Source organism: Pristis pectinata, chromosome 8 (assembly GCF_009764475.1).
Source record: "Pristis pectinata isolate sPriPec2 chromosome 8, sPriPec2.1.pri, whole genome shotgun sequence".
NCBI lineage: Eukaryota > Metazoa > Chordata > Chondrichthyes > Rhinopristiformes > Pristidae > Pristis > Pristis pectinata.
Genome location: NC_067412.1, coordinates 78113040 through 78401397, shown reverse-complemented (window position 1 = coordinate 78401397; position 288358 = coordinate 78113040). Strand labels below are relative to the sequence as shown.

The 288358-nt window shown below is 40.8% G+C and overlaps 3 protein-coding genes across 3 annotated transcripts; 1 reads left to right on the top strand and 2 right to left on the bottom strand.

Annotated features, from left to right (window-relative positions):
• Positions 1–119058: 119058 nt before the first annotated feature.
• zc4h2 (zinc finger, C4H2 domain containing) lies at positions 119059–141170 on the bottom strand. Its single transcript, XM_052021122.1, has 5 exons — positions 140863–141170; positions 131865–132036; positions 130937–131109; positions 126699–126861; positions 119059–120713 (listed from the first exon to the last, which is right to left on the bottom strand). Exons 1-5 carry the CDS (start codon positions 140913–140915, stop codon positions 120600–120602), a joined length of 675 nt encoding a protein of 224 aa, XP_051877082.1. The 5' UTR covers positions 140916–141170; the 3' UTR covers positions 119059–120599.
• A 13148-nt stretch (positions 141171–154318) lies between these two features.
• On the top strand, positions 154319–215938 carry zc3h12b (zinc finger CCCH-type containing 12B). Its single transcript, XM_052021110.1, has 6 exons — positions 154319–154691; positions 202528–203312; positions 206120–206259; positions 207694–207928; positions 208433–208539; positions 209509–215938. Exons 1-6 carry the CDS (start codon positions 154521–154523, stop codon positions 210933–210935), a joined length of 2865 nt encoding a protein of 954 aa, XP_051877070.1. The 5' UTR covers positions 154319–154520; the 3' UTR covers positions 210936–215938.
• Positions 215939–222001: 6063 nt separating this feature from the next.
• las1l (LAS1 like ribosome biogenesis factor) lies at positions 222002–265246 on the bottom strand. The gene is made up of 13 exons (XM_052021115.1): positions 265025–265246; positions 262572–262697; positions 261415–261484; positions 258325–258406; positions 257203–257352; positions 255120–255166; positions 243659–243768; positions 234534–234619; positions 233616–233828; positions 230420–230567; positions 228427–228764; positions 227055–227205; positions 222002–222535 (listed from the first exon to the last, which is right to left on the bottom strand). The coding sequence occupies exons 1-13, from the start codon at positions 265183–265185 to the stop codon at positions 222445–222447; spliced, it is 1773 nt and encodes a 590-aa protein (XP_051877075.1). The 5' UTR covers positions 265186–265246; the 3' UTR covers positions 222002–222444.
• Positions 265247–288358: the final 23112 nt, after the last annotated feature.

Below are 288358 nucleotides of genomic sequence, written 5' to 3'. Positions count from 1 at the left end.
GACAGATAGAGAGACTCAATGGATGGACAAGGACAGGACAGATATAATACAATATGGAAAAAAAGAGAGGTCAAAAAACATAGAAGCAAAGTTTTTTTTAAATGGTAAGAAACTCAAAAATGTTGATGAACAGAGGAAGTTGGGTGTCCTTGTTCACAAATCACTAAAAGTTAACTTGCAAGTAGAGTAAGCAATGAGGAGGCAAGAAGTATGTTGAACCATGGAAACAAATTCGCAGAAATTTAAAGCATCAGAGATGGGCCCTTTCAGCCCATCTTGTCCATACTGTGATGCCTATCTACGCCAATCTCATTTGCCCACATCAGCCCCATCTCTCTCTACTCCTTTCCAATCCAAGTACTGTCCAAATGCCTTTTAAGGGTTGAAATTGTATCTGCCTCCACCACCTTCTCTGGCAGCTCATCCCAGATATTCACCACCCTCTGTGTGATAAACCTACCCTTCAGATTTCCTTTAAGTTCCTCCCACTTCACCTTAAACCTGTGCCCTCTAGTTCTAAGCTCTCCTGCCCTGGGAAAAATATTCTAACTCTAAACCCCATTTATGCTCCTCATTTTTTTAAAAAAATAAACCTTTATTGGGTAACCCCTCAGACTCCTACATTCCAGAGAGAATAAACCCAGCCTATCCAATCTCTCCTTATATCTACAGCCCTCCATTCCAGACAATGTTCCTGGTGAATCTCTTCTGCACTCTCTATTGCTACCATATCCTTTCTGTTGAGTGCCAAGCAGACTGTACACAGTGCTCTAATGCAGTCTAACCAATGTTTTGTACAACTGCAACATGACCTTATTACAAGACAATCTGAGTAAAAGAATAAAAACATCCTACTGAAATAATATGGAAACTCTGGTGAAACCACACCTGGAATATTTTATACAGATCTGGACTCCTTAACTAAGAAATGATATACTTGGGATAGAAGGGTGTAATAAAAGTACACCGTGAGATGGAGAGAGTTGTCCTATGAGGAAGTAAGCACTTTGGGCATATACTTGGTTGAGTTTAGAAGAATGAGAAGTAATTTCATCAAAATATTCAAAACATTTATAGGATTTGACAAGATGCAGGGATAATGTTTCCTCTGAATGGGGTGTTTAGATCAGGGCTTGGCCATTCAGGGCTGAAATGAAAAGAAATGTCTTCAGCCAGAAGGTCAGGAATCTTTGGAATTCTCTACCCTAGAGGGCTGTGGAGGCTCAGTAACTGACTATATTCAAGCTAAAAATTGATAGACTTTTAGATTTTAGGATAATCAAGGAATATGGGGTTTGTTCAGGAAAGCTGTGCTGAGATAAAAGATCCATGATGATCTTACCAAATGGCAGATCAAGTGTGAGAGGCCAAATGTCCTACTGCTGCTGCTTCTACTTATTTTCTTATAGATGATTACTACCCAACAAACACACTCACTGTGCTAGGTACTAACTCCAGAGTGGAGATTTTTTTTCATCTGATCCCCATTGACTTCACTTATACCAGGTCTCTGTCATGCCACCAATACTTTAAAGAGCAGAGATATGCATCTCATCTCTACAGAGTTCAGCTAAATTGTCCATGTGTTGGTTAATGCTCCTATGCTGTTTGGAGCTGGTAGTCCTGATGTAATCCAAGGTGAACATCAGTGAGTGGGTTACTGTGAAATATGCATCAGTTGATAACACTTCCATCATTGTTGATGATTGGGATGTGGTTGATAGGGCTGTAATTGACCTATTTAGGTTTTTTTCCAGCTTTTCATCATGGCTCCTTCTGGAAAACAGGTCTTCAGCACAACATGTGGCCAGGGTTCATGATTTTCATTGTTTTCAGTTGTTTCTTTGATATCATGACCACCCAAGTCAATTTGCTCCTCACTGCATTCTGTGATTGTAGAAACGTTAGGAAGAGGTCCACTTGGCACGTTGCTGAAGATGGTTGAAAGTAAAGTGGATCTCTTGAAACTGATAATGATAATATTGTAAATGAACATAAATGGCAAATTGATGAATAGTCTTTACATCAATACTTACAGTAAAGGAAAAGGATAGCACACCAGACAAAAGTAAGTTACTAAATCAAGAATGGGGACTCACCAGAATTAACATATGCAAAATAAAGGGTAATAAAGAAAGTGACAATGTTACCAATCCCAAGGATATGAAGTTTCCTATTCCTGGGTAAGGAAGTATTTGAGGACATGACAGGTTCCTTAACAATAATCATTCAATGTTCTCTCAGTTTGGCAACGATTGTTTTGGATAGAACCATAGAAAACAGGCCATTTGGCCCTTCTAGTCTATGCCAAAACATTATTCTGCTAGTCCCATTTACCTGCCCCCAGACCATACCCCTCCAGACCTCTCTCATCCATGTATCTATCCAATTTACTCTTAAAAGTTAAGAGCGAGCCCGCATTTACCACATCAGATGGCAGCCCATTCCACACTCCCATCACTCTGAGTGAAGTTCCCTCTAATGTTCCCCCTAAACCTTTCCCCTTTCACCCTAAAGCCATGTCCTCTCGTACTTATCTCTCCTAATCTAGGCGGAAAGAGCCTACTTGCATTAACTCTGTCTATGCCCCTCATTTTGTAAACCTCTATCATATCTCCCTTCATTCTTCTCCACTCCAAGGAATAAAGTCCTAACATACTCAATCTTTCCCTGTAACTCAACTCCTGAAGACCCGGCAACATTCTTGTAAATCTCTTCTGCACTCTTTCAATCTTACTGACATCCTTCCTGTAGTTCAGCAACCAGAACTGCACACAATATTCTAAATTTGGTCTCACCAATGACTTTATACAACCTCACCAAAACATTCCAACTCCTATACTCAATACTTTGATTTATAAATGCCAGGATGCCAAAAGCCTTCTTTACAACCCTGTCTACCTGTGACTCTACTTTCAGGGAATTATGTATCTGAACTCCCAGATCCCTTTGTTCCTCCACACTCCTCAGTGCCCTACCATTTACTGTGTATGTCCTCCCTTGATTTGTCCTTCCAAAATGCAACACCTCACATTTGTCTGCATTAAATTCCATCTGCCATTTTCTGGACCATTTTTCCATTTGGTCCAGATCCCTCTGCAAGCTTTGAAAGCCTTCCTCGCTGTCCACTACACATCCAATCTTAGTGTCATCTGCAAATTTACTAATCTAATTTACCACATTATCTTCTAGATCATTGATATATACAACAAACAACAATGGCCCCAACACAGATCCCTGAGGCACACCACTGGTCACAGGCCTCCAATCTGAGAAACAACCATCCACAACCACTGTCTTCTCCCACTCAGCCAATTTTGAATCCAGTTTACAACCTTTCTATGGATACCCACTGACTGAACCTTCTGAACTAATCTCCCATGTGGGATCATCAATCCATTATTTAAGAAAGGTGAAAAGAGAAACCAGGGAATTATAGGCCAATTAATCCACCAAATGTTGTTGGAAATTCCTCAATATTATAATAATGGACTGTATGAAGGAGTATCTTGGATATTTTTGGTTTATTAGAACCAGCATGGATTTGCAAATATGTCTGATGAATGTAATTGAATGTTTGGAAGCAGTAACTAAAGGACATAGGGAATCTTCAATGGATGTACTTTATAAAGACTTCCAGAAGGCATTTAAAAAAGTCCCCAGTAAAACATGGATAGTGAAACTTTTAAGCTCATGTTTAGATAAGTAGATGGACAGCAGAAAGAAGTGAGTTAGGATCATAGATAACAGTCAAAGTTGTGGGATATGACTAGTGGTGTCCCATGGGGATCTGTTTTGGATCTGCAACAACTCACCATATTTATAGATGACAGATGATGAGCTAGAAAGTCACACAAATAATTTTGCCGATGATGCAAACATAAGTGGCATTGTAAGCTGTGTAGATGGATGCACTACATTAGAAAGAGATAGTAATACATTAAACAAATTAATAAAACTGTGGTAAATTAATTTTAATGTAGCCAAATATGAGGTCATTCATTTAAGATAGAGCAGTGACCTTTAAATAGTGAAAAGTGAGAAGCACTGCAGGATGATGGTCAGGAACAGAAAATAACTAAGAAAACAGATGAAATATTGGCCTTAGAGGACAAGCATGCAAGGAAGTGGAAGTCTATGCCATAGCTATACAAAGTCCTGGCCAGAATTTCACCATTAGTCTTTTCTTTGGATCAAGTTGTTGTAATGTAGCTAGGAAAATTAGATGTAATTTAGCTTGCCAGCAATCTACAATGGCAATTCTGCTGGTTGCAATATAAAAAAACCTTGGTGCATATTAGTTCTGGTAATGTTTGAAATAAATAACATTCTAGTAATATGTCTGGACATCAAAATGATTTCCAGCTGCATTTTCCTGGCCTTGTCCATTGCAGTATGAATTAAGAATGCATTAAAAAGAAAATTGATATAAACAATATAGGCAGAATGTTTTGTTGAAACCAGATTTTCTAAATCACCAGAGTGCACCCTTAATTTGAACAGATGACTTTGATGTTTTTCCAGTCTGTTTTCAAAGCAAAACTGATTTGAATGATAGTGGGTGGATTGGACACAGACTTTTAATCTCTTGAATTGGGCACAAATCCAATTTAAACTGATGGGATAAAAGTCTCTGTAGTCTGTTGGTTGAGAGGGCCCATGTAAAATCATGTTGGAAAGTTTGTCCAGACCCTAATGGCAAAGTGAATTGTCATCACAAATGGGCAATATTAATTCATAGGGACACAGGATGTCTGGCACTGGAAAAAGAAATGCCACTTCTGTGTGTGGCATGAGAGGGGCTGAAAGACATTGTTGGGATGCAGAAAATGAAGAAATCTTCTGTATATAGACTGAAAACTAGAAATCTGCAATCACATTTGGGATATTTGGAAGTAATCTCTTTCCAAGTTCCAATTTATCAATATTTTCCATTTATATTTTAGAATATTAATATTTCTATTTTTTAATTTATATCTGTTTTACAGTTGTTTAATGTAGACATAAGCAAATCTTTCCTCCAAATACAAAAACAGGAAGTGCAAGAAAAGGGAGATGCAAGAAATTCTGCAAATGCTGGAATCTGGACCAATACACGAGAAATGCTGGAGGAACTCAGCAGGTCAGGCAGCATCTATGGAGGGAAATAAACAGTCACCGTTTCAGGCCGAGACCCTCCATCAGGACTGGAAAGGAAGAGGGCAGAAACCAGAATAGAAGGTAGGGGCAGGGGAAGCTTCACACGTGGACAAGTGAGAGGCGAGTCCAGGTGAGAGGCGAGTCCAGGTGAGAGCAGGAAGGTAGATTAGTGAAGGAGGGGAAGATGTAATAAGCTGAGAGGCGATAGGTAGAAGAGGCAAAGGGCTGAAGGAGGAGGAATCCAGTTGGAGAGGGCAGTGGACCATGGAATAAAGGATGGAGGAGGGGAGGAGAGGAGATGGGCAGATCAAAGCATGGGAATGGAGCCACAGGAATAAGGGAAGACAAATGCAGGAAAAGCTTAGGCAGGATCTGTGGAAAAAGAAACAATGTTTCAGGTTTACAATGCTTCATCAGAACTGGGAAAGAAAGATGCAAGTTTTCAGTAGGAGTGAAGTTGGGAAAGGGATATGTAGAAAAAAGGGAAGGTACTATGGTCATGAGAGTCTATACCATCTTTTTCTTTTCCACTCTAGCCACTATTTTTGGTTTTTGTTCCACATCTGCAGGTTTGTTTATTCTCTTCCCTCAGAACTTTAAGCACATAGTGTCATAGAATCATAAAGTACTACAGCACAAAAATAGATCCTTTAGCCTACTTCATCCATGCTGACCAAGGTGCTTACCTGAGCTAGTCACATTTGCCTGCATTTGGCCCATTTCCCTCTAGACCTTTCCTATCCATGAACCTATCTAAATGCCTTTTAAACATTGCAGTTGTACCCTCTTCTACCACTTCCTCTGGCAGCTCATTCTGTATACTCACCTCTGTGTGAAATACTTGCCCCTCATGTCCCCTTTAAATCTTTCCCCCCCACCTTAAAACTCTACATATTTGGAAGAAAACCATAAACCGTGGAACACATTTCAAAAGTTTGACTTGTGTATCTCAGCATTTTCTGTTTTATACAATTTATTTGAGATGTATTTATTCCTAGGTGGGGGTGGAAGTGGTGGAATGTTGCCAGCCAGGATTTAGTGCCTATTTTTAATGGCCTCCTGAACTTATCGGGACATTTCAGGGGTCCACTGAGAGTCACTGCAATGCCAATTGTAAATGTAGAATTATGTACAGATCTGAGTTGGGAAGGCAGACTCCTATTCCTGAAGGACACTGGTGAGCCAGATGGGCTTTAATGATAAAGGTATTTACAAGGTCACTCTTATTAATTCCAGCTTTTTATTCCAGATCAATTTAATTGAATTTAACTTTCCCAGATGTTATGATGGCATTCAAACTCAAGTCTCTAGATAAATGTCAAGCCTCAGGATACTGGTCCACTAACATAACCACCATGCAATCATTCTCCTATGTATGTATATGTGTATGATTAAAATACATTTAAGATAGATTTTTCAAATCAGTGAAATTAAAGCACTTTACCCTCTATTTTTTGTGTTTGATTCCTCACATTGATCTTGATGTTTGGAGGGAGGGCTTTGTAGCTTCTAGGGGTACAGGATCTCTTCTCCTCCTCTCCAATATCACAGGTTCTAGCCACAAAGTACTCTCCAGTTAAGAGGTGCAGGCTGCCTTTAATTAGTGCTAGCTCTAATAAGTGGTGTTATCCACTCTTGAAAAAAATGGGTTCCATGATAATTCATTAAGGCAATGAACAGTGCTGTTAATGTTAGCAGGCTACTGGAATCATAAGCAGTAAGCACAAATAGTGTGCAGTAACATGGTGCAGGTTCACCACACATCACGATTCCACTTCACATTCCCCAGCATTATCCAATTTCGCCACATACAAATTTCTAGGTTTCACTACATATCACCACTGCATAATTTCCTGGTTGAAACTGAATAATTAAACTTACTGGTAATATAAAATAAACATTTTCAAGATGGTCTTTTCAGAGTAAAGGGGTTAATTCAAAATGGTTGTTCTGAAGGCTGCACAGCAGATCAAAGGAGGAAAATCAATGACAAAGAATCAGCACTATAGAGAAAGTAACTTCCAAAGAATTAGGAAAGGGTGTAAATACAGACAATAATGGCTTTAGGGGATTGCAACCATCTCCGAATTAATTGAACAGAAGATAAAGAAAAGGGAACACAGCCCTGCAGTGTGTACAGACCATTCCTTTCTGATCCAGTGTGTACTGTATAAAGCCCTACAAGAGGATTTGCCACTGGATCTCAGTAAATGGGAATGAATCAGTAGATAAGGGAAAGAAAAATCGACAGAACTGTCCAAGTATTAGTGACAGCAATCCAATCAACTTGAAGATAATAGTTGTAAACAGCACAAAATGAAGAAAACCAAGTTACAGATTGGAAAAAGATGATTTTGTAAGTGGAATCTGGTAAATAAATTAGCAAAGTGATGCAGAACAGCAATGGGAAACATTTAAAGAATGTCCTAGAGAAAAAAAGCAAGAAAAAATTAAACAGTTGTAAGATATGTTGTCAAATAAATACATAGTGGAAAAATGAGGATGAGATAAGAGATTTCTTTATTAGTCACATGTACTTTGAAACACAGTGAAATGCACCTTTGCGTAGTGTTCCGGGGGTAGTCCGCAAGTGTCGCTATGCTTCCAGCACCCACATAGCATACCCACAACTCCCTAACCCGCATGTCTTTGGAATGTGGGAGGAAACCAGAGTACTCGGAGGAAACCCACGCAGACACATGGGGAGAACGTATAAACTCCTTAGACAGCAGCAGGAATTGAACCTGGGTCGCTGGCGCTGTAATAGCATGACAAGGTAGTATAAAAGGAGACTGGATAAGAATTAAAAAACAAATAGGAAGACAAATAAACTACAAGTCTCTGTGCTTGTTCTTTTTCCAGTGAGCAGGACCCTTAAAGAGGCACACTTGCATATTTTTAGTAATAATTGGCTAATTAGCTAATCAATAGCAGCCAATAAGATGAAGCTAGGGTTAAGCAGAGTGGCCGTTTTGAAGTGGTTCAGTGTTGGTGGGGGACCAAAGCTTTGGCGAGAAGAGGCTGAGTAAGTGACCTAGATGAAGTGAGTGTGAGCAGCTCTTAAAATAAAGGTTTCAGTAAGACACAGGTAAGAACAGGTAATGTCTTCATTTTGTTGTCTGTAAATCCTTAGTCCTTGATTCAGTGTGGGCAGGATAGCAGTTAGGGCAGCGGAATGCTCCTCCTGTAAGATGTGGGATGTCAGGGACCCTCACAGTCTCCCCGATGACTACATCTGCGGGAAGTGCACCCAGCTGAAGCTCTTGACTGGCCAAGTCAAGAAAGTGGAGCTGGAGTTGGACATACTTAGGGCCATCTGGGAAGCTGAAAACCTCAGATTGTAGCGGTTGCTACTGCGAACTAAAACAAGACGCTAATCGAAGGATTGCCAAACAAGAACTGGTTTATTTTCCCCACCTTCTGTGGGCCCTTTAAGGGAGAGTGTTCCCGCCCAATGCAACCAGCAATGACGTATATGCTACGTCATCAAGTCTTTCCCATGCGCGGGTTCTCCCCATCGCTCAGGGAAGATGAAGGCCCGCCATCTTGGGCCTCGCTGCTCCGACACCGTGTGACCCGACTGCTGAGCCAGTTCGCTTGCCCAGACGGTGAGTCGCTACACAACCCCCCCAGAACCGGCGATACAGTCCCCAAGGTCTGCGGGCTGTGCCAGCCACTGCTTGGGGGGGGGGGGGGGGGGTCGAACTGCGTCGTGGCGTTGAACCCTCAACCGGTTGTTGCAGATCTAAATGGGCCGGTTTGAGGCGGTCCGTCGTGAAAACCTGTTCCCTGCCCCCAACGTCCAAAATAAAGGTGGATCCATTATTCCTGATGACTCGGAACGGTCCCTCATATGGTCGTTGCAACAGTGCCCGAGGTGTGCCCCGCGAATGAAAACAAACTTACAGTCTCGTAGTTCTTTGGGCTGACAGGATGGGGCTTGACTGTGCTGCGAGGTGGGGATCGGGGCCAAGTTGCTGAGCTTCTCGTGCAGTCTTTGTAGGACTGCTGGAGGTTGTTCCCCTTGGTCTTGAAGGGCAGGTATGAAATCCCCTGGGACAATTAGGGGCACCCCGTACACAAGCTCAGCTGACAAAGTGCGGAGGTCTTCTTTGGGGGCAGTGCATATGCCAAGCAGGACCCAAGGCAGTTCGTCAACCCAGTTAGGACCCTTCAGGCAGGCCATCAAGGCTGATTTCAGATGGCAGTGAAAACGCTCCACTAACCCATTTGATTGAGGGTGGTAGGCCATGGTGGTGTGCAGCTGTGTCCCCAGCATGTTCCCTAATGCAGACCAGAGGCTGGAGGTAAATTGTGCCTGTTTGAAGTGATGCAAGCTGGAACACCAAAATGTGAGATCCAAGTTGTGAACAGCACCCGAGCACAGGAATCAGTTTTGATGTCAGATAGAGGGGTTGCCTCTGGCCACCTCATGAACTGGTCCACGATGGTAAGGAGGTACCGAGCCCCTTTTGAAACCGGCAGAGGGCCTACGAGGTCGACGTGGATGTGGTCGAACCTTCTACGGGTAGGCTCGAATTGCTGTGGCGGAACCTTGGTGTGTTGTTGGATTTTCGATGTCTGGCGGTGCTGACAATTCCTGGCCCACTCTGACCTGTTTGTGCAGGCCATGCCAGATGAACTTGCTGGCGACCAGCCGGATAGTGGATCTGATGGATGGGTGCGCCAACCCATGTATCGAATCGAAAACGCGTTTCCGCCAGGCTGCAGGAACTATAGGGTGGGGTTGACCTGCTGCGATGTCACAAAGGAGGGTCTGCTGACCAGGACCAACCAAGAAATCTTGGAGCTGCAGGCCCAAGATTGCGGTTTTGTAGCTGGGCAGTTCATCATCGGCTTGCTGTGCAGCAGCCAGGGCCTTGTAGTCGATACCCAGGGACAAGCTGTGGATGGTTGGTCTGGAAAGTGTGTCAGCAACGACATTGTCCTTCCTGGAGACATGTTGGACATCAGTTATGAATTTGGAAATATAGGACAAATGTCTCTGCTGACCAGGGATCAGAGGCTTTGGAGAAGGTGAAGGACAAGGGCTTATGGTCAGTGAAGGTGGTGAAAGGCCTGCCTTCCAAAAAGTACCAGAAATGCTGGACTGCCAGGTACAGTGCTAGAAGTTCCCGATCAAAAGTGCTGTATTTCAGTTCGGGTGGTCTAAGGTACCTGCTGAAAAATGCTAAGTTGCCAACTGCCTTCGATTAGTTATTCCAGTACCCCACCAACCACGGTGTTGGATGCATCCACCGTGAGGGCGGTTGGGATGTCTGTCCTAGGGTGTATAACCATTGTTGTGTTTGCTAGGGCATCCTTGGCCTTAAAGGCAGCCACAGCCTTGTCGTTCCAGGCGACGTCCTTGCCCTTACCAGCCATCAGCGCGAACAAAGGGTGCAGGATACAGGCTGCTGCAGGGATGAACTGATGGTAAAAATTGACCATCCCCAGGAATTCCTGTAGGCCTTTGACTGTGCTGGGGTGGGCAAAATGGCAGTTAGCATCCACCTTGGCAGATAGGGGTGTTGATCCATCGCTGGTGATTCTGTGGCCGAGGAAATCAATAGAGTCAAGCCCAAATTGGCACTTGGCTGGGTTGATTGAGAGGCCAAAATCACAGAGATGGGAATACAGCTGGCAGAGGTGGGAATGGTGTTCTTGGCTGTCACGGCTGGCGATTAGTATGTCATCTAAGTAAATGAACACGAAGTCCAGGTCTCAGCCTACCGCGTCCATCAGCCGCTGGAAGGTCTGCGCAGCGTTAAGGCCGAATGGCATTCGAAGGAATTCGAAAAGGCCAAATGGGGTGATAATTGCAGTTTTGGGGATGTCATCCAGATGGACTGGGATTTGGTGGTATCCCCGAACAAGGTCCACCTTGGAAAAGATGCGGGCCCCATGTAGGTTCGCCGCGAAGTCCTGGATGTGAGGGATGGGGTAGCGATCCAGGGTGGTGGCGTCATTCAGCCTGCAGTAGTCGCCGCAGGGCCTCCACCCACTGGTGGCTTTGGGGACCACGTGCAGGGGGGAGGCCCAGGGGCTGTCTGACCTGCGAACAATCCCCAGCTCCTCCATGCAACGGAACTTTTCCTTTGCCAGGCGGAGCTTGTCTGGAGGTAGTCATCGAGCTCGGGCATGAAGTGGTGGCCCTGTGGTGATGTGGTATTGGACCCTGTGTTTGGGCATAGAAGTCAAACTGAGGTGCCAAAACTGATGGGAATTCAGCTAGGAGCTTGGTGAACTCATTGCTGGACAGGAAAATGGAGTCCAAGCGTGGGGCTGGTAGGCTGGTTTCTCCCAGGGGGTAGGTCTGGAAGGTTCTGGAGTAGACTAGCCGTTTCCCTCGCAGGTCGACTAACAGGTTGTGGGCCCCAAAGGAAATCGGCTCCTAGGAGTGGTCGGGCAATGGTGGCAAGGGTGAAGGTCCAGGTGAAACGGCTGCTGTCGAGTTGTAACTGAAGTGTACAGGTACCAAAAGTCCATATCATTGTGCTGTTTGCGGCATTGAGTACCAGACCTTGTTGCCTGTTACAAGTGTCACGGCTGGTCGGGGGCAAAATACTGACCTTCACTCCAGTATAGACAAGGAAATTCCACCCGGACTGCTTGTCCTGAATGAATAAGAGGCTTTGTTGGTGGCCAGCCACCGTAGCTGTTAGCAGTGGCTGGTGCTGGCATTTCCCTGACTTGCAGGGTGGGCAGCATCAAAGGGCCTCTGCACCCCACCTCTGATGGTAGAAACAGTTGGTTGGTAGTGTCATCTGTGTTTCTGGGGTGTGGTTGCCTGGTTGCTGGGACTGGTTCAGGCAGGCATTGGGCTTGCGGCCTGGTGATTTGGCCAACAGACGAACCACGCTTGCGTTTGACCTTCCACAGGACATCTGCCCGGGCAGCCACCTCATTAGGGTTGTTGAAATCAGTGTCGGCCAACAGCAGGTGAATGTCATTGGGTAGTTGTTTGAGGAAGGCCTGTTCGAACATTAGGCAGGGCTTGTGCCCCTTGGCCAATGCCAGCATCTCATTCATTAGTGAGAATGGGGATCTGTCCCCCAGGCCATTCAGATGAAGCAGGCAGGTGGCGCGCTCACGCCAGGAGAGGCCGAAGGCCTGAATCAGGTGGTCTTTGAAAGCCGGGTACTCCGGAGGGGACTGGATGAAATCACTGACCTGGGCAGTTGTCTCCTGGTCCAGAGAGCTGACCACATGGTAGTACTTTGTGGAGTCAGAGGTGATCCACCGAAGGTGGAATTGCACTTTGGCCTGGTGAAACCAGATGCTGGGACGAAGTGTCCAAAGGGTGGGCAGCTTGAGTGCCACTGTGTTGGATGCTGCGTTGCCGTCCATTGTGCAGGTCCAAAATCCATTTGGACCATCAGGGTCACCAATGTAGCAGTTGCTACCGTGAACTAAAACAAGACACTAGTCCAAGGATTGCCAAACAAGAACTGGTTTATTTTCTCACCTTCTGCAGGCCCTTTAAGGGAGTGTTCCTGCCCAGTGCAACCGGCAATGACATATGCTATGTCATCAAGTCTTTCCCGCACGTGGGTTGTCCCCATCGCTTGGGGAAGATGAAGGCCCACCGCCATCTTGGGCCTTGCCGCTCTGACGCCATGACCTGACTGCCAAGCTGGTTCGCTCACCTGGATGGTGAGTCACTACAAGATTAGACTTTCACCGAGGTAGTCACACCCAAGCTACAAGCTTTAGATAGATGGGTGACCACCAGGAGGGGAGTAAGCAGTCAGTGCTGGGTTCCCCTGTGGCCATAACCCTCAGTACCAAGTATACCCCTTTGGATATATTGCTTTTGGGGGTGGGGGGGAAAACGATGACCTATCAGGACACAGAGGCAGCCAGGTCAGTGGCACTGTGGCTGGCTCTGTGGCTCAGCAGGGAAGGGTAAAGTCAGGCAGAGCAAGAGTGATAGGAGACTCAATAGTTAGGGGGACAGGCAGGAGATGGTGGCTGAGAAAGACGCCAGGATGGTGTGTTGCCTTCCAGGTGCTAGGGTTGAGGATCTCAGAGCAGATGCAGTATATTCAAGGGGAAGGGTGAGCAGCCAGAGGTCATGGTACATGTTAGACCAATGACAGAGTATGTAGAAAGGGGAAAGTGGTCCTGCGCAGTGAGTAGAGAGAGTTAGGAAAGAGGCTGAAGAGCAGGACCAAGGTAGTAATCTCTGGATTACTCCTGGTGCCATGTGCTACTCAGGGCAGGATGATAGAACAGATGACTAAGTGGCTGAGGTACTGGTGCAGGGGACAGGGTTTCAGGTTCTTGGATCATTAGAACCTCTTCGGGGGCAGGGGTGACTTGTATAAGGAGGAGAGGGAACCAATAGCCTGGCTGGGAGTTTTGCTAGTACTACTCAGGAGGGTTTAAAACTAGTTTGGCAGGGGGATGGGAACCAGATCAGGTCAGAAAGTGGAGGGATTAAGAGGAAGGTAGATATCAGGGACAGTAAAAACAGGCAGGAGCAAAGTAATAGGCACGATGGGATGGATGGTTTGAAGTTTGCGTATTTGAATACTAGGATTTTTATGGGTAAGGGTCATTAGAGCATGGACCAGTACATGGAACTATGTTGTTGTGGCCATAGACAGTTGAGAGGGACAGGAATGGGTGCTTATTGTTCCAGGGCTTTGTTTTAGAAAGGATGGGGGGGGGGGGGGGAAGAGAGAGAAAGAAGAATTGCACTACTAATCAGGGGCAATATCATAACTACACTCAGAAGGGACATAATGGAGGGCTCATCCACTGAATTTATATAGGTAGAACTCAAAAAAGATGCAATCACTCTGATGGGATTATACTACAGACCCTCTGATAGCCACTGGGACAGAGGAACAGATATGCAGGCAGATTAGGGAAAGGTAAAACTAATAGGGTTATTGTTGTGGGAGACTTCAACTTCCCTAATATAAACTGGGACCTCCTTAGTGTAAGGGGTTTAGACAGGGCAGAATTTGTTAGGTGCATCCAGGACTGTTTCTTAAATCAATATATTGATAGTCCAACAAGAGGAGGGGGCTGTACTGGACATGGTGTTGGGTAATGAGCCTGGACAGGTAACTGACCTTTCAGTGGGAGAACACTTAGGGAACAGTGACAAGTTTTTAAGATAGCTATTGATAAGGATAAGTATGGACCTTGTAGAAGAGTATTAAATTGGAGCAGGGTGAATTATGGGAGTATTAGGCAGGAACTAGGGAGAATTAATTGGGAACAGCTGTTTTTGGGCATGTGCACATCTGACATGTGGACAGTGTTTAAAGGCCAACTGTACAGGACAGGTATGTTCCAGTAAGAAGGACAAGGATGGCAAGGTAAGAGAACCTTTGATGTCAAGAGGTGGTGAATTTAGTCCAAGAGGAAAAATATATAAATCTTAGGAAGCTAGGATCAAACAGCATTTGAGGATTATAAAGCCAGAAAGGAACTCAAAGGGAATTAGGAAAGCCAGGAGGGGCCATGAAAAGTCATTGTCAAGTAGGATTAAAGAATCCCAAGGCATTCTACACATACATCAAGAGGATAATGAGGGAGAGGGTAAGACCACTCAAGGATAAAGGAGGGAATATGTGCTTGGAAGCAGAGGATGTGGGTGAGGTCCTTAATGAGTACTTTGCTTCAGTACTTAGCAAGAAGGATGTGGAGGATAGGGAGATCAGTGTGGAGCATGCTAATACAAAAAGGTGATATACATGCACCCATCTACATCAATGGTGCTGAGGTCGAGAGGGTTGAGTGCTTCAAGTTCCTGGGAGTGATCACCAGCAGCCTGTCCTGGTCAAATCACAGATGCCATGGCCAAGAAAGCTCACCAGCACCTCTACTTCCTCAGGAGGCTAAAGAAATTTGGATTGTCCCCTTTGACTCTCACCAACTTTTACCAATGCACCATAGAAAGCATCCTATCTGGATGTATCACAGCTTGGTACAGCAACTGCTCTGCCCAGGACCACAAACTGCAGAGTTGTGGACACAGCCCAGTGCATCAGACACCAGCCTCCCCTCCTTGGACTGTCTTTACCTCTTGCTGTCTTGGCATAGCAGCCAGCATAATCAAAGACCCACCCCCAATCTGGTCATTCTCTCCTCTTCCATCAGGTAGAAGATAAGGAGCTTGAGGGGATGTACCACCAGACTTAAGGACTGCTTCTACCCCACTGTGATAAGACTATTGAACGGTTCCCTTATACAATGAGATGGACTCTGACCTCAATCTACCTTGTGACCTTGCACCTTATTGCACTGCACTCTCTGTAGCTGTGACACTTTGTTATTATTTTTACCTTATTGTATTAACTCAATGTAACTGCACTGTAATGAATTGACCTGTATGATCAATATGCAAGACAAGCTTTTCACTGTACCTGTCCAATGACAATAATAAACCAATATCAATTTTGATAAAGGAGGAGGTAGTGTTGGGTCTCTTAAAGAGCATTAAGGTGGATAAGTCCCTGGGGCCTGATGGGGATATACCCCATGTTATTGAAAGAGGCAAGAGAGGAGATGACTAGGGCCTTGACCAATATCTTCATGTCCTCTCTAGCCATAAGAGAGGTCCCAGAGGACTGGCAAGTAGCTAATGTTCATTATTCAAGAAGGGAAGGAGGGATAATCCTGGTAACTATAGACCAGCGAGTCTTATGTCAGTAGTAGGGAAGTTACTGGAGGATCCTTGGGGATAAGATTTGAGCATTTGGAAAACCATAGCCTAATTAGGGACAGTCAGCATGGCTTTGTGCAGGGCAAGTCATTCCTTACTAACTTGGTTGAGTTTTTTGATGAGGTGACAAGGGCAATTGATAAAGGTAGAGCTGTGGATGTTGTCTACATGGATTTTGGCAAGTCTTTTGACAAGGTCCCTTGAGAGGCTCATCCAGAGGATTAAGATGCATGGGATTCATGCTGAATTAGTTGTTTGGACTCAGAACTGGCCTGCCCGTAGAAGACAGGGTAGTGGTTGAGGGGACTTATTCCAGCTGGAGGTCTGTGACTAGTGCTGTTCTTCAGGGATCTGTACTGGGACCTCTGCTGTTGTGATGTATATGAATGATCTGGATGAAAATGTACATGGGTGGGTTTGTAAGTTTGCAGATGATATGAAGATTGGTGTTGTGGATAGCATAGAAGACTGGCAAAGGATACAGTGGGATATAGATCACTTGCAGATATGGGTAGAGAAATGGCAGATGGAGTTCAAACCAGCCAAATGTGAAGTGTTGTACCTTGGGAGATTGAATGTAGAGAGACAGTACACTTAATGGCAGGACCCTTAAGTGTTGACGAGCAGAGGGGTCTTAGGGTTCAAGTTCATAACTCCCTGAAAGTGGCTGCATAGGTTGATAGGGTGGTAAAGGCAGCATATGGCATGCTTGCCTTTTAGTTGAGGCATTGAGTTCAAGAGTCAGGAAGTTACACTGTAGATTTAAACACTAGTTAGGCCACATCTGGAGTATTGCATTCTGTTCTGGTTGCCCCATTAGAAGGATAGAGGCTTTGGAGAAGGTGCAGAAGAGGTTTACCAAGATGCTGCCTGGATTAGAGGGCATGTGCTACAAGAATAGGTTGGACAAACCTGGGTTGTCCTCTGGACTGGCAGAGCTGAAGGGAGATCTGATAGAGGTTTAAAAGATCGAGAGGCATAGATAGAATAGACAGCCAGTATCTCTCCCCCCCCCCCCCAGAGTTGAAATGTCTAATACCGGAGAGCATGCATTTAAGGTGATAGGGGGTTAAGTTCAAAGGAGATGTGTGGGGCAGGTTTTTTTTAAATAAAAAGAGTGGCAGGTGCCTGGAATGCATCACTGTCTTGGTGGTGAAGGCAGCATCTTGGTGAAGGAGGCAAATACAATAGGGGCATTCAAGCATCTCTTAGATAGGCACATGAATGTGAGGGAAATGGTAGGATATGGACATTGTGTAGGTAGAAGGGATTAGTTTGGTTGGGCATTTTATTACTAATGTAATCGGTTCAGCACAACATTGTGGGCTGAAGGGCCTGTTCCTGTGCTGTACTGTTCTATGTTCTACAAGGGAAATCATGAAGAAACAAAACCAGAGTATAATATGATGTGAAAAGAAATTTGGGATGGGAATGGGCCATTAGGGGATGGATGTGAAAAATCACTGATTACAAAAGCAAGATGGCAGATACACAAAATAATTACTTTGCTTTAGTATTTACCAAACAGTGAGATCATGTGGATATGATATCAAAAGTTGAGAGAAGGCATAATTTAACAACATTTAATAAAGAGTATAGATAGTGAAGCTAAACAAATTCAGAGGTTAAAAAAACTGGTCCATTCAGATATTGGTACAGTTTGAAAGAATCTGGGGAAGAAATAACACTATTTAATAATTCATTAGAAAATGTGTCATGCCAGAGGTCTGGCAGATAGCTAAAATAACCTGAGAGATAGACCATCCATGGAACTATAGAATAGCTAGTTTAACATCAGCAGTTGAAAAGAAAAATAGAATCCATAGTTAAGGATAAAATAGGAAAACATCTTGAAACCAAAATTATTATGAATTTTCACCATTAATTTTAAAAGGGGAAAGCCTTGCTTGACCAATCTCCTTGAATTTTTTTTGAAGAGGTAACAGAATAGACAAATGCAGCACAATGGAAGTAATTTATCCAGATGTCAAAAAGGCCTTCAAGAGCCACATTTTATATTAAGGAATAAGTTCATGTGGAGTCATGGATAAGTGGCAGAATGGGTAACTAATTGGCTTCAAGGCATATATCAGGGCAGTGCATGTATAGGGTAGCAGGTGGTGTGATGTCCCACAAGGAATAGTTATGGGAGCATTGTTTTCACTGCTGATGATGATAGACTTTGGAACCAAAAATATAATTTCTAAATTTGCAGATGACACCAAGTGGGAAGGAGGTAGTCAATATTGAAGGAGACAACAACAAATTGCAAGATATCAAAGTAGCAGAGCCAGCACATAGTTGGAAAATGGATTTCAACACATTACATTATGGTAAGAAAGACATGAAGATTTCTTGGAAAATACAAAGGAGAAGGGAATGAAGAGTCCTGAAAATGGGATAAAGGAACAGGGATCTCAGAAAAACAAATACCAGAAGCATAAGTTGTTGCCATTTAATAAGTCCAAACAAACCAAGCACTAGACTGTTCCTGGGGAAAAGAATTGAAAAGTAGAGAACTGATTCTGTACCTGTATCAACCTTAGTTTGACTGCACTTGGAGTGTTTTGTATAATTTAGAGATTATGGAAAAGGCAAAAAAATCCAAGAATGATCAGAAGTGCAAGGTCATACCTGTCAGGAAAAGAAGCTGAAGCTCTTTTCTCTTGAAATATCACAGGTTGCAGATTAGTGTAATAGTGGTCTTTTAAAATTACATGGGAGTTGATAAGAGATGTCACAACAAGAGTATTTCCATTTGTAAAAAAAGAAACAGGCCACCTCTTTTAGTCAAGTATCAAGAAATCATACAAGGATTCAGGGAGCATTATGAGTGAATAACTCACTGAGAGGGAATGGTAATTTTGAATGCATTTAGGGTGAGCTTGGTAAACAAAAGTGAATGGAGAGTCCTGCTGAAAGAGTTAAAGTAAGGCAGAAAGATTCAGGTAGCACATGAAAACTGACTATATTCCATGTAATTCTGTATATTTTTTAACATACAATTAAAATTTGAAGGTGCACATCATAGATGCATCATCTGCAATGGACAATGGTAAATAATTGCCTGGCATAGTTAGAAATTCAGTAGTCTATAAAATTTGACATGGTACTACAATAATAGTCTATTTTTTATTTTTTCCTCTATGGTTATCATGTAAATCTGTTCCCTAGATTGCAGTATCAAGCAAAACAATTCTGTATTGTTGGCAACTATTCCCATTAAACACTCCAGTGTTGTTTTAGAACACAAATCCATTGCCTCCAAGGTAACACATTTGTTGGATGGTAGCACATCTTGACAGACTTCACTAAAGGTCGAGTCTCTTGCCATATAATATATCCAGTTCTTAGTGATAGTGCTGCACTTTGACAGCACATGTAACAGATAACTAGTATATTAAGCTCAATTAAAAATGCTTTGAATTGATTTAAACAATTTCTGTTTTCCAGATAGTACTGTCTACCAGCTGGAAGCAGTCATCATTAAGCTGACCTACTATTTTGTTCTAGTTATTCCAATAGAAAGTTGATTAAAATTAAGTTTGGCAAAATTAAATAAATTTTACTTCAATAATATTAACTTTTGCTCACATGCTTTTATTATTCTTCCTTCTTTGCTGATGACTTTTTTTGTTGCTTTAGTGCAATAGAGTGCTGCGTTGTTACCATACTTGTGTCCTTCCTACAGGTCTGATGCTATTCAAGGAAGATTGCTTCTTCCTAGCTAATCACAGCTGAAAACAAGTGATGATAGCAGAAACTGGGGTAAAATTGAAGAGTGGGCAGTGGGATCTTCTCCTGCCATGCCCCCCAAATCACTGGCAGCAAAAGTATTGGGCACTCACTATTATACAGTTTTGCAACCTAGGTTTCCAAATAACCTCCACCTCACCCATGCTTATTCTTGCAACACTCTTGTAGTCCCTATAGTAGTATTGGGATGTTATTGTTGCAGGGAAAGGGCTTCAGATCAACCTCCTAACTTTCAGTTGACATTACTGAGAAGGACATCTACCACTACCTTATCGTGTGAGATCTTGCTGTACAAAAATATTTAATTGATAAAAGCATAATGGAACTCTATCATGAAGAGTATTATATAAATACAACTCTTCCTTAAGGCCATTTAATATAGTGATTGATTCTACTTTAGGTCATTTCTCAAAGTAAATTTGCTTCTGTTATGAAAGAATTATGCTGTGAGTGAAGCATTGTTACTTTCAGATCTTCAGCATTAACCAACCAAGGTGATGAAGTAGAAAGCAAACTGGTTTTTCTTGTAACTTTGGGGATAAACTAAGCAGTGTCATAAACCAGGAGCTCCACACAACGCAACATTTTGCCCCAAGGGTCCCTGCAAACTGGTCTGGTGAGCTTCTTCAGGTAATTGCTTCAATTCAGAGAGCTGTTGCTCATATGGTCCTGTACTTAAAACCAGAACATTAAAGCTGTAGTCATTCTTACTAGCCAATGCTAAATACATTACACTGCTCTCCCCTTTAAAAAGAAAGGATGTTATTTCCATATAGTTTCTCACCCAAGCTTAGAGAAAAAACAAATAGAACACTTACGTAAAACAGGGATAAGAACAGAATCTATGCTTGTGTTTTCTTTCTTTTGAAGCTTTAACAAACTATAAAATTTCATAAAGTCAAGTTACTCTTCAGTGAAATAAGACTTTAGTCATGCAAGAGGTTTGAGGAAAATAAATGGCTGCTTCACCACACTTAAACTCATGAAGCATTCACACCAAGTCAGTTCAGAACAAAATAACTTGTTTTCAATGGTTAACAAAACACTATCATACACACTACAAAGAGACTTAAACTAAGGCTTTCACAAAAAGGGATGATGGAAGTCATTGATCACATGCACACATACTTTCAAACATCCCCATATCAACCAAAACTAGCAGCTTCTCAGCTTTCTCACTTTTCTAAATCTGATGTATGACAGAACTCAGATAACACAACTTGTTTGCCCTGCAGTCTCTGGCAATGTGATCCATTTGCTACAATGTAAACATGTTCATCCTTTATTTCAGACCTTTGCTTTCACTTATTTGTTGGATATGTTTAGATTGCTCCATTATGGGGTTTATTTCCTGATAATCAAAATTATACATGCCATTGATGTGTTTACCCTGCCTCTCCAGACAGAGCATAGCCAACTTCCTCAGGCACTTGCTCTTCTGTCACACCTGGTTCACACAGATCAAATCCTGTGATGGCTGTGTTAATAATAGACTGTGGAAGCAAAAAGGGCTCTTAATCATTGACAGAGGTTGTTTCCAGTCAATTGATCGCAGTCTAACCCTGCACCTATTTTTCATTGTAAATAATCTATTAGTGAATGTTTGTGTTCTTTATTCCCCTGCACACAGTCTATACTATTACATTAAACCAATCACTTCTCCTGCATCTATGAGTTTGTCTAACATATTATATCACAGGTTACCTCAGGCCATGTACATCTAGTGTCTTGGGGTAAACAGCTAGCACTTCCTCACCTAAACTAAAAGGTGGAAACTTTCTCACACATCAAAACCCTATATGGCAGCAATAGTTTCCAAGGGCAAAAGGTGTTCTTCCACAGCCTTCCTCATTTCTGCTTTCCCAGATCACTGGTTATATCCCTTGATTGTAAGGGATTGAGATCTTCATCACATGTTGACACTATTGGTTCTCCCCTATTGACAAGTGTTGTTTTTAACCAAACACATTCATGGTTTTTTCCCCCTCACATAACTAAACAATTTGCAACAGCATCTCTCCCTAAGCTTTGGCCATACACAATAGTCAGTCTTCAAATCATTTCTGTTTGCAGTTTGACCACAGCCTGTGGCATAAATTTTATTTAAAGTACAATTTTATTACCCTCACTTAACTCAGTGATCGTTAAAACACTGTTCTATGCTTGTTCTTTTAGAATGTTTCCTTGTTGTCTCAATACCTGTGGACTTCTGTTGGTTGTTTCTGGCTGTGCTGTCTGCCTTTGCAGACCATCAGGTATGTACCCTGACTTGTTACAGTGAAAACATGGAGCTGTTGTGGATGGATGGAATTGAGCTCAATAGGTTTTCCCACCTTTCACCCTCATGCTTTTGAAGCTTTCCCACTAAGACCCTCCCTTGCCATCACAAACAGATGTCTCACATTTGCCAATGGTATTTCCTTGGCTATAGAAATCTTGTGTTAACAAGTGCATTAATGAGCTCAGCTTGAATGTGTTCATCTGTAACCCCACAGACAAGATTCTCTCTTAATACACAGTCTAAAAAATGCCAAACTTGCACTGCAGGAATAAATTCTTTTGTTTGACGATATAATTGCTAATCACTTCAAGCTTTTAACTGCAAGTGACAAAAGTAGCTTTCAAAAATTTCTGAAGGTGTTAGATTAAAGTAGTCCTGCAATATTTCAACAAGTTCATTGAATGAAACAAGAATTGTCCTCTGAAATGCTAATAACATAATGTGTGCGTAGGTATCTGATCACATTTCCACTATTAGGATAGCTTTATTTGTAAATTGCCATATTCTGTTCACTGTCATCTTTCCTCTGATTTTATTAAAACATCTCAATTAAGTGCACTGTATAGTAAATGGTTCCTGCATTTTATTACAACTATCTAATTGTCCAATGTATCCAGCCTGAGTCCAGTCTGCCATTTTTCCTGGGCTCTGCTTGTGGTTGCGATTTCATCAATTGCTTGAATCAAATTTCACCTTTTGAACATGGCACACTTTTGTACTGCTTCTTTGTCACCTTCTGATATTCATCCTCATTGCCATTCTGGGTTCTTTATGTAACTGGTGGATGACAAACTCAAATAGGAGCATAAACAGCATAACTGTTTATCCCAGGATCCTCCCCAAACCATTTGAGCAGGCTCGTCTAGATAATACTGCAACACAGGGAGCAATTGATCTCCTGCCTCTGTACTTCGAGATAGCTGTCTTAAAACCATGGCTACCCTTTAACAGCTGATACTAAATACATCATATTTCTCCTATCTGTTGGTTTTTGGAGGAAAATATGTACTAAGTAGCTCCTTTCACATCCTTTCAAAACAACTCACAACCAGGTCAGTACCTTTGAAGTGTAGTAACATCTGGAGTTTGGGAAGCACACAGCCAATGTGTTTGCAGCAGGTTGCCACATTGGGAAAATGAAGTTAAGTAAGGGACAAATACTGTCCAGGAAGCCCAGATAAACGCCTGCTTTTCATCAAATTAGCCCCAAGGGATCTTTTACACCCACCTGACAGAGCAGAAGAGGCCTCAATTAAGCATCTCACCTGAAGAACAGCACCTTGAGCAGTGCAGAACTTCCTCTCCACTGCACTTAAACTTAAGTTTCTGAACTCAAGCCTCTAGAGTAGCACTGAAGTCAGACCCTTCTGACTCAGTAGTGAGGCAGCCATTAACTGAGCCAAAGCTGATATTATACAGAGGAACCTAATTCTACATTTTGAATCAAATAATTATCTATTAATCCCAGTGTAAGAATGGTATGTCCACATTCACTTCTTATCACTGTCAAACTGGGTCTCACAGCTACATGTCATACTTGGAGTCAAACAGACAGGGTCACATTTGAGGATTCAAGGAATGATGTTTGGGACAATTATGGAGTATGTAGTTGATTCCTGGTGGCCCCATTCTCCAAACAATGGAACTGCAGGCTTTGTTCCCCCCAAGGTTCTGTGTTCACATCTCTCTGGGTGACCCTTGGCATCAGCAGAGATAGGAGTGAAAGGTAATGAAACTGTCTGTGATGCCATCTCCCTTCATGCACATGTGGTGGGATGGTTAAAGTGTAGTTCCCTATCTGTTGCATTGCAGGTTGCAGATTTAAGGCAACATCAGCAGAGACAGCAACACAGCATGAAGGCTCCTCACCCCATTCCCTTTAACCTTCTGGCACCATTACATAATCCCAAATGGTAAATCCAGCAGAGCAATTGCAGTTTCTTCATGTACCTGGCTGACAGCAAAGCTCATTTTGACCTTTAACTGAGCTAACAATGACTGCTGTACCAATTACATCTTGCAGCATTTGAAGAACCCACATGTACATGCTTTTCCCCCCCCACAATTAAAGTTCCTGCCTTCATAAAATAGCATATGCTTTGACTTACCATGAACAGCATCTCAGGGGATTCATTTGTGATAGCTTGCATATTATGTCAGCACTACAATGTTGCACATGAGGAAAGCACTTCAGACATTACCCACTCTACTGCAAACTTCCACAGCACACACCAGAACACATACAGCTACTAAATTCACTGCCCGACAATGAATGTGTTTTAAGTTAAGGCCGTACTAATAGTAGTGAAGTACAGCAGAAGTCCTTGTTCCAGTGCCACAGTTGAAATGGAGAACAAAATGGCTGCTGCAAACTCTTCCATGAGTTCCTACCGTTTCCAAGATCTACCACTACCTCCAAGGCAAGCCAAGCAACTTTAGTCAATGAAGAAGTGCAATGAATATCTTCCAGGACTCACCTTCGTTTCTACTTGCACGTACCTAGTAGAGAATGAGTGATCAGTGACCATCTTTGGGACTGGGGGTTGTGAGCAGGGGAAAAGAAATCACAGCTGAGGCAGCAGAGCCACTAAATTTTCACTGCCTAAATTTTAGAGTTATAATCAGAATTATACAACATGGACACAGTCCATTCCACACAACCCATCCATGCTGACCAAGGTGCCTTCCTGAGCAAGTGCTATTTGCCTGCATATGGCACTTCCTCCTCTTTAATCACTATATGTTCCATGACAGTATTGCCTGGTTCCCTTCCTTCCATATCCACTATGCCAGTTTCCTGAGTAAATACCAATAAAAACTGTAAGATCTCCCCATCTCCTGAGGCTCCACACAGACAACCACTCCAATCTTCTAGGGGAAGAATTTTGTCCCTTATATCCTTTTACTCTTCATATACTTGTAGAAACCCTTCAGGTTTACCTTCACATTATCTGCCAAAGCAACCTCATGTCTTTTTTGCCTTCCTGATTTTCTGTGTTTTCTTACTTTTTCTATACTCTTCAAGTACCTTATTTGTTCCTAGTTGCCTATACCTACTATACACCTCTTTCTTAACCAGATCACCAATATCCCTTGAAAACCAAGGTTCCCTATGCTTGTTAACTTTGCCTTTAATCCTGGCAGGAACATGCAAACTCTGCACTCTCAAAATTTCATCTTTGAAGGCCTTTCTCTTACTGAACACATCCTTGCCAGAAAACAACTTATCCCAATCCACTCTTCCTAGATCCTTTCTCATTTCCACAAAATTGACCTTTCTCCAATTTTGAACCTCAACCCGAGGACCAGACCTGTCCTTATCCATAATTAACTTGAAACTAATGACAGTATGGTCACTGGATCCAAAATGCTCACCTACACATACTTCTGTCACCTGACTTGTCTGGTTCCCTAATAGGAGATCACATATCGCATTCTCTCTCATTGGTACCTCTATTGATTTAGAAAACTTTCCTGAACACATTTGACAAATTCCAAGCCATCTAGCCCTTTCAGTATGGAAGTCCCAGCCAATATGTGGAAAGTTAAAATCCCCTACTATTACAACTGTTTCTTACATCAGTCTGCTTTCTCACTACAGATTTGTTCCTCCAATTCTGACTATTGGGCAGTCTATAATACAATCCTATTAGTGTGGCCACAATTTTCCTATTCCTCAGCTCCACCCATATGGAGTCAGTAGACAAACCCTCCAAGCTGTCCTAACTACACACAGCTGTGATATTTTCCCAGACTAGTAATGGCACTCCTCCCCATCACATCTGAAACAACAGAACCCCAGAACATTAAGCTGCCAGTACTGCCCTTCCTGCATCTAAGTCTCACTAATAGCAATAATGAGATAATCCCACATGCCAATCCACACCCTAAACTCATCTGCTTTACCTACAATACTTCCTGCGTTGAAATAGATGCACCTGAGAACATTTCTATCACATACAAACCTTTGATTTCGGTTGATACCTGCAGTCCTCAACTTTTTTTTCATCCTCCACATCACTATCTGCACTAACAGTCTGGTTCCCCTCCCCTGTAAATCTAGTTTAAACCATTCACCCCCCCCCCCCCCCCAGAGCAGGACTAGCAAACCGACCTACAAGAATGTTAGTCCCCCTCCAGTTCAGATTCAAACCATCCCATCAGAACAGGTCTAGCCCAATTGTCTAGAAACATGAAGCCCTCCCTCCTGCACCAATTCCTTAGCCATATATTTAGCTGTATGATCCTCCTATTTCTAGCCTCACTAGCTCATTGCACAGGTAGCAATCCTGAGATTGCAACCTTGGAGGTCCTGTCCTTCAACTTTGCACCTAATTCTCAAAACACTTTGCAGGACCTCCTCCTCTTTCCTATCCAAATCATTGGTCCCTACATGGACCACAACATCTGGCTGCTCACACTCCCTCTTGAGAACATCTAGAACTCAATCCAAGATATCACAGACCCTGGCACCAGGGAGGCAATAGACCATCCAGGATTCTCAATCTCTCCCACAGAACCTCCTATCTGTCCCCCTAACTATCAAATCCCCTACCACTACTGCCCTCTTTCCTTTCTGAGCCAAAGGTCCCATCTCAGTGGGAGAGACACAACCACTGTGACTTGTCCCTGGTAGGTCATCCCCACCAGCAGTAGCCAAAACAGTATACTTATTGTTGATGGGCATGGCCATAGGGGTGCTCTGCTCTCAGTCTATACCCCTTCCCTGACAGTCACCCAGCTACCTACCTCCTGACTTTTAGGGGTGAGCATATCCCAGAAACTCCAGTCTATTTCTGCCTCAAAAATGATCCAGAGTTCATCCAGCTCCAGTTCCCTAACTCAGTTTGTCAGGAGCTGTAGCTGAATGCACCTTTTACAGGTGTAGTCATCAGGGACGTGTGTTATCCCTGACATCCCACATACTGCATGCAGAGCACACAACTGCCCTAGCTGCTGCCATCACTACCTACTCCTAAATTAATTAAATTATAGGAACTTACCAGCCTTACCTCTCTGGGAGCCAGCTCTTCCTCAGCCTCTACTCATCAAAGCTTCCACTCTTACCCAGGGCCACTCCTCTTCAGTTACTCCTCCTTATATTTGTCACTGCCAATTACCTCAAGTACACACTCCCTCTAATCAAGCACTCAACCCTCTGTTTAACCCTTCAGTTGCCCTCCACTTGTTAAGCTTTTTAAATACACTCACCGTACCTGAAAGGGACTTTCTGCTCCAACGGCTGCCAGGCTCCTTCTGTAAAAGAAAAGCCCACGAAACACACAAGCTTTTTAAATACACTCACCGTACCTGATAGGGACTTTCTGCTCCAATGGCTCCCAGGCTCCTTCTGTAAAAGAAATCTCTGCTACTCTTCTTAAATGAAGGCACAATATTAGCTATCCTCCAGTCTTCTGGTTCCTCACATGTGCAAACAAAAACACAAGAATCTCTGTCAAGGTCCCAGCAGTCCCTTCCTTTGCTTCCCAGAACATCCAAGGATACATCTGGTTAGGGCCCAGGGATTAAACCACCTTTATGTATTTCAGGACCTCCAACACCTCCTTCTTTGTAATGTCGATGTGTTCCAGAATATCATTGTTCCCTCCCCTGAACTCACTGGCTTCCATGTTCTTTACCACACTAAATATAGACAAGAAATTTGCTTAGGACCTTGCCCATTTCCTGTAATTCCATACATAGCTCTCCACTTTGATCCTCAAGGGGATCTATTCTCTCCCTAGCTACCCATTTACTCTTAATATACTTATAGACTTTTTCAGGATTCTTCTTTATCTTGTCTACAAAGGATATCTTAAGGACCCTTGGTACCCTCCTATTTTCCTTCTTAACTGTACTCCTACATTGCAACCATTTCTTCTCTTACCTGACCAACCCCTTAACATCCCTCATCAAATAAGGTTCTCTAATCTTGCCAGCCTTACCCTCACTCAAACAGAGCATGCTGGCCCTGAATTCTTCCTATATCACTTTTGAAATCTTCCTACTTGCCAGACATCCCTTAACATGCAAACAGCCTCTCCCAATCAAGTTTTGCAAGTTTTCTGCCAACTTTGAGCCACATATCATAAATAAGCCAAAATATCCGCAATTAATCAGCTATGGATCTTCCAGTGAATTCTCGGATCCAGATGATGGATCAAATTAATGGACTAACTACTTTTTTAATATAATACAGAATACAAAATGTGCTTTGCATTCAAGTAATGATGCAACCCCTACATTGTCACTGAATTAATTGGAATCATGGGTGATGCAATTGTTTTACTTAATGCTTGCAGTCTGTCACATTGCTGATACATTTTCTGTCAAAGACTATCAGAAAGCTGCAATTATGTTTTTGAAGCATGAATGATTCAGCTACCACAAGAGATCTTAAATTACTATTATATACTACAATACATAATTACTCCTGACAAGGAAATATTGCAATTTCGAATGACTTCCCTATTTAACTAGCCGTACAACTGTCTGCTCAAGACTGTATTAATGTCAGTCCAACTAGTTATCTATAAACGAAACATTTATTAGCAGAGAAACAATAAATACAATATCTCCATTTTAACTGTGACACTCCAATTGCCAGTGTATCAAAATTAAATCCCCACTTACAAAGGTCATCTTGGACTGGAGTGTAAATAATGTCCTCCATTAACTCGTGGCAAGCAGTTTGAAGGGGAGGCACGATCACAACAGTGAATAGTTTTAATTAGAGTGGTGAATGAGTGGGGAAGAGAGGAAGGGAGGCAGGAAAAAATAAACATCAAAAAATATTTGGGAAACTGCAGACTGTTTCCTCACATAGCCAGTCTGTACTTTGCACCGAGTATTTTGTGGAATTTTGTTTTAATCTATTTTTGCAGACAATTCTTCAGCAAATGAAAACCAACATAATGAAATGTATTTTTCCATTCTTAAAATGCATTGCTTTTTCTGTAGGTCATGATTGAATGGAGTGATGTGATGGAATGATTGCATGATATGATGGAATGGAATTCTTTTGGTACTTTTTAGCAAAGCTTCAGTCAGCAAGTCAAATAAACCCAGACATTCGGAGCTGGCCAATGAGCACTCAGTTGCTGTTGTGTTGTTGCCAGTGCTTTGAAACCCAGCCGCCAATGTGTCAATCAAATGCATTCCCATGGTTCAAGAACTGACATGCATGGAACAGTTTCCAATAGAATCTGGCCATTGAAGTACATGCATGAGCCAGTGAGAAATTCTTAATTTTTCCTTCCTGAAAATTTTCTCTGTGGTTATAAGCTTCAGGAAGTTAAATTAGTCAGTCATCAGTGATAGAGGCTGTTCTTGGAACATTTTATTCTATCATTACAAAGTAGAAGGCTGGTCATAAGACTATCATCAGGGTTACTCAGAGCCCCAGATTTATGGACATTGGAAGTCAACGAGGAACATTGGAATACCCAATATCTGGAAGTGCCAAAATCAAGATGAGGATTTTAGCAATTGTTAGGCTGGGAAGGGGTAGAGGACAATGGTTTTGTAAGGCAAGATGATTAAGGACAGAGTTGAGATACAGATGAACCGTGATAAAGTTGAGGGTTAAATGGACCTGAGCTCCTGTTCCTGGCACACAGAGGTGGAAATGGGAGATCTTTACTGTGAAATGGCTGAAACTTGGTTTCAGGTTGTTTGGCTTGAGACAACAGTGACAAAAGAAGAATGGAATTTGTAATAAGTTTTCAAAGCTTATGCCAGGAGCCAAAAACAATTGAAGTTTGTCCGAGATTGAATGCACATCAAGCAGCCCTGTCTCATCAGTAGAGTGGCTTGATTCAGAAAGATTCCAAATCCACAATAGAGAACCATGCAGTTTATCTGTCATTGTGGCAGTTCATTCATTGGCAGGCATGCCTCTTATGTGACATGTGTCAATAAATCAAAACAATGCAATTGGATCACAGATGATAATCTTGATGCTGTAGTAAATCTGGCAACAGCAAAAGTAAACCCTGCTGTTCCCAAAATGGTCTCACAGACCATGTACAATACAACATATTATTCTGAATAAAATATCTACTGGTAAGATTTTCATGGCGGGAGAGTGAGGGAGGGCATGGGGAGCAGGTTGGTGGTACAAAGGTGAGGTGGGGGAAGAAGGTGCAGGGAGGTACACCGAGGGCCGGAGGAGGATAAGCGAAGGGTAACCCTGCGAAGAGGACGCCAAGCATTAGGAAGAGAGAGAGAGGAAGAGGTTGTAAGTTGGAGGGAGGTCGGGAGGGGCAAGGGTACACTGAAGCAGAGAAACTTCAAAGCCAGTTAAGATAAAAAGTGAAAGGAGTCAGGGGTGAAGCTAAGAAAAGGCAGTGACAAGGCCATCTGTGCTTGTGGGGTGCCTACACCTGTATTCACCTATGTGTGAGTATTGACACCCATGCAGCAGAGCCTGGTCTCCAGTTGCCTTGGACATTCTTGCCACTGAATCAAGACTTCACTCTGTCAGGTTTAAATAGTAACCTATGTTCTTAGACTGCCCAGGTTGAAATAAATTACACACAGGCAACTTCCACTCCTCAGTGTGGAGTTTGGGACTTGGATCATCAGCACCAACAGTGACAGACCTAAATGCCGCTTCAATATCATAGCTCAGGAACACAGATACCCTGACATTGTCATTGTTACGCTGAGTGAAACATCAACCTGCTCCAAGATGATGATAACAGCAGAAATGCTGCTGTAAGAAAATCAATATTGAAGACGTTAAGGACCCCTCAAAACTGGCTTTTTTTATACAGTGTCTCACAGGTGAGCTGGTGACCTTTAACCCCATTGGAAGCAAAATCTCCATAATGTCTGGATTGCCCTGAAGTTCACCATAATTAACACCTGTGAAGGGATGTTTAACTTTTCTATCAGAAAGCTCAAGGAATTTCTTGGTGAGAAGGGCTGGGAGGGTCAGGAGCTAATTAAGCACAACTGCAAGGCATTCCTGGATTGGAATTTCCCTCACACTTCAAGGGTATAGAAACAGCCCTAGAACAGCCTTGGTCTCCTATGCAGACCACTAACTGATTGCCTTGAGTTCAAAGACATTTTTCTGAAGAAACTTTTCTAGCAAGAGATAGGTGATGCAGCACGGTCCAACCGAATGGAACATTCTGCAGTAATGAGATCAGGCCCCTCCGTTGCAACACTGGGGACAGGCATAACCTCCACTTGTTTTTTTACATGTATATTCACTAAAGGGATGTGGGCTTCACAGGCTGAACCAGCATTTAATTGCCCATCCCTAGTTGCCCTTGAGAAAATGGTTTCTTGAACTGCTGTAGTCCTTGAGGTTAGGGTATACCCACCATGCTGTTAGGGAGAGCGTTCCAGGATTTTGGCCTAGCAATGGTGAAGGAATGGTGATATATTTCCAAGTCAGGATTGTGTGTGGCTCGGAGGGCAACTTCTAGATGATGGTGTTCCCATGCTTTTGCTGCCCTTGTCCTTCTAGTTGGTAGAGGTTATGGGTTTGGAAGTTGCTGTTTAAGATATCTTGGTGAGTTGCTGCAGTGCATCCTGTAGATGGTACAAATTGCTCCCACCATGTGTCGGTGGTGGAGTGAGCGAATGGTTGTGGATGGGGTGCCTATCAATTGGGCTGCTATGTGTGTTGTTGAAGCTGCACTCATCCCGGAAAGTGGAGGGTATTCCATCACACTCCTGATGAGCCTTGTAGTGACGTTGTTCTTTGTGTATACAAAGGTGACCATCAGGATAAGAGCTATGTTTCCCACCTTTTTCTAGAGATCTGTATATAATGTCCCCATAGACATGATCCAATTTGGTTCTCCAGCTTAGCTGACTGCCGGGGCCACACCTGTGCCACATACAGCAATACCAAGAACACCTTTTACATGATGACATGGTTCTTTCCCATGATCAAGAGGAATGTTGCTTCCACATTCCCAACACTTTGTCTATCCACTCAAGCCAATTCTTGGTGCATGTAATTGAACCCAATGGTGAAGGGAACAAAGGATCAGTGAACCATTTGCCAAAGAACATGACCTCACTTTTGCTGTGACTGACTCTAACCCCTGAGGCCAATTCAAACTAGTGGCAGATGCTGATTAATGTATGGACTGACCATGAGCGTAGGCAGAAGATGGTGACATAATCTGTGCAAAGGGAGGCTTTGACTTGAGGGCCCCTGCTGTCTGGGATCTTCACCACTCTTTTGCCCATGTCCTTCCTGATGGATTCAGAAACATGCTGAATATAATGTACAAACAAGGCAGAGGAGAGAGGGCAGCTTACTTGCCTCCAGATTTGATCGGGAAGCTTTCAGTTTCCCATTCGTTGATTTGAACTGCACTGCTGCGTAAAGCAGTTGTATCCGATTATGAATTCCTTCCTCAAAGCCTGTTTTACAGAGCATATTCATCATGTATATGTGCAATATTCAGTCAAAGGCCTTCTGATCCAAGCTGGCAGGGCCAGTGTCCAACTTCTGTCCCACACATAGGTGAGCATATCCCTGTGTAATGCAAAACAGTCAAGTATTCAGAGCACCACTGATCTCAACTTGCATAAATTCTTTTGCAGCTGATGAGAAGAAAGGGAAGGCTTCAATCAATATTTCAAAAGCTAAATTTTAAAAGATATACTGTTCCAATCTGGTTGGTTGTATAGGTCTTTATCTTTCTGAATACACAATGTTCAAACACAATGGCAGATAACAATAAAAGAGTTATGTTACTTTCTTTAAAGGGTGTGGCAGCAGCTGTGAATCTTTAGCAAGTTCATGAACTATTCTTAGTTCATGAACTATCCTTAGTCTTCACAATTATACTTTTATGTCAGGCCTAATTACTTATCACAGCAATTCTGTTGCTATGGCTATTTAAAAAATGCTATTTTCAGGAGCTGTCTCTTGCATATATAGTCAAATGGGATGCTCAGCAGTGTACACCACATGGGCCATTGCAATTCTATCACTAATGAACCGTGATTAGTTTAATGTCCAAATCTTAGGTATGCACTGTAATCTGACAAGTGAATTCTCTTCTGACAGCCTTCAGTAAAAAATAAACCCTTCACACTGACAGACATTAGTATTACATGGTTTACAGGAACTACTCTGCTGCATTTAGGAAAACAATTCCTTTAAAGTGGTAAATCAATTGTCCTTCAGATTTGATACTGTTTAATAAATAGCGACTGAAAATGTGCAAATGAAAAAATTTGAAACAGAAATCAAATCATGGATTTTTTGCACCATATGTGAAATAACGATATGTTTTACGACTTCAAATATACTCTTCCTCTGCATCATGAGTATGATGTTTGAAAAAGAAGCATTTAGAAGTTTTTCATGTAGATAACCAAGATGTGCTTAATCAGGTTAGTAGGAACAATTGATCTCAGTCTAGATTGCAGTAAGACCTGCAAGTACTTTGGGCTAGGAAGATTCAGACAAGACCCTCTTTGAATGAAATGATAACCAAGGTTCTGCCTGCCATTTCTAGTGAACATAAATGATCCTGCAGCAGAACTGGAAGAAGACCAAAAGAATTCTACTTGGCATCCTGGTCAAAATTTACCACTCAAACAATATGAAGCAATGCCATTTCCCCAGTTAGCCCCAGAAGTTTTGGAATTCATGCATTTGCCTGTGTAAATGCCCTTTTTGTCATCTTTGCCAGCACTGGCTCACAATTCCACATGTTTCTTGAATATGGAATTATAGAGATCATGGCTAGTTACTCCTGAGTTCCTTGCTCATGAGTCATGAATGGACACTCTGGTAAGGGACCAGTTCAGCAGGAATCAATGCCTCAATGTCTAAAGCAGATAGATGGGAACTTTGGTTGAAAGAGACTATCTGCCCAATGCAACAGATGTGCTGAAGGACGTCTTTAATGCTTTATTTTTCTTAATTTGATAAATACAAAATTGAAATAAATCAGAACAAAACAATGTCCCCAGAGGTCAATTCTCCCCACAGTCCCAATCACAAGGTAAGCCGACAGGAACATTTGCAGAGTAAGGTGTTTTAACATTCCAGAACTGTGACTGAGTGCAGTCATGTGCTTCTCGCAGCTTTAGCTTCACTACTAATTTAGGAGAAAACAGCACAAGTAGGTCACTTTCCCAAACTGGAGCAAGAATAAAACTGCTGAGTATAAAAGTAACCTTCATATGCGTGCACCAGCATACAACTGCTCAATTAAACTCAGAGATATTAATGGTTATGCATAACAATTCTTGTGCCTGAGGTTGGATATTCCGCCTGGTACCTTCCAATTCAAATAGGGCTGCAGATAATGCTGTGGGTACATCTGATCATGAATGTCGAATACACTAATGTCAATGGCACCCTCACAACTTTATTGATGCACTCCATTCAAACTCTCCACCATCCTGAAGTCACTATTGACCAGAAGCTTAACTGAAGCAACTACATAAATATCATTTCTACAAGAGAAGATCAGAGGTTTAGTACACTATATTGAATGACTCTTCAAAGCTTTTCCACCATCTACAAAGCACTAGTCACAGGCATTATTGAATAAATTCCATTCACTGGGATGAGTGCTACTCCAGCAACACTCCAGAAGCTTAATACCATCCAGAATGTTGAAATCTGCTTGCATGCCTCTCCATTTATCAACCTAAATATTTGGTCTTCCACCACAGACGTACCTAATTGTATGTTCAATAAAATGTTCTGAAGCAACTTACAAAGGTCACTTTGATGGAATGTGCCAAATGTAAAACCTCTACTGTCTATAAGGATATTGCGACAACTTTATCACCACTGGGCCAAAATCCTGAAATAACTTCCATGGAAGTACCTTTACCACAAGGCCTAGAGCAGTTCAAGAAGTAAGCTCACCATCATGTTTTTCATAGGAATGGACGCTTAATGCAGATCTTCCTCATGATACTCACCTTACAGGGGAGAATTAAAAATTGCAGGTAGAGGAATTTGATACTAGTGTTTCTATAATAACACTTCCCATTGTAAATTGAAAGCTCTTTTTTCTTATAAGATGCTGAAGTGTATTATTGCAGAATTACCATTGTTACTGTCATTAATCTTTATATACTCTAAAAAGTCCATAAGAACTTCATATCCAATGCAGATAATACTTCATAAAATCATAAGAAACAGCCCAAGGAAGTGTTTATATGAAAAGTAATGAGCAACTAATTGCTAATTAGTAACAGCCAATAAACCTTGTAATTATTGATCGCATTTTTCAGAAGAAATATTTGCAATTGTAGAGTACATTATTATATGCAGAATCTGGTTTTATTAAAGACTGTCAAGTGTACTTGCTGTGACACCTGTAACACAAGCTTATATGGTAGATAATAGATAAACAACAAAATTCCATACACAGTAATGAGGTGAACCCATTTACCTCTTTCTATTTGTTTTTGTTTAGTGAGGAATAGTGATCAAAATGCAGGGAAATTCTTCTTTTCATAAAATGCCATAAAATTCTCATTGTTCGCTAGAACTATTGAATCTGTTTAAACACTAAAAGCAAAATGCTGCAGATGTTAGAAATCTGAAATGAAAATTAAAGCAATGCTGGAAATTCTCAATTGGCAGCAACAGGCAGCATCTGTGGAGAGAGAAATACAGTTAACCTTTCCATTCAATGGCTTTTCATCAGAACAGATCAGATCACGGGCTAGAAATTCATTTAAGCAACTTCACAAAATTAAATACTGCTGCGCACTGAAAATTGGGTTAAACTGGAGTAGAGCAATTTTGTACTTTTTCTGGGTGCCTTAGCACTTGTCAGGAAATTCATCTCCTTGCTCAGTGGGATTTCCATTCTCCAAAGCATTTTTTTTTGGTGTAAAACTCCCCCATGAGTAGTGCAACATACAAAATTTACCTACTGTGAGATTTTTTACTTCACTAATTTGAAAAACAACTGTTTTAACTCATTCTTAGAACAACAAGCTTTTACTTACCTTATTCTCCTGAAACTATACGAATTAGATGGCCTACACCCAAATTCTTCAACCTCAATAAGATCTGTGACCTAGTATGATATCAAGTGTAACATCTCATGTGTGCCCATGGAGATCTGGACTCCAGTCTCTCTCAGCTTCCTAGCCTCAGGGTCAATTCAGGCTGCTGTCGTTAATCACTACTAATTCACAGTTTTATCCTTACTGCTACTTTTGTGAGCTCAGCCAAACTCCAAACACGCTCTTTTTGGAACAAGTGAGGCTAGACCAGGCACTTACCTTCATTGAGGGTTTCAGAAAGCACAGGCAATCATAGCCTGGATTCACGTCTTTACAGAAACCTCCTTGGTAACCTGTCAGACTGGATATTATTAGTCTTGAAGGGTTTCTATGGCCTCTGTGCACAAAGCACAAGCCTCCTGCAGACACTGTTTTTAGTTAGCCTGTGCAGATTCCCCTGATTCCCTGAAAGCACTCTTTCCATCAATTCAACATCCATTCATTATTTTTTTTTAAATAGTAGCATATCCCTTTAATAGCTGGTGCAAAAACATCACATAGTAACAACTGCAGGAACTTGCAAAACTTCAATATGGAACATGGTACTGAAACCAACAATGTAAGTTTTAACATATTGTTATGCAGAAAAACCCAACCACATCATTCTGTGAACCTCACAAATGACATTATTGCTCTCTATGCAACTTTCACTATCATTGTGACTGCAATGTTTTAATGCCAAAAAATAGCATAGAATGATTTGTAGGCCTTAAATTTCTAATTAGCAACTGACCTGAAGGATGTCATTTTCAAAGCACCATTTCCTCAGTGGTGCACTAGTATATTACAGAAAACTTAAATCCCAATTAAATGGGATGAAATTCATCAGCACCTAAGGTGAAGAGTGCTATTGAACCAAGGTGGGACATTGAAGCCTCAACTTGTTTCATTCTGGTGCTCATTAAACAAATATCCAAAAAACCCATCGATCGATCTCAAGAAATGAATGGCTGGTTGACCCTAGCTGACATTAAGACATTACAATTGTATGTAAGACTGTAATTCCTCACAAAGTTGAAGAGTCTTCTGGCACTCAGAGGAGAATCTTAATCAAAATTTGTACAGGAAATTTACAGGCTTGGAGTGCAATTTTAGTTTTTATATGAAGACATAAGAACATAAGAAATAGGAGCAGGAGTAGGCCATCTGGCCTGTCAAGCCTGCCCCACCATTCAATAAGATCATGACTGATCTGGTCGTGGACTCAGATCCACCTACTTGCCTTTTCCTCATAACCTGTAATTCCCCTACTATGCAAAAATATATCTAACTGTGTCTTATTTATATTCAATGAGGTAGCCTCAACTGCTTCCCTGAGCAGAGAATTCCACAGATTCACCACTCTCTGAAAAAAGCAGTTTCTCCTCATCTCCACCCTATATCTATTCCCCCGAACCTTGAGGCTATATCCCCTGGTTCTAGTCTCACCTAGCAATGGAAATAACCTTCCTGCATCTATCTTATATATCCCTTTCATAATTTTACATGTGTCTATAAGGTACCCTCTCATTCTTCTGAATTCCATCGAGTATAGTCCCAGGCGACTCAATCTCTCCTCATAGACCAACCCCCTCATCTCTGGAATCAACCAGGTGAACCTCCTCTGTACTGCCTCCAAAGCCAGTGTATCTTTCCTCAAGTAAGGAGACCAGAACTGCACGCAGTCCTCCAGGTGCGGCCTCACCAGTACCCTGAACAGTTGCAGCATAACCTCCCTGCTCTTAAATTCAATCCCTGTAGCAATGAAGGCCAGCTTTCCATTTGCTTTCTTGATAACCTGTTGCACCTGCAAACCAACCTTTTGCGACTCATGCACAAGCACTCCCAAGTCCCTCTGCACAACAGCATGCTGCAATCTTTCACCATTCAAATAATAATCTGATCTTCTATTTTTCCTTCCAAAGTGGATGACCTCTCATTTATCAACATTGTACTCCATCTGCCAGACCCTTGCCCACTCACTTACCCTACCTATATCTCTCTGCAGACTCTCCACTAAATTTGCTTTTCCACTCAATTTAGTGTCAACAGCAAACTTAGATAGGCTACACTTGGTACTCTCTTCCAAATCGTTAGTGTATATCGTGAACAGTTGTGGTCCCAGCACCAACCCCTGCAGCACCCCGCTCACCACTGATTGCCAACTAGAGAAACACCAATTTATCTCAGCTCTCTGCCTTCTATTGGTTAACCAATCTTCTATCCATGCTAATACATTACCCCCAACTTACGGATATCTTTTATGCGGCACCTTATCGAATACCTTCTGGAAATCCAAGCATACAACATCCACCTGTTCCCCTCTATCCACTGCGTTCATTATATCCTCAAAGAACTCCAGGAAGTTTGTCAAACAGGACCTGCCCTTACTGAATCCATGCTGTGTCTGCCTGATGGCACCACTTCTATCTAGATGTCTCGCTTTTTCTTCCTTAATGATAGCTTCATTTTCCCAACTGCAGACGTTAAGCTTACTGGCCTATAGTTATCTGCCTTTTGCCTACATCCTTTTTTAAACAGTGGCGTGACATTTGCTGTCTTCCAATCTACAGGGACCTGCCCAGGGTCCAGAGAATTTTGGTAAATTATCACAAACTCCTCTACTATAACTTTCACTATTCCTTTCAGTACCCTGGGATGCATCCCATAAGGACCAGGGAACTTGTCTACCTTTGGGCCCACTAGTTTGTTCATCTCTACCTCTTTAGCGACAACAATTGTATCGAGGTCCTCACCTGCCATTGCATCCATAACATCTCTCTTTGGCATGTTTGACGTGTCCTCCACCCATATCCCACCCAATGTTACTCTCAAAAGTCATAAGCCATTTGCACCTAGTGAATTAGGTTAAAGTGACCCCCCTCACAGTCCAGAGCAAAACACGTGAATGAAGGTTCCAGGTGACTGCGGAGACATACCCTGGAATGAATTGATGCCATTCTAAAGTGAAAAGGGTGAAGATATGGTGGGGGGGGGGGGGGGGGGGGCGGGGGGGGGGGGGTGGAGGGGGGAAGCATGTGTTATAATTTTCCAGGCAGTTTCGTACGTTCTTCAAGTTCCCTGATATCACTAGTTAGTGTTTTAAATTGTATATAGCTAACAGGTTATGACACAGTAGACATAAATTAATCATAAAAACACTGAAAGTATCAGGAGAACGTCATCTGCCCCCATCTGTCCATTTTTAAGGCTTTTATCTCAATGAAGCTGAAAGAAATATTAATATTATATTAATAAAGTACCTCAGATGTCAGGTTCACATTTATTATCAATACTTTGCATAATCTAAAAATAAGCTCTTTAATAGCTTTTTAAATGCAGATTTTTTAAAAAATCACTCCACTTGCCCATACTTACCTAATCTCCTATTTTCTTCATCTGTTATTTTCAACTTGTTAAATTTATTTTCATATATAAGAAAATTGTTCAACATTACTTCGGTTTGCTTCTTGTTTTAACTTCATTGTGTGGCTTTGCACCATCTGTTCTGGCACTATCATATCTTTTTTTCCACAACATGGCCAAGACCTTATTATGAAACTAGAATATGCATCAACCAGCTATCAAAATGCAAACTACATTTAATTGTATTGTCAATATCTGAATTAAAAGAATAAAAAAATGCTAGAAATACACAGCAGGGCAGGTGGCAACTGTGGGCAGAGAAAGATTGATGTTTTCGCTTGCAGAGAGGTTGGAGAGAACAATAAGAATGGTTGTGATAAGATGGAGTCAAGAGAGACCGCAAGGCACAAGTAGTGGTGGTGTCAGCTGAGAGAGGGAGGGGATGGTGAAGGTCTGTTAATGACAAATGATCTACCTGGAGAAGATATAAGTAAAGTCAAAGTCAAACTTGAGTTTATTGTCATATTCACAAGTACTTGAAGACACAGGTGCAATGAAAAACTTACTTGCACCAGCATCACAGGCACATAGCATCATATAAGCAGCATTCACAAGAAAAACATGAATTAAACATAAATTATACACAATTTTTACAAGAGAAAAACACAATTAGAACAAAAAAACAAAGTCCATTTTAGTGCAAAGTGATCAGAGTGGCCATAGTAGAAAAAGAAGAATTAAAAAAATAGGAGGAGTTGTTGTTGGGGGAGGGGGAGGCTAGGAAAAAGGGAAAAACAATGGGAAACCTCCAAGATAAACTCTGGAAAAATAAAAGACTGCAGATGCTGGAAATCTGAAATAAAGACTGAGGAAAATACTTAACGGGTCAGTAGCATCTGTGGAGACACACAAAATTAGCATTTCAGGTTGATGACCTTTCAAAATTGGCCAGTTCTGATACAAATTGAAAAGGCTGGCAATCTGAAATTGTGCAACATGCCAAGTCAGAAGATATGACACTGTTCACTAAGCTTACTTTGGGCTTCGTTGGAAGAGTGTGAGGCCAAAGACAGAACAGAGTGGGATGGAGAATTTAATGCTCCATTGCATTCCCTCTAACCTCTCTGCCTTTGGCCTCTCTCCTCCAGTCCTATCTACCACTGACCTACTTCTTTTTTTCTTGAAGCAGCTTCATGTTCCTGGGTGTCAACATCTCAGAGAATCTATTTTGGGCCCAATACATTGATGCAATCATGAAGAAGGCATGCCAGTTGTTCTACTTTGTTAGGAGTTTGAAGAGATTTGGTATGTCACTGAAGACTCTTACAAATTTCTATAGATGCACGGTGGAGAGCATTCTGACTGGTTGTATCACCTCCTGGTATGGAGGCTCCAATGCACAGGATCGCAAGAGGCTGCTGAGGGTTGTAGACTCAGCCAGCTCCATCACGGGCAGAACCCTCCCCACCATCGAGGACATCTTCAAGAGGCGGTGCCTCAAGAAGGCGGCATCCATCACTACGGACCCTCAACGTCTGGGACGTGTCCTCTCCTCATTACTACCAGTGGGGAGGAGGTATAGGAGCTTGAAGACCCACACTCAATAATCCAGAAACAGCTTCTTCCCCTCCACCATCTGATTGCTGACTGATCTATGAACACTATCTCGTTATTCCTTTTTTGCACTATTTATTTATTTTTGTAATTTACGGTAATTTTCTATCTTGGCACTGTACTGCTGCCATAAAACAACAAATTTCACGTCATATAAGTCAGTGATAAAAAATCTGATTCTGATTCTACCCCTGTTTATTATTGCTTTTTTGTGTTGCTGTTCACTCAGACACTTAAGAGCTTCCAGCAAACCTTTCACTGAATGCAGTCAACTCTCAATTAACACCAATGGCTGATACAACATATATCAAAAGTCATATCACATGGTAATCATAGCTTCTGTACTTACAGTAGATATATACTACAATGGTTATTTGAGAATGATGAATAAGGAAAGACTCAGTTTCTGCTATGTTGAATCCCATTATGTTATGGTCACACAATTGTTTAGGAATTTTTAAAAAATGATAAAGACAACAAGGAATGGTACAGTAATAAATCTCAAAATATTCAGTAGGAGAGGAAAGAAAAATATGAAAAGAAATAAACAAACATCTGAAAATTAAGAAAAAAGAATAGACAATTCTTACCAATACCAATCCACTGAAATAGTTGTAATCAATAAATTAATTGAAACATTAAAATAAATCTGCTTTCCTGACACTTATCTTTTAATCACTTTATACATTTTAAAGCCTTTGCAAACTACCAATGAAGGTCAAAATGGAGTTATAGAGCACAAGATTAGTCAGGTCTCTTCAATTCTATATTCACTCTCTAATCTTCATAAGTCAGATTTCCTGGATGCCTGTGAGAAATTTTAGACATTCCTAGTGGTTTACCAGGTACCTTTATTTCTCAAGAGAAAAATCACTGTTTTGTTACCATAACAACAGAATGAAAGGTTTGGATTTCTCCTCGTTTATCCGCAGAGGTTATCTAAGAGCAAAAGTGTTTATTTGACAAAACTGAAATGAGTTCAATCCAATTATCTCCTTCTTGCTTCCGATAGAAATCTATCTAGTGTCAGAATGGACGGATATGTCATTCTTTGCTTCTCCCCCTGTGACAACCCTATTCCACACCACTAGGTAATTGAATGATGGATAAAATGATAGAATGGTAGGCCAGAGAAAGAAGGCATTTGGCGTATCTTTCCTACGTCAATTCTTTGATAAAACTTTCCAATTAGTCCTTTCCAGGCAGGGAATTTGGGATTTAAACAACATACCATATAAAATTTATTTTTCTCTTGTTACATTCGGTTCTTTTGCAGCTGCAGTAAATCTGGGTTTTCTTATGCCATTGGAAATGGTTGCACCTCTTTTCCTCAGTCAAAAAAGGTCCATTATAAGCACATCTGTGAAATCTCCCTTCAGTTTTCTCTGTTTTAAGGAGATTAACCCTAGTTTCTCTAGTTTTCCCACATAACCAAAGTCCTGCCTGCTTGGCATCATTCTATACTCTCTCCAAAATCTTGACTCTTTTATAAAATGTGGGTCCAATACTCCAGATGGGGCCTTATCATTGAACAATGTCACGGATCTCTTCATCTCCTTCTTCTTCGGCAGTCCCTTGGTATCAAGAATGGCTTGTTTCTACTTCAGTTCCTTGGATTCTGAGGTAATCAATGAGGCCAATGAGGGACCATGGATTGATAGATAGGAGGTTCATGGTAAGGCAAATGGGTAGTGTGGAGAGGGTTGTGCTCCTTCCACTGCTAGTGCTAGGTTTCTATGACCTCCCAGCACATTGACCCAAGGTGTTCTTTAAAAGCAAATGCTCCATGAAGACAAATTTCTGTGGGCAGCCAGATTTGAGGAGGATGTTTCACAGTACTTCCTAGTTGGTGGAGTCAAAGGTATTGGTGAGGTTAAAAACTAGTTGAGGCTGCTCCCTGCATTTCCCTTGGAGTTGCTATGTGATGAAGACCATTTCTACTATGTCCCTAAATGGATTGAATTCACTCTGTGATTCTGGCAGCAGGTATTCGGCTACAACAGGGAGGCTGTTGAGAAGGGCTCTGATAATATTCTTTACTGACACAGGCAGCAAACAGACTCTGCATTACCACAATTTTATATGTTTCATTTCTTGAATATAGTCACAAAAATGGCACCTCTAAGGTCCCCTGGCATATTTTCCTCATCTCATGGATACCACCTGTTCCTGAGGCTTTGTTGCTTTTTGCTTGGCATATGACTTTTTCAACTCCTGGGCAATGAAGGGAGATTCACAAAGCTGAGGAGATCTTCAAGATGTTCCTTCGAGTGTGGGATAACTACCTTTCTGTCAATGATAGGTTCTTCTCTGCTATTTCACAAGTGCTAATTATGGTGGATTGCAGGGAAATCTAGATGCAATGGACACTCTGTGGCTCCTGTTGGTTGGGACTGCTTTCTATGAAGAGCTACATTTCCAAGGTGCTTGAAAGCTTCAATGATAATTCTCTCATAGAAATGTTTATGTTGTCACTATTTGTTTTGTGACCTGGTTGATGAAGATAACAGAGTGTATTAGGCATTGATTATTTCATCAGTACCTGTGATGGCCTGGATAAGGTGGACAGCCTTGTGATTTCTCACTTGTTCGATGATTTAATCTAATGGGTGACAGTGCCTGGATCTACCACTCAAAGGGTATCATGCTGTGAATCTGGACACATTTTAGACATGAACTTGTTCCATTCACACCTTGCTCCAATTCCCTTACCCTCTGTGGTGATCAGATGGGAAAGGCTGGTCTCCAACTTGGGCTGTCAACATATCTTATCTTAATACTGCAGAAAGCATGTATGTATGTACAAAATACCCCTTATCAAGTTTTGGGAAGATGTACTTGCCGCCCGCTGAGCAAAGCAGGAACAGTCTGGTGACCTCAGAGCAGGTATAGCACCTGGGCAATTGACTTTTTACCTACCTTCTTTCTGCCAGCTGTGCCTCATTGTCATCAGTAAGATAGTACTGGCACAGAATGGCTACTTTGTTTACCTCTGTAACAAAGTCACAAAAGTACTTTGGAAAACACATAAAATGGAGAGCTCAATATAAAAGCAAGCATTTCTTTTCAAATTCTTCATGCTTAGTTATGCTGTTAATCTAAAATATTCCTTCTTCTATTTCCTTTTGTTTTAATTCCACCAGTCTCAAGTTTAGAACGGCACTCACAAAGTGAGCCTTTATTTTCCCTTCTGAGTTGTCATGACAAGCTGGTGGCGTATCTTCTACTTGAATTACAAGTGGTTGATACAAATGAATGGCTTGCCAGGGCACTTCAGGACACAGTTAAGAGGCAACCACATAAGTGTGTGACTCAGCACACAAAGGCAAGGTGAGTAAAGATGACATGTTTCCTTCACGAAGAGATTAATGATTTATTTGGATGTTTTCTACACCCCAAGTGCTTTTGCTGCTTACTTCTTTATTTTTAAAACTGAGCTAAATTGCCATGGAAGGACAGGAGCTCCAAGCAGTGGCTGATATCTAGGCTGTTGGTTGTTGGTTCACCACACCACCATACCTGAAGCTTAAAGACTTGAATACTCAAATTAACCTGTCATTTGGGTCCCCTGAGCACTATGAGTGCTTGTCAAGATTCTCTGGTTGCCTTCCCAAGCTTTTTTTAACATCAAATAGATACTCAAGTTCCCTACATCTGCTTTTGTTTTATAGAGCTGTTACATAACAAACTATATCTTTTACATATATTTATTTAGCATCTTCTGCATAGGGAAATGTCAGAGTGGGCCCTGAACTAAATAAGGATATGTGCAGTCATTACTATATTGCACTTTTAATGCTATGAACAAAGGACATCAGGGAGTGTAATCAATCTGAAAGGAAAAGAAGTGGGTGATGCCTTTATTTTCCATACCAAAGTGCATCACTTCACATTTATCTATGTTAAAATTAATTTGGCCTCTAACTGCCCACTCTGAATTTTTTCTAATTAGTTTTTGCATTAGTTTCCTCCCAGTTTGCTATCAGCTGAAAAATGTAATATTATAGCATAATGCCCAAAGCAGTAAAGTAAATTTTGAAAGCAAAGATCCCACCATATCCTTGAGGAACACAGGATCCTACCTTCCAAGCATCTACATTATAATCCTTCTCTCCTTTTTGACCATTTCCTTCAGCCATTTGTTTCCTGACATGATCTGCCTTTGTAATGGGCTTACCTTCAGAAAATCCAAGTTTATGAAATAAACTCAGAAAATGTTGGAAAACTCAACAGGTCAAGCAGCATCTGTGGAAAAATAGCCAGTCAACATTTTGGGTCTGTGACCCTTCGTCTGAACTGGGAAAGAGGGAGCTACAAGTTATTTTTTAGTAGGAGAGAAAGTGGGGGAGGATGTGTAGAACAATGAAAACGTCTGTGATAGGTGAGTCAAAATGGTTTAATGGTGGCATTCACAGCACAGCTACTTGGTCTCTGTAATGTGTTGTTAATGGTAAGTTTGTGGGACCTACTCAGCAGGCCAAACTAATATAAATAGGAATGAGAAAAACTGACCTAATATGATATAAAAACAAAAAATAGAAAAAGCTGGAAGATCTCCACTGCTTTAACCTTGTTCATCCCATCAGTTACCTCTACAAATAATTCATAATTCATTCATTGTACCTGAGCACAACTTCACCTTTTGTAATCAACCCTTTTAATTACTTTTGACTGTATATTTCTCTTTCATCCTATTTGGTATAGATTCAAGCATCTTTACTGTCTTAGACATTAAACTGACTGGTCCATAGCTCCCCGGTCAAGTTTTATTTCTATTTGTCATTTGTTGGAAGAGCACTAGCTGTCTGCCAATCCTCCAGGACTACTTCTGTGAAGTTTTGGACTACATTTAGACTGGTCTCCAAAAGTATGTAAGGGTGTATATTATCTGCATCTGAATTATGTTCCCCTTTTAGTTATGCTGTTTTTGAGACTTATTTTCTCCATTTCTACCCTAACAATATACATATTGCTTTTATGCTCATTTTGTACTACTTATTTAATTATCTTCTTTAAATAAAAACTAAGACAAGGCAGATGTTAAATATGGCTGTGATTTCTCTATCATTATCTGTTTGTATTGCTTAACCTTCAGTGGGCCAATCCCTATTTTAATTGTCATGTTATTTATACATTCACAGAATGCTTCATTTATCTTTTCATATTCCTTTACTTGATTATGTAATTTCTTTTTGTCTTTGAAATATGCTTTTTCATATTCCAAGTTTCCTGTTGATGGCTTCTCTTTTGGCATTTAGATATTTACTATGTCCTTCCCTATAGATTCATTCTTTCCTTCAGTTCTTTGTTCATCCAGGTTCCAATAATTAAATGACTTGTTTTTGCCATTTAGTCAAATACACTTCTCTTGAAATCTATTGATTAACTTTTCAAAACTTTTCCCTTTTTTTCTTTTTATTTGTTTCTCAAGATTTTTTCCCAGGTTATTTTCATGCTCATTTTCTTATAATTTGCCCTTTTCCAATCCATTGCTCAGACTTTTTCAAACTTTTGTCCCTCTCAGTCCTAACTTTATTAGTTGAAGATAAGGACTTCAGCTTGATGGAATTACTGCCCTGTCCACAACCTGTCACTTTTATGTTAAATACAATATTGTCAGAATACTTAAAGCAGAGGAGAAGAGGTATGTGTTTGATGGTGGCAGCATGTCAAAGGTGCTGGAGCTGGAAGGGGACGATCCATTGAAAGTGTAACCTAGCAGAATGAAAGCTGAAGATAAGGGCAAACCTATTGTGCTTCTGGGAGGGAGACCACAAGGAAAGAGTGGAATTGTCTGAGAATATAAATCTACCAAGAAGACACTTGTGTGTTTTCTTCTGGACAAATCATGAAACAAAATAAATCCAAACATTTTAATACATTCCATCTGCCCACCACCAATCAGCAGAAAATAATTCAACTTTGTGCATTCTCTTTGTGACTGTCTTCTGTGTGCCTTGGTCTGTCCCACCTGTGGCTGCAGCCAGGCTGGTCGAGGTGCTCCACTGACTTCCACAAGACAGGTCTTCAGATGGCCCAGCTGTGTTCTGGAGGACAGATCATTGAAGTGTTGTGACACCCTCAAAGTCCTTAGCAACAAGGGATGGAGGATTACAAGGCAGAAGTCAGAGCTTCCAGTAAGCATTCATACATTGGCTGCCTTGTGCCTACAATGGATCTATGACAGTGTTCAGATGCTGCACCAAGACTGGACGTTTCATGTGAACTGGCCACTCCTTCCATGCTGGAAGGTCTACACAAACATATATTTGCAAAGTTGGAGTTTGAGACTGCCCCCCCACCCCACCCAGATGTCTAGTTCAGGCTTTCAGCAGGCTGGACATTGCCCCAAGCATCTCCATCATCAAACTTTGCCTAAAGGCTGCCTGGTCATAGACCTCAGTAAGTCCTCCAAAGCAGAATTGTTATGCAGCCTTGCCCTCTGGGGCGTCCATCCACCCTTCCCTGGTGATTCCCCATTTGTGTCTCTCTCCTCCAAACCTCTCATTGTTTGAGAAGGCCCAGGATCTGAGCTGGTGGCTACATGTCACCTAACCATAGTGGTTTCATTGCCAAAGCTTGGCCAACTGATACACCTTGTCTGTCGCAAATGAGAAAGATAGATTGTGTAGACATGGTTATTAGAAAGGACAGGTAAGAGGAATGTGACTGAACCATCTGAATATTATAAGGCAGAAGAGATTTTGGGATGAGAGGGTGGGAAGCTAATAAGAAGGAATATTATTTATTAGCATTATGAACTAAATAATCTTTGATCCATAGGGCTTCCTTATGAACTGCTATTGGAGCCTTTCATTATGAGAAACCTTCCCCAGCTTGAGGAAGGGATAAATTTAAATAATTATGTTGTAATGTTGAATAATTATGTGTAAAGTTCACAGTCTATTTCAGGTATTTATTAAAGTAGTGTTAAGTGAATAAATATAGTAAGCATGTAGTCAAAATCATGTAGGCAACAAGGAGAACCTTGGTTAACCATTATGCTCAAGCAGAAACTGGCAAATAATGAAATAGAGAAGAAGTAATGTTTGGTAAAATGGAAAGAAAGTGAAAAATATGGAGGGTTGAGATCAGAGAAGCCATTAGTGGATCTCTGCAGCAGTTTCAGGATGGAATTGTTGAGGAAACATCTTGGAAAGAGTTGGTCCATCAGACCACAGGAGCTAGCACTGACTAGATAGCAATTCTGACTGACTTCTACCTGATAGGCTGCTTTTTGCTGCCTTCTCTGATCCTGACCACACTTCTGATGTCATTAAATGTCTTACAGCAGGTCCTTAGGGCATCACACTGACTACCTCCCCCCCAGCAGGTGCACCATTTCTGTCTTTGGCCTTCAGGGCCCCTGGATTTTAGAATCTCCCTCAGGATGTTCACCCCTTTCAGCAGAATCTTGAGATCAGTGTCCTTAAAGCAAAGAGCCCACCCTCATCCCTGTGTTGTTGCGACTGCTGTGAATATTTCCCAAGAAACACAATGACTTCCAGGAGATGTCATCTTCTCGTTAAGAGGTGCAGATGTCAATTAACTTCGGAGTACTTGGGTAGGTGTGCTGGATTCAACATAATCTAATAATTAACCATCACAAACAGCCTTTAAAGCACTTGTCCTTGACTGAAGTGCAGGCACAAATATTATACATTAAATGCAATAGGTGAAACTAGTGTGGGTGACCTGCACAGAGGCATTTTGCCACGTGCTTTTAGAGGTTACTGAATTTGTAGCCCATTGTATTCTAAGCTCACAGAATGACCATAATGTTTTAATATAATCCACACCTACACATTCAGCCAAATTAGTGTTTGTTCAGTCTTGCCAGCCTGTTGCTGATAATATTATGTCAGATGCCATAATATCCATCCATAGCAGATGATTGATTTGATATATACAACTGTATAAATATGTCTACATCAGGGAAGTGCCAGAACTGAGATTTATGATCAAGTATAAAGCAGGGTAGACCCAGAGCCCATGTTATAGAGTGAGGCTGTGTTTATTATTGTGGGTGAGACATTTCAAATTAAATGATTTATTATAAATTAAAATGGGAGAGTGTCACTACAAATGGATGAGATTTAAAAGATTTGGTTATTGCTGTCTCCGGCCGCACGCTGGAGATTCGGTATGTGTGGACTTTATTGGGTGAATGGCATACTGGAACTGATTGGGCAGGATCGACCTCAACCTGGCCTGTGTCTTATGCCTACCCCTATGGTGTCACCTTAGCTCCACTTACCTTTTGTGGATTAAATCAAATTCCAGGTTTGCTGCCACAACACTGAGGCCCTGAATTCCGAGGCCCTATTCTTGGACTGCCCCAAAAACCTCTTGACTGCTCACTGCTGTTAATGGCCACTGAATTGCTTCTGAACATTTCTGATGACCAGAGACATATAAAAGCAGTTTAAAAGAATTAAAATAATTTAAAGAAAATTATTCAAAAATTAAAGATATTATATTTGCTTAAACATATTTAACTGATATAAATTAATCAAAACAATAAGTAAAATAATCTACTTACCTGCATGGACCTGTTGAATCCATATTATTTGGCAAAAAGCTATGGGACTTAAGTCCAGGAGTGGAGCAGGAGACTGGACCTCCAGCAATTTCCTGTTTTCTGCATCACAACGAGCAGACGTGGATCCCAGGAAGGTGCTGACCTGCACAATGCTGTCAGCTGGTAGTACTCCACAGAAGTGCCAGCTGCAGTCCAGTACCATTGGGCCAGTATTTGAACTTGTTTACTGAGGTATTGCATAACTGGGCATGAGGAGGAATCAACACGATAAGCAGAGGAGAGAAAGAGGAGAAACTGGGAAAAAACAATTTTAACTGTACTAGAAGAGGTTAAGGAAGAGGTAGCACAGGTAATATTAGATGTACTGTATATAAAAATTGCAACAAACCATCTACATTTACTGTGATACTATTTTACAATGTAATTTCTTTCACTATCTTAAAACTCAAGGGGCAAATATCAGTCTGGATTAATTCAATTCAATAGGCTCAATTTTATGCATCCTTTCAATGTTATTTTATATGCCTCTTTATGTAAGTTTAATGTTTTCTGCATTATTATATTAACTTCAGTACAAAAATATTTCATTGGTTTTGAATTGATCTGGGCGCTCTTGAGGTTTCAAAAGATGTTATGTAATTGGAAGTTATTCCATTCTTTCTGGGCATTTTTCTTTGGACTAACAAGTGATCTTTGTATTTCATCTTTGTGATCTTATGTATTTTTGAATGATAATTAAAGATTGATATTGATGTTAATTAGCTTTTCCCTGTTGAAACTAACATTTGTTTCCCATTATGATTAGCAAATGTACGGGACATTTAAGACTGCATTTTAGTTAAGATTAAACTGGAACAATTTGGATAGTTTTTACATGCAGGGCATATGCCCTCTGGTGTCCCTCCAGAAAATATGCTCATCTGTGTAATTCCCCAACAGGATGATCCTGCAACCTATTTGTGATCTCCGTTGGTCCAAATCCTGAACAATATCACACAAAAGATGTGGATGAGGAGGGAGGGGAGTGTGGTGGGTGCAGAGAGGAGAGGAGCAGGGCAAAGGGGAAGAGAGGGGTAGCGGGCATGTAGCTTTTTCCATTCTATCCATTCAGAAATTTGTTGTTTGCTTTCAGTAAGTCGAATTTGTCCTTCATTACTTTTTTAGTTTAGTTTCAGTATTTAGTTTCCAGTATTTAGTTTAATGTTACAGATGTATCTATATAGTCACAAAGGAAATTAAGCTGTATTTGCCGCAGGCCATGGGTATTACCGGTGTGAAATTGCAGGCAGCACAAGTCAACAATGGAAATCAGGACAAAAAAAAGTAGAAAGGCTTAACAGCCTAAATTCAGAGTTCCTCAGAGTGCAGCCTGAAATTAGATTGAATAGAGTCAATTCCTAAAGTAGAGTGCCCCTTCCAGGTTTTGAGTCGAGTCTTGGAATGGGAATGACCATGAGTGAACAGGAGACATATGTAATGCTGTCAACATGGAAAGTTGCTCAGAGGCATGTCAACAGTTGGATCTGCAAGAAAGAACAAGGCACAGCAGCAGTCCAACTTCCTGCATTTTATTCAGGCTGTCATTAAAGTTATTTATGTTCCACCAGGAAGTTGCAAGCTCTCTTCATGGCTAAATATAAGAAAATCCAATTGGCTGCTCTGGGATTTCTGTGTTTCCTTCACTCCTTCCTTACTCCAATGATATTTTAAATTTTCCTATTAGTTTACACTCCAGTGTGCTATCTTATTGCAGGATCCACATTTTCTTTTCTTTAAATGGTTTGGGAGAAATTTTGTCTGCATTCCAAACAACCAGTTAGGCATGGATCAGACTCAGAATTAGATTTATTATCACTGACTTATATGACATGAAATTTGTTGTTTTGCAGCAGCAGTACATTGCAAAGACAGGAAATTACTATAAGTTACAAAATAAATAAATAGTGCAAAAAAAAAGGAATAACAAGGTAGTGTTCATGGATTCAGGACAATTCGGAAATCTGATGGCAAAGAAGCTGTTCCTGAATCATTGAGTGTAAATCTTCAGGCTCCCGTACCTCCTCCCTGATAGCAGTAGTGTGAAGAGGGCATGTCGTAGATGATAATGGTCCTTAGTGATGGATGCCGCCTTCTTGAGGCACCACCTCTTGAAGATGACCTTGATGGTGAGGAGGGTTGTGCCTGCGATGGAGCTGGCTGAGTCAACAACCCTCTGCAGCCTCTTGCGATTCGTTGCATTGGTGCCTCCATACCAGGCTTTGATGCAACCAGTCAGAATGCTCTCCACTGAACATCTATAGAAATTTGTAAGAGTTTTTGGTGACATACCAAATCTCCTCAAACTCCTAATGAAGTAGAGCAGCTGGTGTGCCTTCTTCGTGATTGCATCAATGTTGTTGGGCCCAGGGTAGGTCCTCAGAGATGTTGATGCCCAGTAACTTGAAGCTGTTCACTCTTTCCACCAGTGACCCCTCAATGAGGACTGGTGTGTGTTCTCCCGACTTCCCCTTCCTGAAGTCCACAACCTGGTCTTGCTGATGTTGGATGTGAGGTTGTTGTTGCAACACCACTCAACCAGCCGATCTATCTCACTCCTGTACGCCTCCTTTTCACCATCTGAGATTCCATCAATAACAGTGGTGTCATCAGTGAATTTATAGATGGCATTTGAGCTGTGCTTAGCTAGACAGTCATGAGAGTAGAGATAGTAGAGCAGTGGGCTAAGCACGCATCCTTGAGGTGCACCTGTGTGTTGATTGTCAACGAGGAGGAGATGTTATTACTGATCCGCACTGGTTGTTATCTCCCAATAAGGAAATCGAGGATCCAGTTGTAGAGGGAGGTACAGAGGCCCAGGTTTTGAAGCTTGATAATTGTACTGAGGGGATGATGGTGTTGAACACTGAGCTGTAATTGATAAACAGCAGCCTGACATATGCTTTATGGTTGTCTAAGTGCTCCAAAGCAGAGTGGAGAGCCAGTGAGAGCATCTGCTGTAGACCTGTTGTGGCAGTAGGCCTGTTGTGGCGGTAGGCAAATTACAGTGGGTCCAGGTCCTTGCTCAGGCAGGAGTTAATTCTAGCCAGAATCAACCTCCTGAAGCACTTCATCATGGTAGATGTGAGTGCTACTGGGTGATGGTTGTTGAGGCAGCTATTCTAGGATGTTTTTTTAATATTTGCTGAGGTTAGCAATAGCCCCCAATTACAAACTTTTTCAAATGCATCTCTTAGCTCCAGAATGTCCTAAGGGCTGCTGCTAGTCTATAACTGATGTCCACCTCCAGTTACGCTCCCACTTACCACCTGGGACTTACATAAGGGTTGACAAAATGAACAGCCTAACACTAAGATAAGTGAGCTGTCTCAGGAAGTACAACAAGGTCCTACAGTTTGACCAATTTACTGCTATGCAGTTGAAGGCCTAATTTAGAGAGAGAGTAGCAATTTCTGGTTCAGGACCATGCTGTGTGGATGCGCACGGTAGCGTAGCGGTTAGCGTGATGCTATTACAGCACCAGCGATCAGGGTTCGATTCCCGTCGCTGTCTGTAAGGAGTTTGTATGTTCTCCCGTGTCTGCGTGGGTTTCCTCTGGGTGCTCTGGTTTCCTCCCACATTGCAAAGGCGTACGGGTAGGTTAATTTGGGTTTAAAATGGGCGGCGTGGACTCGTTGGGCCAGAAGGGCCTGTTACCACGCTGTAAATAAAATTTTAAAAAAAGTATACTGTGACAAATCACTAACCCAAATGCTCCCCAGCACCCTTGTGTAATTCTTCAAGAAGTTAACTGGGATGTTAAAAACTGCGACTGATGCAACCATGCGCTGCTGCAAGGCTCCGGATCCTCTCTATGTTCCATCCCATGATTAACATCTTAAGGACCCACCAGCCCACATTTCACTGCATGTTTTGCTTCCTATTTATTAGCTTTGTTATGGAAAGTACTTTTGTAATCTACATTAATTAAAGAACTGGCCTATGATTAGTGAATTTGAGCAGAAGTTTATCTTGTTTGGTTTGACTGAAATTAGGCCAAGTCTCAAGGCAGCTGGAAGCCTTCCAGTTTCCAAATGGGCATAAATGCCTGCAGCAAGATTGGCCAATGTATCCATGGTTATTTTGTAAAACAGCTGAATTCCCATCTGCTGCAGGAGGTTTGTTACTTGGCACTGACTATCTCTTGCTCTAATTCTAACATAAATACAGTAGTTCTTCTAATTTTAACGCTCTTCAATCAATGTTTATGGAAGCTTAGTTTTAGCAAACAAAAACACACACACATTTGTTTTTAATTATGTCATATAAGCTAGAACTGACTCTGCATGATGCTGGGTGTGAATACTTAATATGCTTTAACGGCTTTGTCAAACAACAGACTAATTTTACAAATGCATTAACCATTCATATATTGTCTCCATGTAGGCTTGTGTAGATTAGGCTTTTGGCTTGGAAAATTAAATTAGAAGTGCCAAAATACTGCAGATCCAGAAAATCGAAAATAATAGGAAAAGTACTGAAAGAACTCAGCAGGTTAGACAGCATGGGGGGAGAAATTAGCCTTCGGCTAGAAGCACTAAATGAATGCCTGTGTATTGACCACCAATAGTATTCTCCTTCCCAGGTTCATTTCCACTGAAGTCAATGGAAAGAGTATATGGAGGTGAAGCCATCTGGCAGCCAATACTTGCACATGCAATGGTAAATGTCTCTCCTTCTTAGAGTAGTTATATTGAGAAATTTGATTATGTAGTGCCTATTTTTAATGCCCAAGTCATACAAGAATTAATTTAACATTGCGTAGACCATAAATCAGAACTTTAGGATGCAACCCTTGCTACTGCCATTGATCAGAATCAGGATAGCTATCATCCTAATTTGTTGAATCTTTCATCATTTAGCTCTGACTGCATGCTGCTCATGTGCCTTCCAAAGTCCGTAAGTTGTGCTTTAGTCGCATTTAGCTGCTGATATGCTCTTTCAATAGTTGCCTTGCCAGCAGCAACCTATTGCCAAAAGCATTGTTATCGCCATTCAGAATGTGTTGAGGACCTCAGGACATAGACATGCTCATCAGCATGAAGCCAATTTTCATGGAGTCTTCACATCCTGCCCAGCTCTTTCTGATGAAGAATGTATTCATGTTTTCCAATCACTGAGATATGTGAAATGCTGTGGGAAGACTTTGCCCATGTTCTCAAGCCTAGACTGGTTTCTCCGAGGGAGTCAAGGTCATATTGACTACCAATTTATTCAACAGCGGATCTTTTCAAGTAGCCATAGCTGATCTCTGCCATGTCTCCCAACCTGATGCTTACCACAGTGTCACAGATGTCACCTGGGCACTATATTCTCAAAGAAATAATTTCATCTGCTTTGATTTCAATGAGGAGCAGATGGCATATCAAGCACTAGGATTTTCTGGCTTTGCTGCTTCCCAAAGGGCAGGCAGCAATTGACTGCACTCATGTCTCCGTAAAGGCACCCATTAATAATCCTTTTCATCAACAGGAAAGATTTCCACTCTCTTAATATACAGGTAGTTGTGGATCATCGGAAGAATTTCTTCACAGTCTATGCCATATCGCTGGGAAGCACACTTGAGGAGTGCGTCATCTGGGAGACAGCACTATGTGACAATTATAGCAACTAGTACTGCCTAGAGGGGTGGACACTACAGTCTAGGGCTGCCCTGTCCTATCCATCCACAAACATAAACCTAAACATAAACATAAACTGAATGAGTACCAGAATCATTGTGGGAAAAGCCACTGGACTTTTAAAATTGAGATTTAATTGCCTGTATCAGTCCAGTGATGCACTTCACCCCAACAAGGTACAGAGACTTCATTCTGGTGCACTGCTTTCTGCATCAACCAAAGACCCTAAAAGGAAGAAGAGCTGCAAGGGGTTCTGGAACCTTGCAACCATGAGACACATCTTGAACTGCAGCAGGACCAAGGGAGCAGGAAGTAGGAGGCCACTTGGGGTTTGACTGGTGACCAGCAAATTGTCGAAAGCTGCATTCAAATGAATGTGATCCTATTCAAGTCCTGCTTTAGCATATGTTTTGGGGTAGGTTACCCTAACGTCATATCAAACATCTTTTTGGCCATTTTCAGGATATTTTGTGGAGGATCCAAATGGATGTTAGTGTTGACGGTTTAGGTCATTAAAAGAGAGTTAAATTCACTTCCTGGGATTTAATGCCACTGGTCAAATTAAAGTGCATTGCAGATGTAACAGGTTATAGTCAAGAATAGAGGCAGGGAGAGCAGGGGTGAGGTGCAAAAGGCAGGACAAAAGGAAGGTTTGAGGCAGGACTCCTGAAAGGTAGAACACAGTGGCAGTGCAAGGTAAAAGCAACAGTAGTGGTGCAAGTTATAAGTCTACAACAGAAGTGGAACCATTAACAGCACCCACAATGTGGAAAAAATGGAAATGTTACATTATTATAGAAATATTATGATGTACAAAGGGATCTTGGGGTACAAGTTCATAGCTCCCTGAAAGTGGCAATGCAAGTAGATGGAGTGTATGGCATGCTTGCCTTCATCACTGGAGGCATAGAGTATGAATCAGTAAGTCATGTTGCAGTTGTATAAAGCTTTGGTTAGACTACACATGGAGCATTGGATACAGTTCTGGTCACCCCATCACAGGAAGGATGTGGAGGCTCTGGAGAGTGTTCAGAAGAGGTTTACCAGGATACTGCTTGGATTAGAGGGTATTAGCTATAAGGAGAGGTCGGACAAACTTGGATTGTTTTCTTTGGAGATTTAGAAGCTGAGGGGAGACCTGAGAGAAGAAGATTATAAAATTATGAGAGGCATAGACAACAAGCATCTTTTCCCAAGGGTAGAGATGTTAAATATTAGGAGGCATAGCTTTCAGGTGAGAGGGGGAAATTTAAAAAGGAAGTGCAGTGCAAGTTTTCTACACAGAGAGTGGTAGGTGCCTGGAACACGCTGCCAAGGATAATAGTGGAAGCAGATACAATAGTGGTGTTCAAGAGGCATTTAGATAGGCACATGAGTGTGCAGAGAATAGAGGGCAATGGACCACTTGCAGGCAGAAGAGATTAGTTTAATTTAGCATCATGTTTGGCACACTTTGTGGGCTAAGAGCCCTGTTCGTGCGTTATACTGTTCCATATTCTACTAAATAAAACTTATAGGGACCTGATAGTGTAGCCTATAAGACCAGGAGTAATCAGATGAGAGGAAGATACATACAGTATCTGCAAACTTAAGTCCACCTCTCCTTGAAAGATCACAGAGTTTGATTCTGAGGCTGGGGTACATTTTAAGTACTGAAGACAAACAAATATTCTTACAAGTTAATGGTAAGTTATATGTTTACCATGAAAATTGCACAGCAGTGGGTAACCAATTAAAAGCAGTTCAACATCTTTAAAAGTGCATTATTGGCTGAGGAACCTTGTCTTACTGTAGTGCCCTTTGTTTCTCATGTGCCTTAATAATATTTGCAGTTTATTCAAGGTAGTATCTCTATATAGCGAAGAATGTGAAGAATGCTGTGAATGATATGCTGTGAGCATGATTACCAAAGGACTTCTCAATGATCCAGGCACCAGAATCAATGTTTCAAGACTCCAGTCATAGGCTTACTATGAACTCTCATTGTTTGAGGATTTCATCAAAGACATTGAACTGATTTTACATGTGCCCTAATGGCATGAGTAATATTGCTATTTCAGTGCATCACCTGTTTTCCATGCCCAGTTTACTCATGGAAGTCATGGGCCAGTTGATGATGGGATAGTCCTAGACCCCAGTAGCTAGCCCACAAACTATGGTCTGTGTGGAACAGAGGAGGTATTGACGGCTGGTGTATTTAGAAAGGCCTTATGACTGCTGCCAGGAAACTGGACACAGACTTGCATAACACACTGTCTGTAGTCACGAACAAGTTGATCATTGAATGAATGTAAGGCCTGCTTTTGAAAAACAGTGCTAGTTTGTAACAGGGACCATGAAGAATGGGCTAGCACAGCCTAACACTCTGCACCTGCAAGATCCAGCAATTCCTCCGCATCAGCCTCTATGCCAAAGGTTGACTGCTCACAAACAGTGAATCAGTGACCTGCCAGAACTCCATGTGCATACTAAATTGATTTGACTTCCAGAAGCAGTTTAGAAAGAGACAGGCACATAAAATTCATAGTGACCTTCATTCCCACCAACTACAATTAAATCACATGACTACATGACCAGTATTCAAGGGTCAACCACTGCTTTCCCTTTGTGTATCTCAAGCAGTAGGTGGACTCCTGCTGCGCACCAGAAGAAAATTAGCAAGGTGTCGCAGATGATGAGAGAGTGAATGTAAATTTGACTTTATGAAACATAGGTGGGACCAAACTGATAATCTTCTTGACACATCTACTGACTTTTATTTCCACTTATTTCAATTGAGGTAAAATTGGGAGAAGTATAAACCAAGTTGCTGATTTGTTACCACCCACTTAATGTTAGGCGTCATCAAAAGTCACTATTACCAGCGTAGCTGTCCAGGCAGGTTTCTAACAGCAGTTGACAGACTGTTTTGCAAGCAATGATAAAACACATACTTACAACATTTATTGGGAAAATCAGCAACAAAGGGATCAAATGATGCAGAACTGTTTAACAAATGCGCATCACATTATAAATCAAATGGAAAAAATATCTATATTTCCTAGCCCACACTGTTGAGGGTGTTAATGACTCTTTGGCACTTCATTAATGCTTTAAACACTGCATGAGAAGTTTGATGCTCACTCAAGAATACAACTTGTGCCACTCCCGATTGCATTTATTATTTTCAGTTACAGAATTAAATTGCAAATCTTTATAGGCATTAGGTGTCAACTGATTTACAGTTACCTTGTCCCAAACAACTTTGTTGCTTTCTCAGCCTTGGACACAACCACTATCAAATCTGACCTAATATATGGCTAGTTGTAAGGATAGTATTATGTATTCAAAATGTTCATATAAGCCTACACAAAAATATGACTGCTAACTTATGATAGAATTGCCTTGTTATTAAAACCTGAGATTGAAATTGAAGTAGTTAACCGATTTGTAACAGTTGCACGTCATAGTTTCTTTTTATTTTGTTTCCCAATCAATATGAGGTAACAAAGAGATAATCAATTCTTAGTTTTGTTCCTTCGGGCTTAATTCTGGTGCATCAGTAAATCCAGGTAAATGAAACTGTGTTCTTCACTTAAAGTAGCTAATGACAGAAGACCTCTATGATGAAAAACACTATGATGCTGGAGGAACTCAGCAGGCCAGGCAGCATCCATGAAGAAAAGCAGGCAGTCAATGTTTCAGGTCAGGACCCTTCTTCAGGACTGGAGCAGTAAAGTTCTTACCTGTACTATATCAACGCACTTTGAAAAACACTATGATGCTGGAGGAACTCAGCAGGCCAGGCAGCATCCATGGAGAAAAGCAGGCAGTCAATGTTTCAGGTCAGGACCCTTCTTCAGGACTGGAGCAGTAAAGTTCTTACCTGTACTACATCAACGCACTTTGTACTAACTCAATGTAACTGCACTATGTAATGAATTGACCTGTACGATCGGTTTGTAAGACAAGCTTTTCACTGTACCTCGGTACAAGTGACAATAATAAACTAATACCAATACCAATACTAGAGAAACAAAGGACTGAAGATGCTGGAATCTAGATGAATCTAGATCTCTATGAGGTTAAGGAAATATACACAGTATGACAAAATATTTAATAAAGGCAGCATCGTGTCTTTAGACAAAAACTCAAAGTAAAATTAGTAATTGTGATCTTTATGGCATCCCATAACTCTAGTCAGTAGTAGGTCAAAGCAAGGTAATGGCTGATTTTCGTACAGGCTAGGGTTAGAATGTCTTAGGTTTAGTTGTTCATCTGTACTATGCCCAATGATTTTAAGATGAAGCAGTGGATGGAAACAGCAGTTTAATCTCACCCAAGTAGCTAATTACTCGGGCTTAGAATGTGAGCACTAGCTTGCTATTCTATCAAAAACCTATCCCTGTTCTCACTTGATTTCATAGTGAACATTCCTTTTAGCAGGAGGAAATGTATATCAATCAGGAATGGAAATCCTGCCTGAGTTTTCCCTATTCTGGCCCATGAGTAGAGAATGTTATTTAGGTTCTAACTGATTAGTTGCAGTCTTAAACATAAGCAGAAGGAAACCCAGGAAAATTATGCATTTTTAATATAATGTATTTATTTTCAGAATGAAGTGCTAATAGTGATTTGCACACATGGAGATGCAGAATTTTAATTACGTTTTATCCAAAACTGTAATATATTTTGGGCACACTTTGCATTATACTGGAAGCGCTGCTAATCTCTAACCACAATGATGTCTTCAGATCAAGGCTTTGTACTTTATTCTACTCTAACAGGAAGACACATCAATTTGCCTTTGCACATGATGATTTCATTACATTCTGTAAACACATTAATTATTTACATATTATACATAAATACCCTTCACTGCTTTGCCTCTTTGAAAACAGGTTCTTGAACATTCTTCATATGTACACACAGTCATTACAAATTCACTCTATTGACTGGATTCCTTAGTTGATTTAACCTCCTCAATTGTGTGCTTGTTTTTGATATTAGTTCCTTGAACTGAAAAGCTTGCAACCTCTTGCCATTACTCATTGCCATTATGTGATTCATCAACAGTAGTTGACTGTATGTTAACATCAGGAATAGATTCATCATCGCACACCATTTCAGTATCTTCATACTGAGTGTAATAGAGCACAACACCTCATGTGTGTAGATGGTGAGATATTTCTGTCTGTCCTCATCTGGTCTATCTGTGCACGTGACAAATCATTTTTTGGTAAAAACTTAGACCCTGCCAACTCTGCCATGGGATCCTGGGAAAATGACAAACGATATTATTTGTTGTCAACCAATTTAAATTTACCTTGCCCCAAACAACTTTGTTGTTTTATCAGCCTTGGATATAATCACTTTCAGAGCTGCCAAAGCTACTTATTTTCAATTTCTTGAGTTCTTCTTCCACCTAGCTATTTAAGATGTAAGCAATTGCCCTTGTTCTACATAGACTGGGTTAACACTAGATTTAATTCATATAGGTGTCATGCATCCATTGATTCATGTGTAGACATCCTTGAAGTTGTCACTATATTTGGACAACAGATATATTGATATATTCATGTGCACATTGAATATGTCCTTCCAACTAAATTTCAATTTTAAAAGCTAATCCTTCCCCAACAGAGTTAGACATTGACTACAGTCTTGCAATATTATTGGTGAATTGAGACTCTGGCCATTGTAAAATGCCATATCTTCCTCTCCTAGAATTTTATTAACCATCTGTCCTAAATCCTTCAAATCTCCCCTGAATGTCTAAAATTTGATCATATTCCTCACTAAGAATAGGTGAATGAATTGCTTCTCATGAGTATTCCTACCCACAAGGAACAATTTGCAGCTATGTCGATCCATGTTGCTAATGGTTTGCTGTCAATCAGAACTGTGACCTTAATGCCCTGTGATTCACATTACAGTGGCTTGTAGAATAGATGCTATGCAAGGCAAATTCTGTGTCATCTGCATGGACTGTAATATTGTGTAGGTTCCCTCTTCCTGACCTCTGAAGAGAACACCGTTATCTCTGTGTTGCCTTGTATTTCATTTTACAAGCTGCAGCTATGTGTCCTTTCTTCTGAGATGAGAGCAATAGTTAGACTTATTAGGCATGTGTGAAAATGATTGCCTGTGCATGTATAATTGTGACTCACTGTCCCTATTTTTAGACCAAAAGTTTTGGAATTTATTCTTTGAATATAGGCTGCCATAAAAAATCATGGCTGGCAAAAAATCCCTGGCATTCTTGGCTGCCACTTCTATGCTGGTTGCAATTCTAAAAGCCAAGTCAGATACCAAGCTTTTTATGTTCAGCAGCTTAAACTGGATCCTTTTATTTCCCAAACTACACACAAACCTTTCTTTCAATGCACAATCCAAAGACTCTTCAAAGTTGCCATGGCTTGATAGGTCTTTCACAATGGGGATATAGCCACTCAATGTTTCCTCCATTTTCTGATTGCATGTGTTGAATTTATAGCTCTTAGTGATCACAACCAGCTGTGGCTTCAAGCATTCTTCTAGCTTCTGAACTAACTCTGCTGACGAGATACCTTTAGCTTTCCACAGTGCTGCTGTTAGCGAGTGTGTAATGTGACTTAGAGCCAATTTCTGTGAGTAAAATCACTTCCGTTCATTTCCTCAATGCAACATTCAATTCCTGCAATTGGTCAGCACTTCCACCTCAAGAATAATATTAGCCCTGAAAAACATGCAAAGGGTTCACCTGTGCCAGATAATTCTTATTTTAGAATCCAGAGTTGTCTATGAAACCTAAATGTTCTTGAAGCACAATTTTCTTTCTTTTAGCTGCCAACACAGTGTGTGTGCACTTTACACCTTATGTGTTCTACTTTGTTGCAGGCAAACACGACTGATCTTGCTTTAATTTTACTTTACAACTGGAAAGTAGCCAACATAACCAAGGACCCATCCCACCCCAGTCATTCTCTCTTCTCCTCCTTTCTATTGGGCAGAAGATACAAAAGCTTGAAAACATGCACTACCAGGCTTAAGGACAGCTTCTATCTGACTGTTATGACTCCTGAATGGAACTCTTGTACGATAAAGATGAACTGGAGAGAGTGCAGAAAAGATTTACAAGGATGCCAGGATTGTAGGGCATGACTTATTGGGAGAGGTTGGCCACGCTAGGTTTTTTTTTCTTGAAACAGAGGAGAATGAGGGGGCGACCTTATAGAAATGTTTAAAATTATGATAGGCATAGATAAGGTGGATAGTAACAGTCTTTTTTCCAGGGTAGGGGAGTCCAAAACTAGGGGGCATAGATTTAGGGCGAGAGGGGAAAGATTTAAAAGGGACATGAAGGGCAACTTTTTCACACAGAGTGTGGTGAGTGTGTGGAACGAGCTGCCAGAGGAAGTGGTTGAGGCAGGTACAATAGTATCATCTAAGAAGCACTTGGATAGGCATATGGGAGAGCGGGTCTTAGAGGGATATGGGCCCAATGCAGGAAATTGGGACCAGCTAGATGGGCACTGTGGTCAGTATGGACTCGTTGGGCTGAAGGGCCTGTATCCATGCTGTATTGCTCTATGACTCTGTGACTGTTTGATCTCTCAACCTACCTCATCGTCGCCCTTGCATCTTATTTGTCTACTTGCACTGCACTTTCTCTGTACCTGTAACACTACATTCTGCATTTTGTTATTGCTTTTCCCTTTGTCCTACCTCGATAATAATAATAACAAAACAATTACCAGTTTATGAGTGACTGTTCCTAAGTGCAGTTTCCTCTCTCTGAGCTCACGTACCACTGGCTGCACAAGAGCCCATTCTGGAGAGCATTGACAATCAGGGGCATTTTCTGCTGTTCTGATGCTTCTATCTCACAATCACATTGTTTTCCTCAGAGTCCATGACAAGCACGATGAAGGAGCAATTCTTCAGTGGTGCCATACCAATTTTTCTAGCCTACTTTTCCTGTCAATCCTAATCCATGTCAGAATTGAAGACGCATTGCCAATTGTTATGCAGCTTGGGTAAGACCTGGATTCTATTAGGAGTACTGGTAAGCTCTAAGTGCCATGATATCGACAGGAGATGAAGCAAACGTATATACTTTATTCAAGTTATTTGACATATTGGCAAGAGACACCAACATGTAGTTCTTACATCAAGTGTATGCATGATCATTGTGTACATCACACTTACTATGACATGAATCTTTGTGTCAGCAGCAAACTTCTACACATGGCTTATGTTTGTGTATTCTAATAAATAAATGAATATTTGAGGTCCAGCACAGGTCCATGTGGGACACTACTAGTTAAATCTATTATCTTTATTCTTTATCACCCACTGCCCATCCAATCTACTAACGAGGTCAATAATATGCCTTCAGTTCCGTGGGCTTTAAATTTATGTAGGAGTTTGGATAGGTTCCCTTCTTCCCTGCACAAGGTTAATTTGAATTTGATACCTGTAATTAAAATTGCTCTGTTGTCTGAGGAAACAATGTGATCTTTGATAGTGATAGAACTGTGCATTATAATTGTTTCATCTTGCATTTGATTTCCATGAAGATATAATTTTGGAGTCAATCCAGTTTAAAATTGTTTTCTATCCTAATTCAATTTAGCTCTTGCTGAACTTTATGAATATGTGTTTAATAATCACTTATCAACAAAAGGTCCCATTTGCTCAAAGGTGATATTTATTCTCTTTTTTCATTTTGGTTATAATATTTACAAAAACACTTATTTCATCTCTTAATAAAATGTATTTCTTATTACATGGATGTTAATTTTAGGAAGTTTCACAGTCTAAGTAAATGTGTTACTATCTGTGAGTCTGAAGACCAGGAAAATTCTGAGTTAGAGAAGAACTGGGTTATCTCTATACTTTTAGAAGGCAGCATCAAATTCAGCCTAGAACAATGGAATGAAGATTCACACATAGTGAAGTGATCGGACATAAAGTATGTCTCGGCTCTCTCAATTCAGTTTCCAGAGCATGGCAACAACCTCAATGCAGAAAGCTGGTGTGGGTAATGGAACTTAATATGCTAGTTTAGTTGGCAGTTGTCTTATTTGGGGTTGGTGATGGGTTTGAAACAGAATGTTGAAGTACACAATAGCAACTACAAAATTGGAGAATGACATTGGTAAGGAAAATATCAAAACAATACATCAGAAAGCTGATTTTAAGGAGTGAATCGAGGAAAGATGGAACATAAACTGGAAAATCTTGCGCCTAGAATGTCTTGTGCACCATAAAATGTATGCTATGTGGCCTAAGGACTTGAAAGCAACTTAATGGGAGCTGGCCAGTTTCTTAACCAAGAATATCTTAGTTGCAAGTTGGTCCCAGGATGTGGTTTGGGAGTTACAGGGTGAAGGGGTGATGGTGCACAGGATGGCCAGTGGCCATAAACTCAATTGGACCTGTGCTGTTACCAGGGAGGGGATGGGTTTCTGGGAGGAAGACATCAGAGACCATAGTGTGGTGGGATGAGAAAAGACAACTAAGTATGGATTGTGGTGGGTTGGCTGAGAAGGCATTGGAGACCCATACTATGGTGGGTGAGGGGAGAAGATATTGGAAATCTCTGCCATGCATGGTGGGAGGGAGGATGGTGAAGAGGACTTTAAGGTACCTGTTATGTTTGTTCTTCATCAAGAGACAAACTTCGTGTGGGTTTAAAATCTGAACATTTTTATTAACCAACACCAGACAGCCTGCTTTCCCTCTCTTTTTACAGCCACTTCTTGTTCCCCCATGTGACTCCTTGCATTGTCTACAGGGAACTGTAGTTCTTTATTATAACTACATAATAACACAGTACCCTGTTGTGGTGGTGGGGGAAGGTGATTGGAAAGAAGGATCACATCCAGTATGATTGGGGAAAGGGATCATGTTTTAAGGTGAAGCAAGTGACAGGATGGTGGGAAGAGGAAGATCTTCTCTTGACTTTAAAACATAACTGGTTTGGGGCCAGAGCTTTGGGGATCATTGGATCAAGGGATCAGGTATGGGGCTTGTGTTAGGGCATAGGCCTCGAAGGATCTTGGGGTTAGACAATCAGGCCAGGTTCTCATGAGATTTCAGGGTTGGCAGGTCCAATGGTTATGGGAGGATCAGTGCAGTGTAGGCAGTGTCTGAACAATAAGGGAAGTAAGGGATTTGCATGACTACGGTCCCAGTCCAGAAATGCGCTGGGTAAACCAGTTTATCCCAGAACTATGCAGTGAATGTCGATTCCAGGACAACAGGGTCTGAGTTCCTTTGCAATGTTCCACAACAAGCATAGTTTGGGAAGGACATCATCCCATACACCTCTGATATTGAAACTTAGAAGGAGTGATTCATGCTCATATTAATCCAGTTGAATTTCCAGAGGAGCTCAAGATGGCCCAGAAATGGTTGTTGTCACACTTCCCTTTGGAAAACATTGACTTTTATTTGCATAATGCTGAAAGGGACAGTGTCACACAATTGAATTTCTGAGTCTTGCTAACACAAAAATTGAACAGAGAAAAACATTTAAAGATCAGTGGAGACCCTGAGAAATATTTCACATGATAAAGAAAGAACAAATGAGTCAGTAATAGCTCATTATGGGTGAATAAAAAATTAACAGCAAAATTAGACAAGGCATCTAATAAGGACATAGACCACATAGGAGACACAAAATTGTAATACAAACAGGTTAGTGAATCATCAAACAATTAGGAAAACAAATTGTAAGTGAAATTTTCAAAGAAAATTTTAAAAACATTATGGTACTCTGAACTTGCCAATAAAAAAATTAAGAAATTATCAGGGGCACTAAACAATATGAACAATGAACCTACAGGTACTGATAGAAACATGCAGGATTATTAACTGAAAACTTAGATAAAAGAGTCAGAAAATATACAAAGACATTTAAGATAGAAAGGGGGCAGGGGAAGAATTCATAAACCAATCAACCTGAGAGGGGATAAAATCCCACTGACTGATAGATTGTGCACATGCACATATATGTTTTAGGGAAATTGGGGAAGAGGAAAGGAAATAGTACAGATACCTAAAAAATCATTGGAAAATAGAATAGTTCCAGAGTATTGTTGGACAGTTAATGTGATTCCTGCATATAAAAAGGGAGAGAGAGCAAGTCCAGGGACCAGTAGGACAACTAACATGATATTATTGGTGGAAAAGATATTGGACCAGATCTTGTTGACACTGTTTGCATTTCTGAACAGAACCATTGGTGTCTACCCACTTGAACAGCAAGAAGTCTGAGACATCTGTGCACGCACCATAAAAATGTGTAAGTTTAAACCTACTGACAGATTCAGAAGACCAAATCTGTCAGTTTGCTTCAGCACGTCAGGTCCCAGTCTTGCTGAGATTCCCCATCATTCCCACTGGGGAAATCACCTTTCAGCTCTTACACCAGGTTAGACCTGGCACAGGATCTGACACCTGATTGACTTCAAAGTGGACTGTTGGGGTTTGGGGAAGGCAAATGAGAAACTATTTTGCTTTAGTTTAATGTATTTTTTGGTCTTGTGTAGTTTTAGATGTTTTAGATGTTACTTCGATTTTAATCATTTTAATTGTCAAAAACATGTAAAAAAAACTATTTTAAAAAATCATTCAAATGTTTCACAGTCAGCAAATCTGGGGTCAGGGTTTTGCCAGGTGTCAACGTTTCAAAGGTGCTTCACAGTTGGGCTTTCCCACTGCACCACAGAATCTCTGACACTACTAAGACTCCATTGCCGAAGTCCAGGATGTCTTAAGATCATGGTGGATATGGAAAGGACATTTTCTCTTGTGGGAGAATCTCAACTACTGTTTAAAAATAGTGGGGTCCCCACCTGAATGAGGTTTCTTCCCCTCTCAGAAGGTTGTGAGTCTTTCGAGCTTTCCTCCTTAAAGATCAGTGGAAGTAGAATTTCTCAAATTTTTTAAGGCAGAGATAAATAGAATCTTGAGAAATAAGACAATGAATGGTGAGTGAGGGTAGGTGAGAATGCAGAGGTGAGATTGCAATCAGATCAGCAATTATTTTATTGAAAGGCAGAGCAGGCTTGAGGACTGAGTGACCTACCCCTTCTCCTCCACACCTGGACCAAGTATGCATGGGTATGGAAGACAGCGGGTGGCAATTGTGTGTTAGGGAACCAGGCCAGCAAGATCTAACCCAATGAATCTATACTCAAATGTGTAGTCAAGGAACAATAATGCATATAAATTTCTCACAAGGAGGTAGTGCTAAACATGCACACAGTAGCATCTGAATCCAAAATTCACTCCATAGTCCACAATGGAACTAAAAACTTTCAGAGATGGAATACAATACCATGTAGTGGGTAGTGTAACGTTATTACAGCACCAGCGATCCGGGTTCAATTCCCACCGCTGTCTGTAAGGATTTTGTACGTTCTCCTCGTGTCTGCGTGGGTTTCCTCTGGGTGCTCCAGTTTCCTCCCACGTTCCAAAGACGTATAGGTTAGACAGCCAGCACCTCTTTCCCAGGGCACCAATGCTCAATACAAGAGGTCATGGCTTTAAAGTAATGGGTGGGAAGTTCAAGGGAGATATCAGATGGAGGTTTTTTACCCAGAGAGTGGTTGGGGCATGGAATGCGCTTCCTGGGGTGGTGGTGGAGGCAGGTACGTTAGTCAAGTTCAAGAGATTGTTAGATAAGCATATGGAAGAATTTAAAATAGGAGATATGTGGGATGAAGGGGTTAGATAGTCTTAGGCGAGGTTTAAAGGTCGGCGCAACATGGTGGGCCGAAGGGCCTGTATTTTGCTGTACTGTTCTATGGTTCTATGGTTTAGGAGCTGTGGACATTCTATGTTGGCGCTGGAAGAGTGGTGACATTTGCGGGCTGCCCCGAGCACATTCTCAGTAACACAAAAAGACGCGTATTACTGTGTGTTTCAATGTACATGTGATAAATAAAACTCTCCTTCCCATTTATCACCACAAAATAGAACTCATTTTGTAAGCATTTGTAATGTAATAAATGTAATAAATACTCAGCACAAATAAATATAGTAAATGTGATTGCATAGAAATTGGATTGCATGGTTCTTGCTATTTCAGAACTGGGAGATCCAAAGTGATTTCATCTGGAGGGAATCACATTAGCAATTATTTCTAGGTGATATTCAGACCTCCACAGAACTGGACCGAATACTTCTGATGGGACTCATGTCGGTGTAGTGACAACTACACGGTATCAAATACATAAGTATTAACATCATCATCATCAGCTCTGTACCTTTCTTCCTTCCAACTGACTTTCCATGTCAGAAAAAAACATTCTCACATAACATTCATCAAAAACAAGGACTATAACTCTCTGAGATCCCCAATCAGCTCAAATTAAGGGATCTCCATTCAAACAATTGTTCTGACCACTTCGTCAGATGGAGTTACTTTCAGTGATCGAGCAATTTGTAAAATCATTTTCACTCACTCTTTTAGAAGAATAGTGGGAGGAGTCTCAAATAGCTTTGCCATGGAGTACAAAATGAACAGTAGCAAAAATCACCACTCCATTCTATACATTGCCAGGATGACATCAGTGGAAAGGAAAATCAGCCAGGTTGTGTAACAGGCAGCCAGTTTGCTTCTGCCCATTTTGCCTAAGTAGTTGCCCAAAATAAAAAAGGGTTTCATTCATCAAACTTAATGAGCATGAATGTAGAACATTAGAGAGTGACACCATTCTTGTAATTAGACTACCACCTTACACAGACAAATCCAAACAGCCATGGCCAGTATGCAAATTCTTTGGCCCAGATCATGGGATCAGCAACAAAGTGAACACTCGCTTGCTGAAATCAAAGAAAGCTTCCACTAAAGACCCAGTGTCCTCTGCGGCATAGATTTCGCCTATTCCGACATCAATTATTGACAGTGGACAGCTCTAGGGAATCACTAGCACTCAGCAGCAATGATGTCATCAAGCAGACTGACAAGCAATCACACAGGATGCAAACAAAAAGTAAAAAGTGCAATTTTTAACTGGCTTTTTAAATATTTTACTGAGAATGAAACAGAGATCAAGATATACAAATAAGATAAACATTGACATATGGAAACTTATGACAATAATCTAAAACTTAAGTTTGGAATTCTTATCTGAGGAAATGATAATCAACCTCATTCACTGTGATTGTTGAGCCATAGTTATGCCTTAGCACATCCTTGAAAAATCACTTACACTTCAATTAACAAGACCTAACATTTTCATGTGTTAACAGATTATATGGGAGAATGTTGCAACAACACATCCTGTGGAAGAGCAGTGTTTTACTGACAGCAGCTTCTGGATTCTTGTCTTTAACTACACAAGGGAATACTACAGAAGGAGCTATCAGGTTTTAATGGCAAATTCCAGACCTTTACATATATGTCTTCCATAGGACACCGAAAATAGCATTATGCATGCAAAATGAAAATCTTATCTTTCTTGCTTTCAAGATGGGAGATGTACTGGAGTAGAAGTGCGGCACAGTTGTGCAGCTAGTAGAGCAGTTGGCTCACAGTGTCAGAGATCCAGGGTCAATCCTGACCTTGGGTGTTATTTGTATGGAGTTTGCACATTCTCCCTGTGACTGTTTTGTTTTCCTCCACCAAAACATTCCAGTTGCTAGAGTAATTGACCACCGTAAATTGTCCCCAGTGTATAGGTAAGTGGTAGAATCTGGGGGAGTAGATGAGAAATATAACCATAGAACCATACAGCACAGAACAGGCCCTTCGGCCCACCATGTTGTGCCGTCCATCAAACCACCCTCACACTACCTAACCCCTTCCTCCGGCATATCCCCCCATCCCACACTCCTCCATATGCCTATCCAACAAGCTCTTGAACCTGTTCAATGTATCTGCCTCCACCACCACCCCAGGCAGTGCATTCCATGCACCAACCACTCTCTGGGTGAAAAACCTCCCTCTGACATCTCCCCTGAACCTCCCACCCATAACCTTAAAGCCATGACCTCTCGTCTTGAGCATTGGTGCCCTGGGAAGGAGGCGCTGACTGTCTACTCTATCTATTCCTCTCAAAATTTTATATACCTCTATCATGTCTCCTCTCATCCTCCTCCTTTCCAGTGAATAAAGCCCTAGCACCTTAAGCCTCTCCTCATATTCAATACTCTCCAATCCAGGCAGCATCCTGGTAAATCTCCTCTGCACCCTCTCCAACGCCTCCACATCCTTCCTATAATGAGGCGACCAGAACTGAACACAGTACTCTAAGTGTGGCCTAACTAGAGTTTTGTAAAGCTGCATCATAACCTCGCGGCTCTTAAACTCAGTCCTGCGACTTATGAAAGCCAACATCCCATTGGCCTTCTTAACTGCTCTTTCCACCTGTGAGGCAACTTTCAGTGAACTGTGAATATGAACCCCCAGATCCCTCTGCTCCTCCACACTGCCAAGTACCTTGCCGTTTACCCTGTACTCTGCCCTGGAGTTTGTCCTTCCAAAGTGTACCACCTCACACTTCTCCGGATTGAACTCCATCTGCCACTTGTCAGCCCAGCTCTGCATCCTATCAATATCCCTCTGTAAGCTCCGACAGCCCTCCACACTATCCACAACACCGCCTATCTTAGTGTCGTCCGCAAACTTACTAACCCAGCCCTCCACCCCCTCATCTAAGTCATCTATAAATATCACAAAAAGTAGAGGTCCCAGAACCGATCCCTGCGGGACACCACTAGTCACTGCCTTCCAATCCGAGGGCACTCCTTCTACCACAACCCTCTGCTTTCTACATGCAAGCCAATTCCTAATCCACACAGCCAAGCTTCCTTGGATCCCTTGGCCTCTGACCTTCTGAAGAAGCCTACCATGAGGAACCTTATCAAACGCCTTACTAAAATCCGTGTAAACCACATCCACCACACTGCCCTCATCAATCTTCCTGGTCACCTCCTCAAAGAACTCTATAAGGCTTGTGAGGCAAGATCTTCCCTTCACAAAGCCATGCTGGCTGTCCCTAATCAGTCCATGATTCTCAAGGTGTTCATAAATCCTATCCCTTAGAATCCTTTCTAACAGCTTACCCACCACAGACATGAGACTCACCGGTCTATAATTCCCTGGCCTATCCCTATTACCTTTTTTGAACAAGGGGACCACATTCGCAACCCTCCAATCCTCCGGCACCACCCCCGTAGACAACAAGGACTCAAAGATCCTTACCAGCGGTTCAGCAATCTCCTCCCTAGCCTCTTGAAGCAGCCTGGGGAAAATCTGGAGATTTATCTGTCTTAATATTATTTAACAACTTCAACACATCCTCTCTCTTGATATCAACAACCTCGAGAACATTACCCCTACCAGTACTCCCTTCCGCATCATCAAGACCCCTCTCCCTGGTGAATACCGAAGAGAAGTACTCATTCAGAACTTCTCCCACTTCTGCCGCCTCCATGCAAATTCTCCCACCTTTGTCCTTAATCGGACCTACCTTTACCCTAGCCATCCTCCTACCCTTCACGTACTTGAAAAAGGCCTTGGGATTTTCCTTAACCCTACTAGCCAAAGCCTTTTCATGTCCCCTTCTAGCTCTCCTCAGCCCTTTCTTAAGTTCCTTCCTCGCTACCCTATATTCCTCACGGGCCCTGTCTGAACCTTGCTGCTTATACCTCACGTATGCCACCTTCTTCTCCCTAACAAGTCGTTCCACCTCTCTCGTCACCCACGGTTCCTTCACCCTGCCATTCCTTCTCTGCCTCACCGGGACATATTTATCCCTAACATCCTGCATAAGATCCCTGAATATCGACCACATCCCCATGGTACATTTTCCTTCAAAAAGGACATCCCAATTTACACTCCCAAGTTCTCTCCTTATAGCCTCATAGTTCGCCCTTCCCCAATTGAAAATCCTCTTGTCCTCTCTGCACCTGTCCCTGTCCATGACAATTTTAAAGGTTATGGAGCAATGGTCACTGTCCCCCAAATGCTCACCCACCAATAGATCCTTCACCTGTCCCGGTTCATTTCCTAAAACTAGATCTAACATGGCAATCCCTCTAGTCGGCCTGTCAACATACTGCGTCAGGAATCCCTCCTGGACACACTTAACAAATTCTGTCCCATCTAAACCTTTGGCACTAAGCAGGTTCCAGTCTATATTTGGGAAGTTGAAGTCTCCCATTATAATAACCCTGTTATTTCTGCTTCTCTCCAAACACTGCCTGCCAATCTGCTCCTCTATATCTCTACTGCTACCAGGGGGCCTATAGAATACTCCTAGTAGAGTAACTGCTCCTTTCTTGTTCCTTAACTCCACCCATACGGACTCTAGAGATGATCCTTCTACAACATCCATCTTTTCCACAGCCGTAACAGTGTCCCTGACCAGTATCGCCACCCCTCCCCCTCTTCTCCCCCCTTCCCTATCCCTCTTAAAACACCGAAAACCAGGAATATTCAATATCCACTCCTCTCCTGACGTCAGCCACGTCTCAGTAATAGCCACGATATCATAGTCCCCTATACTTACCCAAGCCCTCAGTTCATCCCCCTTATTCCTGACACTTCTTGCATTTAAGTAAACACACTTCAGTCCATCTACCTTACTACTTTTACAGCCTGTATTCTGCTTCTCCTTTCCCAAAGCCTCTCTACCTGTTTGATCTAACTTTTCCCCATTCCCTTCTTCCTCTGACCTACTCCTCCGGTTCCCTTCCCCCTCACAAACTAGTTTAAACCCTCCTGTACCACCCTAGCAAATCTCGCCGCAAGGATATTGGCCCCCTTCTGGTTCGGGTGTAACCCGTCCTCTCTGTACAGGTCCCACCTTCCCGAGAAGAGATCCCAATGATCCAGAAATCTAAAACCCTCCCTCCTGCACCAACTTCTCAGCCACACATTTATCTGCCACCTCCTCCTATTCCTACCTTCACTGTCACGTGGCACTGGCAGCAATCCCGAGATTGCTACCCTTGAGGTCCTGTTCCTCAATTTTCTGCCTAGCTCCCTGAACTCACTCTTCAGGAGAATTAAACAATGGGACTGAAGTAGGATTAGTAGAAATGGATTGTTGATGGTCGACATGGATTCAGTGGGCAGAAGGGGCTGTTTCCATCCGTATCCTTCTATGACTCTATGATGACATGGCAGTATTTAGATTTGCTCTGTGGCTTTATGCCACTCATTTGTCAACTTTATTGCAATTTAAAAAAAGTACACTAACTCTCAGAAGTCACCTTTTTGCATCAATTCAACATATGAGTCTTACATCTTATGTTTATTTGATGTAACTTAGTTGACTTAGTTTGGTGAAACAAATTATTGTCTTATTTGCATTTTAATTCCATCATATTTCTTATCAAGAGTATTCCTGACACTTTGAAAAGGACTTCATGTCGGATGAAATAACATCAATTTTGATATAAATCTCAACGGATTGATGTCACCCATATTAGCATCATTAGTGGGATAATAGCTTCAGCCACTTTAAACATTCTTAATTCATTCCAAGGTCAAGCAGAAAAAGAAGCTTATATTGCAAATTGAACTCACTGATTCTGAATGATTCACTTTGATAAAGAATCTTGTGCAGAGGACCAAGCAGGTAACAATCAACCTGTGATGTTGAGACTCTCAGGTATTGAACCCAAGTTTAGTTATCAATTTTGATTGTCATTTGTAGCTTTTCTTGACTGACTATCAAGTTTACTAGTGTCACTAAGGGTGTCTAAAAAAATTAATTCCTTTCTATAGCAACTTAGGAAAACTTCACAATGAACCAACCGTGAAATAGCAACCATGCTCTGAGAAAACATTCAAATAAAGATTATATTAATGAAGATGGATGATATTTGGGATGGAATTCTATTGGAAATTGCTTTTATTATTTTAAAAGCAGTTAACTAAATAATCTTTTCATTGTCTGCTGGTTTCTTGCCCTCTGGTACTTCATCCATTTGGCCATGGTTCATGTGACTCATCAAACTATGCAAACGCATGTGGCATCATGAATAGCACGAACTCAATTTACTGCAAATTCCCTTCCAACAAGGTAGTAATCAGCTGTAGGATCACTGGCTGACTCCTTAACATATGCTAAGCCCAAATGTAATGCTACTGTCAGATTTTCTGAGTCTTAGATTTTTAGCCACTCAATGAATAGACTTGCTGAACCATCCACACCTCAACAAGGATTTATAATCTATAATTTTTATTAGCATAGAAGTAGTCATCCTGTGTATTCACCTTTGGATGATTTTTTTTGATATGATGTAAATACTAGATGCTGTAAATATTGTAACTTTAGTTGATTACATCCAGTAAATCGACTTGATTAAATGCTTCATTGTAATAATCCCTTTCACTAATTGCACCTCTATTACAAACATATGAGGCATCAAAGGAGAATGAACCTATCCTTACTCAATATACTTGCAAAGCTGGAATTGCTGAATGCCTCAAAGACTCTGATGCCAAATGATGAATGGGGTTATGACGAGAACATGCCTAATGTGTTTATGTAAATGAGACTATTGCTCAAAGTGGAGATGCTCCTCTCAAATGAATAATGGGGTGTCTCATCCATTATACATACTGAGAATCATGGTAGTGACCTCCGTTTCCTGTAATTTAATTGCATCCCTCAGTTTCCTGCAAGCTACAACAGCAACCAGCCAAGGACTGAGCTTCCAAGGGCAGCCAAAGAAAGCATTAGTCTTCACAGTAAAATTCATCTGGAGTGTCCAAAAGCAGCCTTCTGTTGTCCTTTCTCTGTAGGTTAAATTTATTACCTCATGGCATTCACTGAATTGAAGATGAAGGTCATACAACTGCAGCCTTATATGATGCAAAGCATTTGTCATTCTGAAGTAGCCTTTCAAGTGCTAGCCATTTCCTGATTGAATCCTTGCTTGCTGACATGGCCAACAAGCAAAAATTAATCAGAAATTCAGTTTAGGCTTTCTAAGCTGTAAAAAACTAACAGTTTTTTATATTATTTCCTGAATCCCAATAAAATGAATTTAGTCTTGTATGTGTCTTAAAACATTTAAACATCTTGTCATTAAATTGGTAGAATTAATGATTCAAAGCACAAGCTTGCTTTATTTTGCTTTTTATCTTTCTGTTTTTATTTCCTTCATCCTAAAGCAGCTGACTTGAGCTGCATCTAACTCTACAGGGTTAACTGGCCAAAGCAAGAATATTACAGGGATTGGTAGACTACTCACCACCCAAGGGATCATGGCTGATATGCCATATGATTATATAGTGCTTCTCATGCAATAAAAGACAGTGATGACCAATTCCAGGTGATTTCCCGTCATTCTAGAAATTCAGGCAGGTGTTTCCCAGTGTTAGATCTGACAGGATATCCCCATCATACACTCAAATGTTGGCATTTGTTAGGCACTCTCAGGGCAAACACGTTTTCATTGCACAATGTCAAACTGGAGCCCATTTAAGGCAAATCCCGATGCTTACTTTCATTCTCTCGACTGTCTCACCACCAGTCTCACATCCTGACCCATCTATTGGCATGAGACCATTCCCCTATCATGTCCTTGGCCAGAATCCTGGTTTGCCCACGAATCTCCATTGGCTCTGAAGCCCTGACCTCCTAATGAAAAAATGACCTCCACCCTAATAAGGCCCCAAGTAAAAACCATTCCTTCAGATCCTAAACACGTCGGGACTGAATTTACCACCTTCAGGTACTATTCTCCCAGTGGCCTCAGTCAACTAAAACTTGTACCCTTCCAGGCTGCAATCCTCCAAGTTGGTTTCCATACACCAGGCTCTCTCCCACTATGAATCCCAATTTTGGTGCTAAAAACTCACCTAAAACTTGCCAAGTGAGAGACAACGTTGTCCTTCAAAGTAAACTACAATTTTTTTCACCAAGTTTTAATGAGTTCACAACCGAATTGAAACAGTGAGGTAATAGTTTATGTGCAAGGCAACACTGAAATTATTTATGCATTGGGACTTTAAGATGGCAGGCTGAATGTCTGTGATATCGCAACGGTGCTACAAGTTCTGGGTGATATAGTTTCCAGCTGCACTGCAGCATGCAAAGGAAATATATAATATGATTTAACAGCACTACTCAAGGCTGACAGCACCACTCAAGTTTGCAATAACTCACCCATGACCAAAATATTAATTGACACTCCTTGCAAAAAATATATTGGATCTCTATCATGGTGCTCTACAATTCCTAGGCTCCAAGCTGGACCTGACCCTTCCCTTATCCTGCATGGATTCATTCTAGTGGTACTTCAGTCATGTTGCTGAGTTACCAGACTAGTCATTAGATTTCTGGATCATTGATCCGAGAGAGACACAAGATTGAATCCCACCATGGCAGCTGGAATTAAGTAACAGATACCACAAGACTACTGTTGAATAGAAACAGAACAACATAGCTGCCCTGACAGACTATCGTACAAGTATTAGCATGCACGGCTGAGTTCACATATCAAAGGAATATCATAAAACTATATCTGGTTCATTATTGTTCTTCAAAGAGGCATACCTGCCACCCTTTTCCAGTCTGGCCTATTTGTGCCTCCAGACCCACTACTATGGTTGACTCTCAACTGCTTCCTACATTCAGAGTTAATGAGGAATGCACAATAAATGCTGATATGGCCAATGGTGTCCCCATGTTGTAAATGAATAAATAAATACCAGCAGGTTATATTAGATGTGGCCTTTCATTACCTATGCAGGGAGTTTATTTTTAAGCAGCTTTTCTTTGTGTATCTTTTTATGTCTTCATGCTGTGATCTTATTGGATGGGAGAGTCATGTGGACTGCTTGCTTGGTAGCAATGTAATGTTGTCACAAACACTCAGTCTGCCAGCTTAAAGTCTCAATATATATATGTTGTGTCTTAATTGGCAACAAGGATGGTAATTTTTTTTGGAATTGTCGCAAGGCATTGATGTCTAGTTTTGAGGTGACTTCGTAATACTAAAACTGACTTTTGACTGTGTTTTGTCAGGACAAGAATACATAGCACAACATGCCACAGTGACAATGGACAGTAGCCTTGACTTATCTCTGGACAATTGAACTAAGTGTAGCCATGCCACTGTTGAATAGAAACAGAACAACGTAGCTGCCCTGACAGACTATAGTATAAGCATCAGCATGCACAGCCAAGTTCACATATCAAAGGAATATCATAATGGTTGAAGAAGATAATAATGCAAGGCCCAAAAAGACGTGAAAGGTGAACATTAAAAGGCAACACTCTTAAAAGGCAGCAATTTGGCTTAAAACAAATGTAAATCTTGTACATTGTAAGAAGAAAGATGCCCTGTTCAAAGATATTGTACTGAAATTATAAATTACCTTAATCCAAACTCTATAGAAATGCTGAAAACTATGGATTTGAGACAAGGAGGCAAATCAGGGTGAGACGATTATTGAGTATATAGTTTTGTTAAAGAAATTATCCATGCACTTCAATTTTGGTGTCTTTTTAGATTGTGCTTTACAGCATAGGTTAGTGTATGGATTGGTAGATGGATGTATTCACCCACAGCTATTAAACATGCAAAACTTGCAGATAAAATTGCTGTGTCATTGGAAATGGCATTCAAGAAGGCTGAAAAAATGTGTCCACTGCAAGTGACTGGTCTAATTGTAGCTCATAGTAAGAGATATATAGCCAGGTTCAAGGCTATGAAACCAACACTGGAGCGTACAAGTGAGACCATTTGAGTCAGTAACTATTATTGCAATGGCCATCTCTCACCACAGTTTTGTTACTTTAGGACAGTCAAGTGTTTCAATTGCAAAAAGAATGATCATATTTTGAGAGTCTGCAAATTCAAGGGTAGGAAAAGCAAGAAAAACAAGTTCAGTGGCAATTTCATAGTTTCAAAGTTAATTTAGCTATTGAGGAACTGGGATTGTGCACTATCCATGCCACAAGCAGTAATAGCACCAAAACACAGGTATTAATTAATAACTAGTGCAGTGGCATGTGAATTAGTACTGCCATGGACACTTCACTAATGAACCAAGACTCTCAGCTTATCAAGTTAGTGATGGAAAGCACTGTCAAACTGAAAACTCACTCTGGTGAGATATTACAGATGTTATAGCAAATGGATGCACAAAACAAATCAATGGACAGTATGGCTAGCTATCAGGCATAGCAGAAAATGAAAACCAGCCAGCTTTAGAGGGGAAAGGCTATATGATCATACTGTAACCCTGTTGGACAGAAGAGTCAAGTTTTGTTCCTATTTTACAGCAACATAACAGCATTACAGACATTCAGTTTGTCAGCTTAAGATCTTAACAGTTTAAGTGTGTTGCCTAGTAGTTAAATCATTATCTCTTTGGATAAGTATATATGGGCTCTGGTCACATCGCTACAGATAGTTCACTTGATGGGGATCAACAAATTGGGGCTGCTCTTCATTGGCTGTGGCAATGTTAATGGGAATGCCCATGGAATTGAGCAAATATTTCTGCTCTTCCTGTACCCACCAGAAGAAAAATTTACAAAAATTGCTCAAACATTTCTCTCTTTGGTGACTGTGGGGCTGCTAGAAAATTTGAGTGAAACTTGCCCAATGACCATCCTGCTTACCGGGAATTAATTTTGAAAAAGGATATGTGTTAACCGCATAATTTTTTTAAGGATCTATTGTCAGTTCAATGATGCCTAAAAATGGGATTTGCAAATTTACACATTTTGGGAGCAGACCTTACGAGCACAAGATATATAGTCGTTTGGTCCCATTTAATAAGATCATATCTGATCGTTTCCCACAAAGTTACTTCCTGTAATAACCCCAGAATCTTTCAATTCCTTCAATTCCTTTAAACTCAGTCAACATCATAAACATATCAGCAACTGAGCCTCAATCTCTTAGGTAAAAATTCACTACTCTCTAGGTGAAGAAATTTCTTCACATTTCAATCTTGAATTCCACTGTTAAATAGGTATGCTGTGCAGTTATTTTATGGCCAAGAAAGCAATCCGCATTGCAAAACAGCTTCTACTTTGAGACTTTTATGTGCCAATTACTTACTTTTTTAGCTTAAATTTAGTTCTGCAGTCTACTGATACAATTTTATTCTGCACCCAGAATGATATCTTCGAACTGATCTAATCTCTGTCCGCAACCATGCGGAGCCACTAAGTAATCAACATCCTAATGGAGATTTTGCAACATGCTAACAAAGAATCACTCAGGTGAAAAAATTGAATGGCTATAACTTCTAAATGTCTTTCACATAGAGAACAAGGCTTTCAATCTCTCAGGACACTGAATACTCACATAGTTATATTCTGCATGCCTCAGTAGGAATGTTGACTGATTCCCTAACCACCAATCTCATACCCCACCAATTCCCAATTGACCAAGACCCATGTTCCATGAACCCCAATCCCTGCCCCCCACCCCACCCTCATTTGTCCCTGATCTCAACCCCCTAATCACCCTGATGGAGGCCATAATCATTTTTGGACCCATCCATTCCCAACGCCTAATAAGGCTCTCTCCTGCTGATAAATGTGTTTACAGTAGCATTCAATCTTACATCATTCCTTGCAAGAGTTCCATATGTAATAGGTTTGCTCAGCTTCAACTAAAACATAGATCTACAGAACAAAGTTTCACAGTAATTCAACACCTAATGACAAAAAGAACAACAAAAGCTTTAGCATCCCAACATGCTTCACAGGAACATTATTAAACAAAATTTGACATGCTGCCATGTAATGAGATTATATGACAGATGACTAAAATCTTGGTCAAAGAGACAGATTTTAAGAAATGTCTTGCACAGGATAAAAGAGATAGATAGTAGTGATATTTAGGAAAGAAATTCCAGAGTTTAGGGCCTAGTTAGTTAATGGCATGATCACAGATATCTTACACTGTTGCCAGGCTAAAGGAGATTATTAGAGCAGGGAGGGGTAAGGCTATGGATGGATTGGAAATCAATAATGAGAAGTTTAAAATCAAAGATCACTCAACTAGATGCACTATAGTTGAATGGGAACTGGGGTCCTGAAAGAATGGAACACTGGGAGTCAGGACACCAGCCACAGTGTTTAGGATAATCTTAATATACTAGGCATAGAAAAGGGTGCCCATTCAAGAATACTATGGAATTTTCAACCCAGAGGTAATGAGAATTTTGGGATATAGCAGTGATAAGATCTAAGTGGTCTTGACAGGGTGGATGTGGAGAGGATGTTTCCTCTTGCGGGAGAATCTAGAAGGAAGGGCCACTGTTTAAAACTAAGGGTTCACCCATTTGAGACATTTTTAATTGAAAGATATTTTTGCATTCATTGCTGTACGTCAGAGAAACAACTTGATAATTCAGAGATAGCAGCAGAACCTTATCTCTCAGAAAGCTGTGCGTCCTTGGAATTCTATTCCTCAGAGTGATGCAAGCAATCTTGGAATATTTTAAAGGAAGAGATAGATAGATTCTTGAAAAGCAATGGGGTAAAAGGTATCTGAGGGTGGGTGGGAATGTGAAACTGAGACTACAATCAAATCAGCCATGACTTGATTGACTGACAGAGCAGGCCTACTCCCGCTCCTAATTCATATGTTCATTGGTTATGGTAGTGAAATAAGCAGTCTTAGAAATGTCAAATATGTCACCAAATTTCTGAAAGTTCTGGTTCAACCTTAGACAGTTGCCAAGAGAGGGTGGAGTTAATGGTTATGGAACACAATTTGTGATTTATGCACCATTTATGATTGTCTCCATTTATGATTTTAATTGAAGAAATTTCTTCTCATCCATTGCTGGATGTCAGACAAACAATTTGACAACATTTGACAGAGGAGCTGCATGCAGTGATAAGGAGATAGAACTGAATGTCTGAGTGCCTATGTAGAAAGTGCATAGTTTTTGGATGAGGGACAGCATGCAGGGGGGAGGGGGTACAAGTGTGAATGCATGGAGAATATAGGCAATGCTACTGCTCTGGAAAGACATTGACCTCAGCAGGATAGATAAGAATGGAATAAGACATATGCAATTCCATCTAACCAGATGATGATGAGGGGCATTGAAGCAGAAATCTCATTCAAAGAGGCTGCAGAATGGGTGATGATTGAAAATGAAGAATGGCTCGTTCCAGTGGATGGTTTTCTTTTAAAGTCTCACAGAGTCACTTGATTGGGTAGAAGAAGGAGTTTCACTCTGCCTCTGACTCTGATATGTCAATCTTGGAGAACTTGAAATAAAAACAGAAATACTCAACGTGTTGGGCAGCATCTGTGGTGAGAGAAACCAAGTTGATGTTTTAGGTTGATGACCTTTCAGTAAGATTCTGTTAACTCTGTTTCTCTCTTCACAAAAGCTGCCTGATCTGCTGAATAATAATAGCATTCTCAATTTTCACTTCAGATTTTCATCATCTGCTCTGGTATTGAAATAGGATCTTTTCACTTACCCAGTATTAATATCATTCAGTAAATGCATTAAAACATTTTTGCATAATATATAAAAATAACATATGCCAGCATACAAATTAATCTCCCAAATTCATTTTCTCATAAATGGCATAAATGCAGCACTGTGAGACAATAACATTTGATTCTATTCATAAAATGTATCTGATAATTCAAATATGAAATTACAAGGATTTGAATTCTCCATAGACTCCTCTCCTATCATAAAAATGCAATCTATGCAACTTCTAAATTACATTCTTTAAATAAAGTTGCCTGCAGCAGCAGATTGTTGTAGCTCATTATTGCACTAAGACTTGGTAAAACACAGCTAGTTCTCAATTCCAAACTGAACCTAAAAGTGTTGGAAATCATTGATGCTAAACTATTGGAAGTAGCTGAACCATCAGGAAGCTTTTGTGTACTCTTTACGTCCAGCATTCGGTGTTCCTTAATAAGTGGAACACTGGGGGATAAGAAGGTATGACAGGCTATTTTACTGTAGTATTAAGTAACTTGTCTTCTCGTCTTACCAAAATTTTTAATACTTTTGATCAGTTAGGAATATTTAAATGTTATCTATGCCCGACAGACTCCTGAATGTGTGTGCCAAGGGATGAAGATCAATGCCATAAGAAGTCTCACATTCTCAACAGGGCAGATAGAAAACAGATCTCTATTTTTAATTATTGTCCACCTTGAACATTCATTCATATTTTACTACTTTAAAGCAACGCTTTCACTATTAACCTTTCACCATACTTCTTCTATAGTTACCGAGGATTCAACCACAACACTAGCAAAACCCTTTCCTTATAGTGCAATATCCTCCAACATCCCTTTATCAATCTCCTTTGTGGCATTTGCCATATATTCCTTTATTCTTCTCCCCTCACTGTTCTAGCACAAGTAACTGTCATACAGCACAAAGGACAATCTGACAATACCCTCAGTTTCATTTAGAAGGTATATTACCATTTTATAAAGTTCTAAGGATGATACTGAGTACTTCATTTTATCATAATTCTATTTCTTATGTCATTCTGACCTAGCCCTTCTCCTGCATGAAAAACTGAATGTACACAAAACAAAACAAGTATAGGATTTGTTGCTATTTCAATCTCTCTATTAATATTAGTCTTTAACTTTCCTGTAAGGTCACATTGTTGCCAATCCATTTTGATTTACCAGATTTCTGGCAAATAAATCTGTTTTGCACAAAGTCAGTCATGCCTTTACAATCCCTCCAGGAGAAGTATTCATGGATCAGCCCTGCTGAATTAATCCTTTCATGGTCCTGCTTTTGGCTCTGTTCAAGATCAGTTTTGCTTAAAAGTGAGACTTGTTCTTCTTCAACTTAGCACCATGGGAACTTTGAGATTTGGCTGAAAGAGGAGACAGACCCTCAGTTTAACCTTCATTGAAAAGATAACACTTCCAGCACTGAGATACTCCCTCAATGCTGCATCAGGAGATTAGCCAAGACTTGTGTGTTCCAGCATCATAAGTGGCACTTGAACCCACAACCTTTTGACTCAGTGAAAATGGTACCAATTGTACTGCATCTAACACAGAAGATTCAGATAAGCAAAAAAAGTATTAATTACTAAAAGATCCATTAAAAGAAAAAAGGAAGCAGAATATTTAGGTACAGGAAAAGACAATCTGTCTACCAGGCCTAAATCTTTTAGATAAATTGCCCTCACCTACCTATTATCTCATTTTCCAAGACACTACAAAAATGTTTAATTAACTTCTTAAACCTTTTTCTTGCAAGTTAAATTTGTGACAACTGAATTTATCATTCTGTTCACTTCCATAATCACACAAAGGCAATGGGCTAGATCATGTCCCAATCCATTGCTCAAATTTCGCCTGCCTCCCCCCCCATGTTAAAACTGTGGCTAAACTTACCTGATGTGACAACTATATGACTCAATGTGCTGGGGTTCCCGGCATGAGATGGAGTAGGAACTGGCTGTCAACCACCCCTCAAATGATGCAACCTGAGACCCCCAACCCCACTACTGCCTTTGCTTGCTACACCCAAGGCATGTTTCACTGTTCTTAAATATATCTGATACTTACAGTTCAAACATAATAAAAAGAAATAAGAAAAATCGTATGCCGAGGTAAAACTAGTTTAAGTTAATTAAAAATATAAATATAAAATGATATAAAGAAAAATTAAACAAAAATCTTAACCTGAGCTTACCTTTTTGATGATGGGTCTATAGCCTTTAGATCAGGCATAAAGCTAAAAGACCAAATGAAAATGCATCAATTCCCTCAGAGCACAAGCCAGAGCTGCCACTGTAATCAACAGTGAGTCCAGTGCAGAACAGCAGGTCTGGCCCACCATTATCTGACCTCCAGCACATTTCTGACTTCCAAGTTACAGTGCACAGAGGCATAAGTCAAGACACACAGAACATTTGGGGTCTGGAAGGTATCAGTCCTCTGTGGAACCGTCACTTACATCAAAGCTTAATCTGGCCAATAACATCCTTCCAGTTTACAAGCTTTCATTTAAATCATTGTTGGGTGATTTATGCAGGACTATTTCATTCTGTCTATGTACATCAAACAAATTAAAACCATAAGAAGTAAGAGCAGGGGCAGAACAATACAATCTCTTGAGCTGCCTTCACCGTTTAGTATTGTGTTCTGATCCTGGCCTCCAATCCATTTCCCCATTTTTTATGGTCTTCATAAATGTGGATTTCCCTAAAGTCTGAAAATCTATCTCAGCCTTGAAGATGCTTAATAATGTATGGGGTAGATCATTCCATAGATTCATAATTATTTAAAAGAAGTATCTCTCCTTCTCTGAATTGAAAGGACAGTGCCTTACACTGAGACTTTGCTCCCCCTCTCTAGATTTACCCCTCCCCAGATGAAACATCCCTTCACCTTCCACCCTGTCAAATCATCTCAGATCTTATATGTAACCAAAGGATCAGATGATATTTTTCTATAGTCCAGAGGGTTTAGGCCTAATCTACTTATATATATTTATTTATTAGTCACATGTACATCAAAACACACAGTGAAATGTGTCTTTTTGCATTACTGAGAATGCACTGGGGGCAGGCCGCAAGTGTCGCCACTCTTCCGGCGCCAACAGAGCATGCCCACAACTCCTAACCTGTAGTCTTTGGAATGTGGGAGGAAACCGGAGCTCCCAGAGGAAACCCACGCAGACATGGGGAGAATGGACAAACTCCTTACATACAGCAACAGGAATTGATCCCAGGTCGCTGGCATTGTAATAGCATTACACTAACCGCTGCACTACCATGCCACGTTCTTCATTAGATAGCACCTTCACACTTTGAATCACTCTTGTAAACCTCTGCACTGCCTTCCAGGCAAAAATATCCTTCCATAAATAAGGAAGCCAAACGGTACTCCAGGGGCAATCTTATCTAGATCCTCCATAGTCTTGGAAAAGCTTTCCCACTTTTGTAGTCCATCCCACCTGAAATAGAGGCCAACATCCCTCTTGCCTTCCTAATTATTTGTTATGCCAACATGCTAATTTTCTGCATTTTTGTACACAGACATCTACAGCTCTGTGAACACCAGCATTCAAAAAGCTTACACCATTTAAATAATATCCTGTTCGATCCTATCAAAGTGGGTAACCTCATATCTCTCCATATGCCAAAATTTAGCTTACTCTATTAGCTTTCTTACATCCCTTTGCAGACATCCTTGACACAATTTACTTTTTACCTGACTTTGTACTCCATACAATGCATGCTATATCTTCATCTAATCATTAATATTAATAGTAAATAGCTCAGTCTGATCACTTTGTCACCTCACCAAATGCAATTTAACAACCTGAAAATAACAGTTAGCTTCAGTATGTATAAATATATGTATGTATGACATGATATTTTACCCTCAATACCTTGAGTACTTAACCCATACAGTAACCTTCTTTATGGCACTTTATCTAATGCCTTCTGGAATTCCAAATATACTACACCCACAGGCTCCCTGTTGTTTAACCTGCTAAGTAGCATCCTCAAAGAGCTCTAACAAATTTGTCAAAATCTTCTTCCCATTCATAAAACCTCATTGTTTCTACCTAATCAAATGATGATTTTCTTTTACCACTTCCTTAATAATGCATTCAAGCACTTTCTACAATGACATATGTTAAGCTAACAGGACTGTAGTTCCCTATTTTCTCACTTACTGTTTTTTTGAATAGTGATGTTACATTTACAGTTTCCCAATCCATTTGGAGAACTTTGAAGAGCACAACCAAGACATCCATTTCCTTTAGAACTGCAGGGTGCAGGCAATCTGGTCCAGAAGACTTGCCAGAATTTGGTGTCATTAATTTGCCTAATAGTTTTCTTCAGTGATAGTGCCAGCTTTAAGTTCCTCTGTCCCTTTTGCCTCTTGATTTTCTATTATTTTGACATGTTTTTGAGTCCACCACTGTGAAGACAGATGTATAATATATACTGGGTGGAAAATGTTATCGAATGAAAAATTATTTTCAACATCCTATTCTTCACTGATGGCTGATTGCCTAGTACTTTTCTGCCTGCTGCAAGTGTTTCAAGAACAAGCCAAGCAAATACTTAATAAACAATCCAGTATTCAAATCAGGGGATTAATATCAATAAAACATGTAAATAATGAAAATAATTCAGTTATTCAGACCACCCACTGAATATAAAATTCCAGCTTCATCCTTTGTAGGCATTCACCAGGGTTCACAGTGAGCTTTATTATCTTAGAGTCCCACCAGGGTAGCTCTGGCTCCTTTGAAGACCGGGTTTCAGGAGTAGTAAATTCCAAGAAAAAAAGTTAATATACTGAGGTCACAATGAGTGTGATACCCAACTTGATATCCACAAATTCTAGCTAATTTTACTCAACCCAGCAATTTGCTTCCTATATATTGTGGTAAATTTCTCTGCCACCTGTTGCAGAGAGCAACAGGTGCAACGGAACCATGTCTTATTTTGAATTTGCGCTTTCAGGAAAGAAAGCAATGAAACTGAAGATAAAATGCAGGCCAGGTTTGCTATGGATTGAAGTAAATTTAAATTGGTAAATTAGTAAATTATTAAATTGGTTTATTATCATCACCTGTACCGAGGTACAGTGAAAAACTTGTCTTGCATACCGTCCATACAAATAAGTACAATAAATCATAAGGATTCCATTGGAGTGGCTATTGGTCAGAATATAATCTCCCTTTGATCATTGGCTAGATCATTGGGGGTATTTAAAGAACAAGTAAACAAATTTTTGAAAGATCAGGGAATTGAGGGCTATGGAGAAACAGGACAGTAAAGGAAATGAGACCTGGGGCAGATTATTCATGATCATATTGAATGGCAGGGCATGCTTGAGGGGCCAAGTGGCCTACTCCTGTTCCTATTTTCTTATGTTCTTACATGGTCATTTAACTAGGAGCTTAGCGGGCACAAGCAACCAGGGACATATCCCTTAAATAAAAGTTACCACCTTCCGGAGACTAAGTGAGTTTTGTGGCGACAAGAAGTAAATTGAAGGTGTGTCACCAGTATCTCCTGCATGTACTACTGACAAAAGAAAAATTACTCTCCAGGACTTTGCTTCTTACAAAAATGTGAGTTAAACAAAATCTCCGGAATGTGCATCAGCTCACCCTCAATAAAGTAATGCATTGTCTTTCTCCATAGAGTCGTGACTGTAACATTATTTCATTTCTCACTGTAGAGTTCATGTAGGTATATCTTAGTGGCAGTCGGGACATAGGACCATGTCCACTAGAAAATGTATTGGGATTTCCAGAGTTATTTCTTATAGAATGCTTACAACCAACAGAGAGAGAGGCTTTGTATCCGATTACTCTTGGGTCAATTTAGACCAAAGTTGAAAGTTCAGTGTCTAACTACTTAGAGTCATAACGCAATACAGCACAGATACAGACCTTCGGCCCAACGAGTCCATGCCAACCACGGTGCCCCCCCCCCCCCCCCCCAGCTAGTCCCCATTTCCTGCATTTGGCCCATATCCCTCTAAGCCCCACCCCTGCATGTACCTATCCAAGTACTTCTTAAATTATACTAGTGTACCTGCCTCAATCACTTCCTCTGGCAGCTCTTTCCATATATTCACCACCCCCTGCGTGAAAAAGTTGCCCCTTTAAATCTTTCCCCTCTTACCCTAAATCTATGCCCTCCAATTTTAGACTCCCCTACTGGGAAAACAACTGCTGCCACCCACCTTATCTATTGCCCCCATGATTTTATAAACCTCTGTAAGATCACAAGATCACAAGACGAAGGAGCAGAGGTAGGCCATTCGGCCCACCGAGTCTGCTCCATGAGCTAAACTAAAAACTATTCCTATCTAGCCCCAAATTCCGGCCTTATCCCCATATCCCTTCATACCGTGACTAATTAGATACCTATCTATCTCCTCCTTAAACGCCCCCAGTGATTGGGCCTCCACAGCTGTACGTGGCAAAGAATTCCATAATTTCACTACCCTTCATTCTCCTATGTTCCAAGGAATAAACACCTAGCCTGGCAACTTCTCCTTATAACTCATGCCCTCTAGTCCTGGCAACATCCTCATAAATCTTTTCTGTACTCATTCCAATTTAACCATATCTTTCCTATAACAGGGTGACCAAAACTGTACACAGTACTTCAAGTACGGCCTCACCAATGACTTATCCAATTGCAACATGATGTCCCAACTCTGATACGCAGTGCCCTGACTGATGAAGGCCGGCATGCTAAATGCCTTTTTCACCACCCTGCCTCTCTGTGATGCCACTTTCAACAAACTATGCACTTGTACTCCTAGGTCCCTCTGTCTCATTACACTCCCAGTGCCCTATCATTTATAGTATAAGTCCTTTGCTGGTTTGACATTCCAAATGCATCACCTCATACTTATCTGTATTGAAATTCATTTGCCACTCCTGGGCCCACTTCCCTAACTGAGCAAGATCCCCCTGTAATCTACGATAACCTTCTTTGCTATCAACAGCACCTCCTAATTTTGTGACATACTTTTGAAGACTTAAAACCTTGTTTGAATAAGAAAAACCTATGCAAGCAGGTCATAAGTAAATATTAATGCCAAATGTTATTCCTTTTCAGAAATAACAGTCGATTCTGTTAATTTCAGTTGTAAAACAGAAAATCAATCTGATGAGAATGGCTAGCTTCAGTGAGCAACATTTACCTAATCTCACTAAGTATCACCATGTATCCTCCTGCCATCAACTGTCCTTTAAACAGAAAAGAAGATGACAGGTAAAGAGATATATTAGTAAATAAAACAATGCCAGTCCCAGAATTAACAGATACAGAGGCACAAAAAAATCTTCAATAAACTTGTAAACTCAGTTCACCAGTGTACCTGCACCTAAACTGTGGAAGACAATCTCAGTAAGAGCAATCCTAAACCCAAATCCATATGTTTTCCTTTCATCTGACTGGAGATCCAAGCATAAAGTGCCCTTTCTCAGCAGGCATTCTGGAACAGATAATTTAGATTTTGATCCATTTACTTCTTGTTTTGTAGACCTATCCTTTCTTATTTTCCATCTTCCTGGTTTTCAGCACTCAAATTTCTTTAAAGAAATATTCTGGAATATTCTGAAGGGTATTGATTTAAGGTGACAGGTGAAAAATTTAAAAGGAACCTGAGGGGTAGGTTTTTCCACACAGAGGGTTGTGGGTATGTGGAAGGAGCTGCCAGAGGAAGTGGTGGAGGTGGGTATAAATACATTTGGACAGGTACATGGATAGGAAAAGTTCAGAGGTATATGGGCCAAACACAAGCAAATGGAATCAGCTTAGGTAGGCATCTTGGTTGGCATGGACGAGTTGGGTCAATGGGCCTATTTCCGTGCTGTATAAATCTATTAGCAATAGAAATAAACCGTGAACCCAGATGCTTGTGCCGCAATTCCCTGTAGTGATCCCAGCATATCATGTAATGTTTCTAAATGGCACCAGCTATGTTTCGACAAACTAAGTTTACATTAGCGTGCCTACTCAGTTCATTGGAGAAAGTTCATTTAGATAGAATGAGGGAGTTGTCCTTTGAAGAGAGTTTGGGTAGGCTTGATCGACATTCACTGGAGCTTAAAAGAATGAGGAGAATCTCAATGAAACAGATAAGATTCTGAGAGGAACTGATACAGCAGGTGCTGTTCCGTCAAACTGGAGAATCTAGAACCAGGGGAATTAGACTGAGGTAAAGGGAGAACCATTTAAAATTGAGATGAGGAAAGTCGATTTACTCAAATTGTTGTAGATCTTTGGAATTCATACACCAGAGAACAGTGGATGCTGATTAGTTTGGTATGTTCGAGATTCAGATTGATAGGTTATTGGATACTTGATAAATGAGAGAAATGCAGATGTGAGAAAATGAATTTGAGGCACAGGATCAGGTATAATCTTTTTGAATGAAATTTAAAGCTTTTTCCTGCATCCGTTTATATTTTTATATGCCTGCACAGAAAACTTTTACATCAGCTGAACAATGACGATGGAATATTTAGCAGGAATCACATTATACTTCCCTGACTTCTTCTCTCACAGAATGGAGAAGAGGAGGAAAGTTAATATGTATAAATCCAGATTTTAATTTATGTGCATGTTTGTGCTTCATTGTGGTATTCCGTTAGTTATCCTCCTCAATGATGTTAGGAACCACAATATTTAGCCTCCAAAATATCAATGAATACTTTTATTTTATTATGGATGATTGGAGGGACCCTGGACAGCTGAAGTATGGGTGTATCATGCCAGCTTACTATAAATTGTGCCTTTGCTTGCAAATTAATCTGACACATATGGTGCATTTCTTTCAGTGGCTTTCCAGCAGCAGTTCTTGGCAAGATGGCATGCTACATTTCTTTTCATTCATTTTTCGGTATTGCTCACAAAGCCAGCATCTATTGTTTTGGATGATGTACAGCTTCCTGAGAGTTGTTTGAGCTGCACTCATCAGACAAACGGAGAGTATTCCATCACACTCCTGTCTTGTGCTACGCAAATGGTGGAAAGGATTTGGAGGTGAGTAACTCTGCAGCTGGTCCTGTTGAGTTGCTGGTCAATGGTGACTTTCAGATTGTTGATGTTGGGGAACTCAGCAATAGTGATGCTATTGAATGCCAGGTTCGAGTGTTACAGTTATGTTATGTGATATCCCTAGGTTCTGTGAGAACCGTTAACTTCAAAACCTTATTATAGTTATGGTCAAATTTACAATCAAGCTGAAAGTGAGAAAGACTGATCCTGGCAGCAAGGAAACATTTGAACAAAATTGGGATAAAGAGATTTAGTAAAATTAAAATCAATGGAAATTAAGGGGAGATTTTGAGATAGGCCTACAGATAAATTGTGGTGGTTTTCAGAGTCAAATCATTCAGAACCTCTGCTAGAGATCCTGAAGCCAATATCCTAGGCCCAACAATCTACAACTGCTTTATCAATGATGGTCCTTGCATCATAAGATCAGATATGAGAATGTTCATTTACAATTGCAGTGTTTGGATATATTAATTATTCTTCAGGTAGTGAAGAATATCTTGGGATCCATATCCCTGGAGTCACCATCAACTAGAAACTTAAAACAAAACTACAGTTGCAGGATCTAGTTAGAGGCTAGGCATCCTGCATGAGTGATCCATGTACTCCTGTAGTGAGACAGCACATGGCTGTCACATGACAGTAACGACACTGACCCCTGCTGGTCGGAGGACAGCATTGCTCCTCAAATCGGAAGTGATACCACTGTCAATCAAGGTGCAGCTCCACCCAACCCTCAGGTGTGAGAGTACCTTTTGTCTCTGAACTTGCCTGACCATTGGCTGTGGCAGGCACCTTTGTCCCTGACCCCCAAACCATTGGCCCGTTTAAATCACTCAGTGAGGCTCCACCCAGCCTCCTAGCACCATAAAAATGGTTGCAATCCCCTAGCTCTCTCTCTTTGATGACCCCAGGAGTAGTGAGACAACGCTGCAGAGATCACTGGTAAGAGTGCATCACCACGTGGTTTGGAAGCGTTTCACTCAGACTCAGGGAGCACTAAGGGGCAATGCTAGTGTGGGTCAGGCATTGAAGTATTATATCCTGAAATTGTACATTGTTATTGTGTGCTTGTGTGCATCAGTGTGTGTGTGTGTGTGTGTGTGTGTGTGTGTGTGTGTGTGTGTGTGTGTGTGTGTGTGTGTGTGTGTGTGTGAGAGAGTGAGTGTATCTTATTCCAGTTGCGATCTCCCCTCACGTTCGTGGTCTCCTGCGTGTGTGTGAGTGTGTACCTGTTCCCATCCATTCTGTCCCCGCGTTTGCCTTAGTGATTAAACTAGTTTTGATATCCAAAGCTCGTGTCCAGAGTCCTTCATCCTTAAGGCTGAAAAGAACCATTTCACACAACAGCTCCCCAAAGGCACTACACCAACAACACACCAAACAAGTGCAGCTCCAGTATTATTCAGAAAGGTCAACACCATCCAGGTCAAACATCCCACTTGATTAGTACCTCACCCACCACCTTATGCATTCACTCCCTCTACCAACAACGCAAGATGATTGCACCCACATGATGTCCTGCAAGAACTCACCAAGGACTTTTAGACAGAAGATATCAATTTTGTAACCTCTATTCATTGGGCGCTTAAGAATAATGGGAAAGCCACAACTTGTAAGTTTCCCTCCAAGCTGGATCAAAACCCTACAGCTTAAAGTGTTGTGAGGGTTCTCTTATCTCACAGACTGCAGCAGTTCAAGGTGGCAGAGCAGTACTTGATTTTTAGGAAGAATGAGGAATATGTTTGATTGATTACTTGATGATCATTTCCCGTGACTGGAAAAAAATTTTAAACTTTTATGATCGTAACTTTGAAATTCCGCTATCAATGTTCTACAGCTGCTCTTCTAAAGACCCCTTGTTTTATAGTACCTTAACCTACTTGGGCAGATTTTATGGTAGAAATGGCAGAATTTATGACTCTTCTATCACCCCTACTATTTGCTCTTCTTTCACTAACACCTTCCCAGAGATGTAAGACCTGTCCATGTACCTCATCTTATGCACTGCCCAGAATTTCAAACACTACTGCTGGGTGTAATGTCTTTTTGCATCTCTTTCCTGCAATTTTCTGCTCACAGGGTTATCATAGCTCTTTAAACTCATTTTAGCTGTGTGAATTCTGTGATTCTGTGTGGTTGAGAGGTTGATAACAATAGATTATGTTTATTAATACCAGATACGGAAGAAAATTAATTTAACAATGCTCAACATTATTACGGTTGTAACACTCTGTCATTCTTGACCATATTCTATCCCAGTAGAAGTTTTAATCTCTTTACTGTATTTATAATGTTGGTGCAGGAAGACACATCTCCAACAGCACTTAAGTTTTAAATTTAGATAATTTACCCAAAAATATTGAACTGCGTGTAGTCAAACAGAAAGAATGCAGAAAAGTAAATTAGAGCCCTATTGTTTTGCCACATATTTGCATTTTTCACTTTCACACTTTTTTGGCAATTTTTAAAGTTAGATGTCGCCTAAATATTGCCTAGTATATTTTCTGTCTTACTTCAGATTTCCAGCATTTACAGTATTTCACTTTTGAGTTATAACTGCTTACTCTTTGTCATTTTGCTTTTGACAATGTCCATCATTCACCACACGAGGATGCTGATTTTGAAAGTTTTGCGTTTTCAACAAAGGTAATAAATTTGGTCACAAATCTGTTAGATTACACAAGAACCTTCCTGATTAAATACCAGAGCAGAAAAGAAGGTTTTGTACCAGCTGTTACCACAATGTGAAAGCAAAACACTCATCGATGGGCTGCAGAACAAAACTGATATATTTTCCCACCTTGCGCGGGCCTTTTAAGAGGAACGGTTCCCACCCACCGGAGACAGAAATGACGTATGCGCTACGTCATCAAACTTTTCCCACATGTGGGTTCTCCCCGTCACTCGGGGAAGACGAAGGCCCAACGCCATCTTGGGCCTCGCCACTCCGACGACGCGCAACCCGACCGCCGAGCCAGTTCGCTTGCTTGGACGGTGAGTCGCTACACAACCCCCTCCCCCCCAGAACCGGCGATACGGTCCCCAAGGTTCGCGGGCTGTGCTAGCCGTTGCTTAGGAGCTCGGCCTCTGCATCACAGTGTTGGGACTTCGACCAGTTGTTGTAGATCTAAATGGGCCGGTTTGAGGCGGTCCAGCGTGAAGACCTCTTCCTTGCCCCCAATGTCCAAAATAAAGGTGGACCCACTATTCCTGATGACCCGGAACAGCCCCTCGTATGGTAGTTGCAACAGTGCCCTGGGTGTGCTCCTGCAAATGAAAACGAACTTACAGTCTCTTAGTTCCTTGGGCTCACAGGATGGGGCTTGACCATGCCGTGAAGTGGGAATCGGTGCCAAGCTGCCGAGCCTCTCACGCAGTCTTTCCAGGACTGCCGTGGGTTGTTCCTCTTGGCCCCGAAGGGCGGGTATGAAATCCCCTGGGACGACCAGGGGTGCACCGTACACGAGTTCAGCTGACGAAGCGTGGAGATCTTCCTTGGGGGCAGTCCGTATGCCGAGCAGGACCCAAGGCAGTTCGTCGACCCAGTTAGGACCTTTCAGGCAGGCCATCAGGGCTGATTTCAGATGGCGGTGGAAACGTTCCACCAACCTGTTTGATTAAGGGTAGTAGGCTGTGGTGGTGTGCAGCTGTGTCCCTAGCATGTTCGCTAATGCAGACCAGAGGCTAGAGGTAAACTGGGTGCCCCTGTCTGAAGTGATGTGGGCCTGAACACCAAAACGTGAGATCCAAGTTGTGAGCAGCGCCCGGGCGCAGGAATCAGTCGTGATGTCAGACAGAGGGGTTGCCTCTGGCCACCTCGTGAACCGGTCCATGATGGTAAGGAGGTACCAGGCCCCTCTTGAAACTGGCAGAGGACCAACGAGGTCGACATGGATGTGGTCGAACCTTCTACGGGTAGGCTCGAACTGCTGTGGTGGGACCTTGGTGTGTCATTGGATTTTTGATGTCTGGCAGTGCGGACAAGTCCTGGCCCACTCACTGACCTGTTTGCACAGGCCATGCCAGACGAACTTGCTGGCGACCAGTCGAAGAGTTGATCTGATGGATGGGTGCGCCAACCCGTGTACCAAGTCGAAAACGCGTTTCCGCCAGGCTGCAGGAACTATAGGGCAGGGTTGACCTGTTGCGATGTCGCAAAGGAGGGTCTGCTGACCTGGACCGACTAAGAAATCTTGGAGCTGCAGGCCTGAGACTGCGGTCCTTTAGCTGGGCAGCTCGTCGTCGGCTTGCTGTGCATCAGCCAGGGCCGTGTAGTCGACACCCAGGGACAGGCTGTGGATGGTGGGTCTGGAAAGCGCGTCAGCAACGACATTATCCTTTCCAGAGACATGTTGGATATCCATTGTGAATTCGGAAATGTAGGACAAATGTCACTGCTGACGAGCTGACCAGGGATCGGAGACCTTGGAGAAGGCGAAGAACAAAGGCTTATGGTCAGTGAAGGCGGTGAAAGGCCTGCCTTCTAAAAAGTACCGGAAATGCCGGACCACCAGGTACAGCGCTAGAAGTTCCTGATCAAAAGAGCTGTATTTCAGTTCGGGTGGTCTAAGGTGCCTGCTGAAAAATGCCAAGGGTTGCCAATGGCCTTCGATTAGTTGTTCCAGTACTCCACCAACCACGGTGTTGGATGCGTCCACCGTGAGGGCGGTTGGGACATCTGTCCTAGGGTGCACCAGAATCGCGGCGTCTACCAGGGTGTCCTTGGCCTTAATGAAGGCAGCCGCAGCCTCGTCATTCCAGGCGATGTCCTTGCCCTTGCCAGACATCAGCGAGAACAAAGGGCACATGATATGGGCTGCTGCAAGGATGAACCTCCCCAGGAAGTTGCTGCAAGTTGACCATCCCCAGGAATTCCTGCAGGCCTTTGACCGTGTTGGGACGGCAAAATGGCAGATAGCGCCTACCTTGGTGGGTATGGGTGTTGCTCCTTCTCTGGTGATTCTGTGGCTGAGGAAATCGATAGACTCAAGTCCGAATTGGCACTTGGCCGAGTTGATATTGAGGCCGAAATCACGGAGACGGGAGTACAGTTGGCGGAGGTTGGAAAGGTGTTCTTGGCGGTCGTGGCTGGTGATTAGTATGTCATCTAAGTAAATGAACACCAAGTCCAGGTCTTGACCTACCACGTCCATCAGCCACTAGAAAGTCTGCGTGGTGTTCTTAAGGCCGAACGGCATTCGAAGGAATTCAAAGAGGCCGAATGGAGTGATAAGCGCAGTTTTGGGGACGTTGTCAGGGTGGACTGGGATTTGGTGGTATCCCCGGACGAGGTCCACCTTGGAGAAGATGCAGGCCCCGTGTAGTTTCGCCGCGAAGTCCTGGATGTGAGGGATGGGGTAGCGATCCGGGGTGGTGGCGTCATTCAGCCTGCGGTAGTCGCCGCAGGGCCTCCACCCACCTGTGGCTTTGGGGACCATGTGCAGGGGGGAGGCCCAGGGGCTGTCTGACCTGCGAACGATCCCCAGCTCCTCCATGCAGCGGAACACTTCCTTTGCCAGGCGGAGCTTGTCTGGAGGTGGTCGTCGTGCTCGGGCATGAAGGGGTGACCCTGTGGCAATGATGTGATGCTGCACCCCGTGTTTGGGCATCGAATTTGTAAACTGAGGTGCCAAAACCGATGGGAACTCAGCTAGGAGCTTGGTGAACTTGTTGCCAGACAGGGAAACGGAGTCCAGGCGCGTGGCTGGTAGGTTGGCTTCTCCCAGGGGGTAGGTTTGGAAAGTTCTGGAGCGCACTAGCCACTTCCCTCGCAGGTTGACTAACAGACTGTGGGCCCGAAGGAAATCGGCTCCCAGGAGTGGCCAGGCGACGGCGGCAAGGGTAAAGTTCCAGGTAAAACGGCTGTCGCCGAATTGTAATTGAACTGTACGGGTACCGAAAGTCCGTATCGTTGTGCCATTTGCGGCATTGGGTACAGGACCTTGTTGCCTGTTACGAGTGTCACGGCCGGACTGCTTGTCCTCTACTCCAGTATCGACGTGGAAACGACGCCCAGACTGCTTGTCCGGAATGAATAGGAGGCTGTGTTGGCGGCCAGCCATCGCAGCCATCAGTGGCGGCTGGCCCTGGCGTTTCCCTGAAACTTGCAGAGTGGGTAGCATCGACGGGCCTCCACACCCCACCTCTGATGGAAGAAACACAGCTGGTCGCCAGTGTTATCGTCTGTTTCTGGAGTGTGGTCGCTCGGTTGCTGAGACTGGTTTAGATAGGCACTGGGCTCGTGGCCTGGCGATTTGGCCGACGGACGACCCGCTCTCGTGTTTGGCCTTCCACAGGACATCTGCCCGGGCAGCTACCTCACGTGGGTTGCTGAAACCAGCGTCGACCAACAGCAGGTGAATGTCATTGGGTAGTTGTTTGAGGAAGGCCTGTTCGAACATTAAGCAGGGCTTGTGTCCCTCAGCCAAGGCCAGCATCTCGTTCATTAGGGCCGATGGGGATCTGTCCCCCAGGCCGTCGAGATGAAGCAGGCGGGCAGCACGCTCGCGACAGGAGAGGCCGAAGGTCTGAATAAGAAGGTCTTTGAAAGCCAGGTACTTATCCTCCTCCGGAGGAGACTGGATGAAGTCTCCGACCTGGGCGGCTGTCTCCTGGTCCAGAGAGCTGACCACGTGGTAGTACTTTGTGGAGTCGGAGGTGATCTGTCGAAGTTGGAACTGGGCTTCGGCCTGGTCGAACCAGGCGCTGGGCCGAAGTGTCCAAAAGGTGGGCAGCTTGAGTGCCACTGCGTTGGTTGCTGCGTTGTCGTCCATTGTGTGGGTCCAAAGTCCACTTGGACCGTCGGGGTCACCAATGTAGCAGCTGCTACCGCGATGTGAAAGCAAGACACTAGTCAATGGGCTGCAGAACAAAACTGATTTATTTTCCCGCCTTGCACAGGCCTTTTAAGAGGAACGGTTCCCGCCCACCGAAAACCGAAATGACGTATGCACTACATCATCAAACTTTTCCTGCACGCGGGTTCTCCCTGTAGCTCGGGGAAGACGAAGGCCCAATGCCATCTTGGGCCTCGCCACTCCGACAACGCGTGACCCGACCGCCGAGCCGGTTCGTATGCTCGGACGGTGAGTCGCTACAGTTTGTATTTGTGCAGCATATTATGTCATTGAATCACCTCAAAATGCTTCACATACAGTGGATTTTTTAAAAATTTTATTTACAGCATGGTAACAGGCCCTTCCTGCCCAACGAGTCCACGCCGCCCATTTTAAACCAAAATTAACCTACCCGTACATCTTTGCAACGTGGGAGGAAACCGGAGCAACCAGAGGAAAGCTCACTGCCATCTTTTCAAGGACAACTAGAATGGACAATGAATATTGGCCTTCCCAGCAATGCATGAACCATGAACATAAATTTAAGAATCAGAGAGGAAATGGCAGCCATTATCCATCAAAACATCTTTCCTAAGCAATAATATGATGTTCAACAATCTACTTCTGAGATTATTAGCTCAGGCAGACTATTGGTCACAACACCAAAAAATGCTCCTTGCTTTACCTTGATTTATCCCACAGGGCTTTAATGCTTTTCTTAAACAAGTTAAATTGATAGATGGTTTATTTTCACAGTGTCTCCTCTGCAGAATAACAACTCTAAGAATGAAACACCCCAGAAACATTTAATTAATATTTCAGCTTAGATCATGGGCCAAGCTAATAATTCTCTTAATCAGACAATAGAGTCATGGAGATTCTTGTGCAAGTATTACAGATTTGTTAGCAAATTAACCATATTTGTGAAATTGCATAAAAAGTTCCCAGAGTGATATTTTCCTCACAATGATGTCATCAGCAATGCAATAGTTTTAGTTTCTGCATAAAGCATATTTGGCAGATTTCCTTTTGCTAAAATCTTCCAATGCAGCAGATTAGCTGTGGGAAGGTAACCCGTTCATCTTCAAGAATTATCCATTTTCTGCCAACTACAAACTGTGAACTACATTACAATCATCCACAATATTATCTTTCCAAAACTTTTAGTGGTTTATTGAAACAAAACCCAACTGTAAACAATACTAAATAGATACCATTCTCTGTCAATTGTGAATGATATTTGTCCCTATTTCCAGCAAATGTGAGAATCGCAAAGACCAGCCAATCCAGGATTCTATGCCATAGTGACAATTAGCAATAGTAATTTCTCATCTCCTTCTCCAACAGCAGCGACAAGAGTTTTCAGACAAAGGCAAAAATTAGTTTTAAAAGTCCTGAGGATAATTTAGGAACAAAAATCTATGAAATTATCATCTGATTCTTAAAAGTGGTCAAAACATGCTCTGGTTATACAAAGTAACAAATGGCCGAAATGACCGAGAAATAGCAATGAACATATTGCATTTTCAATATATAGGCAGAGTGGGGAAATCATTTTGGCAATTTCCAAAATGCATTCCGTGCCCACAAAGGTCAATCTACCCCATTTATTTTCAAGGAGTTGTACCACTGGCAAATAATTACCTCGTGTTTTTTTTAAATTGAAGTTTACAATGTTCACCTCACACAATACTCCTGCTACCTTGTATATGTTGTAATATCAGCCACAAAACTCATCCAATTCCACTTTCAAAGTTTGCAGTGAATACAAAGTCACCACCTGAGTCACTGAACTATGAGAAAAGAAGACTCCTGACTTCTAACATACTGCTATGCTTACATAATATAGAATAAACTCAGATAGCGCTGGAAATGTTATGCTAGTCAGGTTAGAAGAGTGGAGAGAAAATTTGAGTGCAGGTTTCAAGATAATAACCTTTCATCAGTCATGTTAAAAGTTAAATAAAAACAAGTTTTAAATTGTAGGGAAAAGATAGCAAAGGGGAAGGTCTGTGATCGTGTAGGGTGCAAGAAAGATTACATAGCAAAAGAAGTGATAGTGCAAGAAAATATGGATAGTAAGTGTACAAATAAGGAAACAAAAGATCAATCATGAGGGAGTGAATATGTAACATAAGAAATAGAAGCAAGAATGGATGACTGGGCCCTTCCTACCTGTTCCACCATTCAATAAGATTACAGCTGATATTTTACTTCAGCAGTACTTTCCTGCACTAACCCAAATCCCTTGATTCCCTTAATATCTAAAAATATGTTATTTTTTCCTTGAATATACTCAGCATCTGCTTTCCTCATTGAACCCCAGGCTTGATACAAATGGTGGAATGAAGGATATGCCAAGCCATGAGGTTACAGATTGCCGAATGAACCTGCATGTTAACTTTCAGTGATTATGTGTAAAGATACCAGATCCTTTTGAGTATCAACGGTTCTCAATCTCTCACTATCTAAAAAGAACTCTACCTTTCTACTTTTTCTACAAAATGGATGAGCTCTCATTATTCCACATTATGTTCCATTTGCTACGTCCTAGCCACCAGAAGCTCCTCTGCATCCTCCCCTTAGACCACACTGCCACCTAGTTTGTTATCATCAGCAAACTTGGGTGCATTACCCTTAATTCCCTCATTTAAATCATTGCTATAGACTGTCAACAGTTGGGGCCTCAGCACTGATCCCACTAGTTAAAACCTTCCAACATGGAAAAACGTCTATTTATTCCCATTCTCGGGTCCTTGTGTATTAAGCAATCCTCAATCCATGCCAGTATTTAACCCCTCCACCACCTCCTCTCCCCTCCACCCGCCTCCCAATACCATTCCCTCTTATTGCCTGTATGGCACCTCAGTAAAGAACTCCTAGAAGTCTAAACATTAGAAAAACTGGCTTACCCTTGTCTATTCTGCTAGTTAAAATCTCATAAAAATCCAGTAGGTTTGTCAGACAAGAATTTCCTTTCACATATCCAAGTTGACATAGCCTAATCGTATGGTTATTTTCCAAGTGCCCAGAAACCAGTACCTTACTGGTACTGGGAGAGTCCCCTTTGACTCTCACCAACTTTTACCAATGCAACATAGAAAGCATCCTATCTGGATGTATCATGGCTTGGTACGGCAACTGCTCTGCCCAGGACCGCAAGAAACTGCAGAGAGTTGTGGACACAGCCCAGCGCATCACGGACACCAGCCTCCCCTCCTTGGACTCTGTCTTTACCTCTCGTTGTCTTGGTGAAGCAGCCAGCATAATCAAAGACCCCACCCACCCAGGACATACTCTCTTCTCTCCTCTTCCATCGGGTTGAAGATACACGTACTTGAGGGCACGTACCACCAGACTTAAGGACAGCTTCTACCCCACTGTGATAAGACTATTGAACGGTTCCTTTATACAATGAGATGGACTATGACCTCACGATCTACCTTGTTGTGACCTTTCACCTTATTGCACTGCACTCTCTGTAGCAGAGACACTTTACTCTGTACTGTTATTGTTTTTTACCTGTACTACATCAATGCACTCTGTACTAACTCAATGTAACTGCACTGTGTAATGAATTGACCTGTATGATCAGTATGCAAGACAAGTTTTTCACTATACCTCGGTACAGGTGACAATAATAAACCAATACCAATACCAATACTAATAGGTTCCAGCATTTTCCAAGTACTAAATGTCAATGAACACAGAAAAATCTGAAATTTATTTCCAGGTATGATACAATATCTTTCATGGTTAGGTGGATGAAGTATTAAATTCCAATTATCACATAAAGGGAGGACTTGTATTACTTGTACTCCTGTCCCAGTCCTGCCTTTATGTGATAATCTGAACTTAATCCTTCATCAATCTAACCTTGAAAGATACTGTAAAACAGATGCAATCCATAACCCATGCGTTAATCAAGTTTTAGCATGTTAATCTTTACCTGATAGAAACAAGGAAAAAGGTAAATTTTAATTGGATTTCACTTGTCTGAACAACATACATTTGCACTCTTGCAGACACATGCCCCAGAATAATTTTGTGACGTTCCCAGTAATAAAAAATACTAGATATAAACAACTGCAACAACTTCTTTCAATAGAAGTTAAAGAAATTGTCAACAAACATAGTGAGTATAGGATGATTACACACAAATTATGGGAATAAAATCATTCCTAGTCATTTACAACTGCACATGATTGACGAGGAAATTATCCAATCACCACCATTTTGGGGGGAAAAGTGGTGTCACCATATCTAGCTCCCTTCATTGAATTGTCAGATGGCAGGCAATTTACAAATGAAGACTTTTTCCTTTGGCAGTGTACAAGGTCTACACTTACAAATTTTGGCTCCTCCTTTATGAAATGTGTAAAGAAACATTTACCTTTCTAAGCTATCCTAACATGAAAATATGATGCATATCAAGACCTTCATGTAAAAAGTGAATCTCCCTTTGTAGGTAAGTACAGACTGTTCTCCGTGTAGATTCTGATGTATTTCAAAATAACATGTTGTGCTTTGGTTAATTGCTCCTCATAAAACAGTCAGTGCTATTTACTGTAAAAGAATATTAGCATAATCTGTGTAATTTTTATTGTGCTTTCACCTTATAAAAGGATAACATAATTTAAATCTTTGCATAAAGAATTCAGCGTAGATTCTTACTTATTAACCTGAGGTAATTGAAAAAGCAGTTTATCAGAATGTCTGAAACAGCAATTAGAATTTTTCCATTATGCATAGACAATAAATATAGGGGTTACTTATGTATTTTATAAGTAGACCAACCAGAGTTCTGAACCATTGATTCAGAGACCCAAGTTGAAATTCCACCATGGCAGCTGGAGAATTTAAATCTGTGTAAATGAATTCGGGATCGTTTAAAACAGTTTGTACCAATAACTGTGGAACTATCAGATTGTTGTAAAAACCAAACTGTTTCATTAATTTTCTTGTTCCATCCTCACCAGCCCGGCCTTATATGTGACTCCAAACCCATCAATATAGTTGACTTTTAACTGTCACCTCAGTTCAGGGGCAAATAATAATGAATAATAAGTTGCCAGTGATGTCCATATCCTTTGAGTAAATAAATAGAAAGATAGGATTATTTGTTTTAGGATAGATTTGATTAAACTTTCCTTAGATAATATGTGGGCACCATGCACCCCTGACAGACAATGGAACATTGTGGCATTGGAGCTGGGCCAGGGAAATCATCGGAGCCCTGCCAGTGAAGGCAGAGGCTTTACCTAAATGATGGAGCTAACTGGTCCACGGCTTTTATCGACTTCAGTGGTGAAATCCCTTAAGGGATCACAAGGTTCCACATGGTTTCAGAAGCACAAGTTTTCATATAAATGTTGCAGTTGTAATAGCAAACTTGCATTGCACACCAAATCACATCAATGCTGTGCACCCAGAAACCTTTGTACATGGGTCCATCGTGCACATGGAGAAATACAATATAATTTCCCAGTGCACATAGAGAATCGCTGTTCACATTTAAGCTTCAAATCTGTTGCGTGGGGTAACAAAAATGTGATAGAACTTCCAGGCCTTCAAGTTCCCTCCAGCCAAACCACAAATGAATCAATGTTCTTCATAATGAATGCAGTTCTGAGAGAACAGAAATTATTGAAGAATTCAATTCCTTAAGGAATAGTCCACAAAATCAATACTTGTGTCATGTTGTGCATGGGAATATAATGCGTACATCAGTGGTCTACAAAAGAGTGCTGTAACTTTATCATTAATTGACTTCTAATTTCTCTTGTCTTCTGCTCCATCATAAATCTTTCCTTTCTTCTATTCTTTCCTCCCCACACTTCCTTCCTCGGTACTTAAGAAACTGTTACATGTCAAACATTTTCTTTTAATGATGGATGGTCACAGACCAGAAATAATAATTTTGTTTTTCTCTACACAAATATAGCCTGACCCATGAAGTATTTAGAGCATTTTCTATTTTCTTTTGTATACAAAGGATCCTTTGCAACTGTAGCACTGCAAAAGTTCAGAAAAGGATGGGTCAAAGTTCTGAGAAGAAATGACAAATGTAACCTTGCAGGAACTCAGAGAAAACACAATCAGCTAATGCAACTGCAACAACTCTTTCCAGAAGTATAATTCTACTTCTTATTTAGTTTTTTGTTCAAATTTCTCTTGCTTGGTTTACGCTTTTGCATATTTCACCAAATGCTTGAAAATTAGTGTTTAGAAATTCAATTGCATTACATTGCTTTTCTCCGGAGTGAAGCACGACGATGACCATTTTCTGATCATTTTGCATCACTCAGGGAATTCAACTGGCCATTTCCTGGTGTCTGCTTCCTTGCACCCATGCAACTATTTCCTGTCAGGGGACACAAGGTGATGTCATTCCCTGTGCAAGCAGTTAGCGCCACACCACCAGAGGTTTGGCCTTTTTGACAGAATGTCGAACTGAGACTCTGTTATGTGGAAAAAAAGATTCCATTCTATTATATTGATGATTTGTCCCCAGATTCCAGTCCAACATTCACCCCCTAACATCACAAAATCAGATCTTCGTCATACTGCTGCTTTGGGAAGGTTTCCATCTGCAGATTGGTTGCTGTGCCTCTGACATTTTAATGATGATGACACTTCAAGCAGTGCTATAAAGTACTTTGGGATACTCAACATCTTGTAAGACACAATGTAAAAACATATTCTCATTTCTTCAACATTAAAATTAATAAGCAGGCTACTTAGGGGAAAGTTCTGTTGGTTCTATTTCTGCTCTGGCTTGTTAGGTGCTACAATGAGCCTGGTTTCACCAAACCGAAGATCATTGCACAGCATCTCACCACCCTCCTCCACTAATCCAAAGTATTGACCTAGTCAACTGGTAAGGCAAATGTTAAATTGTAATTATATTCTTATCACTAATGAGTCAGACAATGTCCTGCTGAGCACAGTAGTCATGGAAAGCTTTGGGCAAACTAATGTGCTTTGATGATCTCATTTCAACATTTACCCAGTCTCATAAGACTCATAAAAGACAAGTGTATTATTGGAAGTAGCACTGCAAGAGGTACGTTTAATTTTTCATTTGAATTTTCTTTCCTTCTCTTATGAAGGGATGTGTCAAACTGGGAATCCATAGAAGCTGGTGAATGTCCAATACACTGCTGAAGTTCCATTGTCTTCCCAGAGACTGAGTATTCGCACATTATTCTACTCTTGAAGACCACCACATTCAACCCAACCCTACCCTCATTTGACATCCACATGCAGTTTCCTACAGGGAGAAGAAAAGAATTCACAGTTTTTCCCAGGGAATAAATTTTTACTGGGGAGAGATTACAGTGCAGACAAATACTGCAGCCAGGTTTCACACAAAAATGAATGGCCGGGTGATTTGTTTACAGAAAGGTTTGTTGAGAGAAGACTGATGAATATGTTGCAATGCTGTCAATCAAATAATACCATGGGATTACTTTATGTCCACCCGAGCAGGCTGACAAGGCCTCATTTTAAAGTCAAAATAAGATCGTAGTTTAACAGGTTGTGTGACAGACACGCAGACTTCCCCCAGGTCCTGCACCACAATATCAATCTCGATTACATGCTCAAGGCAGCAGTAAAACTTAATCCCCCAAAATCTGAGTCATGAGTGCTACTGTCCAGGCCAAGGTGATGTTACTAATTGGGAGTGGGACATTAAGATGATATTTCCACCCTATCTCTGCCCCATTTCAGTGCCACTATTGCTCTTGCAGTTGAGATCATCAGCACAGTCTGGGTGTTGACTGTCTGAGATGTGTTGTTATTAGGTTAGTTGGTACAAAGCATCTTGGAGTATCCAAAGTAAAAGATGTATAACAAATTAGTCCTTTGGAACATCAGTCCAAAGAGAGCAATGCAGAGATGGGACCTGAGGCATGGAGTGTCCTGTGCAACCCCTACCCCAGATGAAGAGGTGGAAACTGAAATTCCAGTTAGATCCACGTCCATAGATCCCTCAAGGTTGCCGCGCAGGTCGATAGGGTTGTTAAGAAGGCGTATGGTGTGTTGACCTTCATTAGTTGGGGTATTGAGTTCAAGAGCCATGAGGTGATGTTGCAGCTCTATCAAACTCTGGTTAGACCACACTTGGAGTATTGTGTTCAGTTCTGGTCGCCTCATTATAGGAAGGATGTGGAAGCTTTAGAAAGGGTGCAGAGGAGATTTACCAGAATGCTGCCTGGATTGGAGAGCATGTCTTATGAGGATAGGTTGAGTGAGCTGGGGCTTTTCTCTTTGAAGAGAAGGAGGATGAGAGGTGACTTGATAGAGGTGTACAAGATGATAAGAGGCATAAATTGAGTGGACCGTCAGAGACTTTTTCCCAGGGTGAAAATGGCTAACATGAGGGGACATAATTGTAAGGTGATTGGAGGAAGGTATAAGGGGGATGTCAGGGGTAAGTTTTTTACACAGAGAATGGTGGGTGCGTGGAACACACTGCCGGCAGAGGTTGTGGGGGCAGATACATTTGGGACATTTAAGAGACACTTAGATAGACACATTAATGATAGAGAAATGGAGGGCTATGTGGGAGGGAAGGGTTAGATAGATCTTAGAGCAGGATAAAATGTCAGCACAACATCGTGGGCCAAAGGGCCTGCACTGTGCTGTAATGTTCTATGTTCTATGTTGGAGGTGGCCGTTGTAGATAGCCTGATGGCATGTGCTGACTCACACTGTTGAGGTGTGCTCCCCATTGACCTTGTAAACTGCAGTGCTGGAGGATGCACTTCCAGTGTAAACAATGGTTCAAACCACACCTTTATCCAGCAGTTCAGAAGTGCTTCCTGTGGATCATCCTATTCATGATATTTGCACTTGCATATTGCAGCTCAGAAGTTAGGAAGGCACTTAACTCACCACTGAGTCCAAAGGTCATTCCACATCCTCATGAGCTGCAGGGCTGGATTCATATTTAACCATACAATTTCATGTCATTTCTTGTGACCCTGAGGTTCTACCTGTTCCCACTGTTGCGAGGGATGGGCCAAGCCGTATTGCCATGGAACATTCATTTAGTTGGACCATGCTGCACCACCTGTCCCTTGTAGAAAAATATCTGACGGAAACAAGTTTGACCCCGTCAAACAGGCAATGTTCCACACAGAAGCTCATGAAGGCCCCATAGGAGAAAGAGATGGTGGATCCTGTGGGATGGTTTTCTGAGCAGACTGCCTCATCACCAGAACTCGCAACAAGCACCACGACCTAACTTGTCTGGTGGTGAGTAGGGCCCTCTGTATCATTTGCTTCTTCACAGCCGGAGTCTCAATCCCACCCACATGCTGGTATCAAAGTGTCAGCACTGTGGATGAGACAGTCATCCACCTCCTTCTGGGCTGCATGTTTGCAAAGAAAGGGATGCAGTAGTCTATTCTGAGTTTATCCCAAGCAACTGTGAAACAAGGGCTCTGTCCTCCACAGGCTGTTCTCAGGAGGTATACTGAGGTAAACATTGACTACTGCTGGAAGATCATTGACTCAATGAAAGGGGAACTTTGGTCTGCCCAAAACTTGTTAGTTTTCCCAAAGTAGGAATGTCAATAAACAAATGCTGCCTATTGGCACATTCCAGAGTGCAGGAGTACATGCTGAGGGAATGCACTAAAGCTCAGTACAGCCACCACAAAGGCTCTGTGGGGAAGGTCCACAGTCTAGGTTCCGGTGGAACAGCCTCTCAAATGTTTCACTGGTGCAACCTTTAAGGATGAAACATTAGTGATGTTGACATATTGCAAAGGAATGTATTGAACTGCTTGTTACAGTGAACTAAAATAGTGACAAGTCTTGATTTTATTTACTGTATATATAATGAATAAAGTATATATTTGGAAGAAAGTATTCATTTGGAAGAATAAGTTCATTTCTGAACATATCCACTGACCTTCACTACAAAAGTAATGTTAGATACACTTTTACTATTTTTATTTGTCCCAATATTTATGTTTTTAATTAATTACCATCTAATAAATGTGTTTTTAAATAATTTGATGGCTATTTATTTTTTAAAATATTTTCAAATTATTTATATCTGCTTCAATTGTTTTAAGTGTCTCTCGTCAGACATTTTAAAACAATTTATAAGGCCTTTGATAGCAAGCCTTTGACAATCTTGGAGCAGGCCTCCAATTCCACTGCCCGAGGCATGGTTGCTGTTCATGCCCCATTCTACTTTGCACGTCAGCGAGGCCTAGAAGTTGCCAGGAGCTGTGTAGCTACAACAGGTAATTGCAGCCACAAAACCAGCATGGGAGCTATGCTTGCTGTCCCAAATAGGATTCAGGCCTCTTCAATTAAGTGTGAGAAATTTTAAGACAGTTACAGGTAGTGGGCTTAAAAAGAAGCTGCTCATTTGGTGCCCTATTCCACTCCATGTTGAATTGTTAACCTGTTCTTTCCTCTCCGGATGCTATGTATTTCCAGTATTATATAGTTTGTGTAAGATCTCCAGGAATTGCCCTTTTGTTTTTCTTTAGCATCAGCCAACCCTTTGCATGTTGGTGTATTAGTCTATTTAATGATATATGAATGAGGTGGGAGAGCCGTCTTGCCTTATTTAAAGCCTTATTGCCTTATTTATTATCTAAAAAGATAATCCAGAAGTACGCAGAAGAAAGCAAGATTCTTAATGGAGTTTCTGGTTCTCTTGGATTACTTGTATAATTAATTGTATCAGGATGGAACCGTATCTACCTTCAATGCACAATGTCAGAACAGATTATTGTGTGTTGACTCGTGTGTGATCAGAACTTTCACTTTGCCTCAATCTTGTGGTTTGATTTTGGGATAGATTTATGTGTCTGTGGATAGCAGATGGTTATGTCCCCAAACCCTGGCCGATATTAAGAAAGGCCGCAGATGAAAAGCCACCATATTCTGCGAGCAATAGTAAAGAAAATACTTCTGCACTTTTGGTCCTCAGCTGAGCTGGGAGTGCGCTAAAGCTGCAGTTCCCAGAAGCTGTTCCCTCCAAAACATTGCCACTTGGAAGACATTATGATGAACCTTCCGGATTAGATTCATTTACTCTCAAAAGTACTCTGCTGAGCAGAATATGTTTGGAGAAGCTATTGCAAGAATTTGCTAGAGAAACAAAGGCTTGGCTTATTAAGTTTTCTTTGGTTTAGTACAGATTGGAAGGTCCCAAGTTTATTGATCCAGGTAGGCATGGCTCCAAGGAGGTGATATGTTGAGTCTCCACTGTGGCCAAGGATCATGGAGCAGGCAAGTATAACCAAAATGGCTATTACTGAACCACTATTAAATAACTCCTGCTGCTAAGTATGTATCAGTTGGACATTGGGAAAATGCAGGTCTGGATCTGACTATCTGACTTTCATTCATGAATAGCTGTGCACTTTCACGGTCTAGATTCACACATAAAAATGGTCTCTGAAACACAAGAGGACTCAGAATATGGTGAGCAGAAACCAATCTAAGCTTGAATCCGGACCTCTACAAAAGGGAGAAAAATTTTGACAAAATATCTGCTTGTAGACTATATGTAGGCTTGGGTGTAACTTTATCACCAGCAAGTGGTTCAATGGCAGAACTCTGAAACGCTGGCTCTCCTTTCTCTTTCCCACCTCCTGCTTTATAAGATAAGATAACATAAGATATCTTTATTAATCACATGTACATCGAAACACACAGTGAAATGCACCTTTTCTGCGTGGAGTGTTCTAGGGGCAGCCCGCAAGTGTCGCCACGCTTCCAGCGCCAACATAGCATGCCCACAACTTCCTAACCCGTACGTCTTTGGAATGTGGGAGGAAACCAGAGCACCCGGAGGAAACCCACGCAGACACAGGGAGAATGTATAATCTCCTTACAGACAGCAGCAGGAATTGAACCTGGGTCGCTGGCGCTGTAAAGCGTTACGCTAACCACTACACTAACTGTGCCTGCATATTCTGCTCATATTCTGTTCATATTCTGCTCAACAGAGTAATTCTGAGAGTAAATGAATCTAATCTGGAAGGTTGATCATAATGTCTTCCAAGTGGCAGTGTTTCGGTATAAACATTGTACCGTGATAAGTTGTTGTGGTATTCCAGATGATGAGTTAATGGCGGCAGTTTGAGAGAGAGGAAAGGGAGAAAACAGAAAACAAATTCTTACATTTCAAAGTTAAGCCGTACTTCTGGCAAACTAAACATTGAGTTTCATTTTCATAATAGAAGTATAGCTCTTCGAGAGGGAATATGCTTCCACATTCTGCAGCAACTGGTAGTACAGGCAGCACTTAACTGAAAATATAAAGAAAACTACAGATGCTAGAAATATGAAATAGAAATGGAAAATGGTGGAAACCAACTCAACACGTCAGGCAGCATCTGTTGCAAGAGAAACAGAGTTAACATTTCAGTCGAGGCTCGTTGTCAGAATTGGGGAACAGAGAAAACAAATTAGTTTTAAGCATGAGAGAGACTGGAGGAGGACGGGATAGGGCTAAAGGAAGATCTCTGATAGGGGTCGCTGGTGCTGTAAAGCATTATGCTAACCACTACACTACCGTGCCTACATATTCTGCTCATATTCTGCTGTGGGGATAAGTTGTTGTGGTATTCCAGATGATGGGTTAATGGCAGTCAGAGAGAGAGGAAAGGAAGAAAGGCCAAGAAATGAGAGCAGTTAGAGTGTGAGAACACAAATAAAGGAACAATCGAGTTGTGAAATGCAGAGCTGTGGGACAGGCCCAGCAGGTCAGGCTGTGCTAATGGAGAGAGATAAAATGAGCAAATATCACAGATGGATGACTTACAGCAGAAGTGGTCAGAAATAGCCAATAACAGTGATAGAGAAAACAAGTTATCAGAGCTGTGGAATTTGATACTGAGTCCAGAAGACTGCAACATACCTGGATAGAAGGCGAGGTGCTGTTCCTCAGGTTTATATTGGATCTCATCAAAACGTTCAGTGTAGAGGCTGGTGGGATGGAAGGTGAGGACCAAGGGAACTCTGCCCTTGCTCTGCCCGGTGCAGGAGGTCAGAGACAGATCGGTCAGAATGGGATGGGGCATTAAAGTGACAGGCAACAGTAAGCTCTGAGTTGCAGACTGAATGCAGGTGCTCTGCAAGGCAGTCACCCAATTAGTGTTTGGGTTTCTCTAGCTTAGACCACACCATATTGCAAGCACCAGATGCACTGCACCAGACGGAAGAAGTGCAAGGAAATTACTGCTTCACTTGAAAGGATTATTTGGGTCCCTGGATGGTGGAAAAGGAAGAGATGAAAGGATAAGTGTTGCTTCTCCTGCGGCTGCATGGGAAAGGGCCATAAGATGGGAAATGACTGGTGGAGATGGAAGAGTGGGCCGGGAAGTCCCCACAGCAACGTTCACTTCAAAATACTGAGAAAGGAAGGGAGGGTAAGATGGGCCTGGTGGTGCAATCTCATTGAAGCCAATGGGAATAGCAAAGGATGATCCATTCAGTTCAGAGGCTGGAGGGTGGAAGGTGAGGACCAACTCTATCCATGCTCTGTCCAGGAGGAGAAAGGGTGAGAGCAGATGTATGGGAAATTCATGGGAAGGCAGTCGAGTGCTCTGTCAACCACCAGAGAGGGGAAGCCACAGTTCAGGAACTAAGAAGACCCAGAAACTCAGGAACTCAGAAACACCTGTATGGAAAATCTCATCATCAGAGCAAATACAACAGAGACAGAGGGACCGGAAGTCCTTACAGGAGGCAGGACGAGGCAATGTACAGTCAAGCTAACCATGGGAGTCTGTAGATTGGTAATGGATGTTTGTTACTAGCCTGTCCCCTGAGTTGGAGACAGCGGATCCAGAAAGGGAAGGGAAGGGAAGAATCAGAGATGAATTATGCAAAGGTGAGAGCAAGGTGAAAGCTGGCAGCGAAAGTGGTGACGTTTTGGAGTTCTACCTGCGTGCAGGGAGCAGCACAAATACAGTTATTGATGTACCAAAAAAAGTTGAGGGAGTGGTTCCAAGTAATTGCAAAAGAAATCCAGACATCCCACAAAACCTCAAGCATGTTTTGGGCCTATGAAATTTCCCATAGCTATATCTCTGATCTGGAGAAAGTAACTGGATTAAAGAAGTTGTTCAATGTAGAGCAAGTTCAGCCATGTAAGTGAGTGTGTGGTGGAGGACATCTGCTTGTTCTCTGTTCAAGGAAGAAGCAAAAAGTCCTCTTATGATCCTTGTGTGAATGGAATCTAGAGGGATTGTACATCCATGGTAAAAATGAACTGGTTGGTACCAGGGAGTCGGAAACTGTCAAAGTCATGGAGGGTATTAGAGGTGCCATGGATGTGGGAAGGGACTAGACTGGGGAGAAAGGATGGAGTCAATGTAGGAAGAAAAAAGTTTGGTGAGGCAAGAGCAGGCTGAAACAGTGGGTTGAGAAACAAAATGAGCCAATGTCACAATATAGCAAAAATGGCCAGCTTGGTACAGACAGAGAGAGCGAGTTACCTGAAGTTATAGAATTAGATATTGAATCTGGAAGGCTGCAATGAGTGATGTCAGAAGATGAGGTGTTGTTTCTCAGACTTACATTGGGCCTATTTAACAATGCAGGAGGCCACAGATAGATTGGTCAGAGTGGGAGTAGATGGTGAATTAAAGTGGCATGCAACAGGGAATTCTCTGTCATCCTCGTGGACTGAACACAGGTGTTCAACAAAGTGGTGATCCAATCTGCATTTGGTTTCTCCACTCTACAGGTGACCACATCACATGCGCTGGATACAATGCACTAGGTTGGAAGAAGTGTAAGATGTAGCTTAATCCATGTCATTTTCCTGAAGTCAAGTTTCAAACTTTGGAAATGGTGTGACAAACCAGCAAACTCAAGATGCAGTTGAGAAAATCAGTCTGGGGAGAAAGGAACTTAACAGTGCCATATTTTGGGAACCACAAGGTTTCTTAAACTAACAAAATGGCAATATGTAATACACACATCCAATGTCAAGTTCACCTGATGTTATTTTGCAAAGGGGTTTGCATGTACGTCAAAATATTAGTGCAGTATACCCAGCAAGCAGATTTTGGGTGTTGTTCCATAATTGTTCAAAAGTTTGGTAGACTACTGGATGTGGTTTGGCTGATGCTGCAATTTAAAGGATGCACAAATCAGTAGCTTCCAGACATGGGTGACGTGGCAGGTCTTAACTTCCACATTAATCATGACTATGGAAATGAGTCAGGTCACACAGGTATATGACGGGCTGCTGGAAGAGAGAAGAGGAAGAAGGGAAAGGGTTTACAGCAAAGGCCCTTCCCATAATGACGAGCAGTGTTTCTGCCATGGGTTTAAACATACAGACAGATCTCTTTCCTGTCATTAATTCCTGCTGCCTTTATTTGTGCACCACCCACCACTGCAAGAAAAAGGGAGATGTGACTGGAAAGTTAAAAACTTTGCTAAGTATGTCAGTGACGTGAAGCATCTGATTGGTAGTAGAGTGATGGGTGCAATGAATGGAGAAGGGGGTGAAATAAGTTGTGCAAATGATAGGACATGAGATTTGAAAATGAATTCATGGGCTTTATCCACTCATGTGATATCATTGTTCTTGCAGCTCTACTGTTGGTATTGACCTTCTCCACTGTTTCTTCCCACTGCTTTCTAATGGTACGAGACAACTCTCTTTTCCATCACTTCTCCTCAAACCTTATTTACAGTGTCCAAAAATCTTAGTGACTTCTTTTTTCCATGGTCAACTATTATTGATCAGTTACTGAGCAAACTATTTGCAACAGTCTCAGAACCTCGAGCAGCCACAGTGCAACTACCTCAGAAGAGGGACAGGCAAGATTTAAGTAGTGCAAACTAGCTTTGAGAGTAGTGTTACGAACCAGCAACAAAAGAAACACACTGAGTCATGTATCAGTGTTTAAAACTACTTTATTAATAACTACTTATGACAAGAAGAAAAATAAAAGTAAAAATGTTAGAATGTCAGAAGTAAAAATGGTAGATCTTAAACATTAACCCCAAAAACTAAACTTGTAGTGTGTGTGTGACAAACTTCCAAACTCCAAGTCCAGGAATAGTTTTCAAAGTTCAGTTCAGCAATCCATAAGGTAAAACGTGAGCAAAGTCTTCTTCAAAACCACCGTTGACTGAAGAGGAAATGTGGATGTAGGGAGAAAATAGAGAGTAATTACGAAATCCAAATGTTCCACGATGGAACCTCTACAACACCTCAGTGTCTACTCAGCAGTGACTACTCCACCACATCTGCCTCACCCCAAAAGGCACTCGAATCGTGACCGTCCACACAAGTACCTGTTTCCTTCTACAGGTTAACAACAAAGTGAACTCCACTGCTTTGTTCCGAAGTATCTGCCACCCCGAAAGGCATCGGAGATGTGGCCGTCCACACAAATACACACACACACACACACACACACACACACACACACACACACACACACACACACACACACACACACACACACCCACCACTATGCTCTATCTTAAAGGGACATTCACCAATAGTAACTTAGTCTGTAACAGTAGGTAATCATGCACTGGGGATCTTTGTCGTAATATTTAGCCTTGTGAACAGTGAAAGGAGCACTAGATGTATGTACGTGGAAATTGTGGTATTGCATGGGAAGTATAAAGTTGGCAAGTTGTCTGCTTGATAATCAATAGTCACAGATTAATTATTGAAATCCTTGAGTAATTATTGGGAGCTAATCATGTTAGCAGCTGCAATCGCTTGCAAAATTTTTAACACCTCTTTAGTCAATGGGCTTGTAAGAATTGTACTTGTTTAAAATGTTCTTGTATTTTCTGAATGTAGTTTGATTTAAAAGCTAAATGGTGCCACTTAGTGGTGAAAGAAAGGAATTACAAAAATGAGGGAAATCTCAGGGAATCACCAACCATTACCTATTTCTAATTCAAACTTATAAGACTCAAAGTCTTAACATGTTACACTTCATATAAAATGAATTATTTTGAAGCACAGTGGGAGAGAAATTAGATCACATTGGAAGCTGTGCACTAGAATCTCAAAGCACAAAGCACCATAAACCTGGTTAACCTGATGCAACTTACTTCTCAAAGTCAGGTGCATACATTACGTGATTGCAACACCAACTGCACTGCTTATCACATTAGTGCATATTGAAAATGTGCAGGTTCAGGATAACTAGCACTAGCTGAAGTTGACTGGTACTGAGTGAAGCCATGAATGCAATCCTTAAAGGGTGGAGCTCATTGTTTCCAACCACCACTGGAAGTTATTTCACAGACTTAGGACCTTTGGAAGCAGAGTGGAAATAAGAGCAGGTGCACTGTTTTCAGAAACAGGATTGGACATATTAGTTGGAGAGGAAGGGAGATGCCCTCTCTCGCAAAGCCCCAGTCTCCCTGGCCCTACTCTCATCTCTGGAGCATCTAGACCGTAAAGACACCAAAGTTAGGCTTTTGTTATTAACTATAGCTCCGCCTTCAATACTATAATTCCAAGCAAACTCATCACCAAACTCCGAGACCTGGGACTCAACACCTCCCTCTGCAACTGGATCCTTGACTTTCTGACCAACAGACCACAATCAGTGAGGATAGGCAGCAACACCTCCAGCTCGATTATTCTCAACATTGGTGCCCTACAAGGCTGCGTCCTCAGCCCCCACTCTACTCCCTATAGACTCATGACTGTGTGGCCAGATTCTGCTCTAACACCATCTTCATGTTTGTAGATGATACCACCATAGTAGGCTGTATCTCAAATAACGATGAGTCAGGGTACAGAAAGGAGATAGAGAGCTTAGTGACATGATGTCATGACAACAATATTTCCCTTAATGTCATCAAAACAAAAGAGCTGGTCATTGACTTCAGGAAAGGGGGAGGTGCACATGCACCTGTCTACATCAATGGTGCTGAGGTTGAGAGAGTTGAGAGCTTCAAGTTCCTAGGAGTGAACATCATCAATAACTACTTAAACGCCACAGCCAAGAAAGCTCACCAGCACCTCTACTTCCTCAGGAGGCTAAAGAAATTTGGCATGTCCCCTTTGACACTCACCAACTTTTATCAATGCACCAAAGAAAGCATCCTATCTGGATGTATCATGGCTTGGTATGGCAACTGCTCTGCCCAGGACTGCAAGAAACTGCAGAGAGTTGTGGACACAGCCTAGCACATCACAGAAACCAACCTCTCCTCCATGGACTGTCTATACCCCTCGCTGCATTGGTGAAGCAGCCAGCATAATCAAAGACCCCATCCACCTGGGTCATTCTGTCTTCTCCCCTCTCCCAACAGGCAGAAGACACTGGAGCCCGAGGGCACATATCACCAGGCTCAAGGACAGCTTCTATCCCACTGTTATAAGACTATTGAACAGTTCCCTTATATGATGAGATGGACTCTTGACCTCACAATCTACCTTGTTATGACCTTGCACCTTATTGTCTACCTGCAATGCACTTCCCTGTAGCTGTGACACTTTATTCTGTATTCTGTTATTCTTTTTATCCTGTACTACCTCAATGTACTGTGTAATGAATTGATCTGTACGAACAGTATGGAAGACAAGTTTTTCACTGTACCTCGGTCCAAGTGACAATAATAAACCGACACCAATACCAATAATTTCTCCAGATCCATTATGAACATTCATTGGCCAGTGGCAAATACTAAACTTAACACCAGTTATGATCCCAGCTGCAGCATCTGAAAAAGATTAATGAATTAACTTACATGGTCAAGATCAGAGAAGACCTTCAAATCCCGTTTCTAAGCAACTGTACCACTAACTTCCATCGCTGCTTGATCCTACCCACCTCCAGCACTTACCTAACAACAATCTCCCTCTATCAATCACAGTTCATATTTAACATTCACATGCCCCATTACACTCTCAGCCATTTTCTCCAGCACTCAGCCACACAACTGACAACTTACACACATTCCCAGCTATTCAAGTTTGACAGGCACATCACACAGAGATACCGCAAAGTGCTCAGCAGTACACATCCATCTCACTTTCAAGACAGCCTATCAACGATAATAGACTGCCATTGATCAATACCATCTCCATCAACTCAGTGGCCTAGTGGAGAAAATAGTGGTCATCAGGTAACATCGTAGTTCAGGTAACATCAGTGAAGAGAGAAGCACAGTTATCATTCCATCTGTGAAAGATCATTAACCTGAAATCTTAACACTGTTTCTGTCTCCATAAATGCCACCGGACCCACCGAGTATTTCCAGCATTTTTTCCAGACTTCCAGTACCTACAGTATTTTGCTTAGATATGCATAACTAAATATGTCTTGTCATGTCCTCTCAACCCACAGTCTCTTTTGATGTGTAAGGTGCAGATACTTTAACCTGCTTCTGTTATGCGTCCCTCCTTTCACAAAAGCTTATTCCTTTCTGCTTTCAGATAACAAGGAATATTCATTTTTGTTTAATTCATTTACGGAATGGGGCGTAAATTTATTGCCCTTCCCTAATCCCCTTGGGAAGGTGGAGGTGAGATCCCTTCTTGAATTTCTGTGATCCATCAAGCAAAGGCTCTCCCATGTTGAATAATGTAGATTTAGTAATGCTAAAGCAACAAGCCAAAATAACGTATAACTTTGAGGGGAAATTGAAGGTGGTAGGGTTCCTGTATGCCTTTTGCCCTTGTCCTTCTAGATGGTAGCAATCCAGAGTTTAGGAGCCACTGTTAAAGAAGCCTTCACGAATTGCTAAGTGTATTGTATGACTAGTTCATACTGTAGCTGTGAATAGCCAAGAGCAGGGGTGCCAATCAGGCTGCTTTGCCCTGGCTACCTTCTTGAGATTTGTTGGTCTGCACTCATCCAGCCAAGTAGAAATTATATATTCACACTTGTGTCTTGTGGATAATGGCAAAACCTTGGGAAGTTAGGAGGCAAGTCAATTACACAGGACACTACACCTCAGGCTGACTTCTGTAACCATAGTACTTATGTGGCTGGTGACCCCAGGATATTGATAGTGGTGGAACTAAACAATGCCATTAAACATCAAATGTAGGTGGTTAGACTCCCTCTTGCCAGTTATCAGTTCACACCTGAATGTCATCAAGATGGTCCTTCTTATTGAATAGGCTGTATTGTTTTTTGAGGAGTTGCTAGTAGATTTAAAACTATATTTAAAGCTTTCCACTATAGGAAAGATGTGATAGAACTGGAGGTTCACTAGCATGTTGAGAGTGTTTCAGTAATGCGGAGAGGCTAGGTTGATTTTCCTTGCAGTGGAGAAGGTTAAGGATGGATTGAGGTATATAAAATAATGAGATAAAGCAAGAGTAAAGGATTTAGGGTAAGGGGGAAGAGATTTAGAGGGGATCTAGGGGTAGCTTTCTCATCCAGAGAGTGGCGAGTATCTGGAATACACTGCCTGAGAGAATGGTGGAAACAGAGTTGCAGACAGCATTTAAGAAGTGTTTTGATGAACATCTGAATTGCCTAGCCATAGGCTATGGGCTGAAATGAGATTAATACAGATGGATGCCCACTGATCAGCATGGCTGTGGTAGGCCTAATGGCCTGTTTCCATACTGTGTGACTCTAAAGGTTGTATAACCCTTGGCCTCTACTTCCATTTTTGTCATGGATGTAAGGTCAGTGAAGACACATCCAGGTACTGCGTCCTGGGCATGAGCTAACTGAACACCAGTGGGTGGCCTCTTTGTTTTGCATGAGGTTTGGAATTGTTTCTATGGATTGGTAAAAGGTGATGTGACATGTTTACAAAAACCTTCTGATATTGATTTTATTGTCCTAGGTAGGTCAAATATGTTGGCGGAATATAGTCCTAATGGTAGGTCAAATATGTTGGCAGAATATAGTCTTAATGGTAGGAGTCTTGGCAGTGTGAAGGATCAGAGGGATCTTGGGGTCCGAGTCCATAGGACGCTCAAAGTGGTGGCGCAGGTTGACTCTGTGGTTAAGAAGGCATATGGTGCGTTGTCCTTCATCAATCGGGGAATTGAATTTAGGAGCCATGAAGTATTGTTGCAGCTATATAGGTCCCTGGTCAGACCCCACTTGGAGTATTGTGCTCAGTTCTGGTTGCCTCACTACAGGAAAGATGTGGAAGCCATAGAGAGGGTGCAGAGGAGATTTACAAGGATGCTGCCTGGAATGCAGAGCACACCTTATGAAAGCAGGTTGAGGGAACTCGGCCTTTTCTCCTTGGAGAGATGGAGGATGAGGGGGGACCTGATTGAGGTGTATAAGATGATGAGAGGTACTGATAGGGTAGATAGTCAGAGGCCTTTCCCCAGGGCTGAATTGGTGGCCACAAGAGGACATAGGTTTAAGGTGCTGGGGAGTAGATATAGAGGAGATGTCAGGGGTAAGTTTTTTTACTCAGAGAGTGGTGAGTGCGTGGAATGGGCTGCCGGAAACGGTGGTGGAGGCTGATACGATAGGGTCTTTCAAGAGACTGTTAGATAGGTACATAGAGCTGAGTAAAATAGAGGGCTGTGGGTAAGCCAAGTAATTTCTAGGGCAGGGACATGTTCGGCACAGCTTTGTGGGCCGAAGGGCCTGAGTTGTGCTGTAATTGTTCTATGTTCTATGTTCTAGATAATAATTCTAAAATTGACAAAGTTAGATTCCTATCTTGTGAAAGAGGAACAATAAAACATTGCAGGATTAAAAGAGCAACGAACTGATTCCATTATAATTGAATTTTCTGATTTTATTTAGAGAAAAAACAATAATTTTGAACCACAAAATATTTACAAATGAGGTTGGAGTATGGAATTTAGATAAATGCCTTCAAAATGCAGATAAACATTAGTGTTTCTCTGTAATAAAAAGGCACATAGCAATCACAAACTTTGGAATATTTTTTTTCATTGTCTGAATAGACCAACTCAATCTATTTGGTTTCTCTGATTAGCCTAGAAATTATGCTGTGCAGTAGGACTATAAAGCACCAAGTATTCATATTGCAATTTCCTACTTGTGTTTAAAAAATTAATCAAGAAAATGTTTTCAATAAAGCACTTTCATGTGCTCAGGATATCCCAAATTTATCCCACGATAAACAATGGGGAATAAGTAACCTTTTAGCAAAATTGGGGAAATGATGACCCTTCCTGCGATTTTTCTGCATTACGTTGATTCTACATCTCAACTTTAAGATGGCACTTTTCACTGCATTGATAATATGCTCACGTGTCTGGAATGGATTAGACCCACAACATTCCGATGAAAGTGAGTGATTAATCTCTGAGCCAATACTAGGCATATTAGTTTTTAAAAAAATAGGTTAAGCAATAATCTGGTAACATGACTGCATAATTTCTAGGTTTCACACGACGAAACAAAATAGTAGGCTTAATAAGAGTGTTCAATTTGTGCAGCACATTCAGTATGTGCTAGTTCCTGGCTATTATTCAGAGCATGTAGTCTCACACGGGGAAACATTTCCTGCTGTAAACTATATTCCTGTTAGTGCTTCATGAACCACCATTAAGGATGGTGCATCTACAATTGAAAATGTTCTGGGTTTGATTCCCATCTATGGGAAGTTCTCTCACCTCAGAGGGTGTTAGCTGGCCTCATCATTCCATGGCTAAGGAATTGAGGAAGCACTCATGGTCCCACATCCAGCAATCATTTGAATAAAATCAGATTCAGCAAAACCCACGCCACCACCATCAAATAGTCTGATAATATCCACTGGTGCATTTGGCAAGAGACAGCACCACCATTCATGGAGGTGTAGCCCAAGAGGAATTAACGTATCAAAATAGCTTTTGATTTGTTTGTAGTAACAAATGTTTGCTTTTTCAAAAGTGATAAATGATACACAGCTATCTACATTAATTTAGCTGACTTGCTCAAATTACACAACCATTTAATCATGATATGATTAAAATCTACAAGTTCAACATATCCAGGTGTACCGTTTTTCTAACACTTCAGGCTGACTATTTTACCATACACTACTTTCAATACTTTTTCTTCTGTCAATTAAATATCTATGTGTTCATAATTAAACAATTTGACATTCTATTTCACACTATCTGAAATACATTTTATGGATAAGTTGCATTGGCGTAAGATTCATTTCTCTAAAAATCAAAATACAACTTGTGCTTACAACACATGAAAATATAAAATAACTACGAAATAACACCTCAGTTTCCACAAGTAACATTGCCACATTTAAACTTTAGTTAATTTGTACACATTTCTATCGAGTGTTTATTCGTCTTGCTTTCTCTTGGGTTTCTTAGGATTACGAGATCTGCTTTTTGCTTTGCAAAGAGGGCAGATGGGAGCATTCCGATGGATTTGTTGATGGCAAGACAAGCAAGCCTAAGGATAGATATAGAATGGTTAGTAACTTCACATATCAGAGAATCACCATTACTACATTGCTGGGCTATTACTATATACACGTCACAGAAAATGCACTTAAAAAATAACATGTAATATAGGCAATACTCTCAAATTGTTCCCACTACTCGTAGCACTTGCAAGGCAAACATAATTACAAAGTTTAATGTCATCAGGTTTAAATGGTCTCTTTAGACATTATCTACGTTATCAAAAATGAAAACCAATAACTCTATCAGCAAGCGTTTTATTGGTTCAAGAACCTATCATAGACTGTTCTCACACTCATCATTCTTTTTCATTCTGTATTCTAAGGAAAAAAATTTATTTCTTATCCTGGGGAATAACATATATAGCTGCAAGATCATAATAATGAAGCTGCAACCTATTTCTGCAAAAATCTAATTAGCACTTCTGACAGCTATTTCATTTCTAGTTCTGGCAGAGTCATACTACATGGCATCATCTACTCACACTCTTCCTCTCACTCACCACAGCTAAAAGTTAAGTGTATGTGCCAAGAAATCCATCAAAGTTCATTCCATTCACCTCCATCACTCCTATATAGTATGTTCATCGTTACGAACCAGGTTTGAAATCCTAGGCAAAATTATTCCCCTGATACGTCTGTCAAATTTGTAAAAAGATGTCAAAATTTTACAACAGAAAAATTATTATGGTTTTGTCATTCCCTGTGATAAAAGAGTTTTAAACACATTAACAGGCTCTCATCAGTGACTGGGTTCAAAGGCCTGCCTTTATAACCGAAGACTACGAGAAACAGGAACAGTAGGCCACCATTCGGCCCCTCAACCCTGTTCTGCCATTCAAGGGCAGACCGTTTACCTCAGTGCCACTTCCCTGCACTGATGCTATATCCCTTGATTCCATTTGTGGTCAAAATTGAAAAATATCCAAACATCAGATACCATCCTGGCTGGAATTTTCAAAATACAGAAAAAAAGGATAGGGGAAAAAAGGTCAATTTGTCCATACAACTTCATTGGCCCAACATGATGCAACCTTAAATGTAACTAGTCACCTGAGGGAGACGTAGGGAAAGAGGAGAGCTGAACACATGCAAACTTGTGCAGAAAAATAAAAACAACAAAAACGTACCATATCAGGTAGAACACAAAGGATATTTGATAGTGAAAGCAAGAACACCACAAAATGGGGGCTTTGATCCTGACATGTGCAGAATATAAAATACACCTACATCAACTTCCTAAAATTTATCTTCAGTACTGATTGCACCAGAATTGTCTTCAATGATATGAAAAACTAAATTCAAACTCAATATTGAAATACATGCAATTCTCCTATTGAAAATTATGTGTGCGTTGACATTGATCCGGTTAAAGTTGCCTTTAAAATATTGCCTTTCCACCTGGTATCTAATATTCACAAATTTATCTTCATCTGCCCCCTCGCTGCTTTAACCTTTGCTGGCCTCCACATTGCTCATTTGGTGAATTGTATTTATTCCCATTCTTTCATTTCTCAGGGAGACACAAGAGACTGTTTGTTGCTCCAGATTCCAGCTTGTGCAATCTGCTGGGAGGAACTCAGTCAGTCAACCAGCATCAAGTTGTTGATGTTTTGGGTCAAAACCCTGCATCAGGACTGAGAGTGGAGAGGGAAGATAGCCAGTATAAAGAGGACAGGGAGAGTGGTGAGACAGGGACCAGTAAGTGATTGGTGGACCGAGGAGGGGTGAAAGATGACAGGCAGATTGTGCCAGGTGGGGTGAGGGGTGGGGAGACAGAGACAGGTGTATGATAGGTGGAGCCAGGCAAAACAAAAGGCAGATGGAGCCAGGTGGGGGGGTGGGAAGGGGAGGGTGAAGGCAGAGACAGCTGCTGGAGGGTGATAAGCAGGAACAGGTTACCAGTGTTGGAATCTGATATGGAAAGTGCTAATAGGAGCCATTAGGGGAGAAGCAGACAGATGGAACCAGATGGGGGATAGTGGGATTCAATGGATAAAATGAGTGGGTAGTGGGTGGATAGAACCAGAAGGAAGTGGTGTGCGAAAGGGCACAAAAATGGAAGAACTAGAGATAGGTTGGAAAGAGAGAGAGGTTGGGGAAGGGGGTGGTGGGGTGGTGGGGGGGTGGGGGGGGAAAGCAGAGAAACACAGGATGTAACAGTTACCTGAAATTGGAAAATTCAATGTTCAATGTAAATTATCCAGTTGGAATACGAGGTGTTGTTACCTCAGTTTGTATTGGCCCTCACTCTGGCAGTGGAGAAGGCAAGAACAGACAGGTGGTTGCGGGAGTGGGGAGTTGAAACGTCGTGCAACCTGGAGCTCAAGATGACCACTGCAGACAAAGCACAGGTGCCCTGCAAACTGGTCGCTCAGTCTGCACTTGGTCTTGCTGATGTAGGAGGCCACATCAGGAGCAGCAAGTGCAGTAGATGAGGTTGGAGGAGGTGATGAATCTTAGCCTCACCTGATTATCTTTCCCCTCCAAGACCACCTGTATGTGTTATCACCTCACATCTCTGGTTCATTTCTCTCATATAATTTATTTGAGTTCTTCCTGTCAGATTTTTTTTTCCCCATCGATAGCAGGGAGATGATCCTAACCAAAGTTACAAATACCTATCCTGTGACTAATGGCTTTATCCTCCTTATACCATACCACTCCAAAACATTCAGTGCAATTAACACTCAAAGACGATCTTCCCTTCTGCTGTTTAGCTGTTTGACTCTGGCCTCGCACTGTTCTGTTCCTTTCTATCCCAGTACAGAGATCATCTCTAGAAATGTCTTCTTCAATCTACCCAACTTTGAGTCTGAAGATTTACTTTCATTTTCCTCACTTATATTCTTTCCAGTTTTTTTTAATGTATGCCAACACATCACTCTAGAACTAAATCTCCAAGTTCCTTTTCTATGTGAGAAAAGTTGCTTTTCACATCAGTCAATCAAGGTTGCAAGTCACACTCTAGAGATCCGAGTATATAATCTTGGCTGACAATGTTGGAAGTGCCACCTTTCAAATGTGAAACAGTACTTTTCAGAAGGTTAAAAAAGGTTCAATGGCATCAGTTGAAAATAAAACAGGAATGTTCTCATGGTGGCATGGCCTATATTTATCCCTCAATCAATATCACTGAAAGAAACCTGTAGTTTGTGAGGTTGCTTTCCACGCTTCCTTACCATAGTAATATTATTTCAACAAATGAACAAAAATTTGTGCAACAAATGAGCAAAAGGCACTTTCTTGTTCCATAATGTCTCCATAAGACACTTCTTCAGACAATTTCTCCTTAACCATTGAAAGGTGAGTGCACAAAACATTTTACCCGGTTTTCAGCTTGCACTTACCCTGCAGTGCATCCGAATTATCAACTAATTTCATTAATTTGTTTGGAAAATAACCCTCTTTCTTAACCCAGGCCAAGAATAATCACTGCCACTTCTCAGATATTAGTTTCAACAACCATCAAAATCCACCCAGGAGTGCTTTCTCCTGGATTCAAAAACCCCTCAAAACTTGATAGGAATTCTTTCTTTTCAGTCATCGACATATTAAGTTTGTGTCTGACCAAAGGTTCAAGGAAAAGGCTTGGGATTTCAAATGGGCATCCTGTGGCTATATTAATATACATGCTTCATTGACAGCCTATTTGAAGTTAGAAAATACTTCTAAATCTCCTCTGTTCTTTTGTTTTGAAAAGTGTTTCTCAACCTGCCTTGTTTAAATTGCATAATCCACCTAAAGTCAAGGAAAAGACAGGAAAAGTGAGAAAGGGCAAAAAAAGCAAGAGAGTAAAAGACGGATAGGCAGTCCAACACACAACTCAGTGGACAATCAGTGATAAAGCTCACATAAAGATGAATGTTACAGGAATAATATCTGATCCAACTTACTCTGTGGTTTTGAACAGCGTATACCAATCTACTTACTATGAATTTGCAATACTACTTATCCACTCAGTGCAAATATGCCTGTTTGACCATCTTTTGCCTCAGCCACAGGCACAGGGAAGCTATTTTTCCATCTTCCAATATCAGAGGAAATGATGAGTGGGCTTGTGAAATTGTGGGAGAATTACCTGTTCAATTACTGGACTTCCTAACATCCTCAATCGAGGGTAGACTTCTGGGTCTTAGGGAATGAAAGTGTGCTTTTGGAAATGTAAGAGAAATAGTAGTTTAAGGGCCTAAAATCTGACCTTTTTAAGAACTACACAAGCCTAAAAATTTAGAGATTCCACACATAAGAAAGGACTATCTTTTTTTGGAGTGAAAGATGACTATGATAGTTCTGTCAGGATTTGACATAACACTTCAGATTATAAATCGTGCTTCACTGGATGACACATTGTCCTGTACCAGAGACATTGGAATCTGCTTTGTTGTATTTCCCAACCAAAATATTCTGAGTGTGTCAAGTCTCCCATTAAATTTATTCGTATCTTGAGACATGGTTGGAGATGAATAGGTGTGCAGACTGGATTTTGGTTGGAACCAAGAGGGAGTAGTAATTTCCATGTACATCAGTAAAAACAATGCCTGAGAAAGGCCAGGATGTCTTCTGTTCCTTTGTAAGGTATCCAAGTAGCCATTACATCACAGCTTAGGGGTTTAGTCAGGAAGAACCTCATTATCCATTCTGAGCATCAGGTGATGTTAAGTGACATCGAAAGGGAGAGGTTTTGGAAGTTAATGGGAGGAAAGGATCAGGATTCTTTGGAATGAGTAGCAGTCTTCAGGGTGAGAGCTCAGTACAGTTGGAGTTCAACATCCACTGAAGCGGAGCTTGACTACCTTGGATTTGCAGTTTGTATAATTCTATTGTATAACTGGAATAGTTTTTGTATTTTTGGTGTCTGAACAATAAACGCAGGAGAAGTCATTTTAATTCAGTTTAAAGAGACCTCCATATAGGGGCACACCAAATAAAATCATTTCCCATTCAATGCTTATTTAGAACCTTACCAGTAGTATGCTCGACAACTGGGTTTTTACTGGGAACACTCAGAACTACCAGGATTCAACAGTGCTGCATGAGCTTCAGGGGGGGTAATTTAGAGAATGCCCCCTTGAGCAGGTCCAAGCCCAACACTGGGAACACAGCTGAAATAAGAGGTTTTTTTTTAAATTTGCTTACCTGCTCTTTGGTTTAACCACCTAAGCACCATCTGGTATGGATCACAAACCTTTGGACTATCAACTCCCAGTCTCCAACCCAACACCCACACCTCCCTTCTAGGTTCTCATCCTTCAATACAACTTCAGTGTCCCTCCCAGGCCTCTGACAGGACCCACCCTCCTTCCCTCAGGACCCCAAGCTGAATGTGCACCTCTGGCCTCCTCTCCCCATACTTGTTCTGAACGTGCCTGTTATTTTCCTTTGAATGCAAAGGAAAAATCTTACCATTGTGTAGGCCCATTCAGTGTACTTGGTGCTACTGAATTTTCTTGTGGTAGGCCACAAATAAAAGGACATTCAGCACACCACACAGTGGCCACTTACTAAGCCACTGCAGGCGCCAGTGAATTTCTAGGCCATTCTCTGTACCTAAAGAGGGAGAACGCCAATGATGAGGCTGATTTCCTTTGTTGCCCCACTGTGTGACCCTCACTTCATGGTGATTCAACATGCCTTATTGCTACCAGCAGCTAATATTTTCAAAGGAGAGAGCAGACCGCTGCCCTAACAGAAGTATCCAAAATTTACAATTGCCAGAAAAATATGGCTTTAATTAGGCCAAAGTTTTATTTCAGTGAACACGAGCCTGGGGAGGTGCAAGCTGAAGTTCTGGACCAGCAAATACTTTGTTTTCTCCCAGTGGCTTCAGTGTTTACTGCAGACCCAAATCCAAAGGTACACCCCGCTTTTCCCAACATTAAAAGCTAATAGACTAGCAGCCATGTGAAGCTGCATTTGAACATTGGTCTTGAATCGTTTATTAAAATGTCAAGAGAAATTTTCATTGATGTTACCTTCATAGGAGGGGGTTGCTGTCGGAATGTGGCTGTTTGTCGGGCATCCTGTTTCCTGGCCACCTGTAGCTGCTGGGCAGCAGCAGCTGCTGCTGCAAGCGACTCTGGTATGGGTGGTTCCTGAGGCTCTGTCTGCCATTCCGCTTTCTGCTTCTCAAAGTAACTAAATAGCAAAAACAATGAAATTCTTATTGACTGTCATTGTCAAATGGAGGGCATTCAGGTAATATCAGATGTGTGCAAACATTATTGATTACCTAAATAACCAGACTTATTACAAACAGCAATGTGAGTATTTTCTGTCCTCGTTTTAATTGCAGTGCAACCTCAACATGACATGCCTTCTTACATCTTGGTTTTAGATGCACTGCTTGTATTATCCTTGTCCCCCAAGATGGCAGTTAGGTATCTAGTACATTCACTTATAACGTAGGTAGCTTATAAGTTGTCCCTTGGCAGCCGTGTTAAATTTCTGCACTTCACCTTGCAACAATGGAATTCTGAAAGCATTGAGCAATTCATTCTCCAAGGCCAAATTCACATACTTTCTCCTTAAGGCATTAATTCTTGCTACAACATATGTCAACAGTTGCCAGCAATTCTCCAGCACCTCACACAACTCTTCAAGGAACCCAGACAGACATCATTTTCTCATGTCCACCAACCAAGGTCATAGACTTTCCATTCACAAGTACTACGCAAAGCTTGCAAATTGGTCTCAGCAAAATGCCAAGCCTTGTATGGCCTATCTTCAAGCAGTGGACATACCAAATCTTGTTGCATAGTCTGCCTCTTGCTGCAATAACAGGTCTCAGGTATTATACCATAGCTCCATTTCACCACTTAGCTCAGGACCAGCCACCTTGAGTATGGAGGCAGTTTAGGGGATTCCCAAGCAGGTCATTTCTCCCCCGACTCACAGGAACTTTCTCAGTAGTCCCAATACCTATGCCAAACCCACTATCAATACTGCATGTAATGCCTGCCACAACTCTTCATAGTTGGCACAACAGCAGTGAAGGCTGTCTGTGTTGTCAGAAAGAAGCTCCTATGTAACCTTCATATTTCCTACTGCAATATGACCATGCAGAGAGTGACAGGTGTTCTCCTGCTGCGGTTCCACCTAGACATTGAAAATTAACAACCTTTTCAGAAAGCATCCCAGCTGGGCCTCATCTATAATCCACATGCATCCTTATCAGTATGAACATCAGAAGGAAGTATCCTAATTATTTTCTACCAAAGGTATTGGGCCTAATTAGAATGCTCAACTGCATCCCTGGCTGAAAGCAGCAAATTCAGCAAAGACTTAAGAGTGGAACTCTGCTGTTTCTTGTCTGACTAAGTTAATATCATATTCAGCAATGCTCCTCCATACCAAACCACTCAAGACATTTGAGGGCTTTGCAAGCAATAGTTCAAATTCTACCACTTTATGGCACAGGCTAATAAAAATGCACATTGAGGGTCAGTTTTATATCTTTAGTTTTGTCTGTAACAAATAGGCAGTTGGAGAAATGATATACAAGGCCGTAAATTTGGAAATGCCCCAAGATGGTTCAATAGAGACCATTGAAGCAGAGTGGACGTAGAGTCAAAGCTGGCCAAAGAGGTGGGCTTTCAGGGAGTGTGCTGAAACTAAGGATTCCAGAACAAGCCCCACGTGGTTGAAGACATTCTACCAATTGCAGAACAAGCAACGGCACCATACACAGAATGTTTGTTGTGGGAGACTTTAAGGAGACTCAGGGCTGGAGTAGAAAAAGAGATAGGGAGCGGCAAGGCCATGAAGAATTGAGAATTACACGACTTGGAGTGAGTATAGGTCAGTAAACAACGTCGCAGTGAGTAATCAAGACTTGGTGCAACATCGGCTGCAAATGATGGAATTTTAAATGAGCTGCTGCCAGAATATTATTCTACTTAATAAAGATGACGAAAGCAGAAATAAGGATTTCAAAGGCAGGTGGGCTGAAGTAAGGGCAAAATAAGTGATATTTTGGAGGTGAAAATAGACAGCCTCTGCAATGGATTCTCTGGTTACAACTTGTCTACTGAAGTCGAGGACTGCAGCATTCAAATCAGGTGGCCCTGACCTTTACAAGAAATCGAGATATGACATCCATAAAGCTATCAGAGATGCCAAGAGACAATACGAGTCCAAAATCGAGTCCCAGACCAGCCGCCAGTTGTGGCAGGGCTTACATGCTATAACGGGTTACAAAACGAAGTCGGGCAGCATCTCTAACAACAGCACATCCCTTCCTATGTACATTTTGAACAGAAGGGGATTGGTATGTCACCATCCACCCAACAGTCTCCAATGCACCTAACCCATAGTCACCGCTGAGGACATAAGATCAGCCTTCTGGAGAGTGAACCCATGGAAAGCATCTGGCCCGGATGGTGTCCCTGGCTGTATCCTTAGATCCTGTGCAGATCAGCTGGCGGGGGTACTTGCAGACATTTTTAATCTCTCCCTGCTGAGGTTCCCATCTGCTTTAAGAAGACCACTATCATTCCAGTAACTAAGAAAAACAAGGTAACGTGCCTTAATGACTACCGCCCGGTGGCTCTGACATCCACCATCATAAAGTGCTTCAAGAGGCTGGACACGGCACGCATCAACTCCAGCCTCCCCGACAACCTCAACCCACTGCAGTTCGCCTACCGTCAAAACAGGTCTACTGCGGATGCCATCTCCCTGGCCCTACACTCATCTCTGGAGTATCTGGACAGTAAAGACACCTACGTTAGACTATTCTTTATTGACCACAGCTCAGCCTTCAATATCTAATTCCAAGCAAATTCATCACGAAACTCTGAGACCTGGGACTCAACACCTCCCTTTGCAACTGGATCCTTGACATTCTGGCCAACAGACCGCAGTCAGTAAGGATAGGCATTAACACCTCCACCACGATTATTCTCAACACTGGTGCCCCACAAGGCTGTGTCCTCAGCCCTCTACTCTATTCCCTATACACTCATGACTGTGTGGCCATATTCCACTCTAACACCATCTACAAGTTTGCAGATGATACCACTGTGTGGGCCATATCTCAAATAATGATGAGTCGGAGTACAGGAAGGAGAGAGAGCTTAGTAACATGGTGTCATGACAACAACCTTTCCCACAATGTCAGCAAAACAAAAGAGCTGGTCATTGACTTTGGGAAGGGGGGCAGTGCACATGCTCCTGTCTACATCAACAGTGCTGAGGTCAAGAGGGTTGAGAGCTTCAAGTTCCTGGGAGTGAACATCACCAATAGCCTGTCCTGGTCTAACCATGTAGACGCCATGGTCAAGAAAGCTCACCAGTGCCTCTACTTCCTCATGAGGCTAAAGAAATTTGGCATGTTCTCTTCGACACGCACCAGTTTTTATTGACACACCATAGAAAGCATCCTATCTGGATGCATCATGACTTGGTATGGCAACTGCTCTGCCTGGGGCCACAAGAAACTGCAGAGAGTTGTGGACACAGCTCAGCACATCACAGAAACCAGCTTCCCCTCCATGGACTATGTCCCTACTTCTCGCTGCCTCGGTAAAGCACCAGCATAGTCAAAGACCCCATCCACCCTTGACGTTTTCTCTTCTCCCCTCTCCTATCAGGCAAAAGACACAAAAGCCTGAAAGCACGTACCACCAGGCTCAAGGACAGCTTCCATCCTGCTGTTATAAGACTATTGAACAGTTCCCTAGTACGATAATCTTGACCTCACAATCTACCTCGTTATGACCTTGCACCTTATCATCTACCTGCACTGCACTTTCTCTGTAGCTGTGACACTTTATTCTGCATTCTGTATTGTTTTACCTTATACTACCTTAACATTATTGTGTAATGAATTGATCTGTATGAATGGTATGCAAGACAAGTTTTTCCACTGTACCTCGGTCCAAGTGACAATAATAAACCAATTCCACTTACAATGGCTCTAAGAGCATGGCTGGGTTGAATGTTGCAATCTGTGATAAAGACGTGCAATTTGTGACAGAAGACATCTCCAGGCCATTCTATTGGTCAAGATTTTTGACCACACAAAGGCAGCAGAGGGATTCAGCTGAAATTCAGAAAAGCTACATTTGGGGGTAAAAATGCATTTTTAGTCACTTTTGCTAAATTAATGATACTTTGTACTCCACCTACACATTTACTTCACTGACTTCAACAATTCAATAAACAAGTCAAGACCAAGAAGTTATATTCCATCATTATCAAAGACGCTTACTCAAGGGAAAGCTTTTCTTCTTCCTCACACAAGTCTGGTAACCGTTGCAAACCCAGAGTCATTCTCAAGGCATCGACGTGTTCTTTAAGAGGCTTGTATTCCTCATGCAGACGTCTTGTAGATTCAAGCAGTTTGTTCAAGTCATTTTCAGATTGTTTTATTGTATTTTCCATCTACATAAAAAAAATCCTTAGTGGAAGCAGTGCATTGAAAATAAATGACACTATTAACAAGTATTTACCCTATGCCATTTTTCTTGTGGAGTCATGTATTACTGGGTATTGGGATACCATTCCAAATGGATTGGGATCAATTAAAAAATATGAAAACTCCTTGAATGAACTTAATGAATGATGGTGATGTTTTCATTTGCACAAGGTGATCCTGATCCAGCCCTCTGCTATCCAGGATGCTACTTAGGTTGATTTTCCCTCTCCAGATGCTTTAGACAGACTCACTACCTGGAACCAATACAATGGAGAAATTGTCAAGGAACAAATTTCAGCTTGATGAGAGGTCAATATTAGTTCTCTTTCTCTTGCCACAAAGAAGAGCCCTGGCTTGCTGATTTTTTTAAAAATAGCATTTTTTGTTTAGAGCTGCAGTAATTTGTGTTTTTTTAGACAAATTAACTGCCTGCTAAATTTAAAAATAAACTACCAAGTGGAAATTTAAACTATTTAGTTTAAATGCTGCCTTGGGCACCTGGCTGGAACCGATTGTTGCAACTGGATCGAAAATAAACAGAGACACATTCAATTTGTTTTAACCCATTTCACTCGTTATCTACAGACATCAATGGTATACCAACTTAATACGCATTTTTGTTATGGTCCTGTTTTAACAATGAATGATCTACAATTAAATCAACTTGTAGCAATTTTCATCAAATAAAATCCAACACCACGTTAATGTGCCTTCAACATACCACATTGATATCAGCATGGATCAGTCGCAGTTCTTCTACATGAGCCATCTTCTCCTGGAGCAAGAGATCCATTTCATGTTTATAGTCTTTCAAGTGCCTTTCTTCAGATTCCAGTGCATCAAATTCAGCCTTCAACCGAGCTTTAATTTTTTCCATTTGCACTGTCTTAGCCCTGCAATGTCATATGAATATTTAAGGTTTCTGAAATCTAAACACACAATCCAACAGATCCCACTGGAGAGGTCCTATGTACAGATATTAAATTGAATGACTGGGGTTAACTCTGACACCTCAGGTGGTTTGAATAACGCAAAAAAGGTGAGTAGAGTCCAAAAACCCATGTAGAATTCCTGCATCAAAATTTACAGGAGACAACTTAGGGCAGCAATGATTTTTAAAGTCTACCTGAAGTAACTGCATGGCTGATGGTTAATCAGTGCAATATCTTATTAAAAGAGCAGTACCTCCCACACTGCAGCAGTGGTACATCAGACAAAATTACATGCTTAAGCCTTGGTGTGGAGCTTGAATCTGCAACTTAATTTGGTTCTAACAGAGGTACCAACTGTCCTCCCACAACTTTCTCCTACAGATTTTAGCTCTCCTGATAAAATGGAAGCCAATCTACAATAAATGTATATTTATAAAGTGAAAACTCAAATTAAGTAGTATACTGCAAAACTGACAGACAGTGTTTGGTGCATTGTGTAGAATCTGGGTGAGTCCAGTTCATGTCATTGCAAAAACTGTTTACTCACAGGGATCTAAACAGCAGCTTGCTGAATATATGCAGCCTGGAAATCCAGTTCAAAATCCCTTGAACAGTGTATATCCCTTTTTATACATATGCTTCTTTCTCTGTTAGTTTCAGTTGATGAATATCGTGGCTGTAGGGCTTTGAGTTATAAACCATTCACCAACAAACAGAATATTTAACATTTTCCTTCCAGCTTCCAGCGTGGTTTCTAGAATTCTGAGATAAAGCATCTGTAGAGACCCAATGACAAAGATACAATGACACGTTCCTGGTTTGTGCTTCCCCAAACAAAATGCAGTTGTCCAATCTCAATCCAGTTCCTGGTTGGAGTGGACTGACAGTAAAAAGTAATGGCAGCTTGCTGCAAAGTGGTAAAGTTGTGGCAGCCATCTATTGGTATCCAACACTTCGACTGCACCTCTCTTCCAGAAACAAAATTCTACCACCCCCCCCCCTCCCCCTACCCCTCATTTGGAGTCTGCCAATTGCTATTTCTTTAGAACTGGAACAGGCTGCAGAAGCCCATGTCCACCTGCTTTCACAGAACAATTCAATTTATTCATCTCCTGACTTATATTGCATTGCTTTCATACCAGAAACAATCTGATTCAACAGCCACAAGTATTTAGATCTTTGTATGAAAATTATGCACAACTCTTTTACTCAATCTTCATAGTAACCCAATCTATAACTGAGGTCTACTGCTCATTAGTGAAGTTAATGTCAAAGAATCGCTTGGTCAATACTACATCTGTTGACTAAGATTGAAAAACTCCTGCTTGCTAATTGTTTGGTCAAGCATGTCTTTTTTGTATGGCTTGCAATACAACACAATAGAAGTTCAAATGAAAAGTTACTAACCAGAAACATCTCCGTTCCTCTCTCCACACTTGCTGCCTGACCTGCTGAGTATTTCCTTTATTTTTGTTTATATTACTTACACCTTCAAACAATATACATAATTTAAGAATTTTCAATCTAAAATCAATATTTAAATAAAGTACTAAAAATATTGAAGTATTTATTATTTTGTACCATCAACATCCTACTTTACTATTTATAAATTCCTCTGCATCACTTTCATGGTATAATTGGTGTGAAGTGAAAATGCCTTGCCAAGATGATTCCACTTCACACAAACTACATTTGACAAAAGTAGCTGAAACTCCACAAAATCCAAAGCTCAAGCAAATGTTTTAACACATCTCAGAGCCCAGAGAGATAAGCAACCAGTACTGATATTAAACACGATGACGCTGGAGGAACTCAGCAGGCCAGGCAGCATCTGTGGAGAAAAACAGGCGGTCAACGTTTCAGGTCAGGACCCTTCTTCAGGACTGAAGATAGGAAAAAGGGAAGCCCAATATATGGGAAAGAAAAGCAGAGTAGTGATAGGTGGACAAAAGAGGGGAGGCGGGGTGGGCACAAGGTGGTGATAGGTAGATGCAGGTAAGAGATAGGCTAGCCTTTTTTTCCCTACCTTTTTTTTCCCTTTCTCTCCTTACCTTTGACCCATCCCCCAGTGGATCTGCTCTCCCCTCCTCCTGCCTATCACTATCTCTTACCTGCATCTACCTATCACCACCTTGTGCCCACCATGCCTCCCCTTTTTTGTTCACCTATCACTGCTCTGCTTTTCCCTCCTATATATTGGGCTCCCCCTTTTCCTATCTTCAGTCCTCAACTGAAACGTTGACCACCTGCTTTTCTCCACGGATGCTGCCTGGCCTGCTAAGTTCCTCCAGCATCATCGTGTTTTTCATCTAGATTCCAGATCTGCAGTCTCTCCAGTGCTGATATTAAATAATTCTATTGGTATTATTTATTTTTTATTTCACCTGCTACTGGATAAACATAATTTCTGGTTACATAAATTGACTGAGTGAAGTGGAAATATGTTTGCTGAAGACAAGCAGTATTTGAAAAGCACAATTTATTGATTTTATAAAGTGGGCCCATTTGTGAGGGTGGATAGGAAAAAGACATTCAAAAATGTTGATGAAGAAGAAATAAAAATTGAAATTTATAACATTTAAAACAATTAAAAACATTAAAAATAAAGTTAAATAATTTTTTAGGAAGCAATTTACATTCCCATTTCTCTTCCATGCCATAGAACTATAATCCCCATTGCAACCAACAGGATCTCAACTCTATGCCTGCTTTGACCTGGTGCAAGACCCAGAAGGGGAATACACCATTATAATGATGGGGAAATTGCAGCAAGGTTGAATTTTTCCACTGAACTCTATGGTGACCCCAGTAGTAGGGTGCCGTCAGATTCACCTCTTCAAACAAGTCAAACAGGTACCACAGTTCCATGTTGCATACCTCACGGGTGAAAATCCAGGAATAACAAACACGTAAATAGCTGAATGCCATGGTTCTGATCTGAAGTGCCAGCATGATCCAGCCCATAATCTGAGTATCAGCATACGACAGGCATTAATGTGAGGGCAGATGGTGTTGGGTTTGTGAGGATAGAAGATTGAGCATTCACAGAACAATGAATGGAGATTGTGAACAATACCAGTATTCTAAGCAGAACAAATCCAAGTGCTTATTCATTTTCTGGGGATTCATTTTAAAAGTGATTCTGGCAATAGACCAGAACAGATGCAAATAATCTACACCATTCTTCATTATATTTTTATTACAGTTGTTTCACGTTCAATCTGGCGCTCAGTTCCCTGATGTACTTATTTTCTCTTTGATGTGTCTAATGATCTGTGGCGTACTTTCTGTTTTCAATTTACCTCAATTCCATTGCATAATATGAGAAACAGCCCCTCAATGACCTGGTGGGTGCATGATCCTACTTTTAAGAATCCATGTCTACCAAATGTCAGAGACTTTCTCACATTATGTGAGAAAACTGTATTAAATTGAGTACGAGAAGCATCAAGAGGCAGTAATTAAGAAGAATATGGTCATTTAAGAAGCAGCAGTTTACATTAATAATTAAGCAAAAATATCTCACTACTGGAGCAATAGTACAAATTAACTTATTCAAGGATTTGGGGTAAATTAAAGATAGTTCACTCAACTATTAGTGCCTACACACTGTTTCCATTTCCTTCATTCCTCTCTGGGAGGTTGGAATTTAATCATTATAGTTTCATTGGGTCAATAGAGTGATGTTGGATAATTTTCAATGCACCATCAAAGCAGCCAGATTTTCATGATTAAATCCTTATATTGAATGTTTACAGGCACCTCACTGGAAGCCATGCCTCAAACGGCCATGCATTTTCCAGTGTAGGTCAAAAGATAGCAATCAAAAATAATGAATCTGGCAGGTTTTCCTTCCTCTATCTCAGGGGTATCATGGTCAAATGGTTGGTACAGTTAGCATGCATGTAAAGCATCAAAACTAAACTTCAAACAGCAAGCAAACTGTAACAGATGAAAGTGTGCTCTTTTTAATAGACCCCCCACTTATTGGGCAAGTTCTATGGCTCTGTTCTTTATACAATTGAATACATGTTTGCTTTATTTTCTTCTCTAATCTACAATTCAAAATGAGAGAAAAGTGACAGGGTCGTTATGATTGGTTGTTCTCATTCACCACTTTTCTTCACTCAGATTGGTTTACAAATCTAAAAAAATTGTTTTACAATATAAAAATAGAAAAGTTACTGAATACTGAAATAATTTAGTCACTTAATGTCAGAAATGCTTTTAGCATGTTTCCTCCCATATAACTACCCCTGTCTGGGGCTCAGAGGAGTTATACCTTTCATCTGGCTCCTGTAGAACTACAGGGGGTGCTGACAACCCGGCAAGGAATTTAAAATACCAACTATGTGGAACAAGTGGGAATGGAGAAAATAAGTTTTATGTTTATTACAGAGATATTAATTTCATTCTTTTTCAGGGGTTTAAGATTAAGCAATTAAGTAGAAATTCTGAGCCATTGTTTGAGTTGTAGATTATCTTACATTGCTGAGAGAAAGCCTTTTGTGTAAAACATTCATTTAAAAGATAATTTGATGCCAAGCATAGGCACTGAGACAGAAGCTAATTATCTTCACCTGGACCAATGACCACTGATCTGAATCAGGACAGGTCATCAAAGATGATACAGGGAAAAGTCTCCTTGAGTATTGCCAGAGACACAGAGACCCATGCCAGAGACCCGAGTTCATTCCTAACCTCGGGTGCCGTGTATGTGCAGTTTGCATATTCTCCCTGTGACAATATGTGTTTTCCCTAGATGCTCCAGTTTCCTCCCACATCCCAAAGACCCATAGGTTGGTCAGTTAATTTGCCACATAAATTGCTCTCAGTGTTTAGGTGAATGGTAGAATCTGGGGTGAGTTGATGAGAATGTGAGGAGAATGAAACATTAATATTGGATCAGTGTTAATGGGTGTTTGATGATCGGTGCAGTCTCAATGGGCTGAGATCCTCCATGCTGTAGTTCTACTCCAGAGGCAGCTTCAGAACTGTAAATCCATTATGATTTGGACAATAAGGTCTTAACTCATATTATAAGTTGGAGCAAGGTTTTGACAAAAAGTAAAAAAAAAACTCATGCTAGAACAAATTAATGTATTTTATAATGTAAACAACTTGAAAGTTTGGAGAGGGTTATGGGAATTGGCTGGAAGTAAACATAGATTTGTTTAAATCTTAAAACAAATTCCGTAAATTGTGACCAAATGGTATTGAAGTAATAATCCAATTCCAATTATATCTCAGATGCATGGTGTGTGACATTTTCAATAGTGCAAAAAGTGTTTATGTAGCACCTTTAGCACACCTCAGTTCCCAGGATGTTTCACAGGAGCATCATCATACATAACCTAACATAGTCTCACATGAAGAGATGGTAGAGTAAATGATCAAAGATTTTTCTATGTGATAGATTATAAATGAGCATCTTGGAAGTGGAAAGAAGGCGGAGAGGTTAAGAGATTCTGAGAGCACTCTTCAAAGCCTAAAGACACAGCAACCAATGGCAGTGATAAAGTCAAGGTTGTTTAAGAGCCCAGGCATCTCAGAGGTTTATAGGGCTGGAGGAAATTACAGGGAACGGGATTGGCAAGGCCATGGAAGCACATGAAATGTTAGAACACAAACCTCAAACCTGTTCCACCATTTGATATGATCATGGCTGCTCTGCTCCAGGCCTCATCACCTTTTCTGTACTAGTTCCACATAACAGCAACAAATAATCTGCTGGAGGAACTCGTTGGGTCGAGCAATATCTGGGGGAGGAAAGGAACTGTCAATGTTTCAGGTTGAAACCCTACCGCAGGCCATGCAGAATTTCGACCCTAAACGTTGACAATTCCTTTCCTCCCCCTACGAGTTCCTCCAGCAGATTGTTTGTTGCTCCAGATTTCAGCATCTGCAGTCTCTTCTGTCTCCAGTTCCCCAGAGGCTTTGATTCCACAATCTTTCAAAAATGTATCTACTTCCTCTTTAAGTACCTCCAACGATCTAGCCTCAACACTGAGAGGTAGAATATTTCAGAAATTCACCTGCCTCTGAGAAGTTAGAATCATGAGCAAGAAGATGAACAAGTTCGAGGGTTATGGGCCTAACGAACATGGTGTGAGTTAGCAAGTAGCAGCTAGGTTAAAGGAGGTTGAAGGAAGGAATATGTTGGAATAGTCGAATCTAGGTAACAAAGGCATGGACAAGGGTTGCAGCAACAGATGACTGGAGTCAGAGGTGAATTCAGGTGTTACAAAGGCAGCAGCAGGCTGCCTCGGTGATGACTTGGAAAAGTTGGTGGTAAAATATGACACTAATGTTGCAAGTAGTCTGATTCAGTTTCAAACACTTGCCAGGGAGAAGAATGGAATTTGTCATTTGTGGTGTGAACCTAATAAAACAACATTAATCTTCCCAATATTTAGTTGCAGGACATTTTTGCAGTTTTTTTGATTTTCATGTCAAATAATAATATGACAAATTTAGAGACAGTGGGGGAATCATATAGAGAGGTTACTGAGGAAAACCAATATGTTCGCATTTGTGAAAACTGGCTGCGTTTTCAGATGATATTGTCAAGAGGAAACATGTAAATGCAAAAAGAGACATAATTGAGGACACCAGAAGTAATAGTGCAGAAATGAGAAGGGAAGTCATTACTAATCACAATCACAAGGGATATAATTAGTGATAAGAATTGTTCTAGTACCATGGCAGAAATGCAAAGCTGTTTCGGAGGCAGATGGGGGTGGGGGGGGGGGGGGGGGGAGGGGGGTGTGCAGATGTGGGTGGAATTCAAAACCACAATTGTGGGAAAGGCTAGCATGAATTTGGGAGGCTATTCCCTCAAATTGTATAAGTTACAATTGAAAATTGACCATTCCCAGAGTGAAATGTGATAACAACTACAGAGTTATTCTCTGTTGCATGTTGGGTACGATTTCTGTATCACCCACATAAGAAGTAATCCCATTTTACAAAAAATACTCCTTCAGAATAATTGGTGTTGAAATTAGATCATGCCAGCCCAGGAGCAACCTTCATCGGGTAATTCTGGGACAATTTAATATCACAGCTCTGGACTGGAAACTCCACAAGTTTAGTCGCTTCCTTACCATTAATCCTTCAGTCGCCCATCACACCCATGCCCCTAATTTCTATTACATCCATACAAGAAAATAGCTTTCCAGCCTTATCCCACTTTCCAACTCTTGCTCCACAGCATTGAATGTTATAGTACTTGATGTGCACATTCAAGCACATTTTAAAATGTGATGAAGTTTCACCCCCACTACCCTATCATCTAACAATTTTCATATTTTCTCCATCCACTGGGTGAAAGCAATCCTCAACTCATCATGAATTCTTCCAGGAATTACTATGAATCTTCACCCTATGTTATTGACTACTGTTAAAGGAAATTACAGTTAAGGAGGAGCAACTGAGGCCCTTCAATTTTATATACCAATTAAATCTCCCCTCACTTACTTACGAATTAAACAACCCAAGTCTAAATAAAAATGCTCCACGGTTGCAGATTTCACCACAATATGTGTTCCTTTCCCAGCTCTGCACTACCTAAAGGAACTGTGTGTGTTTGGATCAAGGACAGGGTTGGGTTTGGGGGGGTTGGTGTGAGGGGTACTGGAAATTAGTACGGGGGAGGGGTCAAGCAACTGAGATTAGCAGCTCCATTGGGAGTCGATAGGATAACTACATTGAAAGATCCTGAGTATGTCACAACGAAAGAACCGTTGTCCTGGTGACCAATGACTGTTGCTCCTGGGTTAACGTGGTCTCGTTTCCCCCATAAATGCTCCAAAAGAAGAAGCTACACAACTTGATGAGCAATTGATGAAATTTGTCCAAGTGAGGCTCACACTGGTAAGTGCCCAGTCAAATTTTCCAGAGTAAAGCAAAGTGACCCCGAAGTGGTCGTTACCGCATTTCACTCTGCAAAAGTTCTGCATTGGCATTAATTCTGACCATTTTACCACTGAAACATATTCTGCCTACCAATTTTTTAAGTTAAGAAGTTTTCACTCGAGAAGTGTTCGTAAAGATATTAATTGTATTCCAACTGCATCATTTCTTAAAACTTTGACTCCCGAATAACATTATGAACTATAAAACTTGTTCAACCGCCCAAGTGATTCTTCCTCTTAAAGCCCACTTGGAAGACAGTTAAAAATTCCACGATATTTCCAAAGGTTCTCTAAAGCAACTCAAGAAAGTAACTCTTTCGTTAGCATTTTTCACTTTTCCGACTGTAAGCGCCATTCATTAACGTGGACCTTCTAATATGTTAATGGATATTTTGTTTCTGTTCACTCTTAAAACGTTTTGCCTAACGGAACCCGTGTGCGTAACGGAATACAGACTAATGCCGAAAGGTTCAAGTATAAAACACGACAATTCTCCGGCTGTTATTAATGTGATCAAACAATTCATAACTGATTGTATTTTGGTTGAAACTAACTAAACCGAACTGTCAATACTGTTAAAGTGTTTGGAGATTAAATTTAGGAGATCGGAGACCTACTCGAAACAAATTAAGTTATGTTTAAGAGTTAACATTTTTTCAAAATACGTTACGTATTTAAGGTTTGTACATTCACTTCATTCACGCTAAAGATGTACATACTGAATAAGGTGCACAGCCTTTTTAAGAGGAAAGTCTAGACTGGATACCACCATTGTAAATAGGTATGATGCATCAGCCCCACATATTGTTTGGACCACACTCGAGATGCTAAAGCTATGTATTAACAGAATACTCAAGTACGTTATCTTCACCTTATTTCCTTAATGCTTTCCAATTTGCACATGATCTCCTGCTCCTCGGTCATGTTGCTTGCAGTAAATGTGCAGTGAGAATCTGAATAAATGCTAACAAAAGAAGTCTCCCCGTAGCTGCTTCACACATCTAACAGCGAGCGAGCACGCACGCAGCACTAGACCTCGGGAGTTGCAGTCCTTTCCACCCGAAATAGAAAGAAAATTCCCAAGTATAAACTACTACTCCCGTCAGGCCCCGTAAAAACCCTCACTTCCTGTTCTTCAGCACTCCTCTGGGAAAGTGGGGAAAAGGAAGCTCTCGGTACATTTCCTTCTCTTAACACTTCGTCTCTATAAAATGCCACCCAGTTAGAGTGAAACTTCACAAGCTGTGATTTTTTTCTTTAAAAAAACTTATTCAAATATGTTTTCTTATCATAATGCGCATGTTTAAAATAAAAAAATGCTTATTTTAAGTAGAAACAGAAAATACTATGCTGTATTTAAAATACGTCTTAAAATATAAAAGGAAAATAATTTTTAGTTGTAGGTTTTTCAATCTCAAATCCTACGTCTAAAATAATAGCTTACGTGTTTTTTAGATGTAGGTGTGGTAATTCTTCCCTTAAATGAATATGTAACATTTTTCCACTTTTTTCTAAATATTTCTTCCCAGCTATTCAATAGTAATTACTGTTACAAGGAAGAGAACTGCTGGCAATGGAAAGAATTACCTGAAATTGTTAAGCAGCTGCATATAAAATCTAGGCAGTAAGAGAAGACTTAGATTTTTTTAAAAAGTCAACAGGTCAGGTAGCATCTTTATATACAGGAACAAAGTCAACCTTTCAGGTTGAAGACCATTAGCAGGAGAGAAAATAAGTTAGTATTAACTTTTAAGGATGGAATGGATTGGACAAAGGGATCACTGATAAAGTGAGGCAAGTTTTGCGGTGGAATCAGTGGTAAATGAGATCATGTTTGAAGGGTTAATGGGGATCATTAGGGAGACAGAACATGTTCATAAAAAGCTTTGAAATGAGGGCAGTTAGAAATTGAGAACGGACAAAGGAAAGTGAAAGTTATGACATTCAGAGAAAAAAAAGTTGTGGCTTCAGGACAATGTCCAGCAGGTTAAGCTGTGGTAATGGAGGGAGAAAACCTGAGCCACTATCACATATGGATCACCTGGTCCATTCTGATACAGGAAGTTACCTGAAATTGTAGAATTCAATACTTAGTCTAGAAAGCTGCAATGTACCCAGAAGGAAGATGGGGTGATGTTCCTCTAATTTACATAAGTGGGGGGGAGGTCACAGACAGATTAATCAGAGTGGGAGTTAGTGACAGGCATCAGGAAGACAGGCATGGGCAGAACACAAATCTTAGTGTAGACTGGGCTCATGCAAGGCTGCAACATTACCCTGACAATTTTTTCAATCTTTCTCAAGGAAATGCTGAACCTCACCTCCTACAAGCTTCTTACTGGAGTGGAGCTAATCCACAAGTCTAATGGGAAACTGTTCAACCTATAGTGCCAACACCCCAAACCAAAAGTCATTCCAATCTCAGTCACTGAGCTGTAGCATGCAGACATTGCTTGTGTTTATGCACATTCAGAGGCCTTTGTCCATGAAATTGTCAACTCATTCACAGAAGCAGACATGTGGATGGACCTTACACTCTGCATCAGCAAGACAAAGGTCCTTTACCAACCTACCTTCTCTGTACAGCACCCTCTGATATTAAAGATTCAGGACACGACCCTGTGGAATGTTGCACATTTCCCTCATCTTGGGTGCCGCCTTTCAGCAAAGGCAGATATTGATGAACAAGTTCACCATTACCTTTAGTGTGCTAGCACACCCCCCGTGGCCAACTGAGGAAAAGGGTATTTGAGGATCAAGACTTCAAACCTGGCATAAAACTCATGGCTTATTGGCCAATAGCGATCCCTGCCATGCCACATGCTCTTGATGCTTGTGTTACCCACAGCAGACACTTCAAAACACTGGAATGATACCAACTATATTGGTTCTGCAAAATCCTCCAAATCGACCAATAGAATAAGCAAAACTATGTCCTGGCCCAGGCCCAATGCTGAGGGCCTAGTAACACCCAATTTCTCCATTAGTCAGGCTACATCAATCACATTCCCGACATCAGACACTCAATTCCACAGGAAAAGATTACCAGGTGGACAGGGGAAATTTACAAAGATGTTCTCAAAGTCCTCATGAGAAATGCAATAACCACCACCAACTCCGAGGAACCCCTGCTCCATGACTGCCCAAAGTGGAGAAGTAGCATTCAGGGTGGCACTGAGAACCTTGAGGCCCTGCACACAGAATCTCAGTGTAAGTGGCAGAAGAAGCGCACCACCTCACAAACAACCCATTGTCCCATCCTTCAGCATCTCGTGCCCCATCTGTGTCTGTAGCCCCTATGTTGGTCTCATCAGTCACCTCAGAACCCACAGAGCCTGAGTGGAATCAAGCCATCCTTGATTCCAAAGAATGTGTAGTAAGAATAATTAGTTCAGCACAACATCGTGGGTGAAGGGCCTGTTCCTGCGCTGTACTGTTCTAAGAGGACAAATTGTTAATAATTACTTTTGCGTGCCCCCTAACTTGATGATTTCCCCTTTTCTTGTGACTAATTGGTGGTCAGAGATTTCCCAACAAATAAGAGCAAAGAAATTCACTACTTTGTTAATGATCGTCCTGTCAAACTGGATTCTTTCGTGATATTTGTAAGTATTGCAATACCAATGAAACTTCATACACAGAATATTTCAGTTACTCACAAGGACTAAACTTAAGGGCTATCAGAAAACCAATCTTCAAAATCAGTGATTTATCTGCACTCTTAAGGAGTATTCAAGGCTAAACACACAAAACTCAAGTACAGGTGTATTTTTGATCAGACCAGATTCACAGAAGTAATCTCAACCTCCTCTGCAAGTATCTCATAGTCAAAAATGAGTTTGGATTTTTTAAAATCAAAATTCATACACTCAAGCTATGATATTTATAGAGCTTAACTGATAGTCATTGACCATTGTTAATGTAGTAAAGAATATAGATCACCATCCAGAAGAAAGTATGTCTATATCTGGGAAAGGAAAATGTAATTTCTAAAATTATGTACCTGAAGAGACAGACACCTCAAGGAATTCTTAAGCTCTTGTTTTAGACACTGTTGAGACAAGCTAGTATGATTCTCAGATGAATATGCAAACCAACCTTTTTCTGGTTAACCTTAAACCCACTGAACATACAGATTTCCATCCCCATTCCAATTTAGAATTTAAAATCTAAACCTTTATAAAGCTTGGAGCTTTACTTTCAAACTCTACATCATGCATAACTAAAAAGTTTGCCATCCTGTTCCCCAGTTGGTGCAGCTGTCAATGTGAAGAAGGCCAATCTGAAGAAAGCAGAAGCACTCAATCAATTTCAAATCATTGCAGGCTTTTATTTACTCTGATGGAGAATTTGATGTTGGGTGCTGCTTTGCCTGTACCCTATTAGATAACAAAGAGCACAAGTAGCAGGGGCCCATTGAGGGTGCTGTTGAATGTCAGCTAAAGAGAATGTAGCAATACGTTGAATGTGGAAATTGGATGAAAGGGAAACGAGGCTCAGATCAGTGAAAACATACTGACCTTGTGGCCCCTGATAATGTGTAGTCACTCATACTTCTACATGAAGAATGACTACTCAGGTGAGCACATGAAGAATTTGGAACAATGTCTTTTCCCAAGGTAGTTACTTCAGAAGAGGGAAAAAGCATATGTCTCATTGACTGAGGACTAAATATTTTGCAATCTCATTAGAAAGGTGTTTGATCCCAAAGGAAGAGGAATATAGGTGAATAAAGCATAGATCTCTTTCTCAAATTAAATGCTAACATAATCTAAATTTGGTAGGTAGGAAAATTGATGTGTGGGTTGATTCTGTGTGGGCATATCTAAATTGTTTATAACCTCCTTTATGGATGAGTTGTGCAAAAGGCAGTGAAATTTATGTGCATTGATTATATTTAGACCAGATAAAAACTAATAAGTTGAAAATGGGAAGCAGTTGAATATGGAATTCATATCTTCCTCAATGGCTTAGTCTGAAAATTCAGTTTGTAATCAGTCCATTCAGATTAAGGAAGTTACGGGTTTGATCTCAGACCTCTCGTGGTTTAACTAATTTCATTTTGAGTGGGAGTATGGGTTAAAAATAAGTAACATTATTCATGTGCTAGAAAGGTGAAAAATCATCCATGGTTCCCACCCTAATTAGTATTCAGCAATTCCTGTCAAAAAAGAGAGAATGAGTGAGCAGTCAGAAAGAAAATGAATTGACTCACATTTGGTGCTTTCAATGATAGACTTCATTGGCTGAAACTCCCCTCTCACTTTTTGTTCTTGATGTTGTCTGTTGCATTAAGTATTTTTCTAATATCCAGATAATTACTTAAATGGATTGCTACGTGTTTTTTTTGATTAAAAATTAATCCATATGTGCAAACACACATGCAAATCTGGAGAATATGGATGGAAGCATGGAAATGTTAGTTTAGTCTTCCATCAGTAAATGCAACTGGAAAAGATGCATTTTAAAAGGAACACAGACTGTCAAGAAAATTCATGTATAATATGTTTCTGTGTAAAATTGTTCAGAAGTAAAATTTCAACTCATCCTTTACATCCTAGATACATGAAAGTATATATGATTCATTTTTCAGGATGTGTACCTCTCTGGCAAGACCAACATTTATGGTCCATCCATTATTGTCCTCAAACTGGTGGGGAGCTTCTTAAGCTGCTGCATCATTCTGGTGAAAGTATTCCAATTGAGTAGGGAGTTCCAGGATATAAACACAGTGACAATGAAGCAATGGAGATATATTTCTAATTCAGTATGTTGTAAGACTTGGAGGTGAACCTACATATTGATAAAGCTCTAATGTACCTGCTGCTCTTGTCCTTCTTAGTGGTAGAGGTTATAGATTTGGGAGGTGCTTGTCACAGTACCCAAAACAAATAACTGCAGTGTATTTTACCTAGTGGTAGATTCTAGGAAATTCCAAGTCAATATCTAAAAAGAATTGATTGATTGTATCAAAGAGCCCCAGTAATGCTGAAGTCAATGGCAATAAGAAGAAAAACTCCATTCTGCTCAGTCTCATAACCAACACTATACCATGATTATTCTTGGCTGATGAAGGCCAGTTATCCTAATCCCAAGACATTGTTCAGAAAAGTGCCCTCGCCCCACCATTTTCAGCCACTTTATTACTGATCTTTGCTTTATTATGAGGTCACATAAAGGAGTGTTCATTGAGTATTACATAGTATTTTATTCCAGATAATGAATCAGTCTTCATGCAAGAGGACCTGGGCAACATTTAGGCATGGGGTGAGAAATGACAATTAATATCTGTGCTAGATAAGTGATAAAGAATGGCCATCTCCAACAAGAGGGAGTCTAACTATCTTCCCTTGACATTCAAAGGCATTAACTTAATCTATTCCAAACCCTTGATTTCTGTCCTTTAGAGATGGAAAAATTCCATTGCATTATTTGAAGAGGTGGGGAGATTCTCCTGACTTATATTTATCCCTTAACCAACTTTACTAAACAGATTATCTGGTCATTTTTTCATGTGTTTTTTATATAAAAGCAGTTAATTTACTTGACTAAACCATTGTTAATTACCTCTTACTGATTCTGTTGGAAGTCATCGGTTCCAGAAACTTGGCAGAGATTAGCAGATATGGAACATTCACTAAAATATGGTAGATTAGTGGTTACATTATTGAAATGGAATCCAGAAATTTAGGCTATTGTTTGAAACCCACTACAGCAACTAGGCAATTTAAGTTCAATTTATTAAATGAATTTGAAACATTCTTATAAAAATATCTTGCATGAACAATTTGGATTTACCCTGCCAACACTATTTGCCAAACCCAGGAACTACCAGGTGATGATTAGCCCTTCCTTACTAAACTATCAACAAAGCCAGGTAACAAGTCATTCACTAATTATGATTAACTTCACAATCATAATTAACAGGACATGTATATTGCGTATGCAAACAATTAGCAGATAAAGTTAACAAATGAGATTATTAACAAAGTTAAAGGAATTTCAGTTGTGTCACAGTATATTAGCACTAACTAGATTACCAATTATAAATTTACAGTCAAGGTCAGTACTCAAGGAAGCCTTAAATTGGTGAGATTACTTTAAGATTATATTCCTTGAATATCTAACAAGATACCTAAATGATATAATGAATGGACTGGAGTAAATGATGGTTAAAAATAAGCATCTAGGCCAATGATGTAGACTTATCTGTGAAGAACAGCGAGTTTGCATGGCATAATTTGGAGGCAAGGTTTGCTTGAAATTGGCTTTCAGCCATTATTTTAATAACCATGGTGTATTGTAACCTCCAAACGAGGATATGCCACAAGGCCAATGAGTCATTTGCAAAATAGATAATTCTATTCTATGTAGTACAACCAGACAGGGGATGGGGGTGGGGTGGGGGCATTGCTGACACAGCCTAAGATTGTGGTTGCCAATCTACCAGGATTTTCTTGGAATCTCCAGTTATAAAAGATTTATATTCTGGATGTTGTTATGAACAATCTCTGAGAGAAAGATTTACAACCCTGGGAGGAAGATTATTGTATAATCTTAATTCTTTGAGCACTTTAATTTATTACACAAGTTTTGGATACGGGGAAACTAGCTGTTGGTAGGTGGCGGTTTTGAGGTAGAACATCATGTTGTGAAGCCTCCAGGAATACATCCAACTAGAACTGTTAAACCTAGCCAAATGGCTTGCAGCAATATCCTGTAGGTAATAGATGCACTCCTTCTTCTGGCTCCACATTAAAATAAGCTTGTTAGAAGGAATGTGGTTTTGGGTGGCACCTTCTAGCAGTCCCTTTTACAATGGTTGGTTTTGCAATATGCAGACCTGGGAAATTTGGGTGAAATAGACTTGGCTCTAGCTGCGCACAGCAGTGTCCTATTTAACGGTGACCTTTTCAAACCCCTAATTATCACATATGAGAAATTAATACCTGTTTTCAGTGGAACCTGAAATGTTATCTTTACCAGTAGGTGACAACCATAATGCATGTGCATATCAGGGTGGAATGTTGCCCCAAAATTAATAATTTTTTGATCGCCTTGAAAACAGATGTAATTTCTTCCTCATGTATGTATTATTAGTCATCAGTTGTTTCATAACTTGTTTTTAGATGCTGTAGGGTGGACCCAGATTTCTAGTCTTTCTTTGGAATGATGGCATAATTTCCTGGTATGTTGCAGTGATAAATTTCCTTTTTGAGATGTTATCCAAACCACTCTGATCCTCTTGTATCTGAATAAATTCCTGAGAAATCTCCACAGTACTGGATAGATGCCAGTGACACAGATTCACTGGAATGCTCCTAGGAGACTGTGTTAAACTTTACTTGACTTTACTGACAATGATTTGACTGGGGACAGTTAGTTCTGGTGAAAATTGGGATGTCGTCAGCACTGTACCCTTAGCTATATCTAATGCAAATATTTCCTTTTTAATGTCAAACAATGTGAACCAAATTGGTGGGACACTGGTAGCTAGAACAGCAGGATCCCCAGAAAGAACTTTTACAGAAAATATCCCCTGGCACTTTGGAATCCCACATTCTGTACTCCAGAGCTTTCTTCATACTTTTTTTTTCTCTCTCATGAATCCAAGAGACGCCGTAGGATGTGAGATTAATGTTAAAGATGTCAGAGTTACTCCTACCCAACTGTACACAGTGAGTCCTCACTCTGGTGAGTCTTTACATCCAGGGATAGAGGTATAACATATTGGGATGTTGGTTGAGACATAACTTTGTATGTTTTAGTCAGATTGCTGCTTGTCTGTGTACAACTTTCAATACTAGAACTTCCAATAGGCACAGTCACCTTCTTCTTTTCCTTTTTATTTTCTAGCCACAAGCCAAGCTGAAAGGAAGGCATCCTCCCTAGTTAGTGATTCACAAATAAGCCTATCAATAAAATAGTTATCTTTCCACCAGAGTTTAATGAAGGTGTAGCCAGTTTTATCCAACATGGTTTAGGACTATCTGGATACATGTGCTCTGCTTGATGGAACTGACCCTCATTATACTAATTTTGATTTCTGCGATTTCAATGGAATCAAATGTTGAAAATGGAGTACAATATGTAAGTAGATAGACAATATCCATAGATCTATTTAGCACAAGTGGCTGAAAACGAACTCTACCCATATTTTTCAAAATATCACACTGTAAGTTTCGTAAAAACATTACACTTTGTTGCATAAGTTAAGAATTTTTAATCACTAAAATACTAATAAAATACAAATGCATTAGTTATTATTACATTGATGCTTGTGAGATTTTGTGTTATGCAACTTGGCAGCTACACATCCTTCATTACAAAACTGACAGCATTTCAGTAGTACTTCAATATCTTGAGTCACAGAGATACAATAGGAAACGTGGCCCAACAGTGGATTACAGGAGAAATTAGAGATAATATTAAATCTAAGGAAAAGGCTTATAGAGTTGGCAGAAAAAGTAGTAAGCCTGAGATTTAGAAGTATTTTGGAATTCACCAAAGGGTGACCTGGAAATTGATAAAGAAAGGTAAATCAGAGTATGAGAGAAAACAGTAAAGGAACATAAAAACAAACTGTAAGAGATTCTATAGGCATGTAAAAAGGAAAAGGCACATGAGGACAAATGTGGGCCCCTTACAGACAGAGATGGAAGAATTTATAGAAGGTAATAAGAAAATAGTGGAGGAATTAAACAAATAATTTTTGCTTGTCTTCATTGAAGAAAACACAAACAACCTCCCAGAAATACTGGAGAACCAAAGGTCCAGTACAAATAAGGAAAGAACAGAAACTAATATCAGTAAAAAAAAAATCACAAGGCAAGTTAATTAGCCAAAAAAAATTATAAATCCTAAAGATTTGATGATTTACATCTCAGAGATTTGAAAGAAGTGGCTACGGAGATAATGGTTGCTCTAGTTATCACCTTGCAAAATTCTATAGATTCTGGAATGGGTCCCACAAATTATTTAAGAAAGGAGGAAAAGAGGGAATTATTGACTTGTTTCACTGACATCAGTAATTGGTAAAATGGGAATCTATAATAAAGGATGTGATGTCAAGGCACTTAGAAAATAATAATATGATTGAGCAGGGCCAACATGGATTTATGAGAGGGACATCATGTTTGACTAATCTATTGGAATTCTTTCAGGTTGTATCTACTAGGAATGAATCCAAATGGAATTCTTGAGGGGGAATCATTGAAGTTTTTGTTTGGATTTTTGGAAGACTTTTAATAAAGGTTACTGACCATAGTTAGAGCACATCCGTTATGCCTATAACAGAGAGAAAACAAAGTTTAGGAATAGACAGAGAAACAAAGGACTGCAGATGCTGGAGTCTAGCTGAAAAACACTATAATGGTGGAGGAACCCAGCAGGCCAGGCAGCATCCGGAAAGAAAAGCAGGTGGTCAACGTTTTGGGTCAGGACCCTTCTTCAGGACAATAGAAGGTCTTGAAGAAGGGTCCTGACCCGAAATGTTGAATGCCAGCTTTTCTCCACGAATACTGCCTGGCCTGCTGAGTTCCTGTAGGAATAGATAGGTCCTTCCTGGGCTAGCAATCTATGACCAGTAGTGTACTGCAAGGATCAGTGCTTATGCCTCAAGGATTCATAGTCTATATCAATGATTTGGCTGAGGAGAACAAATAGTATTTCCAAATTTGTTGACAGCACAAAATAAAATAGGAATATAGGTAATGATGAGGACACAAAGAGGACACAAAGAGGCCGCAATAGCATAGAGATAAATTGAATGTATAGTCAATGATATGGTAAATGAAGTAAAATAAGATTTTTTTATTAGTCACATGTACATCAAAACACAGTGAAATGCATCTTTTGTGTAGAGTGTTCTGGGGGCAGCCCACAAGTGTCGCCACACTTCCGGCGCCAACATAGCATGCCCACAACTTCCTAACCTGTCCGCCTTTGGAAAGTGGGAGGAAACCGGAGCACCAGGAGAAACCCACACAGACACGGGGAGAACGTACAAACTCCTTACAGTCAGCGGGCAGAATTGAATCTGGGTCACTGGGGTATAATGTAGGAAAATTTGAGGTTATCCACTTTGGTAGGGGAAACAGAAAAGTGAGTATTTTTTAAATGGTGAGAGGTGAGGAAACGCTGATGTTTAAAGACACTTGGGAGTTCTTGCACAGAGGTTGCTGAAAGCTAACAGACAGGTGCAGCAGGCAGTTAGGAAGACAAATGCTACGTTAGCTTTTATTGGTAGAGGATTTGAGTAGAAGTGTAAAGATGTTTTACTGCCTTAGTGAGACCATGTATGCAGTATCTTGTACAATTTTGATGTCTTTCCCTAAAAAAGGATATGCCAGAGAGAAAATTACAGCAAAGATTGACCAGGCTGGTTCCTGGAATGATAGGTTTGTCATATGATGAGAGATTGAGTAGGCTAGGTCTCTATTCTTTATAGTATAGAAGAATGAAAGATCAGCTCACTGAGAGGCACAAAATTCTGAGAGGACTCAGCAAAGTAGATATAGGGAAGATGTTATCCCTGGCTGTGGAGTCAAGAACAAGGGGTCACAGTCTCAGAGTAATGGGTAAGCCATTTAGGACTGAGAGGAGGAGAAATGTATTCATAAAGAGGATGATGAATCTTTGGAATTCTCTACCACAGAGGGCTGTTAGAGGCTCAGTCATACATTCAATTCAAATACTGAGATTGATACATTTTTGGATGTTAGAGGAGTCAGGGATATAGAGATAGAACAGAAAAATGGTATTGAGATTGGAGGTCAGCCATGATCTTGTATTGGTATTGGTTTATTATTGTCACATGTACCGAAATACAGTGGAAAAACTTTCGTTTGCATGCCATCTAGATAGACCATTCCATACATAAGAACATCAAGATAGTAAAAAGGAAAACAGAGTGCAGGATAAAGTGTTACAATTACAGAGACAGTGCAGTGCAGGTAGACAAATAAAGTGCAAGGGCAACGATGAGGTAGATTGGGAGATCAAGAGTTCATCTTTTGGCATATGAGAAGTCCATTCAAGAGTCCAATAATAGTGGGATAGAAACAGTCCTTGAGCCTGGTGGTATGTGCTCTGAAGCTCTTGTATCTTCTGCCCGATGGGAGGAGGGAGATGAGAAAATGACTGGTGTGGGATGGGCCCTTGATTATGCCGGCTGCTTTCCCAAGGCAGTGGGAAATGTAGATGAAGTCAATGGAGGGGAGGCTGGTTTGCATGATATATGGGTTGCATTTACTGCTCTCTGCAATTTCTTGCAGTCTTGGGCAGAGCAGTTGACATGCTAAGGTATGATCCACCCAGATAGGATGCTTTCTATGGTGCATCTATAAAAATTGGTAAGAATCATCTGGGACTTGCTGAACATCCTTAACCCTCTGAAGAAGTGGAAGCTTAAGAGTGTTTTCTTAGCTGTAGCATCCACATGGCTAGTCCGGGACAAATTTTTGCTGATATTTACACCTAGGAACTCTCAACATCTCCACCTCAGATATAGACAGGGGCATGTACTCCACCCCATTTCCTGAAGTCAATGACCAGCTCCTTTGTTTTACTGACATTGACGGAAATGTTATTTTGACACGATGCCATTAGGGTCTCCTGTACTCCATCTTGTCATTGTTTGAGATCCAGCCCACTACGGCAGTGTCATCTGCAGACATGTAGATGGAGTTAGAGCAGAACATGGCCTCACAGTTGTGAGTGTATAGGGAGTAAAGTAACGTGGGGGAGAAGGCTTGTGGGATTGAAGGGTCTATTCCTGATCCTATTTCTTATGTTCTTTTCTTGTATCATTATCACACCCTGTTAGCTTGGACACTTTTACCTTTTGTTACCTAATCTCCACATCCTTCATTTGATTGTCCTTCCCCATTTTTTTTAGATCCTCCCCACCACTCAATGCATTTTACCTTTATCGTTTTTCTTCCAAATCTGATGTAAGGTCATGGACCTGAGTCATTAACTCTGCTTCTTTCTCTCAAATGCTGCGTGACCACCTGTTTTTATTCATTTTATTGGAATTTGACTGCTATTCAGTGCCAGCACAACTGAACAGCCGTTGAGTTCCAGATCTATGTTCATTGGTTGTAAGACAAATTGGCAGATCTAGAAATACATGTGAAGAATGCTTTTTAAGTGCAAGTCTTTTGCTTATAATTTGAGAGTAGTCTGCTGGGGGACTCACTGGTTGGATTGAATTTGTCATTGCCTTTGTGTAGAGGACAGATCTGGGCAATTTTTCACTTGTCAGAAAGAAACCAGTGTTGTAGGTGTACAGCAACAGCTTAACTTGAGGGTCAGCTTTTTCTGGAATATAAATTTTCGGCAGCACAACCTAGATGAAGTTGTTAAATTCCATGCACTTAGCTGTTTCTTTATGTTAGCTGAATACTAGCTTTTGTGATGGTCTCATTTGTCAATGATTACAGCATCACTGAATTTCAAAATAAATCTTTTATTGTGAAGCCCTTTGAAACATCTCTGAGAGACACAATAAGGTACTGTAAGTTGTTACAGAGACAGGAGGTTCTGCAGATGCTGGAATCTGAAGCAACAGTCCTGATGAAGGATCTCGACCCAAAACGTCGACTGTTTATTTCCCTCCATAGATGCTGCCTGACCTGCTGAGTTCCTCCAGCATTTTGTGTGTAAATTATTAATCCATCTTATTAAATCCTGTCATTGCAATGTTTTAATACTGAGATCTATGTATCAATCAAATTTGATTATCAAGATTATGTGATTTTGATACTTGGTAATGTGGGAACATGAGACTGCAGATGCTGGGGCTTGGAGCAAAAATCTGCTGGAGCAACTCAGTGGGTCAGGCAGCATCTGTGGAGGCAAAGGAATAGTCAATGTTTCCAGTCGAGACCCCGCATTGACCTGAAATGTTGACTATCCCTTTGCCTCCACAGATGCTGCCTGACCCACTGAGTTCTTCCAGCATCTGTTTTGTGTTTGCTTTAGTAATGGGGGATTGAAACTGTGAGTGAATGGGATTTATAAAAACAATCACTAAGCAGTATAATGTAAAACCATAACATGATATTCAAGTGAATAAATAAATCATGTTTTGCTTATGTTAATCATATTTTCGATGCATTTTATTACCGAAATAAGCATTTTTGGCGTGTTTTTATATAGGTTTAAATCAAATCCACCAATGTTAGTTGTCCAATAGCCAAGCAAAATGGGCAAATCAATGCATGGGGTTGTAAACAAATAGGTAGATTTTGAGCCTGTAGAGGGAAGTATCGAGTATTGAAATCTATACGAGGAAAAAAAGGCAGAGAGAAAGAGCCGCAGGATCATGAACGAGCGAGGTAGCAGCGAGGGGAAGAGGAGGAGGCAGAGGCAGAGGATCAGCCGTTTCCTGCTGCGGCTATAATAGGGCAAAGAGAGAAGGGGGAGGAGGTTTGAAGCCGGATCGGTGTGGGGTTCTTTTCTTGAGCTGTCATCTTGTGAACAAAAAAGCCCCCCGGTTTGCGCGAACGAGGTGTGAGGGGGATAATGCTGGATTTCGTGATCCCGTTGAGTAGCAGCGCCAGGCTGGAGAAGCTCATCCCTCACATAGAAAGACTGTTCAGAGTGAGAGTGAGCGCTGGGCCTGCGGCAGAGAGCAGCAGATGGGTCCACATAGAGCAGGCAGCAGAGGCACAGGAGGGGCCCAGGAAAGCAAAGGTGAGTCTCCCTGCAAAGCCCCACCACAAACACCGCTTCCCAGATCATTTAATTTCTTCAATTATGGATTGAAATTGCATGCCAGGCTTTGATGTGCTTGAGGGGAGGTAGAGAGATATGAAACTGCACTTGTTGCTATGAGACGCGCAAGTAGCACCGGCTGGGCCTTGTGTGCTCCATAAATCATCCAGGCCCTTGTTAGTGGCTTTTGCTAGATTTTTGGCTTTGTACTTGAGCTGGAGGCAAGGGCAGTGTATTTGGTGAAAGGGAAGTGCTTTAAGGGTCGAGATAAATAAACATTAACTTGTGAAATGGCTGATTTTTGTATCTCTTTCTAATCTTGTTTGAAATTAATCAAAATCTATGCTTCAAAAATAAATCTAAGATTTTACATTTAATTACTGTTATATGTCAAACTGGATTAACTCACCATTGAAATAGCACGATCAATTGTGATTTAATAGGCAGATAATTTTATTTTAACATTATGATGTTTAGTCATCCTGTTGTATAATTAAGTAGTTTTAAAAATTCTGTAAAAGTTGACTTTGATTTTTGTATTTACTACAGTTCTTAAGTTATTATCAGAAGTCAAATTGAGAAAACTGCAAAAAGTGCAAATAGATAATGACTATTTTCAACTTTATATCTTAGAGGGAAAGAAAGATGTTCTGGGAAGATAATACAGTTACACTGTTGCTACCAACCAGCTAATGGAGTCTTACACACTGAAAGGTTCTGGGTTTATTTTGTTTAAGGCCTCAGGATGAAGTGATTTGTGGCCTGATGTGTTCAATATTGTTCCTATGCTTCAGCTGTAAAACAAATCATGATAGTTTTTATTGAATTAGGTCGTATATCTTGCTTATTCAATTGTAATAAGCTGTTGTGATTGCTCTTTTGATAATTAGTATTTTCAATAATGAAATGGCATGAAGTAAAAGATTGAAGTATTTATCAGTAAAGCAAAACTCCAAATTTTAACTTCCATTGCTATACTGAACACATTGTGCAATATCTGTTGAAGTCAATGGTATCTTTAACTGTTTAACACTCAAGCATAATGATTTACTATTGCAAACAAAAAAATCTTTTTTTTTAAACTATGAGTAATTAACTCATTCAGTCTTATAATCAGTTTGTATGGCATATGGTTACTCATAGTTTTTTCTTGTCCTTTGATTTTAAAAGTGTGTTTGTAAAAATGAAGGTGCTTATTTAAGATTTATATAGAAGATTGTATACATTGACCTCAATTGTAGTTCCTATTAATGCTTCATTTTAGAGCAGGAGTTTCTAATTTCTCATTGTTTTGTGTGAAGCAGCTAGAATGCTAGATATTGCTGAATATAAAATGGAACTTATTAGCATTTTGTTTCTTTTGAAAAAGCCTGTCCAGTGGTATAGCTTACCATGGTGATTGATAAAATAGGAGAAAACTGGGAAAACCCATATGTGATTGTCACATCAAGCACTATTCTAAATGCTTGAATATTGTTGAGGCAAGGAAGGAAGTGAAAAGTTGTGCTGTTGCATGAGTTGGAGACTCCACAGTAAACCATGAGTTCCAGGTCACTGATTAGCCTTTAAATTGGCAGGACGGAGATGATTAAAGGGCTGTCAGCTCCTCCAGATTATAAATGCATTTATTTTCATCAGACCTTGCAAAATGAATCACAGTACTGTTATTCTTTGTGGCACAATGGTTAACATGTTTAGAAGAGATAACTTCTGAACATTGGTTTTAAAAAAAAAACTTTCTTTTTTCATTTTTATTAAGTAGGTTTCTAAAGATTTATTAAAGTAGAACAAACATTGAATTCTTAGAAGTAAGTAATAGTTTAGATTTGCATTTGCTCTTATCTTTATCTTGTAATAATGAGGTCAGAAACTTGCTGGAAATTGCCTCACCCAACTTTTGGAGTAGTGTTTAGTTCTTGGAGAGAATTGGCTTGCTGAGTTGTGGGCTGTGTAACAAGATTACATTATTGGAACATACATATTTGGTAAAATACATATTTTTTTAAGATTTCTGAATAAATATGTTTTGAATTTTTGTTTAGAATTGGTTTACCGATCATTTGTAAAATAATGTGTATGCTTCATTGTAATAAGTAAAATGAGAATTATAACCAGACAGTTTTGTAAAATATGTGGTAAAAATAACATTTTGAATCTTGGCAGTACACAAATTCTCCATTTTTTTTCCTGCAAACTCAGAAACGATCACAAATATTTGCTGCAAGTTCTCATATTAGAATATTAAGTAACGTACTTAAAAGTCATTGACCTCCAAAATGCCTAATAAGTATTATTTTTAAAGTCAAGTAATGTAGTCTGTGTGAAGTTCATCTTGTCTGTTGCTCTGTCCACTTTGTAAGCATTATCACTTTTTTTTAAAAAAATGTCCTTCATTCATTTGTTTGAAATCTGCAGAATGGAGGAGTCTTTTCTCAACTGTTTCTCATCATTGATCAATAAACTTTTTGTATTAGCTCCTTTAGTCTTCGCTATTTCTTTATGCATATTCACATTGATGAATTTGTCTCATTTACATTACTCTCCCACAACAAGTTAGTTCAGTTCTAGTCTTGGAAGACCACCTGTTACTCAATGAATGTGATATTTCTTTTTCATTGACTGTAGTAAATTTTATAACATAGAACATAGAACAGTACTGCACAATACAGGCCCTTCGGCCCACAATGTTGTGCTGACCTTTAAACCTCGCCAAAGACTATCTAACCCCTTCCTCCCACATATCCCTCTATTTTAAATTCCTCCATATGCTTATCTAGTAATCTCTTGAATTTGACCAATGTACCTACCTCCACCACCACCCCAGGCAGCGTATTCCATGCCCCAACCACTCTCTGGGTAAAAGAAAAATTTCCTCTGATATCTCCCTTGAACTTCTCACCCATTACTTTAAAGCTATGCCCTCTTGTATTGAGCATTGGTGCCCTGGAAAAGAGGTGCCGGCTGTCCACTCTATCTATTCCTCTTAATATTTTGTATACCTCTATCATGTCTCCTCTCATCCTCCTTTTCTCCAAAGAGTAAAGCCCTAGCTCCCTTAGTCTCTCCTCATAATCCATACTCTCTAAACCAGGCAGCATCCTGGTAAATCTCCTCTGCACCCTTTCCAACACTTCCACATCCTTCCTATAATGAGGTGACCAGAAGTGGACACAGTACTCTAAGTGTGGTCTAACCAGAGTTTTATAGAGCTGCATCATTACCTCGTGGCTCTTAAATTCGATCCCTCGACTAATGAAAGCCAGCACCCCATAAGCTTTTATAACTACCCTATCCACCTGTGTGGCAACTTTCAGGGATCTGTGGATATGGACCCCCAGATCTCTCTGCTCCTCCATGCTACTAAGAATCCTGCCATTAACTTTGTACCACCTCACACTTCTCCGGACTGAACTCCATCTGCCACTTCTCAGCACAGCTCTGCATCCCATCAATGTCCCTCTGCTATTTTCGACAATCCTCTACACTATCTACAACACCACCAACCTTTGTGTCATCTGCAAACTTGCCAACCCACCATTCTACCCCCTCATCCAAGTCATTAATAAAAATCATGAAAAGCGGAGGTCCCAGAACCGATCCATGTGGGACACCGCTAGTCACAGCCCTCCAATCTGAATGCATTCGCTCCACCACAAACCTCTGCTTTCTACAGGCAAGCCAATTCTGAATCCACACGGCCAAGCTTCCCTGGATCCCATGCCCTCTGACCTTCTGAAGAAGCCTACCATGTGGAACCTTGTCAAATGCCTTACATTTGATAAAGATCTTATAAAATCCATGTAGACCACATCTACTGCACTACCCTCCTCAATCTGTCCGGTCACATCCTCAAAGAACACTATCAGGCTTGTGAGACATGATCTGCCCTTCACAAAGCCATGCTGGCTGTCCCTAATCAGACCATGATTTTCTAAATGCCCATAGATCCTATCTCTAAGAACCCTTTCCAACAGCTTGCCCACCACAGACGTAAGTCTCACCAGCCTGTAATTCCCTGGACTATCCGTACTACCTTTTTTGAATAAGGGGACAACATTTGCCACCCCCCAATCCTCCAGTACCATTCCCATGAACAATGAGGACTCAAAGATCCTAGTCAAAAGCTCAGCAATCTCCTCCCTCACCTCGCAGAGCAGCCTGGGGAATATTCCGTCAGGCCCTGGGGACTTATCTGTCCTAATATTTTCTAACAGCTCCAACACATCCTCTCTCTTGATATCAACATGCTCTAGAACATTAACCTTACCAACACTGTCCTCAGCGTCATCGAGGCCCCTCTCCTTGGTGAATACTGAAGAGAAGTATTCACTGAGGACCTCACCCACTTCCACAGCTTCCAGGCACATCTTTCCACCTTTATCCCTAATCGGTCCTACCTTTACTCTCGTCATCCTTCTGCTCTTCATGTACGAGAAAAAAGCTTTGGGTTTCTCCCTAACCCTACTCACCAAAGCCTTTTCATGTCCCCTTCTTGCTCTCCTCAGCCCCTTAAGTTCCTTCCTTGCTACCCTATATTCCTCAAGAGACCTACCTGATCCTTGCTGCGTAAACCTTATGTATGCTGCCTTCTTCCTCCTAATTAGATGTTCCACCTCTCTTATCAACCATGGTTCCTTCACCCTGCCATTCTTTCTCTGCTTCACTGGGACAAATTTATCCCTAACATCCTGCAAGAGATCCCTGAACAATGACCACATCTCCACAGTACATTTCCCTTCATAAATGTCAGCCCAATTCACACTTGCAAGTTCTAGCCTTATAGCCTCATAATTTGCTCTTCCCCAATTAAATATTTTCCTGTCCTTTATGCTCCTATCCTTGTCCATGACAATGCTAAAGGTTAGGGAGCGGTGGTCACTGTCCCCCAAATGCTCACCCACTGAGAGATCTGTCACTTGACCTGGTTCATTATCTAATACTAGATCTAATATGGCATTCTCTCTAGTCGGCCTGTCAACATACTGTGACAGGAATCCGTCCTGGATACACTTAACAAACTCTGCCGCATCTAAACCTTTGGTACTAAGCAGGTGCCAATCAATATTTGGGAAGTTGAAGTCTCCCATGATAACAACCCTGTTATTTTTGCACCTTTCTAAAACCTGCCTCCCGCTCTGCTCCTCAGTATCCTTGCTGCTACCAGGGGGCCTATAGAATACTCCCAGCAGAGTAACTGCTCCTTTCTTGTTCCTAACTTCCACCCATACTGACTCTAGAGAGGATCCTTCTACATTATCCACCCTTTCTGCAGCTGCAATAGTATCCTTGACCAGTAACGCCACCCTTCCTCCTCTTCTCCCCGCCTCCCAATCCCTTTTAAAACACTGAAATCCGGGAATATTCGTTATCCATTCCTGCCCTGGTAACAGCCAAGTCTCTGCAAGAGCCACAATTTTGAAAAAGATTCCTAATTTTTTTGTTGGTTAAAGGCAGTTTTGTGTTTTAGGCCCATTCCTGTAGAATTGGATTGGAACAATTCCTGACGCACTTCATTTAGAACTCTTACAGGCCAGCAGACAGAACAGATTTTTATCAAAAGACTGGGATGGATTTGAAATCAGATCAGCAAGTGCAGTATCAAATTTCCCTATGTACTTAATTGGAGGGCTGTCACCAAGGCATTCAAATTCTTTGAGAAGCGTGTATTTTTCATGTAGGTGTCTTGTAGATTCAAACAGTTAAGTCATTTTCAGGCTCCCTTTAGCCATCTTGATTCCAATACTACAGCCTTACCAGTTATTCCTACAGCGAAAATGTTGCTCCATTGTGGCAAAAATGTTCTTTCAAAAAGGAGGATTAAAAGTTCTGTGCAATGTTTAAGATGTAGCCATCGCCTTTTACAAATGTAGCGATATTTTCTTTTATTACCCACCTGAAAACCAGAATTGTGTTTTAATTTTCTATCTATACCCGTGGCTCCTGTTATTGTACCCAATAGATGCTGAAATTGTTCAAGTATAGCACCTGATACATGATTGGATATCATGAGATGCTCTGGCTAAAGCTATCTTTAATCTTACATAGTGGTCGGAAGCAGGAAGAGTCCTCACACAATCACTACTTAGAGGGATCATTAATGACTTGTGTTAGCAAGTGGACAGGTGCTACAATTCCATAACATTTTGTTGCTTGCTCTGGAGTTGCTTTTAGTTATGAAAGTTATTTAAAAAAAAATGTTGGAAGACTTTATCTTGAGTTCGAGCTTTGCACAAATCAGTTGCATCGAGGTGTTGGTGCATTAGCAGGTATTGTGTTGGAACCGTACCAAGTCAGGAGGAATGAGCAGAATGCACATACGGCAGAACAGAATGTTGGAAGAAGAGGAGGGAGAGCAGGGCTCTCCACAGAAGGCCTCATAATGATGGGTCTTCAAGTAGCAATTCTCATACCCGAACATCACGAAGGAACTTCGTGAGATATTTGCCCTTCAGTCAGGACAGCCTTACTGAAGTATTCTACCTGCTTTGATCACAATTCCAATCTCCAGAGCAGGGTTAGGACTGCTTTGACAGTGCCTGTCAATGTCATTGTGGCCATGAACTTTATAGACAAAGCTCTTCTTGAGCTGGAGGTGCCTGCAATATTTTGCATTGTGAGAAGTGTGTCATTAGTGTCCTGTGATGTGTTTTGAGTGATATGTCGGTCATATTTAAATAACTGGAAGTTGTGTGATGTGGTTGTTGAATTGGTTAATTGCTGATATGCTATGTTTGTGACCTTGGTCACTGTATGTGAGGTCATTGGACTTGTGATGCTGCATTCAGGTCCTCAAGATTTATTGACTTTCACCATGATCTTCTATGGAAGATGATACTGGTCTTCTTAAAGCAGGTGGGAACCTCAGATTGTTTCATGTTATAAAAAATGGCTGAGAGCGCTGGACACAGCAAAGACTCTGGGACCAGACAATATCCTGGCTGGAGAACTGAAGATGTATTCCAGAACTATTGGTGCCTCTAACCAAGGTATTCCACTACAGCTAGAGCACTGGTATCTAACCAACAATGTGGAAAATTGCCCAGATGTGTCTTGTTCACAAAAAAGACAAAAGCAATCCAGCTAATTACTACCCATTGGTATCTTTGCAATCATCAAGAATTGCTAGAAGCTGTCATTGGCAATGCCCAGTTTGCATTTTGCCAAGATCATGTAGCTCCAGATGACAGCCTTGTCCAAATGTGGACAACGCTGGACTACAATGTTAAGGCGAAAGTGACTGCCCTTGATGTCAAGGCAGCATTTGACCATACGTGACATCCTGACTTCCCAAAATCTTTCCACTATCTATAAGGACAGGACAGGAGGGTGATAGAATACTTTGCACTTTCCTGGACAAATGCAGGTTCAAGAATTGTCAAGAAGATTGACACCATCCAGGACAAAGCAGCCCACTTGACTGCTACCCCATTCAAGTTCAAGTTACTTTATTGTCATTTATCCATGCTATAAATTCATCACTAGCACATAGCAGCTGCAGTGTGTACCATCTACCCATCTACACATTGCACTGTAGTTACTTGTCCAGACCACTCTAACAGCACCTCTCAAAGCCATGAGGACAAGTGCAGCAGGTACATGACAATAGCAGCACCTGCACGTTCTACTCAAAATTACAGCATCGGGGCTTTGAAATGTATCACTGTATTCACTGCTGAATCTAAACGCTTGGAACTCCTTCCCCAACAATGCTGGTGGTACCTTCATCGTAAGGACTGTAATGATTGAGGAAGGCAGCTCACCACTGTCTTCACTAGGAAAATTAAGGATGGACAATAAGCCTAGATCCCTAAACAAAAAAAGGGGGAAAAAAATTGAAAATGATGGTGTCTTAATGTTCCTGTTTAATATTACTGGCAAAAGGAGAAAGAGGGGAGCAAGCAAAGAAAGCTAATTGGACAGCAGAATCAGTGAAAAATTCTATATGCTAGATGTAATGATCTTAGATGTGTTCTAATACAGCTTATAGGCAGCATTAAAGAATGGTGAGGAAATTATATGTTTCTTGGAGTGAATTACAGGGCATCCAAAATGGATATAACATAAAGTTCTCCAGACTATTTGGAAGGAAGTATGAGCAACAAGGAAATGCGTATGGTCAAAGCAGAAAATGCCAATATAGAATGCATTCAGCTCTAGTGCCAAGATTAGTATTTTTGGAAAGAGGGATTGCCTAATCTTGTTCTGGGAAATGAAGCGAAGCAAATAACTAGTGAAAACAGGACAGTTAGGAAAGAGCAAACACAGCAAAAATTAAGGTTTAATGTAAGAATTGTAAACAGTAATGTACTGGAATACTGGAAAAGGGCAAAATAGTGAGGTGATAAAAGAGATTTAGTCCAAATGAACTGTTGGGCTGGATAGGGAGTGGCAGATGGGTTGCATTGGGAAGCAATAAATAGGTTGATCTATGAAATGAGATATGAGATGCTCAAAATAAATATCTCTAGGGCAGGAATGGGAGGTACAGAATCATCTGGTATCGAATACTGAATAGTAATTATGTCTAAATGAAACATAAAAGGAAAGCATATATTAATGTTGGGGCTGCAGTACTAAAGATAGTGATAACAAACATGGAAAGTATAGTTGGGCGATTATCAGGCCAAATGGGATTTTGATAAAAGGTTAGCAGAGAATAGAAAGTACAAATGGCTTTCATGAGAATATAAACTAAAATGCTTTCCTTTTTTTAAAAAAAAGGACCACTTGGATGAAGAGTGGTGACTTGTTCATGTACCTTTTACCCTTGTTTGCCTTTCCAAAATGCATCCCCTCACATTTATCAGGATTAAATTCCATTTGCTATTGACCTGCCCGACTTTCCAGCTGATCTATATCATGCTATAGCCTTAAATGACTTTCCTCGCTATCTACAGAACCACCAATTTTTGTATCATATGTAAACACACTTATCATATCTCCTTCGTTCACATCCAAGTCATTAATGTATCACAAACATCAAGGGTCCCAGCGATACTCTTATGTGCCTGCCACCTTGTGGCACTTTGGAAAAACTAATGCAAGTTTCTTCAGGTGCATTGTTCTAGGTCAATGTACCCAAAGATCTTGGTTAGATCCTGTCTAGTGTTACATTTTTAGTTAATTAAATTTAAATTGATATTTGTAAATGAATTCTTTAAACAGTTGGGAGATAGGTTAAAAGAAATTTTCATTTGTAGAGAACTGTTAGAGCACAGAATATATTACCACAGGGATAAGTTGAGAAAGAGGCTATTGCATCTGTAGAGTAATAAATCATTTCGGGCAGAGGAACACACATTTGGTTTGTTTTGCATAGTTCAGGTATAGAGCATTAACACTTATTCTTCTTCCACCTGAAAGTATTATTTGTATTATCTATTTTCTACCTTGGTTGCAGTTTCTAACAATCATGGTAAATTTATATTTTGTGACAATTTTCTAATTTTCTTCTTTTCCTTCTGCAGTTATTTGAAGGTTGCCTGGAGTTTTAGCTTGCGTAACTCCAAAGCCACGATTCTTGAATGATGACTGTCATTCAAAACTGTATTGTGACCATTATTAGTATACCATACCCATATTTGAAAGTTTGTCGTGACTGTGTAATAAAGTTTCAAATTAAACGTGGGTTCTGCTTTATTTAAGGCAAAGAAACTAATAACATCCCCCTTTCAACTAATATTGATTCTAGATAGATTTTTTTCAAGAGAATGGTTGGTGCCACACAGTGAACTAGTATAGAAAATGAGGTAATTATATAAGGCATTTTGTTAATTTTAATTGACATTTGTCTGCAGTGCAACAATTCCCATGTCATGTTTGTTGTAATCATTGCTTTTATTGCCATGATTTTTTTACATTCTGTTTAATATTGCTTCACTTATTTTTCACTCATGGGGAGCTTTGATGCGGTTGTTACATTGTGGAACCACATAGCTCTGTCCTTAACCTATCTTTTGTTCATTTGCATGTAACTTACTCTGTTTTATAGCTTTGCTCTTTGTGCCTCATTCCACAGAGCATCAGTTGCTGCATTAGCAATGCACATTTACATTCCATATTAAAAAGAATTGGTTTTCAGGTTTGATGATTATGGAGCAGTGAGGAGGGCTATGTCCTTCGCCACTTGGCCACGTCCATCAGTACTGCTAAGTTGCTTTTTGTAGCCTCTGACACCACTCCTGCTTACAGTACATGCTGTTCTGTGCTTTTTCAAGTTGTATTCAACATGACCCATTAATTTCAGAGATGCTGCAACTACAGTCATTTTCTTCATCTGATGCATTCCCTCAAGGTTAACAATGACTATCTTCCCCTTCTGATTTGAGGAGTGGAAGATTCCTGTGTGTGAATTCTTTCAACATGCATACCAGCTAGCATGTGATCTTAATAAGATAAGTTCTTGGTCCAATAGCAAAAACCTTCAAGAATATTGAAGACCAGGCTCTTCTGCACATACTTAGCACTCGGGTGTACGTGGACACACTTGTGTACACAAGTATTGTATGTGCTAATTACCAGGAGGTTCCCTTGTACTTGTTTAATTTGAAGCCATAAGAATTAATGGGGTACAGAGTAAATGTCAAGGTCTTCATGGGTCATGCCCTTCTCTCTTTGTCCTCATTCCTGGTGGATCTATTGTATTGATGGGAGGGGAGGTGGGATGTAATTAAGTGGGATTCATAGTCATCTGTCTGCAAAATACTTGTGCATTACTGTTCTCATGCTCCCTTTTATGTGCAAGAATTCGGAGATCCTGGTCTTTCATGTAGTGGGCTTGCTATGCTTCAGAGCTATATTTTGGATGTTTTACAAGATCTATGTCATTTGCTCTTTATTAACTTATTTGTAAAGTAGCAACAATTACTTTTGGAATCATCTCAGCAATTACAATTAGCCCTGATTTGCTTCAGAAGGAGCTTATTTGAACTATATTTCGTGGTCTTGAAGGACACCGCATAACGCACAACCTCAATTTATGCTAATTGGAAAAGGTGAGCAAGATGCAAATGCTGTCCACATTATTATGTGATTCATTATATCACACAGTATGATGGTTCTGGTGTGATGTAGTGCATTGGCTGATGTGTTACAAGCAATACTGCAGGAAAAATGGTAGTTTGTTTAAATAGGCATTTCAAAACTTTAAGCAGTTCTGTTTCAAGTCACCTTTTGAAAGTATGTTGATGGTTTATTGACAATGTATGAAAGCTAGAATTTTTTTGCTTGAAGCCACCCATCTATGGGTGTAAATAAGATTACCAGGAAAAGAAAGTGAACAGGAGCAGCTTACCTTGAACTTTGGCTTACTTTAACATCCACTCTGCTTGTCTACAGCTACCTGTGGTTTGGGAAACACCCGTGTCCAATTTTTGAACAGATTGAAATGACATGCTGTTGTCACATTCTCATCATGTGCACCTTATTACTGCCAGTATAAAAGGGGAAATGGTTAGGGACTCTAGGCAAAAACAAAATTGTAGAGGTCAGCAGGTAGATGACTAGAATTTGTGGGAGGTTTATTTATTCATTTCTATTTTTATATTGCTGCTGCTTAATAATGTCATGTCAGTTTTCATATCATTTCCTGTGGGCTGCTATTCTTTTTTCCATTCTTCATTATAGAAAGCCATGTTAGCGTTTGTCACCTGTAGTTGCTTTTGAAAAAAAGAGGAATAACCGTGGGGTGCATAGCTATCTAGGGAACTTTTCACCCACCCACTGATATCTTGCATCAGAAATAATGGTGTACATCTGTATAAATTTGCAAGGGTGGTGACATACCAAATCTCCTCAGACTCCTAATGAAGTAGAGCCACTGGTGTGCCGCCTTTGTGATTGCATCAATGTTGTTGGGCCCAGGATAGATCCACTGAGATGTTGATGCCCAGGAACTTGAAGCTACTCACCCTTTCCACTGCTGACTCCTCAATGAGGACTGGTGTGTGTTCTCCCGACTTCCCCTTCCTGAAGTCCATAATCTATTATTTCTGTTCCGTTATCATCACTGTGTCTAAATCTTGGCTCTCCCTCCTCTATAGCGCTGTAGGAGTACTTTCATCAAATGACTGCAGTATTTGAATAATACCACTTCTCAATGGACATTAGGGATGGGACTAAATAAAGAATGATCACTGCATGTTTAAGGGTAAAAAGAAAGGAATAAAATGATTTTAACTCTGTCTGCAAGAATTGCATTTTACTTTTTTCTCTCTGAATCATAACTTGTGCTGTTTTCTCGCCTTCATGTCTTTTGACCAAATCTGAGAGGTGATGTTTCATTTTGGTCCTAGCTAACCATCTTTTGATTTAATGTCTTTGACTTGAAGCTACTTATCTTTCTACAGATGCTGTCTGACCTGCTAAGTGTTGCCAGTGTTTTCTGTTTAATTTCTGTTTTCCAGCATAAGCAGTATTTTTTTTTATTTTCACCTACTTCCTTGATCATGTCAGTTACTCCCTTGATTAATATGATACCTAGTATTTCAATGTGGTCCAAGGTGCAGGAGTAGGTATAGGAATTGGTTGAGCAAGGCTTAGCAAAAAGCATTCGGTGGTTGTGGGGCTGAGTGAACCTGCAATTGGGGGTGGGGGGCTTAGTGACTTGGAGGCTGCAGTTGCTGGTCCATTTGTTGAGGGAGGTGGGTTGAGTGTCACCTGATTAATGGGTGGTGGTATTGAGTTGGCTGAACATTGGGAGAGGGATTTAGGTTGGTGCTTGGAGAGATGGTGGTTGGTACCAAGGGAGTTAGTGGAGGACCTGGCAAAAAGCTAGCAAATAAATAAATTGAAGGAAATCTTCCTGATCTGGATTTCCAGCATGACAGAAGAACCCTAACATGCATAATGGCCTCCAGTGATGTAAGAAAATAGGCTTGATGCCACTCTGGAATTTTCATTTAGTATTGGTGTGGCCGTAAACATCCATGGGCCACACTTGCTTTCACAGTACCTGTGAAGTCTGCTTTGTGTGACTTAGCTGGGTGCTCTGACATCACCGGGGCAGATACTATGCATGGTTCTTCAGCAGGGTCAGTTCATGCTGCTGCCTCACTGCATCAGGGACCTAGGTTCGATCCTGACCTTGGGTGCTGTCTGTGTGGAATCTACATAGTTTCTCTGTGTCCACTTTGGCTTCTGCCGTGTGCGTATCCCAAAAACATGCTTGTAGATTAATTGGCAACTTGAAATTACCACTTAGTGTAGGTTAATGGCATAAAGAATCAAGAAAATTGATGGGCATGTGTGAGAGAGAATAAGTTGCAAAGGTAAAGGGAAATAAGGAAAAGGATAATGGGACTACAGTTAATACTTGCCTCTCACTGCCCCAGCTCCCATCCCCCTCCTTCCACCATCACCATCTCTGCCCAAGTGATCCATGACTTTTGCATCATCCCACTCCTTATGTCTTTAAACTATCTTTCAGTCTAGAAATTGTTGGTTGTTGACAGCATGCTGCTCTAGCTGCAGTGAATAAGTATTACAGTATGGAATTAGTCATTTGAGACATTATGCTATGTAAATACATTTTTGTACAAAAGCAAGTAGAGGTTGCTTAACATATACTGTCGGACTTTCTGAAATCTTAGAAAATTAGATAGGGATTGAAGCTGATGCATGCTTGGCAAAACTATGCATACAACTTGTGGATGTTGATCTGGGTTTTGTCTTATGAGCAAATTTATGAATAGTTCCATTGTTACTTTTGATGCAAGGAGATGCTGGACACAATTCTGCATTTTCTAAAGCTGCTGCTTTCCTGTTGATGTTTAGAACACATACTTTACGCTCAAAGGCTGAAGATCTATTCTACCTCTCTCAAATCTGAGGTTACAAAGTTCTTTTGCAGCGCCAATGAAAATCATTGCGGACAAGAATTTTCATTAGGCCTCTATGTTATCACATGTATAAAGGCATATTCTCTTTTATAGGGAGTGTGGGCTTGCTTTTGAAGGTGATCCCGAGGAAATTTGAGAGGATAACCTAAAACACAGCATGCTTTCTAATTGCCTTTCTCGTAGCATTAATATAATTCAAGAATGTAAAGCAAATGGTATCAGTGATAGTATTTGTAACTATAAATATTAGTCTGGAAATTATTTTTACTTCTGTTTCTAATTATGAAATGTGTACATTTTGTTTGGAACATGTTCTTATACAACTTGTTAACTACATGTCATTCCACATTCTTGTATCTGTGTATATGCTAGTACTTTATGTAGAATCTCTAATAGAATACTGGCAACTACACAATGCACTTTGCAACAAAAGCATGGCTCTTCAAGTATTATTTTGACCAGCATTCATGCAAATACATTACATGTAATTTGACATACATTATATTAACATTTCCACTGTGTTTTGCCAAGCTTTACAGCAGCTTTCTTTCATCATTCTCTGTTTATTTGCTCCCTGTCATCTTGCACTGCTCAGAAAGCAAAAAAAATCACACTGATGTGTCTACCAGTGATTCATGACTTTAATCAGGTAATATTCAAATACTTGCAACCTGGTTGCTAGGCAGTAAAGATCATGCAACTGCATTGCATTTCCTAAGTGCCCATCTCCAGCAATTGATTTCTGCTGTTCATCTGCTGTTCTGATGGTTATATGCACCATCACTGGTTAATGGTAAAATAACCCATTGGTATTTCAGCTATTCATTGTCTTGTTTCATCTAAAAGCTTTTAAGAGCTGCTTCTTACCCTCCCCCTCCCAACCTGGTGGAGTGAAGGCCCTTTGCTAGGATACAATTGGACAATGTTCAAAGACTCAGCTGCCAGCCTTGATGAGTATGCCACCACCATCACAGACTTTATCAGCAAGTGTGTGGAGGACTGTGTACCAAAGAAGACAATACGGGTGTTCTCAAACAGGAAACCATGGATGAACCGGGAGATCCACTCCCTACTGAAGGAGAGGACTGCTGCACACAAATCTGGTGATCCTGATCTGTACAAGAAACCGAGGTATGACCTTTGGAAAGCTATCAGGGATGCCAAGAGGCAATACCAACTCAAAATAGAGTCCCTGACCAGCTGCCAGTTATGGCAGGGCTTACATGCCATAACAGGCTACAAGACAAAGTCGGGCTGCATAGCTAACAATAGCGCATCCCTTCCTGATGAACTTAACGCATTCTATGCGCGTTTTGAACAAAAGGGAAGTGGATTGTCACCATCCACCCTGACAGCCACCAATGCAGCTGAACCTGTGATCACAGTGGAGGATGTAAGATTGGTCTTCTGGAGATTGAACACGAGGAAAACACCTGGCCCAGATGGTGTCCCGGGCCGCGTGCTCAGATCTTGTGCTGATCAGCTGGTAGAAGTATTTGCGGACATATTCAACCTCTCCCTGCTTCAATCTCAGATTCCCTCCTGTTTTAAGAAGACCACTATCATCCCAGTACCAAAGAAAAGCAAGGTAACATGCCTCAATGACTACCGACCAGTGGCTCTGACATCCACCATCATGAAGTGCTTTGGCACTTCATGATAGTTGTTCATGGCACGCATCAACTCCAGCCTACCAGACAACCTGGACCCATTGCAATTTGCCTACCGGTGAAACAGGTCTACAGCGGATGCCATCTCCCTGGCCCTACACTCAGCTCTGGAGCACCTGGACAGTAAAGACACATACGTTAGACTATTGCTTATTGACTACAGCTCTGCTTTCAATATAATAATCCCAAGCAAGCTTGTCACCAAACTCCGAGACCTAGGACTCAACATCTCCCTCTGTAACTGGATCCTTAACTTTCTAACAAACAGACCACAATCAGTAAGGATAGGCAGCAGTACCTTAGGCACAATTATTCTCAACACTGGTGCCCCACAAGGCTGCGTCCTCAGCCCTCTACTCTACTCCCTATACACTCACGACTGTGTGGAGTTAGATTCTGCTCTAACTCCATCTACAAGTTTGCAGATGATACCACCGTTGTAGGCCATATCTCAAACTGCGATGAGTCGGAGTACAGGAAGGAGATAGAGAACTTAGTGGAATGGTGTCATGACAACAACCTTTCCCTCAATGTCAACAAAACAAAAGAGCTGGTCATTGACTTCAGGAAAGGGGGTGGTGTACGTGCACCTGTCTACATCTATGGTGCTGAGGTCGAGAGGGTTGAGAGCTCCAAGTTCCTGGGTGTGAACATCAACAGCCTGTCCTGGTCAAATCAAGTAGATGCCACAGCCAAGAAAGCTCACCAGCGCCTCTGCTTCCTCAGGAAGCTAAAGAAATTTGGTTTGTCCCCTTTGACTTTTACCGATGCACCATAGAAAGCATCCTATCTGGATGTATCACGGCTTGGTACGGCAACTGCTCTGCCCAGGACCGCAAGAAGCTGCAGAGAGTTGTGGACACAGCCCAGCGCATCACGGACACCAGCCTCCCCTCCTTGGACTCTGTCTTTACCTCTCGTTGTCTTGGTGTAGCAGCCAGCATAATCAAAGACCCCACCCACCCGTAACATTCTCTCTTCTCTCCTATTCCATCGGGTAGAAGATACAGGTGCCTGAGGGCACGTACCACCAGGCTTAAGGACAGCTTCTACCCCACTGTAATAAGACTATTGAACGGTTCCCTTATACAGTGAGAGGGACTATGACCTCACGATCTACCTTGTTGTGACCTTGCACCTTATTGCACTGCACTTTCTCTGTAGCTGTGACACTTTATTCTGTACTGTTACTGTTTTTACCTGTACTACGTCAATGCACTCTGTACTCACTCAATGTAACTGCACTGTGTAATGAATTGACCTGTATGATCGGTTTGTAAGACACGCTTTTCACTGTACCTCAGTACAAGTGACAATAATAAACCAATACCAATATAATTTTCAGCAGGTTATTTGAGTGTGGCCGAGCTACCTTTGATATGCCATATCTTGCCTTCTGAAGTTCATTTACCCAGAATTTAACATGCCGTGGGTCATTTGAAGTTGCAACTTGAGTGGGGCTTTGTTTTGCTTTTCTTTTCCAGATCAGAGAAGATGAACCAGGTTTTTAATACTGTACTGACTGAAGTCAGCAGACTAAGCGCAGAGAAGTCAAAATCAAAAAAAATCTGCAGATGCTGGAAATCTAAAATAAAAACAGAAAATACTGGAAATACTCAGTGGGTCAGGCTGTATCTGTAGGAAGAGAGACCTAGCTAACGTTTCAGGTTGAAGTGCTTCATCCAAACTGGGAAGGAGATAAAAGAAGCTTGTTTAACTGTAGGAAGAGTGGGGGAGGGAGATGTCTCTGATAGGGTAAAACTGGGAAGATCATGGGGATAAGCTGTAAACAAGGTTATCTGGTCAGCAAGTGAACGGAAGCAGTTAAAGAATGAGAAAATAGACAAAAGAACATACAAAAATGAATGTGGGATTTGCGAGATGCAGAGCAAGAAGACATGCCTAGCAGGTCAGGCTGGGAATATCCTTCAGTCCCAGAGGAGAAAAACAAGGGAAGCTTGATCTGCTTGGAGAATATGGCAGACCAGACTTGGAATGAATAGACTGGAAAATTAGATAGGTATAGGAAGTATATACTTCCCATGGGCCATGAGAAGACAAGTTTAGTATATATTTGCAGTGAGTGAAGATATTTTATCATGCAAACAATTGTGAGAGAAAGTGATAACAAACAAAATGAAGCTGTTCCCAAATTAAAGTTATTTTTTTATATAAGAAATAGAGATGAACATTAGTCAAGTTGGTACCTTGTGGGACAATCGAGTGAAGATGTTAAAATATTTAGTAGGTACTTAAACCCAAAACTCCCAGAAATTTTTGAAAGCAATAATTTTCTTGCCCACTGTCAAAAGCCTGGAGAAATAATCAGGGATTATATTACTGAATTTATCACAACACTGTAACTTCAGTATCTTCCTAGACCATACGTTGAAGGATCTATTTCTTTGCAGGCTTACAGATGAACATGTTCAGCATATGCTTTTTAGCACATGGGTTCGCATTTGATAAGAAATATAAGATTGGTGTTGCTATGAAAATGACGTCAATTAACAGACTCAGTGCAGGAGGCGAATGTGTATGCTGGGTCCACATCACTGGGTGCGGTAATGGTGACATCTTCTGGGCCTGCGTCATTTGGATGTGGAAGGCAGGAAACCCTGTTGGCTTTGTCAGGGCAACCATTCATTTGGACTGTCCATTCAGGATTGCTCACTGTTTCCATTGTAACAAAGTGGGATATAGTACAAGTTGGCAAAGGCAAAAAAAACATAAGGAGTACAAATAGCAGTCCACCAGTATTCAAACAGCAAGGATATAAATTTATAAAGTAACTATAGATGAAGGACTCTGCACCATAGTGAAATTAATGAATACCAAGATTAAGAGTGTTTAAATACAAGTGTTTTTGGATTTACTAATGTTCGATCTACAAATTTTTGCTGCAATGCCATAAACCCTTTGGGGTACAAGTCTTCAATTTACAAACCAGTTTTTTGCTATAATAAATAGTGCATCACTCTGTTTATAGGAATACACTGTAGCAAAATACCCACACTGCATTTTGCCCAGCTTTTTCAGTTTATGAAAATTCTTATGACAGAAGGTCTTCAGGGAACACAATTCTGCTGAAGACACCAAGGCAGATGATGTGCCCTCTCCTTCAAAAGGGTGAGGGCAGAATGTGGTGCAGCAGTCAATGCTGTTGCTTCACAGCTCCAGATTCCAAACTTCAGTCCTGACATCAGGTACTGTGTGTATTAAGTTTGTGCATTCTTGCTGCTACCATGTAGACTTCTGCCAGGATTTCTGGCTTCCTCCCATGTCCCAAAGATGTGCTGGTAGTTTAATTGGCCACTGTATGTAATCCTGCAGTGCAGGGGCACTAGAATTAAAGGTGAGCTGAGGAGCATGTGAGAAAGAATCTCGCAGGGCAACAGGGAAATAGTGATGGGGAATGGTAGGATTTGTTTAAAGCCATTATAGACCTGATGGACTGAATGGCATCTTTCTATGCCATAAAAAGTAAGTTATCTTGTACATAGACTAATGATGTTAGCAGATTTTCAGAAGACCCTCAAACATAATTGGGTATAGATATATCACCTCAGTATGGTACCAACACATCTGAACAAGATTCTAATGCAAAACAGGGACCTATTCAGGGATTTCTACTGCAGCATTGGTATTTACATCTGGCATTATATTTATAAACGACTTGGATGAGGAAATGGAAGGATGGGTTAGTAAGTTTGTGGATGACACAAAGGTTGGATGTGTTGCGGATAGTATAGAGGGCTGTCAGAGGTTACAGCAGGACATAGATAGGATGCAAAGTTGGGCTGAGAAGTGGCAGATGCAGTTCAACCCAGATAAGTGTGAAGTGGTTTATTTTGGTAGGTCAAATATGATGGCAGAATATAGTATGAATGGTAGGACCCTTGGCAGTGTGGAGGATCAGAGGGATCTTGGGGTCTAAGTCCATAGGACACTCAAAGCGGCTGCGTAGGTTGGCTCTGTGGTTAAGAGGGCATATGGTGTATCGTCCTTCATCAATCATGGAATTGAATTTAGGAGCCGCGAGGTATTGTTGTAGCTATATAAGACCCTGGTCAGACCCCACGTGGAGTACTGTGCTCAGTTCTGGTCGCCTCACTACAGGAAAGATGTGGAAGCCACAGAGAGGGTGCAGAGGAGATTTACAAGGGTGCTGCCTGGAATACAGAGCATGCCTTATGAAAGCAGGTTGAGGGAACTCGGCCTTTTCTCCTTGGAGCGATGGAGGAAGAGGGGGGACCTGATAGTGGTATATAAGATGATGAGAGGCATTGATCGGGTAGATAGTCAGAGGCTTTTCCCCAGGGCTGAAAAGGTGACCACAAGAGGACATAGGTTTAAGGTGCTGGGGAGTAGATATAGAGGAGATGTCTGGGGTAAGTGTTTTACTCAGAGAGTGGTGAGTGCGTGGAATGGGCTGCCGGCAATGGTGGTGGAGGCGGATACGATAGGGTCTTTTAAGAGACTGTTGGATAGGTACATGGAGCTGAGAAAAATAGAGGGCTATGGGTAAGCCTTGTAATTTCTAAGGTAAGGATATGTTCGGCACAGCTTTGTGGGCTGAAGGGCCTGAATTGTGCTGTAGGTTTTTCTATGTTTCTATTATGCTTAACAGATATATTGCTGACATAGACCTTTGTCTTATGTTCTCAAGCCCTAAGTGAATATAGAACTTGGAAAAAAGTTGAAACAACTTTGGGTGAAGTGTCTCAATTGTCATAGTTCAAAAGTCTGGCATAACTCCCATCTTTGTGGTGACTATGAGGTCACTCTGAACACAGTGGATAAATGATCAACAGTTTCCCCTGCCTAGGCCTCAGGAATTGTATGTAAAGCTGGCAGCAGTGAAGTTTCTACCAAGCTTGATTTGTCCTATAGATCAGGTGAGCCAAAGTTGCATGATGCTTGCTTGAAAGAGACAAAATGACATGAGGGGCCACAGACGGCCCCAGGATCTCCCAGGCTGCAATGGATTTGATGTACTGGCCATTCCTCGTTATTTCTGTAATCAAGACAATACATTGATTGTCACAGTAACTGAGAAAGAGCACTTTGGTGTCTTTGGAAGAGGTTTTCCAGTGGCTTCATAAGCACAATGTCAAATTGAATTAGAGCAAGTGTACTTGCAAAAAGTGGTATCTCCACCTAAATATGGATGAGATTTGACTCAAGTCTATCACGGTGGAGATGGCAAAAATACTAACGACCCACAGATCCTATAATGCCAGATTGCTACGTGACTTAGCCACAACATTAATACCTCTCCAATGTTACCAAGAATGGATAAACCTTGGCATTGGGATGAAGAGCAACAGTAATGAGTAGCGAGCCTTGGTAGTGAGTCATTCCTTGTCTACTATGACATAGGAAGGGCACAGGGACTTTCCTGTAATGCTTCCAGTTATGGTGTTGGAACTCTCATCACTCATTTTATGGACACGAGCCATAAGTGACTTATAGCTTATGCCTAGTAATCAAAAATACTGCAGCAGCTGAAAATCATCTGTTGAGTATTTGCTCTTGCGTTCTAACAAAAATGAGAAGAATAATGTACAGATCAAAAAGGAGCATTAGCTATTATCTTTTGACGTGATTTGTTTTCATATATCCCTACCAGGACAGCCCTTCACACTTGTAACAGACCATAAACACACTCTGGTCATTTTTGGTTTGAAGTCAACCATTCTCACAATGGAGATTACAAAGATGGGCTATGTTATTGCCTCAGTACGAGTATGATTTGATTATCACACTGCAAAGCAGCACACCACTGCAGATGTCCATTCAGAGCTCTGGTACAAAGAGAGTACAATTAATTTCAAAGATGCAGGTTTCAAAATATAACTTCCCAGTCACCGCTGAAGAAGTCACAAGGGTCATTGGAAAACATGTTGTTCTGAAGCAAGTATATGAATATACCTTGCCCTGAGTGAACTGAATTTGATGCCAGAATCAATGCAGACATCTCACATTTCAACCTTGGAAGTCGTGAATTGTCTACAAATCAAAGGTGTGTTAACTGGGTACATTGGAATGTTATTCATGGACCATTTCAAGGGTAAGTCTTGAGTGAACTCCATACCCAGCATCTTGGCAGATGAAGGCAGTGGCATGTGGGATGTTTATTGACATGGATTTGGTGAAGATATTTGAAGACATGGTTAACACATATTCAATTTACCCAGCCTCAGACCATCCCAGTTCAGTCATGGAATTGTCAAATGAGGCTGTACCAAAGGGTACAGCTTCCTCAGATTCGTCAACAGCCTCTCCAAATAGTTGGAATCTGGGAATGTGATTAGTGGGATCCTGCACCATAACCAAAGAGCGACTGACCAAGTGTGATGGATTGACTCATTAGTTACTGGAAGAAATAGTATCAAGCAGTGGGCCACAGTTCCAGAGTTCTTAGACTTAAAAGTACAAATAAGTACCACAAACCTAAATATCCGTGGGTGAGGAAGAATGTCATATGCCAATAGAAAAATAGTCCCATGGTCTCAGTATTCACAACCCTCTTAATAACTTCTACATTTTCAACAAAAGTGATGAAAGGCTGACTACATTGAGGCAGTAATTGAAAAACATGTTGATGCTGTGCATCTGAAATAGCAACACGAGAAACTAGAAATACTGAGCAGGTCAGGCAGCATCTGTTGAGGGAGACATATAGTTAATGTTTCAGGTTGATGGCCTTTAGTCAGTCTGCTGAAAGATCATTCAGCTGAAACATTTAATTCTCCCCAACACTCCCCAATGTGTGAGTATTTCAAGTGTTTTCTGTTTTTATTTTGAGTATATTCAAAGTTGGATTTGTATTGCCACTTCTTTTGAACTGGTCAATTGCCTTTTAGTCATTGGTAATATTTTGTTGGCATGTGTTCATAATTTAACCTGTTTCCAATTTTATTCTGTTTCCATATATTAGTGCAGTTGAACAGAACATTGGGAATCTGTGTATGTAATTTTTGGAAAAACATCAGGTAATTCAGGTGGAATCAGAATTTAAAAATATGATTGTAATTGTAGGTTTTCCCAGCAAGGGGTGCAAGTGAGCTTATTAACCAGGAGAAACTGGATACTATATTTCTGTGATCTTCAATATTTTTCAAATGGGGCCACTTTGACAAGAAACTTTGAACATGAGGGCCACATTAACACTTTAAATATTATATTAATACATTGTTTACTGCACCTTAATGGCTTGCGCTCCCTCTTGTACTGTTTAAAAAAATTCTATCCCATTTCACCCCATTATGTGCCTGCCCCTCTCTTCCCCCCCACCCCCCCATATTGCCATCTGAATTTCCATTTCTAGCCCTTGCTTTTTCTGCTTTTCTGTATTTCCTCTTGTCCACTCCCTTCTATTTCTGTATCACATTGCCTGGTCCCCTCCTATCACTTTCTTTCTCTATTGTCTCCTCTCTCTGTCCTTCTATGTCATGTTTCCCCTCCCTCTCTCCCTCTTTTCACCTCACTTTCTCATTGTCCCTTTCGCTTTATCTCCACTGTGCGTGTCTGTGTGCACACATGGGTGCAAATGTTTACATATTTATCGCTTTCTAAATTTCTGTTTTGAATTGATTTCTCTGTTTCTTTGCTTGCTTGTGTGTTCTGGCTCTCTTTCACTCTCACTACTGCCCCTCCACCACCCCATCCCCATAACTTTATCACTCTGCTGATGTCTCTCCCTCTGTGTCCTTACAATGTGTGACTGGGTGTGTGTGTCTTTGCGATCTCTTTCACTTTATCCATCCCCCAATTGCTCATATATATTTTTGTGTTTGCGCTCTCTCTCATTTTCTTTCTGTTTCTCTTTTCTGCTTTCTCTGCCTTTGAGACTCTTTCTCCCTTTTCCACTCTTCTTTGCATCCCTGTTACCAATAACTTTCCCACTCTTGAGTTCTATTCTCTCTCTTATTTTGCTTCTCTCGCTTTATCTCTCTTTCCCCTTTTTTGTATTTCACTCTCTTGCTACCTGGCAGACATTTAGACACACAACTCATGATTCGAAATGAACACTCATTATTTTGGAATGAATTACCACAAAAGGCATTGTGCAACCATGGCTAGCAAAACTGCAGAGGTAACATTGGCAATAAATAGCAATACTCGAGGGAATTTTGTAAATGTGTAAATTATGAACAAACAATTGAAGAGAGAACAAAGGATATTGGAGTAAAACACTAAGAGATAATGGGAGATTGGAAAAGCTTCTAGAGATATGTAAGATTTAGGGATTAGCAATAGTGAATGTGGGCTCCTTACAAGACAGGAAAACTATAAGGAGAAGAAAAAACTGATAGAGAAATATGTGCTTTGTTTCTCTCATCATGATCGAAGACACAAAAACATTTTGGAAAGAGTGGGATTCAGAATGAAGAAGTTTAAGAGATTAGGGTTTGTAAAGTATTGAGAAAACAACAAATGGGATTAAAATTTAGGTCTATTAGGTTTGATAATCTATATCCTGGGAATCCAAAGAGATTTCTACAGAGAGATTACTTTTGCCCTTCCAGAGGTAATGGGGGTGGCTCACTTGTATAGCAGACTGCAGTCATTTAAAAAAAAGCGAGAGAGGGGAACTGTGTACCAGTTAGTCTGACGTAAATGTGAGGGAAAATGTTGGAATCTTGCAAACCAAGTACTTAGAGAAGTAAAATATGATCGGGAGGAATCAAAATGGATTAATGAAATGGAAATTGGATTGGATAAATTTGTTGAAGTACTTCGAGGCTGTAATAGGCTGGGTAGGTAAAAGTGCATCAGTGGATTTACAAAAGGCATTGAATAAGCTGTTCTCCAAAAGGTTCTTTTCCAAAATTTGTGTTTGTGGGATTAGGTTTTACATAAATATATGTTAAGCTTTGAATAATCAGCACTAAGCAGAGAATGGGAATAAAAGGATAATTTTCAGAATGGCTGTACATAATCAGTGCAGCTAAGCACATGTGCAAATTCCTTATATATGTGTGTGTGTTTATTTGCATGGGAGAGATGGAAAAAAGCAGAATGGAAAATTGAGAGCGAGTCTCCTCCACTGCCTGGCACCAGCCCTCTGTGTGTTAGAGTTTCCTCTCCTCTAATTCCTCCCCACTGCCTCTCTCCCACCTTCCACCCTGACCTCATCCTGCCATTTCAGAAACTCCCCCCACCCCCTGGCTTCATTTCCCTCTCTGGGACACCTACCCACATTCCCAACCACATTTCGGTCTGAATCCCCTAAATTTAGCTTTAGGTCCCACTGCCCATTTTCCTTGTCATGCACCGGCTCCTATTCTAGCTTCACTCCAGCTCTATGCTGTATACTTGGCCCAATTCCTGCCAACACTTCATCGTTGCATCATCCCACATTGCAGCCATTCTCCAGCCCCTGGCCTCTGCTGGAATCACATGAACGGTCGATGGGAGCTGCCACTAGCCCCTGGGTCTTGCAATGACGAATGCTGCTTTACTCATTTTCAACTGATGAAACTTTATGTATTGAACAAAAGAACAAAAAATAGAGAGTAACATTGTTGGGATATATTATAGACCTCCAGACAGTCTGAGGGAGATAGTGCAAATTGGTAGACAAATTTCTGATAAGTGTAAAACCACTAGGATGGTATTAATGGTGGATTTCAATTCCCCTAATATTAGCTGGGGTGTAAAAGGCACAGAGGGCACAGAATTTTTAAATTGCATTCAGGAGATCTTTTTCTACTCAGTATATAGCAAGTCAAACAATATGGGTAGAGGAGGGGATGGTGTGTGGCTGCAATCCTGGATTTGGTTTTGGAGAATGAAGTTGGGCAGGTGGAAGGAGCACTGATTTTGTGGTTGTGATAATAATTAGATTAAGCATAGTTATGGAAAAGGGCAAAGTTAAAATAGAAGTAAAGATTCTAAACTGGGGATAGGCCAATTTTGCTGGATTGAGACCCACCAAAATTGTGGGATAAAATTGCAAAAAAATTACACATTTTTATTAGTTATGGTAATTTGCAAAAGTCAGTCAGCATGTTCATTTCTGGAGAGGTGGGGTACTGCTTAAATTGCATTTAAATCATGCCATGAAATTATGTCTGTGGATCAGTTTTACGTTAGTTACAGCTTTTTTTTTGTAGATATTCCTTGATGCACGGCAGCTTGTAGCTTAAATCCAGGGACCTGATTGGTTTGGCTCACAGGGTCTGCTGCAGAAACTGGTGAGTCTGGGGCCTGGTTTTGGATATGAGCTCGGGCAGGGAAATTAGAGATCCTAGAGTAGTTGAGATGGAGGCCAGAGATTCTGGGAGCAGAAGTAGATCAGATGATCTGCTCATGCCTGATATTGTGGAATCTTCAATTTATGCAATATCATAACTTAGGTACGACATTGCTGAGATATGATCTAGCAAATATGGACTGGAGGCAGGAACTTGAAGTGTAATGGGAAGCATTCATTGAAGGAAAGTAGAAAAATTCTAGCTAACCATTTTCTCACCAAGAATATGAGTCAGACTGCAAAAGCTTGAGACCCATGAATAACAGGGTTTCCTGGAGGGTTAAATACAATAAACAAGAGCATTACATTAGACAACAGAGAAAGCCTTGAAAAGCATCAAAAGTGTAAGTGTGAAATTATAAAGGAAATTAGGAAAGCAGAGGGATTGAAAAAATACTGGTAAGTAAAATCAAAGAACATCCAAAGATATTTTATAAGTATGTTAAGAGTAAAAGGATAACTAAGCAAAGATTAAGGTAGGGGCCAAAGCAATAACCTGTGTAAGGAAATAGAGGATTTTGGTAGGTTCTTCATAATACTTTGTGCCCCTCTTTGTAAAAGAGGGGGTGATAGTGATATTGTAGTTAAGGATGGATGTGAAGTATTGAATGAGATAAACAAAGTAAAAGAATAAGTATTAAGGGGTTTAGCCTGTTTGAAAATGGATGAATCACCAGGCCTGCATAAAATATATTCCAGGCTGTTTTTAAAACAAAAACAAGGAAGGAAATTGCAGAGGCTCTAACCTTCATTCTCCAATCCTCCCTCGCCATAGAAATGATGCCAGAGAATTGGAGGTTAGCCACAATTGTACCATTATTTAAAAAGTAGAAAGAGAGAAACTAGTTAAAGGCCAATTAATTTAATCTCAGTAGTGGGAAAGTTATTGGAATTCATTCCAAGGACCTATATGAACCTTCATTTGAATTATTCAAGGAAAGTCAGTTTAGTTTTGTAAAAGGGAGGTCAGTACATTTGATGAAGTCTACTTGCATCGTAACGAGGGTTTGGGCAAAGTCCCACAAGGTTGGCTGGTCAAGAATAGTAAAACCCATGGGATCTAAAAGAGAATGGCAAATTGGACTTAACATTGGCTCATTGGTCAGAAGCAAAGATGGAGAGGTGTTTTTGTGACAAAAAGATTGGTACCAAAGAGGTTCCACAAGGCTTGGTGTTTGCAGTATATCAAGTCACAATTTAGATTTAAATTTAGGGGATGTGATAAAGAAGGTTGCAGATAATATAAAAAATGGCCATATGATTGACAGTGAGGAAGAAGTCTCCAGACTGCAGAATGGCGCCGATGGTCTGATCAGTTGGTAAAGTGGCAACGGAATACAATGCAGAGAAGTGACGACATACAACGTTTGAGACTGTACTTCAGGCAAGGCATTGTGCTATAAATGGAAGGATATTGAATGGTGCGAAGGAATACAAGGACCTTTCAGTGTATGGCCACAGATCTCTAAAGATAGCTGAACAGGTCAATAAGATGATTAAAAAGATAAATGGGATGCTTCCTTTTATCAAGCATAGAATATATAAGCAGGGAGACCATATTAGAATAGTATAGAGCATTAGTTAGAACATGGTTTGAAAACTGCAAAATCTGGTCAGCACAGTGGGGGACAAATATGATTGTTCTGGCAAGGTTGTGGAGGAGACTCACTAGGATGGGTCAAGACTGGAAAGTTTTAGCCATGAGGAAAAGTCAGATGACCTGAACTAGTTTCCTTAGAAAAGGAGACTGAGGGGAGATTTGATTGAGGTGTATAAAACTGAGAATCTCGGACAAGTAAATAGGAAAGGACCTTTTTTCCTTAACAAAGGGGTCAGAAACCAGGGGCACATATTTAAAGTAATTGGAGAGGAAATGAAAGAAAAACAATCAGAGCGCTGGAGGTCTAGAACTAACTTTTATGATAGAGGCAGAGACTGCAATCACATTTAAGCAGTACATGAATATGTAATAACAAAAGCTTTGGTCCTTTTCACAGTAGAATTTTGGAATAGCAGATCTCCAAAAAATTCTTTGGATGCTCCCCAGTATATTTAACCTGGAGGGACATTGGAAAATCCTCCTCTAATTCAGAAGCACTGAAATTTTATTCCAATTTCTATTTATTTCGTTAAGGCATGTGAGTGGATTTTCTTAATTTGGACAGTTTGAAATGTTGAGAGAGAGCACTTTGATCCACAATAACAATATTCATCACACTGATAATGGAGCCAGTTGAGGTGTAAAAATTATGAAAGTTATCTGATAAAATAATTTACAAGAACTTTTTGTAAGGAACTCGCCCAAAAATGATCACTTCCTATGCATTTACAATAAAACTAATCTGCAAAAAGCGAAAGGCTTTCTTTTTTCACTTTCTTCACTGTTATTCCTCCTTTGTTGTTTTTTGCTCTTGCTGTTCTTCACCTTTGTTCTTTTTTTAATTCAGGTTTTGTATTCTTAGTTTATTTTTTACCCACTGTTGTCTCTTACTCTTTTTCTCCTGTTATGCTTTCTGTCTTGCACACCTCTCAGCTTTACTCCCCGAATGAAGGTCTTGTCCCTTTATTCCTTGTGGTGTTTAATATGAGGTGCGATGCCTTGGGGAGGTTGTCGGAGCTGACCAGGTGTCAATAGGATTTCAAAAACTTGGAAAAAGTAGCCGAGACAAAAGATTTTGACTTGGCAACCGCAGCATTTTCAGATAGAGATGATAAATTGGAGACACAAGAGACTGCAGATGCTGGAGAAACTAGAGCAACAATCTGCTGGAGGAACGTGGGCTCAGTGGGTTGAACAGCATCTGTGGTAGGAAAGGAATTGTTGAAATTTCAAGTCGAAACCCTGCATCGAGATTAGAGAGGGGAGATTACCAGTATAAAGAGGAGAGGGGGAATGGTGAGGCAGGAGCCTGAGGTGATTGGTGGACTGAGGAGGGATGAAGGATAGTGGGCAGGTCGAGGCAGGAAGGAGTGGAGTTGGCAGACAAAGGCAGGTGAATGATAGATGGAGGCAAAAATAAAGAGAGGCAGATGGAGCAGGGTGGGGGAATGGAGGTTGAAGTTGGAGACAGATGTTAGGTTACCTGTATTCAACTCGTCTAATTGTTTCAAACATCACAAGTACATCACCATTTGGTCTTCTAAATTCAGCATTCTAAATACAAGCCAAATATATGCAGATTTTCCTGTCCTGACCATTAAAACACTCATTCTGGTGAATCTGCATTGTTCCTCTTCATCAAAGAGATTAAATGTTTAAAATTTAACTAACTTAACAGGCTGATAGAGTATTTGTACAACTTCCTCATTCCAACCTCTTGATTTAAAGGTCAGCATTTTATTAGTATTATTGTGTATGTTTTGTACATATGCACTTGCTTTTAGTAATTTGTGTACCTGAACAGCTAGTTCCAATCACTTCTCCAAGTGAGAATGGCCACTTTGATTACATGGATGATGACTTGCATCTGTGTCTCGTTAGCATGAAGCATAAACATTTTGTTGGAACAGAATAAAGCTTGTGTTCATCGCAATGCAAATAGAGCTGTCCAGTTTAATCCCACTTTGTAGTACTTGGTCAGTTGTAACGTAGATCACAGCACTTCAAGTGCTTACCCAAGTACTTTTTTAAATGCGGTGGTTTCAGCCTCCAGCACCCTTTCAAGCAGTGAAAGTTCCAGACTTCTCACTATTCTGGGGTGAAAGCTTTTCTCTTCAGCTTCTGTCTAATTCTTTAGCTAATTATTTCAAATCTTTGATCCCCAAAATTAACATGTTTGCTAGAGATGTGTAGTTTCTAACCATTCTATCTGGACCCCAATTATATATACAATTTTATACACAATTTTAAATGAAACAGTCAGCATTTTCAAGAGACAAAATAGAGAAAGAAAACAACTCTTTAAAATATTAAGAAGTTATCATGTATATTTGTAGAATAGTTGCAATAAAACAGTCTTTTATTTCAGCCACTGGTTCAGCCTTGGGTGTACTAGTTTGTAATTGTAGGTTAGTCTTGTGATTAGTTTCTTGACTTATGATTCATTAATGGGTATTCCCTTTGTCACTCGCAGTATTCCTCCACAGTGATATCACATTCCAAATGGGTGAATTCACAAATGCTGATGTAAAATTACGGTGTAGTTTCAATCATTTTGAATTCCAGCCACTAATTGCATCTATAGATTAAATGACAGATAAGTCAACAGTACTGGGCTGGTGATTACTACAGTGTGGTTGCAATGTTTAATCTTCTGGAGCCAACATGCTGAAGAGTTTTTAGTTTCACGGGTTAGATGTTATGCCATACTCTTAATTAAGTCTAGTGATTTTGTGAATTTCTATACTTACCACATTTATCATAGTTTCACTATCAATGTTCCGCAGAAAAAGTACCTGAAATAGTGGAGGTGCTGATTGCTAAACCAGTCTGGACAATTATATAAAAAACATATTTGGTTGCATCAATTACTTGGTCCTCTTATGTTGTTTCTCAATTACCCCTGCAACTATAACCATCAGTGACACATTTTTTTACATGTTGGTATCTTATCCTTTGTACTACACAATTCCAAATTCTTCCATCAGATCCAATCTGAGTTCGGAAATATAGAAAGAAGGGTTAAACTATTGTTTGATGAACTGCTCCAAGAGACTTAGTATGAACTGCTCCAATAGTATCTATACATAACATTACTAGAATCTAAAATATAAAGCTATATAAACAGCTATATCTGGGGTTGAGTGTTAACATTAATGGAGTACTACATTGTTCAAGTTGCTGCGTTTTAGGTGAAGTGCTATGCTGAGATCCTGCCTGGTCTCGCAGGTAGATGTAAAGACTGGTTTTGAAGAGCAGGGGGGTTTTCACCTGGCCAATATTTATCCCTCAATCAATGCAAATGAAAAATAAATAACAAAGGTCATGGAGACACAAGGGACTGCAGATGCTGGAATCTGGAGCAAAAAGCAAATGGCTGGAGGAACTCAGCAGGTTGAGCAGCATCTGTGGGAGAAAATAAATCGTCGACATTTTGAGTTGAGACCCTGCATCACTGAGTTACCAGAACCAGTGGAGGAGTGAGGGGCCACTATCAACAGAGGGACTAAATGGCCTACTCCTGCTTTTATATTTTATATTCTTATGTTTGGGTACATTGACAAATGTCATTATGGTATAACAACCTTGTGAGTCTGCTGCCCTGGCCTTGGGTTAGCAGGGCTTGCAAGTTTGGGAGATGCTATTGAAGAAACCTTGGCAAGTTGCTGCTGTACATTTTCCAGCTGATACAAACATGATGCAGCTGAGATGCATAGATTGGTACAGAGTGAATTTTTAACATGTGGTTGAAGAGCTAATTAAGTGGCTGCTTTGTCCCGAATGGGATTGAGTTTCTTGACTGTTAGACCTGCATCATCCAGACAAATAGAGATTATTCCATCACACTTCTGAGCACCTTGTAGGTGGTTGGAAGGCTTTGAAGAGACAGGAGTCACTTATCACAGAATACCAAGCCAACCTGTAATTAACATAACAAGGAAGTTGACATAATTAATTTCCTGATTAGCAGTGACCTGCTGCATCCTTGTTGCATGGATTTTAATATTGGTGGATTAAACAGTGATAATAATGTTCAGTGCCAAAATGGTGATTAGACTTTTTCCTATTGGAATTTGTGGCCCGTGTTCATACATTGCAAATATTCTTACAATTTATCCTGCCAAGTCTTTTCATTGTCTGAATCTTGCTGAATTAGGCATGGATTGGTTTATTATCTGAAGAGTTGCAGATGGAATGCATGTTGTGAAAATATACCAACTTCTAATGCTATATTGGAGGGAAAGTCTTCATTGATGAACCAGCTGAAAATGGTTAGACCTAGAGTACCATTCTGAGGAACCCCTGCAGTTATGACAGGGGCTAAGATAAATAGGCACCATGAAGTACAACCAAAAACATAGAGCATTAAAGCTTCCAACAATTTATTTGCTTCAGTACACTTTAATTTTCTCAATGGAGTCATTTAGGGACTTTGGACAGATAACTAAGGGAGTGCACAGACCCTGCTGTTCTCTGCCACAGCTTCTTGTATTACATCTTGACCTGGAGATGTCCAGAACTGAGCTGAATCCCTGATGTTGAAAGCAATCACCTAAAGAATGGCTCTGATTCACTAATAGACTGCTGAGATTGCTGTCCAGGAAAGGTACAACTATGTACATGCAGAGTTGTGGAGAGGACAGAAGTCCCGCTTTTGCTGCTTGAATTATTTAGTGGCACCCAGTGATGAGCCGCATAGTTGTGGAACGTTGCGCGCTCCACAAGTTTGAAATCCAAGTAGGTCTAAGCTTTAACCCACTAGAAGAGAACTGTACTGAGAGTTTGACAACATTAAAGATTCTCCTGGCAGGATTCCCCAAGAGACCACTACACTTGCAGCAAACCACAGTAGATGGTCAGCTGCCAGTGACCTGGATGCTGAGATGGTAGTGTACCTTTTACCTTTTTTACTGTTACCCCCATACTCCTCAACATAGACAGATAGACAGCAGCTAGAACTTGGACTTTGAAAGTGATTAATTTCTAGTCAATTGAATATAACTTGTGATGATGCCCAAATAAGTGAACCTTTTTTGTGAAACCTTTGTCACAAAATTCAGAAATCATAATTTTTAGTGCATTGTTACTTTCTTGCATAGAAAGCATTGAAAAAGTCTGATGGTCATCTCCATTTATTGCACACAGTCCCCATTTTCGACAGCGGCAAGGTGTCCATGAGCAAGCATCTTATCCACTTATATAAAGAACAAGAGTGATAGCTCACATGCTAGCCTCCTCACTGTCTTTCGGTCCAGCCTTTCACAAGGACACAGGTGCTTGATCACTTGGCCAGTGCCTGGTGATCTGAGATAATACGGGTGATAATGAGACTGCCCATACCCCAGCTACATTCTCTGGCTGTGTGCAACTTGGGACCAAGTGTGGTGTGGCTTGGGTAGGGCTGTCCCAGTGTGTACATATCATGCATCTGCGTATGAGGTGATTGCATTCATGCGTAGGACTGCCAGTACGCCATGCCCTGATTTAAATAGTCTGCGCATTCATTCTGGTGATCCAACGCTTTGGTCAATTGCTCCTGGTACTGCTGGTGTGCTATGCTCTGATTTGAGTGGACTGCTATTTATTCTGGTGATCCATCACATTGATCAACTGCTTTGTCAAGATTTCAGTTGCCCATATGAGTTAGTATCCATGGCCTACCTGCTAACAGTACCGATGTAACCGGTGTTCCTTTTGTCTTGTATGTCAAGATGGGCCTCATTGTTGAACAAGTGTGCCTCCAAGAAGCATGTAAGCTCACAGGGCACATTTGCAAGTGTAGTGGGATATAATGTCTCTGATTCAGCTGGTATAAACAAAACCCACAACATTAGGGGCTTGTAACACTAGCAAGCCCCTAATAATGCGGATTTTGTTTATTCAAGCTGCGCTGCTAGGGGCAGCTGTTAACTGTAGCTGCGGAGGGTGGATCCACATCATGCTGAGCATCATCTCTTTCCGCTTCAGCTTGCTCAAGGACCAGCATTATGATGTGCCCATACCCTGTCAATTCTCTGTGTCTTCACTACCACCACAAGCTCTGGTGGTGATTCTGGCTGCCCAGCTGCAGAGCCAAAAGAACAGCTTTTCTGGAGTTGTTGTATTTGTAGAGTGCAGCCATACATGTTGCAGGATGCTGTTGCAAACACATTACACTTAAAATTATGCTTCCCATTCATAACTCGTGTTTCAGTGATTCTGTGCCCATCAGCTATCGAAGCCCTTTCTTCACACTCTGTCAAGGACTAGATTACTGTCATTCCACCACCAGTCTGTGATTTCTCATGTGATCTCACCTGAAAGCAATGCAAAGAGCAGAGTGTGCAGTGTTACTGTTTGTTGTTCATAAATGTGGAGGCTCATTGCTCACACGTGGAAAATTGAACTTCTTGTGGTGCTGGTCAGCAATTCGAATTTCTGGTAATCACTCCAGAAACAATCTTTTAGGCTTGCTTATTTTGTGAGGATTGCCTGCACTCGAGGAACTGGGTGATTTGGACACCGTCCATAATATTGAAGCTGATGAAATTGTCAGTAATGTTCTTCCATTTTTGCTGGCATTGGATTTCAGGACATATTGGAGATGAACATCTCCTCATTCATTACAAACCTTGCATGGTCCACCTGTAGCCAAGAACAAACAATTACATCATTGTCTTACTGCCGTCTTGCTGCTAAAAAGTAATATTTTGATAGCATTACTAGACTGATGGATTATTTTTCCAATTGCTATTGTGCATTATGTCAGAAGACTATTGAGGGACATGGTGATCTGAGCCATGTTAACACACACTCCCATAATCCTCTGAGTGTGCAGTGATCCTTATACATTCCCTGCTGAAACTGTGCTTTAAAAATATTAAAGATTACAAATGGTATTTGTAAAACTTATCTGATTTACAGCGGACACAAACCAAAAACAGGAGCACAATAAAGTGAATCGTACACAATGTCACGGGTTTGCCAGGATCTGTAAGAATTCAGCAAACTGCATGCATGGTAGCTGTAATTGCAGAGAAGAAAATCAGTGACTGGCGGGTTGGGAGCCCTTTATCTTTTGGGTATTCTGCCAGAAAATAAGAAAACAACAAAAAGAGAAACACACACACTAAAATTAGTAAACAGGCTCTATTAATTCTGGCATTTTTAAGCTGAAAATGATATTTTTATGCCTGTTCTTTCAGTCTTATTCCCTGCATCACCATTCAAAACGGACTTCTTCTTGGACATGTCTGTCTTCCACAGCTTCTTGGACATGTCTGTCCAACCATGTTTTCTTATTACGCCATCTTATTTTGATGGCGGGGAGGGTTGTGCCCACAATGGAGCTGGCTGAGTCTACAACCCTCTGCAGCCTATTTCGATCCTGTGCATTGGAGCCTCTATATCATACAGTGATGCAACTAGTCAGAATGCTCTCCACCATACATCTGTAGAAATTTGCAAGAGTCTTTGGTGACATACCAAATCACTTCAAACTCCTAATGAAGCAGAACCACTGGCATGCCGCCTTCATGATTGCATCAATGTGTTGGGCCCAGGATAGATCCTCTGAAATGTTGATGCCCAGGAACTTAAAGCTGCTCACCCTTGGCACCACTGACCCCCTCATTGAAGACTGGTGTGTGTTCTCCCGACTTCCCCTTCCTGAAGTCCACAATCAATTCGTTGGTCTTGCTGACGTTGAGTGTGAGGTTGTTGTTACGACACCACTCAACAAGCTGATCTATCTCACTCCTATACGCCTCCTCGTCGCATCTTAGATTCCGCCAACAACAGTGGTGTTGTCAGTGAATTTATAGATAGCGTTTGAGCTGTGCCTAGCCACACAGTCATGAGTGTAGTGACAGTAGAGCAGTGGGCTAAGCACACGTCCTTGATGTGCGCCTCTGTTGATTGTCAGTGAGGAGGAGATGTTACTACTGATCCTCACTGACTGTGGTCTCCCAATAAGGAAGTTGAGGATCCAGTTGCAGAGGGAGGTACAGAGGCCCAGGTTTTGAAGCTTGTTGATTAGTACTGAGGGGATGATGGTGTTGAACACCAAGCTGTAATAGATAAGCAGCAGCCTGACGTTTGTTTTGCTGTTGTCTAGGTGTTCTTAAGCCAAGTGGAGAGCCAGTGAGATTGCGTCCACTGTAGACCTGCTGTTGTGGTTGGCAAATTGCACTGGGACCAGGCCCTTGCTCAGGCAGGAGTTAAATCTAGCCATAACCAGCCTCTCCAAGCACCTCATCACAGCAGATGTGAGTGCTACTGGGCAATAGTTGTTGAGGCAGCTCACCCTGCTCTTCTTGGGCACTGGTATGACTGATGACTTTTTGAAGCAGGTGGGAACCTCCAATTGCAGCAGTGAGAGGTTGAAGATGTCCTTGAACACTCCAGCCAATTGGTCAGCACAAAAATTCAGCACCCTGCCAGGTACACCATCAGGGCCTGATGCCTTGCGAGGGTTCACCCTCTTGAAGGATATTCTAACATTGGCTTCTGAGACAGAGATCACAGGATCGCCAGATGCTGTGGGATTCGCACAGCTGTAGTGTTATTCTCCCTTGCAAAATGTGCATAAAAGGTGTTGAGATCATCAGGAAGTGAAGCATCACTGCCATTTATACTGTTAGATTTTGCTTTATATGAAGTAATGGCATGCAAACCCTGCCACAGCTGTTGTGCGTCCAATTGTGTCTCTAACTTCACACAGAATTGCATGATGGCTTGCGTAGGTTGTACCTGGACTTGTAGCATTCTGGATTGCCAGTCTTGAATGCCACAGATCTAGCTCTCAGCAGACTGTGAATCTCCTGGTTCATCCAGGGCTTCTGGTTTGGGAAAACTCAGTATGTTCTCGACAGCACACGCTCTTCCACGCAGGTCTTGATGAAGTCATTGACAGCCGTGGCATATTCATTCGGATCCGAAGATGAATCCCTGAATGTGGCTTATCCACAAACAAGGCTCATGCCATAAGACCTGTTGAGTTTTTTCCAGCACTTGCTTTGACTTCAATAAGGCTATGAAATTGATGTTCCTGTTGATACTGTGGGATTTCTATCAGCAAATCCCCTGGAAATGAAGATTAAAAAAAAAACCCACAGATGCTGGAAATCTGAAATAAAAGCAGAAAATGCTGGAAACTTTCAGCAAGTCAGGCAGCACCTGTGGAATGAGAAACAGTCAATATTTTATTATATTATATAATATTAAAGTTAACTCTGGAATCTACTGATATAATCAGGACACCTCTGGTCAGGAAGATGTCATTGGTGGTTGTTAAAAATGTCAATTTACATTTATCACTTGTATCTGATGGAGTGTAGGTGGCTCACTAACCTTCTGATCTATCTGACTGTTTACTATTATCTTTAACACTTGTTTATATTTAGCATCGTATCCAAGTGATTAACCATGCACAGGGGTCATGATAATTTCACTTTTCCATTCCCTGTGTTCAGGGTAAATCTTCGTAATACTTTAAGTTAGGTGTGTCAAAACATGATTCTGACGCACTAGATATTTACAAAGTGAGCTTAGCCCATTTTTCATTCGAGGTCATTCTTTTCTTAGTTTCTCTTCTTGCCCTAGGTATTGTTGAACTACGAGTGCCTCTAGTTTCTGGGAGTAATGTTACATGGTTTTAAAATGATTTTTTAGCAGGTCATTCTTTTTTTAAAACAATTACTTCCCTGCTTTACTGAGCAAGCTGGAGGGGAGTCTCATTAACAAAGGTACTTTTGTTACAACTTGGATTTTGTAGTTGGTGGTGAGTAAACTTGGTGAGTGCCACTCGCGTGACACATTGAGAGCTCCAAAATACTTGTTCCTTCCATACCCTGAAGCACATCCTCCAGATAAAAATAGCTTGCTGTATAGCTTATGAGAAAAATCTGAGGAAAGACTACTAAAGTAATTAACAGAGCTAAGTATTAGGTCAAATGTTCATATAATCAAGGGCCTGTTCTCTCAGTTTAATTGTAGAAATGTAAACGTATGCTGTTGAATCAATGTTGTTATAAATTAGTGGCACTCTGTTCACTGGAGCATTCATTCACTATGCAAGAAGATAGTGATATTGTATCTAGGCTTAGGTTTATTATGTTGATCATGAGTTCCTGCTATAATTTTTCTGTGTGACATTGGCTCGTGTACAAATTTGTTATTTATTTAATGACCAGCAGTTGATTACAGATTCCAATTCCTGATTTGTACTAATGCAGTGACCTCTCCATGATGCCAGTAAACACCATGGAAGTTAAGTTCCAAGGTAGAGGTCGGAAAATGGGGACGGAGCTGGCGGAGAGGACGAATCCTCATTAGTCTTCTTGTGATGTATTTCAGGCTGTGGGTGGGCTGATGTGTCATAGAGCTATACACCACAGATACAGGCCCTTCAGTCCAACTCGTCCATGCTGACCAAGATATCTACCTGCGCTAGTCCCATTTGTCTGCATTTAGCCCATATCCCTCTCAACCATTCCTATCCATCTACATATGTGAATGTCTTTCAAACATTGTAATTGTACCTGCCTCCACCACTTCCTCTGGCAGCTTGTTCCATATACCCACCACCCTCAGTTTAAACCTATGCCTCTAGTTTTAGACTGCCTACCCTGGGAAACCTGGGAAAAGCACTGACCGTTCACCTTATCCATGCCTGCCATGATTTTATAAACCTCTATATGCTCACTCCTCAGCCTCCTACAATCAAGGGGAAAAAGCCTCAGACTATCCTGTGTCTCCTTATAACTCAAGCCCTCCAGTCAAAGTCACATCCTTGTGTGGGTGGAACCTGTTTTTGCCTTGCCAGAAAGGATTCCAAGGTACCCAGACATTCATTCTTGGGGGAATAGTCCCAAGGTAAGTTTAATTTTATTTATAGTGTCTCTGGAGTTTTGTTAGCTGGAAGAAGATATACCAATTTTTCATTGATAGGCATGAATCCACTTCGGGAATCTGATATCTGAACTTGTCCAGAGAACAGTTGATAAGAACATAAAAACAGCAGCAGGAATACACCATGTGGCCCCCTCAAGCATAGTCTGCTGTTCATCTTCTACTTGATTTCTGTTTTGAGTGAACTTGATGACTGAGCCTCAACAATTCTCTGGGCTAGAGAATTCCAAAGATTTGCAATCCTTTGCATGAAGAAATTTCTCTTCATCTCAGTCCTAAATGAGCTGCCTTTTATTTTGAGACTGTGACTCCTGGTCCTCCACTCATACAAAGGATTTTGGGTGAGGAAACCACAGTGGTGCACAGGTAGATCCACTACCTCGTGCCAGAGAACCAGGTTCAATCCTAACTTCTGGTATTGTCTGTGTAGAGTTGGACATTCTCCCTGTGACCATGTGAGTTTTCTCCAGGTGCTCTGGATTCCTCCCAGATCCCAAAATCATGCAGGTTGGTAGGTCAGTTAGCTGTTCTTACTTCAGGAAGAACCTGAATTCTAGAGCCCATGATTGCCAATTATGCTGAGGTGTGCCAACTTGAGAAAGACCAAAGAAGTCGAAACTGGGACCTTTTTGGACCATATATATTTCATATACTGACAATGTGGAGTACTTTCCAGCACAAGATACGTAAGTACATAAAACAAAACACTGGAATGAGCTTAGTGATTCATGCATAACAAACTATGGGTTTAGTAGAAAATACTAAATTCATTAAATGTTGAAATCTCGTGTTTTTTTAAAATTAGGATTGCCTGTTTGATCAATTTCTGTCCAGCAATTATTTCTCAATGTTGTGAGTGAGCCACAGCAAATTAATATTCATTACCTATCTTAGGGCTTGGCATATGAAAGTGCTGATACAGATATAGACGTCACAGAAATAGCTCAGCACAGGAGCACGATTCGTTGTTGTCTGAATTATGTTGCGTCACTGCTGTGGGCGGATGTTAGTGTAATAAAGGGGAATGACCGGTAATCCCCCAAAGCATTTAGACACTGCTTGCCAGAACAGAAGCACAGTTGCACAGTACTCGAGCAAGGATTACTGATCCACAAAATACTATTTGGACTTGCTGTTTTACTGTGAGTATGTTATGGGCTAACAACTATATCTTTTCAATAGATTTGGATTGCTTTTCTTTCCCTCCACACCAACATCTAGAATTTTTAAAAAATTTATTAGGCAGTGGAACATATGGCAATAGTATTACATAGAAAAGATCTTAAGAATAGAAAGGACTTCTGTTTCATTCGGTTTTAGCATTTCACTTCACTTTGCAGAGCAGTAGTCTACTTGTACTCTCTCAGTTTACTTATTTTGATCACTAGAATAGTTCCAAGGATCAAAGGTTTTATTATGAAGAAAGGCTTGAATGTTGAAGCAGAGACTATACAGATATTTTTGAAATTGTGAACTATTTTCAAAGGGTGTATTGTGCTAGATTGTCCATGATTGACCTGTGTAATAAGGCAGTACAGATTTGACAAATTCACTAGGAGAATTAAAAAAAAAAGTAAGTGGAAGACATTTTGTTACAAATTTTAGTATGTGGAATATACTACTGCAATGACAACTGATCATTTGAAAAAGAACTTAAATTGCTATGGGGAAAGGCCAGAAAGGATTTATCAGCTTCATTGGAAGAGCCAGTATTGATACAGGTGGACTGAATAGCTTCCTCCAGTTCCAGAAATGCTATTGTTCAGTTAACAGAGAGATTGTCACAATTTTCCAACTGTTTAATTATACTGATCATTGAGTTATATTGTAAGTTTCATGAATAAATACTGCCAGTAATACATTAACATATTAGCATTTTGTTAAAATATAATGGTGGGCTTGTAACATTTCTTGTTAAATATCAACTTGAACTTTAAAAAATCTTTGAGGATACGCTATTAATGCTTGTATTTTAATGTATTTTATACATGGTACTAATGTTAACAGATCTTCTGTTCTAGTATCAGTACATTACCACACACCGGGTTTAAGCCCTGAAGCTTGTGTAGACAGTATTGTTGTTGAGCTTTTGATGTGCCTGCTGCGGTTCACAAATATTTTACAATTTTAGAGTACCTCAAGAATAAATGATTTGAATTTCCCTTGCCCAGTGGAAAGTAGAGTGGCGGTAAGTGGTTTGGAGCAGTTAAAAAGAGTAGATGTTTACTTGGTTTGATCGTGTTGCCTTTCCTCTGTAACCTAATATTATTTTCTAAGAACAGGCTTTTTGTTTTAAGTGTCTTTGTGGGCAAGGAGAATCAGAAGTGCTAAGCTGATCAATAACACTTCTAGAACTGGAGGAAATCATTCAGCCCACTTGTACCAATACCAGCTTTTCACTGCAGCTGATTAATCCCCTTGAGCCTTTCCACATAGCATTTTATGTTCTTTTTCAAATACGCAGTAGTTATTGTGGTAATACATTCCCCATTCTAAAGACTCACATGGAAGCATTTGACTTCTCTTGCCCAATTTTTCTCCTGTCTGCCTGCATCAGATCCACGTGTCCCCAGCTGTGGTTGCCTACCATCATTTTCCACTCCTGGGTAGTCCTGAGTCTGGCTTGAGGTATGGCCACAGTGGGGAAAATTTTTGAAAATGATTCATGGCCATTTTGATCGAACTGGGCTGCACTCACATCAAACTTGCCCCCACCACTGAAAACTTGCATGAAAGCAGGAGCCAGGTTGTCTAAATTTTGTAGTTTCATAAAATCATTTAACCAATAACTTCCCCAGATTATTGAACATTTTAAATGTGAAATATATGGAAAAATTATAAATTTTTGTATCAGTTAATCTAAGTGAACTGAAGTCAACAGCTAAATATTACAGTTAAACTTAATGAGTGCATTTTTGTTGGTTCTAATGTGTATTTATATTTCATAGTTTTTAAGTAATATCAGGATTTCTAAAGTACATACATGATTTGTTGGGTGTATTATTGACACTAAGATGCCAAAGATTTGTTCAAAGTTGTTAAGTGCCGGAGGGGCTTCATTTATGTTACTACAAAGATAGGTTTTCTCAGGGGAACAATTTTCTTGTATTTAATTTCACACTTGGTTATCTTTGTGCTGTTTCATGATGAATATGACACAAAGTTATTTGTCATAATTATAATTTTTATAAATAAAACTGCAAGTGTGAAATTCAGGAAGATACAACCTGATTGAAAACATTGTCCAGTAGAGTAGATATCATACTGAGTAATGTTAAAGGAAAGCTGTAATTAGGGTTATTTTCTTGAGTATAAATACGAAAGTAGGGGAGGAATTTAAAATTATGTACATCTCTATGCTTTACAAAGGATTAATGTTTTGAAAGTACTGTCTCTTTCAGAAAAGGAGCAAGAGTTTATAGTTCCTATCAGTCAACTCAGATTTATAACTGGGAACTTACCAGTTACGTTACCAGAACAGCTGGTGCAGTTCAAAGTTTGCCATTACAAAACTACCAATGTTTCCAGTTTGCTCATGTAACTTCTTCAGCTGTGTGATTAGTGACAGACCAGTTTGCAGCGAACCCGTGGGTAAGGTAACAATACGCTGATGATTTTAATAATGGTATTTATTGACCTTGAGGTTGAATGAAGAAAGTTACAAAGTACTTTTTAAATGTTGTCAGGGTTACAAAGTTGAAAGAAAAATACTGAAATTGTCAGATTCAAAAGAGGTTGATTAATAATCACATTTTTACCAGGAATGAGAGAAATTCAGAGTCATATTCACTTTGGTAACAAGATTATACATTTGCCACAATATGTGACCACATAAGTAACTCAGCTGGTAAAGGCAGCATTCATCTGAGCCATCAAGACCAAGTCAAGGTTAAGTTAGCTGGACTGGAGAGTGAAAAATTATCCACTTCTCTTAAAGTGGAACATCCTACCCTCTAGTGGTCTAGGTTAACACCTGAAGAATGAACAGTGGAGAATCACCCTGCAGCATTGAAACTTAGTACAGCAACAAAAAGCACTTTCAGTAGAGCAATGAGAGGACAAAAGGGAAATACTGTAAGCTCTTATAGAACAAGAAAACCCCTACTTAAGTGCACTGTATTTGCCTAACTCCTCCATAGACCAGCTTGCCACCCACACATGTGGGTTGCCTGACTACTAAACCCCCTCTTCCTGGAGCACTACCTGGTGCAAGCTTCTTCAGATAAGCCAGCAATTAAGTACACAGTGAGTCTGGAGCACTGCAAGCCACTAGATGATACAAAGATAGGTGGAGCAGCAGGTAATGTTGAGGAAGCAGGGAGTCTGCAGAAGGACTTGCTCAGGTTGGGAGAATGGGCAAAAAAGTGGCAGATGGGATACAGCATAGGGAAGTGTACAGTTGTGCACTTTGGTAGAAGGAATAAAGGCGTAGACTATTTTCTAAATGGGAACAAATTCAGAAATCCCAGGGAGGTGCAAAGGGACTTGGGAGTCCTAGTGCAGGATTACCTAAAGGTTAACTTGCAGGTTGAGTCGGTAGTAAGGAAGGCAAATGCAATATTAGCATTCATTTCAAGAGGACTAGAATATAAAAGTAAGGATGTAATGCTGAGGCTTTATAAGGTGTTGGTCAGATCACATTTGCAGTTTTGGGCCCCATATCTAAGAAGGATATGCTGGCATTGGAGAGGGTCCAGAGGAGGTTTACAAGAATGATCCTGGAAATGAAAGGGTTAATGTATAAGGACTGTTTGATGGCTCTGGGCCTATACTCGCTGGAGAAGGATGAGGGGGATCTCAGTGAAGCCTATCGAATATTGAAAGGCCTGGATAGAGTAGGCATGGATAGGATGTTTCCAGTAGTGGGAGAGTCTAGGACCAGGGGGCACAGCCTCAGAATAGAAAGACACCCCTTTAGAACAGAGATGAGGAGGAATTTCTTTAGCCAGAGGGTGGTGAATCTGTGGAATTCATTGCCACAGAGGGCTGTGGAGGCCAAGTCATCGCTTATATTTAAAGCGGAGGTTGATAGGTTCTTGATTAGTAGGGTGTCAAAGGTTACGGGGAGAAGGCAGGAGAATGGGGTTGAGAGGGAAAAATAAATCGGCCCTGATCGAATGGTGGAGCAGACTCACAGGGCCGAATGGCCTAATTCTGCTCCTATGTCTTATGGTCTAAGCCCTATCAGTTTATAAATGGCAGTCTCTTGACATGGAATAATTTTCACAGCTAGGTAAGGCCCAAACATTCAGAAACCACAAAAACTATTAATTGTTTAACTTAAAAAAAATGAAAAAACTAGAGAAAACATAAAAATTTTACTTTTTTGGTTGAAACTTAAATACTTGCCCTTTTCCTTCACAGTTGGTGGTCTCCATTAAAATGAATGGGCTTGCTGTTCCTGCACCAAACCTAATCTGTAAATTTGTGGAAAGTCATATTCTGCTTCTGGACTCCGATGGGAAGTCCAACATTGAAGCACAATTGGAAAAGCACCAATGATCACCTAAGCTGAGGTTCAGGACTGCTGTGATTACATGGACATCTCAAACCACTGGTATTATAGAAGAAAATATGGCAGTCCTGCATGGAAATGCAGCTATTTTTGTGGAAGATTTGAGCCAATGTGATTCACCCACAAAGAAGTAAATGGGTGACCTTGTAATGATGTGTATCTGGAGGTCAGCTGAGGCTCAAACCAAAGCTGATCACTGTACATCATACACAGAGGGCCCTTATGGAAAACAAAATGCTCTTACCTGAAATTAAGCATCATGCTATCCAGTGACCTTGTTTATTTTCTGGTTGTATACCTTTTTTTTTGCAGCATTCACCCTGCTTCTGAGATCATTCAGTGTGTGAATTATGATGAATTAAGTCAATCCATAGCTATAAGGTTTAGTGTCATTTTATTTAACTGAATGCCAAATACAAAGTAAATTATATATTTTGTGGTTGCTAGCATGAAAACACCATGTTGCAGAGACTTGTCACTAATATTCTCAGAATGTTTGTAATCCATAAAGGATGTACAAAGTTCTTAAGCTATATCCACTTGACATATGAAAACATCTAGTAACACAGTTCTAGAGTTGTTCTTTTAAAGTTCGGTTGTGTACAGTGACTACGTTTTCGCTTTACTTGCGGTGAAGTATCAGTGATCACGGATCTGTTAATGATAGCCGCACTAACTTGGGATATTACAATAGAAGCATATTGACAAAATGGAACTTTTCCTAAAGTGAATTTGTTTATTGAATGTCAGTAAACTATACAGAATACTTTGAACGTTATTTTTCTAAATAATTGTTTAGAATGAATTACTGTCAGCTGATGCATTTGCAGTACAATGTCATTTAATGTATTTGATGGCATTGAAAGCAGAAGGACAGTAAAACTTCCTGGCATGATCTTTTGGCTATGTACCTGTTTTTTCCTAACAATATATGGTTAAAAGATGGTCGCTTTTTATATTCACCCCAGTTTTTATTTCATGCACCTGAAGGCACTAAGTTTGATTAGGCGACAGTTCTGCAGCACTAATGGCCATCAATACCTCACTCAAGTTGTTTGGTATTGGCTGAGAGTTCAGCTGGAGGCATAGAGCTGTCCTGTTTTGAAATAGTGGTTTTGGGGCTTGGGGGTTGGAAGAGGATGGGGTTTGGAATTAAAGCTTTTAAATGTGCACTTATTTAACCTTAACTGAAATCAGACAATATTGTAAAAATTAGGAAGAAATTATATACTAAGAATGTGGAGATTCACAATCCTATGCAGACTCTTCGATAATACCTAGAGATTAAACCATTTAATTACAACTTTTTAATAAAAATACAGAAAAAAAAATCTATAAACCACCTACTAGTTCATGTGTAGCTCTTAAATAGGTCAGATTCGCCACATTTTTTTTATGCCCAGCAGAGCTTTCCTTGCATGGGATTCCTCCAAATGTGAACTGTGGTTACTTACAATCATTAAATTCTGTCCATCTGACAACCAGTTTCAGAGCTATCGGCTACTGTTGTGAGTTGCTCTAAAGATACCGCTCTTCAGCTTGTATTATCAGCTGCACTTTAATACTGTAATAATTTCTTATTCATGCTATTGTAATATTTCATGGATAATGGTATTACATGCAGTGAAACACTGAGACTACTTTCTTTACTGCTTGGAATTTCTTTCTTATAGAAGTAAGAACTATTTTACAGTTCATGGGGATTTTTTTCCTATTTAGAAACCATAAAATACTGGAAAGAATTGGCCAACCTGCCAATATATGTAAAGAGTAGAGAGAGGTTATGATGCTTTAGTTGGCAATCCCATCATATGTGTATGAGGGAGAGGGAGAGAATCATACTTGGAAGGGTTTTTCTATTTATCTCAATTTTCTTTTTTTTATTATCTCAAATTTCCTTTCTATTTGTCAGAAAGCCAATTTTCTATGACACAGTCATTAATTAATTATAATTAAAAAAAGGTTAAAACACTAACTAGTAAACTTGGCAATTAAAGTTATATTTAAAGAATAATAAATATGTATTTAAATAATAGATTAAAAAGATAAATAATAAATAAAAATAAAGAATAAAGGAATTACCTTATTATTAATCCAATCTGAACTATCTCCTGTTGATTTTATGTAAGGTACACAACAAAATCTTTAGTGTTTCTCCCAGCTCTGATCATTGCATTTGTGGATATGATCTTCTAAGATTTAGGAAAGTGATGAAAATTGTAATAGCTTCACCAGATAACGATGCAATTTGACAGTAGTTATCCAGTTTTATTTTTAGTTCCCTGGAATTACTTTCTGATACTGAACAATCTCAGTCTTTTTCTCTCTTTCCACATTCTCCCTCCCTGTCCCCCAACATACCTGTAAAATATGGAGAATACTACTAAAGTTATTACTAATTGATCTTTGGGATAAAAGAGGAGTAAGACTAAGCTCGGAGATGGCACAGTGGACCAAGTGGCAGCCTCATTTGCTGTGTGATTCTTAGAGGATTATTTTATAATGGCCACATTTTATTGTATCATTTGGATTTACAAGATATTTAAAAGACAAATTTGTATTTGTGTATCTTTATATGTCAGTGTCTCATTACTTTTTATACAGTTAATTACTTTGAAGTTTGGTAACTTTAGTTATTTAAGCATTAAACACTGAAATAATAACTTACATGAACAATGTCAAACAAAAGACTTGTAGTTTAACTAAAATGGCATGCAAAACGTTGCCTAATAGGTCATGGAAACAAAAACTCTTCCTGACTTCACTTGTCTTATGATTTGACATAGCACCCCCACCACATCTTCCTCTTTCACTCAGCAAGCATAGAGCAGTGCGTAAAATCCACTTTAGATGTATTTTTTTTTAGTGGTTGTGCACTGAATGTCACTAACAAGGTCATTCAATTTTCATCATTAAATTCTGATCAAAAAGGTTGTCCATGTTGAACTACTACACTACTTATGCTGACGTGCTAATTCATAGGCTGCTTCAGGATTGAAGAGCTATGGCAAAACAAAGGAAAAGTTTCTTAAACCTTTCTCCCAATTGCTGCAGTAAACTTGATATTTTAAAATTGATTGATCTTTTGCATGAATCTGAAAAGAATTGATCAAAACTTATATTCATAATCTTTATGCACTGTCATCTCTTTTTTTCCTATTTGTCTCAATCACTTTGACCTTTTTAATCATTCATGGCTAATGCACTTGCTGGTACGATCAGTATTTATTGTTTATTCCTAATCACCCTGAGAAATTGGCACTGAACTGCCTTGAATGGCTGCAATTCATGTGGATTTAGAAGGAACTCTGCAGTATCTGCTAATGGAAATTCTCCATCACATAGCTAACTGACTGATTCAATCTGTAATTTCAGTGTCAAATCTGTTTGTCAGATTACTGAGTGCATCTCATTGCTATGTCAAGATCTTTTGGAGGTGAAGTTAAAATAATGATGAAAACTGATCAAGGCAAAAATGTTCATAATGTCAAAGGAGCCATATAACTGGGAATAAGAGCTTAGAATAAATAAATAAAATGAACTTTTTTATAGCTTTGAAAGTTGCAACTGTTACCAAATGAGTAAATAACCTATTAATATTGTTTTGGCGATTATAGCTGAGGGATAAACATTGGCCAGGACACCTCATCTGCACTTCTTTGAGCTGCCATGAATAAGGAAGTATTATTTGAACAGCTCACCTGAAAGATATCCCGACAATAGAGCTTATCATTAGTGCTGGTGAGAAATTTCTGCCACATTATGAAATCATGTGCTAGAAAGGGGCTCACCTTAGTTTCTGAAGCAGATATGAGTGCTAATTCAATGCTAAGCTAACCCTTTAGGATGTTGAGAGTAAGAAAGGAAGTTGAACCAAATTTGTTCTTTCAAAGGGGAATAAAGTTGTAAATTAAGTTAGCAGGGAAGAAAACTGAATCAGGAAGTGGCCAATATATTCAAATAAAGATTGCTAAATTATGTGTGTGTTTTCTTGGGGGATTTAACAGACTTTTCTAAATTATCTTCCTTCTTTTCCAGGATTATATATTATCCCTGTGCTCCCCAGACCACAAGAAGTGTGAGAGTATTACGTCAACTTTGCGGAAACAATTAATTGAGCTGAAGGATACAATTGAGTATGAAAGTCAAGCAGTACTAGAAATAAAAGAGAAGAGTATAGAAATAACAGGCGGACAAATTAACGTGATGACTGCCTGGTCAATGTTTGAGAAGTTGAATATGGAGAACAGCTCCTCCAAAGAAGACAGGAAGCTTCATCTGGAGATCGGTGACTGCAGGTCAGATTCTGAGGACTGGACAAGCTCTGAAAGTGATTCAGAACAACTCCCTAATAAGAAAAAAGGGAATGAGATTGTGAGCAAACCACACAGACAACTCTGCCGCTCTCCTTGCCTTGAACGACCTGTTCTTTCCAAGTGCAGTGTCTTGCAGGATTTTCAAAGTGAGGACAATAAATCCAAACTTGATGAGGGCTGCAAATCTGGAAGTTTAGATAAAGAATACCAGGCCAAGATGGAGTTTGCCTTAAAACTAGGATATTCAGGAGAACAGATACAAACTGTGCTCAATAAACTGGGATCAGATGCTCTCATTAATGACATTTTAGCTGAGCTGGTCAGACTTGGGAACAAAAGTGAATCTGAGCCGCAGCCGAATAGCATGGGTAATTCAGGTACCCTGGTGTCCAGGGGCCAGTGTGTGAAGGAGATCACGAGCCCAGAACTGTCTTTGGAGGATGAAGTGGTAGATGATTCTGACAACTTGAGACCTATAGTCATCGATGGAAGTAATGTGGCAATGAGGTATGTCCAAAGCTAATTGAAGTTGTGTCACACTGCAAGTGTAATTTTTATTTTATTATTTAAAAAAATACTCATTGCCTCCATTCTGATGATTCTTCTTTGGAGTATAGGTCTACTATCATTGGTCACCACTCTTTCATACACATGTTGCTGTTGAGTGTGTACAGACTCCGCAGCAGAATCCCACCCAATACACCTGCATGTTTAGCAGATGAGATGGCGAGTAGATATTACTTAGGAGCTTAAAAACCCTATTCATTTTTTGTTTTTTTTTACTGCTGCAGGTGGCCATGCTTTTCTGGTGGCTAAAAATGTTATTACCCTTAACTTTTCGGTTATTTGGGCTCTTCCTGGGGTATCACCTAGATTTCCAGTGTATGGTGCACAGCTGCATCAAGCAGTTCACCAGTCTCCTGTGTACTAGACAACCACTGCTACCTTTCCGATCTCCAGCAGCCAGAATACTGGATCTCCACCTGTTCAGTGCATTTTAACCTACATGTGTAACATGGGAAAACCAGCATATTTTTCAGCAGGAAGACTCATTCATTTACGGATGATCGCCCCAGCCCAGAGTAATTGAGCCATCCTGTGCCAGTGTCATGGTTAGCTGTCATGACAACTGAATTCTGCAACCTCTCACATCCACTCTCTCATGCGCACACTTCCAGCAATGTGAGAGGATGGGTGCGTGAGCACCACTTGTACACGTGGCTATGGACAATACGAAGCAATTTTAATTCATCCTACACATCATTGATACAGTTACAGTCATGGAACTATCACAAGCATAACAATGGCTTATTGAAACAAAGATTTGAATGCTTAGATTGATCTTATGTTTGCCCCACACTGAACCTGTTGTATCGTTGTAATGTGCTGGATGTTCCGTACCATGCTCTTTCCCCTCCCTTGAAATGTTATACAGAGTTCCTCTGAATTAAAGAACATGCCAGTACTCACACCTAAGTCACTCTGTTGCAAGGACATGTTCCAAGTTAAGATTGATTCTGACTTTTCAGTCTCAAAATGCCATTGTAGAATCATGGAACTTTTTTTTGTTCTTGTCCAGATCTGATGAAGGGTTTTTGACCTGAAAGGTTAACTCTGTTTCTTTTCCACAGTTGCAATCTGACTTGCCATTCTCTGCATTTTACAACTTGTTTTATCCCCAGATGTTTGCAAGTCTGAGAGACTGATGTTATCTGTGTTTCTTTTTTCACAGATACCTGCAGACTATTGAGTACCTACAATATTTTATGCTTTTATATCATATTTCCAGTGACTTGAATACTTTTTTGTTTGTGTCCTAGGAAATATTGTTAACGCATGTTAATTTTACACAGCTATCTGCAAACTAAAATAGAAAGTCATCTTTGTTTCCTATTCTCTGCCAAAGATTAATTTTAGAATCCCTCTCCACTGATATGAAATGACCAGTATCGAAACACAAGAAATGAGAAAATGTATTGCAAGCACTGGGTAAAGGCAGTGTTCATCTTCATACTGAAGCCATGCAAATTTTTAAAAAAGGATCAAAATCCCTTCTGTGCTGAGGTGGCTGATTTCAGTAATTGGGTAGTATAGTAAGCCTCACACTCTAGCTTAGGTCGATGAACAAACCTATTTGCTACCCAATTTGCAGTATCATCTGCTTGCTTTCTTTGGAAAGCATGTGAGTGTTAGTGCCAAATGAGGACAGTTTAGGCTTAGCTCTGGTGCACTCTGCTTGTGATGATGGACTGCCAACTAACGCTCTGTCCAGGCTGGCATGTGATAGGTTAGATAAGGTAGAGAGGAGAAAATCAGCAAGTGAATAAAGTGAATATTACTATAGATTTCCACTCCCTTTTAGTTTTTTCAAACACACTCACAGCACCTGATTGTTGCATATTCGTGATTTCTGTTTCACATTTTAAAGCTGTATTCCTGATTGCCACTTCACCCTGGCTTGCATATTTCTTTGCCCTTGATGCCTGATTCTTTTCGCACGATCCAAGCTCTCAAGGTGTCCACTGGTAGAGGTAAAGATGGACAATACAACATATGTCAGGAAAAGCCATTTCTAGCCAAAGGCTATACAAAATAAAACAAAAGAAACATGAAAAGCTAGAAAGGCAAAATCCTCTTTTGACAAGAAATAGTGACGAGCAGGAGTATGATGTATTATTGATGGTGTATTGACATCGTAGAGCGAATGTAATTAAAAAGTGAAGGCAGAAAATGTTAAATGCGACGATATGAAACGTACAATACTCCAGCTGGACCTATTTTTATAGTTTCTTTGATATTCCAGAGAATATAATTAATTCCTCCCACAAAGGCCTACGCATAGTGATGCTTTTCATGACATCATGTGTGTGTTCCCTAAAATTCAGGGTACTCACTAATGAGGTGGGCAACATTTGTTCTCTTAAATCTAATTTTCTGGAGTGACTGAGTTAACTGTTTTCTTTGTGGCTTTGCAAACCTTTTCTCATAATCAGAATGTGACCACCGATAGATGCAAAGCAACCTAATTTATTAAAACAAACCATGAAGCTTTTTCTTGTAACCTGCAATTAACTTGTGCATCTAATTTGCAATCCTATTGTGAAACCTTCATATTATATAATGAAAAAGTGTTTAATTTTCTTCAGTTGATAAATGTAATCATTTGTATTGTGTTACAAATGTTCGATAATTAAAATAATTCTTTGTGCCCATGTTGTTCCGCTCCTGTGGCTTACCAATTTCATTAGTAAGAATGTCAGCCAAGGTCACACTTGGAGCACAAAATTGATTAAAGCTTTAATTTCCTCCTGTAGTCATGGAAACAAGGAAGTGTTCTCTTGCCTTGGGATTCAGCTAGCTGCAGAATATTTCCTGGAAAAAGGACACAAAGACATCACAGTGTTTGTTCCTGCTTGGAGAAAAGAACAGTCCAGACCAGATGCACCAATCAAAGGTAATCCAGCATCAAAATGTGATGTCTTAATGATCATATAAAAATAGCTGGCATTTCAAGAAATGTGCAAGCTGGCTGGCCTGAAGTAAAAATAGAAAAGGTTGAAAATGTACTTTTATCCCAGCGGTACTATATCTGAAAAGAGAGAACTTGGGGGGTGGGGGGGGGGTTTAATTTTTCAGGTGAAGACCATCCAAGCATTTTTGAAATGGATAATGGTGGGAAGCATTGTGAACCATTGTCACTGTTTTTAAAAAGTAGTATTTTCTACTGGATGTGACTGAGAGCAAGTATACTTGCTCATTCAGTGGATATGTACCATTTATAGGATGTTGATGGGCAGTAGTAAAGGCATTGGTTTCCAGCATTGTTTTCATCATCATTGAATAGATAAAGGCAAGATAAAGAAAATAAAAACCTATTGCAGTGAAGGGTTAAAAACACATTTAAAAACAATGGTAGAAATTCATAAACTGTTACATTCACTAATTATACATTGTATTAACTTCTATACTTTGAATTGCACATCTGAAGTTCAGTTCTATTGAAGGTATTGGAACCAAATTTCAGAAGCCAAGTTCAATGAGTATTTGTTACTATATCACATGCTTAGCACTATATGCGAGTGCTAATTTCTAACCAAATATATTCCTTATGCTGACACAGTTTGCCATACAGTACAGTCATAAGGGCTGGAAAGGTTTTCCTTCCATACTTCATGAGGTGGCTGAGTTGGTGATGCCTGAAGTACACTCAGCTTCATAAGATCAAACTAGTCTTCCTTCTGAAGATATGGAAGGATCAGGCCAGGGCAAGGCTGGCTGGTGGAAGACTCATGCCAATGAATAGCCACCAAGAATTGCTCCACAAAACATAAGCTTGCATGCCAGTCGACTGTTCTACTGTGGATAGCATCATTAGCAACACTAAGATGCCTGAAAATTCATCCTCCATAGCTGAACAGTATAGTGTATTAGTGTCTTGTACTGTGCCTTCAAAATCCATGAACTTCAGAGGCAGAATACAATGTGCTACAATACGTAGATGTCTTTTTAGCATCCGCAATGTTTCAGTTCTGTACAGCAATGCTGATTGAGTGTGCTTATATTACCAGAGATCTATTTTAATCAGGCCCTAGCCCAGAGAACCTTAGCAGAAGGTAAGCTAAATTTTGCTCAATCAGCACTGGCCAGGATTCAAAGCTGAAAGATGACTGATTGTGGTCTTTATTTTGCACTTTGTATATTCACGTTTTATATTTTGCATAAGTGTAGGACAATGACAGAGCTGTTTAGTTTCCAAGGGTTGTTGAGAATAAATTGATTACAAATTTTACTGTATTCAAGAAGGTCCACTTAAAACCATCCCACTCATATCATATTGAATGTGTGTGTCTTTTTAAAAAAAAGTCAAAATCATTCCTTAATTCTACAGACCAAGAAATATTACGGAAACTTGAGAAAGAGAAAATCCTGGTCTTCACACCATCCCGAAGGGTGCAAGGGAGGAGAGTGGTCTGCTACGATGATCGATTCATAGTAAAGCTGGCCTTTGAATCAGATGGCATTATTGTGTCAAACGATAACTACAGGGACCTGCAGAATGAGAAACCTGAGTGGAAGAAATTTATAGAGGAACGTCTTCTAATGTACTCCTTTGTGAATGACAAGTGAGTAAGATTGACATAAGGTTTTTTAAATAATTTTTCCTGTTTTTTTTAAATTGCACCCATCAACTTGCCTGCTGAATGGAAAATTTTGCATTTCAAACATCTAGTGCTGATATCAAAACCTTCCAAATGAGGTGAAGATAAGGATGGGATAGAAAATAAAACTCGGACTGTTCTGCCCAAACAAAAGAGCCCAGCTTCAGTTTTAAAAGTGAACCTTTTTCTACTGGCATAGACCTGCCAGGCAGATTGGCCTTTTCTGTGTTGTAAATACTTTGTAATTTAATATTTCCAGACCAACCAAGATGTAGCATCAACATGAGATAGTAATTTTTTTTTTCAACTGGGGACAGTTTTGTAGCATACAAGAGCCATTTGCTCATTCAGTCTCCTCTTCATTTGTATCTGGGTTACAAAGGTGAACAACTAGCAGAGGAAGTGTTACACTAAGTAAAATTTATATTTTGAATGTAAATAACCATAGGGTTGTTTCACCACTTCAAGGTTCATGCCACCTGATGATCCTTTAGGACGTCATGGTCCCAGCTTGGATAACTTCCTGCGAAAGCGTCCCGTTATTCCTGAACATAAGAAACAGCCTTGTCCTTATGGTAAGTATTACTACTTGCTGCAAATTAGACCTGTAAATCTAGTTACCTGATAATTGCTTTGATTAATCTTGAAATTGTTCACAGAAGTATCAAGAATATCATCCAGTGTAATACACAGCTCTCCCCTCCTCTCCTAATGGGTGCTGATTGTTGCCTGAATGGGTGCTGGCAGTTCTGTTGCCACATTCAAGTGCTGAATCTACATGACTGAGTCAAAACAGTTATATGTGAACAGGTGATTTCCTCTGAAAGCTTCACAGTTGGTCACAAAAACAATCTTTCCTGTGATAAATGCAGGGATCAGTAATGATCAGGAAAGAAACACAAGACTTCATCACTACCCCATTGATCCAAATGATGAAGCATCAAGCTTCTGATCTGAGTGATGTCATTATTCATTAGACCACAAAGAGAGAAGAAACCAACCTTAACAATACATTCTGAAACTATGTCAATTTTTTTTTAAAGATAGTATTCTTTTATAGTTTTAACATAGAACAGTACAGCACAGGAACAGGCCCTTCATCCCATGATCTCTGTGCCGACCATCAGGCCTCCCATCAGACTGCACATAGTCTATATCCCTCCATCCCATTGCCTATTTATGTGCCTATCTAAATGCCTCTTAAATGTTACCATTGTATCTGCTTCATCACCTCTCCTACAATCCAAGATCCCTCTGTACATCAAAGCTCCTAAGGGTCTTGCCATTTACTGTGTACTTTTCTCTTACATTTGACCTCCCAAATTGCAACACCTCACATTTGTCCGGATTAAACTCCCATCTGCCATTTCTCTGCCATTATTTCAAACTGATCTATATCATGCCATAATCTTTGACAACCTTCCTCACTATCCACAACTCTGCTGATTTTTGTGTCGTATGCAAACTTGTGATGATGCATGTCAATTGAAGGGAAGTTTGCTTATCAGTCTTGATCATTTTTGTCCCTGGTTATGACTTGACAGGGAAGAAGTGCACTTATGGACACAAGTGTAAATACTACCACCCAGAACGTGTTAACCAGCTGCAGCGCTCAGTTGCCGATGAGCTTCGTGCAAGTGCTAAGTTGTCTGCTGTGAAAACTATGAGTGAAGGAGCCCTGGCAAAATGTGGCATTGCCATATCTGGTGTGAAAGGCGAAGCCGTTTCCGAGATCAAGCGCGTCGCTCCAAAGCGCCAGTCTGACCCTAGCATACGATCTGTTGTTTGCGAGCCAGAGGAGCGACTGACACCAGCTCACAGACTTGAGACTAACTCTGTGCCTTCTTTGGTCACTGCATCAAGTGTACCTGCATTTCAGCCTAATAAAAGCCATGCAGCCAGTGCCATGAGTACCAGATCTGCAAGCAGCCCAGTGCCATGTTCCAAACAATTCACTCACCAGAAATCTTCACAAGAGCATATATCCACCTTGCATTACCCTCCCATCCTTGTAACCAACAGCCATGGGAACTCTGTGAGTTATACAGAACAGTATCCAAAATATGACTCGACTCTGGACACCGGCTATTATTCCATGATAAATGACTTTTCGAATTTAAGTATCAACAGTTTGCGTAACCACGACAGTTATTATGGGTTAGAATCGGATCATGGTTTGTATCCCAGAAACCCCAGTCCTCACTCAGAAACCTGCATTGCAGGAAATGATTCCTATTCTTCATACAATGACTTGGCATACCTAGGCACTGTGGATACAGGCCCAGAAGAGAATGTGAAAGCTCATCAACCACAGTCACAAAACAGGCTCCAGCCTTTTGTTCATGGTTACCATGAACCCATAACAAGAGTGCAGAGCTATGGACCTGAGGAGCCAAAACAGCCCCAGCGTAAGCAGTCCATCTCCCACTTGGTTCCTCATATCCAGCATTCTGCAGTTGGAGCTCGTTCTAGTTGTCCTGGAGACTATCCTTTTCCTCAGAACATTCATCCATCTACTAATAATCAACCAGGAAGAGCTCTTGTAATGACTAGGCTGGACAGTATTTCTGATTCAAGACTGTATGAGAGTAATCCAATGAGGCAACGAAGACCTCCACTCTGCAGAGAGCAGCATACCAGCTGGGACCACCTGCCATGTGTCACAGACTCTTATAGGTACCCTTCATATCCTTTGACTAATAATCTGATGCAACCCAGTTATGAACCTGGCATGTTCAGAAGTATGCCAGAAAAGATAGAGCAGATCTGGAGGTCACCATGGCAGGGAATGCCTGCTGAGCAACAGGACCATCTGACAATCCGAGAACATCAGTACCAAACCTATCGAAACCTCTGTAACATCTTCCCAGCAGACATAGTCCATGCAGTAATGGAAAAGAACCCCCATGTGACTGACCCGCAGCATCTTGCTGCAGAGATTGTTGCCAAGCAACTACGATCCGGGAGATAAAACACGAACTTATTTGGAAGGCTGAGGGCCAAACACAGGACAGACAAAAAGAAGTCCGTTTAATGCACAACATTTGTGAAATATGAGTTGCCTAACACAGTGGGTTTGAAATGTTATAAATATCTTAATGGTGTTCAATTATCTGTGGGAGTTAAGGCAGCTTTGAAGAGGAAATGAATACCTTACACTTTTTTTTCTAAAGCTATGTCTCATCGATTTTTGACTTATAATTTTTCAATTTGCACGCCATTTGAATTTTTTTCTTGAATTTTCTGTTCAGTGTAAATTTCAAAATGTGTTCAGCATTTATGAATAACAAAGCCTATAAATTAAAACAATCCAAATTCCAAATAAAATGTAGTTTTAAGTAGTACAATGTTTGGAAGTATTGCAGATAAGAAACCACTGAAAAGCTAAGGATGGCAAAGAGTAAAAATTTAACCCAGAAATACTTAAATCTCTACTCAGATTTACATGGTAACATTTTCCGTAAGGTATCCATTTTCTGTTTAAGGTTCCCAACCAAAAGAGCTTTCTTGGTGTATGGCATGTCAAACCATTTCCTTTAAACCATAATCTCCTTATAAGGGTGGAAAATTGCAGCCAAAACACCTTTTTAAAGCATTATATTTTTTGTCTTCAGGCTGCACTAATGTGCCACTATCTTTAAAAAGCAATGTATATTGCTGAAATCTGACGAGCTTGATATGTTTCAAGCTAGGTCTGTGAAAAAAGTTTTTCATGAAAGTTGAGGTCTTTAGGGGCCTTTGTTTCTTCATGAGAAGGTCTGACACTGCCTAAATGTTTCTTACTGTGAAACACATGGAATGTGAGGCTGCAGTCAGGGTTGTTTCTGACATTTTGCCAATGGCTTGCAAATGCTGTGTAGTTGTTTCTATTTCTTACAATGATATTACAATCATTTTAGTTGAAAACTACCAATTTGTCATAAACATTTTACTTAAATTGCATTGACAGAAATGTTAACATTTTTAAAATGTAAACATCTTAAATTAGTAAATATCCAGGAATAGAAGGAATATATTAAAATTCCAATACTATCTGGGCCTTTCTGTACATAATTAGTGGACGGTAATAATTGCTTTGCTCTTGTAATGACTAGTAATTTAATAAAGACCATGAGAGTCTAAGGTTAAGATCTTGGTCTGCTGACTTGGCTGATTCCAGCCAGACTATAGAAGGTGCCTTAGAGAGGGGAAAAAATGTTATCCAGGGATCCTGGTCCTGATTGGTGATCAGCGACCCCTCTGGAGAGAGCATGTAGATCAGTGCAGACTGTGGAAAGAATCAATTTCAACTTGACTTTTCCTGCTACTGCACGGGTTTCCAGCATTCTCTATACTGCTTATTTTAGTGAGTTTTATATGGGGCTACTAATGCCAACAACATTTAGCGCAAGAGTAGAGAAAGTTGATGATACAGTTGATATTTAAAAAAGATGCAATTTATTTTGTTACACACCCAGCAAAGCTAATTTTGTAATTTACAGTTTAATACAGCAAACAGCAATGCCTCGAATGATCAGAAATGACCTTTGTTTGTTGATACAAATTGTATCTCTTTTCTTGATTGTAGAAAATTATTTATTAAATGTACAGTTATCATCGGTAGAATAGCTTTATCAAATCTTGCCACAATGTTTGTGACACTATGTGTCACTGGGAGTAGCCCATGGGTATGTATGAATTTTTACTGGGCATAGTAGTTTGTAGACCTGAATTTTTAATTCATGTTGTTCATATGTGCACACACATTGTGTACAGTGTTAGTATCATTATTTGTTATGTATTTATTAGGATTTTAAGAAAATATTGTTTCCATTGATAACTCAACCAGGTATTCTTATGTAACACTTGGCTATTTTAAAAAGCCATAACCACTTTATCGGTCTAAGATCTGAGACTAAAACCAGATATAACCTCAATCACCAATGTTTTTTTAAATTTTACCTTCACAGTATGCCTACTCTAATCATGTGTGCTTACACTACACTATTCAATGATGCATTCATTGACTTTATCTCATCCTATTCCCTCCATGTACCCCCTTCTTTAAACTGAGCTCCACAAATCTTAGTCATAGATGAGGATTGTTAATGGCATAGATGCCATATACGTGATTCTCTCTGACAATGTACAAGAAATATAATGGGCAGTTAATTCAGTAGAACTGTTGAGATTAATTTATTTGGTTGCAGTATGCCGTAGGAAAAATGGCCGTAAAGCTAATATTTGTGCTTTGTTTCTTGTGTGTTTTAAAGGTCAAAATGCTGTATCACTACACTTCATTGTGGAAGAACTGAACCCATAACTGTATTTCTGGGTATTTTTCACATTTCCAATTAATGAATAGAGTATTTGACTTCATGAAGTTATCCACTTTTCTCTACCCTAAGGGGAACATTGTTAACCCAAAATATGATGTTCTAAAATTGTAAGCATATTTGGATAAATTTATGTATTGGTCTAAGACTCACTGCCTCCTCTCAGGGAATCATGCATTTCGCCTCTGAGAAAATGAGTTACATGATTCAGAGTTTTGTATTCTGTTTACTTTTTTCCAAAACACTGCAATATAAAGATTCATGTAGGTTGATGGTTCGACTTAAATTTTGTGCAGCAGGACAAGGTTATTCCATTTATTGATGTTTAATGTATATAATCAATTAAATCAGTCACTTTTAATGGAAACAATATTTTTAAACTTACTGCCTGCATAATGCTTACTCTTGTTATAATAGAGAGGGCTCTCCTCTCTGCAAAGGAAATCTTTTAAAAGTTTCTTCAAAAGAAATATGGCTTAGTTTAAGCAAGCTACAGCCTCTTCTTTTGGTTGGCTTAATTAGAATACCAGACCATAAATCTATATTGCCTCTTCAAACAATTTTTATAATGACAGTTAAAGATTTTTGATTTTTAACAATTAATTTGGAAAGAATCTGAAAAATAAGTACACAAATGACTATGTATAGTTACTTATAAAAATGTATAGTAAATTCCAAATGAGTTTAAAAATGCTGGTGAAGCCAAACAAAAGGAATGCTACAGCTTTAAGCAGCATTATTTATATCAAGAATGAGATTTTGTTTTGTTGTCCTTGTATTTACATAGAGCATTCTGTACCCTTAACTACCTGACCTATTCTGTGTAAAGATTCAGAAACCCCATGAAAGGGCAATACATTAAACCTTCCTGTACAATTTGGGAATGGTTATTTTTGCATTAGATAAGTAGGGTCAGATGGTCTCTTCAACCAATTGCAAGAATGGCATTAACTGCATAACGAACAAAATAAGCACTGTACTGTACAAGTTAAACACTAGTAGAATGTTCTGAGTGCTGTTCGGTGAGACCCTTATAGATCTTGCTTTTGTTGGTTGCATCTACATCTTTGTCTATTAATAGGAAGAGAATAGCTTGAATGACTTCTATTTTTCCTGTAAAAAGCTTGTAAAAATGATTTTGCTTGGTTAACTGCTTTCTCTTTGCTATATATCTGGAGTTTGTACATGTTCCCAGATATAATCTAAGAAGTGTACCATTTTCAGTGAAACTTGTTTGAAGAGATCATATAGTTTGTGGTAAAGTAGATATGCTGTGTTTAGATAACTTGTGTACAGATAGCTTGGTATTGTGTGAAAATATATATATAAAATACATAATATATATATTTTATTAGATTAGTCCGGTTGTTTAATTGATCTAGTTTTGTTCTGTTCCATAAAAAATGAACATGTTGGCTTTTATCTGTAGTAAAACAAAAAAAAAACTTTGGGTTTGTAGTCCCAAACAAAATGTAAGTCTTAATGACAAAATGTGTCTCTGTCTCTTTGAGAATTTAAAAAAAAGCAGATATGTTTTTAAGCGCTCTATATATAATCAGTACCTTTAAATGCGCAACACGTTATGGATAATGTGTGATAAATTGAGCCAAGTGTTGAATGGTATAATTATGTTCCTAATTTTGAACACACAGCTAACTAGCTGTTATTTTAATTTTATTGATAAATATAACAAGGCTGCTAATGATTTTCACATTGTCATAATGCAAATCTTTTTTTGTCTAAGCGGCTTTTGTACAATGTAAATATTAAAATGGGTGCATTCATAAGGTAGATCACTACAGTTGCTTGTTTATACTGCACAGTAGCAACTATTTAAGTCTTCAACAAGTGTGCTTTATTTTTCAGTGACCATTTCTAAAAGGAATCATGCTGCCATTAGCTTAATAGGACCTATCTGCTATAGCTAAAATGAATCCAATATGTTTATAATAGTGTGCAATACCATGTCTGTGTGATATTCAATTTGGATAACCACCAATGGCAGACCTGTAAAAGTATATGTTATCTCCTAGTTAAGAAAGGACAAAGTTCTCCCTGTAATCAGTATTGTACAATGTTTTACACACTGTTAGATATTACACAGTGCTCCCCCCTCCCACACCCACAATTTACACTAGTCTTAGGATAACACTGCAAGATTGGCAATCTTTAATATTTTGCACCATATTTCATGGCTATCAATGTCATCTTGGCATTAATTGAAAGTGGCCTTCAAAACCTATTTTGCATACAAGCAATGATTTTGCAGTGTTGCCTTCCTTGGATCTGTATAATACAAGTTAAAGATTTTACTCAAAATGGTATATGGAGAGTGTATTCGGGTAATGAATACATTCACAGCTTTATGGTGAGTGCACTCTAGGAGTAGCAGGGTTGTGACATTGATTTCTGTGCCTTTTCAAGAAAGATTATGGACACAACTTAATAGTTTGGTACCTCTGTGCATTGGAATGTGTTCCATATGAGGTGTGCAATTTAAGAATGTTTTAAATTTAGTGTTTGATGTTTGCATGAAGATTATAATTACCAAAAAATACCCTACATGTTCACAATCATTATTAGTGCCATATAACCCAACTGTAGTAAAAGAATTTTAAAAATGTAATTTAGTACTCAATTTGTGTTACATGTATTTCAATAAAACTTGCTTTCTGGAAATCATGCCAATTTTTTTAGCATTATTTGTAGGGGATAGCAAATTTTATCATAATATTCCATGTTGATGAATCTCAAAGCTAACATTCCAATTGCATCAACTATTTCAGTAAATACTATTCAATTACACTAGCAAAATTTGCTGCAATTATGAAAGTCTTTGATCAAATCACATTCGGGACTCGGGTATACAGTCTGTGCTGTTTTGGTCTCCTTTCCCAAGGATGTACCTGCATTGTAGGATGTACAACAAACATTCAATATAAAATCCCAAAAGGTCTGTGTAACGAAAAGAGATTGGAGTGAATCTCATTGGAATGTGCAAAAGATAGTTTGACAAGGTAGATTTTGATAGGCTGTTGCCCTTGGCTGGAGAATCTGGTATAGGTTTCAGACTTTATCTTTGTTAGTCATTTAGGATGGGGAGGGAGTGGGGGTGTTAGAAAATGGGGTTGATGTACAAGTTTAATCTTAATCTTATTGAATGGCAGAGTATGCTCAAAGGGCCACACAGCCTATTCTCATTCCAGTTTAATGTTCTTAAGTATCTTCATAAATGAATTCAGATAAGATGCAGCAACTGGATTACCACTCTGCAATTTTGGGAATCAAGCCTCATCCTGGAAAAACAATCTCTGCACCTTGCATCCTTGGCTGTAATAACTTAATCTTCATCTGTTGGCATTCACATTTGTAAATCTTTTAATTGACACTTCATGACGTTGAACATCTGATACTCTGCTGTCATGTGCAGCAAACTATTAATGATAGGAACCTACCTCAGATCTCCAAATCACACAATTACCTCACACCAGCCCAATAGTCTTTCAATTAGAAACTGCTATTTTTCTTTCAGCAGTTCTTCATTTACTTCCCAGCACATTTAACCTTCCATATCCATAGACTTACTGAAGGTTCCAGGTGCTGCAGCTTAGTGTTTTGGAGCATTACAAAAGTCAATTTGACATCCCATACAGTTTAAAAACATTGCAACTCTTCCTTCCGAAGGAACACACAAAATGCTGGAGGAACTCAGCAGGTCAGGCAGCATCTATGGAGGGAAATAAACAGTCGATGTTTCAGGCAGAGACCCTTCATCAGGACTGGAAAGGAAGAGGGCAGAAGCTGGACTAAGAAGGTCAGGGGAAGGGGAGGAGTACATGCAGGCAGGTAATAGACAAGTCCACATGAGGAGAAAGGTAGGAGGATGGGGGAGAAGTAAAAAGCTGAGAGGTGATAGGTAGAAGAGGCAAAGGGCTACAGGAGGAGGAATCTAGTAGGACAGGGCAGTGGACTATGGCATAAAAGGGAAAGAGGTGGGGAAAGGATAGGCAGGTCATGAGGGTAGGGGTATTGGTTTATTATTGTCACTTGTACAGAGGTACAGTAAAAAACTTGTCTTGCATACTGATTGTACAGGTCAATTCATTACACAGTGCAGTTACATTGAGTTAGTACAAAGTGCATTGATGTAGTACGGGTAAAAATAATAACAGTACAGAGCAAAGTGTCACAGCTACAGAGGTGCAAGGTCACAACAAGGTAGATTGTGAAGTCAGAGTCCATCTCATTGTATAAGGGAACCGTTCAATAGTCTTATCACAGTGGGGTAGAAGCTGTCCTTAAGTCTGGTGGTATGTGCCCTCAGGCTCCTGTATCTTCTACCTGATGGAAGAGGAGAGAGAATGTCACGGGTGGGTGGGGTCTTTGGTTATGCAGGCTGCTTCACCAAGACGGGAGATAGAGTCCAAGGAGGGGGGCTGGTGTCCGTGATGCACTGGGCTGTGTCCACAACTCTGCAGTTTCTTGTGGTCCTGGGCAGAGCAGTTGCCATACCAAGCTGTGGTACATCCAGATAGGATGCTTTCTATGGTGCATCGGTAAAAGTTGATGAGAGTCATAGGGGACAAACCAAATTTCTTTAGTCTTCTGAGGAAGTAGAGGTGCTGGTGAGCTTTCTCAGCCGTGGCATCTATGTGATTTGACCAGGACAGGCTGTTAGTGATGTTCACTCCCAGGAACTTGCTCTCAACCTCAGCACCATTGATGTAGACAGATGCATGTACACCACCCCCTTTCCTGAAGTCAATGATCAGCTCTTTTGTTGACATTGAGGGAAGGGTTGTTGTCATGACACCATTCCACTAAGTTCTCTATCTCCTTCCTGTACTCCGACTCATTGCTGTCTGAGATACAGCCTACAATGGTGGTATCATCTGCAAACTTGTAGGTGGAGTCAGAGCAGAATCTGGCCACAGTCATGAGTGTATAGGGAGTAGAGGGCTGAGAATGCAGCCTTGTGAGGCACCAGTGTTGAGAATAATCATGCCAGAGGTATCGCTGCCTATCCTCACAGATTGCGGTCTGTTTGTTAGAAAGTCAAGGATCCAGTTACAGAGGGAGGTGTTGAGTCCTAGGTCTCAGAGTTTGGTGACAAGCTTGCTTGGGATTATTGTATTGAAGGCAGAGCTGTAGTCAATAAACAATAGTCTAACGTAGGTGTCTTTACCGTCCAGATGCTCCAGAGCTGAGTGTAGGGCCAGGGAGATGGCGTCCACTGTAGACCTGTTTCAGCGATAGGCAAATTGCAGTGGGTCCAGGTTGATGCGTGCCATGACCAACCTCTCAAAGCACTTTGTTACGGACTCAGTGAAAGTCCCTTTAAGATAGAGAGTGTATGTGTGTGTGGGGCGTGCTTACGTCAATAGAAGATAAAGGACGTAATGACGTTGTTGAAGAAGGAAGAAGAGGAAGAAAGAGAGAGAGAGAAGGGAGAGAGACACCAGCCTGCTTGTTTTCTCTATCGATGGATGAGAAACAATAACTGTGTTTGCCACTGAAATCCATGTATGGAAGTTGGAAGTAATCCGGTGGAGTTCACTTTGTTGTTGACCTGTAGAAGGAAACAGGTATTTGTGTGTGGACGACCACGGTTCGGATGCTTTTCGGGGTGAGGAAGTCACTACCGAGTAAACACTGAAGTGTCGTTTGGGTTCCATCGTGGAACATTTGGATTTCGTATGTACTCTCTCTATGTTTTTCTACATCTACATCTTATCTTCAGACAACGGTGGTTGTTGAAGAAGCCCTTGCTCATGTTTCACCTTATGGCTTGCGGAACTGAACTTTAAGAACCATTCAGGAACTGGGAGTTTTGGACTTTATCACACACACACACACGAAGAGTTTAGTTTTGGGGTTAACGTTCGAGGTTTAACATTTTTGAATTCTAACATACTAACATTTTTTTTACTTTTATTTTACGTATTATCATAAGTAGTGATTAATAAAATAGTTTTTAACACTGAATCATGCTCAGTGTGTTTCTTTTGTTGCTGGTTTGTGACAACTTCATGATGGGGATGTCAGAGCCACTGGTCGGTAGTCATTGAGGCATGTTACCTTGCCTTTCTTTGGTACGGGATGATAGTGGGAAAGGGATAGAAAGGTCATTAGGGTGGGGAAAGGGGCCACAGGAATGAGGGAAGACAAAGGAGAATAAAAAGGGAAGAGGGATACCAGAAGTTAGAGAAATCGATGTTGAGGCTGTCAGGTTGGAGACTACTAAAGCAAAGTTGTTCCTCCAACCTATATCTGTCCTCAACATGACAGTAGAGGAGGACATGGATAGACATATCGGTATGGGAGTGGGATGTGGATTTGAAATGGATGGCCACCAGGAGATCCTTGCTTTTGTGGCAGACGGAACAAAGGTGCTCAACGAAGCAGTCACCAACCTGCATCAGGTGTAGAGGAGGCCACACCAGATGAAATAAATGACCCCCTCGAATTCACATGTGAAGCACTGCTTTACCTGAAAGGACTGTCCAGGGCCCTGAATGGTGGTGATGGAGGTGTAGCATTTAGTGCAGTTCCAGTCCTGAAATTCTGGCTTCTGCCCTCTTCCTTTCCAGTCCTGAATCTCTCACCTGCCTGCATGTACTCCTCCCCCAACCACCTTATTTCAGCTTCTGCCCTCTTCCTTTCCAGTCCTGATGAAGGGTCTCGACCCGAAACGTCCACTTATTTCTCGCCATAGATGCTGCCAGACCTGCTGAGTTCCTCTAGCATTTTGTGTTGCTCCAGATTCGAGCATCTGCAGAATCTCTTGTGTCTTTTGTCTCTCCCTTCTGAAGCTATGTTAACTGGCATTTAACAATGCATCTTTCACATTAACAGAATTAATTATTAAAATATTGTCAATTTGATTTATAATTAAGATTGACAGTTATCCAAGTTTGTTGATACACATGAAAGCAGTCAGTTTTTAATATTTCACATCCACATAATGATCATCAAGCTTCTTCCCAGCCTTGGGAACCTATTCTCCTTTTCGCTTTTATGAAGTGTTTATTACCTCACTCCCAATGATGTCTAAGCCATTTATAGTTATAGAACAGTCTCCTCCAAAAGGGTGGTACTTCAGGGTATGGAATACAAAAGCTGGGAGGTCATGGTGTGATTGTATAGGATGCTGGTGAGGCCACACTTGGGAGTATTGTGTTCAGTTTTGGTTGCCCTGCTATAGGAAGGATGTTATTAAACTGGGAAGAGTGCAGAAAAGATTTACAAGGATGTTGCCAGGACTTGAGGACTGAGTTCTAGGGAGAGGTTGGACAGGCTAGGACTTTATTCCTTAGAGCAAAGGAGACAGATGACCTTATAGAGGTGTACAAAACCACGAAGGGGCAAGACAGGGTGAATGCACTCAATCTTTTTACCCTCCTCCGCACCCTCCCCCCCCCCCCCCCCCCCCAGCAAAAGGCTGGGGAATCAAGAACTAGAGGGCACAGATTAAAGAGAGGGGAAAGATTTAATATGAATTTGAGGGGGCAACTCACCCCCTACCCCACAAAGAATGGTATCTATGTGGAATGAATTGCCAGAGAAAATGGTTGAAGCAGGCACAATAACTTTGAAAAGACAGCTGAACAGGTACATGGATTGGAAAGGTTTAGAAGGCTATGGGCTAAACACTGGCAAATGGGACTAACTTGAATGGGGCATCTTAGTCAGTGTGGACCAGTTGAGCCAAAGGGCCTGTTTCCATGCTGTACAACTCTGACTATGAAAAGCATGCTATTAGTCTCTCTTACAATGATTATTCCCAGGAAGAACTTTTTAAAATCACCCAGGTTTACACAATTTTTCATTAATTAGCAGAACACAACTCTAACAATGATTTCACATCTTACCCAATCCTGTACATTTCTGCATTAGTAAACTTAAATTGGCCAAAAAACTCAATGCATTTGTGAAGACCTTAAACTGGTTATATGATACCATCCAGACAGTGGAAAGGATGAAAACATTTAAATACACAAGCTCTGTCATTAATTCAGTCCACACACAAACTGCTGAAATAAAGACAAGAATAGCTATAGGATATTCAGCCACGACCAACCTGACAAAAATATAGAAGAGCAGGGATATCATTGCTACTAAAGTCAGATCAAATAAAACCTGTGTCCAATATTGTGTAGTCTCCAAGATTGAGAAATGTTTGCAAGCATTGAAATGAAGTTCTATTGTAAAAATCCCAAGGACAATTCTAGCTGAGAAACAATCTTAATGAGAATGAAAAAAAATTCCTATGAAGAGCAACAGCTTCTCAAAAATCAAACCTTTAGGAAGCAGTAGGAAGGTAAAGAGAAGAAAACAAAAAGACCCAGTTAGAAAGCATCAAGCTGTGGATTCAACCACACTATCTGGACTTCTCCAGCCATCCTAAGGTCATGCATGTTGGAGGCTATTAACCACAGAGGTTTCTAAATTGATATCCCAATGATGAAATCATTGGGAAATAGAGAAAGTGCTGTTATTTAGTCGCATTTCATATTGGAATTTTCTCAGAAGGAAAGCATCAAGGGTGCACATATAACTCCCATAAACAATAAATAAAACCTAAATACATATTTTTTTTATATAAGGAGACAGAGCTTTATCAAGAAGGCCTGCATTCTGCTTTCCCGTCAATGGTCTTGAGACAAGAACTGTGAAAGACCAAACCATAAGCAACAAAAAAAAACGAAGTACTGGGACTGAGTTTGCTGCTAGAATTTATTTTTGTAATAGGAAAGATGGCAGCCACCTACCAGTTTACATACATATAATATTACAGATTTCATAAACAGATATGATTAAGTTTACAATTGAAACTGAAACATTTAGTTTAAAAGTACCAGTTTTGGCAGATTGTAACTGATCTTCAGATTGTCAACTCCAATTTTGGGTCTGCCTGCAATGTTGATCTTTATTCTGACAGTCCATCATAAACAAATTGTGAGGACTTTGAAAGACATGGTAAATATTGAAAATATACAACAGGGCTATCAACTTCTGAAAAAAATGATAAGTGAAGAACATTCAACAAACAGCCGAATATCGGATATATGTGAAACCGTGTGCACATTCATACACATCTGAATAGGGGACCAGAACAAGTTGAAAAGGAAAAAGTAATAGAAGATTTGAAAAATAAAATCTTCATTAGAACAACTTCAAACCAGCTTTCAGTCTGTGCAGGTCGCCCTGATTCCACCATAAACCTTCTGGGTCTACACAAGGCAATCCTGTGATACTGTAAAGGAAAACAATATTGAGAGATAAATAAAGTTGAAAAGTTTCCAATAAAAGCGCATTAAGGGGATGCAGTGCATATATAATTGGAAGATTGCAGCTTTATTCCTAATCTGAATTCAGTAAACTGAACTCAGATACAAGCAACTCTGGAGTCAGGAAGTAAACGAATGGGAGATTAAAAATGTATCACTCAGCATTTCTATTTGTGATTTAATGAATTCCATAGGAAGGTACATCAGTTTGTAGTTTGGGCAAGGATAAGATGAGGCTCCCTCCCCAAACTGTCAATTGCATGCCCACATTTGCTGCCTTGGCTTCTATTTACTAGTAGAACAACAGCCTCACAAGAATCAGTGCTTTTAGCACAGTTGGGAAAAGATTGGTATTTAAAACCTATCTATTGCTCCAAATCTAATGTACATTACAATGGTGTTATCCAAAATTTAGTACTGAGACCACAACTCTTTTTGCCATACATTACTCACTTGAACTTGGCTATACAGGATTCAATTCCAAAGTATTTGGATGGCACAAAACTCAATGTTATGAACAATGAGACAGATAGTAAATTATTTAGCACATACTGGTGAAAAGGGTAGGGTCAGATGAAATTTAATGCACAGAAGAGGAAAAAGGGCATTGTGGCAGGAACAATGAATGGAGACAATATAAACTAATTGGTACAATTTAAAAAGTGCTTCTGATAAAGATGTTCAAGATCATAAAGGATTGGAGAGTAATTAATGGACTGATCAAGAATAATATGAATATAAAAATAAATATGAAAACATAAATGAATATACAAATATATCCTAAGTGGCTGTGATCTGGACCAGTGGTGAAGGGGTGGTGGAAGCAAATTCAATAACCTTAATAAGAGAACTAATATATACTTGAGGAATAAAACTTGTATATGGGTCAAAGAAAACAGCCATGGAATGTTATTAGATGGCCTAGAGGGTTGGCACAAGCACCCTGGGGTTGCCTTTAATATAATTTCATCCAACACCATGAGAATTACAAGATAATAATGCTTAGAGTATCTGGCTAAAAACCATCCTTCACTGTCACGATAAATCTTTTGTGGTTTCCAGATCATTATCAGTAATATAACATGGCAGAGTATTCTGGCATGACAGAAAAGCAGGAAGCCCGATCTGCCCAACCTATTAGGATGCACAACATCATCTCAGAACCCAAAAAAGGTTAGCTGGAGCTCAGAAATATAAAAGGCCATCATTCACTAGCAGGTGATCATAAATACTCAGCGTACTGAATTTTCTCCGGGGACCATCAACTAAGACTTTGCCATAGGGTAATTCTAAACGTTCTTCCCACAAATGGTGCCAAGGCACGAGGTGAGAAGGTCACAGAAATGTGGCCCTGAGTCATATTCAGCAACTGACCAATAAATTCCACACAAGACAGCCAAATCAAGGTCTGACAACAACTCTGGAACTTACCACCACATTGGATACAATGTTCTACAACACAGGCTTTCCTCCCACTACACTTACATAGGAAAATTTTCTGCTTTTATGCAGTAACATTCTTTACATCAAAAAACAAAAAGCTTACACATGCCCTGGGAGTGTAAAGTGGGTCACCCAACACCATATGAACAATAGAAGTGGATCTTCATGGCTTTGATGTCTGTGGCTAGGAGTCATAAGTCAATACATTTGACACGCTGCAAAACTGCATGTGTTCCCTTATCCTGGCCAGAGGATCGCTGGTGGAAATGTGGTGACAATTACAGCACATATTCAAGTTTTACTCTATGTCTCTGTGACCATAAGTCTGCTAGTCTACCAAACCATTAATAACATAAGTATACATTCAACCATACTAGCAATCCAGCTAATGGATATCCAATTTTGCACTTTTAAACCATTAAGACTGCATGGCTTTTCACCCACATCTCAGTGTGTGGGTTGGCAGCTAAATTGGCTACTGTAAATTGCCTGTAGATGAATGGTATAGGGAGGATAAAATGGGTTAGGGTAGGATTGGTGCAAAACTGGCTGCTTGGTCGCTGGGCCAAATGGTCCGTTTCCATGCTGTATTTCTCTATGACCATTTCAAGAGAGAGGACAATGTTTAGATTTGTATTTCAGTTAGTATTGAGTAAATGCTGCATTGGATCTTTCTGCCTGTGAAAATGGATGGAAAAGCTGTACAGTTGAAACATTACTTCTACCTGCTTGTATTCCTGTTCGCTAGGTGCAAAAGCTGGTATTTTTATAAACCGGGTACAGAAAATGAAGGTTAATGATATTTTACAGATCTCCGTACATAGATTCCAAATGCTTCTAGCTTTGCATCATTCAGAAAGGACTCCTTCTGTCCATTTTAGGTTCATACTGGATGTGCTCATACTCGTCTGCACCGAAATCCATTTGCTACAGCTGTAATCAATTATTCTCTTTCTACTTTCATGCTCCCATCTATATTGCTTATTGTATCAATTTAACATATCATCAGCCCAGTGGCTTTCTATCCCATCATTCAAACCCATAATAAATCCAAGACCCCAACAGACCCCTGCAGAACACCATTAAATACATCACTTTAAAGCAAATCATTGGTTATGAAGCTCTTTCTATAGATATCCCAAGGACAGAGAGGCATTGCACGAGTACAGCTAGCATTTGCTTCCTCCTGAACCAACTTTTCAGAATTTTTATCAAAATCATTCGGGTTTTTCTGTGACTAACCAGAAAGCATTAAACCATATGAAAAGTATTAGTAGTTTTCAGTAATGTTCTACTTTTTCCAGAGCACATAAGGAAGGAAGATGTTCCCTTATTATGGTTCCTTTGACCTATGCTGTACCTGTTTTCCTATGAAAAAAAACTCCCATTTCATTAACAGCAGAATCAGTAAAGTGTCATTTCCACTCAAACTGGTTCGTCATTGCCTAAAGAAAGTTTCCATGTAAAATTTCAAATATCCTATGTAAGACATTAGCAGTAAGTATTCCCAAACAATCTGTTTAATCCTCTATTGCCAGTGTTGTCCATTCCTTGCCCAAATGCAAAATGGAAACCAGTTTTTGTAAACTCTAGTCACGAGTGATTAAAAGAAAGAAATTATGTGGACATTCAAATAACATCAATTTAGGAGGTGAAATCTGAATAAGGTAAACTAGCCAATAATATAAAAAGATTGCAAAAGTTTTTTTTTTAAGATACACAAAGGGTAAGAGAGGCAAGAGTGGCCATTAGATCATTGGAAAATTATGCTAGAGAAGTAACAGGAAACAAACAGTGGAGGAACTGAATAGGTACTTTGCGTCAGTCTTCACAGTGGAAGACACCAGTAACATGCCAGAAATTCAAGAGAGTCAGGGGGCAGAGACGAGTGTAGTGGCCATTACTAAGGAGAAGGTCTGTGGAAGCTGAATGGCCTGAAGGTGGATAAATCACCTGGATCAGATGCACTACACTGCAGAGTTCTGAAAGTGATAGCTGAAGAGATTGTGGAGGCAATAGTAGTGGTCTTCCAAGAATCACTGCAGTCAGGGAGGGTTCCAGAGGCCCGGAAAAATGCAAATGTAACACCCCTGTTTAACAAGGGAGGGACGCAAAACAGGAAATTATAGGCCAGTTAGCCTCTCAGTAGTTGGTAAGATTTTAGAGTTCATTATGAAGGATGAAATTTCAGATTACTTGGAAGTACATGACAAAAATGGGATGATTTCAGTACAGTTTTGTTAAGGGAAGATCTTGCCTGACAAATCTGTTAGAATTCTTTGAGGAAGTAACAAGCAGGTTAGACAAAGGGGAGTCAGTGGACATTATTTACTTGGATTTTCAGAAGGCTTTTAACAAGCTGCCTTACATGAGGTTGCTAACTAAGAGCCCATGGTGTTAGAGGCAAGGTACTAGCATGGATAGAAGATTGGCTGACTGGCAGAAGGCAAAGAGTAGGGATAAAGGGGTCCTTTACAGGATGGGTGCCAGAGACTAGTGGAGCTCTGCAGGGTTCATTGTTGGAACCACAACTTTTCACTTTATACATTAATGATTTGGACAAAGGAACTGATGGCATTGTGGCCAAGTTTACAGATGATACAAAGATAGGTAGTGATGCAAGCACAGGGAATATGCTGAAGGACCTGGACAAGTTAGGAGTGGGAAACGAAGTGGCGGATGGAATACAACATAGGAAAGTCTGAGGTAGAGGCAGAGACTGGTAAAAGGGATTAAGGGTTATGGGGAGAAGGCACAAAATAGGGCTGAGGGAAGAAAAAAAATCAGCCACAATCAAATGGAGAGCAGACTAGATGGGCCGAATGACCAGTTATGCTCCTATATCTTATGGTCTTACATTATCTGTAATGATGAAATACCTTGTAGTGTAACTGATTCATTACCGAATGTTTTATTTACTTAAGCAAAATACTGCACATTTACCAGCAAAGCGGTGAAGTTGTGCACTTGCAATCACCAGCATGAATCTTTCCCCACATTTACAAGTTGGAGAAGGTAATATTAACCAGATTGATCATTTACCTCAGTTCAGTACTCTGGTGATCCATGGTGTCCTTTGTTGTTGGCTGTGGCAACACTGGCATCAAGGTGTAATTGTCCACTAAAAAGCAGTTTGGGTCTTCACTTTGGCCTGGTACTTTACCTAAAGGATAATGCTTCCATGCAATTTGATCTAAGAAAATCAGAATTATAACTTTACTATAGGACTTTGACTGTTCTATAGCATCCATCTTTCATATCAAACAGTGTCTAATGAGGAACTTATGAAATGAAATGTTCAAAAACACTTCCTGAATCAGTAAGTATTACTACTTGAGTACAGTTCCACAGATATATCTAACATTCTGGTAACTCTAATGTGCAGAAGCAGTGTATTTTGGCACGTTATAGACCAGGAAGAAATTTGGATCCAAATTAAGCCTCACCTTATCTGACCTCATGCAACTTCATGACAATCAGTAGACCTACAGTTGAAAGCAGCCACCATCTAAATGAGGTGGTGCATTTGTTTGGATAATGTTATGCCCAAATAACTCCCATGGCTGATCCCAGTTAAATCATCTAGTCTTGGAAACTGAATCCATGGTGTTCAGTTATTATGAATGAATACTACACTGGGAAACATTTTTACACAGTTGGCATTGTGTATATTTTATGCAAAAATTGATGTATTTTTCCATTTTAAGGTCAAGTTACCTGTCTGCCCACAGATTTAAAAGCTTTACCAAGTAAATTACTAGTAAACTGTACCTATTGATCAACATAGTTAATGGATAGCTTTGCAAGGAATTGTGAATGCGGATTTAATAGTTCCTAAAGGGAAAAAAAGAGGAATTTGCAATAACTAAAGTGATAAAGTGCATTATGTAGTACTATAATAATTTAACTAATGATTATGAAGAAATGGGTCAGATCTGCTAACATTTAATTATTTTTTTCAATGTCAGGAATGTATCAGTGGGTTTAGTAATTGCCAAAATCTGTTGGAGTTGAGTAGTACTACATTGACACCACTCGAGTTTAATTTCCTATGAAAGCACTGTTTATTCTGGTTGTATAAATATTCTTCTGTGAACTAGCTTAAACCAGTTTATTTAAACTGAAAAAGTCTGGTTATCATTCTGTGTGAAAGATACCTAAAAAATGTCTCAACTGTAGAGAAACCACAGGCACTGGAATTTTAAAAATAACAAACTGCTTAAGAGACTGCTGTTGACGCAATGTAGAGGAAGTTTCAACTCGTCTTTTCTATGCTTTATTCAAAGAGGGAGTTTTTTGTAGTAGTCATTATGTACTTAAATTGAAAAGTTTTCCATTCCATAATACTTAAACAAAATCTACACAAATATACCACTTGAAATAAACTAAAAAAAGCATCAAAGCAATGGCACACCTGTACATATCTGCCATACTGATCCCTCCAGGGACTGAATCGTCTCAGTTAACACTTCAAGGTTGACTGTTTGTGTCTGTTCCTCTCCAGAGGCGTGGACCACCACAGGTTCAGTGTCCATTATGAATTCAGTATGCACTGTACTAGTTAGCTGGTTTGATGGCTCAGCTCCATTCATCATTGGTAGGTTTTCCACTGTGTATACTGGTAGATGATTACAGCCAATTGGGAAGTCAGAAATGCTGAAGGAACCTGGTTCCTGAATGTATATAGAACAGAGCTGGAGAAGTTTCTGTTGTGTGGTAATGGGTAATGGAGAGTCCATGTCAGTTAAAATCCTGAAATTGTACAGCAAAAGGCAAGTCTTATTTTGTCATCTTTTGTAGAAATCTATGCTCATCAGTTTCAGGAAATAGAAATCGAAAAGACAATCAGTGGATGTTTGCCAAGGTGCTACACAAAAAAGGATTCTGATCATAATGAAAGATAGGTAAACAGATTTATATGTAGCATAAACTCAAGCTTTGTATAGAAGTACTAAAAGTTTACAAGATTTTTTTCCAGACAGTTATTAGGATATGGAATGTCACAAAGCTAACACAGCCTTTAGTAAAACTTGCTATAATCTGGATTGTTTTCTTGAATAAGTTTATAACACAAGGCCATTCAGCACACTGAATTCTGGAACCTTAATATAAAGAAAATTTCTCCTAATCTATATTGAAGATTTTAAATTTACTTCCTCTAGTTCTGCTTCACTAACCATGGGGGGGGGGGAGGGGGTGGAAGAGAGCGGGGGCAGTTTTCCTGAAGCACTTCATCAAAATCCCTCAAAGGCAAAGATCTCTACTGGATATTTACTAAACCTTCTTTGATCTAATAGAAAATGGTTCAATTCTCTAATCTTCCCTCATAACTGAAGTCTGCTATCCCTTAACATTTAAGTGAATTTGCCCAGTGTAGCAAAAATATCCCAAGGGACTGCACAGGAACATTATCCAACAAATTTGTGCTGAGCCACGGTGGGGGGGGAGGTGAGGTGGCAAGATCCGTTTCTGAGCACAAAGATAACTGTGGTTATTGATGCTAATTACCTCAGCCTTTTGATACTGATGTAGCTATTCATTAGATCAGTGAATTTGGCTTAAACATGGGAAATCATTTGGCCCACTGAAACTCTGCCAGCTCTCCAAGCAATCCCATCAATCTCTTGACCCACAAAACCAGTTGTCAGAAAAGCTTGCACTCAGTGTAAAATGTTATTTTAATTATAAACATTATGTCATTAAAAAGTTCCAAAGCTTGTCAGATCTAATTTAGTGCTTCTAAACCCATGATGGTGTTCTTTAATAATTCATGTTTTTCTAAATGAATACTAATTTTATTATATAATGGTTTCTGGAAACCTGCTTGCTGATGTTAGCTTGAGTAACGACCTGCTCATTTTCTACATTTTTGACCAAAGACATTAGTAATGTTCCAGTTCTCCAGAGCAATTTCTATATTGAAACATAATTCAAAGATTTTAGTTACAGCCTCTGCCATTTGAGCGTACAATCAGGGATAAGGCACCCCTTCTAAACAGAAGATCCATTATTTTTTTCATGATTATTTCTTTGTTAGAAATTATGATTTCCCATGCTGCCATTTCTTCTGTTCCTTTTATTTCCACAACCAGTGTACTGTGCAAAATTATGTGCCATTTCTAGCAAGACTTCATATCAATACTTTTTGGGATCTCTAATCACTACTTCCTTTTCTTTTGCTATTTACTTCAAGAGTTTCTAAAATTTTTGATTTCTTTTTGAGGAGGGGAATTCCTATCTTTCTTCCTACTACCTCCATTCATACATTAATCTTTTTCTTATCCATCATATTCAAGGTCATTTGTTTTTTTAAATATATGTATGTGCACATTACTAGTCCTAGGTTTACTGTATCATGATTACCCATTATGCAGCAAATAAAAGGAACAGAGAGTAATGTAACTCACTGTTGGAGGAGATGAGGTGTTGCCTGACATGGTGCTGCAAGGCAACTTTCTAGAAGATCTTGCCAGTCTAGAGGACATGGAATTAAGAACAACTGCCACATGCTCTTCTTGATTTTCTGACTTCGTGGAAGGCCCCTCACCCTTTTCCCTACACAGAAAAAGCATTGAACAATATAAAAAGTGATAATACTCAATATCTCCAAAGTGCTTTTAGGGAATCATCTTGAAAACAGTAACTGAAGTTACTTTCTATAACTGATCATTTTCATGGTTATCTAGATTACCAAGTTAGAACCAAAAATTCTACAAAGATGTAATTCATAGTCATTTGGATTCTTATTACATTAAGAGTAACAGCCCTGCAAGTTACAGTTGTAAAGGAATTTAACAATATGATGTTGCAAATTGTTGTAAAGAAACTAGAAAGACTGCATCACTCATTACATCTGCCAATTTAGTCAGACCACATGGGTTGCCAAGCAACTGTTTAGTTTTCTGGCATACCAATTTCCTCATGTAATTACATTCCACCAAAACCACTCCTAACAACGTTATGCTCTTTTTAAACAACTCATGGGCACTTTGATTGCTTGTACTTCTACTACATTTCTACTACTTGTGAATTTCTAAAGGACCTCTGTAGTGATATGTGGCCCTATCAGAGTTCTGATTTCACAACTGGGTTATTTACAGAGGGGCAGAAAATCCAGAGATTTATAGAATTAAGTTCATGAAATTATAAACTTACAAAATAAAAAAAAATACAACTAAAATGTTGCCAATGATGAAAAAAATGAAATATTTTGTCTTTCTTCTTTTCAGCTTTATTTCAAACAGATTTTTCTGAAAGTACTTTCCTAGAAAAGAATACATACATTTCCAATGTCTACAACCCGTATCAAAAAGATCAAGAAATTACACTGAGCCATGTCATAATTTTTAAAGATCAAATAACATTACAATCAGATGCATCACAAAATTCAAATCAACTTACTTCTAGCACTTGCAGCTCCTAAATTCCATTACACTGGAAGCATTTCTTCAGTATCTCACCATAAGGATTTGATCAACAAGTGAACTCAACAAGTACTCACAGCTGTTTATTAATGGACAGCATTACAGTTGAGCTCAGTGCTGTTTTTATGTACTGCTCATAAGAGACACTGGACTTCAATCTGGCTACTTTTCTACTCCCTACTCTAGGCCAACTGTAGCAGTACATCCTACAATCTCTACAATGGCAATCCAGAAGTTCAGCACAGGTTGAGAATTAAATCTTGAACCTGCTGGTGTGCACGGCTCAGTTACATACTCTTTGACTGAAATCAGATATGAAGAGAAATCAAAGAAACCCACATGTTCCATTTCATGGTAAATAAAGTATGCCAAAAGGCAAAAATAAAATCACTGATGCTATAAATCTGAAAAACAGAAAATGCTGGAAATAATCGAAAGGTCAGACACCAGCTATGGAGACAGAAAGAGATAATGCTTTGTCAGAGCTAGGAAAACTTGAAAAACAGACAATTTAAGTTGCAGAGAAGGAGGAGGGGGTGGCAGAACAAAAGGAATGAAATCAAGAGAAATAAATGGATGCTGCAGATTATTGTCGGCTGTGAGATTCAAGCGGAAGTCAGTCCTGATGTACCAGTACAGAATGCTGGGTTTGGTTACAAGTTTTGACAGCTATCTGTTGGAAGGAGAGGTGGGGATGGCATTTCAGGTCAATGACCTTTCATGACAGAGCTTTTTCTACCTGGGACATTGGCTCAGTTTTTCTCTTTCTTCTGATGTCACCTGGCCTGCTAAGTGTTTCCCAGCATTTTCTGTTTCAGATTTCCAGTATCTGAAGTTTATTAGCCTTTCAATATCTGGCCATTCCTGATGCAAATTCACTGATTTGTAATATTAACTCAGCTTTTCTCCCTCCACAGATGCTACCTGCCTTGCTGGGGTTTTCCAGCAGGCTTCTTGATTTCAGATTTCCTTTCTTTTTCAATCTTTTTATTAATTTTCAAATTAGTACAAAATAATATATATAACATTAGTAATTATACATATGGTGCAAAGAGATCAGGATAGCAATCATAACAGTTAATGTATACAATCACAAGGAGTAAAAAAAAGTAATCTAGACCTCCCGTTCTCTTATTAAGTGAAGAAATACAAAAGGAAAGATTGAAAAGAAATGAAATTCAATTATATGAAAGAACCCCCAAATCAAAAGAAGTATTGACAATAAACCAAAAAAATCAAAAACTTCAAACAAAAAACTGGACTGATATTTCTTCAATTTTAAAAAAACATTATTATGACGTTAACTCCACTCCTCTGTATTCAAGGGTTATTGAAAGGGATCTGAAAAAGGTCAGCTTATATCATATGGAAATATCGAATAAATGGACTCCAAACTTCCTCAAATTTAAGCGAAGGATCAACAGTACCACTCCTAATTTTTTCTAAGTTTAAACATGCTATAGTTTGAGAAAACCACTGTAAAGTGGTGGGAGGTACTGGATCCTTTCATTTGAACAAAATGGATCGCTTGGCCATTAATGCGAAGGCCAAGTGTCCTAGTCCTGCTCCTAATTTGCTTATTCATCTGTTCTCAGCTAATGCTAAGCTTTGTCATCCATTTTCTCTTCATAGAACATAAAACAGCAAGGCCCTTCAGCCCACAATGTCTGTGTCGAACACAATGCTGAATTAAATCAAATCTCTTTTGCCTGTACATGATCTATATCCCTCCATATTCATGTGCCTTAAACAGCTTCCACCACTCCCCTCAGCAGCCCATTCCAAGCATCTACCACTCTGTCCTGCACCTCTCCTTTAAACTTTCCCCCTCTCACTTTAAATGTGTGTCCTCTATTACTTGACATTTCTATCCTGGAAAAAAGATTCTGTCCATCTGTGCTATCTATGCCTCTCGTAATCTCACAAACTTCTATCAAGTCTCCCCTTAGCCTCCGATGCTAGAGGAAACAACCCAAGGCTTGTCCAACCTCTGTTTTAACTTTATCACATACCATTTCCTTTCTCTCCCACCCCCTGCCCTTTCTCTGCAATTTAAACATGCCTCTTTTCCTAGTTCTGATTCAAGGTCTTGAACCTGAAAATGTCAACTGTTTCTCTCCACAGGTGCTGTCTGACCTGCCAAGTAGTTCCAGAACTTTGTTTTTATAAAAGAACATACCTGCTTTTGCATTGGCTGCAAGTATCTCTGTGATCCAGCCTGTAACATACTGTATCCTTAGTCCTGAAGAATCACAGCAGTGCTTCAGTTCAGTAAACAGTTTTTCTAGCAGTGTTGGTGTGAAATATCGAGAATGTAGGCACTTTAAAAGAGGCTGCCAGAAGCGACTGAAGGTTGAAGGGATTCCAGGATTTGATAAGTCCATAAATTCTCCTTCAAAAAAGGTTCAAAATTCTAAAGTAAGCACAACTTACTTCATATAGGAAACAACATTCGGCCCATCTGGCCCACCTTGGTTCCTGGCAGAAGAAATCCATCAGAACACTTCCCCCCTCGTATTTCCCAGTAAGCCTGCAAGTTATTCTCCCTCACATGTTCATCAACTCCCCTTTGATTCATTTGCCACTTAACTATACTGGGGTAATTTATAGTAACCAATTAACCTACCAGCACATCTTTGCTATGCGAGAGGAAACTGGAGCACCCAGGGAAAACCACAGGGAGACAGTGCCTAATTCAATACGAATAGCACCCAAGGACATTCTTATAAACAGCAAATTGTACGTATTTAAAGGAACATTTTTTTTGAAACCATGTAGTATATTCTTTCTAAAGGCATGAATGTCAAGAACAAAGTAAGAAAAAAAATTGTATATGTAATATGTAGTAAGATATTGTTCACTTCAACAATGGGAAAAATATTAACGTTTTGCCTCTCAGAAAGTCCAATCATTTTACATTGAAGGTAATCACAACATAACGACAGATCTAGTAAAAGACACCGAGGGGAAGCCTGATTGGCACTACACTACTACATAGAAAAAAAGCTGAATTAATTAATTATTCTAAAATGAACTCCATTTCAGTAGGACAAGCAACTGAGTGCAAACAGCTTTACAAATACTGTTAAGCATTTACCTGGACACTCAATATTTAAAGATTTCAGCTGCTCCTCTGTGGGAATAAGGAATCCATCATCCAGGAGAACATCCACTACCATCTCTCTGTAAATGTTGAAGAAAACCATGTTACAATTTTTAGTGTCCACTCAACAGACGTGTCCCTGTCGAGAAAGCAAACAGCCACTTTTAAAAATATAGACCAGTGCTGCTTATAAACTAATAGAAGTGATATGAAAGCAGCAACACAAATTAATGAATTTTTCCCCCCCACACTCTAGAAATTATGCAAGCTTTCCACCATGTCCTGCAACCTTCTCAAAAATGCTGAATACCCATCAGTTCATTCCATTCACAACAAAATTAATTACAATTTAATTCCAAGCAAATAATTTATTTTGTTTGCACACAGATGCAGCTACCCACACTACAATAACTGATTCAAAATGTTTACAACATTCCAAAACTAAGGTGAAAAGAAAAACTGATTTGCTTTTAAATCTTTGACTAGTTATTGATGAATGGCTTTGCAATATACAGTAAATCTCCTTGGTAGTCAAAACAGGATAACTAAGACTTGAAAGAAAAAACTATGGTGTGATTAAGAAACTAACGGTGGGTTAGTTGCAATTTTAATCATTTTGTTAAACAACCAGAATTCTGATGTTTCGAAACATTCAAATGAAAACTCTATAGCATTAATTTTGAATGCTCCAGTGCATAATGTAACAAAGGAGCAGGTACTGCATTATTGATCAAAAAAAATGATCACTGCAGTTACGAGGATGTCTTGAGAGAATCCTTAAATGAGGCCATATGGGTAGGTAAGCTTAGAAATAAAGGATTGCTGGGATTATACTACTTGCTTCCCACTAGTCAGCAGGAAATAAAAGAGCAGATATGTAGGCAAATCTCATAGGGTGTAAAAGAAATAGAATAGTAGTAGATTTCAACTTTCCCAGTATTATCTGGGATCACCTTAGTGTGAAGGATTTGATGGGGTGGAATTTTTTTTTAAAGTGCATCTAGGAGAGCTTTTTGTGCCAGTACATAGATAGTTTGACTAGGGATGGAGTTATGCTAGACCTAATCTTAAGAAATGAATCTGGGCAAGTGAATAAGCATAAGTGCGTTGAAAATTAACAAGTTATGGATAGGGATAAGGATAGTCCAAAAATTAAATGTCTGAATTGGGTGAAGGCCAAATTCAAAATCATTAGACAAGATACTTTCCAGTGAATCTACATCTAATAAGTGGGAATCTTTTAAAAGCCAGAAAGGGTGAAGGGCAAGGATGTCAAGTACAGGGAACCCTGGATGTCAACAGAAAGAGGGTCTGATTAAAACAAAAGGAAGCATATGTCAGGTTTGGTACTGAGAACAGGGAGGGCCCTTTGGGAGTATAGAGAATGTAGGGGGTTTTTGAAAAAAGAAATTAGGAGGACAAAGAAGGGCCACAAGATATCACTAGCAAGTAACATGAAGGAAAATCCCACAGTATTTTATGTATATCAAGAGCAAGAGGGTAACCAAGGAAAGACTAGGGCCCATTAAGGACCAAATGGGCAATCTGTGCTTGGAGCCAAAAGACATGGGCGAGACCTTAAGTGAATACTTTTCACCTCTATTCACCAAGGAGGAAGGCAGTAATAGGTGGAAATATCAATTGGGATGGTGAATTCTAGAGCATGTTAGGATTAAAAAGGAGGTATTAGATATCTTAGCAGGTATAAAGGTAGATAAATTTCCATGGTCTGATGAGATGTATTAACTAACCTCACCAAAACAAGCAATTGTTAATTTTGCCACTGAGACAGATAGGGCATGATTGTCTTTGAAGTTGCTTGGTTTCCTCGGCTAACCATCAACTTTGAAATATTTATGTATTCAATGTCATTCCAATGTCATTCAATGCAATTTATTCTGTGAATGTTGCTTAACATATCACTGATGTTACGGACTCAGTGAAAATCCCTTTAAGATAGAGAGTGTGTGTGTATGTGTGTGTGGGGCGTGCTTACGTCAATAGAAGATAAAGGACGTAATGACGTGGTTGAAGAAGGAAGGAGAAGAAGGAGAGAGAGAGAGAGAAGGGAGAGAGACACCAGCCTGCTTGTTTTCTCTATCGATGGATGAGAAACAATAACTGTGTTTGCCACTGAAATCCATGTATGGAAGTTGGAAGTAATCCGGTGGAGTTCACTTTGTTGCTGACCTGTAGAAGGAAACAGGTATTTGTGTGTGGACGACCACGGTTCGGATGCTTTTCGGGGTGAGGAAGTCACTACCGAGTAAACACTGAAGTGTCGTTTGGGTTCCATCGTGGAACATTTGGATTTCGTATGTACTCTCTCTATGTTTTTCTACATCTACATCTTAGCTTCAGACAACGGTGGTTGTTGAAGAAGCCCTTGCTCATGTTTCACCTTATGGCTTGCGGAACTGAACTTTAAGAACCATTCCGAAACTGGGAGTTTTGGACTTTGTCACACATACACACACACACGAAGAGTTTAGTTTTGGGGTTAACGTTCGAGGTTTAACATTTTTGAATTCTAACATACTAACATTTTTACTTTTATTTTACGTATTATCATAAGTAGTGATTAATAAAATAGTTTTTAACACTGAATCATGCTCAGTGTGTTTCTTTTGTTGCTGGTTTGTGACACTGAGCTTCCAATATGAAGACACTGACCTTTTCAGTTAAGCAAATTTTATTTTAAACCAAATTACTAAATCATATACTGACCACATGTCATAAGGCAAGTGACACAAACTTTTCCCTTGCTCTGTTCACCTACCCCTAATAAGTTTTCAACATCTTGTTTTAAAATATCTGATCTTTAGTACCTGATTACGAAACTAAACTGGCTTTTAGGTCACATGATCAAAACAAATATGGGAACTTCAACAATGACAGCTTCCATTTTAATTTAGAAGTTTGCTCCATGTGTGGAAGGAGCTTATTGATTGGAGGAATCAGGTTAAAGAATAGTTGATTGAAAGCAGTGTTCAAAATTATAATTCTATACAAAATTGTTCTATACAAATCCATGGATCTTATTCCAAAAATAAATTCTACCATTTTCCCATTAATTTATAATCTTCAACTTCAATATGTCCTAGAGAAATAAAAACTGACAAAGTACAAAAAACGCAGAAGTTCAAACAATTACAATTTTGAAATATGCCAAATCCCACTGAAAGTTATAAGGTGGATAAATGCAACAGTAATTCTCCACAGAAAACGATCCATTAAGAGCAAGATCAATTTGCTTTTGGACAATGTTAACTAAAATTGGAATGTTGATCAATTTTCACTTTTCCTGTGAACTCTTAACATCTACCTAAACAGTTTATACAAATGGAGAAGATTTTAAATCTTTTTATGTAAGCTTCATGATATCTGTTGATAATTATGACATTTACGAATTAAAAGTAGAAAACTTGAATTCATAACCAAAGATTTATTCAGATCAGATTACTGACTTAATTACCAAAATGACCATTATTTCCCTTACTAAAAGAGACAGCCATCTGGCAAGTCGCATATATTTAATTAAATCTACCTCTTAAAAAAAAGAATCCCCAGTTTTCTGTAAATTTTGTGTTAGATATAATGCATGCAAGTGGCTAATGAAATGGGATTCCCCAGATAATATCAAACAATTCTCTACTAAAATTTTCCTCAAGATCATTAAGTCAAAAAAACCCATGCCTGTAACAAACAAAAAACATTTCTTTATACATATTAACCTCTGGCAATATGAAATTTTAAGAAGTTAAGTGGTTTAAAAAAAAAGACAAAAACGGAAAAGGAAGTAGTCTGTCATCATACATGCATCAAAGCCAGTGGTTAGCTAAACTTTTTTTTTCCATTTTATCACACTAAGATACAAACTGAAACTTAATTAAGGGGAATGCCGTGACTAAGCAAATGTAGAAATAGGCATTGCAACTGTAAAATAAAAGCAGTAGATATTTTTCTTCCAACTTAAGTTACACATGGAGACAGCATTTGATTGTGATGCTTCTGTTAAGTGCTGGTAGTAAAAGGGAGAAATATCTGAGATGAATTAAAAGTATAACACAAGCATTCGCTACCCATGTTAGACAAGTTTTTCACTGTACCTCGGTACAAATGACAATAATAAACCAATACCAATACCTGCCCACAACCAAAGATATTCCCATTGATCTAGCCATACATCCTCTCCTTCTGTGCCACTCAAAACTAATTTGTTTTCTCCCTTTCCTAGTTCTGATTAAGGGTCTTTAACCTGAAACATTAACCCTTTTTTCTTTCCATAGCTGCTACCAACCTGCTCAGTGACTCTAGCATTTTCAGTTATTGTTCCAATTGAGCCAACTTCCTGTCCATCACTGGACTTGGAGTTCAGTGCCAGAGCATTAAAGTACTGAAATCTTAATGTTCACTTTAATGTTTTTAAATTATTTTCTAGTACTTCAAGATGCCTTAATTTAAATTCATTTTGACCCCTTTTTAGAATGCATAAGCAATTGTGGTTTTGGCATACAATTGGGTAATTTAAATAAGACCATGAAAAAGACATGCAATTAAACCTTTGAAATAAGAAGAAAGGTTTTCAGATCATTTGAACGTTAAGAATTTAATCTATGGAATCAAATTTTTAAAATAGTATTACCAGTGTTAGATTACAATGCAAGACTAAGAGCCAAGAAAGAGTGGAAAATAATAATACAAAGTGGGTCTCACAGGCTTCAAATCAACTTTGCCATTTTATTAGATTGTGTCTGTACTATATTTTAAACTCTATCTACCCACCTACGTTTTAACCCTTAATATCACTCCCCAACACTTTTTCCAATTGCAATGAAATTTTCCTATCAGTCTACTTAAGTTATATTTTGCAGTGGGGCAAGTATGAGGAAAGAAACTCCACATTTTCAACATTCATTGCCTGCAGTAGTACTTCTGGATAGCACCTTTGAAAAGCCTATGCTTAGCTTTCATTTTAAAAGTATGCCATTCACTCTGGATCTCCCCATTAGAGACAATGAATAAAGGCAAAAGGAAGAGATAGACAAGGCCATACAGCCTCTTACATACAGCCAGTTACCCTGATTCAGTGTCATGCCTGATGTTGTGCTTCACATTCAATTGCCTCCCAATCCTGATATGTTCTGTCTCTCAGTGCCCAAATACTTATCAGTCTCAGCCTTGAGTATCCACAGTCCTCAGAGGTAAAGAATTGGAAGGTTTTCTCTCTTTTCATAAAGAAATTGTTCTGCATATCAGCACAAAATGACTACATGAGACTACGTCTCCTTGTTCTAGACTCTCCAGCTGGAAATGGCCCATCTTCAGTCAACTGTTTGCCTTTGACTTAAACACCCTTACAACTTTCCACAGTGATACACCATTTTTTTTCTTGAAAGCCAAACTCACATACAGCAAGAGGGAGCAAAAAATTTATGGACATGGAAGCAGAAATATTTCAGGAAACTTGTGTCTCCTTCTGAAACAACTTGTTTGTTACAGTCATTCAAGTCACTGAATGTTAATTCTTCTCTTCTTGTTTTGCACTAAGTTCAGAAATTTCACGAAGAGCAGAAAAATGTCACTTAATTTTATTTTATTAACAGACACCAGGCCCGGAAATTTATTCTTACAAATGCCAAAAGGAAAACCAGCACAATGGAGCAGAAAATAAACTCAACCCAGGGAAGAGCATCCATTGCTTCTTAAACTTTTGTGAGAAATTAACCCCTGATTTTCTGACAAGATTTCTAATCACACTTGACACACTTTTCTGTTATGACACTCCCTCTAGTGGTCAACAGTCTCCATGTAATTTACAATCTCATTGGGCTGAAAAATGACTGCTTTTTGTTCTTTTAACAATGTTCTTTTACTTATTTTTTTCCTCAAAGAACAACCAGGGGGACCAATATCCTTGCAGGCAGTTTTGCTAGTGTGTTTCAGGAGGGTTTAAACTAGTTTGCAAGGGGGATGGGAACTGGAGGGATAGGTCAGTGGATGAAGTGCATGGAGTAAAGTCAGATCTAACATATAGAGAGGCTTTGAGGAAAGAGGAGAAGCAGAGAATAGGGTATAAAAGTAGAAAGGTGGATGGGCTAAAGTGCATTTACTTAAATGCAAGAAGTATCAGGAATAAGGGTGATGAACTGAGCTTGGAACTATGATACTGTGGCTCTTGCAGAGACGTGGCTGTCACCAGGGCAGGAATGGTGACTGAATATTCCCAGATTTCAGTGTTTTACAAGGGATTGGGGGGGGGGGGGGGGGGGGGGGGGGGAGAGAAAGAAGAGGAGGGGGGTGGCATTACTGGTCAGGGATACTATTACAGCTGCAGAAAGTGTGGATAATGTAGCAGGATCCTCTTTAGAGTCAGTATGGGTGGAGGTTAGGAATAAGCAAGGAGCAGTTACTCTGCTAGGAGTATTCTAATAGGCCCTCCCGGTAACAGCAAGGGTACTGAGGAGCAGAGCGGGAGGCAGATTTTGGAAAGGTGCACGAATAACAGGGTTGTTATCATGGGAGACTTCAACTTCCCAAATATTGATTGGCACCTGCTTAGTACCAAAGTTTTGGACAGGGCAGAGTTTGTTAAGTGTCCAGGACGGATTCCTGTCACAGTATATTGACAGACCAACTAGAGAGAATGCCATATTAGATCTAGTATTAGGTAATGAACTGGGTCAGGTGACAGATCTCTCAGTGGGTGAGCATTTGGGGGACAGTGATCACCGGTCCCTAACCTTTAGCATTGTCATGAACAAGGATAGGAGCAAAGAGGACAGGAAGATATTTAATTGGGGAAGGGCAAATTATGAGGCTATAAGGCTAGAACTTGCGAGTGTAAATTGGGATCACATTTTTGAAGGGAAATGTACTATGGAGATGTGGTCATTGTTCAGGGATCTCTTGCAGGATGTTAGGGATAAATTTGTCCCGGTGAGGCAGAGAAAGAATGGCAGGGTGAAGGAACCATGGGTGACAAAAGAGGTGGAACATCTAATTAGGAGGAAGAAGGCAGCATACATAAGGTGTGCAAGGATCAGATAGGGCTCTTGAGGAATACAAGGTAGCAAGGAAGGAACTTAAGAAGAGGCTGAGGAGAGCAAGAAGGGGACATGAAAAGGCCTTGGCGAGTAGGGTTAAGGAAAACCCCAAGGCATTTTTCACTTATGTGAAGAGCAAAAGGATGACGAGAGTAAAGGTAGGACTGATTAGAGACAAAGGTGGGAAGATGTGCCTGGAAGCTGTGGAAGTGGGTGAGGTCCTCAATGAATACTTCTCTTCAGTATTCACCAAGGAGAGGAGCCTCGATGACGCTGAGGACAGTGTTGGTAAGGTTAATGTTCTAGAGCATGTGGATATCAAGAGAGAGGATGTGTTGGAGCTGTTAGAAAATATTAGGACAGATAAGTCCCTGGGGCCTGACAGAAAATTCCCCAGGCTGCTCCAAGAGGCGAGGGAGGAGATTGCTGAACCGTTGGCTAGGATCTTTGAGTCCTCGTTGTCCACGGGAATGGTACCGGAGGAAAGGAGGGTGGCAAATGTTGTCCCCATATTCAAAAAAGGTAGTAAGGATAGTCCAGGGAATTATAGACCAGTGAGCCTTACGTCTGTGGTGGGCAAGTTATTGGAAAGGATTCTTAGAGATAGGAGCTATGAGCTTTTAGAGAATCATGGTCTGATCGGGGACAGCCAACATGGCTTTGTGAAGGGCAGATCATGTATCACAAGCCTGATAGTGTTCTCTGAGAAGGTGACCAGGCAGATTGATGAGGGTAGTGCAGTAGATGTGGTCAACATGGATTTTAGTAAGGCATTTGACAAGGTTCCACATAGTAGGCTTCTTCAGAAGGTCAGAGGGCATGGGATCCAGGGAGGCTTGGCCATGTGGATTCAGAATTGGCTTGCCTGTAGAAAGCAGAGGGTTGTGGTGGAGCAAGTGCATTCAGACTGGAGGGCTGTGACTAGCAGTGTCCCACAGGAATCAGTTCTGGGACCTCTGCTTTTCAAGATTTTTATTAATGACTTGGATGAGGGGGTAGAAGGGTGGGTTGGCTAATTTGCAGATGATACAAAGGTTGGTGGTGTTTGGATAGTGTAGAGGATTGTCGAAGATTGCAGAGGGACATTGATAGGATGCAGAGCTGGGCTGAGAAGTGGCAAATGGAGTTCAATCCAGAAGTGTGAGGTAGTACACTTTGGAAGGACAAACTCCAAGGCAGAGTACAGAATTAATGGCAGGATTCTGGGTAGTGTGGAGGAGCAGAGGGACCTGGGGGTTCATATCCACAGATCCCTGAAAGTTGCCTCACAGGTGGATAGGGTAGGTAAGAGAGCTTATGGGATGTTAGCAATCATTAGTCGTGGGATCGAGTTTAAGAGCTGCGAGGTAATGATGCAGCTCTACAAGACTCTGGTTAGGCCACACTTAGAGTACTGTGTCCAGTTCTGGTCGCCTCATTATAGGAAGGATGTGGAAACGTTGGAAAGGGTGCAGAGGAGGAGCTAGGGCTTTACTCTTTGGAGAGGAGGAGGATGAGAGGAGGCCTGATAGAGGTGTACAAAATATTAAGAGAAATAGATAGAGTAGATAGCCAGCACCTCTTTCCCAGGGCACCAATACTCAATACAAGAGGGCATGGCTTTAAAGTAATGGATGGGAAGTTCAAGGGAGATAGAGTAAGGTTTTTTTTTTACCCAGAGAGTGGTTGGGGCATGGAATGCGCTGCCTGGGGTGGTGGTGGAGGCAGGTACATTGGTCAAATTCAAGAGATTGCTAGATAAACATATGGAGGAATTTAAAATAGAGGGATATGTGGTAGGAAGGGCTTAGATTGTCTTAGGCGAGGTTTAAAGGTCGGCACAACATTGTGGGCCGAAGGGCCTGTATTGTGCTGTGCTGTTCTATGATTCACTAAAGTACATGTAATTAAATATGTTTCAGGTACAACCTTGGAAGGTATAGAGTGTGGGAGGCATGTGATAATGGTAACCCTTACTGCACAATATCCCCACCTTCAACTTGGAAGATATATTTCACTTTAAATGTACAGCAACAACAATATAATTTGTTTTTTTTTAAATTGACCTTACCACAACCTTGTTTTCAAAAGTACCTGTTTTCGCAAGCATGTTTTTTAACTTGTGACAAAATCCATTCAACTTCAGATGGTAGGGTATTCCAAAGCTTCTTTGTTTTGCAAACTAATTGCTGTTCTGTCAAAACCTATGGAAATAGAATCACACAATTTCAGGTGTACTATCATCAGTAAGATTCAAGTTCTCAAACTAGCTGAGAGGGAAAATAGAATGGATTTCACTGCTTCCGTGAACCAAAACCATCTCATTCACAAACGAACAATAAGTGGTTGTCAGATATCACATTAAATGAGGGTAATACCCATTTGCTTTAAAAGTTGAAATGTGGATATTGAAAAACCATAAATAGGCAGCAGCCTTTCTTCCAACTAAAGTAAAACTTTGATTATCTGGCACCTTTGGTAGTGCCAGACTAGCAAATTTCAGAATACTGAACACCACTCTTAATATCAAACATACTTTAATTTCATGTTTCTCACAGTTGAATAATAAATGTTCCAGTGAATTTAAACAGAGTGGAAAACATGCAAGCACTCCGTCTCCTGCCCCTGCTGCAAACCTACCCACATTAATGACTGCTGGTGCTCCAGATCCCAACCCTGGCTCCAGCCACACACATAGCCCACATTCCGGACCTCAATGCTGACCACACACTTCCTTTGCACCCTGGACCATTGGCATATTCATGACTACCTGGTGACCCAGAAGCTGGACCATGAGTATTTCCAAATGATCGGATGCTTTACTGTACATCAAATTTGTAAGCAGTACGCCACACTTGCAAAATAATATTGTAACATTTTAGACAGAAGGAATTCTAAAGGGAACAACAGTCATCATTGATTATGGATTCTTAAAAGCACCAATTCTTAACTCAGGGGACAGAAAAAAAAAATGTAACTTTGTCATATTTAGTGGGATTTACTGCAAGGCTTAATGATCTGCTGGGATGCCCTTATTATTTGAATAAACTCAACATTCACTGCCCAGACTTGAGCAGCCACACAGCTGAAATATTAGACGATTTGCTTGTGCTCCAGAGTAGGAACTTTTATTAAAAGAGGGGAATGAAGTGCCAAAGGACAACAATAATTCTCAAGTTGCAGTAAGGGCATGTCGATGCATTTGTGCTATTTCGATGTATTTTAACAATTAATTAGACCATAAAACATAGGAGCAGAATTAGGCCATTCAGCCCATTAAGTCTGCTCTGCTATTCAATCATAGCTGATTTATTTTTCCCTCTCAGCCCCATTCTCCTGCCTTCTACCTGTAACCTTTGACACCCTTACTAATCAAGAACCTATCAACCTCCATTTTAAATATACCCAATGACTTGGCCTCCACAGCTGTCTGTGGCAATGAATTCCACAGATTCACCACCCTCTGGCTAACCAAATTCCACCCTGTCTCTGTTCTAAAGGGGCGTCCCTCTATTCTGAGGCTGTGCCCTCTGGTCCTAGACTCCCCCACTACTGGAAACATCATATCCATGTCCACTCTATCCAGGCCTTTCAGTATCCAGTAGGTTTCAATGAGAACCCCCCCATCCTTCTGAACTTCACTGAGCACAGGCCCAGAGACCTCAAATGCTCCTTATACATTAAGCATTGTACCCACATTGTATCCATACTTACAGTCAACATCACCATTTGCTTCTGTCATTTGCTAAATTTTGCCACTTACCGTAATCAACACCGAAGGCTTTTGACATACTCTCCATCAAAATCCTCAAAACAGAGCTTTGTACGCCTTACTGATCTTTTGGCTCAGCCACTTCCTTGTGCAGTACATCCTTGGGCATGCAGCCATCGTTTATTATGCGCTTATGCCCAAGCCAAAGTCATCTTTGTGTGAAGCTTGGTATCTTTGCTTTTGAGATAACTAGTTTGTTGGAAATTTTTCTTTCATGTGATTCCAAGAACATGCCACAAGCAAAGACAGAACTTGTTAAGCCTTGCTTTTTAGCACATGCCATTTCCATGTTACAAGATCTGAAGCTAGCCAAGGCAGTTGAGCAAAAGAAAGCAAGATATTGCAGTCAGTACTAGATCAATCTACGCCTAGAAAGAAGTGTCAGCAACAATGGAAAATGTCACATCACGTATGATGGTATCAAGAGAACACTTGCTCCTACCCATCACCAAAGCTAACCTCCTAAAACCCTCATAGCAAAATTCTTGCCAAACAGTTCACTGGGTAGAGCATTAGCCCAGCTGCACTTGCATAGAGAAATGTATCCCAATCTATGATTGACACTCTTCTGTAGCCAATTCCCATGAATGACCTCAATGTGGAACCTTCAGTATTTGAGCTTGGAAAGCTATCGATTCCTTGGCAAGTAGGAAAGCAGCTGGCAAAGACAAAATTTCAGCTGAAATTCTCAAGAATGAAAGATCTCACCTCATTCCATACCCTCATAACCACTCCTTCTGTTGAAAAAAATAGCAGAGGGCCTTCAATTACTCTTGTCTGCTCCATATTTCAAGGCTGAAGTTTGATCTCCACATCACTAGGATTCTCTTAATATCTAAAAAAAACTATTGATCGTCATCTTGAATATATTCAGCGACTGAGCTTCCATGATCTTGGGCAGACAATTCCAAAAGAACTACTATCCTCTGGATGAAAACATTTCTTCTCATCTCAGTCCTGATTAGCCAAATCCTTTTCTGAGACTGAAACACCCAGCTCCAAAAGCCCCAGCAAGGGAAAAATCTCATCTCTTTATCTACCCTATTAAGCCTGCAAGACCTTGCATGTTTAGAAAGCATAAGCCTAGTCTGCTTAACTTCTTCTCATGGGTCAATCCCCTCACCTTTAGAATCCAACCCGGTGAACCTTCATTCCATTCCTTTCATCGCAGGGAGACAAGTTCTGTACATTATATTACTGAGCATCTCACCAGGATTCTACAAGACATTTGTACACTTGTATTCAAGACTTCTTTCAATAAAGCTCAACATATTTGCCTCTCCATTTGTTTGTTGTACTTGTACACTAACTTCCACCGGTACATGTATAAAGACACCCAGTTCTTCTGACACACAATTCCTTTGCACTTTTCAATTCCTCTGCACTTTTCAATTCCTCATCATTTAAAAAAAAATACAGTACAATTCTATTTTTTCTACCAAAGTGGATTACTTCACCCATTTCCATACTATGTTCTATTTGCCATGTTTTAGCCTGAATCTTTGTTGTATCCTCAACTCATAACACCAACCTTTGCATTATCAACACTTGATACATTATTCTTGGTCCCATCAACCAAATCCTTGGAACAGCTGGAGACACATTACTGACTCCTGCAGCATCCACCCCTTTCCAATCCAATGACCCCTTTATTCACATTTTGTCTTCTGTTAAACAAACTTTAGGCAAACCAGAATACAGCCCCTTACCCCATATGTTCCAATTTTGTTTAGCAGCTTCTTGCTGTAGCACCTTAACAAAAGGTCATCTGAAAGCCCAAACATACGACTGATTCCTTCCGAATGTCTATTCTGCTAGCTACAACCTCAGAAAAAAAACTCACCAGATTTGACGGATAACATTTCCTTTCCATAAATTCATGCCACCTCTGCTCAGTTATTCTTTTCCGAGTGCCCATTATCAATTCTTAATAATAGATTTTAGAATTTCTTTACTGCTCGTGAGGCTAATGGCCTGCAGTTACTAGTTTTTCTTCTTAAATAGTGGGATTACATTTAATACATCTAACCTACGAGGCCTGTTTCAGAAGCTAGGGAATTTTGTAAGATGACTATTAGTGCACCCATTAACACCATCTCTTAAAACCTTGTGTTACGGACTCAGTGAAAGTCCCTTTAAGATAGAAAGTGTGTGTGTATGTGTGTGTGGGGCGTGCTTACGTCAATAGAAGATAAAGGACGTAATGACGTTGTTGAAGAAGTAAGAAGAAGAAGAAAGAGAGAGAGAGAAGGGAGAGAGACACCAGCCTGCTTGTTTTCTCTAATCGAGGGATGAGAAACAATAACTGTGTTTTCCACTGAAATCCATGTATGGAAGTTGGAAGTAATCCGGTGGAGTTCACTTTGTTGCTGACCTGTAGAAGGAAACAGGTATTTGTGTGTGGACGACCACGATTCGGATGCTTTTCGGGGTGAGGAAGTCACTACCGAGTAAACACTGAAGTGTCGTTTGGGTTCCATCGTGGAACATTTGGATTTCGTATGTACTCTCTCTATGTTTTCTACATCTACATCTTATCTTCAGACAACGGTGGTTGTTGAAGAAGCCCTTGCTCATGTTTCACCTTGTGGCTTGTGGAACTGAACTTTAAGAACCATTCAGGAACTGGGAGTTTTGGACTTTGTCACACACACACACGACGAGTTTAGTTTTGGGGTTAACGTTCGAGGTTTAACATTCTTGAATTCTAACATACTAACATTTTTTTTTACTTTTATTTTACGTATTACCATAAGTAGTGATTAATAAAATAGTTTTTAACACTAAATCATGCTCAGTGTGTTTCTTTTGTTGCTGGTTCGTGACAAAATTGGGGGCTCGTCCGGGATAGTTCCCAAGGTTAACGAGTGTCGTCTGGGATTGTACCCCAGATTGACGAGATTTGTGCGAGATTCAATCCAAAGATTTTTGAGGGAGGTCTGATAAATTCTTTTTAATTGGCTTGTGTGTGTGGAAACCAGCAGCAATGGATATTAAGGCATTTTTGGAGTCACCAACCCAAAAGGGATTGGAGGTGGCGAAAAAGGATGATTTGATAAAGATTGCTACCAGGCTAAACCTTACAGAAGTAAAGCAGTCTATGAGAAAGGCAGATATTCAGAGACTGATAGCTGGCCATTATGTGGAAAAGAAGGTGTTTGAGAAGGAAGTGTTAAAACAGTTTCCTGGCAGTGAAATAGCAATTTCTGAGGCACAGGTGCAGCTGGCAAAGATAGAGGCTGAACGAGAACAAACCCAGTTAAAGATAGAAGCTGAACGAGAACAAAAGAAATTAGAGGCTGAACGAGAGCAAACCCAGTTAAAGATAGAGGCCGAACAAAAGCTAACTCAGATGAAGATAGAGGCTGATCTAGCAATGAAGCAGATGGAGCTGGATAACGAGGAGAAAAAGAGGCAGCATGAGTTACAAATGAAGCGTAGGAGTTCGGAATCTGATTCTGATGATGATTTTTCAGCCAGCAGGGAGGTTCGATTAGTCCCTCCGTTTGAAGAAGATCAGGTTGATCAGTATTTCCAACATTTTGAAAAGGTTGCTGTGAGTTCAAACTGGCCAAGGAAAGGATGGGCTCTTATGGTACAGAGTGTGATTAAAGGTAAAGCTCAAAAAGCTTATTCTGCTTTGTCTGTTGAGGATGCAGCTGATTATACCAAGGTAAAACAAGCTATTTTGAAGGCCTATGAATTGGTCCCTGAGGCTTATAGACAAAAATTCAGAGACTTGAGGAAATCTGCAGATCAGACTTATATGGAATTTGCCAATGGAAAGAGAATATGTTTTGAACGATGGTGCCTGGCTAAAAATGTAGATGGGGATTATGATAAATTGAAAGAATTGATACTGGTGGAAGACTTTAAAAGATGTGTTCCAGCTGAATTAACAACATATTTAAATGAAAAGGCAGTGGAAACTTTACAAGAAACTGCTAGGTTGGCAGATGATTATGCTTTAACCCATAAATCCAAATGGGGACAACCTAAAACCTTTCAAAAGAGTTACAAAGACAATCCAGGTAAACCAGAGATTAAATTGGGAGGTAATCAAAAAGGAAAAGATGAAAAGAAGCCAGGGCTGGAGAAACCTGTTGAGCGTACTTGTTATTACTGTAGGAAACCTGGCCACGTGATATCTAATTGTGCCCTTTTGAAGAAAAAGAAGGAAGCTGGGCCCAATGCTTGCTTTCAGGCAATTAAAAATCAAAAAGGTTTAGGAGATGCTGTTAAAGATCAGTCCTTGCAAGAGGGAAAAGCGGAAAAGTTGGAGGAGGTGAGAAAAGAATTCCGTTCGTATGTATCAGAGGGTTTTGTTTCACTGAATGATGAGTCACCCCAGGTGCCAGTGAAAATTCTTAGAGATACTGGGGCTAGTCAATCTCTCTTGCTGGACAGTGTTTTAAATTTTGGTGAAGAAAGTGACACTGGTGAAGTAAATCTAGTACGAGGCGTTACAGGTAAGACCATGTCTGTCCCTTTTCACAGGGTGATTTTAAAGTCAAAGTTCGTAGAAGGACCAGTCGAGATAGGGATAAGACCTAGTTTGCCAGTGGAAGGAGTTTCTTTGTTATTGGGAAATGACCTTGCAAATGGAGAAAGTGATCCTGTGGTACGGTTAACAACCAAACCAAGGATTGATGAGTCTGAGGATGATTCAGATGTTTACCCATCATGTGCGGTGACTCGAGCTAGAGCTAAAGAATTAGCCAAGACAGACAGTCCGGTGCAGTCTGATGTGGTTCCTTGTGACAGTCCTAAACAGGAAGAAAATTTTGATGCCTTATCTGAGACTTTTCTGTCTTCACTGGAGGATCAACATCCTTACAGTGAGCCTGAATTTAAAGATTTGTCTTTGTCGAGGAAGGATTTTATGGTGGAACAGACAAAGGACCCTGAATTGACAGAATTGAAAGAAAAAGCTCTCTCATGTGAGGAGATTGAAAAAGTGCCAACTGGATACTATGTCAAAAATGGAGTGTTAATGAGGAAATGGAGACCTCCTCATGTTCCTGTTAATGAGGAATGGGAAGTTATTCATCAGGTTGTTGTTCCAAAAGTTTATAGGGATGAGATTTTAAACCTGGCCCATAGTATGCCTTTGGGTGGTCATTTTGGTGTGAATAAAACTGTAGGGAAGATCTCGAAACAATTCTATTGGCCTGGTTTGAGAAAAGATGTGGTGATGTTTTGTCGAACCTGCCACACATGTCAGATGGTAGGTAAACCAAATCAAAAACCCCCTGTGGCTCCTTTGAAACCAATTCCTGCTTTTGGTGAACCCTTTTCGAAGGTGATTGTGGACTGTGTTGGCCCCTTACCAAAGTCTAAGACTGGAAATCAGTATTTGTTAACCATCATGTGTGCCACTTCTAGATTTCCAGAGGCAATACCCCTTAGAAATATTAAGACCAAGACGGTGTCAAAGGCTCTTGTAAAATTTTTTACCTTGTTTGGTTTGCCAAAAGAAATCCAATCTGATCAAGGTAGTAATTTTATGTCAAAAATTTTTCAACAAATAGTCTATGAGCTGGGAGCAAAGCAGATTGTATCATCTGCATATCACCCAGAATCTCAAGGAGCTCTGGAGAGATTTCATTCTACTCTCAAAAATATGCTGAAGACTTATTGCTTTGAAAACACCAAGGATTGGGACGAAGGTATCCATTTACTTTTGTTTGCCGTTAGAGAATCGATCCAGGAGTCAATAGGATTTAGTCCGTTTGAGCTTGTGTTTGGACATAAGGTGAGAGGACCTTTGGAGTTGTTGAGAGAGCAATGGGTTAATGAGGAAGTTCACTTGAGTCTGTTGGACTATGTCCAAAAATTTAAAACTCGGTTGGAGAGAGTCTGCCAGCTAGCGAGAGAGAATCTGAAAACAAGCCAGATAAGAATGAAGACATATTTTGATAGACGTGCTCGGCCTAGGACATTCGCAGTGGGGCAAAAGGTGTTGGTATTTTTCCCTAGCCAAAATAATCCCTTGCAAGCTCGTTTTTCTGGACCCTATGTTATTGAATCTCGAGTGACTGATCTAACATATATAATCAAAACACCAGATAGACGCAAGAAAACACAACTCTGTCATGTAAACATGCTAAAACCTTATTATGACAGGGATTCAGTTGTGGCCTTGGTGGATGGTGTAAAGGTTGTTTCTAGAATGCCTGATGTTGATGTTGAGGAAGGCCAATTTAGACCAAATATTGTTCCATCGAAACTAAAAAACCAAAATATCCTGGAGAACCTTGAAACGAAGTTGGACCATTTACAAGTTTCACAAAAACACCAGATGAGAGAATTAATTTTAAAATTTAAAAATCTGTTCCCAGATGTTCCAAACAGAACATCGGTAATTACCCATGATGTTGATGTTGGGGATGCAAAACCAATCAAACAACACCCATATCGAATGAATGTGGAAAAAAGTAAACTTGTTGATCAGGAAATAAAATACATGTTGGAAAATGATATTATTAGACATTCTACTTCAAATTGGAGTTCGCCCTGTGTTATTGTACCTAAACCTGATGGAACTGTTAGATTTTGCACAGATTACAGGAAAGTGAATGCTGTAACAAAGTCAGATGCTTACCCTATTCCTAGGGTGGATGATTGCATAGACAGAGTGGGAAAGGAAAAATTTCTTACAAAGATTGACCTATTAAAAGGGTACTGGTGTGTTCCATTAACAGATAGAGGAAGGGAAATTTCAGCCTTTGTAACCCCTTCTGGATTGTATGAATACAATGTTTTGCCATTTGGAATGAAAAATGCTCCGGCAACATTTCAAAGAATGATTAATTCAGTGATTCATGGATTAAAACATACAGATGCCTACATTGACGACTTAGTGACTGGGAATGATACTTGGGAAGATCACATCTCTGCGTTAGAAAGGTTGTTTGAAAGACTTTCCAAGGCTAACCTTACAGTTAACTTGGCTAAAAGTGAATTTGGCCATGCCACTGTGACGTATCTTGGTTATGTTGTAGGTCAAGGCAAGCAAGCTCCTGTTCAGGCAAAAGTTCAAGCAATATCTGAGTTCCCTATTCCCACAGGTACGAGGACTGTTAGAAGATTTTTGGGAATGGTTGGATATTATCGAAAATTTTGTAAAAATTTTGCTGATATTGCTCTTCCCCTAACTAATCTTCTGAAGAAGGGAGTAAAGTTTGTTTGGACAGATTCTTGTCAAGAAGCATTTAAGAAGCTGAAAGCCATTTTATGCTACCATCCTGTGCTCAGAACACCTGACTTTGAAAAGCCATTTTCATTAGCAGTGGATGCCAGTGATGAAGCTGCAGGAGCTGTGTTGTTGCAGAAGGGTGACCTTGATGATATTGACCATCCTGTAGCTTACTTTTCAAAGAAATTTAATGAGCATCAAAAGAATTATTCCACCATAGAGAAAGAATTACTGTCGCTTGTTTTAGCCTTGCAACATTTCAGTGTATATGTTTGCACTGCTCAGAAACCATTGACTGTGTTTACAGATCATAACCCATTGGTGTTTCTGAGCCGAGTCAAAAACAAGAACAGAAGGCTGTTAAACTGGAGTTTAATTTTGCAAGAGTTTGATCTCATGATAACTCACATTAAAGGCAAAGATAATGTGATTGCTGATTGTCTTTCCCGATGTTAAATGGGAAACATGTATCTATACTAATCTGATAGTCTGTAGTTGTGTAGCGTGATAATTATTAACATTAACTATGCGCGGTTAAAATTTTCTTGGGAAAATTTTTTTTTTAGGTGGGAGGTGTTACGGACTCAGTGAAAGTCCCTTTAAGATAGAAAGTGTGTGTGTATGTGTGTGTGGGGCGTGCTTACGTCAATAGAAGATAAAGGACGTAATGACGTTGTTGAAGAAGTAAGAAGAAGAAGAAAGAGAGAGAGAGAAGGGAGAGAGACACCAGCCTGCTTGTTTTCTCTAAAGAGGGATGAGAAACAATAACTGTGTTTTCCACTGAAATCCATGTATGGAAGTTGGAAGTAATCCGGTGGAGTTCACTTTGTTGCTGACCTGTAGAAGGAAACAGGTATTTGTGTGTGGACGACCACGATTCGGATGCTTTTCGGGGTGAGGAAGTCACTACCGAGTAAACACTGAAGTGTCGTTTGGGTTCCATCGTGGAACATTTGGATTTCGTATGTACTCTCTCTATGTTTTCTACATCTACATCTTATCTTCAGACAACGGTGGTTGTTGAAGAAGCCCTTGCTCATGTTTCACCTTGTGGCTTGTGGAACTGAACTTTAAGAACCATTCAGGAACTGGGAGTTTTGGACTTTGTCACACACACACACGACGAGTTTAGTTTTGGGGTTAACGTTCGAGGTTTAACATTCTTGAATTCTAACATACTAACATTTTTTTTTACTTTTATTTTACGTATTACCATAAGTAGTGATTAATAAAATAGTTTTTAACACTAAATCATGCTCAGTGTGTTTCTTTTGTTGCTGGTTCGTGACACTTGGGAATGCAAGTCATCATGTCCAAGGGATTCGAGACCAAAAGATAAGATATAGGAGCAGAATTAGGCCATTTGGTCCATCAAGTCTGCTCTGCCATTCAATCATCGCTGACATTTTTTCAACTCCATTTCCCCACCTTCTCCTTGTAACCTTTAACCCCCTTATCAATCAAGAAACTATCAACCTCTGCCTTAAATACACCCAATGACTTGGCCTCCACTGCCCTCTGTAGCAATGAATTCCACAGAATCACCACTCTCTGGCTGAAAAAAGACTTCCTCATCTCAAGTTTTAAAGGGTCATCCCTTTATTCTGAGGCTGTGCCCTTGGACCTTAGACTCTCCTACTAATGGAAACATCCTCTCCACATCCATTCTAAGCCTTTCAGTATATTTCAGTAGATGTATTGGTTTTTAGCTTTATTAATTTCTCCAATTCTTCTCCACCACCCCCCCCCCCCCCCCCCCCAAAAAAGTGCTCATTTCCTTGAACTCCTCTCTTCAGACCTGTTGTTCGCCATTATTTCTGGAGTGCTTTTGTGCCTTCATACAAGAGACATTTAATTTCTCTATCATCTCTTTATCCCCAATACAATTCCTCCTGTTCAAGTCAGAGAGTCCCAAATTTAGTACTAATCTTTTCCTTTTCACATATCCATTTTTCTAGCTGTTAAAAGGGCCCTGTCCCACAGGGATAAATCACAAATTCCTGCAAAAATAAGGGTATTGCATTTCTTAGGCTTCTTTTAGAGAAGCTTTGCCAGGTTATTCTACATTCCAGCTGTTTTCTAAATGTCTTGGGAATACTTACATGACAAGGTACAGAACTCTTGACAATCATGGCAACTTTGCTCAGCTGGTAGGCACACTAATCCAAGTATGTGGGTATCAGTCCCACAACACAATGAAGTCAGAATCAAGGTTAACACTCTGATGTATGATGGTATACTACATTATCATAAATGCCATTTAGATTTTCCACTTGCCTGTTTTAAACAATTGATCAGCTAAATATTAAAGTTCCCACAACACTACTTAGGAGAGTTCTCCCATCTCCATAGAAACAACTAAACTAATTAGCTGTTTGCAGGATCTGTCTGCACACACATGGTTTCCCATGTGAAAGTTATGTCACAGAAGCATGTTTTCAATATGTTTAAAAACTATTGAAGTATTTAAAATGCTATTTACTTAAATTAATCAAAGCCTCTTCAGAAAGTGGCTTTGATTCACTTAAGTAAAGTAGCAAAGTTTAGTTATTGAAATTAAAAATCTTCTTTAATTCATATCATACCTGGAACTGTTCTTTTTCATAGGAAGTCAGTAGTTCTCTGACTTTATCTAGGGAAAAATATCAACAACAAATATTATATATGGCAGATTTTGCTCCAATTAATAAAAGTTTTGCTTTCTGATTAAGTGCTTCATTTTTGCATCACAATTTTAAATTCTCAAACTTATTATTATATGTGGATTAGATTGAAAATCAGACAAATAACAAGTTTTTCTCCCAATGGCAAAAGAGCCCACCAGTGTGCATCCAGGAGTAACACATCCCCTTAATAATGAATTATTTGCCCAAATTTATAGTCCAGTATCAGTTAAGGACATCTTAACCAAGGTAAAGGAAATTTTCAGATACCCATGGACCATCAGTTAGCACAGTAGTGTAGCGGTTAGCACGATGCTATTACAGTGCCAGCGATCGGGGTTCGATTCCCATCGCTGTAAGGAGTTTGTACGTTCTCCCGTGTCTGCGTGGGTTTCCTCCGGGTGCTCCGGTTTCCTCCCACATTGCAAAGATGTACAGGTAGGTTAATTTGGGTTTAAAATGGGCAGCATGGACTCGTTGGGCTGGAGGCACCTGTTACCACACTGTAAGTAAAATTAAAAAAAAGATTCTCTACAGGACAGAGCACAGAAACCAGGAGGAATTTGTGGGATATTGGATAACTGGTCCAATACATCTAATGATCTGATTTGGCTGCAAAAACATCTGAATACTAAATGATTAAAAGAAATAATAAAAATATGCAGTATTTGCAAGTGATGGCATAATGCCAAGCTGACATCAGTGCATAAGATCATTGTGTGTGGTGATTAACTTGTGAACATAATCACCATGCACAATGATGCAGATCCACAGGTACCATGCCAGTAGGCAAGTACTGGATTGGCTGTTCTCAAATTTGGGCTGTGGAAGCCAGTGAAGCAAAGCCAATCCCATCTTATTCCTATAGCTGTACACTAGCACTTTGAGCAGGCTATTAGTCTATAGTTATGCACAGAGAAATCTTCCTGCTTGGCTTTCTTCTTAGGCAGTCTAGGAAGATGGAGCTCAGCTGCAGTTTCCCAAGAGTCACTTACATCAGCTATGTGATATCCAAATCCACCAATCTATTGGAAGGTCTTATGTTTCCAGTATCACATCAATAAACTACAAACTGCAACACCACAGCAGTAAGGCATGTCCCATAAATGCCCTATCAGCATATTGTGAATTTGTCTAATAACATTTTAAAGTATACTTCAATTAGATAGCAGTCACCTTTCATTGCACTTTTAAAAAGTTAGCTTTCAAAGCTTCTAAACCCAAGTAGTTGAATCTAATCTGATTCAGGTCACCAGTCTGAAGCATTAACTCTCTCTCCCTCGCTCTAGAAATGCTGCCTGACCTGCTCAGTCATTCAGCACAATCAAATCTAACAATAATTGCCCAGAAATGAGAGATTTTTCTCTCTCCCACACTGTGTGGCCCATTTTAAGTCACTTGAATTAAATAGAAGCAAGAGCTTCCTCAGTGGTTCAGTAGCTAAAGGACCTGTCAATGCATCATTTGGGTAAACGCACTATAGTACACCAGAATTAATTCCCAGATCACCTTTGGTGCTGGAAGTCTTGACAAATGTAGGGAAAGGAAAGAAAAAAGCCCGGATCCCCACTTTAGAAGACATAGCCTGGACAGTTGAAATAGAATTGGGTTCCTCATAATGCACAAGTTATTAAGGTGTAGATATGAACTTAAATCACTTAGGCAAGGGTTCAAGACTGTTCCAAGACCTTTGCAATACATAACCGACTAAAACAAAATTTAAGGGAACAAAGCACTGAAAAATAAGTATTTTCTCTACAGAGCAAGTAAGAATGTTTTGTGAAAGTATAAAAATGTACTCCTTTAATTAATGAGGAATGAGTAGGACAAGAAACTATACACAACAAAAGATCTCCAGCAGACTTCAACACGAACAATGTATAGAATGATTTCTAAATAAGTACCAAGTTATCAAATGAAAAATTTGAAAATAAAAATCCAATTTAAGAAAACCTGAGCAATTCTTAATTATTAAAACACATTTTCGAAGCTTTTATAGACAAACCATATAACTCTTTCTGTTTCAGTTGCTCCTGTAATTGGACTTCTTCATCCTCCTCTTCCTGCGAGTCCAAGGTCCAGCCATCAACAAGGTTATTACCTAACTGTTGATTCCAATATTGCTGTCGCAGCCACTCCAAGACAAACTCACAGCCTTTGGAAGAAACAAAGATTATTGAAAAATCATTTAAGTTTGTAAACTCTACAGAGAGCTCAATTCAAAATTATATCACATAAAACAGGTCACATGGAAATTTAAATCTTGAACTTTCATCTTGCTTTTAAGAAATACATTTTTTAAACATTTTCTTTAAAATAATTGTTAAGCCTAACTTGTCTGATCAACATCTTGACTTTATGTACTGTTGTCTCTAACAGCAAAACACACAATGAACTGTAACAAAAAGAATACATGGAGGTAAGGGAAGACTATTAAAAGATTTATGTTCCCATGCTATCCCTACAAAAATACAATGGTTGTTGTGAATCCATAGATAAATTCCCTTAGATACCACTAATACAGAACTTAAGTAGCTCATTTTCCCTTTAGACAAATCTTAGCTACACATGATTGCAACAGACATGTAACAAGATTTATGTAACAAGATTTATGTAACAATGCCCCATGGTAGGTTTTACACAACCTCCCTTCTTTCACTTTTCATAAACTCGAGGACTACCAAAAGACCAAACTCAGACCTTCCCATCCCCTATGCAGCCCTTTGCTCCCTGAACTGGGCAAATACTTAAAAAGAAAACATTTGCAAAAATATGGCGAAGGATCAGGGGACTGGAAATAATTAGACAGCTCTTTCAAATAACCAAATGATCTCCTTCCATCATTCTTGGTTAGCACTGTTCATGTTATAAGTTAACGAACAATGATGTTAAGTAGCAGCGGTCAATGTTCAGATGAATGACCAGGATTTAGTATTATTGGTTTTGAGAGCTGACAAAATGCAAATATCCTAATATATCCACAAGTAATTTTAAAAAAGACAGGGGTAGCAGTGAAGAAGGACAGTTCAGTTTAACAAAAATCATAGCAGCAAAATGACAAATCAGTTGTTTTTATTTCAACAGTAAAACCATCAGCAAATAAAAGACGACAAGAGGATTTTATTACCTTTCCTGCACCATGCTAATGTGGGCAGTCTCCTATGAGTCAGTTCATGTCGTAGATTTACTATCCATTCTGGTATATTCATCTGAAGGGAGGAGGAGAAAAAAAAAGATTTTTGTAACTATCAATTTCACTTCACTTTAATGTTAAATTAGAAACAAATTGTGTGCTTTGTCCACTACAAACTGAAACTATCCAAAATATTTTTATTAACCAGAAGTTGCATTCATCCTATTAATCAGGATTTAATTTAATCCAAAGTCTCAGAGTAGAGATACCAATACTCTGCACTATCCTGTTCTCATATTAGCAAACATTGAAGCAGTGGCAACCAGGGCAAGTTTGATAATTCTCTTGCAAGTTCTTGATCTTAGGTAAAATTCTACACATGGGGGGGGAGGGGAGAAATCAAAAGTGTAGGTCCAGGAGGCCATTACAGAGCTGAAAAACAGTATAGGATACCATTGGGGAAAAGAGATCCTTTCAAAAGAAAAACTCCCGCTATAAAAGCAAATACATATTTAAATTTTACTTAAAGATTTGAAGTATCAAACTATACATGGAAAAATACTGTCCTAATGGTCTTGCAAATATTACTCAACTATAAATACAAGAATGACCCAAGTTCTCACAAGAGCAGAGTTGGGCAATTGCATAACTCCCATAAGCTCCAGAGTCAATCAAGCACCAAAAGAAAATACAGAAAATGAATGAGAAATTTCCGAGATGGAGATTCAGGACCACGGTGAATAAGTTGACTTGACAAACACATGAAAGTCATCGGACAGTGACTGCAGTTACGCAAATGGCTCTACCTTGAAAATACAGATATCCTGAACCTCCTCATATTTTGAGTTCCTTGAAGTGAAGGATTTCTATCACAATTTGGGTACTCTCCAAACAGCCCACTCATGCATGATGCAAAAGACTATCTCCTGACAAACATATGAATTAGTAGTACAAGTAGGCCACTGGACCAAGCCTGCTCCACCATTTAAGGTCATAGCCGATCGGACTGCAACCTCAACTCCGCATTTTCTTCTAACCTTTCATCATAACTTTCCATCCCACTGCCCAAGATCAGTCTTAAAAATATTCAGCTTCTCTTCAAGGGGCAGTGGAAGCAGAATTCCAAATCCACATGACCTTCAAACAAAAAGCACCTCATCCATGTCTTTTATTTGAACAAGGACTTCTAGTTCTAGATTCTCCCACAAGAGCAAACATCCTCCCCAAGTTCAACCTGGCCTGACCCCTAAAGGTCTTATGTTTCAATCAAGTACCTAGTCATTCTTCTAAACTCCAGTACAAAGCCATGTTTCAAATGACCTTGCAGGTGACCAGGGATAGAGATTTTAAAAGACAGTCGAGTGGAAAACAAATTTAAACAGATAAATAATTTGTGATACCCAACTGTGTTTAATATAAGAAAAATGTGCAAAAAGCCCAAGGAGAGAACAAATATTTTGATTATTTTTGACCACTGTCCTAAGTTTATTCAGGGTTATTCATCATAAATTTTAACATGTTTTAAACATTATTCAGTACTTAACAATTAAATATTATTCAGTACTTAATTAAATATTAGTTCAATTCGCTTAAGTTGGCAAAGATCCTCATTGAGCTCAGCAGCCAAGCAAATTTGCATCTCTGCAGAAGTCAGATTTTGTGACTACAGGTAGCGTGCATCAATGCAGATCAGAACTAAAGCGAATTGCTCAAATGAAAGGCAAGAATCATAAAAAGATGCAAGGCAGAATGGGCAAGAAACAAAGGCCTTGCCAAGTGGTAGACCATCTGGGTGGTAAGTGGGCAGAACAAAGAGGGAACACAGAAACAAAACAGAATAAGGAAAGCATATGTGGGGCAGGAAGCAGAATGTAAGCATCTAGAGAAAAAAGCAGAGCAGCACATCCTGTAATGCTGTGACTTTGTTACAGAATTGATTCACCAGATGTTTTTAAATCCACCTTGACCACATGATCAATAGCACTACACATCTATTGTGCAACATTCAGCATTACAATGACAGTACTTGCTTTTCAAGACAAATTAGATTTTTTTTTAACCTCCAAACAATTTTCCATTTTACTAGAATTTACTCAAACTGACTATTCTTCACAAAAACTCAGATAATAGTATTTGTAGAGTATTCAATTGTGGAAGGTTTAACAACTAAATACAAATTAGTTCTCACCATAGACAAACAGATGCACACAACAAGGAATCCCTTAACAATGAACAGGAGAGGAAAATTGGTTGATTTTTGTTATTTTCCTTCCTAACCCAGGAATATGATAGAAAGCAAGCTCTTTTTCTTTAAGAAAAATAGCACAAAGATTAAAAGGTGTTGGCATTCAGAGGAACTTAGGTGTCTTTGAACACAAAGTACTGAATTTTAACATTCAAGGACAGCAACCAATTAGGAAAACTAGTAGTGTGTTGGCCTTCATTCTGTACTGAGTACAAGAGTAAAAATGACGACAATTACACAGAGCCCTGGTGAGACCATACTTGGAATAGTGTGGACAGACAAGGCTTCCCTATTTAAAAGGATAGAAGTAGCACAGCAAAGGCTCATCAGATTTTTTTGTTTGTGCAGAGATAAGCAGATAGGGCCCATACTCACCAGAGTTCAGAAAAAGTGAGAACTTTCTCCTTGGAACATATAAAATTTTTGTGGGGCTCGACAGGATGGATAAAGCGATGATGGTCTGTAGCTGGAATATCTAGAACCAGGAGTCCCAGTCCCAAAATGAGGATTGGCTATTCATAACTGAGATCAGATTTCTTCAAAAAGAGGGCAGAGAATCTTTGGAATTGTTTGTCCAAGAGAGATGTGGAGACTCAGTAGCTGAGAATATTCAAGTCAACACATTTTTGTATTTTGAGAGAATCAAGGATATAGAAATACTGCAGAAAAGCAGCCCTGAAATAAAAGATCAGCCTTGATACAAAAGGACGATGGAGTAGGCATGAAGAGCCGAAAAGCCTCTATTGTTCTAGTTCTTACACTTTTATATTGAAGCCAATCTATATGACTTTACTTTTTAATGATCTCTTAATAAAAATAAACAAAAATATATTACTCACCTCATTTGCCAAACGTCTTATTGACACAACAATTCTTTTCTGCTTCCTTTCAGTAATCAGATTAACAAACCTACAAAATTAATTATTCATTTTTGTTAATCATTCTAAATAATTAGATGTTAAATAAATTGCACTGTAGTTATACAACTGTACAGATAACTTTAGTTATCAATGCTTGTAGCGATTATACAGATGTGACAATCAGTGTTTAAGTTATTACAAAATAGATTGGAACTGCAAGCTTACCACCAATTGCACTCCCTCATCTCCACCTCTACCATAACAACATTCATAATTCACCTGTTCATTTTTATTGTACTGCCAGTGAAAAGAAAATTCCGTATACAATCACTCACATAAAACAAATTTATTTAGCACTTGCTTATGTTCCAAGCCAAGCAACAGCATTCTTAGTAACTAGACAGAGCCTACAAAAGCCCACCAGTGAAATTGGTAAGTGAGCACTTATTCATCACGCCATATATTTGTTTGATCTGCATTAGGTTGCAGGCCTAGTTAATGCTCAGACCCTAACAATGCTGATTCAACAAACAGATGCCTCAGCCAGTTGGGAAATTTTTAATTGTGATTTTAAAACACACACAATTTAAAATACACAAATGTAATTGATAAGTAAAAAAGGATTCTTAACTGTTACTACTTTATAATATTACACTGTTTAAGGCTAATTTTGTTTTGTCAGTCTTAATAAACCCAATTCATACCCCATACCTTTTAACGCTTTGTTCAAGTGTTAGTTGTCAGAAGAATGGAATATTAATTTTCTATGTACCCATTCAAGGTAGTTTTTGTTATCCATTACTGTTCTCATATCTTTTGTTATCATAAATTCATCTGAAATGTGGTCTTGCCATGAAAGCAATCTCTTGTAACATACATTGGAAGAATGATTTGGAGAGCACCCAAATTGTTAGAAATCCTTCAATTCAACAAGCATAAAAACTTTCATCTTATTAGAAAAGACTCCAGCAGAAAAACAAAAACACTGTCTATCCAAATCCTAAATAAGTGTAACTAAATTGAACCCCATGCAAGGAAACAAGGTTTACAGCAGAGAAGAAGAGGACATAACTTGCAAAAATAAATATAATAAAAACATTTAACATCTCCATTTGGAAAAACCACACAAACATTACCTGACAAGAGCAAGCCCATACGAGAGGACCAGTTCACTAGATGCAGTTTCCCCTGCATCATCATGAAGTTTACAATGAATTAGGTTTGCAGTACACTCCACAGCAAGCGGGGTACTATTGCCATACCTACGAGAAGAAATAAAAAATGAACCGCCATCAAATGTCATAGCGTAATACACCAATGAAAACAGGACTACGAAGTTGCTTTGGAAATGACAGAACTACAATGAGATGGTTACATGGATTGATCCAGCACAAATTTGCATCGATGACACCTGACACACAATGCCACATTTGACAGTTTCATGTTTCTGTGCCCCTCTGCACTTTTATCCCACAGGACGATTGCCTGAGGACCCATCATTTTTTTTCTTTCAACAGAGGCCCAACTAGTTCCCCTCCACCACTACTTTATGGACACGGACAGACACACACTTACAATGACCAACTGCTCCTTTAACTCCACCTGCATTCTCCAAATTAAAAAGTACAATTATATAAACTTGGATGAATCCAAGCTAGGCCCATCTCTTCACATGATACATGCAAGTCTTTGATTAAATGCTACTCAGGCTCCCTCCCTCTCTTCTTCTGGTACTTTGCTGGCAATCTCAGTGTTGCTTCATCACCTTTGCTGACAATTTCCACTCTCCTCTCACTTTCAACATCGTCCATATTTGATTTTTGTTGACCTTTTCTCCATGAAGGATTGGGTTAGCAACCACATCCATCACAAACTCACAGCTACTAACTACACCTCCACCATCCCACTTCCTCCATGGATTCCATTCTATTCTCTCTCTTTGGCGTTCTTGTATCTATTCTGATGACGTTATCTTCGACACAAATCTTCTGACACTTCCTTTGCCTTAACCAGAACTCCCCCCGCAAACCATGGTTAACAAGGTCTCAACCTTGACTACTCCATTCCATGCATTTCTGATCCCACCCAATCTCCTCCCACTGTGAGCGAGAATAGGTTCCTTTTGTCCTCACTTTCACCTGCACATTCAATTCACAGCGCTTTCAACAAGATGCCACCACCAAATGCATCCTCCCTCTTCTCCCCCTTTTCAGTATTTTCTCTGCAACTTCCTGGTTCATTCTTCCATCTCCACCAACAAGGCACCTTCCCATGGAATGACAGCAGATGCAATTCCTGCTCTTTTACCTCTTTGCTTCTCACATCCTAGGACCCAAATAGCCTTTCCTGACGAAGCACGAATTTGGAACACTGTATTTAGTTCTCACAACATGGAATCCTCTACATTGAAGAGAGGAAATGCAAACTGGGTGACCGCTTTTCAGAACAACTTTGTTCAGACCACCACAGGAATTACGCTGAGCCTCCAGTTAGTTGTCATTTCTTCATCCCACTCTGACCTCTGTCATTGGCCTCTTACACTGTTCCAATTAAGACCAACATGAGCTTGAGGATCAGCAGCCCACCTTCCATCTGTGCATGCTTCAGCCTTCAGGAGTCAATACTGAAATTAACAATTTCTGATTCGCAACCTTTCTTGTTTATGTCAAAACTCACCAATTCTGATGCAAGGTCATTAACCTGTGCATTAACTGTTCTCCTCTCTGTACTTAATCTATATGGAAGTTAAAGCATCTTTTATTTCAGTTTCCCAGCAATTTAATATATTTAGCATATCATAATTCCAGCATTGTTTTCCTCTACCCTCATTCATTTCCCTCTATTTACACCTTCTCCAAACTAATCAGCTATGATTAACATGCATTCAATGTGCTCCTTTACAAAGGCACCAACAACATTTGTTACATCTCTCAGTCTTCACCCCATCACTGTCATTCACCCTGCCCCTGCTGTATTTTTTTAAGCAGCTGAATTGTGGCTTAGGGACACAGTTTTTTTTCCCCACGACTTTTCCAGTTCCAATGAAAGGTCACCAACTGAAACATTAACTTTGTTCTTCTTTTCCCATATACTGCCTGACGTTGCAGAGGGGAGTGCATACAGTTGATGCACAACAAAACAAAGCCCTAATAGTGAACACAAGCAAAAAGCTGCTGATGACAGAAATCCAAAATTAAAAGAGATAACGTGGAAATATTCTACAGGTCAAACGGCATCTGAGTAAAGAAAAATAGTAAAAAGGTTACAGGTCGATGACATTTCTTCAAAATTGCACCAGTTTTTCGCAAAGACCTTCGACCTGAAACTTTAACTATTCCTATTTCTGCTGTTGCTGATGAAACAAGTACAGAATCATACAAATACAGATATTATCACATTCCTCCTTCCAGCGTTATAGTGCATTTCCAACATTCATTAACGCCTCACTGTTTGTACATACAATAGTCCAAGGAACAGCTTGCAAAATAAATGGAGCGGGAAGCCAGCAGCCCCTTCTCACCCACCCCACTTAAGGAAGGCAGCTCCCAACCCCCGACCCTTTAACGCAACTGAACTGTTGCCTCCCCACCTGCTCTTCCAGGCGGAGATCCTGTCCAGCGCATACCGCTGCAGCTTGCTGTCGCCGCAGTACAGGTATTCGATCACTTGGTCCCACTCGGCCCTGTTCAGCCAGGCCACCACCTGCTCCTGCTCCCGCCTCCCGCCACTACTCTTCCCTCGCACTCCCATGGCAGCGGCTGTCGCGCCGAACCCACTCACGTATGCGCGACACCGCTGCCCCACTCACGCCATGATTGACAGAGCCCTAGAGCTATCAGCACGCACCCAGCCTCCCAGCTCCGCCCAAATCGGGCCACCTCTTAACCAATTACAATGAGGCAGGCGGGAAGGGGGGGCAAGGGTGGACTTGGTGGCAGGCGATTGGGCGGTAAGACTGTGCAACGCTGAGATGTTCCGGTATGAACACGTTTTTACAAGAGACGGAAGGTTCCGGGTCTAATTATGACTGGTTTGAAAATACGTTGGTAGAAAAGTCAACGCCTGAAACCGGACCTTAGGTTAAAATCCTATATAAACATATAATTTAGGCCGAGATTTCAGTATTATTAGTTATTGCATTAAGGCTGGCAATTCTGTGAGGAATGTGCCATGTGACTAACAGCGCTAAGCTGCAACAGAACTTACTAAATTCCAGACAGGCAGTCTGAGGTACTCTTGAATAAAGAGACATTTGCTTTGAATTTTTTGAGGCTCGTGATACATTCGTGCCAGGAATCCACAGAGATTACATACTCCATAATATTTTAAAAAAATGTTGGAAGCACCCAGCAGGTCAGACCGCATCTGAGGAAAGAGAAACAGAATTAACACTTCAGGACATCAGAACTGTGTACGAGACAAAAGAAGACAGAAGAGAACTACAGATGTCTTAATACTAGAACGCACACATTTTAGGCGAGAGGGGATAAGTTCAAAGGAAGAAAGTTTTGTTTTACACGGAGAGTTGTGGGTGCCTGGAATGCGCTGCCAGTTGTGGTAGTGGAGGCAAATACAATGGAGACATTTAAGTGACTCTTAGATAGTTACATGAATTTGCAGAGAATAGAGGGATATGGACTTTGTGTGGGCAGAAGAGACTAGTTAGGAACTTAATTACTAGTTTAATTAGTTCTACACAACATCTTGAGCCAAAGGGCCTGTTCACGTGCTGTACTGTTCTATGCTTGAATCTGGAACAAAAAAAATCAAACCTGGAAGAAGTCACTGTGTCAAGCAGCTTCTGTGGAGGCAGAAGGTGTATGTCAACGTTTTGGGTCGAGATCTTGCATCAGTCTGTGAGGGAAGAGGAAAGATTGCCAGTATAAAGCAGTATGAAAGTGGGGTAGGACAAAGGCTGATAGGAACTAGGTGGGGGGAAATGATGGGCAGATGGAACCAGGAGGGAGAAGGGAAGGGATGAAAAAGGTGAACAAAGGAAGAAGAAACCTAGGTGGACAGGTGAGTGTGTGGGAGGAGAACACCAGTATGAGTTGCCTGAAATTGGAAAATTGAATGTTCATACCATTGGATTGTAGGCTACCCAAGCAGAATATGAGATGTTGTTCTTCCAATTTGCGCTTGGCCTCACCATAGCAATGGAGAAGGCTGAGGACAGGCAGATTGGCATGGGAGTGGGAAGGAAGCATGCAACAGGAAGCACAAGATAACCACTGCAGAGTGCAGGTGCACCACAAAATGGTGCAGGTGAACCTCTGCCTCATGGTATGAACATTGATTTTTCCAGTTTCAGGTGACTCCAAGCCCCAGTGTTCTCCTTTCACACACGATCACCTGTCCACCTAGGTTTGTTCTCCTTTGTTCACCTTTCCTATCCTGTCCTCCACCTGGTTCCATCTGCACCCCCCCCCCCCCCCCCCAAATCTGGTTCCACCTATCAACTCAACCTCTGTCCCACCTCTCTCATGTACTGCTATAGTTTGGTAGTCTTTCCTCTTCTCTCCCAGTCCTGATGCAGGGTCTCGACCCGAAATATCAACATACACCCCACAGATGCTGCTTGACCTATTGTGTTCTCACAGCATTCTGTTTCTTGCAGGAAACAAAAGAAGCTTGTAAAGCTGCAGGGTGGGTGGGTGATTGGGGTAAGCTGTAAACAAATGGGCAGTCAGTGTTTCATCTGGAGTGAAAGATAGATAGGAGATAGCCAGTATAAACAGGTGGGGGGAAGGGGTGGAGCAAGAGCTGGCAAATCATAGGTGGATCCAGGATAGGAGTGATGATAGGCAGATGGAAGAGGGAAGAGTGGAAATAGACTGGGAGGTGATAGAGGCAACAAAGGGCTGCAGATGATGGAACCTGGTAGGAAGGTGGAGCATGGAATCAAATAAGGGAGGTGGGTTGGGCAGATGGGAACAGGGGGAGGAAACCCTGTGGATGCTGGGCAGATGGAATGGGTGGAGGAGGAAAATAAGGGTCTTGGGGGGGCTGGGGGAGGGGCAGATATTCATATGCATTTCCTCCAGCCTTGTTTATTGCATCCAGTGCTCTCAATGTGGCCTCCTCTACATCATTGAGACCAAGTGCAGACTGATCGATTGCTTTGCCGAGCACCTGCACTCCATCCACCATGGGCATCTAGAGCTCCCGGTGGCAAGCCATTTTAAATCCCCTTCCCATTCTCAAACCAATATGTCTGTTCTCAGCCTATCCATGTGCCTGTCCACTTTCACTCTTACAGGCTTTATGATGAAGAATTCAGCCTAGAATCCCTCAGCCATGCCCACTAGTTGAAAAGGAAGTAAGATCATTCCTGATATTCAAGGTATAGACTAATTAATCAGAGGAAGAAAAGTTAACCGCTCTCTAATATTGGTATCAAAGATTGATACCCCATCCTGCCAAGCAAAGTATCCTCACCGCACACAGGAAATAGTCTTTATGGCAGCTATTGCTGAAGACATCAGCAGCAGATCTAAAATGATAGTATTCTCTCATGTAATCCTCTTTCTCATATCATACTTCCTCCTCAAACCACAGTCCTTTCTGATTTGCATGCTGCAGATTTTATAAACATCAACCACTTGCTTTACACCCTCTCCTCACAATTGTGTCCTTGTGACTTTTCTCCTTTCAAAGAGCCAAGGTATCTGAGCATGCACTGAAAGAAGAGCAAGACCGTGAAGCTGAAAGCACATCTTTACTAGCTTTAACACTTCCAGCTACTAGCTCGGACACTGAAATTGTGCATAAACTGGGTTTGTGGTGAGCTCTGCACATAATGAGACAACTGAGGCATAGGGAAAGGGTAGAAGTTGTCAGGTCTCTAGAAGTGTGCTCAGAAAGAGTTCTTCTGTAGAGGATGAATGAGAACTTCACTGAGCTATCTTTAGAAGCAAGTCCATGTACATGGGCAATGAAATGTTTGACGCATTGACAGCCTTTCCAAAGAGCCTGCATGCTATGTCAAGATGGAGGAGCCCTGCGCAGGACTTTATCATGAAATTGGAGCCCAGGCCTTTCCAGTACAAATTCAACTATCACTATCAGGATCAATTTATTATCACTGACTTTTATGATGTGAAATTTGTTGTTTTTGCAGCAGCAGTACAATGCAAAGACATAAAATTACTGTAAATTACAAAGAATAAATACTGCAAAAACATGGAATAATGAGGTAGTTTTCATGGACTGTTCAGAAATCTGATGGCGGAGGGGAAGAAGCTGTTTCTGTATCATTGAGTGTGGTTCTTCAGGCTCCTGTACCTCCTCCCTGATGTAGTAACACAAAGAGGGCGTATCCCGGATCACAAGATCACAAGGGAGCAGAAGTAGGCCATTCGGCCCATCGAGTCTGCTCCAAAGAAAAGGGGAAAAAGAAAAAAAGAAATGAGAAATGGGGAAAAACCATTCTAACCCCAATTTCTGGCCTTATCCCCATATCCCTTGATACATTGACTAATTAGATACCTATCTATCTCCTCCTTAAACGCCTCCAATGATCTGGCTTCCACTGCTGCGCGTGGCAAGGAATTCCATAAATTCACTACCCTCTGGCTAAAGAAATTCCTCCTCATCTCTGTTTTAAACCTGTACCCTCTAATTCTAAGACTGTGCCCTCTGGTCCTGGACTCGCCCACCAAGGGAAACAGCTTGGCCACATCTACTCTGTCCAGTCCTTTCAACATTTTAAATGTTTTTATGAGGTTCCCTCTCATTCTTCTGTCCTCCAGTGAGTACAGTCCAAGAGCCGACAAACACTCATCATATGTAAGTCCTTTCATTCTGGGAATCATCCTCGTAAATCTCCTTTGAACCCTCTTCAACATCAGCACATCCTTCCTAAGATATGGGGCCCAAAACTGTGCACAGTATTCCAAATGAGGCCTCACTAGTGCCCCGTAGAGCCTCATCAACACTTCCCTACTTTTATACACTATACCTCTCGAAATGAATGCCAACATAGCATTCGCTTTCCTTACCGTCGATCTGACCCGGCGGTTAACCTTTAGGGTGTCCTGCACGAGTACCCACAAATCCCTTTGTACTTATGTACTTTGAATTTTCTCCCCTTCTAGATAATAATCTGCCTGTTTACAAAGTGTACAACTGCACATTTCTCAACATTGAATCTCATCTGCCATTTCCTTGCCCATTCTCCTAAACTATCCAGGTCTCTCTGCAACCTTCCTGTCTCCTCCACCTATCTTGGTGTCATCTGCAACCTTAGCCACAAAACCATTTAATCCATCGTCCAAATCATTCATGTACAGTGTAAAAAGAAGCGGCCCCAACACCGACCCCTGCGGAACACCACCGGTAACCGGTAGCCAACCAGAACAGGGTCCTTTTATTCCCACCCTTTGCTTCTGCCAACCAACCAATGCTCCACCCATTCTGTTATCCTACCTGTAATTCCGTGACCTCTCATTTTATTAATCAGCCTCTTGTGCGGCACCTTGTCGAAGGCCTTTTGAAAGTCTAAATACACAACATCTACAACCTCTCCCTTATCCACCCTACCTGAGATTTCCTCAAAAAAATCCAATAGGTTGGTCAGGCAGGATCTTCCCTTCATGAAACCATGTTGGCTTGGACCTATCTTGCCTTGCACCTCTAGGTATTCCATAACCTCATCCTTGAGAATCGATTCTAATAACTTTCCCACCACCAATGTCAGACTAATAGGTCTGTAATTTCCTTTATGCTGCCTCCCACCTTTCTTATACAGCGAAACTACATTTGCAACCCTCCAGTCCTTCGGAACCATGCCGGAGTCTATCGATCCCTCGAAAATTATCACCAGTGCCTCCTCAATCCCTAAAGCCACCTCCTTCAGAACGCGGGGATGCACCTCATCCAGTCCGGGAGACTTATCAGTCTTTAGTCCATTTAGCTTTCCTAGCACCTTCTCTCTAGTAATCTTAACTGAACTCAGTTCCATCCCTTGAGACCCCTGACTATCTGGTATATTGCTGATGTCCTCCACAGTGAAGACCGATGCAAGATACTCACTTAGTTCCTCTGCCATCTCTTTATCATCCATTATAATCTCTCCTGCACCGTTATCGATTGGTCCTATATCAACCCGTGTCTCTCTTTTACTCCTCATATATTTAAAAAAACTCTTAGTATCCTTTCAAATGTTATCTGCCAACTTCCTTCCATAATTCATCTTTTCTTTCCTAATGACCTTCTTAGTTTCTTTCTGCTGGTTTTTAAAAGTTTCCCAGTCTTCTGTTTTCCCACTAATTCTTGCTTCCTTGTATGCCCTACCTTTTGCTCTTATTTTAGCCCTAACCTCTCTCGTTATCCACATTTGTGCCCTTTTTCCATTCAAAACCCTTTTTTTGGAATATATCTATCCTGCATTTTCCTTATTTCTTCTAGAAATTCCATCCATTTCTGCTTTGTCGTCCCTCCAGCTAGCTTACTCTTCCAATCAATTTGGGCCAGCTCCCCTCTCGTGCCACTGTAATTTCCTTTGTTCCACTGAAATATCGATACACCAGTTATCAGCTTCTCCTTCTCAAATTTGAAACTGAACTCAATCATATTGTGATCACTAGTTCCTAATGGTTCCTTTACCTTTAGTTCCCTAATCACCTCTGGTTCGTTACACAGCACCCAATCCAAAACAGCCGATCCCCTGGTGGGCTCATCAACAAGTTGCTCCAAAAAGCCATCCTGTAGACATTCCACAAACTCACTCTCCTGAGATCTACTGCTTTGCTGGATTTCCCAGTCCACCTTCATGTTAAAATCCCCCATAATTATCTTAACATTATCACTCTGACATGCTTTTTCTATTTCTAACTGCAACTTATAGTCCACATCCTGACTGCTATTAGGGGGCCTATATATAACTGCTACTATTGTCCTTTTATCCTTGCTATTTCTTAGCTTCACCCATAAGGATTCCACCTCTTCTGACCCAATGTCCTTCCTTTCTATTGATTTAATATCATTACTAACCATCATGGCCACACCACCCCCTCTGCCTACCCGCCTATCCTTCCTATACACTGTGTACCCCAGGACATTTAGTTCCCAATCACATCCATCATAAAGCCGTGACTCAGTGATTGTATTTATTAATCTGTAGTTGTGCCACTGGGTCATCCACTTTATTCCTAATGCTACGTGCATTTAAATATAGTACATTCAGTCCATTTAGTTAGATGGTGAGGGTCCTTAGTGATGGATGCTGCCTTCTTGAGGCACTATCTCAGCCTCAATTTTTCAGTTTCCACCGTACAACCAACAGAAACCATCTAATCCTGGGTGCTGCATTGGAGGTTTGACTTTTAGCAGGCAACCTCATTTTGCAGCCAAGCAAACTCACCATTGCCACCATGGCCATGGATGTCAGTGCTTAAATGGGCTTACAGGATATCACAGTGATGCTGCAATCTGTCTCCAATAATTGTACAATTGTTGAGGTGCAACCCCCTTTATATGGCAGTATTTCTGGGAACACAAAACAACTCTCCTCTCTCAGGAAGACAGCAATCACTGTCATACCACTACATTCCGTCATTCATGCTGAGATGGCACAGTCCAAAGCTGTGCCTTCTAACTCCTGTAATTTTCAAGGTTGTTCTTCATGGCCATCTGCAGTACCACTCCTGAAACTCAACAGCCTTCCACTAACCATGCTGCATCCACAAGGGTAGCAATGGGTATGGATCTAGGATGGGCAAAAATCATATGGAAGACAGAGATACAAGAGACTGCAGATGCTGTAATCTGGAGCGAAAAAACAAACTGCAGGAGAAAATCAATGGGTCAGGAGGCATCTGTCGAAGGAAATGGACAGTTGATGTTTCAGGTTGAGATCCTTCACCTGGACTGAAGGATAAATGGGCGATGGCCAGTATAAAGAGGTGAGGAGAAGGGGTGGAGCAAAAGCTGGTCAATGGTTGGTGGATCCAGGTGAGGAGGGATGATAGGCAGATGGAGGAAGGAAGAGTGGAAGTAACGACACAGGCTGGGAGGTAACAATAGCCAATCAGGAAATGCACAAGAGTGGTTGGTTGACATCTCTATCCAATATAAAATGTTTGATTTATATATTTTATTTGGAATGTTTATGTTGTGTTGGCTTTCATTTCTTCATCATGATTAATTGGACACTGAGCTGATAAGTGACAGAGGGAATTTAATGTGGCTCTGTTGGTGAATGGGAAATTGTGGTAGTATAATCTATTACTACACTCAGACGAGTTGTTAATGGGCATCTTGACTACTAAGCAGCTGTCAAGATTTTCTCCTCTCTTCCTGTTATCCTCCTGCTCTGGAGCCATGATAATAAGAATACAACACGCCACCATACAACCTGAGACATGTTCTGCTGAGCACTGCCATGATTTTCAAGAGCTAGCATGACTTTCATTGTATGCATGGTGCTGACATGTGTTCAAGCACCAGAATCATGAGCCATGTCCTCTGTACATTGGTGCTGATACCCATTAGCTACCCTGCATGATAAATTGTATAGAATTGCACATGAAACTGTTTATTAAGGGACTATAATACTAAAAACAAAAGGAACATCTCTCAGCTGAGACATAAACCTGCAAAGCACATTTATTCTACTGACCATTCTTTGGGAAGAGAGGTCAAAATGCAATCTGCTTTCTATAAACAGAAAGCAGAGCCGCTCTTACCCAAGAGAGAATAGCAGTTGAGAACTGCTCCAGCACCACCCTGGAAAAATCAAAACCGAAGTTAAAGACCCTTGTGATCTTTCCAGCCATTATGAAAGCAGTTCTTGCCATGCTCTGAGGATGAATTTGTGAGATGATTTAGTAGCCGACTTCACCCTGAAAGCAAAAACATTTCATTTGTTATTCCCCAGTGAAGTTTAAGTTTGAAAATTGCATGAAACAATTGGTATGGCCCTTCTCCTTCTCCTTCTCCTTCTCTAGATACAGCCCTTCTCCATCTTCCCACTGTGTCCACTGCTCTATGTGCCACTGCTCATTCACCCAGTCAAGAGGAAAACCTACACATCCTCCCATGCCCAGGGATGTCCACAGGTGGCATTGGGGGCAAAGGGGATATAAAAAGGGCACAAGGCCCCTTCAATTTCATTTAAGGTCCATTCAAAATCAGTCAAATTGACATTCCTGTGCAAGCACCTACCCAGGTCTGGTTTACAAACTGTTTTGTGCAAAGTCTATAATAAGTTCTTCAGCACTGACTATATCAATCCATGTATAATTTAATTACTTTTAATAGACTATTCAAGGCATCAAAACTTTTTTAATCATAGTAGCAGCCAATATAAACCAAACATCAACTTACCTTTTAAGTAGCACTGCAGTCAGTTATGCATGGTAGAGAGGGTGACGACCGAAATGTTGAACTACAAAATGGCAAATAGACTGCCTACTGGAGGGCATTACCTGTGTATGCTTTTAAACTTCCACCAATATGGCACTCAGTGTGACTTATTCACATTGGATATAATTTTTGAACAAATTGGCACTTGTTCTAAAAAAAAAGCAAGCTCGGAAAATCTTCCCATTAGCAAAATGCAGTTACTGCTCTTGCTGTTTAGGCTTGCAGCCACTTGAGGGCAGTCCAAATCAAAAGTCTGAAAAAGGGAAATGTATTCACGTTTGAGTTGAGGTTGATGGCCATGAAGAACAACCTTGAAAATTACGGGAGTTAGAAGGCACAGCTTTGGACTGCGCCATCTCAGCATGAATAACAGAATGTAGTGGTATGACAGTGAGTGTTGTCTTCCTGAGAGAGGAGAGTTGTCTGTGTTCCCAGAAATACTGCCACGTAAAGGGGGTTGCACCTCAACAATTGTATAATCATTGGAGACAGATTGCAGGATCACTGTGACATCCTGTAAGCCTACTTGAGCACTGACATCCACAGCCATGGTGGCAATGGTGAGTTTGGTGAGAGGGTAGGGGCAGGGGAAGAGAGTAGAGGGGCTTAAGGGGATGAGAGGAGAAGGGCAAGGGAGGAGAGCGGAGGGGCTTAGGGGGAGGAGAGGTGAGGGGTTTGGGGAGGAGAAGGGAGGAGCATGAGGGAGAGGGGGAAAGGGGAGGGAGTGAGTGGGGGAGAGGTGGAAGGGGAGAGGTGGGGGAGGGGATTAAGGGGTAGAATGGAGGGTCAGGGGAGAGGAGGGGCTTGGGAGGATAGGGGAGGGGCTTTGGGGAGTGGAGGAGAGGGGAGGGGCTTGGGAGGAGTTTGGGGGAAAGGGGAAAAGCTTTGGGGGAGTGGGGGGAGAAGAGAGGGAAGGGCTTGGGGGGAGGAGGTATAGGTGGTGGTCCAGATGCGGCCTGTCTAGAGTTTTATAAAGCTGCAACGTAAGTTCCTGACTCTTGAACTCAGTGCTTCAACTGATAAAAGCAAGCATGCCATACACCTTCTTTACTACCCTGTCGACTTGTGTGGCCACTTTCAGAGAGCTATGGACTTGGAACGCAAGATCCCTCTGTACATCAATGCTGTTAAGGGTCCTGCCATTAACTGTGTACTTTCCCTTTACATTTGATCTCGCCAAGTGCAACACCTCAGACTTGTCCAGATTAAACTCCATCTGCCATTTCTTCACACACATCTGCAAATGATCTATATCTCGCTGTATCCTTTGGCAACCTTCTACACTATCCACAATGCCACCAATCTTTGTGTCATCTGCAAACGTACTTACCCACCCATCCACATTTTCATCCAAGTCATTTATATACATCTCAAACTGCAGCAGTCCCAGTACAGATCCCTGCGGAACACCACTAGTCACAGACCTCCAGCCAGTATAAGACCCATCGACCACTACTCTCTGTCTTCAACAGGCAAACCAATTCTGGATCCAAATGACCAAGCCACCATGGATCCCATGCATCTTAATCTTCTGGAATGAGTCCACCGTGTTGAATGCCTTACTAAAATCCATGTATCAACATCCACTGCTCTCCTCTCATTGATTACCTTGGTCACCTCAAAAAACTCAATAAAGTTAGTAAGACATGACCTGCCTCACACAAAGCCAAACTGACTGTCCCTAATAGGCCATGCTTTTCCAAATGCTCGTAAATTCTATCCCTAAAAGTCCTCAACAATATCTTCCCTACCACTGATGTGAGACTCACAGGCCTATAATTTCCAGGATTATCCCTACTTCCCTTCTTGAACAAAGGAACAACATTAGCTACTCACCAATCCTCCAGGACTTTGCTTGTAACTACAGAGGACAGAAAGATCTTAGTTGAGGCCCCAGCAATCTCATCTCTTGCCTTTCTCAATAACCTGGGGCATATTGCATCAAGCCCTGGGGAGTTATCCACCTTAATATTCTTCAAGAGACCCAGCACCAACTCTTTCTTTATCTCAAAATGCCCTAGCATATTATCATGCTCCACACTGATCTCACTATCCCTCATATCCTTCTCCTTGGTGAATACTGATGCCAAGTATCATTTAAAACCTCGCCCACATCAGCTGTCTCCAAGCAAATGTTCCCACCTTTATCCTTGAGTGGCCTACACTCTCCCTACTTATCCTCTTGCTCTTGATGTATGTATAAAATGCCTTGGAATCCTCTTTAATCCTACTAGCTAAGAACTTTTCATTGCCCCTCCTGGTTCTCCTAATTCCCATCTTGAGTTCTTTTCTGGCTTCTTCATATTTCTCAATGGCCTGTTTGACCTTCCTAAACCTTACACATGGTTCCCTTCTCTTCTTGACTAAATTCACATCCTCTCTCATCATCCAAGGTTCCCTTACCTTGCCATCCTTGTCCTTCCTTTTCCTCCACATGTCAGATGTGGACGTGCCCAAAAACAGCTGTTTCCAATTAACTCTCTCTTACCCTGCCCCAATTTAATACTCAGTTCACAGTGCCATCCTAAATACTCTCTCTCCATTTTGAGCCAGGGATTCCCATGAGTCCGTGGGGATGTTACATTTACTTCAGAACATCCTTGAATTGTTTCCTCCATCCTTTTGGTAACCTCTTGCCATGAAGGAGCTCAGAGCAGAGTGCTTGTTTCAAGACCCTGCTGTTGGGTTGGTGAACAACATGATCTGCCCATTGGAGCCTGCTGAATATAAATGGAATCTCAAATCTGGGAATGTCAGCCTGGTAAAGGCCTGATATTGGTTCATGTATTCTGCCAGGAAATTTGGAGGATCTTGCAGACATAGTGGAATACCTCTGGTGTTTTGATGTTTCTGGTGTGCGTAGTGCATGACTCAGAAACGTTCAGGAGGACAGAGATCACTGTTGTCCAGTAGACCATAAGCTATGTGTCAGGCTTGAGATCTTGGTCATCAAAGCCTCTTTTCCACAGATGGCCAAAGGCATTGCAGGGACACGGGAGGTGGTGGTGAATTTCATCATCAATATCTGTTTTTGTTGAGAGATGGTGCCTGAGATGTGGAAAATGGTCCAAGCTTTCTGTGGTCTTAGTGTGAACCTTTATAATGAAGGTTCAGGGTTGTGCAGCAGGGACAGTTTGGCAGAGGACTTTTGTTTTGGCGAAGTTTAGTGGAAACCCCATTCTCTCATACACTATAGTAAACGGATCAATTAAGACTTGGAGCTAGGCCTCCAAATGTACATATACACAAGCCATTTAACACGAGTGACTGAAGTTGGGTTGATCTTGGTTCTGAAGTAAAGGCAAAGTAGATTAAGCATTTAGATAGAGTGAAGCTAATCTACGGAAAGCTCACTAGTACTGGCGTGCAATATATTGCAGAGAAAAACACTGAGGAAAACATTGAGGTGATGACGCAGCCTTGCTTGATGCCAGTCTGCACTATAATTGGCTATACAGTGAACCCAATGTTTAACATCATGACTTGCATGATATCATGTAGATGAAGTAGAATGCAGGCAAATTTCTGGGGTATTCAGAATCCAACAGAACCAATGGCTTCTGCAAGGCCTCTGTAATTATCACCACTGGAGCTCCTTCCTTTCTTGAAGATAGTCACAAGTTCTGCATCTCCAAGGTCTTCCGGTATGTCTTCCTCTTGCCAGATATTGGTATTGGTATTGGTTTATTATTGTCACTTGTACCGAGGTACAGTGAAAAGCTTGTCTTACAAACTGATCGTACAGGTCAATTCATTACACAGTGCAGTTACATTGAGTTAGTACAGAGTGCATTGAAGTAGTACAGGTAAAAACAATAACAGTACAGAGTAAAGTGTCAAAGCTACAGAGAAAGTGCAGTGCAATAACGTGCAAGGTCACAACAAGATAGATCGTGAGGTCATAGTCCATCTCATTGTATAAGGGAACCGTTCAATAGTCTTATCACAGTGGGGTAGAAGCTGTCCTTAAGTCTGGTGGTATGTGCCCTCAGGCTCCTGTATCTTCTACCCGATGGAAGAGGAGAGAAGAGAGAATGTCCCAGGTGGGTGGGGTCTTTGATTATGCTGGCTGCTACACCAAGACAACGAGAGGTAAAGACAGAGTCCAAGGAGGGGAGGCTGGTGTCAGTGATATGCTGGGCTGTGTCCACAACTCTCTGCAGTTTCTTGCAGTCCTGGGCGGAGCAGTTGCCATACTAAGCCGTGATACATCCAGATAGGATGCTTTCCATGGTGCATTGGTAAAAGTTGGTGAGAGTCAAAGGGGACAAACCAAATTTCTTTAGCCTCCTGAGGAAGTAGAGGCAATTAAGTGAACTTATGACCAAAGTTCCTCTCTGCCAACTTTCAACAGGAACCAAGGCCCTCTTGCCTTTCAGTTGCCATATGGCCTTTTCAACTTCTTGTTGGTCTGGGGTTGCAGTGAGACTGGACTGAATAGTGTGCTGTGAGGTGGAGTCAGGGCTACTCACATCAGGAACAGACTTGGTGACTGCAGAATGCCTACTGATATCCTGATCCAACTTTTCTTTCCGAAATGAAAACTATATTTCATTCTCATTGATCATGTATAACTCCCTGGACGACCAGAAGAGTATTCTATTCTTAGCACACAATGGAAAAGTAGTGTGCCCAATTAAAGAATGGAAAGCTGTGTTCTTTTTCTTGTTTTTGTTACTCATGCTATTCAACTTTCAATAAGTGAGTCTGCACTCAGCATACTTAATGTTTGTGATCGTAGTGTGCTAAAACTTCTTAATATGTGATTCACAAGAGAATTCTAATCATGGAGAAAACAAATTAGACCTTTTGAACGGTGGGTGTGATTGTGAAGGATGGGTAGTACTGTTGGACAATAGCATGTCCTCTTGCTCATGCCCTTTCTTTTATAAGTTGATTTGGGCCTTACAACATTCTTTGCAACTAAGTAAACAGGGTATGTGTCACAAATCACTCGGTCATAAAAAAATCTAACAACTCATTTAGATCTGTTAAAAGTCAGGTTGAAAGCAATCATATTCTCACATCAGTCAGATAAAAGATTTTTCAAAGCAGTTATTTCAGATTCATGATGTTTCTGAAATGCCTAAACATTTAAGTTCCTCCATCAGTCTTCTGATAAGTACTGCTGAAAGAAGATTTGTGACCCTCTAGTTCTTTGTTTATTGGATATTGATTCCAATTCTTACAACACTTTTCAGTAGCATCATATGATTGAAAACACTGCAGAAAGTGATTGTTTTAAATTCAATTAGTTCTTCATACTTTCCATTTCACTGCCTCAAAACATTTGCATTTAACTCATATGCTTTTATTGACAGAGCACATTTCTATTGGAGATGAAATTATCAATTTGGGATGAATCAGTAAGTGTGACACCAATCAAGCAGGGTGCCACAAGAGATGAACTTATTTCACATTAGTCAGATACAACTGTATGTTCAGTGATTTTCGGTGATAGATGTCATTTTTATTGGAGCAAACTACTTGGGTGTTCAAAAACATGAGTAACAAAGGCTGGATAAAAAACACACCCAGTATATTCTGGATCATGGGTTCACCCAGTAATTGCCTCTTCCATTTGCACTAGCATGTTTATGTGTAGGGAGCAGGTGCGAAGATTAGATATTAATTAATGTATTTAGTTTACTTTTCCTGGAGGGATGCTTTCCTGATGACTTAATTGCACTGCTCTATGGAACAGTTAGAGGTACAAAGAGGAAAGATTTCATGTTTGAAGACGCTCAGCACCTCTTGACTAATATGAGAAAACAGCAGTAGGATGCACGATGGTTAGTGTGGACACAGTGGACTGAAGGGTCTGTTTCTGTGCTGTATGACTCCATAGTTTCCATTGCTAATTGTTAACCAGTCATTTCCTCTGTCCTTTTTTAAATTAAGAGCCATAGTGTTACACAGCATGTAAACAGGCCCTTCAGCTCAACTAGTCCATGCCTGCCAAGATGCCCCGTCCAAGCTAGTCCCATTTACCAGCATTTGGCTCAATCTTCAAAACCTTTCTGATCCATGTACCTGTCCAACTGTCTTTTAAAGTTGTTATCGTACCTGCCTCAACCACTTCCTCTGGCAGCTCATTCCACATAGATACCACCCTTTGTGTAAAAAAAAGTTGCCCCTCAAGTTCCAATTTAATCTTTCCCCTCTCACCTTAAACCTATGCCCTCTAGTTCTTGATTCCCCAACTCTTAGAAAAAGACTGAGTGCATTCACCCTATCTATGCCCCTCATGATCATATACACCTCAATAAGATCATCTCTCAGTTTCCTACTCTCTAAGGAATAAACTCCTAGCCTGTCCAACCCCTCCCCATAACCCAGTCCCTCAAGTCCTGGCAGCATCCTTATAAACCTTTTCTGCACTCTTTCCAGTTTAATAAAGTCTTTCCTATAACAGGGCAACTAAAACTGAACACAATACTCCAAGTGCAGCCTCACCAGTGTCCAATACAACCACACCATGACCTCCCAACTTTTTTACTCAATGCCCTGACTTATGAAGGCCAGCCTGCCAAAAGCCTTCTTCACCACCCGTCTATCTGTGACTCCACTTTCAGTGAACTATGTACTTGTACTCCAAGGTCCCTCTGTTCTACAACACTCCCCAGGGTGCTGTTGTTCACTATGAAAGTCCTACCTGGATTTGACTTTCCAAAATGCAACTCCTCACACTTATCTGAATTAAACTCCAGTTGACATTCTTTGACCCACTTACTCAGCTGATCAAGATCCTGCTGTAATTTTGATAACCTTCTTCATGTCCGCTATGCCACCTATTTTAGTGTCATCTGCAACTACTAACCATGCCCTGTACATTCTTATCCAAATCGTTGATATAGATGACGAACAACAATGGGCCCAGCACCAACCCCTGAGACACACCACTAGTCACTGTCCTCCAGTCCAAGAAACAACCTTCCACCATCACCCTCTGCTTTCTAACATCAAGCCAATTGTGCATCCAATTAGCCAGCTCTCCCTGGATTCCATGCGATCTAACCTTCCTGAGCAGCCTACCATGTGGAACCTTATAAAGGCCTTACTGAAATCCAAATAAACCATGTCTACCACCCTGTCCTCATCAACTTTCTTGGTCACATCAATAAAAACTCAGTCAAGTTCATAAGACATGATCTCCCATGCACAAAGCCATGCTGACTACTCCTAATCAACCCCTGTCTTTCCAGACGTATGTATATCTTATTTCTCAGGATCCTCTCCAGTAATTTACCTACCACAGATGTTAGGTTTACTGGTCTATAGTTCCCAGGTTTTTCTCTGCCGCCCTTATTAAATAAAGGCACAACATTCACTACCCTCTAGTCTACTGGCACCTCACCTGTGGCTAACGATGATGCAAATATCTCAGCCAGGGCTCCTGCAATTTCTTCTCTAGCCTCCTGCGGTCTTCTTCAATATACCTGGTCAGGCCCTGGAGATTTGTCTACCTTCATACCTTTTACAATATCCAGCACCTCCTCTCCTGTAATGCAGACTATCTTCAAGACCTCCCCATTTACTTTTCCTTGTTCCAAAGTCTTCATGTCTTTCTCCACGGTAAAACAGAGGAGAAATATTCATTAAGGACCTTCCCCATCTCCTACGGCTCCACACAAAAGTGTCCCTTTTGGTCTTTGAGTGGCCCTATTCTCTCTCTAGTTACTCTTTTCCCCTTAATACACATAAAATCTCTTTGGATTTTCCTTAATCTTCTCTGCCAAAGTTATCTCATGCCCCCTTTTTGCCCTCCTGATTTCCTTCCTGCATCCCCTATACTCCTCCAGGGACTCACTTGATCCTAGCTGCCTGTACATGACCCATGGCTCCTCCTTTTTCCTGCCAAGGGCCTCAATATCCCTAATCATCCAGGGTTTCCTACTCCTACCAGCCTTGCCCTTCACTCTAACAGAAACATGCAGACCTTGAGCTCTCACTATCTCACCTTTAAAAGCCTCCCACTTGCCTGTGGTCCCTTTGCCTGCAAACTAACCGAGTCCAATCAACCTTTGCAAGCTCCTGTCTCATACTTTCAAAATACTGCCCAATTTAGAACTTGAACCTGTGGACCAATTCTGTCCCTTTCCATAACTATTTAAAAACTGATAGAACTATGGTCACTGATCCTAAAGTGCTCTCCCACTGTCACCTCAGCCACCTGCTCCGCCCTATTGCCCAAGAGTAGGTCAAGCTTTGCCCTCTTGCTATATATTGCCCAAGGAAAGTTTCCTGAATGCACTTAACAAATTCCACTTCATTTAAGCCCTTAACAGTATGGCAGTCCCAGTCTATGCAAGGAAAGTTAAAATCACCTACTATGACAACCCTATTATTCTTACAACTGCACAATCTCCTTGCATGTTTGTTCTTCTAATTCCTGTTGCTATTTGGGAGCCTGTAGTACAATCCCAACAATGTGATTGTCCCCTTCTTATTTCTCAGCTCCACCCATGAAGCCTCAATGGATGATCCTTCATAAATTTCATCTCTGGCCACTCCTCTTAATCAAAAATGCAACTCCCCCTTCTCTGTTTCCTCCACCTCTATCCTACCTAAAGCACATGTACCCCGGAACATTAAATTGCCAGTCCTGTCCCTCCCTTAGTCACGTTCTACAGAGCTATCCAAGCCCTAAGTACATCTGCCTTACCTATCAGACCTTTTGCATTGAAATAAATGCAATTTAATCCAATAGTCTTTCCTCACTCCCTGCCATTCTTCTGCCTGCCATGTCTATTCAACTTGCTGTCACTGACTTTTGCATCACTTTCCAGCCTCTCATTTGCTTCCCTGATGCTTGGGATCCCACCCCCTGCCAATCTATTTTAAACCCACCCTAGGAGCACCAGCAAAGTCTGTGAAACATTATAACTTTCTTGGTAACACTGATTGAATTTTTATTCTGCTGAATTGTGTTGATCTAAGATTGAGTATCTTAACTGTATCCTTATGATATCAGTATGCGAACAATGTTTGAGGGCAGGTTCAGGTCAGATTTGACTAATAACCCCTCGATGGTCAACTTTGTTGCTGACATTCAGGTCTGGAGTTTTCATGTAGAAATAGTCCACTCGTTGTAGAGGCTGTACAGAAGAGGGATGAAGTGAGTTTAGCTCTTAACAATAGCTTTAATGATTTTCTTCCAGGACCCCAATGTTACAGTCATTAAGTTGTTGAAATCATGCATGTTGCTGAATCATTCTGAACCTTTTTTCTGCTGACTCAATGCATCTGAAAATCACAGTCTTCATAGAAGCAGCTGCTCTAAGCTGTATGCTGGCCAACAGACAAGAGGAGAGCAGGAATGTGAAAGGCATTTGGGAGTTCCACTTTCTCAAAGCATTTAATGACACCCTGTAAAACCTGTTGAGAAGTTGCTGCTTGGTGAACAAATGGATTTCTCCCTGGAGACTGTGCCGTTATGGTGGTTTAAGGAGGAGATTGATGTAAACATTGAGAAGAGTGCTATATCACATATTTAAGCAATACCAGACATACAAGCATTCCTACTACTGGGCCTGCAAGCCCTGAAGGGCTCGTATTACTGGGAATGTACAACAATTCTGCTTTTACTTCAAACACCAATAATCTGAACCTGACTAACACCCTCCTTTTACCTGAAGCACTGTCTGGTCTCTGGCTAGAAACACAACCACGAGACAAAAACGTGAAAAGTAGAAGGATTGGGCCATTTAGCCCTCAAAAGGCCAACTGCCCTAAGCCTGCTCTAACATTTGATACAATCATGCTGATCCTCCATCATAATGCAAAATTTCTGCTTTCTCCCTGTAAACTTTGATGCCCTTTTTGTCTTTTGTGGCACAAAAGATAACCTTTCTGGGCACTTCTGAGGAGATGAATTAATGAGCAATTCATTGCGGTTTTAAGCACATCACAAATGTACTTTTTGGGTGTGTTTCCAAGTTCATTTCAAATGAATCTTGCAGTGCAGAAAGAGCAGGATAGAGACACTTTAACATCCCCTAAGTGTCCAGCATCTTATGTGCAAGGTGTTATAGTAAACTCTTGTGGTTTTCAGGTCTTAACTAAACTTTCCATTGATGTCATGAATGGGAAGAGATTTCATTCCCTTAGAATGTAAAAGGTGAATAATGCTAGCCACATTATTAAACTATCATGATTAATATATCCTCAGACAATCCTCCCCTTCAGCAATATGATATGGCAGAGACTAGAGGTTCCTGCTTCAACCTTCTTTGAAAACTTTTTTTTAAAATCAATGCAAGGACAGGAAGTTAGTGAATCCACAATCATCATAGAACATATCACTGATTATCTCAAACCCTCTGTCTAATTCCTGGATAGTCAGAGTGAATCCTGCAATTTCATTAAGTAAGGATTTTCAGGCTTATGCGTAATGTATCACTACTTAAAATTTCACAGAAAATGAATAGGAGGAGACCAAAAAAGAAAAGAGCTGGGCATAGAACTGCCAGGACCAGCAGCGAGTGCAATGGGCAGATGAATACCAGCCTCAGAAAAAATTGAGTATGCGCTCAATCTACACACTGTAGTGGCTAGCTACACACTACAAAATGAAGACACGGAGTCGCTGATTCGAAATCAGGTCGAATGAACGACAGGGGCGCGGTGCACCTTTAATATCCCAAAACTTCCCGCATTACAGTTCCCGTGCTGACGTCACGTGCAGGTCACCTGACCTTCCCGCGCACGGGCTTTCCTAGCCAGACGATGGGGAAGAAGGAGGGCCCCACGCCATCTTGGATCGGGGCCTCCGACGACGTTCGCGATGTCAGGAGCTGGTCCGATGCCGGTGCGGTGAGTCGCTACATAACCACCACCCCCAGAACCGGCAATACTGTCGCAAACACCAGAATTAAATAAACTATGACTTGGGTGGCCTGCCCCTGCGCCGCGCTCGCTGGACCACCACAGGTTGGTCCAAGCCTAAATGAGACGGCTTCAGCCGGTCAATCGTAAACACCTCCTCGCGCCCCCCCCCAATGTCCAGCACGAACGTAGACCCATTGTTCCTGACGACCCGGAATGGCCCTTCGTACGGCCATTGCAGCAGTGATCAGTGCACGCCCCTCCTGATGAAGACAAACTTACAGTCTTGGAGGGAAGTCGGCATATAGGTCGGGGGCCTGTCCGTGTTGTGAGGTGGGAATCGGGGCCAGGTTTCCAAGCCGCTCGCGCAGCCGGTCGAGCGCCGCGGCAGGTTCTTCCTCTGGCCCCCGAGGGGCTGGTAGGAACTCGCCTGGGATGACTAAGGGCGTTCTGTAGACCATCTCTGCAGACGAGGCATGCAGGTCCTCTTTTGGCGCGCTGCGTATCCCCAGCAGGACACAGGGGAGTTCATCTACCCAGTTGGGCCCCTTAAGGCGGGCCATGAGTGCCAACTTCAGGTGGTGATGGAACCTCTCCACCAGCCCATTGGATTGCAGGCGATAGGCAGTGGTGAGGTGGATCCGGGAACCCCACAAGTTGGTGACGGCAGACCACAGGCCGGAGGTGAATTGAGCTCCCCCGTCTGAGGTAATATGTGCTGGGACACCGAAACGGGCCACCCAAGTTGACAAAAGGGCCCGTGCGCAGGACTGGGTGGAGGTGTCTGCGAGAGGAATGGCTTCAGGCCAGCGGGTAAAACGATTGACAATCGTGAGGAGGTACCGCGCTCCTCGGGAGACTGGGAGGGGGCCGACCAGGTCGACATGGATATGGTCGAACCTCCGGTGGGTAGGTTGAAAATCCTGCAGGGGGGCCTTGACATGCTGCTGTATTTTCGAGGTCTGGCAGTGAGTGCAGGACCGGGCCCATTCAGAAACCTGTTTATACAGGCCATGCCAGATGAACTTGTCTGACACCATCCGGACAGTAGTCCGAATGGATGTGTGTGCAAGGCTGTGGATGGCATCAAACACCCGTTGGCGCCAGGCAGCTGGGACGATGGGGTGGGGTCTACCTGTGGAGATATCGCAGAGCAGGGTGTGTTCACCGGGGCCTACCAGTAGGTCTTGCAGTTGCAGGCCCGAGACTGCGGTGTGATAGCTAGGCATCTCCATGTCCGTTCGCTGTGCCTCCACCAAGGTGCCGAAATCCACACCCTGGGACAAAACTTGGATGGTGGGCTGTGACAGTGCATCCGCGACCACATTCTCTTTCTCAGACAGATGGCGGACGTCAGTGGTGAACTCTGAGACATACGACAAGTGCTGCTGCTGCCGTGCTGACCAGGGATCTGAGACCTTGTTGAAGGCGAAGGTCAACAGCTTGTGGCCGGTGAAAGCTGTAAACGGCCTGCCCTCCAAGAAGTATCGGAAGTGTCTGATGGCCAGGTACAACGCCAACAGCTCGCAGTCGAAGGTGCTATATTTGAGCTCTGGTGGTCGAAGGTGCCTGCTGAAGAACATCAGCGGTTGCCAACGCCCTTCAATAAGCTGTTCTAGAACGCCTCCGACTGCTGTGCTGGAGGCGTCGACCGTGAGGGCAGTCGGGACGTCCGTGCGAGAATGCAGCAACATAACCGCGTCCGCCAAGGTCTGCTTGGTTTCGACGAATATGGTGTGAGCCTCTTCCGACCAAACAATGTCCTTGCTTCCGCCTGACAGGAGAGCAAACAATGGGCACATGATGCGGGCCGCGGATGGTATGAACCGGTGATAAAAGTTTACCATACCGAGGAATTCCTACAGGCCCTTGATGGAGGTGGGTCTGGCGAAATGGCAGATGGCGTCGACCTTCGCAGGCGATCCGATGGCCCAGGAAATCAATTGTCTCCAGCCCGAATTGGCATTTGGCTGGGTTGATGGTCAGGCCGAAATCCCTCAAGTGAGAAAAGAGTTGGCGGAGGTGCGTGAAATGTTCCTGGCAGCTGTTGCTGGTGATCAAGATGTCATCGAGGTATATGAAGGCGAAGTCAAGGTCGCGCCCGACCGCGTCCATCAGTCGTTGGAAGGACTGAGCAGCGTTCTTGAGACCAAAGGGCATCCGGACGAATTCAAAGAGGCCAAAAGGTGTGATCAGCGCCGTCTTCGGAATGTCATCCGGATGCACCGGGATCTGGTGATACCCGCGGACGAGGTCAACCTTGGAAAAAATGGACTGCCCGTGCAGGTTGGCAGCAAAGTCCTGAATGTGCGGCACGGGGTACCAGTCCGGGGTAGTAATGTCGTTGAGGCGTCGGTAATCGCCACAGGGTCGCCAGCCTCCGGCTGCCTTGGGGACCATGTGTAGCAGAGAGGCCCATGGGCTGTCCGACCTGCGGATGATCCCCAGCTCCTCCATTTTTCTGAATTCCTCTTTCGCGAGGCGGAGCTTGTCTGGGGGTAGCCGCCGGGCGCGGGCATGGAGGGGAGGGCCCTGGGTGGGGATGTGATGCTGGACGCTGTGCTTGGGCAAGGTGGTGGAGAACTGGGGTGTTAGTATGGACGGGAACTCTGCCAGGACCCTGGCGAACTCGTTGGTCGACGTGGTGACAGAGTCGAGGTGTGGGGCCGGTAGCTTGGCCTCACCCAACGAGAACGTTTGGAAGGTCCTGGCATGTACCAAATGCTTACCCTGCAGGTCAACCGGCAGACTCTTGGCGCGAAGGAAGTCTGCCCCGAGGAGTGGTTGCGTGACGGCGGCCAGGATGAATCTCCAAGTAAAGTTGCAGGTGCCGAACTCGAGGTGTACCAAACGGGTGCCAAAGGTCCAAATGGCGCTGCTGTTGGCGGCTCTGAGGGCGGGTCCTGGTGTGCAGTTGCGAGGCTCGTGGCTGTTGGGAGGCATGACGCTGACTTCGGCTCCGGTGTCCACTAGGAACCGACGTCCGGAACGCCTGTCCCACACATGCAAGAGGCTATCCGGGTGGCCAGCCACCGTAGCCATCAGCGGCAGCTGGCTCTGGCGTTTCCCGGAAACCTGCATGGTGGCCGGCATCTGCAGGCATCAGCGCCCCACACTGGTGGTAGAAACACCATTGGTCGGTCAGTGTCTCAGGCCTGGTGGCGGGTGGAGTGCGTTCGATTGCTGGGTCTGGCCTGCTGGGCCGCTGGGTACGTGGCGTGGCAATGTGCTCGACGGACACCCCGCTCTCCTTTTTCGCTCGCCAAAGGACATCCGCCCGGGCGGCCACCTTCTGGGGGTCGCTGAAATCGGCATCCGCCAGGAGCAGGTGGATGTCATCGGGTAACCGCTCCAGGAAGATCTGCTCAAACAGCAGGCAGGGTTTATGCCCGTCTGCCAGGGCCAACATCTTGTTCATGAGCGCGGAGGGGGGTCTGTCGCCCAACCCATCGAGGTGGAGGAGGCAGGAGGCCCGTTCGCATCGGGAAAGGCCGAAAGTCTCAAGAAGAAGGGTCTTGAACTTATCGTACTTCTCCTCCGGGGGCACCTGGTTGAAGTCCTCGACCTGGGCTGTGGTGTCGTCCCTGGTGATCTGGCGAATCTGGAACTGGGCCTCGGCCTGATCGAACCAGACACAGGGCCGGAGGGTCCAGAAGGTGGGCAGTTTAAGGGCTAATGCCTGTACCTCTTGCTGTGCAGACATCATGGGTCCAAAAACGTTTGGGCCCGT

What these genes read in the sequence shown, in the direction of transcription:
- zc4h2 (XM_052021122.1), bottom strand. Translation starts at nt 140,915, where the DNA reads ATGACCGAGGAGCAGGAGATCATGTGCAAATTGGAAAGCATTAAGGAA. An exon ending in GAAAGCATTAAGGAAATAAG is followed by an intron (nt 132,037 to 140,862) that starts GTGAAGATAACG and finishes ATGACATTGCAG; the next exon opens with GGCTAAGACAGTGCAAATGG. An exon ending in TCCATGCTGATATCAATGTG is followed by an intron (nt 131,110 to 131,864) that starts GTATGTTGAAGG and finishes TTTTTTATGTAG; the next exon opens with ATGGAAAATACAATAAAACA.
- zc3h12b (XM_052021110.1), top strand. Translation starts at nt 154,521, where the DNA reads ATGCTGGATTTCGTGATCCCGTTGAGTAGCAGCGCCAGGCTGGAGAAG. An exon ending in GGAAGTAATGTGGCAATGAG is followed by an intron (nt 203,313 to 206,119) that starts GTATGTCCAAAG and finishes TTCCTCCTGTAG; the next exon opens with TCATGGAAACAAGGAAGTGT. An exon ending in ACCAGATGCACCAATCAAAG is followed by an intron (nt 206,260 to 207,693) that starts GTAATCCAGCAT and finishes TTAATTCTACAG; the next exon opens with ACCAAGAAATATTACGGAAA.
- las1l (XM_052021115.1), bottom strand. Translation starts at nt 265,185, where the DNA reads ATGGGAGTGCGAGGGAAGAGTAGTGGCGGGAGGCGGGAGCAGGAGCAG. An exon ending in ATGAAAAAGAACAGTTCCAG is followed by an intron (nt 243,769 to 255,119) that starts GTATGATATGAA and finishes CTATTTCCATAG; the next exon opens with GTTTTGACAGAACAGCAATT. An exon ending in AAACATGCTTGCGAAAACAG is followed by an intron (nt 234,620 to 243,658) that starts GTACTTTTGAAA and finishes CAACATTTACAG; the next exon opens with AGAGATGGTAGTGGATGTTC.